Raw genomic sequence first — 288,358 nt, forward strand, 5'->3', positions numbered from 1 at the left:
GTTTGTTTGTTTATTTATTTAGATTTTATTAAGTATCACGTAATCGGGAAGTATTCAATCCATTCCGTAAATATTTAACTGTTTTTTAAATTAACTAAGTGATAATGAAGTTTTTAGTAAGAATAAATTATTAATTATGTAATTCAATCAGTGAGTCATTGCATGAATAGTTAAATGTGATAATTATTTATTATTGGGGTACTGAATTCGTTATCAGTCGACCGTTGCATCACTGATAAACTTTGTAACTACTTAGAAGTTGTTATTTTTATTTATTCCAATAATTTAATTTATTCAATTTCTATTAATTTATTAATTAAAAAATTTCTTTGTTTAATAGTATGTTGACAGTCTTTGTTTTTTTTGTTAGACACGTTTTTGATGTCCACGGCAGTATATAAATCCGCTCGAGATACTTGCAAATTGCCAGTAGACTTTTCTTTCACGTCAAGTCTTATACTTTCGAATAATTTAAAAAGAAAACATGAAGTTAAACTTTGTTTTTGCGTTTGTCGCAGTAGCTATTGTGGTGTTGCCGTTTGCTCAAAAAATTCATGTAACGATTGTATTAAATTAATTTTTTTTTACTCATATTAATATAATTGTAACATACATTCGTTCGAATTTTATTTGTAATTTTTTGTGGGTGTCAATTTTATGAACGGAAAATATTTAACTATAATTTCAATCGTTATATATATATGATTAATTATTTAAACGTTATAACTCTTTTTTAGGGGTTTGATGCCAATTGTTGGAATTTTTTACGCTCTTTATTTTCATCGTCTTGTACAAGTGATGACGATTGCCCTGAAAATTATATTTGTGCACCAACGAATCCAGGAACAACTTATATCCTACTAGTAGATAAGTAAAATTATCAGTTACTACGTTATATACTTGTACGTTACAAAGTATGAAAATAAAATAACACTAAGCTATTAAAAAAATAATATATAAACTCTGTTCCGACTTTGGTAATTTTGTAATTAATACATAATATATATAACTAATGTTTTTTTAATTAATATCAAAAAATTTTTTATAAATATTAATTCTTGACAGTCTCAAACGTAATTTAAAAATGTAAATCCCGCTTCAGATGTGCAAAAATCAAAACACAAAATTGCTCGACGCTGAGAAAAATAAAAACAAAATTGAAGCTTTGAAGTTACCCAAGTCTGTCCAGTTATTGACGTCAGAAAGTAAGTCTTGAGTCGTTTCATCTCCGGTCGACATATTTTAAAGCTAAAGATGCATCTCTATACCCATGAGTCAGCGTGCTCTGGAAAACAGTGTCACAAATAAAAAAAACAAATATAATATGCCAGACTTATATTCTTCTGTATATTCCGAGAAATCTTGACATAAAAGATCATCAATCTCCAATAGACTCTTATAACGTAATATTATCTATTATCTTTCTCATACATCCGTACGTAGATGTCTAATGTATATATAAATAGTCAGTAAATAAATAAATAAATAAAGTTTATATGTGTGTAGAATATAGAGATAAAGGATGTTTTTTGAATTGTTGGTAGAAAATAAAATTTTCAATAACATATCGATTGGAGGAATATAAAAGAGAAAATCAGAAACCTGTGGTTTTATAGTAAGAAAAATAATGACCATGTCGATGGTGTTCTCTTAAAAGCACTTGGGTGTTTAACTATTTTAAACATTACCGAGTTTAAACTCTTTTTATATTTATGTGTGACAAGTAGACTCTCTTGAATTATATAACACCTACGTAAATAGCTTTTACGTTAAACTTGTAACAGGATGTTTACTTGTGTACCAATAGCTTACAATATAAAAATTTATTTACAGTCTATTTTTATGCTCTATATTTTTTATTTAAATTTAAATTCATTATTCTTCTCTTAGCTACTAACATCAATTTTATTTAAATATAATTGTTAACCAAAAAATTTTGAATGCCCAAAAGAGTTCTCAGAATAATATGTACGTATATTCCCACATATTAATGATATTCATTGGAAGAAAATTAATGGAATCAACCCTCAAATAATATATATTGAATATAGAATGGAAAATAATAACTAGAGTTCACTTTCGGGCTCCAGATGAATATTTTATAATTTTAAGTAGAAGATTTCCTGGTAAGTTTATACGTATATATTCATTTATATATATCTCTCATTGGAAATGAAAGACAGTATTGTTATATATATATATATATATATATATATATATATATATATATATATATATATATATATATATATATATATATATATATATATGACAGATCTATGCTATATATATGTGGGAAATGTATCAGTCGAAAATAAGGATAAGATCCCACGACCTCGCGGGTAGCGACGGAGAAAAGAGAGCAGGTGAAGGAGCGATTGGGTTAGAACTCACGTGTTCCATGGGATTTTATGTAGATGATGATGATGATGATGATGATCGCGACGAGGATCAGAAATATACTTTCAGCTATTATCGATCGTGGCAATAACAAAACGTAAGTTAGATATATAACCGGTAGGTCGAAGCATTAAATAAACATGAGGCATCGATACTGTGACCCTGTGACACCGGTTGTTACGTACTACGACACAATGACAATCATATATACATATATATGTGTAAATGTAGCTTTCGATCAGAACTACAGCCATGCTTTTATACGGGCAGAACTGTATATTTAACGTACGATGCTATTCACCTACGCACAATAGATCTCACACTCTTGTCGAACATCTTATATTACGGCAAGGGCTCAGAACTAAGACACCCGGGGTTTCGTCCTGGGAATCATTTTGTTAACCAAATTATCAATTCTGTTAAATTATCATACGACAACTTAGGGGTTCTTTTATAAATTTTATCAGACGATTTTATTTTGCGTTAAGTATTTTTAAAGTCTTTCAAGAGAAAAGCAAAAAATGAAAACCTTTAATTTTCTTTAAGTTGAAACATTTTAGAAAGTTTATTTTAATAATTCTATTAAGTGCAAGATTTATAAAAATGATTTTTAATATTTATTTAGAGTTTTAGTAATAATTTCATACTTGATGAAAATATTGATGTAATAACCAACAATGTTTTACTGAAAATTAGTTTAGATATTTCGAAAGGATATTAGTAATTAAGCGTTATTTCATGGAAGGTTATTCGTGGTTGATAAATGGAATTATGACGATAAGTTGCTTGTTGCATAAGATTTGTGTATTTATAAATAACGGTTCGCAATGATAATAAACTTTATTTAAATAAAACGGCTGTTAAAATTTTCAAGCGGAATAAATTAACGAGAAAAATGATTTTTTCTATATTCAATTTTGTCTTGATATTACGATCTGTGTTATTAATATCTGGAGATGCTAGTAAGAATTGAGTATACTGTTTTTATTTATTTATTTATTAATTTAATACAAACAGTGAACTCAACAGCAAAGCTGCTGAATTTTTAATTATTACTTGATATAATTTTTTATTTAAAAAAAAATTGTACAGATTACAGTTATAGCAATGCCAATGACTGGAAAAATGAATATCCCGAATGTGGTGGTTCGGAGCAATCACCTCTTGATGTCGGGAGCAAATATGATGTTATTGATTAATAACTTTGATATTATAATTTTCGAGTAAAACAATGTTTACTTTTTTTTTTTATTATTATCTATTCACTTAGAAAAAAACTATCGGCTTGATAATGATAATGAAATTTAACTGAAGGTTATATTTTTAATTGCCATGAATAATTATGAAGATGAGTTATCATTGCTGTTTGAACATTAATTTTACATACGTTCTACAAGAAGTTCTGTACAAATTAGCGATTAGTCCTTATATTAACAATTTATCCACTGAAAACTTAAGTCTTCAAATTTTTAAATATTAATATTGAAATAAAAAATGGTTTTTATATTTACCATCGTCTTTATGTCATTATGTGTCTCACTGATAACAGCTGGTAAGAATAAATTGTACTAAGCTCATAATAATTGAATATATATTAAAAAATTTTTTCCAGACTATAGTTACAAAAATGCTTACGAATCGGCAAATGAATTTCCACAATGTGGAGGTTCACTGCAATCGCCTATTGATATTTCCTTCGAATTTGATTCTAAAAATGAAATAATAACATTTGAAAACCAAGAAGATTCTATAGCTGAGAGAATGATTTTGGAGAACGATGGTCACACATGTAAAATTTCAATTTCTGCTTTATTATTTTTTCTATTCTTATTTTTGTTTTTTATAATCATTTTAAATGTTATTAAGTAAAACTATTGTTTCAATGGCCAAACGACCCGGAAAAGTTACCTTACCTTTATGGGGGATAGCCACTGTAAAATTTCGGAAAAAAAATTTTTTTTTTTTTTTCATTAAACTGAAGTTTATATATTCAAAATTATGTATTTCAAATTTTATAGAAAAATTCCGAATAGTTTTCGAGTTATAGTCATTTTTATAAGAGCGCGTCGATTGACCGTTTTACGCGCGGCGCTTCGACGAAAACGTCGCCTGCTCGCTCCGTCTTTGATTCGTACGGGTTGGCGATTGTTTTCCCTCACGATTGTCAACCGTTACAATTATTTGACTTTTAACGTATATTTTTTCTTATTGTTGAGATACTGTACCTCATAGTTTAGTTGTTTTGTATGAATACACACTCGTTCTTTAATTTATTGAGTTTCTTAGTGTACTCGTTATTGTTTACTTACTTATTTTTTTAAATCTTCTGATCTTTTTTTTTTGTTTATTTAACAAAAAAATTTGTTAAATAATGGATCGTAAACAAAGTAAAGTTATTAAAAACGAAAGAAAACTGCCAAACGACAGGAAAAATTTAATCGACCGCTCAACAGATATGAAACTGAAAAAATACTGGCTCTCAACGACGTGATAGTGCTTCCAAGAGGAAATTATCACAAAAATCTGATTGTACAATTGATTCGAGTATTAGCTACAAAATTATAAATTTTTTTCGATATTTAATTTACTAAGTGGCTGTGTATCGTGTAAAAAGTGTGGTGGTGATGTAAACTTTACTGAGACAAGTATTCGAGGATTAGGTTTTAAACTAGTTGTGAATTGCAAAAATGTGATCCAGTTTTGATAAATTCATGTCCACTCATCAAGAATGCGTATGAAATTAATCGCCGTTTCATCTTTGCAATGCGGATAATTGGTATTGGGTTATCTGGAGCTGAAAGATTTTGTGCTTTCATGGATTTACCACGACCAATGTTCCATAGCTTTACGATCGTCTGGTCACACAAATCAGAAATGCAGCTAGAAACTGTTGTGATTTAGTGTTGAAAAAGCTGCTAAAGAAGAAATCCAAGAAACCTGCAAGCATTTAAAATCCAATGACATTCCTGGAATTTCTGTCTCCGGTGACGGTAGTTGGAAGAAAAGAGGGTTTAAATCTTCATTTGGTATATCTTCTCTAATTGGTTACTTCACTGGCAAAATCGTAGATGTAAGTATGAAATCCAGTTATTGTAAGATGTGTGCGCTAATGAGCTCAAAAAAGGAACAGCTGAATACGATCAATTTATGCAAGACCATGCTCTAGACTGTCCAATAAACCATGAAAATTCTTCTGGACAAATGGAGGTAGATGGAATAAAAGAGATGTTTATGCGATCAGAGTTATTACATAACGTTAAGTATGTAAACTATATAGGTGATGGTGACACTAAAACGTATAAAAATATTTGTGATGCTAAACCGTATGGGGACATGGTGAAGATAAAAAAGGAATGTATTAATCACGTGCAAAAACGAATGGGCAGTCGACTAAGGGCTTTGAAGAAGCAACGAACTAACAAGAAGACAAAAACAGGAAAAGAAGAAAATACACAGAAAAGTTTAGGTGGGAAAGGTCGATTAACGGACAAAGCAATTAATGAATTTACAAAGTATTATGGTTTAGCAATCAGACGTCATTCTAATGATGTTGATGAGATGTATAATGCTATTTGGCAAACATTTTATCACAAGTTTTCATCACCCGAAGATCCGCAGCATTTTCTTTGTCCTGAAGGTGCAAATTCGTGGTGTCAATTTCAAAAAGCTGTGGCAACAAATACTTTGGACTCATTAGTTGAAAAACCACCACTTCCTGCAGATATTGCGGAAGCTTTAATACCGATTTATGAAGATCTATCGAATCCAGAGTTATTGGAACGATGTGTCGGTGGGTTTACACAAAATAATAATGAAAGCTTCAATGCATTAGTGTGGCAGCTCGCCCCAAAAACAAATTCTTCTTATTCCCTTATTGTTGAAATAGCTTTATATATTTCAACAATTACATTCAATGATGGGGCTCTAGCAACTCTGAAGATATTAGAGAATCTCGATGTTAAAGTAGGACCAACACTCTACTCATACTGCGCTGAGCGCGACGCTACTCGGGTTAAAGCTGCTGAAAGCCGCATGGAAACGGCCAGTAAAAAATAAAAAAGTCAAGGTCAATACTAAAGATAAGGAGGAAGAACCCTCATATGGCCCAGGACTTGATAGTTTGATGTGAGTATGAATATTTTGTGAAAGACTAGATTTTAAAGTTGCGAGAATCTTCTTAAAACTTTACTCGCGTTTTTCTCAAAACGACTTTTTTCAAACTTTCCGGTACTGTAACTTTCGTAAATATGAACCGATTCTCAATTTTTTTGTTTCCCCGTATTCGTCTACTTAGTGGCTATCGTCGCACGTAGGGGATTTTGAAAATTTTAATTTTAAGATTTTTTAAGGCTGTTTGAGTCAAAAAATGAGGAAAAAGACGAAAAAATTTTCAATATGACGCCATTTTTTCTCAAATCAAAATTTTCAAAATCCCCTACGTGCGACGATAGCGACATTCCTATAGATTAAAATGCCGTTTGGTTTTTTTGTTTCAGATAATCCGTTTTTGAGTTACAGTACCGGCAATGGAGGGGGAAATTTTTTTGGTGCTCTACAAAAATGTTTATAACTTTGTGATAACAAAATATTTTTGAATAAAAATTTAGGAGAATTATCCTCAACATATACTTTATAAAACAAAAAAAACCCGATCCCCAAATTCCTTTATTATCCTAGTAAAAAAAATTCCCGAAAATTGCCTATTTTTTCCAGCGTCACAGTGGCTATCCCCCTTATGGCGGGCCTCTTGATGGCGAATATATAAAACATTCCTACCAATTCCGTTGGGGATCGGACATTAACTATGGAAGCGAACATCGAATTGATAGCAAGAGGTATTATTAAAAAAAAAATAACAACAATTAATTAATATCAGATTATAAAAATTTATTTTATCTGATAATCTTTCATAGTTATGCAATGGAGATGCAAGTAGTTTACTATAACGAAAAATTTGGAAGTTATGAAGAAGCGGAAGGCTCCGAAAATGGACTAGTGTTATATGCTTTATTTTATGTAATGTATCTTCTAAAAATTTTCAAAGTGTACTTTCAATCTGTAAGTCATAGTTTAATTCTTTTAATCATTTAACAAACTTTTAATCAATAGCAATTAGGAGAAGAAGAGTCCGATTTCTTAACAAAAATTATTGAAAAAATACCCGAAGTTTCTGAACCAGGAACTTCAACAGATATCAAGCCATTTAAATTAGCTGATTATTTTGATCAAAATGAATACCACGCTTATATAATTTACCCTGGATCTTTGACACATCCACCATGTACTGAGTCAATCCCTTGGATTATATCTGATAGAGTAATTCAAGTCACAGAGGAACAAGTAAATTTCACTGTTTCAATCATTTTAAATTATGAACATCCGTTGCAATTATAACATTCCCATGAATTTATTCTTGCAGGTAAGAGCATTCCAAAGTTTGAAACTTCTCAATAATGACGACCACAACACTCGGCCTCTGCAACCGATCAATGGTCGAAAAGCTATATTCGCTGTTAAATCATAGTGCGGTTGACTAAACCATTGCATGGAGAAGTGGCGATAATATTATTAATGTTATGAAATTTTTTTTGTTTTTGCATTCCTAATAACTGAATCATCAAACCTAATTAGCGTGATAAGCTGCATCAAAACCAAACAAAATGCAAAACAATATTTTATTAATTCAATTTAATCTTTAATTCGTAAGAAGCACTTAAAAATGAAAAGACACAAGAGTCGTGGTGATCACGCACTGTTCTTCATCTTACACCAATCCGTCCGCATGAACCTTCTCATCTTATTCCAGCGGATGACATCTTTGTACCGTGAACTTCCGACTCCCAGGTTCTTGGTTCTTTTCTCACTACCAACATATTCTTCTCCCTCGTGCATCACCTATCATCCCTACATTTCTTCTTGGTACAGCACATACTGAGTCGAGTCGTTGGTCCCTGGACGATAGATACTCGCTTCAGATAGCGACATCCATTTTTTTTGTTCCCCTGTAGTGTCATCTATAGGCATTATAACTCTATGGGTTGTGGAATTGCTTTTTAAATAGATAGCGAGCAGTCATCTACACACACACACACACACACACACACACACACACACACACACACACACACACACACACACACACACACACACACACACACACACACACACACACACACACACACACACACACACACACACACACACACACACACACACACACACACACACACACACACACACACACACACACACACACACACACACACACACACACACACACACACACACACACACACCAGAAAAGATGAGATGAGATGAGCCGAGCGGGATACATTAAATTAAAAAATGAAATAAGACAAAATGTATATAAAGCGTCCGTCTATTGTGCAAGTGTCCAGATGATTTATGCTAGATGACTTTTTAATAATTCCCGAGACTAATCGAAAAATCATTGGTGACAAATAAAGTTATCTTGCCGGTAACTTTTATTTCTATTTACAACTAAACCCGAAAGTTCAAATGTTTTTGATATTGTTATTATTATTTTTGTATCTATATGTGTATGAATATTAAAGGCTAAAGTATGAAGACAGTATGAGCTGGCGACGTTTATTTGGGCATGTGTGCTCACATGTGTGTAGGAACGATACGAGTGTCGGAGAGAAAAATGAAAAGAATAAGTGAGTGAATGAAAGAAAGGATTGAGTAGTCCAGAGGAGCCCTGGATGTTACTAACAACAAAGAGGGTGTCGCGGCGCAACGATGCCTCGACAATGCCACTCTGATAAACGAGGCGAGATTGTCTGTCTGTTCGTCCTGGTTGCTTGTCTCTTATTCCTTTTACTTTTTTAACTTGTTATATTTTTTTCATTTACTCCAAGCCCTTTATTTTATTTTGTCTACTCTTGAATTTTTTAGGTTACAAAATTACAATCCAATTTAATGAATAATAATAATAAAAATAAAATCAGCTACTTGTAAATATTATAAATTTATTAAATCAATAATCGAACAAAAAATAAATAATGTTGTTTTTTTTTTGTCAATAGACTTTACACCTCTGCACTTAACTCTCGCCGACACATCCGGCGGCCTTGTTTTATTTTCTCAATATTTTTATCGATTTAATATCTCGATGCGCTGCATAAAAAATCCTTAATTGGGCCAGCAGAATTTAATTTTATTTTTTTTTTTCCACCTCGTTTGCTCACTCACTTCCATTCGGGCAGACACTTGTAAATAACGTCTACAATCTCTTGGTCGTGGTCGGATTGACTCTAGTCTTAGCTCGAGCTCGTGTGACTAGTTCCATCATCGAATGACGAAAAAAAAGTTAAATAAAGTAAAGATAAAAAAATAAAACATATCGTAGGTAGGTCTACATATTTTGTTGCGCAAGTGTGTCTTTTTAAAGATTGCTTTTTTATTTAGTTTTTTATCCCTTTCATTTTTATACACATATGCCATTGGATATTTCTAGGAGCGTGTGAATCCATCTCTGGTTACTTACTTAGTTATATACTCTGTGTATACCAGTGTTATGTATTTTACTTTTATTTTATAAGCGTTGGTGTTTTTCAGTGCCTCAATCGCTCAGGAGAAAGGGTTTTAGTTTTGGTCCACGTATTCATTTATATATATATATATATGTATATGTACATATTATATTTTATAGATATATATGAATTTTTTTATTTCATTTAACAAGGGGAACTCGAAGGTCGACTGAGAAAAGGGACACGATTTCAATGGGCGTGACTGTATCAAAGCGTTCGTTATTTGTCGTGATATTTTTTTTTTTTTAATCAAAGTACAATTATAATATAATATAATGAATTAAAAAATGAAATCTCGAAAAATGAGTCTTGTAGGTAACATGGTAGTAAATTCGCGGAGTCACCCGCACCCGCATAAAATCGGATCGGATTGAGAGACTCGGTATTATTTATTTCGTCTCGGGGTCAATGCATTATTCATGCGCGAATCCCTCGTCATTCATCCAAGCACGAATATGGAATTTCCTCGTAAATCCATCGTTCGTTTCGATATTGATAGCCGATGCGGAAATCCTGGTCCAACAGACAGACTAGATTCTACTGATACCGCTACTGCTTTAAACTGTCTTTCTTTCACTCTTACGCTTATATTACTATTATTATTACTTGTATATTAGTTTACTCTCGCGCACTTTGCTATAAATATGCACTCTCGTAATATAACAAGAATCCGCGGGGTGGCTTGTCTGGATTACGCGGAAGCTTTCTGGTTCAGTCTCTGCTATCAGGGCTGAGCTCGTTTCAGTGATTTTATTCGATTCGAAGAAATTCACTCAAATGAGATTTTTGTTGAAAAAAAAAAAAAATAAATATTTAAATTTTATTTTGACGGGTAAAAAAAATATTTTTGACTTTATTGCCGTGGAGAAAAATATTTAATAGAATATTAAAGAGTGGAGGCTGGTAAAAAATTTTAACTTACGATAAAAAAGGACTAGAATGATAATTATAAGAGAATAAAACAAAATTATCGGTTTTAATGTGTAAATAAAAGACAACCGACAACGTGAAATTCGATGTCTTTCTTCACCTCCGATTTACCGAGCGTAATTCCCAAGAGTGTGTTCCAACAGCACCTCAGCCACCACCAATAAACTACACCCAGTGTCGTCTTATTCTCAGCTGCACCGCTGTTTCCGCTTGTTTTTGTCTCGGAGGAGCATTGTCGTCGGATAGGAATTCTCGTAAAATAATTAAGAGAAAGCACAGACCAAGCACCGGCCGGTGATACGCCAAGACAACTAAACAGCAAGCCGCTACCCGCGATGAACCGCCGGTATTTTAGAGCCTCGTAAAAGGGACATTAAAATCTCTTCGTTCTCCACAATAAACTCCTATCCACAACTTTGCCATCGTTCTACCGCTGGATCTATATACTTCGTCTAGTGCTAAGTATTCTTCTCTTCTTTCGTTAATTCAACCCCTTGTTTAATTAAATTACGTACAACTATTGACATAAAAAAACTTGTTATTCTTCTTGATAGTTAATGTTTTGTTTGAATCAAAAGTAAATTTTAATTAACTCGATGATAAAAACAATTAAATTCTTCAAAATTATTTATTTAATATAATTTAAAAAAAAAATTAAAATAAATAATATCGAGCCATATATAAAAATTGTTACGCTACTTGTATGTTACGGTACACTTGACCGTTGTCTTAGGTTATAAAATGCTAATGAAAATGTTAACCCCCAGGTGTAATGAGACTAACGTTCAAGAACCAAGAGCCGTTTATAAATATTCTGAGAATCAAGGAGACACTAGACTGGCAGACATGTATATATGGAATTATAAAATAGAAAGTATTAGTTTATATTAGGAAAGGATTTATACAAACATACATATTAGTAAAGCAGGTATATTAAATGTATGTTTATGTATCAGTGGTATACATAATATAAAAGTTATGAGGCCAAGTGTAAAATGAGGAAATATTTAAACTCGAGTCATGAACACTCAGGGGCTAGTTAATTATGTATACACAGATATAAATGATTGTTCACGCTTTTTCTACTCAGTCTGTTCTGTTATATTGGTAATAACACTAATAACACACTCGCGTGCTGCTACACATTATTTTATGTGTTATTATTTATATAAATATATATATATATATATATGGGTGTATTGATGCTAATGTCTACGTATATGAAACATCGAACTCGGAGTAAAACATTAAAATGAGATGATAATTACCTCGATTCATCTGACTGTTGTTTTTTGAAGAGGCTTATTACTATTAAACTCAAGATTTTTCTTGCATTTATTAGTAATTTGTCATTACGGATTATAACACGTTTGTTTTATTAATAACCGGTAAATCGTTTAGTTTTACTATACTTTTTATCTCCGTTTTTAAAAATCCATGATCGTAAAACTAATTAGATGAATTTCAAGCATAAAATTATCATTATTTAACGATGAGATATTACGAAAAGGTCAGGATGGAGTAACTTCTCTCTTTCACTAGTCCAATCAATAAAAGATAAAACTGTCGCCTAAGTATTTAATCGGCCAGACATTGGTTTTTAATTTTTCTTGCTAAATTCCATGTAAATATCCTCACCGTCGTCTATATAGTATACATTGTAGCTTAGAGGTGTCTAGCATAATACACACACATATAAAATAATTTTGCGCCAGACGAAATGGTTTTATTTATCGCAACACAGTCGAATTAAAATGAGAGTCCTTCATCGGGGTCGCGAGAGGTCACTAGGAGCTATGACCGCCGACAAATGAAATATTAGGATAATATTACTCTATGGTTTCTGGATATAAAAAAAAAAAAAAAAAAAACACTGACTAGACTTTAACATATATTCCATATTACGGATGTACATTTATTTATCGCTTTTTATGTAATAATATTATCCACTAATATAATGCGGATGAGAATATTTCTGTGTCGAATTTGGCGAAAAAAAAAAGTACTAAAATAAATAAATAAAAAAGTACACCCTGGATTTCGAGACATCGAACTTTGTGGTGAAAACGAGTTTTGGTGACACCGAAAAAGGTGCTTTCTCCCACTTTGCCAATTCTTTGGTGGTCTCATCGAACTCTTTTCAATGTACCAAATTCTACGTTTATTTTTTTACTATTTTGCTTCCTATCTATTTTTTCAAAATTTTAATATGAAATTTCAAATTAATAAAAACATTTAAAAAAAATTGAATTATTATTAATAAGAAAAAAAATATTTACAGACGATGCATAGAGTCGAATAAAATTTTATTTTTCATTTGAATCCTCAGTTTATCTCAAATAAATTTTATTTGCCATTCTCTTGTTGCGTTTGGGCTTCTGTTTGTTGTCCCTCGATCAGTGAGTATAAGTTCCAGTAGGTTTTATCTCACATCAAGCATTGTCGCTTGCCGTGGCCGGCTGACAGGCTCGCGTATGTAACCTGAAAGTAAGAGTACAAGTTTGAGCAAGAGCACATTACACACGAGATATAGGTATAAGTAAAAAAGCAACACAAAATAACAGTACAATAAAAAAAAAAGAAATGTTTAAGTACATAAATGCCTAAGAAGACCGCTTAAATACACGGATAAGGCCACGGAGCTGCTATATGGCTATATGGCGCATGCAAAAAATCCAGAAGATCAGAAGCTATGATTCAGGAGGAACGAGGACTGGAATAAGGTACAAAGGGTGCGGATGCTTTTGATTCCGTCCAGCTGGCGTTCAGGTCGCCGTGTTTTCTGTTATTGTATTCTTCTTACTTACATATCCGCTACTCTCTATCTTCCATATTACACATACGACATTTTATTTCCACTGGCAGCTTCTGGGCAATTCTGAGCCTCCTTTCCTTCCATCGCCATTTTATTCCGAGCTTCGCGTTGCAACTTATCGCTGGTACTTATTCTGATACTCCGATGCGCTTCTGCGGTGTAAGTGAATCGCACTGTCTCCCGTTGCACCTTACATGTACATATATATATATATATACACTTATACACATACGTGAAGCCAACCGACGACATAACAGAAACTCGCGAGCCACGAGAAACCCAAACCACGTAAAGACGCCCGTCACGTTGAACTAACCGACAACTCGTATCCAGCCAGTAGATTCTACAATTACTCGATGCATTTCTGCAAACTTACTTTGCTTGGATTACTTCCATTTCTTTCGGTATTTATTTTATTTTATATTCTGATATCTTTATTGCTACATTGTATTTAATCTACTCAATTAATGTATCTCTTTTATTTATGATTGACAAATAAATTTTATTGCATCAATTTTTTCTGGTACATCAGCGTTCTCTACTGAGTACACAAAATTTAACTTTTTTTTTGTTTTTAATTTAAATAATCTTTCTTTTCTTCTTCTTCTTAATATTTAAATGTCACTATCAGCTATCAACTATCTGAATATTAAACACCTATCAATACATTTTTATGATATTTTTATTTGTTACCGACAAATATTTTTTGACTTTAAGTGCATAATTAAATTTTTTCAATTATTATAATAAAAGAATAAATTTACTTCTTAACTCTCTTATATATTTACAATTCAACTTAGATCAACGACTATAATTTATAGCCTAATAAAAATTACAAAAGTACAAGAATTAAAAAAAAAAAAAAAATTAAACAGTGATTACTGTAAATTTTTTGTCAATTGAGAAATATTTTTTTTTTAATTAATTGCTTAATAGAAATGACTTCGTAATGTTTTTAAAAAGAAATCATTAATTTCAAGTTTGAGATTTTAATTATCTAAAAAATAAATTAATTTTCTCTTCTTTAAAGAATTTTAATTTAAAGTGAAAAAAAAAAAATATATACATACAAGTAAAGCACAAAAATTTAATTCGGAATTTTCTACCCAGAAAATAGATCGTGTAAATTTTAAGAACCACTTTTACTCCCTTAATTTTTTATAGTGTAATAATGAAGAGTACTTGCAGTACTGTATCAGTGCCGGCGTAATTACAGAGGAATTGTGTAGACAATTTGTCTTAGTAAGTACTTACTGTAAGCATTTGCTACGAATAATTTAAAATCCAAACTACTTACTTCACCTTCTTCTCTCTCACTCTTTCTCTCATTCTTCTGAGCTTTATGTGTATATATAGTTGTAAATACTACACAAGCACAAATAAAACTCTAACACACTTTTTCATCAATTACATTTAAAGACATTAAATGCGTTAAGTCACTGTTGACAATAAAAGATGATGAAGTGTTTTAGACAATAATATTCAAAAAAGAAGTCTATATAAATAGATAAAGTAAAAAATCTGCAGCATAATGCACTTACGTAATTCAACACTAATGGACAATAATATTGCTCAATGTCCAACTCAATACTTACAGGCTTCCGGTTAACAAATCCTGCCACTTATCTTTATTATAAACCAGTTTTTATTTATTTATTTGAGATCATAAAGTAATAAAAAAATTTAACTGAAATCAATTATTTTATGCCTCACTACAACTCCTACTACTGCTAATAACAACAATAATTAGGGGTCCAGATTGATAAATTTTTAATTTGTAATATTAAAGCTTTCTTAATATTTTAATTTAATGTTATCATTATTGAAAATTTCATTTACAACTTTTAAGGAAAAATTTTTGCTATTTTTTTACTTGTAATTTTCAGTGAATTTGAATTATAAATTTCATTGTTAATTTAATAAAAATCACCAAATACAGCAAAAATTTCCGCTCAAATGTTATGATTGAAATTTTTAATAAAAATAACTTTAAATTAAAGTATTCGGAATGCGTTAATATTAAAAAATCAAAAGTAATAACAATAAAAATACCGCAAGTAAATATTATTTTGCTATTGAGGCACGCTTACATAAAAATTGAATTAAATATTTATACATTGAAACGTTAACAAAATAATGAGCACGTGTGGGTGCATAATCATACATAAGTACCGTCGATGATATTACTAAAGTCTTGTTGTATACTGAGCAAAGTTTATGGTCGAGTTGTATTGGCTGGAATACTCGACAGGTAGATGCAAGTAAAAAAGTTTGTTCTCACTCGTGATATTAAATATATACCTACATTGTATATAATAGTGGTATCTTAAACTTACTTTCCTACCGTTTTATTTAATTCAATTTTACATTTTACATTTAATAAAAATTTTAAAAAGATGTTCGCTGGCAAAAAGGTTTCACTTGATACGACTCGAACGTGAAATTGGACTCAAAAACTTCAATGTAAAATGTAAAATGTAAAATGAAGCAAAGGTAAGCAATACCGCGATCACTGAACAAAAATATACATATCTATATATAATGCGTACAAGTATGAGCATGATGCACGTTGTTAATTCTGGATGTCGGGTGGTACTGGACTTGAAATCATGCGAGCTCGACAAACACACCAGCTCAGATTTTATGTCATTTTATTTATTATGATTATCATTCTTAAATTTTTATTATTATTTGTTATTTATTATTATTTTTTTATGTTTGATTTCCTTATTTACTTTTTTGAGTAACTGAGTGTACGCGAGTATTCTCGAGGTACGGAACACGTTGTACCTGTTGCGCGGCGACTAATATAAATAAAAACCGATTAAATATTACTGTGCTACTGAGTTAACATGCCGATTAATCATTATAATTTATTTATTATATTTATAAGAGTACGGGCTGTTTTGCAACTGTAAATTTTTTAGACAAGTGTTTTAAATTTAATGTCGTTTGTCTCATTAATTTGATTGAATTCATTGATAAGATTAATGCTCACAATTAATTATTAAATACTTGAACTAATTCTTGCATTATTTATTATTTTTTTATCAGCCGTATGGTAATTCACGTTATGATTATCATTATTAAACAATTTTCTACTGATTTATTATTAATTATTAATTATAATTATTACGAATAAATATTTGGCTGAGCCAAAAATTTATTTTTCAGAGACAAATTTTAAAGAAATGTTTCTTGTCTCTTCTCTCTCACTTTAATATGTAATTGAACCTCATTATAAGGATTTAAAGATTTATAGTAAGCACCCGGCGAATTTTTAATAAAAATAAGAAAGGATAAATTAATGGTTATCTCCGTTATTGTGTTCGATGGATTTATACCGAATTAATTAATAGTATAGATGCAGAGTCCGTTATTCTAGGCACACCAGATGCCCAATTCTTCGACTCGACTGCTATACCAGAGTATTGAGCAAACGGGAATTATAAATATATATCGAAGAATCTCGGATTTAAATCACGTAATAATTATTTTGTAATATCAAAATCTATTCATCACCGATCTCTTGACCTTTATCTTACATTTTTTTATTTTTTCTTCAGTACTCTCGTGTAATATTGATAGAAAAAACAAGTCGTTTTAAAAGTTAAAATATTGTAATTGAAAAAATAAGAAAAAAAAAATGTCAGCAAATTTAGATTGTAAATGTGGTGTCAGCTCTTGATTCTACATTTTTTTTTACTCTGCACATTGTAACCGCTCTCGGTCAATAACGAAGTTCACTACACGAGGGAATTTTGAGTCTACAAAGTCTGGTGATCGTGGTTATCGATAAAATTAGAAGCTGTTACCAAAAAAAAGGAAAGAAAAAGTTTTTAAACAAAATTTTAATTTTTTTAATTTTTACATTAAAAAAAAAAAATTTTTTTTTTTTCAAATAATATTAATTGACTTTTAGAAAATTTGTCAATTTATGATAAGAATATTTAATATCCATTAAAATAATAAAATTTTGAAATTTCTATCTTACAAAAATAAATTTATAAAATATTTACTTACAAAATTTTAAATTAAATTTTTGAGTAACAAATTTTTCGCTTTACTTTTAAAATAATATTGAGTACCGACAAAATACTAGCATAAAATCTTCCTTATCGCTCAATTGATAACAAATATCCTTACAACGCATATCTTGAATGTATTCTGTGAAATCTAAATGATTTTTAAATTTATCATCAAAAAAAGCTTCTCTTACACCAGAAGCAATTATTATAATTTAAAAAGTCTTTTAAATGTTGAACGAACCGATGAACGGGCAAGCAGAGGTAAAGTGGAATCATCGGATGTCCCTTGATTGATGCGGTTGTCGTTAGACGTTGTTAGAGAAAACCGGTATTCCTCCTGGTCGTCATCGACTGAGACTTGATGGTCTTGGTCTCGGTCTTAGTGTTAGTCTCGGATCGTTACCTTCGTTGTATCATACGTTTAGTTATTGAGAGCTATATTAGTTCTCGCTGTAGCTGTTAGCTGTGCTGCTGAGGATGGGAATATCGCAACAGAAACCGATCAACTATCGATGAACCAACTTGGAAGTCGGCGAAGGACTCGGATAAATTCTCTGAGCATTCGATCACTCGAGATTTATTTATTATTTCTTTATTTTTTATCCACATTGGTAATAATTATTATTGTTGTTATTGAGACCTTGTACTTTGAATATAAAATATGATAAATGAGAAACGAGATTTATTTATTAGGTATTTTATTAATATAAAAAAAAAAAAAAGGTAAATATACTTTGAAGTATATTTACTTCAATTTAGTAAATTTAGTAAATTTAGATAATTTAGTAAATTATCGTCATGGTTTGGCACTCGCGGTTCGACTGTCAGAAGCATTTGTGGCAAGTGCGCTGTATTGGGAAGTTGTTTTTATCGATTGCACGATCGGCGATCGACGATCGACAGTTAAGACTACGAGTGACCTGTTAAAGAGTTGTTCCTTGAACTTTCTACCGGATAGTTTCACCAACACCGTTGTTGACGTCTCATGTCTTCGTTCCCGTCTCACACCAAAAAATAATACTGTTTTTTTTTTTTTTTTTACAAATGTTCATTATTAATTATATTCATTATTATATCGGCATTTTTCGCAAAGGATTCCAGAGCAAGGATAAAATTATCTTGCGTGTTCAAGATCTGTATTATTTATCATTAAAACTTGTATCGTTAATTTAATTGCAATAATAATCTTTAATTACGATTTATAGATGTATCGAGTGACTATTAAACATGCAGCTAAGGGAAAGGAATAACCCTCAAGAAAAAAATATCAGTAAGATTTTTTTTTTACAAATCATTATTACGAGTATCAAGACAATAATTATCAAATAAAAATTTTTTTAAAGATTTACTTCATTTTTTTCTTTTTAATTTAAATATTTTTTATGGAAAAAAATTACAGATAAAATAAAATTTTTTTTATACTTTATGGTTTAAGAAATTATTGCTTAATTATTTACTGTTAAAAACATTGAATTAATGCAGATAAAAATAAAAATTTTCAAGTATTCTAAAAATATCTTTTTACCCAAATATTTCTCTGCAGTTTTATAATTTTTTGTTCCATAAGCAGAGTAAAAAAAATTTCCGCTTTTGCGATATATTCGTAATTGTCACATAATTTGATTTAGCAATAAACGGGAGAATATAACGAATCACGTACGACACTATATCAGGATCTACAGCTTGTCAATCGCGCCCGCATACCTGCATCCAGTTAACCACTAGTAGATGTCAACCTGGGCTTTTGTAAGACTCACACTTATATTTTTTAATTATTTTGTTTTTATTTATACCCGTCTTTACAACTTTTTATGTAATTTATTATTATTTGTTTTTTTTTGCAGGCCAAATGGACTTTAATTATGTCATTATTTTTTTAGATGCGGTTATGAAATTTATTATGAATAAATTTATCTTTTAATGCTTCGATTAAACGTCAACAATAAAAACAAAGCAATAGTTGCTGATAAATAAAAAATTGTTTCGTAATAAAAAAAAAAAAAAAAAAAAACCAACTATAAAAAATAAATAAATTGATTTATTATTAATTTCTAAATTGGACAAATAAAAATTATTGTATAACTAATATAAATGAACTCGTCGGCAATAAGCCTGTAAATAGCAATAAGAGATGACTTGAACACGGTGGTCTCCATTATAGCTAGTGGCATTATCGTCATGGTTTGACACACGACAAAAATCTTTGACTCCGTCGAGTAGAGTAGAGTAGTGCCTATTAGGCTGATCGATCTCGAAACTCTCGATCGGTTGAGCGACACACTGTCAAGCGTGCATTCCACGCGAGTGATCCGATTGGATTTAAAGACTGAGCCGTATTATACACACCGATGATGTATACAGATATACGACTCTCAACTGAGACCCGAGACAAAGTACAGCTAATCCAAAGACAGAGATGAATAAACATAAAATATCAGACCAGAATATCACACACATTAATAAATATATATATTTATACATTTACACATATAAATATATTCGAGCCCGGAGAATTTCCGAAGCCGATCCTGTCGTATGCGTCCTTCGCTTTGCTTATAACACACACAGCACCGGTCACTTTGTTGCGTAACCAGCCATCGCAACTTAAAGCGTTTTATGTCGATAAATGTGTGTGCTTTGTCAAACCTGATATATAAAAATTTTATTTTATAGGATTAACCTTTTTTTTTTGTTTTTAATCTCTCCTTTATCTGGTTTTATTATTATTATTATTATTTTTTAAATTTTTATTTATACTATGTGAAAAAACCTTGAAAAAAAAGTACTTCTATGATTTTTCCACTTGACATTAGTTAATTGATGTTTACTTTTTGCATTTGCTAAATGATAACCATCAGTAATATATAGACATAATAATCCAGGAGATTTTTTTTTGCTGACTGCGTTAATAGAGGCATCGCGTTGTAACCAGCAATAATATTCAGTCTGAATCATTCCTGTTAATACTACTACTCAGACAAAATTAACACACATGTGAATATAAATACGTGTGTATATAAATAAATAATAATTATCATCATCATTATTATAAGAAAAAAATTCATTAACGATTCATTTGATCACAGCAGAGATATATTATAATTTATTGTGCGCAAATAAAATTTTTTTAGTTTTGTTATTTAACTTATACATTAATTTACGACTTTACAATAATTCGCAATCGTGAGATACAAACGTCGGCTGTTTTTCCATAAAATATAAATCTGTATTTATGTAAAAAAAAAAAAAAGAAAAAAAAACATTTCTTATTAATTGTATTCTGCATCAATTAACAAGTCCTACAAAAAATTAACTAGCTTCAAGATTCATCATTATCATGATCATAAGCTATTAGTTGAGCATTTTAATCGATTAATCGACGGTCGAATTGAGATTTAAATGTATCAGACACTTTTTAAGCTGCCTGAGAATACATAAATTATATATTGTATGTATATATTTAAAACTATATATACAACTACAATACAAAGATAACCACATCTAAAGTGGAGGTGGGTTGGTTGGTGATTGGCTTTCGCAGCACGATTTGACCTAAAACCGTGCACGGTTCGATGTTCGATTGTACAGTATTTTCATCGTCTAACTTGGGGTCTTCTCCAATTCTCTTCGTTTAGTCTCTTCGATACCATATCGTGTATGTGGATACATATTGCATTTAACTGTAACTGGAAGACCGCGACCGCAGATGGTAAAGAAATCGAGTGACTGCGAGTTAAAGGGCCATGTCAGCTGGTAAACATTCAGTCCCTGAACCAAGCGAGTCCTGATCGGAAAAGCGGTAAAAATAATTAAATCCAACGATTATTTATTTATGAATAAAAAAAAAGTGATGTTGTTATAAAACTGGTGGTATTCGAGTATAGTATTAGTCTCTTGAGTTTTTTACCGGACTCAGCTGAGCTAAACTCTGATCAGAAAAACGTTGATTTCACTCCGTTGGAATGGTGACATGTTGTTCTCCAAGTTGGTACGGGTACATAAACACATATAAAAATAACATATATATAATACACCTCACGTCCCTCTGGTATTGCTTGCATTGTACCCCACATACCGATTCGCGTCTACTCCCGTTAACGAGCCGCGAACTCAGTTTCTTGTCTCTCGACTATTTTATTGTGTTCTTTCTACAAAATTTTTATATTTATATTTTAAAACTGTATCATTACTCACAGACAAAATACATCTACTCGAATATATATATCTGCAACTACAGTATACACATGTTAGAGTGTCTTCATAAATTTCAGCATCATCGGTAACAATTCGAACGTTTGCGAAAACGATCTTTATGTCACGGACCCTCAGTACTTGCGACGTACCATTATATTCAAAGGCTGTCGGAAATAATTTTGCATACATGAATAATATTCGCGCACCAAACATATTCTTCGGTAAAACCCCGGGATCCAGAATCTTCGAAGATAAACGAAGAGGCTATACATTTTTTTTTTTTTTTTTCCAATCTGCGATGAAGAACAAGAAAATGTTCTTGTAAAGTTTACATAAGTCGAAACGTATCGAAGCTTTTCGTTTTTACGTTTGTAAAGTAAAGGTACATTTAGATATTATGTATCCATAAATATACATATCTGTACAAATATATGTGTGTTTAAATGAAATGGATAAGAAATCGAGGGATAGATGAGGGTAGAACTGCGAAACTAAAAAAAATTTTTATTATTAAAAGTATGTGACGCAAGAAATCTTTTAGGCTTTGATTTGGTATATTCTGAGATACAGAAGTAAGATAAGGGAAGGGGGGTTGGGGATCTTTGTGGTTGATGCTCGGTTCGAGAATGCGGTTATGATAATGCAATAGCTACCGAACTACGCAACATTCTTAAACTCTTTTGAATTTGTAATTATCTTTTTTATTCATTTTTTTTTGAAATCTTTATTTTGCTCGCGGTTTTTTTTTTATTGTCGTGAGGTAACAACTTATCCTTTCATTTATTTATTTATTCGTTTAGTGATGACACTGATGATAGTTAAATTGAATATACGTTTTTATTATCACTAAATAATGAAATATAACGGCGAAGCTTCTGTTGAAGATGCGTTTTTAGTATTTTGTAAATGGGATACATAATGTTGAATTTTAATAAAAAAAATTTTTTTTCAATTAAATAAAATATTTATATTATAATGATAATAATTAATAATGAATAATTAAACAGCTAGAGAAATTAAAAAAAAGCTTTAAAAGCTTAATAAAAATAGGTAAATGCCAATAATTCGCCGTAACATAATAAAAACAAACTCAATAATATCCAGACGATTAAATACATCATTGGGTCGATTGGTTTTGATTTTAACAATGTTTTTTCTCCCAGATTCCCGTCGTTAAGACCCGCGCGTTGAGAATAAGGAAGCGTAGGATCGACGAGTGAAGGAATAGAAGGAATCGTATTAGTACAGTAGGTTACAAAAAACTTTAGTTCGACGAAGAAATAAGGAAATGAGGAAGATAAAAAAAAGAAAGTGTAAGGGAGAGTCCTTAGAAAGAGTCACCTTTAGCTCACTGAGGCTTTTTCCAGGGTGGTTTTTAAATAATTCCACTATTTCCATGCATATTGCAGGAAACAATTACAAGTGTAATTGCTAATAGAAGATTCCAGACGAGGCAAGGTTTATCTCGGTTTAAACCCAACCAGCACAGTATCCTCTCATCTTCTTGTCCTTAATTTTATCTTTTCTATCCTCTATTCCCTTTAACTTACACCTTTGCGTTACACACTTTCTTTGACGGCGCGTCTTGTTTGTCGTACTCCTGTCTTTTGTATTGCCTTACTTAACTATCCCCAATGTGGCGTTTTAGATCTCATGCTACTGTACTACCGAGTGCAGGTTGATGGTTTCTTACAAACAGCTTTTGATTATTTATTTTGTACACGTAAACAGCTGGATACAATCGCTTGTTAATTATAATCGCATTTTTTCCTCTGGAATTTGAACTCATAAAATTATCACTAAAATACAGCGATTAATTATTTGATAAACATGTGAAGTTAATCGACATGAACGTGTTTACTTTTTTTTTTTGTTTTTTTGTATTAATCGATAAATATTTAAGAGAGAAAATTTTTCTATGTTCTTGCGTATAAATATTTATACTATCAACAAGAAAAAAATTATTTATTAGTTGATTATTAATAAATATTTAGAGGAGAAAACATAGACACTGGTGTTTAATTTTTTAGTATAAATAATAGTTTATTACACCGATAAAAAATTTAAAAAATACAAAAAATATTTCTACGAATGAATTTCTCTCGCGCGATAAACAAGTTTTGATCAAGAAGAAAATGTATACTAAACATGCATGTCGGCGAGTTACACAAAGAATTTTTTGCTGTTGTTCTATTTGTATTACTAGTGTAGTATATCCTGGTGGTAACGTCGCGACGTCTCGCAGTAGCTGGTAGTCTTGGAATCGCGATATATATATAAATGTATCGATGTATCGGTTTTATCGGAAATTTTTTGAGCCTGCCGGCAGGACCTGTGTAGCCTGTTGTATAAGGAGAGGCAGGAAATTCTTTATAAATGTCTAGCGTAGATCTATAGATTTTGTGTGTAAAAGTACGTACATGTATGTACGTGTGTGACTTTGAAAGTATGTATGAGAAAGGAGAGAGCTAAAAGGGAGGCAAGAGGGAAAAAATCAAGCAAATTGGTATGCAGTACACACAACAAGCTCGAACGGGGCCGAGAGAGACTTCTACAGGGGACAAGGGGTGAGTTAGGCCAGCTAGGGAGTAGCTACTCCGAAGGGTGAGATCAATACTCTCTCTCTCGTCTTCTCTTCTATCTACTATTTTTTTTACATTTCTTTTTCCTGTATCTAACACACTTTACTACTCCAGTCATTTTGTTAAGAATGCTATTTTTTATTCACGGAGCAGCAGTATTGTTCTATTTTTAATTTTTTCTTGGTAAAATTTTTTTTTCTTTCAATGAAATGACGAGTGTTAATAAACACAGACTTTTTATAAATTAAAAGAGGTAATTTATGTGTAATAACAAGGTATTTATGTTAATTAAAATACTAGCAAACTAACTAAGTGTGACGCGGTGGAATGTGATTTAAACTTTTTATCACCCCTTTCTCTTTATATTTCGTTCAATCTTAAAGTATTTGAAGAATGAAAGGGGTTAGAAATCGTGAGCTTCAACTTGCTTATGACTTAATCGAGGAAAATTTTTATCAAACAACAATTAGTTTGATTAATTACCGTACTCACATACTCACTCTAATTTTTTTTCAATTCGATAAAAATAATATGTGCATCAAGAAATTTTATAAAACTTTTGGTAAATGCGAGAAAAAGTATAATAAATAAAAGAGGTGAAAAAGAATAGCGAATAAAATGCAAGAGACCAGTTGGTGGGTCACGATTCAAGTTAATGCAGTGTAGAAGAAAGTCCCTAGGTTTATTAAGCTGTTGCCGAGGGAAAAAGATGAAGCCGTGCAAGAGACGCTGGATAAAGTGCTGGAGAAGTTAGGACCATCGAATGGAGAGAAGTCTACGTGTGTTCTGTGTTGAATAAAAATCTATGGAAAAACAAACTTTACTGTGAAAAATTTAGACGATGGATAAGAATGTAGATATTAAATTTTAAGAATGATTAATATCTCGGAATGTTGGACGTTGATGTTAAATATTACATGTATTTATTTGGCGAATGAATTTCTCTTTCTTTGATATGTTTTCTTCATCATAAAAGCTCAATAAAACTCTTTCACTCGAAATAATTTCTATTTATTGTCATTTGAAAATTTAAAAATTAAGTCTATGTCTCAACTCTATTCTATTACATAGTTGTTAAAAATAAAAGCATTCTTATAAGGTTGATATTGAAAAAATTAGCATGGAGACAATAAATGGGAAACTTTATTCGTCGAGCGATATCCTGTCCCGAGCTGACCCCGAGGCCGGAAGTGTGTGTAAGTTCGACGGGAAAAGGTGTCCAGGCGAGCGAAGAATATATGCATTGTAAAACAATGACGCTTGTCACGAGACTATCGCTTGTATATATTATTATTGTGTATACATACGCTATGAAATATATGTATAATAGAAGAAGAGTATTGAGAGACACCGTTGAGGTGACGAGCCGGGTTCATGGTTGTTGATGGACAACTGGGGTCAGATGTCGTGATTTCCTATTTTATTTATTGAAAAATATCAAGGTTGCTTATTTTGGACCATATTTTGCCGATTACGTTCTTTTGTAACAATTTAGCTGAACTATTATATGGGATTTATTTCAATCCGCATCATTTATAGTTTTTCAATCAATTTATCTTTTTATTACACTCTAAAAAATATAAATTTATATTGTATAGAAGTATGATTGGTTTCAATGTACCAAATTGTAGCTACTAGAAATATTAAGCGGCAGTTGACGAAGCATCTTTGATGACGATTTAAATTTTCAACTTTATGTATGTAAATTATCAACTATGACAAATGATCTTCTTACCCGAGAATACAACAAAGTAGAAGAATAGAAGAAAATGTGTTGGGTTATTTGTGACGCTAGTGTATGTAAGAAAAGTCAGTGGCTGCGGCTAAGAAATACGTAATAAATAATAATAATTGCTGGTACGTGTTCGCACAAAAGTGCAAGATGCTTAAGTTGCCCTACATAGTCCCAGGTCTACGGGTGGCCTGCTGTCTCATTCACTTATTTTCTGAGCTACAACGTTTTTTTATTTTATTTTTTTACGACGTTTCTCTGGAGTACTATAGTTACAGATTACATTGTACAAAGGTATTAGTATTAGTATTAGCACACTTTCTATGCAGCGACCTCAGATTAGGCAGGAATCACTACGCAGCTTTTTGAATTTCGAAAATGATTCGGCGATCACATTTGATCGTCTTTAACGGTCCATTTTATTTTTCCTTTTGATTGTTATCCATACTGAGGACTCATAATATGATTTTGAATATTTTGGGCAAGGTTACTTATTTTTTTTTTTTATTATAAATTCAAAAGGAGCCTTTTCTGAACTTAACTCATGGTTTTTTTACTTTTGGTGTAAAAAGATTTACAAAAGGAAAGATATACATCCATGAATATGAATTTTTCTTTTTATATATAAGCTTCTGGTTAAATATATTAGAACACGAAGACTCGGGTCCACCGGTTGCTCATAAATAAGATTTTTTTCGCGTAATGTGCAATATCAACTTAGGGACTCGCTTTTCAGACTTATATTGTAGGATATACATTTTTTATCTCCATTCATTTCGCATAGTTTTATGGCCGTCTTAAATTTTTTGCTTAGATTGTAATTGAGACATTGTCGTCCGTAAAATAATAAATAATAATAAATTTTTCTATAGCTTTATTTAAAAAAAAAAAAAAAAAAAAGTGTTCTTATTCCAACGAGTAAAAAGAAAAATTTTTATGTATAAAATACACCGATAAATAAGGTAAAGACACTCATTCACCAGAAGCAGTTCTTGCATTACTCTTTTTACTCGTACAAAGTAAAGCGCGAATTCAATTCTCGTGAGAGGACAATAGTGACTCTCATGGCATTATTTCGCGGCTATGGCTATTTTATTATTTTTTTGTTTATTTGTTTTTTAATTTTTTTAAATAAGAGCTCCTTAACTCGAGATGGTGCGTGCTCCTGCATAACTTTCAGGTGTCGTACGTTTTATCGCACGGTTACCTGTCCCACTTACCGCTTTTTGTCCTTACTTCCTCGGCGAGTAACACCACAGCAGCTCTTATCTTGTTCACAGCGGGCTTCTGTAAATCCTCAAGTCCCGCGGGATATGTGCCTGATATCAAAGAGAGAGCCATGCCTGTTCTCATTGAGATTAAAAATCTGGTCAATCCTAAAAAATGGATCATTACCAGATAATTATTCAGTCAACCGATTCGTAGTATATTATTGATAAGTTATCGGATTTGTAATTAAAAAAAATTTTTTTCCACTTCATTAATAATTATAAAAAATCCACTTTTAATAAATTTGAAATATGTGTATGAATGATAATAAATATTATCAACTTAATTATTAAAGTTAAAAAATTCATGAATTTTATTTAATGACGTGTTCTTGAAAAAACTTGTATCGACATGTACGTTTTTGATAACGCCAGAGCAATAAGTATATAAAGAGACAATTAAAGTAACTTCTAGCATTTTGCTCTAAATTTTTTTTTGCGTGAACCATATTCTATTTCAGACAATTTTTTTTTTTTTTTAAGTACTATGAAGCCACAGAATCTCTTTATTTTTGAAGCCGTAGTAATTGCACTGGTGATTTTGTCATTTACAAACAAAGTTGATGTAATTATTATATTAATTATTTTAATTTGATTCCACGTTATTATTTAAGAATATCAATATTAATATTTATTTTTATTTAAGGGTTTTGGCGAAAAATTTTCAGCTTTGGCTGGAGACATGGTTACCCATATACTGCACCAAAAATGAAGACTGTCCTGATAATTTGTCGTGTTTAATAAAGGATAAAGAGTGTAGAAACCCGTGTAATTCCACCGGTTGTAAGTTTGCAGACGAGATCTATTCAGTAAAGAACCATGTAATCAATTGTACATCAACTGCTAAATCATGTACTGAACAAAAGGATTGTCCAGATACTTTAGATTGCTTGGAAAAAAAATGTAGGAGTCCATGCGATGGAAAGAAGTGTGATGAAGGTAAAATTTGTGTGGTACAAAATCACAAGGACAAGTGTGAGTCTATTAATGAGAAAAATAATAAAACTGAGCTAGGCGGAAAAGGTAAATTTATTGAGATTTTTTTGTGATGTACTCACTTATTTACAAAACTCGAATATGTTTTATAATAGGAATATATTTATTCAGTGGATGCGGTCACTCCGTGCTCAAAGTGGAAATTTTTATGTCGTGCTGGTTGATATTGTTGTTAAAGTCCGGAAAATAACATTATTCCTTCAAACTATTATTTGGTGCGAATGGTAAAAGATTCTAAATGTATGTCATTGGAGATTTGTATTACGACTATAACAAACTGTATTCTTTGGGAAATAAAGATCTTTGGCTTATAATCGTTTGAATTTAGGTGGTTTTATTTAAATTAAATTTTAAAATGATAAAAAATTTACATTTGTCATCAACAGTAGTATGTTTAAAATAAATACTTACAATTACGAACAGAAAAATTACTGCTTTATTTTTTCCTTGTTTGACAAAAAAATATACCCTCAACAATTATCAAAAATAAATATTCTTGTGATACTTTTTTTTCAAAAATAGCATTTTATCATTAGTCACAGTTAAGATACTCACAAGAAGGTATTAAGAAATTTTTAATAGATTATGTATAAGCCGTATGGGGTTGAATTGTTTATGCGAGCACGCAGTATGTTGATAATACGCGACTGAATTTAGATTGTTTTTAATTTTTTTTTCGTTCAATTCCACAACTCGATAATGAAAATGTCCGAAAATTTGATTATTTAGTAGCATTTGTCATTGTTATCCACATATTTTTGTTTGTCACATTCGGCTAGATGCAGAAGTAATTAAAATTTCTCTAAAATTTTATGTTTCTCTAAAATATTCCGTTTCAACTCTGTAATATTTAATTATTATTTCAGCTCTTGAAGATGCTGGTTGTCTTTTTAAAAATGCCTCGATATTTTCAAATTTAAGATGTCCAATCGAAGAGATACCAACATATTACGAGTTCAGAAGCTTTCATCACATCACTATGCGATATTTCTATTTTTTCTAATTTCATAGAATTATAAATAAATTTATCTTCAGTATAATTTTACAAAATATTTTTCTATTGTCATAAAGTTTTGATAGAGTCCAAGTTTATTTTTTTTTTTTATAATAAATATATATACATGTATATAATTACACTTTTTGAAATTCTAGTGTGTCAATGCGAGAGTCACGTCACAATTTTGTTATGAATTTAAATAAATAATTGTTAACAGAGTCTTGTTATTGAACTAAAAAATAAGTAATTACTTTTGCATCGACAAGTAACAAAAATAATTTAACAAAATTAGTAAAACATACCTTTTTACCTGCAACTTTAGTTGTTTGCAAGTACAGATGACAAGTAAAGATGATAGTATGAATGAAGGAGCTGTTAAAAGAAGGCGAGAGTAATGAAAATAAGAAGAAAGTAATATAATGGGAAGAAGGGGTTAATTGCCGTTGAGATGACTCTCGCGTGAGGAAAGCCAAGTTTATTAGCTCGAGGGTTCGATCGTTCCTCTTTTGGACCTCATATATATAGATATATACATACAGTTGGTTGAAAACAAGTTGAAAGCTCTTCTCCTTCCTAATTTTGTTATTATTGTCTCGGATGCTCGGAGCTAGTCTTCGTTTAAAACCGCTTGACTCTACTGACTCCTTCAAAAGATCTGCAGACTCTTTTTTATACATGTACACTTCCAAGAAACCAGCGCAGTTTCGGATAATCAACCGGTGAATTGGGATGTAACGTGTCTTAAATTGTCTAATGAGTGACCGAAGGGTAAAGTCACTCAAGGTTCTTCATATCTTTTCGTTTCAATTAAATATCCCGTTGCGAAAGATGTATATCTGCACAATATTATTAATGCAAAAAAAGTTCATGATTCAACTCTCTTTATTTGAAAAAAAAATTTATTTTCTCCACCAAATTGCCGAAACGACATACATAAGTCTAGAAGTATAAATATAATATAATGTATCGAGAGGTGTGTAGAAAATCGACGGCAATCGATTACAGAAAAAAATAACTTGGAATATTTGACATGCCCACCAGTGGCTTGAGCACCACCTGTTTCCTATTCTCTCCTTCCAAGGGCAACTCCTGAGGTTTTCTTTCAACATAACACCAACAAGCCCCACGTTTTCCATCAACAACCCTCTCTGACAAATCTCTCCCGCTAAAATAGCTTCCCGAAGACGAGATTGAGAGGAACAGAATAGAATGGCTTTTGCGGTTGTGTAATAGTAATAGTATTATTATTATTATTATTATATTCTTGTGTAGAGCTACGGTGGATTTCAGAGTCGCGTGTTCGGTATCCTCGTAGTCATGCACCATGCCGGCAGACATGCCGCCAATAAGTGAACATCGGTTGCGTTGCTACGCCCTCATCGTTTTGCCTCCGCATTTTCTTTCATCTATATAATACTCGGGCATTCATTTTTTTTTGTATGAATGATAAAAGATATAAGAAAGAGTCCATACATATATCACAAGTTTAATTCATCTTTATCGTCATTTTTTTTTTTTTTTTTTTTTTTGGAAAATTTACTTGACCTCTGGCTTGCTGTTTTTGGCATTGAAACGGAACGGCCAATTTTAATAATTGTTAACGTTTATGTAAGCTACTTAAAACTTTGAGCCCAGAATAGAGTGACCTCGATCGGTGGGGGTGTTGCTGAAAATTATTGACGATAGACGTGCCTCGTCATTGTTCAGAGACCTTGTACGTTAGCGGACGCGACGTCGCGGTGTTATATGCACGTCCTGCAAATCAATGACATTGATTTATATCACTGAGAAGCCGATATATGTATATGAATGCATGTGTAGTTGGTAGTATACACATACGTGTGGGGATGTGTATGTGTTTGCTCTTACGACTTAACGAAATAAGGAAGGGCGCAATGGTGACTGGTAGATAGTTACTAAGAATTCCGGGATTTATACTGATCTTACGAAGCCGTGGATCGTCTTTCGTCTTGACGTGGCATTCACATTCACGGTAATCATTACTGAGAAGGTTACTTCACTTCCTCGAAGGTATATCGATAAAAATTCTTTTACAGCTTTCCCAAATAAACGATTTCGATCGGTTTTTTCCAAAGTTTATTGAAGTAGATATAATAATAAGAAAGAGCTCATTATTCTGGGGATAATAATACAAATAGACGAAATTATTTCATAGCTACTGGAAATCGGTGACTAAAAATTGATGCGGCTTTCCGAGATGCAAATTATTTCAGAGGATAAATATTTGTACACGCATAAGAAATTTATTTACATGTATATATTTTATTTTATACTGAAGAAAAAAATGTAGTTTTTTCATGTATATACTGACAAAAAATAAATATAATTTTTTCCTAATTAAAAAAAAAGTTCAACCAAAATAATTATTATGAAAAATTTAATTAACTTGATTTTTTCTGCTGAATTAAATTAATTTTTTTATCAATATAAATAGACATAAAAATATATTTGTTGAAAAATAAAGACTTTTCCCCCTTAGTTATGCTAGATAGAGTAGAATTTTTATTAAAAAAATAAATGGACATGTGTGATTGATATTGTTCTAAAGGTTGGTTTTAAACTAAGCAGAAAGGACAATATAAGACAAGGGGAGTTTAAGTCGCGCGTATACCAGAAATTCTTGAGAAAGCGTATGAGTGTCACGTATGAGTTGACCGGAATCTTCTTAAAGTTTTGAGGAGAGAGAGTGAAAACAAGTTGGATAAGAGTAGACAGTAGAGAAGCCGAGAGAATATTGGCATACCGAGGAAAAGAATTTGGAGGGCCTGCGTGCGTCTATCTTTGCAACGAGGGGCTCGCGATTATTTTCCGATCCTTACGTGTTGTGTATAGTTCTGAGACCTCGGAAGCGTGCGGACAGATGCACGAGGAAGAACTTGAGGCAGCCAAAGTAAAGAGTTTGGCTCTCAATTGCTCGGCAAACTATCTGGACGGTGATAGATGTCCTTTTGCTGTTGGAATGCTCGCGGAAGTCCCGACACTCCCGCGCCCGCTCGTGATGGAATCTCATCGATGTGTTCTTGTACACTCGGCATCGGCATCCATCCCTAGACGGTCCGGCATACATCTCCTGGATATGTGAACCCTAATCTAGGTGACAACATCAATTTAGGCTCCACTTGCTCCACTTTAATGTCCAATGTCACGATAAATTTCTTTCTCATATAAATGATGTTTTTTTTTTTTTTTTTTTTTCAATTTATTTTTTTATTAATAGGAATTTTTTAAATACAATTTTATAAAATAAAAAAAATAGTATTTTAATTTTTAAGCTCAGAGAAAATTACTTATCATTATTATTTACGTTTAGCTTTTTTTATTGCTTCGTGAAAATGACTGTTCGATTTATTTCAGAAGCTCTAATGTATATAATATACACAATACGTGTGTGTGCCGAGTACTGAGTAGTGGAGATGAAGTAAAGGACGAAGAAGAAGAAGAAGAAAGAAAAGGAGTAGAGAGCGACGATGCTGCGGAACATAAAGCCACGTTCATCATACACAATAGACAGCCATGAAACAAAACGGCGAAGCACGCGGCTGTAAACTGGAAATATGTCAAAGATAATAAAACAATTAGCCATAAAACATAACGACCCCCGTATGAACTGTTTCCAAGTGTTGTGTTTGTGTGCTACGGAAGGACATTACAGGACGGTAGTGAGTGAGTGAGTGAGTGAGTGTAATAGAGAGGCGACAAAAAAATAATAAAAAAAAAAAAAGAAAAAAAAACGATGAGCCAAGTCGAGGCGTTAAAACGAAAAGAGAAAGAGAGAAAGGTGGGACAAATGAATGGTGACAAGTCAAACAAAAAATCCAGTGGACAATGCACGCGGCTGTATGTCGTACGTCTGCTGCGCCAGCCTTGTGTATAAAACCTACGTTAATGCATGCTGAGAGGTTGTATATTACTTAGTAACACTCACGTTAAGTAGAATATGCTATGATAATTATTAACAAAGAGTCGTTATTTTTATACATCAGGTTTAAAAAAATACAGATTATTCTTCGGCGCCCTATATTTTTTTTACTAAGAGGATAGTCATTGAAAAGAAATATTTTAATTACACTGGAACTATTTGTAATTTGTAACAGAAACAGTAGCAGGTCCTTGGGCGGTGATCCATAAGTAATTGTCGGTAAAAAAAATTTTTCACTTTAGTTTGGCATTTATATGACTCGAAGAAAGAAAAACGTTTATTTGAAAGTCCCGTCGAATGTTAGAGGGGGGACTTTATTTATTTTTTTCCCAGTGAATTTTAAGATGAATGGTGGAGATAAGAAACAATAGGGCGGTCACTTGGTGTGTTCTTTCTCTCATCTCGCGGCAGAACGAATAAAATGTTGAGTAAAATAAAATAAAGTAAAAATAGCTAAAACAAAAAGAAAAAGATAAGTTACAAATGCTGCATCCTAAAATAAAATAATAAAAAACAAAAAGGAAAATGGGAGAAACAAAAGGCAACTTGATGTTTCACCGCAATGAACGGATAGTGGATGTATGAGTATATCTATATATGTATTTTTGCAAGTGAAGCCTCTGTACTGTGTATGAACTCTCCTTAGTTGTAACGCCTTGAGCGTCTTTTCTTTACCGCTGACACCAGCGTAATAGTGCAAGGATAATAGCATGATGCTCACAGTGGCAAAATTTTATACATATAGATATAAACGGAGAAAAATAACAAGTTAAAAAAATCACAAGAAATAAGAGAAGAAAGAAGATAAAGAAGGATGGAATAAAATGTGTTGGTGCATCCAACGTTGTCGTTACTTTAAACATCTACCAGCTACTGTACAACTCTACAGGCATCAGACATCAGACAACGGACAGACAGACAGACAGATAGACAGTAAGATAGACATCTGCAGTGTAGTTGAAGCTAAGATAGCCAAGGATATATATCTGTAGAAGTAACTTGTTGTTTCCGGGGTCATGCCTCGGAATAGGACGCGAAGAACGCTCGTCCTGGCGCTCGAATCATCATTCTATCGTTTCACCTAACTTTATGGCCTTCGCTCTATACTCTATACTGCAAGACATTAGATACTAGACACAAGACACCAGACGGCTGTGGTATGGATGAGACCATTTGCCGAGAGAGAGTCAGCTACCTACGCAGCTTCTATCGCTCCTCAGGATACCTTCTGGTGTTTCCACGCTATTTTCCGATCAGCTATTTCCGAAATAAATCATCTGAGGGCTTCCACAAGCTGCTGCCAGGAGGATTTTTTTAACCTCGCGTCAACGCTGATATTAATAGCCATACATTTGTGTTTGTGATGAGAAAATTTTAGATAGAGTTTGGAAAATTAATTTTTAAAAAACTGATTATTTGATTTAATTTGTGTAATATTACGAGTAATTATTTAGAACTCTCTTCCTTGATTGGTTTATCCCCAATCCGATAAATTTGTAGGGAAAATTTTAAAATAAACGGGAGTATAATAGGAAAAATTCTTAAACAAAATTGAGGGATTGTAAAAATATGATTAAAATAAATGATCGTAATTCATAAAAATATAATTCACGTAGTTTATTGGTAAAATATATTATTTTACTTACGAGCGTATCAAACGACTTGGTAAAATGATTCTATTAATTTTTTGATCGGGAACTGCTTACTCGTGCATACCACCCTGTTTCTAATAGTAAAGTTGTTCTCAGTTTAAATTTAACAGCTGAAATAGTAGTTGTTTTCCGATGAGAAATATTGCCGAGATATAGAGAAAAATTAGTGAAGTGGGGATGTATGCGTAAACGATAAAGATGCCGAGGAATTTTTAATAGAATGAGAATAATGAGAGTAAGGGTGGCAAAGATGCCGAGAATAAAGAACGGTAGCAGTGTCTTTAAATAGATTGGGGGAGCAGTCGTTTAGGTAACATTGGCTAAACAGTCTTCTCTCTTACCGCTTATTAACTCCGACGAAACGAGGATCGTTAGTCTCGAGTTTGATAATATAACCCAGAAGCTTCGAGAAAGCTAGTGGTAGTTGCATTGTAGTGCGAACAACCAACAATATAATATATAATATATAATAATAAGATAGACAATCCAAGCCCGAGAAAATAATGCTACAAGAAGAAGAACAAGAAAACGATGAAAATGATGGAGAAGAAAATAAACAAGAATCTCTAGTAATGGTTGTGGTAAAGTGAAGGCTCTTTTTGATCGTCTCTTGAGTAATTACCCGTCATTATGGATCGACAGATACCACATGGCTAAATTCCTAAATCGCGAGCACACCTTTTACATTAATACATTATTCATTTTCTTGGGGTTATTTATGGTGCAGTAGGGTGAACCTTAAATTTAACGGAGGGATGTTCTCATACCGATTTACTCTCTTTTAATTTTATTTTTTAATCTCATGTTTGCATTTTTAAGCTCATCGATAATCGTAAATTACCTCGACACACTGTACTATATTAAAAATATTTTTTTTTTTTTAATTTTAAAAACATTTTGTGTTACGCAATTAGCTAACGCTTTAAATTTCATTGATTACTTTGAAAATACAAAGAGTAGATATAAATTTTAAATTGAGCCGTGAAAAAATTCAACGTTATTTATTTCCTATTTTTAATACTAGCTTGAATATTTAAATACATAAATTGAACAATAATTTCTGATGGAAATCAAAATTTTATTTGTAATTTTTAAATGTCTTCTATTTAATTATATTTTAATTTCTAAATAAAGCAAGTACAGGTGTATAAAAAATAATAATAGAGAAGATATCACGAATAGAATGTAAGTGTAACAAGTCAATTGCCGGTCTTAAAAATAAATGACAATAGTGTAAAAGAAACGGTCTTTAGAGTACAGCAAGTGCTGGAGCGTGGTACGGAGAAACATACACACGTCGTGTAGTAGACGTTATAAGAGGGTGACTTGATTACGATTCCTCTAAGGTACTTTGCCGAGGCGAGGTTATTAGAGTTTCTCTTGGTCGTTTCATTGTTTAACGACAAAGCGATCGGTGAACAAAGGGTTCCGTGGATATTTTTTATTTATAATTTTCTTGTTTATTTTTTTCTCCACGTGGGCGACGTGTCTCTCGCGATCCCCTCGTCGCCAACAGATTATACGGAGTTACACTATGGTACCGGTACCGGCAACTCTGGAACTCAACTTGAGTTTGTTTTATACACCAGGACGTCTACCGACGACGATCGACCACGACCGGTTGTATATTTGTGTATATATATATATATATATATATATATATATATATATATATATATATATATATATATATATATATATATATATATATATATATATATATATATATATATATATGTATAATATAACTACCTACATCTTGACGTGTAGTTCCGTTTTAAAACACAAATCCAACACACACATGACCGCGTTAACGTCTTTAACTCATTCCTAGTTCTCCAAGAGTATATTCACAATGTTTACGCCCTACTCCTACGAGTTAAGAACCGCGAACCAAGAGACATAATATAATAAGCCGGAGAATCGAGAGAAGAAAAGTCTACCCAACTCAACAATTATTTTTTTTTCATACTTTGGATAGGAGGTGTGCCGACACAAATAAGTCACGGTCTTTCAGCTCCTCTGTCATTTTCTACACATTTTCAAATAAAAGCTTGGGACTTCACAAAACAAACTAAATCTCTGTAAAAAAATTTAAAATATGACCACAAAAATTTATTATGCCCACATATGGCTTGATACAGTCATAATATGTCCCTTTTTAATTTTTCGACGAGATGTAGTGTTGTGAATTGCCGACAGGTGGCGCATGGTCGTTAAATTTTCTCGTTGCAAGAAAGTTAACTTCAAAGTATAAAGTTCTAAAGTATAAATTATTTTTTTTAATATCTTAAGAAGCTTATCTGACTTCAACTTTCAGTTTAATCAACTACTGAATCAATTTTTGTTTAACAAGACACATTTTTATAGGATGTTTTATACGGCCATTTATGAACATATTTTTTTTACAGGCCTGTGGTTAAATAACCCAATATCAAATCATTAAATTTTGACGGGCTAATACCCATGCTAGTATGTTGTGTCGTCAGAGAATTTTGAGGTAACGATCGTCAGTTAATTTCGCGAAGTCATCGCTAAGTACTAAACAGGCGTGTGCGGGTTGTCAGAATCTATTCTCGTCATTGGGTGATATGATGTGGGAGCTAATACATAATATAACAATAATAATCATGATAATAATATTTGATTTTATTTGTATTGAAAATAACCGATATATAAAGAATCGGTTGGTTGTAGATAAAATAATTGTGAATGAAGTTGGTGTGTAGATAGCTTTGGTTCATGAATGGACGGTGAATACATTAGAATTTAAACACGCGCCGCGGGATCTCTGTTTGAGTGAAGAACGATTGGTAGACAGGCTGAGGAATAATAAGTTTGTGAGTATAATACAATGGTGATTCAACATTATTAACGATTTAAAATAATTGTTTTATTGAAAAAACTATTTGTCATTTTAGTTTGACACTTTAAAGCTCAATTAAAATTGAATGAGTCTTCAAATTTACCGAGCAAGTTAATTACAATCTAATTCGATTGATAATGATGATGAGTATTTATAGAATTTTTAAAGAAATTAAATGAATAATTAATGATTCATTATAGAAAGTATAATTGTGTGTTAGAACTGATGTGGTTAAAATCTCGACCGAGTAACATAAGTGGGCTGCAGAAATGAGCAAAAAATAAATGAGCAGAGTGGTAAGATGTGAGATGCAAGATGTTAGATGGCTTTAAATAACAGATAAGAGGCATATCTATACACTGGAGTAGCAAGTCTCTGAGAGAGTGAAGATGGGGAGTGTCGAGGTGCGTTTAAGGATCGGATGAACGCGACGAAACCGCAAATTAAATTAGCGTCTCGCGGAACGACCAACGACGTGCTGTGAGTACCACAAGAAAGCGTTTGCTGACCGCTGCTTAACCCGGCTTAATTACCAATTAGCCAATAAAAACCCACCAGTCACCAGTGAAACTGCAGGCAACGTTATGGTCGAAGCTTTCCTGAGCGTTTATATCTTTGGGTTCCTTTTTTACCCATGCAAAACCCCAAAGGCTTCTTATATTCCTACTTGACTACTCGAGAGTTAAGCTTACACGTATAATATTATGGCACTGTGGAGATATGTATGTGCATGTGCCCACAGAAGCGCGTTACGGGTGAGAAAAACGAGCCTGTATAATTATCAGCGGCAAAACATCACTCCCAGTTTCATCGGACAACAGGGAATTATAATTATTATTGTTTTTAATTTTATTCGCTTATTGAGCGTACGATATGAAAATAAAAATAATTTTTTTATACATATCTGGCTTACTATTTCCTGATTAAACTTGATACAACCATATATTGCTTTGTATTATTTTTAAAACAAATTTAGTTTTGAAAATATCCGACAGATGGCGCATGATCGCTGAATCTTCTCACTACAAGAAAGTTGACTTTTAATTATAAAGTTATAAAATAAAAATATTTTTTTTAGTATTCCATAGAATTTATCTGAAGTTGTTTTTTTTTAGTTCAATAAACTGAATCAATTTTTGTCTGTTACAATATATATGTTGACGCTTACATATCTAGAAAAAATAAAATAATATAATAAATTATTTCGTTATGGTCATATATAACCAGATCAGACCATATCACAGCCATATAACAAAATTTTTTCACGGTTCGTCGGATACAATCTTGTTTTTAAGTATTATTTTTGTTATGGAGATAAGGTGAAGGGGCAAAGGACAAAGATCAGATCTTAGAGCCTTAGAGACGTTTCGACTTGGAGATCAAATATTTGTTTATTTTTTTTATTTGAGTCACCTCGTGATATTACGACTTTAGTTCGACACCCACGTAGTTTCCGGTCTCCTCCTCTTCCTGGGAAGAAAGAGTATCATCTGAGGGGTGTGTGAGCGAGCGTGGATCTCATCCGTGGCTTGATAACCCGCAAGAAAGCAAAATAAATGTAAATATTAGAATAAATAAAATAAAAAATGAAAGAAAAAAATAAGGGAGTAGGAACGCGTCCCCTCGATACACCTCGCGGGTCCTGATAATTGCCAGTGCTCTCAAACTGTTATTATTAAGCCGATATTTTACCGAGGGGACACACGTTCGCGCATATAATTTGCAAAAGCCTCTAATTATAGGTTAGTGGCACACACAGACCCGGGAGAAAAGCACGTAAGTGTCTAAGGATATGTTGAGAGTGGAGAGGAAGAATTAAATAAAGAAATGGCCAGTGAGTAGGTGACTGGGGAGGAAACGAAGAAGAGAAAAAGGGCGAGGCGAGCGTCTTAACTCTGTTCGCCTACGCGTCAAAAACTTTAAGTTCCACTCCTTTATACTTTATTATTAGCAACCTGTTGTTGCTGTTTTGATTTTTTTTTTAATTCTCTTATGTACTTTTATTTAAGCCGTTTATTTTGTTGTTTTCTCAGACTAAATACTCTTCTTGTATGGTAAAAAATTCTCGGAATAAAAATAACTAAATATATATATATATATATAATTATTATTTTTATTTTTTATTTTTATTTGTATCGTCGTCAAAGGTGGCCCAGGATCATCACATGTGGGATCTATGATTTGTCGTCATGATAGGTGAGATCATTATGGGACCACTATGAGAATGTGTTGCTATTTATATTTGTCTGTACATATTCAGACTGACATAAATATTATTGTATGTATAGTGAAGGATGAGGACCAGAAAAAAGAAGAAAAATAAGAAGATGAAGATGAAGATGAAATAAGTATCATTATATTTAAAGTAATGTTGAATATGATAATAAATTATTGAGAGATTAAAGATTGATATTTTTCTATTATTCTGTTATATAAATAAATTCATAAAAATAGTATGTACGTCGATATTATTTTATATAAATGCAGAGATGATTATCTGGGCGATTGTTTGGAATAAGTGTTTTTACACCATTTTACGGCAGAGGGTGAAAGATTTAACTAAGAATGAAAGTAGATAGTGGTGACAATAAAAATTAAGGTACCGGGTCCATTGTACTCAAGTTTTGAGTCTCGAGTGATGCGAGTTTTTATGATCAAATAATAATAAAACCTCCGTGAAAGTTTTCTTTGGTGGTACACGGATATTTATCGGCAATTGATCTGAAGCTTGCGATGGTTCTTGCTTTGACAGTGCGCTCAATATTATTATACTATTATTTGTGAGGTTATAAATGATTGTTCAGATTATTACTATTACGTATTATGTGAGTATAGAGGCGTTTTTCTCGGTGCCCGGGGCACTGGGCTGGAACCCCGGCAGCGCTATTGACTGATGGGTTCATTGGGATGCTTTTGAGAAATAAAATTCGAGATTGTAGGAGCAGCGAAAGTGAAAAATAGCCGAGTAATATAAGAGTAAAAATAAAAATAAAAATAAAAGGGAAAATGTTATTGATCTTTTTAGGTGTCCTAGTAAACGCCTTATATGATTGTGGTTATGGTTATGGTACTGAGGACTATAGTTTATCGCTTAAATCACGCCCTAATCATTTTACTGTGGTGTAGGGCGGTATTATATTGTGCTGGAGATAAGCCATCTCGGGTCGCGTATAAATGATCGCTATCGTTTTATAAAAAAATATTAAGTACTGAAACACTTTTTTTTATTCTTATAATTGATTCCGAGGAAAATTTATTGTAGTGAGGTAAGAAGTTTAGAAGATCCAACACACGCCTAAATTTTCATGTGAAGAAATTTATTTATTTTTTTTTTGTAATTTATCATTTTTAGTATGATAACTTTTGATATTAAAAAAATTATATCAACAATTATGTTGAAAAAACAATTAAATAAATTTTAAATATTTTTTATGAATAATAAAGCTTTTTTTTTTTTAATTTAAAAGCTCTGAAAAATAAAATCAGGAAATAGATAAAATGAAAATAATTTCTTGGATGGTTTTTACCAGAGAAAGTTTGTAGACTCTAAGTGTAACAGCTCATACGTGGACAAGATATGAACGTGATACGATTTATTGATACAAGCCTCTACTCAGTAGAACTGCGCTTCAACCAATAACACTCAATTAAACAGAACGACTAGTATAGACGTAAGCGCGAAAAGAAATTGCGTGGGATCTGAATTGGATCTTATCATATTTACATTGAGTATCATATCAAAGGATTTTATCACAAATAAGTAGTGCATGGCTATCTGGAGTCAACAGTAACAAGTAACTTATGAGCTTGTTCAAAAGTATATTATATTTATATACATAGTAATATTAAGTACATATGTCGAGCTAACCAGGAAACACATGTCACCTATAATGTAACACATAATAATATAAATACTTTCACTTAATAATTTTGAACCTGCAACCGATTCCGAGTGACTTTGCCGTCTCTAGGTTTAGCTTGACTGTGCTTACAGCCAATAAAATAAATACAAATGATAAATAACTATAAACGAATGAGTGTATTTATAATAATGTATGAAAAAAGGTGACATGAGTCAAGGCAATCTTGATGAGACACCAGAATGAAGTGAAGGCACACAATCTTTTATAATATTATAAGGATCGCGTGGGTGTGTACCAGGCATTTAAATCCAAAAGAAATAACTGTGTAAAATCAATTATATCTCACCAAGCTCGATGACTAGGCGTGGTACTGACTAATAGAATGGTTTCCAAACCTCCTTTATCATAATAATAATCATTAACATCCCTAAAACCGGTTGAAGAAAGAGCGTAATAAAATTTTGCTATTTCATCTCTTGAATCAGCCTGGTTTTTACCGTCACCATCCTCGTCATTGAATCAAGTATTTTCATCCACTTATCCTCGGTGTATTTTTACTAGCTACCACTTTAAAAACATAGTCCCACTTATGTTTACCAACAGTCCAGATTCAACGAGCGAGCCGAGTAATAATTACAATGGTACAGGATTGAATCGGGACTTGATAATTCACCCGAGGGTCCTCGAGAATTATGCAGCTCGTCTGCAGCAAGTCTGGGTACCTTGACACGATATCCACATCGTAAAGTTACCTCTGGAGTCCGTACTGCCCGGTATCGCTATTATACGCCATAAGTCATAATCATAACTACTATGAAGATAATATGAAGGAAAGTAGTTGAGTGAAGTAGGAGAAGATGAAGAAGAATATCGTTGAGAGAGTTAGCGGTCTGTTTGTTTTCTGGTGGGCGGGTCTCGGACCCGTGACCGAGGAGCGGGTCCTCTGGTTAAGGCCTCGCGAGAGATCACCAGCTCCGAGCTGCAAGTCACGAGCCAACAATAGTACAAATAATAACAAGCATGAGTCCTGAGTAGTCTAAGATGCTGTTCTGTTGGATCGGTACCGGGCAAGAGGAATTTTTTTTAGCCAGACGTAGTAGTTATTCCAATGGCTACCACGCTACGTGCTTGTGCTTGTAGCATTGCTTATTGTTGGTTCGCCTGTTCACCAGCATCTTCCCACAGTCACCTTATATCCCTATGGTACTAAATTATTTCGGAGAGACGTAGACGTAATTGGGGTAAAACTTTTGGAAATAACCGAAAGTATTCTCGGGCCAGAATTACTTTTAATAGGGACAAACTGTTTTACGGACAAACTCTTGTTCTTGAGCTGCTTGGAGCAATAGCTGGCGTGCATTAGTTCTTCAAAAGTGTATTATATTCTGGATATTCCCATAGAGGTGAGTCTAAAGCTGAAGACAGAGCTCAGACCAGAGACCCAAAGGTTTTAGTTGTTTGGCAGCAGCAGCAGTAGCGAAGCAAGAGTTGCAGAAGCAAGTCAGCAAGCCGCTGGCCACGAGACCGTGCAATGCAACCACCGAGAAACAGTACTACCGTCATTGCCGGTCGGAGCAGGCCCACCCACAACGCACGATCTCTCCGCGAGCGGTTTTGCTACCGGTATTGAATCCAGCGCATTGTTTTTGCCCCGGTCATGAGTATACGGAAAGGATTATTTGCATCTCAAGCCACCGACTTGTCCATACATACATACATACATACATATATATATATATATATATATATATATATATATATATATATATATATATATATATATATATATATAAATTTATATACATACATATATAATGCCGGGGGATATGGAAGCTGTAGCTGCTGTCGCGATTATATAGTCCCGGATAAAATAACTCGATATATATTGTAGATTATGTATTTGCTTCTTCAAATAGTTCCATCATATTTATTCCAATGATTTAAGGATCGAAAAAGTGGAATAGAATTTAAATTGAAAAAATACAGTCAATTTTATAAATACAATTCGGTTGTGATGAAGGCTTTTGAAGATTACAAAATTGCTTGGCCATGCATTAAGATAACAGTGGTCGCGTTATGAGGCGTGCAAAAGTGTAACATTGACAAAAGAAAGGCGGAAAAGAGGAAGATGGTGTATTTTGTATTGGCGAAGAAGCAGAGTCTTCTGTACTCGGGTAATGGCACCTAATACGGGCACGTAGGTATATACGACACCTCGAAGACGAATAAGAGAATAAGAATAAAAAAAATTAGTTGGGAATAAGAATAAAAAATAAGAACAAGTAGAAGAAGTATAAAGGGTAAAATAAGAGTAAGAACGAGTACAAGAAGAAGAAGAATAAGAATAAGAAGAAGGTATAGTTTATAGTGATTACATGGGGTCAGGTCCCAGCAATAAACCATGCCACGGTGGCCGTACCACTCTTGGTGATGGTGCTCTGGCCACTTCTCTCTTCCAGATTCTTCCTCTCTCCCTCTCGATCTTTATTTGTGTGCATCAGCAACAGAAACAGCAGCATCCTCTTGAGAGGAGCTGGATGATCGGCTGGGAGCCTTCCCGAGAAAAAGCTGGAGGACAACGCGCCTACGCCAAACCAAAGCTAATTTAAAAATCCGGACGATATAAGAGTCGGTGTACAAAAAAAAAGTGGAAAAGTGTCTCGTAGCCCACTCTCGGAGGATATTTATACATGTAAGGATAAGCCGAGAGGCGAGAGGGAAAGAAAGGAGGAGGGGAACGCGGCAACACCGGGAGCCATCCTACTGGAATTTAAATAATAATTATAGTGTTTAATATCATATGAGGGAGCCGAGGGTACCCACGTCCCTCCTCATACCTTCAGACTCTCAGATCCTCGGCTAGCAGACGTACCGACTCTTTAGATAATATAATATACTTTATACTTTATACTATATACAGGAGAATAAGAAGAGTTTAAGAGCCAGCAAACGGCAACCAAGAATCTCTCACCTCTCACCATACAAGTAATTCGTCGCTCGGTAGCAGTCTCAGTTAATGACACGTTGTGCGCTCGCATAAGACTGTCTGGCTCGATCAAAATGTTTATCAAATTATCATCAATTTGGTGGGACCTCGTTTTTGCTTATTTTTATACCCCATGTGCGTTCAGCGTACCATACTAGCGCTCGGCGATGCACTTTTGGAATGTTATTTGATACTGGGATCCAGACTAGCCAGCCAGATATAATCATTCACTTTTTAATACATGCCACAGTGATTGAATTTGTCAAAAACTTTTTTTTTTGCTTATTAACTATTATACGATTTTTTTTTATAGCAAATAAATTCAAGGCAAAAATTGACCTAAAAATTTTTTAGTTGAAGATTTTTTCACTCGAATCAAGTTAATTTTTTTATCCGCGTAAATGATGACTAATAGTAAATTGTAAATGAATAAAAACATGATAGATTTATTTTGATTTAAACGGCAAAATGATATCCGTGACTCACCACTGTGCAGCAGGACTTCTGTTCGTTAATAAAATGCGTTAATAAAATAAATTAGCTGAAATGCGTGGATGCGTTAATGAATTTAGAACCACCCGTAAAGCGTGAATAAGCTACCTTGGCAAAAGACGTACGTCGCTTCTGTTAAATGTAAAATGTGTATTACAGTGACAGTGTATGATTAAAGTGTGAAGCTTTAAAAAGTGTTTTGTAAAGTAATAAGTTGCGATTCGTTCCTGCAACCGGTAGTTCTTAATCATCATTATTCTTCTTCATATTACAGCTTAATGCCACCTTTGCTACTGCCTTTTCCGTTGGCTGCTATACCATACTGTATAAAGTTGTGACTCTACGAGACAATATGTAATTCGAAGTACTTTTCTCATTCCCTGCTCGTTTCATGCATCGGTATAGTAGCTCTTAGAAACTCCGCTTAACTTAGACGCTCCAGTTTCTCATTTGATTGCAAGAGCAATCAATCGTTTATGTGTTCACGGCAATTATACATAAATACGCTGTAAATTAAAAAGATATTTTCAAGGAAGACCACACTGTCCGTTGATGTATCAATATATATGTATATGTATGATAAATAATAAGTGTTTAAGTATATAAGTTTTAAAAATAATTGCCAGATGAATAAATGCAACGAAATGAAATAGATAGAGTACATGCAGTCTAGACTCATGTGTGCTCAAGATGATTGGATGAGTGAAGTTAGAGGTCACATGTTGAGGCAGCTGCTTGGGTAGAAAGTTTAACAGAGTAAAGAGTATCCGGGACTGATAATAGCGTTTGATAGACATCGTATACCGGATTAAATCCAAGGTAAAAGGATCCCGGTAGTTGTGATCGCTTCTCAGATAATGATCCCACGGAATCCAACCGTTTTATTTTATTTTTAAAATCACATAATTATGGATATAAAATATAAATAACAAGTGAATATTCTCGTGAAGAGGATTCTGAATCGAGCCAGTAACTTTTATTTAAGTCAAGAAGGAAAATTCTTACACTGTTCTTTATCTCAAATGAGAGCTTGTTATGTAGCCCTTATTATACCGAGAGAAGCCGGGAAAAAATACTCGAGCAGTGCTGGTAAAGTACCAGACAGATAATCTGGCTATTAGAGGTGTCCCTCGTGAGCCCGAGGGTCGAGTGTCGATGGTGGGTCATCGGGTCGTCGATAGTCTTCATCAGGGTTAGCTGATGGCTCGTAGTCGTATGTTCCTCAGCACAGCGTCTATCACTAAGTTTAGTTTGTCCTCCAACTCAGCTCCTTTTATTCCTTCACTAAATCGACGTGTCCCTTCAATTTGTTCCGACAGACTGCTGGACATTTTTTTTTACGGAGGTCCTTATCTCCGAAACCGCCTAACCATCTACCATACCACGTTCTTTCTTGTCGACTGCTCGACTGGATGTACCTTCCTTGGTCATCAGTACAGACGACCCCCTTCGTACTCAGCAAACTGAATCACGTTGATTGACTGTCCGGTAGAGCTGACCAGGGCACGGCAAAAAAGGGATGAAATTTATTTTTATCCCGCAATCAACTTGACTAAAATTCTCGATTGAATTAATCATTTCATCAAGTCGTCTTATTATTTTACTTTAGATTATTATTATTATTTTTTATTGAAAAGAAAGAAAAAAAAAGACAAAAAGGTTGTCTGAATAGTGTTTGACAGGCTGTCCAAATATCGCCACTGGCGCATCACAACAACGAGTAGAGTCTATAGTTGTTGCACGAACGTACGCATGCATACCGATCTCCAGTGTACTCATATAGCTCCCGGGGATTCATCGGTACTCTGAACATGACACAACCACTGGAATATATAGATGACGTGCCGGAGAGTAGAGACCAGTCATTGCTCAACCATTGTCCGCTCTGTAGGCCTCACCGTACAGTAGAAAAAAATAAAAAAATCCACATATGAGAGAAAGCAAATGAAAATAAAAAATAGAATTATTTTAGCATCACCAACATAAAATGACAAATACAAAATAGACGAAATTGACGTGACAGTTTTGGCAGAGAGTCATTCGGATAAATCAATGTTTGTTATATGTGCTTCCGTTTTTAAGTTGAGCGTCATTCAATTTGCTGTTTGTAATGGAAATTCTACTGATTGAGTGCCATTAATCATCGACCAATGTAATTACCAATTTGGTGTCTTTATTTTATTTTATTTATTTATTTATTTTTTTTTTTCATTACGCAGTACTACTATTTATATATACTAAAAAAAATTTTAAACAGTATGTCTAGTCGATATAAATCATTATAAATAATTATAATGGCATTAAAAATAATAACGTGGTGTATTGACAAATAAAACGTGAATGGACGCACAAATGTATGTACAGATAAAATCAGATGATGCGCCGGGCCGAGATGATGCACACAGGGGTTCGGCTTAGTATTCTGACCGGGTGCGTCGTTCGTACCACAAACGAAAGATAACTCAGCCAAAATGTCACGGGAACGTGCGATTGATAAACGAGTAACCCGGTACGTGTCGAAGAACTTGGAAGCATCAAATCCGTGCCAAGGACATCAACGCTATCGTTATTCCTAGGAGTTGCTGTTACTCTCACGAGAGATTGAAAGAGCTCTCGCTCTACAGAACACCGCTGTTAAATGTATATAGGACTAGACCGAATCCACACATACACGGACAAATACGTGTATAATGCATTTATATATGAGTGGTGAGGGAGAAAAAGCTTTTGAGGTTGAATTTATAGAAAATAGAACAGAGAATGGAGTTGATCTACTGCATCGAACGTTTTGCAAATCGAGTTTTCAAGATATGACACTTTCTGACTGATCTGACGCTATAATACGACCCATTGAAAAGCTTTTTGCAAACACTCAAATCAAATCAACAGTCAAAATCTCAAATATATAGAAAATTTACATTCAAATAACAAATAAATTTCAATATAAATAGTTTCTAAGCAAAAAGGAACAAAGAAATTCAACCAATCGCGTTCTTAAACTCTGAAATTTTGTACAATCTTAAAAAAAATTTTTTAACGTGGCCAAAACATTAAAAAAAAAAATAGTACTACTATTGAAAAAATTTTCTTGGCACAAAGAAAAATAATTTATTCAAATGGTTTATTATAATAAATTATAAACTACTAAATTAATTTTTAGACGCACGAATTTCTAGAAAAAAAAAAAAAAAAAAAAAAAAAAAAATTAAAATAAATTTATTTTTTACTCTTATTCATAAATTTGCCAATCGAAACGCAAAATGAATAAATCCAAAGACTACCCAGTTGAAGACCAAGGATATATAAGACAAGTTGGATTTACTGGTATCGGCATTACTAAGGGCAACTAAGGCCTAACTGAGGAGCAATAGCAGCAGGAGTAGGAGCAGGAGCAGAAGTAACAGCGTATAATCTCAGCGGTTATTAATGGCGAACGTTTGGGAAAGTGCTACCGGGCAGAGCAACCCCTTCGCCTCCTCTCTATCCCCGTTACCACTCAATCATTCTTTTTATTTCTTTTTATCGTGATGCTCAGCTATATATACTCCGGTCGGTGCATGGTTTGCTCATCGCATATCGGTGGCTGGTTCGGATCCACCGTCGGGTCTGACTTACCATTTTTTTTTTATTTTGGCGTAACAATATTTTTTTTTTGTTTTGCTTCTGGTTGGCTGGACTTTTTTCTGGTCGAAAGAAGTAGCCCCCGTTCTTAGACCACTCGATCTCCTCTCAGCCTTCTGGTGTCTCTTTTTCGCTTGGTAAAACTGCATTCCGCTTGTCGTTAGTTTAGCTCCTCTACCCCGCGGCTTCACCGACGGCGATCCTAAGCGAGTGCTGCTTTAATTACCGGCTCCGGACGATCTCCGCCGCGCCCGGGTTAATCACCTTCTCAGTTATACAAATGCTTTCCAGGCGTTATTTTATATTGCGCAGCTTCGTGCTCTTTCTGTATACATATAAATACAATGCAATAAGCCATTAATGCTCAATCTTCAAATTAATCATTAATATTAACTGACAAGTGAACGATTTTAAATATTACAAAAAAAAAAATTATTTTGAATAAGTAAACCAATATCTAAGCAATCTAGAGATCTGTTCAGTAAATTTTCGTGGGAAAGAGAGATTTACCAGTAGATGAAAAACTTAGTGACCTTGGGCAAGTGATAAAAGAGGGAAACTCTATTTAGCAGGCCATAAAGAGCAACCGAAATGTCTGTTTAGTGGAGCCAAAAGTGCTCGACCGTGGGAAATAAAGTCAAGTAAGAAGAAGGATGAGGATCTGGAGCCAGAAAAGCAATTGAGGATTTCGGATGGTCTTCTTAAACTGCAAAATACCACTCGGTACAAAAAGGTTTGCTTAGGAATAAAGTATCCTCATTCTTGTATATATATGTATTGGAAGGTCAGGTTATCGGTAAGATCGGACACGGGGTCGAGAATTCGGCTTATCGAGAATAAAAGTAAAGTCTTGACCCTCTGTTACTTAGACCCTCGTACTCTTATTTCGACTCATCCGGTCGGATCCAGAGGGTCCAAATTGTCTCGTAAAATCAACTCGATTGCCGTCAAATTCAGTCGCTTGTTTTTGCTAAGCCACAAGCCTGCTTTTTGTGACCAGTTTTTCAATCGCGTTACTGTCGGAATCTTATAAAATTATCACTAATGTATTGTTCGTTCATTCGTTTAAAATGTTTTCTATTATTATTTGGAAAAAAAAAAATATTTAGCTCTAATGATTGCGGAGAAGTTTATTAGAACGTATTTAACGGGGATTATTAAAGTTAGAGAACGAGAAAATGAAAGAGAGAAAGTTTTGTACAGTGTATAAAGGACCCAGACCACCAAAAGTAGTTGATTCAAAAATAGTAGTAGATGGTGTAGGATAAAATGGTTGAGATAGAAAGTATTTATATAAGTGAGAGTAAACGAGCGCAAGTTTTCCAGGGTGGAAACGACCTTATTCGGCCTCTGCGAGTATTCGAGTTAATGGGGTACTTTGTTACCCTGCTGTATATCCCCAAGGCTCGCGAGGGATTAATACTTCCTCGTTCGAATCTTCACGGCTTTTCTCGAATCGTGAAACGAACCATGTCAATAGACTCCGTGTACCATTTAACATTATTCATTAAAAGATAAACTTTCTTTTGTACTTTATTTCAAAGCTTTTGATTTCTTTTTTTTTGATAAAATTATTCAATTTTTTTAACACGCCCTTATCGATTTAAAATTTTTATCATGAAAATAATACTGTAAACAATTTTCATCTCCGAAACAAAAGTTGTGATAATTTATATACTCGAGTGCAAAAGTCAAACGGATAAAACCATAAAACAAAGTGTCGAGGCTGGTAGAATAGAGGAGTAAAGCAACTAAGTGCAGTGCGGAGCACGTCATATTGTGATGTATATAAGGATGAGAAGCCAGCAGCATTCCACGTTACGCTGGTAGGTCACGAGGCATTCGCACGTCGTTTAAAATGTACTTTGTTACTCCAAGACTAATACCCATATTATATATTTTATCATACATATCTGCAGAAAAATAGATGTTAATACTCTTTCTCTCGTTTGAATCCGCGAGAAATATTTTTCGATTATTTTCTGGTTCTTAAACCCACTGATTGGAACCGGCAATTTTACGGGTTGCTGATTATCCGTTCCCGTAAATTTGAAACAATTGATTCATCTCCACCGCTTATGATGATGCCAGAGTATTTTTAAAGTAAGCTCGCTCGATATTTTACAGATTTTTTCCTAATAAACCTTACCAGCAGCCAGCAGTACGGAAGAATCTACACTCTATTACTCTTACTTATTGGTTAGCTCTATTTCGTTAGGATTTACCAATCCAGGAACAATTTCATAAATCGAAGACAGACAATAATATCTGGTAGACTGAGTACGAAAATTGACGCGAGTCTTGGAAATTTTTAATTCAAAAATTTATCGATTGTTATTTTCGTAAAATTGGTTTAATTTTTTTTTTTTTATTATTTTTTAAAATTCTTGCGAGTAATTTCCCAGAGCTCAACACACAGGAGCTTTCCGCGCGACTGCATATCCCTGTCATTGCAGCTGCTGCACATCATTTCGAGACTAGAGAGTTTATATAGTTTGTTGGGATTTCCCGGACCGGCTGTTTCGTTCAGTTTCGGTGACACTGATTGCCAATCAATATGCCCATCTCGCTGGAGTCTAATTCACCAACAATGTTGATCAATCAGCTCACACAAACTCATTGTTCTCTCTCAATTATTTATTGACATTTTTTTTCCATCAAAAAAATTATTTAAAAAATTTTTTTTATTCAACTATTTGCTTATGTGTAAATAACTTTATTATTTTTTCCAAAATTAATATTTTTGGAGATTTTTAAATGGCAAAAATTGACAGAAAAAAAATTGATAGCAAGTTTTGATAAAATACTTTTACATTAGAAATACTTATATACTACAAAAAGAATGTAAGGCTTAAAATAAATAGTAAAATGATGAGGTTTATTTAGGTAGTAGAATATTTAATGTATTCAGTTAGTGTCCTCGTAATCCGTGGAATTATTAATTATACGAATTTGAGTGAGAGCAGCATGGCATGGTGATGATCAGGGAGTTAGTCTTTAAGTTCAGTGAGGCGTGGATATATATTTGCGTGAACACATCGTATATATATATGTATATACATAGATACAAACATATATATCTGTGTCTATAGATCTACCAAACACGTTTACACAAAATACAGTAGTTGTATATTGCGCGGATTCTCGTGCATTTATGGTACAGCTGGATAGCCGCGGTATTGCGCTGATTGCGACGTTGTTTGCTGTGCATTTTGACTATGATGACAGTGTGTATACCGCGTTATTCCACATCAACGTACAATTTAGATAGTCTAGATTTTGTTGTTTTCATTTATCATCATCTGTGATTAGAGATTTAAATTTTGTGCTTCCTTGTTTGCCAAAATTTATCAAGTGCAGATAAATTTAGTCACAGAGATCTTTATTGCAATTATAAATATAACACTAAAGTTGACATTAATACGACGGAAAGTGATAATTGAATTACCTATTCAAAGTTGATAGTATTATTGGTGATCCGTGCTTCCGTGGTGTATCAAAAATCAATAATGCGAAACGGAAGTAATGGAATTTCCGGTTAAAGATTGTTCAGGGATATGGATGCGTGTATTGATATTAAACTTATAGATGGCGATACGGAGAACCAGCTGGAAAAGATGTATGCCAAACGGAAGCCAGTGTACCCGGAAACCATTACTGTCCCTCTAATTTCTTTACGATACTATTGGTCACGCTGCCGTATTTACTTGATATATGCGTGGATGATATATACAAAGATCGACACTTTATTCTTATTTTGATTTTATTGTGTTGTAAATATTTGACTGCTGGATTTTCAACGGCTCAATAAAAATCGATGATTCAACTCAACATCTGAAAATTCTTTTAATTCCAGTGTCAAGTTCGTAATAATTATTCGATTCACATTCGTCGAATTTATTGAGATGGAAACCATTCTGATAAATACATTTTCCTAAATTATTTATTTTAGAAATTACACATTTTTCATTTTCACCGCATTCGAATTTAGAGCATGGGTCAAAATTATTCATTGGATTTGCCTAAAGTCAAAATTATGTTAATTAATATTTTTGTAAAAGCCTACTGTAGAATATAATATACTTACATTAATTACGAGAGGTGTAAAGAGTACGACAATTAATAAGAAATTACTAAATAAAAATTTAATTTTAGGATCTGTTATCTATTGACTACAATAACTTTACGACTAATGCCTACTAACTCATGACTTATAATTAAATAGTATATTAGATTTTACAGTCCACTTAACTATTATAAAATTATCTTGTTATTTCCTGTGATAAAAAATTAATTTTGATTTATTTTTATCAGAGCAATGCCACAGGCGTTATTATTTATAGAATTCGAAAGCATATTTAAAAAAAAAACAGTTATGTTATAATTTTAATACCAATAAAAAAAATAAGTGCGTGAAATATCGATAACTTTTTTTTTAGTTTGTATTTTTTTGAAAATATAAGTTCATATAAAATTAAATTTTATGTTATTCCAGTTTATAATGCCCGATAATGACTAATTTAAGCTATGAAAAAATAGCTTAGAATAGCTAGAAAAAAAAACGCTTTTGATTGGTTGAATAATTTTTTATTTATTGCCTGGGTTTTGATATTACAAAATGGAAAAATTGTTAAGTGATAATTAATCGAAAATATCAAATAACATTTCAAACTTAAAGCCATTTATTAGATATAGGACATGGTCGAGACTGGGATCCATGAGATTCTGCGTCAGAATAAAATTGATTGAAGTTTATTACATCTGGTAACTGTGGTCTTGATGTTGGCTGTAAATGATTTTGATTTTGATATAAATACAAAAATATATTTGATAAAAAGTTTTAATAAAAAATGAAATGTTAATTACGGAACAAGTCCATTAAGTGGAAACTTCCTAAAAAAATATAAAATAATCTTTTGAAACAAAGAATATTTTTTTTATTGATTTTTATATAGCTTGATTAGAATTATTAATTTAACAGAACAAAGCTTTGAATTTCATATTTTTTTACATACTTTTGGTGTTATCTACTTTGTAATAAAAATTTTATCGTAATTATTAAATAGTAAATTTTAGAGTGTAACAAATAAATTCGTAACCAAAAAATATATAATAGTTCAATGCATAAATAAAAAAAAAATTTATCAAAAAAAAAAAAGTGAACTGCGTTGTACATTCTCTTTGCCAGCAATGACGTTCATGTGATCTGAGAATAAGCATCAGCCAATTTAGCCGAGGGGGTGAGCCAAGATGACGTTTGGGATCGGAATCAGCGGATCGAGTGAGCAATGGTCCCCGCGGCAGTGGATCGTCAAGAGTACATAGCTCCAGCCCTGAGAAACTGAACTGATGGTTGTAATGCTGCCGTTCATTCCCTTCATCAGTCTTTACACATACACACACACTGGCTTACCGGAATTGCAAACTGATAATAGTCGTAAAGGAGTTTGACGACGATGAACGAGCACCGGGAACGACCGCTTTGCCAGGTGTGGGCATACCGATGTCTTACAATCATCAACAACATCCACGTACATCAGAGATTTCACTTGTCACCTAAGGGTCTTATTCCAGCAAACGGGAATAACCCACCAGTTAAATTCCGCTATCCAGTCGTTCCTTCCAGCTACAAATATCCGCGAAAAAATTAATACGTACTCGTGCACATCATTATCATTTTATTTTTATTTATTTATTTTCGCTTAATAACTAGAAATTTTATCCGGAAGAAAATTCTGGTGCGCTGATCTTCAACGTGTGCGTTCTTTCATTATTTCCCTTGGATTTAACTCTAGCTTTGTAATTACTGGTGGTTGAAGTGCGTGAACGGGGGATGATGGACGAAGTTGGGAGGGTCGAAAGGAATTAGAAAATGAAGAAGAATATGATGATGATGATGAGGATGATGAAGAAGAAGAATGAGAGGCAAAGAAGCTGGTATTACATTAGCTCCCGGCTAAAATGCGGCAGACTTGGTGGTTGGGATCCTACCTCTGGTACTTGACTCCTTGGCTGTTAAAAACCTCGGCGGTACCTTCTTCTCACAACAATTCTCTCTTCTAACGTCGCTTGGCTCAGCTCGTCGAGCTTCGGGCGTACGTATGAGAGACGTACGTGGTGGAGTGGTTGACGGCGTAACTCAAGTGAAAAGAGAGTAGAGAGAAATAAAGAACGAATAAGGTTGAGTTTAAAATAAAAAATATAAATAATAAAAAGAGTGTAGTGAGGAACGAACGAACGAAAGAATGAAAAGAGCAGCGCCCAGTCTGTAGCTCCAGGCGGTGCAGCTTCTCCTGTTCATTTCACGTACCTCTTGGCTTCACTTGTTTCTTTTCAACCGTAACCTGGTCTCATAATAAGATACTTTTTTATTTGCTCCGCTTTTACCGATATACTACAAGTTTCGAGATATATTATTTATAGATAAATTCCTTCTCATAATTTCCCATGAAAAATTTTTCAATGCGGCCGAAATAAATATTAAATTAATCGGCCAATAGTAGTGTTAAAAATTTCCGATAGATGGCGCATAGTCGCTGAATTATCTCGCTAAAAGAGAGTTGAGTTTGAGATATTAAGTAATAAAATAAAAAATATTTTTTTAATTTGTGTGAAAAGCTTATTTTATATTCTACATTTCTACAAAATTTTTTAAGGGTTAAGTTTGATCTGGAGTTTTTAATCTGAAGGTTCCACCTCTGATACTCTGACCGGGGGAGCAAACACCGAACAAAACTTTTGGCAGGTAGCTAGCACTCGATTTTACTGGAGAGTATCGCCAAGGGAAAATGGGTAACACATGGGCCAGAGACCACGTACCAAATTTGTGACGAGATGTGTGTAACGTATAGTAACGATGCACGCTCGGCTCTGTTTTATCAAGAGTGAAATACACGAGGGATCGGATGATGCAGCAGCTCGCGACTACTCTACACAGACGTGTACCCATGACACTGTAAAATTACCGCGTCAAAAACAATTACATTACGGATCAACGATTTCTTGTGTGCTCACTCTTTGTGTTTCGCGTGATCCCAGTCACTACTCGACAAAACTCCGATCTCCATGTCTGACTACATTTTTCTTACATTAGTGTCTCGTGTCAGCTCCAGACTTTTTAAATAAGTTTATATGTTTTTCGTTGCTGACAAACTCACCCAAAACATTACATTCTTACATTTATTCCTTATTTTTTAAGGCTTGTAATTTTTTAAGCAACCGAAATTTATTTTTATATATTAAGCTGTCGAATTTTTTTTTTTAATAATAATAATATTTTAGCTAGATAGTTGGCTAATTTATTTTAAATTTTGATTTTAGATGATCCAGTCATCTTCCCATGCTCATGGATCTTTGAAATTGAGTGCAGCATCAGTTTTTTTTTTTTTTTTAAGTAAAAAATTTATTAATTACATTTTAAAAAATATCAATAAAAAAATTTTTACAAAATTTTGTCTATTAATAAATTTATATACCCTTAAAACATTAAATAATTTTTGTTTAACTTCATTTGAATTCTTGAAGTATTATTTATAAAAAAAAAAATTAATATAAATAATTTTACCAAAAAAAAAAAAAAAAATGTTAAACATCAAAATCCGTTATTAGTGTTAATAATTTTGTTCGTTATTTGAACAAAACCGTTACAAGAATTTCAGTAAGGGGTTGAAAAAAAAAAAAACATATAAAGACAAGGACAGAACTGTTTGTATTTAATATTAACAGAGAATATGGAAGAAGCAAAAAGATGAGAAAGAGAGAAGGAGATAGTTGGTGAAAACAGAGCCAATCAATCAGCCGTAAATCAGTATGCAGAGCACGTACACCTAATGCTTCCACTCTTTCATCATATGCATTTAATCACCACTCACAATGTACAATCTTTCTTTTCTATCAATACAATTTCTATAAACTGCGTTCATTTCATCTAAAGCTAACTGTAGGTCGGTTATTTTATTATCATTATTGTTCTCAAGAGAAATAAATTAAATTTATTTACCGATCAGCGATCGTTGATTATAACACTCGAGGGATCAATAACATATTTATTTAATTTGTCGTAGCAGCGTTAGGTTAGCGTAGGTGTAAAATTATTAAATATATATGGAATCGATAGAAAGTAATTGATTGCGGATCTTTGGTGCGGAATTGAGGAGTGAAACCTTTTCAGGAAGGAACCACTTGCGGAGTGTTGAACAGACAGATTACCTGACCAGACGATGCTGTTGCCACGAGGCAAATACGTCTCTGTGGGTTCACCAGAGAACACTACACGAGAAATCGAGATGGCAGGCAGAAACGTACCGGGCAAATACGTAATCCGGATTATCGGGGATCCGCTTAGTGAACTGGACACTTGCGTCCGCCAGCGATACCATCCACGATACCTTGCTTGCCGTACACCCAACACTTTGCTCCGTCATTTATTTTATTTTTTTAACTTATTACATGAGCCCATTTCCGTTTCCTTAAGCAACAGCTCTCAGCCTTATCATTACCAGCGCATTTTTATACAACAAAAATAGTCACTGTTAAAAATTATTCTGCCGTAAAAAAAAAGAGAAAAGAAATTTTAATATCAATAAAAATCAATAAGAATAAAATTGCAATAAAGCCTAAGCGTCTGGAGGAAGTGGAGCGCCGATGGGGTGGAAAGAGGTTCAATTTAAGCCAAGCCTACTGCTAAAAAATGCCTCTGAAGACGCTGGCCCTCGGTTCATTAACTGGAAACCCAATAGCGGTTGTTTGCGTTGGCAGACAACTAAGACGACGATCACCACCGAGGAAGAACAGTTCGGCTCTCAAAATTACGTCGGGCCATATTGCATTCGGTTTCATCCTCTTCTGTCTCATTACTATGCAGGCTCTTTATTGTTTTATTTTTTTATTGTAATTTTAGATAATTAATTTAACAAGTTATTCATGCGAATCAATTATCTTATCAGAGGTTTAGTTTTTATATTATTGCAATTACATAAAACCTTTAAAAAGCACAAATTTAGGTTAAAACCGTTTCAGTGATATTAAATTTAACTTTTGAATACCTATTTTGGCATATAAATACGGTGGAGACAAAATTTTTCTTATTTAAATAATGAAATTATTTTTTAAAATTACAGAAATAGAAATGTAAAAATTGTAAAGCCATTTTATGTTATGTTAATAAAAAAAAAAAATTTTTTTTCATTTCCAGGAATGGATTCGTAAAAATAATATAATTTTATGAAGTCTGATGTAATGCATTTTTTTAACGTAAAATTAAAAAATTTTCTGATGTAAAATTAGCATTTTTAGGTTGACATTTTTGCAAAATAAAATTAATATTTTTAAAAATTTTAATTTCACAGATTTTTTAGAGTACCAGATTTAACGAGACGTAAAAAAAGTTTCAATATCAAACCGCGCTGTCAAAATAAATAAAGTTGGCAGTTAGTAAATCGATGTTTAAGTTGATAAGACATGTATATAACCGTAATAATGATAATAATAATAATGCTCGTCCTTTCGCTTTATATTAACGGTGATTCGATGAGGGGTGGATAACTGCAGACTACCCACTAACAGCGGGGGTGAAATTATAAAGAGCAAACAATGGCTTGAGTACGAGTGCAGGGATACATTTCACATTAATTTATTCGACATTTAAATTACTTATGTCTAATTTTATTAATACTTATATCGATAATCTAAATTTACAGTGATGTCAGGAAACTAATTAATTTTTTTATGAGAATCTGACATCACTACTTACATCAATAATCGACGGATGATTAAAAAAATAAAAAATCTAACTAAGTAAACATTTTGTCAGGAGTATGTCACGCAATCACCCTAATATCAGCATGGATTCAAGAGCCCATGGTTGGCTAGTATACGGTACACCCTCAATGAACGAGGGCTGGTCTTTATGTCGGAGTAAAACCGCTCGCATGCGCCAACCCTTTTATTACCGAACCGGATGACTGTAACTATCTGACGTGACGACATTAGCGGAACCTTGTGCCTCGTATATTATTACTCAATGCGGTAATACAGCAGCAGCAACAGCTAGACTCAAACGATAGATAAAGAGATCCAACAATTAAGCGAGAAAGATATAAATGGTAAATGGTTAATGTGGATTATGGGACACTGGGGTGAGAATTCTCATTACAGGTCTGGTCATGCTGGCTTTCATGGCCCCTCTTCCCACAAATATCTAATATTATTCGACTTTAATGTAAATATGTTTATCGAGGGTGACGTTTTACCCGTTCATCAACGATCTTTATAAGAAATTTATTTTCGTATTTAGTTTATGATTGGAATGTCAGAAAAATTTATTGATATTAATTTTGATAGACCCTTTGCTTGATATTTTTCTATTAAACCTTTTGTTAAGTTAAATTTAATTTAGATTTTGTTTTTGTAGTTTTTGATGGAATAAATCATTTTTACCAAATTTCGGATACAAAAAAAAATTAGCAAAATTTTTAAAAATTCGTGTCTCATGATTGGTGGGTTAAAAACATTAAAAAAAAAATAATTAGACTTTTTTTAAGAAATATTAACAAAAGGCAAAGATTATTTTCTAAATTTTTACCAAAAAAAACTACATAAAAAAATTATCGCATCAAAAAAAAATCGAATAAAATAATTCAATGGGTTACTTTAAAGTTCATACTTAAATATGAGCAAAAAATACTATACTCTATAGATAAAAAAATTGTAAACATGTAATTTTAAAATAATAAATAAAATAATTTTCAAAAGTGATACAGTCACAAAATTGGTCATCAAGATGACTTGACATGGAATTTATACTTATCATATGTACTTTCCAATTGAATAATAAGCTTAAAATGATAGCTGACAGTGTATTCACACTCCAAATGTGGTCAAGGGTGTTAAAGATTTCGGTTAAGTCGGCACATTGTTTCTTCATACATTATAAAATTCACTTAGTACATAAGAATTACACGAACAGAAGGAGCAGAGAGAGCACACACGATTTATGCAGAACTTATTTATACGTGTAATGTCTGTTCAAACACACGACAGTAATAATATCCAGTAACGTTCTCACGGGTCATACAAGGATAAGCCTCTGTCTCAATGTTTCAGAGCACCTCGCTATTAAACAGAAAGATTAAAGTTACAGATAGAGCTTAATAAGGCAAAATACTCTATATACCGTATTTTTCATGGCCTCGGGTTATGTGCCCGGAGATCACCGTCCGATACTCGATCCTTAAATATTACAAATTATTAAACTTTTCGTCATTATCGATAATTATTGAAAAATACTTTTTGTTGTAGAAAATGAAGAAGAAAAAAAACAATTGGTTGCTTGTAGTATCCACCTTAGGCGCGTGAGGGGCGGCAAAGGCCGTGAATATAGGGGAGAGTTGTGTGGGTGGGAGCGGAACAGAATCGAATAAGATAGAATAGAATGGAATGGAAGAGAGCAAGGCTACAAGTGTTTGAGTACCCGCAGGTCAGACAGGAGAGCTTTGCGTTATGCGGTAGGGGTGCTACTACTTACCATACTCTCCCGTACTCCGTGTACACACAAGTTCCTCTATAGTAGCTGCTCTTATTCGGCGTGGCTCTGAGCTTTGAATAGTAGTCGCTAACGTACGGTGCTTCTCGGCAGAGCAGCTAAAGCAAAAATATACTCGGAAGACTGAATTATTTTTTTGTTTAACCAGATACAGAGACTAAGGATTGTCTTCTATCTACTGTTGATTAGTTAATTTTAATTTTAATTTTTATAATAATAAAATTATATTATACTTATTGCACTGCTACCCCAATTTAAAACACTCACGGAAAAAATTTGTGAAAATTGCAGAAAATAATTAGGTTATATTTACAAAAAAAGACTGTTAAATTTACAGAAAAAAAATTTTTTTAAGCAATGAAAAATATTTTGAAATGGGAAAATTGTGCACGTGGTTGTACTTATTAAAAAAATAAGCAACACATAACACATTGAGATTCTTTGTCTTGCGATTCCAATAGTAGTAGCTTTTTGGTATCATTACTCGAGCATTTATTGAGTAGCACTCACTCGTGTGATCGCGATCGTACAAAAAATAATCTATAAAAGACGAGGCGGATTGTGCTTAGAAGATAAAAAATGATGGGGAAGAAAAAAAAGAAATGTCCGGTTGTTGAGCAAAAGACAAAAAGAAAACTGGCACAGAGAACAAAGGAAGTACCACAAAAGAAATAAGTTGTGGTTTTAATGCCGAGAGTCGGATAAATAAAGGAAAAATTAGCGAAAATTAAAGTAAACAAAGGGTAAATCTGGAAAAATAATTTCAATGAAAAGGGAAAGTAATTAACTTTGTGAATACCCGGAGGGTAAGAGTCCATTCAATTGAATACACGGATAAGATAAAAGGGATTGAAACCCGGGATCCATGAGCATACATGTTTAAAGAGTGAGCCTCTGGGCTGGATGAGCTTGACCAACGTCTGATGGAGGTTTTGTTAAAGTTAAGTGCGCACTACATTCTACATCGTCCATTGGGTCAGTTAGGACCTAAAGGACGGGTTAGTTATTTTGTGTGTGATACTAGTCACGTGGGTTTCGGATTACTGTCGCTCTGTCGGCAACAACTCGAACAAGTTTACGAGGGATAAAACCAGTGGGAGAGGGAGAGAGGGATGATAGGGAGGCATCCAGGCTGTAAGATTAAGTTGTAATGATTTTTTCCGGTGAGTAGTTTTTGAATAATCAATACATAAAATTAATTTTTTTTCTCAATTATTGTTATCAAAATCCTGGTAGAATGTGAGTAATTTATTGGACATTTATTTATATATAAGTATTTTAGCAGTGCATCCGAATGATAGATATGAGGCGGCGCTTTTCTCGCCGGTCCCCCTACCCACTGTAATGCATTAAAATCCACTCACGATGCGACTTTGGCACAGACGCTAATTGACTGTAGAACGAGATAACGCGAGTGCTTTATCGTTCTGTCCATAACGAGAGCATGCAAGAATTTAACATTTATTTTATTTTTTTTTATTTATTTATTTACAACTAAAACATTGACTTTTTGTATCAATGAAAACGGTCCATTAACCAGCGGCTTTTATAGTCTTGTTCTCCGGTAGGTATATATACAATATATGTATAATATACCCTCACCCACATAAATTAGCGGTACAGTCAACGATATTTTTGTTTTGCACACTCACGCTTACAGCGTATATTTTTCTTGTCTATTATTTTAAAACCACGTGACCTTGCACGTATTTTATATTTTCATTCCTATCTCGACATTCGTCCCCCTGCTTACAAAAACAAACAACAAGCCTGAATACATAAACACGCAAACAAATTTATCGGCAATTATATCGCCCAGCACTGCCAACTTTTTAAAAATATTCCTCCAAATTTAAGTATTTAAATATGTACACAAAACGTTTATATTTTATTTAATGACGCTTTATTGTTAGTTTTGGTGAACAACTGAAGGAGAAAGTGCGGGCATAATTTTCGAGACAAAAAAAAAATAGAGTAGGCGACTCACGAAATCCAATTGACGCGTTGAATAACGGCTAACAAACCGCAGTTACGTCATAAAAAGTATTGCAACGGGATGTGAATTAATTTAGCCTCCCACTCTGCTTGGGTATACTTTGATACTCACATATATGGATACACATCTTGCATCTGTATCTATATGGACATGAACGAAGATCAGAGACCCTTCGTACAGTAATTTGTATTTTTTATCTTACTTGATTCAACTTGCTCGCTTCCCACTCATCTCGGAACAGCCCCAAAATTGAATAAAGTTAAATAAAACGAGGTATTCTGCACCACAGTCGCTTTTATTTTCCTGTACTTGCGTCTATAAAGCCCGCCGGCGTTTTCATCGAGGGTATATAACGTTGCGGACTTCAACACACCCGGAATTGTTCTGAAAACGGTGCATACATTAGCGGATAAACAGACATACACATAAAGACATACGAACATGAACAAAGGGATAGCCATGCGGTATATAAGACGATTATGTCTCTAGATTACTTGGGGTTCAGATATTTTCATTTTCGTATGAATTAAGGGGTGGTTTGGTTATTTTTCCAAAATCAAGAAAATACCAAGTTAAAAAAATTTCTGATATAGTCTTAAATGTTCATATATAATTTTTAATAACTTAATATGCCCATAGAAAATTTTTCAGCCAGAGAAAGTGTTGAAAATCGCCGATAGATGGCGCATGATCGCTAAATTTTCTCGCTAGTAAAGAGTCAAGTTCAAAAAAATTAAAATATCAAAATATGTAGACAAAACAAGAGTCAAAGCAAGGAATCATATTTTTTTATTCTCGCTTATTGCCTAAAATGGCAATATCAGAATATTTTTCCCAAGACTCTTATCTCAGAAGTATCTTAGAATTTTCTTGATAGTTTAAATTATCAATTTTTAGCGAGATATTTATAGAAAAGAAAAAAAAAGGAATAATTGATCCATCACGGCTTTTGAACATGATCGCAGTCGCTTAGATCGCCGCGTTCTGGTTTGAATAATATTTAAAAAGAGACTAAAACGGAAGTACGCCGTACGAGGATGATATCGCTGATGGGAAGCTCGTAAATATTCAACGGTGTGAAAATCCTGTCGATCAAAAAAAAACTTTGTGCTGTCACCTACTCACCTGTATCCTAAAATTCACACAGACATGGATATATACAAAGTATACGTGTACCAGCCATTATTAAAACAATCAAACGCTAAAGTTTAGAATCAACAGCAATTCAGTCGCGAAAGTTAAGTGAAGCCAAGAGCCGAGTGAATTTAATGAAATTTTGGTCGCTATCAGTCATAATAATGACAATACTCACCAGTTTTGCGTCTGATGTCTGATATGTCATGACACCGTTGGATGCCTGTGTTTTTGAAACGTATTAGTCCGTGACAGAATTCAAACCGGATATGCGACGTTGTTGCGAGCATCACACAACTGTTACACAATAATTCGTCTCTACCACTAAGTTGACGTGAGTTTATGCTTTCTACACTCTTCTGCATACAATCAACATATGTATAGATGCATATGTGTATGGGATGGATGTACCTATCCTCTCACCTAATATCTCTTCGGTCGTACACTCTACTCATATCAAACTGCAGCCTACACTCTACACTTGCTTCGTTGTTTCTCTGTATTCTAATACTGATGCCAACATATAGTACAGTAAGCCTTGTATTGTCATACGTGTTGCATGCAGCATCCAGTATGGAGTACATATGTATATTCATATCTATATCTATCTCGAAAAGCAGGAAAATGAACGTCGACGGACAGGGTTCGTTGACAGGACACAATATTGCAATAACTTCAATTACTGAGACACGACTGGCGACGCTGACGTCAACGACGCGTGTACGTTTGAAAAGCTTGCGGCCAACACAAGTACATTATCCTGCTTGTATAGATTTTTTCTATGTATACTAGGGTGATTCAAAAAAAAAGAATATTTTTTTTTTCGTTTGGTACTCTGAAAAATAGGTTCCTAGACACCTCTAAGAAAGCCTCTCCAAGCATGAGTTCTTAATTGTAACGGGAAGGTCCTCCTTCTTACAGTTTTCTATTTTTTCTTATTATCAAATAGAAAAATTTATATCTCGCTTCCAACTACTTGAAAAAATATCTTGTTCCTTAGATTTTGTAGGAAATTGAATGCTCTACAAAAAAGGTCTCTTACGATTTTTTCGTAAACCCAACCGTTTAAAAGATATTAACGGTTAAAGTTTGATTATTTTTGGGAAAATTTTTTATTTCTTATGAATTTTATAACTCAATGAAAAAAATCATTATGAATGATGAAACTCATAGTTTTGTAGAAAATTTACTGCTCTATAAAAATGGTCTCTTATGATTTTTCGATCAAGTTGAGCGTTTACGAGATATTCATCGTCAAACATAAATGCATATCAATTTTTCTAGTTTTTGATCAATAATTCGAAAAATTTCACTTTATTCTGTGAGTTTCAAGGAAATTTAGACAAATTTGAGTTTTTATTATAAAAGCAACTCCTATAGATGTTTTCTGTTCAAAAATTCATTTGAAAGTTTTTATTCTAATAATATTTTTTTAATTTTATCTTTAATAATTTAAAATCTTAATCGCGTTGTCATTTATTATTATGAAATTTGTTCAGTGCGTATTTTTAAATTGTTTTTCACAAAATATACATAAAATTTTCGTTCGAGGGGATTTTTGTTTTGAATTCCATTTCTTCTTCTGTTTGTCTTCTGAAACTAACGCCATCTATGTTTTTTACTCTCAACTATCTTCAGTATCTACCCATTTAATACCGTATTTTCAGTGTTCCTAAAACTGATCATCTTGAATACGTAATAAAATAATTCATTTTAAATAAGTCTTATAATCATCACATAAATTTATTTATCATCAATTAACCTACAATGAATAAAGAAATACGTTTTATCGGAATACCTCTACAAAGAATTTCGGAACGTAAGTTACCAAAAGTGAAAGAGGTTATGCGTGTGTTTTTCTACCAACTTAAAATTTTAAAGTATTCAATCAAACAAAGTGCTAAAAATTCAGTTGACCAAGTTATTGAACTGTGGAGAAAAAATCAGATTCCAACTAGTGGAGCTCCTAATGCAGTCAAAAAATTTCTTCGCTATCACAGTCAATGGTTAAAATTACAAAAAAATTTCGATAAAAAGAATTCAGCGCAAAACCAAAAGGAAATGAAATTTCAGACTGATCTTGAACAATTATTCGACATTGTGAGCGAAAAATCCTTAAAAGTGCTTGATGATAATATTAGAAAGTTGTATTTGGATCAAAAATTCGGTACCCATAAAGAGATTCTTTCTAATAATGTACCTGTATCAAACTTAACCACAACTATGATGGGAATAGATGAGAGTAGTAAGTATCTGAGATATTTAATTATTATAAAGTCAGGTAGTAGTGTAACTTTTCATAGATGACTAGATGACATTTGACTAGACAATTTTTGGAGTCCTTTCTTAATTATTTGTCATCAAAATGAATGAATTCTATACATTTTCTTCGTTTAATTTATAAAACAGATCTTATTCCAGACTTAGATCAACCGTCTACCAGTCATGCGATTGTTCCAAGTGAAAAATCAGAGTCGTTCTCTACGAATACATTAAGTGGAGTTACAAATTTTGGATCTGATTCAGAGTATGAACCTCCAATTCCGACAAAACGAGCAAAACTTGATGTCTTAACTCCTGAAGTCATTTTTGGACTCGACCGAGCTAATGTCAGCAGTAGAAATGCGATGTTTATTATTGCTCCGGTTTTACTAGCAGTAGGTATTAAAATTGAAGATACAACGCTCAGTTATAGTTCAATTCAACGAGCTCGTATGCTTCAAAGAGAAGACATTGCTAAAGGACTTAATGACAACTTTAAGACACACGATAAATACGTTGTGCATTGGGACGGAAAAATGCTGAATGACCTTGTTGGATCAAAATCTGTGGAACGGCTACCAGTTATTTTAACTGCATTTGGTACCGAACAATTACTTGGGGTTCCAAAAATGAATTCTGGGACGGCAGACAATCAAACATCAGCCATTTTATCGACATTGAGTGAATGGGGTATTACTAATTATGTTAAGGCGATGTGTTTTGACACGACGGCAGTTAATACAGGTAACTTATCAATGATAATTTAATCTAAAAAATATTTAATTATTAACGTTCTAGTTTAATTTTTATTGCTTACTGAATTTCACTTTTAATTATTGAGAATTATTTACTCATTTGGATTTTAAATATAATCTACAATTTGTTGAAAATATTAAATTTAACGATAGTTATCTATTTTCTTTATACAGGAATTCATAACGGTACATGTAAGGCAATTGAAAAGACTTTGGGAAGAGAGTTAATCTGGTTACCATGTCGTCACCACATTTTTGAGATCATATTGAGAAGTGCATTTGAAGTATATTGGCCTGTGTCATCTGGGCCAAACGTACCAATGTTCGGAAGATTTAAAAAATCATGGGATGAAATAAATAAAACTAATTATAAATCTGGAATTGAAGATACTGTTGTTGCTGATATCATTTTGGATAAAAAAATGAAATATCTAGTTTAATTGCACAATCCTTACAGGTATGATTTAACTGCGATTTTAAGAAAAAAATTTTCTTGTTTCTGACAAATTTTTAATTGTTTTTGATAGTTTCTACAACCCCGAGATGACTATAAAGAATTGTTGGAATTGTCGTTGATTTTCCTTGGAGAAATGCCTCAAGAAGAAATTTTTTCAAACGTCCTGGTGCAATTCATCATGCTAGGTGGATGGCGAAGGCAATTTACAGTTTAAAAATGTTTCTATTCAGAAATGAATTTAAACTTTCTAATAAAGAATTGGACGGTCTTCGGCAAATTTGTATATTTATAGTTACACTGTATTTAAAAGCTTGGTTTTCATCAACTTCTGCAACAACTGCTGCTAATCATGACTTGCAGTTTTTGAAAAATTTATTCGAGTACAAAAATATCAATTCATTGATTTCTTCAGCAACTTGTGAAAAAATGATTTTGCATTTATGGTATTTAAGTGATGAACTTGCCATTTTATCATTATTTGACGATACCGTTTCATTGGAAGTAAAAAAATATTGTTGGAGCTGTTAATACTCGTAACGGTACAGATTCTAAAGCTAAAAATTTATAATTGATAAAAACGATTTAAATTCATTAACGCAAAAAGTCTGAGTGACTTTGTTTCTAAAAAGTCTTTAAATCTCTTTAAAATCTTTGATTTACCATATGACTTCCTTGATAAAGATATTGAATCGTGGCCTACTAATGACAGTTACATTGAAAATAAAGAATACTTTAACCAATTGAAAGTTGTTAATGATTCAGCAGAACGAGCTGTTGCATTAGTTAGTGAGTATAATCAATGCTTGACAAAAATGAAGAGCAATTCCAATACTTATTGCAAATTATCAAAGAACATCGAAAAAACTACCCAAACTGCAATAGAGGAAATTATTTACAGTAAAAGTGTACCGTTATGTTGAAAATATTGAAAATTATATGGCAGTTGATAATTAAATAAATAAATTCTTCGATAAAAAAGTGAAACACATGTGAAACACACTAAATTGAATTATATATTTAAAAAAATGCACTAATTTTTTGTTTTAATGTAATCAAACATGTCCAAGACTAAAAAAACTAATTAAAAAAATAGTTCATAACATATTTCTATTCATAGAAACTCAAATTTGTCTAAATTTCCTTGAAACTCACAGAATAAATTGAAATTTTTCGAATTATTGATCAAAAACTAGAAAAATTGATATGCATTGATGTTTGACGATGAATATCTCGTAAACGCTCAACTTGATCGAAAAATCATAAGAGACCATTTTTATAGAGCAGTAAATTTCCTACAAAACTATGAGTTTCATCATTCATAATGATTTTTTTCATTGAGTTATAAAATTCATAAGAAATAAAAAATTTTCCCAAAAATAATCAAACTTTAACCGTTAATATCTTTTAAACGGTTGGGTTTACGAAAAAATCGTAAGAGACCTTTTTTGTAGAGCATTCAATTTCCTACAAAATCTAAGGAACAAGATATTTTTTCAAGTAGTTGGAAGCGAGATATACATTTTTCTATCTGATAATAAGAAAAAATAGAAAACTGTAAGAAGGAGGACCTTCCCGTTACAATTAAGAACTCATGCTTGGAGAGGCTTTCTTAGAGGTGTCTAGGAACCTATTTTTCAGAGTACCAAACGAAAAAAAAAATATTCTTTTTTTTTGAATCACCCTAATGTATACATATCCGATATTCTAACCCTCTGACGAGAGCATTGAGGTTATTTAACGCAGACATTTGTTCGTTCATTCACACCGCATTTCGAAATTTAAGTTTAATATATCTCGACATGTATGTATGTATTTCTATATATGTGTTGGACAGACGAATTGGCTTTTGGGACATGTCAGCGCGATGCGATGCAACATGACGAGGGGGTGCCTTTTAAACAAGTGCTTCTTGATAAACCATTGACGCGCGAAGCCACCCTCGAAAATTCGCCGACGCGCCTTGCCGCCCTCCGGCCACTGCACAGCCAACCCCTGCTGGAGTACAACACATCGTATAGTTTAGTACAGTGAAGTATAGTATAGTATAGTAGTAGTATGAAGAAGTGTCGAGTGTATTGAAGAGTCAAGGGTGATGTTGAAGACAACGCGTGATATGCGCAGGCTTTCAAGTAATGTTAAGTAGTCGCATCTCTGCTCACTTTATTTAACTTGTAAAGTCAAGCAAATTTTTTACATCTTACTCTTACTCTAATTCAAGTCTTTGATGAAAATGTTCCTTTGTACCACAAAATTACTGACGCGAAATATTTAATAAATTTATTTATTGCTTTATTGAACGCTTAATAATTTTAGTTGTCAGTTGAATTAAAAATTAATCTTATAGTATTATAGATAAATTTAAATTTATTGAGCTTTCAATGGAGTCAATTATTTATTTCGGTATTCATCTATTGAATAAACGGGCGTTATTAATATTGATAACTATCATAAATAATCTATCGAGTAGTAGTTGAATGGAACAAGTGAAATGACCTAAGAAATTGAAATATAATAATAATTGATAAATTTAAAGTCTGCGATATCAATTTATGGATTTATGAAGCCGTACGGTTGCGCGATAGCATCTTCAGATCTTTATATTCCCAGTCGAAAAGATTTCACGGCCTCGATATGGTCCCGAGGGCACTCTACTCACGATCCCCGGGGGTGATCGCAACCCCTGCTCGCGCGCGACCCACTTGAAATTTCGCTCGGCTAGCGCTTTCGTTTCTTTTTTCTTTTTCCTTTTATTTTTTTATTTTATTTTATTTCACTCTCCTTTTTTTGTACTTTTTTTTTTCAACATTTATTTGACAGCTGTCGGCCGCAATACGCACGTTTACTTACCCCGGTGGTCGACTCTCTGTCTTCGACTTTCCACAGGGGATAAAAAAACTTGCTCGCCCTTATTTTGCTCGGTGTCACAAAGTTGGAAAATACGTCGTCAAGTTCAAGGTTTGAAGTGTTGAAATTTTAGTTTTATTCATTTTAAATATCAATAATAAAAATCATTCTCAATGATTAAAAAAAAAAGATAATTGAAGTGAGTGATCACAGATCGTAGATTTTTCGTAATTAACTCTCACGCATTTTGAATCGTCAGAATTAAAGTTATTACATTACAAGCTTGGTAGTTTAATCGCGGTGTAAAAAATCAGAAAACATGTAAGTTGTTGCAAACAACTGACCCGATACTGAGAACTGAGAATCAATCGCGTTAAAGCCTGAGAACTTTGTCAATTAGCAGGAACAATTAGTCGCTTAATATCGGGTGATCGGTAATCGGTTGTTACGCTGCGCGGCAGCGCCAAAGTGACAGATATACTTCAAGTAACTGGTCGTTTAATTATTGTTATTATTTTCCGTGGTTTTTTCGCTCTAAAACCCGATGTATTTCAAGATATACCAATAGGCATTCGAGGTATGCCGCGATAAGAAGAGTACAGCTCTCTATTGATCCGTTAATCCGTCGAGTTACATGTGCGAATAATGGGGATAATCGTTTCCTCGCGTACGTTTTCTCTGGTGCACTGTCTCTTAACTCGATCTCTCGCATCGAGAATATCGATAACTCAATTCTCTATTCCAGAGTTACCACTATTACTATTACTATCCAGCTCTGATCCATACGCTCTATTCTCCACACCAGCCACTAGTTATACCGTTAAAGTGACTTGATTGCGACATCACTGAATCAATCTTGTTTTCACACGCACACCGAGTTTACTTCGTCACCAATCCAATTTAATTCTACATTTATCTATCATTTGTTGAGTACACATATTAATATAGGACGTCTATGTCGATGAAATAATAATAATAATTAGGTTATTATACTCAAGACTGGTGAATTTTTAATTTTTTATTCTTAACTTAATGAAAATCACCAAAAATTGCTGAAATTTTTGCTAATAAGTTAAGATTAAATCTTTTAATAAAGAAAAAATTAAATTAAGGTATTTAAAAGGCTTTAATATTAAAAATAATAACAATGAGTTTGCAGAGACAGCCAGCGGATTAGTTTAATGACTGTAACATTAACGATCAAATTATGAATTAGGAATGGGACACACTAAATTTATGGGCCTAAATGTATATAATTTTTGGTATTATTTAAACGTTGATTTAAATTGGACCTTGATATACACACGAACACATTTGATGGGGTGCGGTCTTTCTTCCGGGGAAGGGGAGCTTGGCAAAAAAAGTGACGGGTTATATTTATATTAATATGAGTGAATGCTGGTATAAAGTAAAAAGAAGTATTAAGTTGAAAAAAAAAAAAAAATAAATGAAAATAAAAACCGGACGAACCTTGCCAATTTTCGGGACGGTCGCAAAATGTAATGATGATATTTATCCCTAATGAAATTAGTCCTGCTTCTCTGAGCGCGTGGAATAGACGTCGTACCGTGAAATTACTATAATGGTTATTGTGGGCCTTACAAAACTCAACCTCCAACTAAACAAAAAAACCAAAAGAACAATATAATAAAATTTTATGTGTAGAGAAAAAAATAATATAAATATGTGATGAATTTGTGTATAATAGTTTGCGTACGTTGAGCTAAACACCCACCTATTTTAGATTTTGAATGCCCACATACTCGCGTGTTAAAAATATTAAACTTGGCTCATTTCTGATAAATTTCTGGAGGCTCCTTATGCTGGTGATGATAATACTCCTTGGCCTAAAACAACTTTAAAGAACATATACATATATATTTAGAGTTTCGAGGATTTTTAGCTCGAGCGTTAGCGAAGAATCCGAAATTACGGTCGTAAAAAAGGGAACGCCGAGCGCAAATTAGAAGGGGGATTCGGGTCGGGAGGAGAATTTGAGAATCAGGAAAAAGAGCCAAGAAGGTACGGAGGAGGAAGATAAGGCCCCAGGGGGTGTCCCAAGTACTCGTGCATCGGCGATTAAGACTCGACGAAATCGACCTTTGCCTTGAAACACCGAATTTCGGCGGGATTAGAAGAGCGTCCAGGTTTTATTCTGGATTAGTGCCTCCTGGCAAGGCTGGTTTCGGTGGTACTAGACGTGTGGGGCACAAGAGAAGGCCCGCAGCCGGGAGCAGCCAACGGGCTCGTTCTACTGGAAACAATTGCTGCCTCCGGGCATCATTTACATCATAATGATCGAATTTTCGGCGAACGAATGATGATCCAGTGAGTGGAACGAGGGGGAGCCAATTCAGAAGTACCCACTTACTGGAACTGCTGCGTTTTTTTCGGAATAAAGGACCAAAGAATCGAGCTGGAGACTCTTCTCGAGCCTCCTCTCCTACACTCCAACGCCATCTTACATGTTCAGCTTCATATTATATACTTTATACATGTGTATAGCCAGAAATATTAAATCGCTTGGGGCTACCTGCGCACACATGAGTCTGCAACAACTGGCACCCGCCAGGACAAGGCCTGGCCCAGCTCCTCCACTCATCCGCTGGTTCTTTCTGCCGCTGCTGATGCACACGATGGATACCTTATGCTCTGGCAAGTCTTTTACCCAGAGCTAATCGTCCAAAAGCGCCCTGAGCGACCAATCGTTTGTCCTCGAGAGTCACACCCTCAGTTAGCTTAGACAGCTTTCAGGGCACACTCTCACTCGTTAACTCCATCCAGCTCCAGAGTTAAACACTTTGCACTCTTTTGTATGCTCTAATACCGAGAATTGAAAAATTATTTCTGACAGATTATCATCAACATGCGTGTGAAAAGATTTATAGGCCGCTGTTTTTGCGAACGAGACCTTGGGATGACTAACATCATTTTCGGAATTAGTTAACACCATTTTCAACTGCCTCAAGATTTGGTTGAATCTATTCTATAGACATTTATAAAAATAAATATTTCTACTATGAAAATTAATATGTTTTTCTTAAAAAAAAAAAAAAAAAAAAAAAAATATTCAACATTTATTATTTTAAAAGGTTAAGATAGATCTAAATATTTGAGGACATTTTGAGAATCGAGTTTTGTTTTTAGTAATTCCCTCTGTACTATCTTTGTTTCGGTTTATTTTTTTCGTTAAACTCTCGGCTGGAACGACGACATCAGTATGCGGACCACGGGCTGGATCTTACCCTTACTCCTCGGGTCTCACTCTCGGTCCTCCCTTTACTCACTACACTGTGTTCAAACTTGGAACCTCTCTTGTCTCACCTCCAAACCCGTGGTGGAACCCATAGGCTTTTCCAAGACAGACACCGAGAGAGTAGAACACATAACAGGCGAGAGTGTTTCCGTCGTAATACCGAAACAGTATTGATTGCAAGGCTGCCTAGCTAAGCTCAGAAGACCATCTTCCTATCCGCCCTATTGTCTTACTCACACACATATCTCCGAAAGAGCCTCTTCCGAATCCCATTACCGAGATATTTCAAACATTTTTTCACACAAACATTTTCTGATCGAATATAGAATTCGCTTTGATAATATAACCGACAGAAATAAAATGAAAAAAAGAAAAAAAAAAACAAAACTTATCACTGGCAATATTTCACCAAACGGCGGAGTTATTTGTTTCGTGGATTAGATAATACATAATAAAATTCTTCCTGTAAGAACTGATTTTATCTTATACCTAGTTTATTCCAATTTCGGATTGCCGAAGCTTGAGCTGAGGAGAAAGCAATCCTGGCTTTCCTCGACATTATTGAATTGATCGAGCCACTCGAGTGTTAGACATCCACAGTACTAACAAAGACACTCAAGTTAGCTCTCTCCTGCTCTGGTCTCCTTCGCCCGCAGGACCTCGTTTAAGGGTACGGTAACGAGGTAACAATGACCTGCTATAGGGTTGTCAGCAGCCAGTAGAGGAGAGGAGACCAAACGATAAAGGACGAGACGAGAACCGCAGACTTTGTCTAAACGAGATCAAGTTTGCCTATCGTACCCGCTAGATAATTAGTCGGGTAATCGAGCTAGCTCCGAATTTCAGAGCTACCACTGTCTATCTCCTTTATAGTTTCAAATACCTGACAAAAACGCTTCTCTGTTAGTAGTTGTCACTGTTACTCTGGATAGAAACTTGCAACGACTTTCTAGAGGACTTTTTATTGGGCAATTTACGATTTGGTAACGATTTATTTGTAGAGTAAGGAGGCTCGAGTTACAATAATCAGTCAATTGGCCTGCAAAAAAAAAAACCACTTGAGCTTTTATTCTCTTTCATTGAGCGCGATTGAACGATCAACCAACAATGCGCTGCAGAATATTCTCTACTTATTATATTATATTGTATTATGTTGGTGTATATCGCAGAGTTTCCCATGAAAAAATGGTGAAAAAATCCGGCACGAGGTTTCGTGTGACTTCGGGGTCTCTTTGGGTGACATAATGAGGCGGATCGATTGCCATACGCATTACCATGACAATGCTGGACGCCCCTCGACGACTCGCTATGCCTTACACAATTGATGGACGACTGAAATTTCGTAGGAAAACGGGAAACGTGACTCGGCGGGACGCTCTGATATAAAAAAAATTATATGTGTACATATATATAGATATTTTGTGCCAAGGGTGGCGAAAAAAGTCCGGATAAGTCAGTAAAACTAGCTCGGAAGAAAACAGAGCGACAAAGTATATATATTTTGGGGCTTGCATGAAAGAGGGTTGGCTGCCCGGCACACACCAAACGGCTTATTAGTCGGCAATGTGATCTATTTGCCCTATACTCTTATAAAGAACCAAGGATATTGTGCCACTGCGTTACGAAGAAGGGCATTATTGCCCAACAGGGACCGCTGGTTAGCCCGCACACACACAAACCCACACTAGGACACACTAACTAGTTGGACTTTACTACCATATAGTTGGTAATATTTCGTAAGAGCTAGATCCAACTCGGTACTGATAGTTATGACCTACCCGGAAACACCAGCGACCCCCGGTGGCCCTTAAGCTAATGCACGGGTAATTTTTTCCTTCGCGATATTGCCCTATTATTGTTATCGTTGTTATTATTATCATCGTTGCTACTGCTTCTGTTATTATTTCTATTGGTGATAGATTTAACTTTGCCCCGTGGGAATAGGGACCAATTTATGAGACGCAGAAGGTGGAAAAATAAACAAGAAAAGAAGAAAGAAAAATAATTTTGGTTATGGAACAGTTATTGGGTATCGGGCGATGATTAACTACCTAACGGGTAATTCAATTTTCAACTTTGATTTTCACTTCCATTGTCGTCTTCTTGAGATCATTCTGGCATTCAAGACAATCCGGTTGTTGGAATTTGGGATAAGTGAACGGCACTGCGAGCATCGAAACAACAGTGGATTGCTTGAATGTCTTGGACTCGAAAATTTACCTTGGAATTCACTGCGAGCCAAATGCGGTTTGGTAGACAAATCTGTTTGACATGGCCTTGATTATCGATGATTGTTCGCCATAATCGGTTCACCTTGGTGGAGTGTCGGAGAGGCAATAAGCAATAAGCAATAAGAGAATGAGCATTGTTCCTTACATATATTCGGCTTATTGTCTGACTGGCGATAACTTCCGTTTTACACTTAGCTACCATCGACTCATCCAAGCTTACAATGCCATCCGATAGCTCCGAGTGGGATCACGTTGAGGCACTTATTCAGACGTTGACTGGCAGGTTACATTGGAATTATGATTGACCAGGATGCAACTCCATTGGCACATGCACTCGGACATTCAAATAACAATGAGGATGATTGTTGGTGAAAATTGTGATAAAAATAATTTATTAGGACGAATTTAATAAGAATGTAAGAGCTCGCAGCTAAGCAATGAGCCGCAGAGTGGCTTGGTAATATACAATGGATAATTGAGGACACAGAAAGAAGAAAAGAAACCGGGGGAAGAAAAAGTATAAGAAAAATAAGGGTAAGGTAGCGGATCGGCTCAAAGGAAAACGAATAAAACTGGATGAGAGACGGCGCAAAGCTCCTTGAAGAGAACCATAGGGAAGAGGAAGAGCTTGCGGCGGTTCTTGCCCCCGAGTACGTGCTCGGAGTGTAAAAGTTCCTTCAGAGTATAGAGGAAGAGAACACGGGGATGATATGAGACCATCAAGGTCTCCGTCGATCGATACCCACTTTTAACTGAAATACTCTGCTGACCATGTTGCTGGTCATCATACTAAAATGTTTTTATTTTTCATTTTCTGTCTACTAAAAATTACTGTTTGAATCTGCTGAACTCGACGATTTATCTGGATTTCTATCTATTTAGCGTCATCTACGAACTGACGTGTCCATATAATGAAACTTTTATGAATACACAGATTCATCAGGCTTAGAATAAAGTATAAACGAGTTTATGATTTTTATCTCGAACAACAATATTATATTCAAGCTATACTAAAAAAAAAAAAAAAAGAGAGAGAGCGAAAAGCGTGTCACCCTATATGACGTTGAGTAAAAGAGTACAATCTCAATTTTACTGTCTTTCACTGCTGGTTACGGAGGTGTCACCAGAGATCCATATCTACCCCCGTCGTAGAGTCCAGACGACTCTCGGAAGCGTGAAATGAAATTTGACAGATAGGAACGACTCTCGACTTTTCTCCCTAACACACGCCATACTCTCCAACAAAATCCACTTCCACTTGGCACACACTTTTCATTTTTTTAGTTTTATTTTTAGCTCACCGCTAACACCATCCAGCTCTAACTCTCAACTCTAAGGTACTGAATTTCAGTTCAGAGACGTTTTTTTTCATATTTTTATTCTGTCAAGCCTCGGAAAATGGTAACTGACTGCCTCTAGCACCTTTTACATCACCCGAGGGTATCAACCATCCACCAATTTTTCTCTTTTCCATCTCTGGGTCGTTTCCAACCAGCTAACCACCCTCTACACCTCTTCTCTCCCTCTCTAAGCTATCCTCGCCACGGATGTATTACCATTACCCACACATCTCTTCTCAGTTTTCTTTTGCATCCCATTTTATACAATTCTCTTTTATCTGTAACCTCTCCCTGCTGGCCCGTTGCTCATGTTCCCCCGGGGCACCAAGTTCAACCGGGCCTTCTTAGTTCCAACCCGACACCTCTTTACAAATACATCACACGCCCTTCTGGCCCGATACTCACATCATCCCCCTCATCTGCGCACATTCTTCACCGTCTATGCATGAATGTATCATAAACTACATCTATATGTACATGTGTGTTACACCTCCCCATCACAAAAACTACCACTGATAAACTTATCACTTACTTGCATTACAACCTAACCAGCGTTGTAGATTATGGATGGTGGATGCTGCGAGTGGGGAGTGGGTGACGGCACATTTGCCTAAGCACATCAAATGCTTCACTCAAGACCACTTGATTCTCGGTTCGCTAAGTACGGCACTTGAGCTACTGGTACTTGTACATGCCCGCGAGTCTACAAGACCACTGACGATGGGAACGGGAAGCACGATGATGTAGATCTACAACCCAAAGCCGAAGGCTATCCTTGATGTTCTCCAATGCTCAAAGGCTCCATATTTCGTTTCAGCCCATTAATATTACAGCGCTTTTATTTGAATATAATTTTAAAAAATAATAATAAAAACAATTCTTTCTATCATGATTATTATGATTAAAATTGTAATTTTTAAACGAGATGTTATCAGTGTTATCAATGGCGTGGAGAAGCTGATCACACCTAAAGTAAAGTGTAGGGACTTAAACCCTGAAATGAGGATCGAAATTGCCGGACAGACGACAGCTGTCCGCATCGAAAACCAAATTATCTTCTCAAAGCACCGCTGATCTCTATTAAGATGTTATCGAGTCTGTGATGCAAGTATCACACAAAATTGTCTGGTTCGCGATCTCTCTCTCGCTCTCTTTCTGGTGTTAAATATAGCACAGAGAAGCCCACGTACACACTGGGGTGGAAGACACTCGGTGGTCTTAATGACGGACGTGTGAACGAGCGTCCGATTGCATCCTCAACCTCCTATAAATTTAATCGCATTTCTATCGAGATTGTATCTTTTATGGGGTCTTCTAATGTGCTCTCGATTCTCGTAACACAGTCCAGATGAAAACATTTTTCTTGACATATGTCTGTTTGGAATTTACCGATAAAATCTTTCGATCATTTTTATTTTATTTTGTTTTGTTCCTTGAGAAAATATAATAATCAGAGAAAATATTTCAGAATGAAAACTAGAAATAATTTATATAGTTCCATACTTAAAACTTTTCCACCAGTTAAGTTTCTTATTTTTATTCTCTATTACTATACTGTTCCCACCGAAAAAACGTAAGCGACCATGCGCTCAGCTCCTTAAATGGTGGAAACGACCAGGATGACAACTGTAACTTGAAAAAATAAAAAAACCAGTATGTTGAAACATAAAATTGAAAAGTTTGACGTACGACAGTTTACGAGAGTTTTAGAATCCCATAAACTACCGCGTTATTTCCCTCTTCTTATGTATGCCGCAACTTCATTGCTCTTTTGATTTTATAAACTTATTCTCATTCTTGTATCACACGTGATCCACCTCGCAAAAACACCATACTCATCACATCACATTACTTTATACAGCCACTATTTATTTTAAAAAACAAATAAATATAATACCCGACTAAAACAGCACAGTGTATATATATATATATATATATATATATATATATATATATATATATATATATATATATATATATATATATATATTTATCTCTAGCATACACCAAACCATACAGCATGGTGTTTTAAATGAGTACCGACACTTTGGCTTTACGATCTTCATTCCTTTCTTTATACGCCAGGAAACCGTGTGTTATTTTTTTTTCATCGACCATTCGAGTCTCACTAACAAAAACGGCGTTTACATTTAGAGAATTGTTTCCTACTACTAAAGACTTGGTAATATAAAAAAAAAAATAATTATACCGGAGGCGCAATAAAAAAAAAAAAAAAACCTCTATGTGTATAAACTACTAAATAAAATCACTAACTCGTTGTATTTATTTCAAGACATCTTAGAGTTTACTTTTTTAAAGTAACCTTTGAGTTGAAAATAAAAATAAATTACGGCAGGATAATTCACGATGCATCATTTATGAGTAGACGGTTAATAAAAAGCCCCGAGTTCTTCTTCGGTCGTCGCGTAATTAATGGGCAAACATACACGAGGCGCGGCCAATAAATGCCTGTGAAGAATCTCTTATTGTTAATTTACTGCGAGTTGCTAAAAAATAAATAAACTGACTTACAAGTGAATAAAAACACATCTAACGAGTCTCGTTGATTTGCCAGCAATAGTAAAACACTTTTAAAAAATTTTTTTCACTTGAAATAAGTCATTAAGCTTATTAATCATCAAAGAAAATCTTCGGTAATTATCATCTGATATTTTTGATGACTAGCGTATCTTCTCTATCTCTTCACTCTTTCCACTAAATTCTTGCAATTGTATATTTATACACTATAGAGAAAAGAAGGGGTTGAAAATGAAGTTTGAGTTGGTAATGAAGCGGCTGGTGCTCCCTTCGGCTAAACAAGTCGTCACCCTTAACTCCTTTACTCCCAGCGCAATACGGAGCTTACTCTCATTGCCTTGGATATATTTTATAGCTCTCTGGCAGTAAGAGCTGAGTATTATCACCCTCAACTCCACCCACAGATACAGAAAGCAACCACGCGGCGGACCATCGCACAAAACCCCGCGAGAATCCCATAGCATTCCTTGTTTGAATCAACCCTTCTTCCTCACGCCTCTCTATAAACGTACAGTATATATTTATATTACTTTAAGCTACAGTCCTTGCGAGACTACTGTGGCGATTTAGCACCCTCGGAGCTACAGTGACGCTCAACGAGCCGTGCTATTGTGCATGAGTTAACACTAAAATAAAAGGGTTAACATTAAATAATACATTGGCTATTAAATAAATAACTTTGGTGAATCAATCAGCTGTTAAGAGTTTCTTTTCACGAATTAAAAGTAAAATTACAATGATTATAAAAGTTACATTTGCTCTCTACACAAAAAAAAAAAATTTATTTTAATTCATCATTCAGAAAATCAAATTAAAAATAAAAACCTTTATCTCAAATTTACTAATAAATTTTTTGACACTAATAAATCATCAATAATAATTAATAAATGGATTTTTTCCCAGATAAAATTATTTATCAAGTTTAATTGTTGTAATTAGCAAGTGACAGAAGACACAGTAGGAGATATTAAGGCAATTGAGAACCCTGAGCATTATGATGTCACGAGCTTAAAACTATAATGCGCCCTAATCCCAGCAATATATATAAATATATCATGGTGTTTTGTGGGTTTCATCGCTCACTTGCAACCATCGTCCCTATTTAGTGGATCATATATATTAAAGCATTCTCATCGGAAGATGAACCCCTTGCCAAATAGTTGCTCGTCCTCAGCCTCAGCCCTCATTCCTTATCCCTTGAAAAGCTGAATTATCGGCATATCTTTAACCGTTTCTCCTAAACCTCTTTCATCAGTCATCATCCAGCCTCAGTATCATCATCAATTACAAGCAATCCATTTGTCATAATGTTGTCTAAATCGATAGCTGACAACAGAAAATCCGCGTATTCATACCAACTGTGAAATAATATCAATAACAATAACATTAATAATAATAATAATATCTTTATCATGAGTATAAAGTAACTTTTGTTAGATATTAACGGAGGTTGTTAGCATCAGTATGATCTGACAATGAAATAGAGGACAAGAAGTAAAGTAGGAGGTCAGAGAGACTGCTAAGAGCAGAGTTTGAGGTGAGAAGCATAGTCTTACACGCGAGGCAACCATCGGCATCTGTTCGCGAAGGAATTACGACGTAACTTTGTCTCCTAAGATAACGCGACAGTTCTCTGTAGCTGAGAGGTGAGCACACAGCACACAAGGATGTAACTCGGTTCGTTGAATCAGTGTATGTGTGTGTTATGTTGAGCTGCTATGACTACGAGGTGTGGCGGCATCAGAGGAGTCAGAGGAGTGTGTATGATGGGTGAGACTCTGCTCGAGTTTCCATTGGGGTGGTTCTTGCGATATAAGCTTTCTCTCTCTCTCAGTCTCTTGTCGGCGTTCTCCGTCTATCTGGCTCGAATTCCCGCGTCTACTCCACGCTCGACTCTGCACTCATGCACACAGATCCGCTGTAGCTGGATGATTCTCGCTCGCTCCCATGGAATCCCGGGATGCGATCTCTGTACCGAGCTGAGTAGTACGGTACCTCTGCTCTACACATGGCAGACTCCTCTGTAGCTAGCAGCCAGCAGCCACCCTCGATGTGTCAACCCTCTTGCCGTGCCACCCGCCCGCTAGACCCCAGCGAGACATACAGCATACCCACTATCACCCACAGATAGTGGTTCGGTCTCTCTGTGCTATGGGGTGTCGCGGGCTCATACATATTCAGCGGATGCATCACCCGACCTCCAACATCTATCCCGACCGGTCATCTATTGACCCGACTACCGAGTTAACTTCCTCCTCTACGTCAAGACGATTGTTTTCCCGTTCTGAAAATGGAACTCGAATTACAGGCCAGTTTTCGAGTCCGATTGATGTTTAGGCGTTTTATCAAAACCCGAAAGCGCCGTTGGGACCTCGAACGAGCCGTCAGTAACTTTGCTTTCTATTCCAACTACCCCTTCTATCATCACACTTCTATCCGCCTACACACCTATATACCCACATACCTACCCTATATATTTATAAATGGATATCTGCACAGTATTGTTACACTATTTTTCACAATATTTTTATTTTTTCTCATCGTTTAAGCGTTACAAGGTTTTTATCTTTTGCGGTCATTTTTGAAAAATATTTTTATAGCTAAAAAATTATTAATTTAATATTTGTTGATTTTAATATTAAAATTTTTATTCAAATATATCGAAGAATATTTTAAAATTAATCATTTAATAATTTTTTAAAATATTTGTAGTATTAATTTTCTAAAATACGAATTTTATTATGATGATAATAGTAATAATAAAAGCCCTAATGGATAAAAAATAGACAGCAGGCAGTGTACTACAAGAATCAAAAAGTAATTTACTTGTGAGAAATCGAGAGTTTGATCATTTTTCATTTCTTCCGCAACGAACTGTGGCCTTTGCTAATGAAGAATTAAGTGCTAGTCGAGACTCGTTAGACTCCAAGCTAACCCAACTCCTCTGGGTCGACTGCTGCTCAGACTTTTCACTCAATTACCGCCGGTACTGAAGAAAATTCTCAAGATTCTGGATATCAATCTGTTCATTTTCACTGTTTTTTTTTTTTTTTCGTTTTTTCAAATTAAAGTTGAAATAAAATTTAAATTAAAACCAAGGTTTGCAATGACTTCTTCTACTACACTGACAAAGTCAGAAGACAAATAGAAGAGAATTTCGTAAAACATTTACATGACAATTAGCGCAGTCGACAAAAATGACACGTAATTGATATAAATACGGCCGACAGCGTAAGCGGTACCAGAATGTACTAAATATTAATCCGCGTCTCACTCTTACAACTCTTTGGATGGAGATTTATACACGTAAATACAGGTATGTATGTACATAAAATATGTTAAATGTGCATATCCAGTGTGCGAGGATACACCAGAACAGATATAGGCAAGCTGGTTGGTGCAGTGGCCGCGTGGACCGGCTCTGCATAATTTAGCATAAATAATAAATAATATTGTGAACACGTGCCGACGTTTGAAGCATCGTGCGTCACTAATAGCTCCACCGATATATATACCTGAATATCGCACACATTATACATACTTAAGGCTGTAATATTTAATTTTTATTTTTATTATTCCGGCTGTTGGTTTTTAAAACGTCCAAAAGTTATCATCAACATGTCAATAACTATTTCAACGCGTTCATCTTAATTATAACTATAATGATAATGATCATCATAATATGTATACATAACTTGTAACTTAAACTCGTAACATACAATTAATTATAAATACAGTTCGTCATAAAAAATCAACGTGCAGAAGACCTGATTCTTGAACTTTTTGATAGCGCCAGATGCAAGTGTACGCAATTCAATCCAGTATATATTTATATTTAACTTTGTTCAACATTTTCACACAGTCTGAATCACCTGATTAATAATTCAATTACTTAATATTCAACGGCTCAATTCAACAGTCATTCTATTCAATTGATTTTTTAAATCGATATATCTGTATCTATAGATATATATTTTGTTTACTTATATTTATCCATATGTGACTGTCGATATAAATATACAGAGTTAAATGCATTTATTGAAGATGCAAACGAAGATGAATCAACAGACTGGCACTCGGCCAGTATCCCGATGCCGATTTGCGCTTCAACGAGTTTCGTGGCATTAATGACTAATGAGAGTCACGAGAGTATCAAACGTGCCTTGCATTTACAATACCCATCCTATAATTCTAATGAATGATAAATAAAACAAATAAATGTCAATAAATACTTCAGACATAGGAAGGAAAACATTTTTCGTAATTATGATACATGCTTTGAGAATATTCCGAATATAATAACAATTATAGAATCGAAATTGTTTGAATGTAATTAAAGTATTTGATACTTTTCTACTGAAAATAAACGAGTTAGGGGCAGCACAGAAACCAAAAGCAATCTTGATTCGGCAGAGTAACGTATTCTCTTGTTTTGTCAACGTTTTATTCAAAATTTTTTTGGTCTTCGGCTTCGAAGGTGGTAATTACTAATGAGGAAAGGCCAGTAGTCCGGTTGGCTATTGGTCGGTCGTCCCATTCGCGTGTAACCCCGAGAATGATGCTAATCTTGTCGCGGTCCACGGATACTTGGAAGAGTAACGAAGATGATGATTAAGAAGAATAAAAAGAGTTGGGCTGCGTGTCTTGTGAGTATACGCTGGACACTGGAGGTTTATTGCTGAGGAACTTTGCTCCAGAGGTACAAGTCCTCTGCTAGGAGAAAGAGGATATAAATGTAAGAGAGTTTGGTGAGCCCGCCAGTGCGAAAAGGAGCCACCCAAACAGCTTTCGTCTCCTAATACCTTTTATCACGAATTAAGATGTTGTCGGGGTGTGGTAGGGACTTTTTTTTCATCTTTTTTATTTTTTTTTTTTTTATTGTTGGACTGTCTGCTGGGGTATAATAACGTGCAACGCATTAATTTCCACGGAGATTGTGATATCCTTTTTTATTTTGTTATTTTATTATTTTTTTTATTTTTTAGACATTTGGATATTGTGAAAACGATCGGCTGTGAATATTTATGAAGAACGTGTGGGAGACAAGAAAATAAGGCGTCATCGAAAATTGGAACTCATATGTTATTTTCAGTTTGGCGAATGAGAAGTGATGGATTTTGTGTCGTTGTTTTTAATTTTGAAACTAGTCATTAAAAAATTTTTATTGAAGAACTCTCTCAGGTTTTCAGAAGAGTTGGCACTCGATCAATTTTTCTTCCATGTATATTTTTAATTAAGTTAAAAAGTACTAAATTTTATGAATATTTTTTCATGTCAGACAAGCATTAAAAATTTGTGAGTTTATTTATTGAGGTAAGATAAAAATTTTTATAATTTAAAGTTCACTGTCTATATCTCCTGGGGCTAAAAGAGAACTTCCACTGATCGGTCCACTACCAGATCCAGAACCATCAATGTCAGATCCAGAACCATCAACGTCAAAATCATCTGCAATAACATTTATTGTAAAAATTAACGACAACTAATAAAATAAAAACTTACCAGGTTCAAATTTAGTTGATGTCGAAACTAAAGAAGTCTTGACAGGAATAGTAGTCGTTTTTTCTGAAAAAGGCCTAGTTTTGGTTGCAAAGAACTTGTCAGCTAAAATAATTCAAAAATGTATAAAATTTTTATTGTACTCACGAAATTTGTTCTCTCTCATGTCTTGATTTAAAAAAACAATCTTGCGTTCATTTTGGGGCGAGTAAAGTTTTATTATCAAAAATGCCTAAAAGATTCACGAATATGATAGTAAATTTTACTAGCTTCGAAATTAGAATGTACTCACTTCAGATTCGCCCATTAAAAGTATGAACAAACCATTAGTTAAAACCACCAAAGCGAACACTTTCATTTTTAAGTATAATTTAAATTTAAATCTCGGTGCTCGAGTAATGTCCTTCACTCAATGGATTAAATTAAATGTATACCGAGCTATTTAAATAACTTACAACTAATCAAGAACGTGAAACTACAATAATTTAGCATTTAACATTTGATAAAATTCTTTGCCGTCATTATCCCATCGGAACTCGACTAAATTTATTATCTTACATTGATTGTTTTCAAATGGAAATTCATTGATTAATCAGGTAGTCCATTGTTTTCACTTATTGTTATTAAACATATAATTTACAACAACTTTTTCCGTGTTACGGTGTTTTTAAAGTTATACAGGAATTATCAACATTAATATGTCGAGGAAGTAAGCTGTTATTTTAAGTTTCAAGGTCTTCAAATTATAAAAAATTATATTACATTTTTTGACTTGTGTAACTCTTACTAAAATTCAGTCGTCATAAAAAAAATAATTATATATTTTTATATACATAAAAGTAATCTTTCTAAATTGATCTTTTTTTTTTTTTTTAATCAACGAAATTAAAAAATTCTACAAGTAAAACTGTTTCGTCCTCTTAAATAATTTTTTCATTGGAGCTACTAGTAGTCTAATGTCTCTTTTAGGCAATTAAGGAGTCGCATTTCTGTTAAAGGCGCATCAGTGTAATCGAACCCCGCGGCACCTTTTACAAACGGGTTTATCAATGCATATTGGAAACAAGTTAGTCATTGAGAGTTGTCGGTTTGGAAAGCAAATAAATAAACAAATAAAAAAATGTTGATTTTTTTATCAGCCAGTTGCCTGAATGTATTTATTTTTCATTTGTATTATTTTTATATTTATATTTATATTTATTTTAGCCATTTTATACCTGAACGGTTTTTTATCTTGCATCCTCTAAGCATCCTCTTTCGCCAGGAGCTGGTCGCGATTACAGGGTCCTTTTCGTGGACCCAGTTGATGGCAACAAGGGCACACACGAGTGCACACACAACATATCCAGTTGGGCCCTGAAATATGCCGCGCGTTGTGAGTTAGTTTAATATGCAAATCGGCAAAGATAACGGGCTCGATCCGTGAAGAGTGGAGACGACTAAGTCGTGATTCCAGTAGCCGTGTCTACTCCTGCTGGTACTCGATCTACCCCCTGGCCTCCCTCTCGTGTGTCGCCGAGCCACACGATCCCGTGGCTTAAAGACAGATGAGAATTAAAATAAGAATAACAGCACAAACGAATGAAAGAGAGTAACAGAGTGATAAAAAAAAAAAAAAAAAAAAAAAAACAGAAAGAAAAAAGTTGATCGCGTTTATTCCATGCCGCCAGCAGAGAAACCTCACCAGCACGAACCAAAGACCAAAGAGAAGACACTCTCTACTCTCTACTCTCTGCTCCTGCGCTTCCTCTGAGTGAATTGAGAGATAACAGCCTACATTTATAATTCCTACCATTCTTTTCTTTTTCACTATTTTATAAATTAAAAACGAATAAATTTTTTTTATATCTCAAGCATTCATTTATAAACGTTTTGTGAAACATTTGTTATCATTAATCATAACTTACATCAAGTTCCAATAAAAGAAATTAAAAATTTATATTCTTTTTAATTAAAATATTTTCTCTGTAAAAATTTTTTATTAAAAAGAATTTATTTAATATAATTATTGTACAATAAAAAAACGCAATAAATTAAAAATCTGTTACATAAATTTTTGTTTACAAAAAATATTTTGACTCGAAGAAAAAAATAAAACAAAAAAAACTTCCATTGATAAGAAGAGTAAATCTGAGTGTACTGATAATTTATGTATCGACTTAAAGCAATGGGGTCTACAAATAATGGCTCCTGGTGTTTCGTCGAATAATCTCGCTCGTGCTGGTCTCAATATCCTTGAAAGGTTAATCCTGTAATGGTCCGTCTGAGAGATACGAAAGCGTGTCGTGCGAAGGTGTATCTCTTGTCCTCTATTTCTCAGGATCTGCACCACCCTTCTTCTCCTTTCGCTTAAACTGAAGATGGTTCGCATCTTAAGAGCCCTTTGCTAAGATCCTCCGAGTTTGCTTTGGAAGCATGATCAACTACACTGCAAGTAGATGCCCTTCTTGCTCTGATCTGCTCTCTCGTTCTCTGCACTAGATTAATCAGAAATTCTATTTACTCGAACTAAACCTAACCAAACTATTTTCGAGGTTTATGAGCATAATAGTTGCCGAGCATGCGCGCTTGCGCATATTACCTGTACGGTGTAGATATACAGATATATTGTATACGTGTCGGAGGGTTGGGAGTTAAGGTATAAGCGCTTCATTAGGCCGCGAGAGCTCCCTAATTACACATGGTCTCATTAGCAACTGCTTGTATCCCGCAATTCCCTCTACTTATCTACAGCCTTAGCCTCAAACTCGTCTTGCTCGAGACCTACCTCAACTACCAGTGTCTCTACTGGCTTTCTATCCTCCATAAACATAATACTTACCACAACAAATCCATAATGTCCTCGTCTTAACCGCAACACACTATCTTTCACTTTGCTCGGTGGAATTACTTCAGAATTTTCTGTGGTGAGAAACCACAACATTTGCTGCAAACCTAAACGTTAATGAAACTTTAATTTCACTTAAAACTTGTCATATATAAATATAAATATAAATACAATTGATAAAACATGAATTTGCTTTTAAAAGTTGGTAGAACTTTAAAATATATTTTGACATTTTAGTTAATGTTTATTGACACTTGAGCATCGACGACAGATTTTCGCATTTAAATAACCGAGTTAAACTGTACTGTAACTTTTCGGTAATTATTATTCACGTGTCACTTATTATTATTGTCGATTTAATTGGAGATGAGCTTCATGTCCAAAGCTAATTTTCATTTATTACCAAGACACATTTCACTCTGTTTAAAAGTTATTTTATTCAATATCATTAGTATAACTCATCTCTTATCAGGATAACATCGATAAATAATAAATACCAGTCTTAAAAATGAAAGCAAGTTCGCTGAAAAAAAAAAAAAAAAATCAAACTTGGTTCTAGAGAAAAAAAATCTTGAACGTTTAAAAATTTTTTTCTTGAATCAAAATAAATTTTTTTTTTTTTTGTATATTTACGATTAAATGATGCAGACATAAAATAAATTTATATAAAATAGATAGCACGACAATTCAAGGCGAGAGTTTGACTAATATAAATAATAAAGTAAAAGCGACGAGAGCAGTGTCTATAGAGACTATACAGTCTCATTAGTTATGCATTTAAAACGCCTACTCGAGGAACCACTAGTCAAAACTAGCTAACGAACCCTTTTCTTCCCTTTCGTCCGAATACCGTCAGAGAAAGGATAAAGTCCTCCGCCCTTTATCAGATAACCAATGGCGCCTTTACTTGTTCGCTTATTCTAATTCTCTTCTCTTCTCTTCTCTTTTTTGGGTACGATTGAGTCTAGTGTATAAAGTCGCTCTGACTACCAACTCTCGGTTAACTAAAAGGGGTGACTGTCGTGTCAACTCCCCCAGGCGACGATATTCCACCCTCTTGCCAGATTAACGACAACGACGTCGCCGTACGTCTCTTGGGTCCCTCAAGGCTTCGTTAAAATCATCCGGAACGTCATCAGAAACCGCAGTACTAAATTACTAAATCTATTAGCACAGCCACCCACTAATTTTTCCATTCTAAATTTTTTTTCTTCACCGATTTTATTTGCTTCGTCCAAATAAAAGCCCAACAGGACATCCCTTAACGACTGGGCCCCGCAGTTCTGTTCCGACACACAGTAACCAACTCCCTGAGACGAATCCCCAATTCCTTGACGCGACGTTTCGATCCGAGGAATTCGATCGACTGTCGCAGGTACCTCATCAACATAAACGTTTTTTACGCGGCCAATTCAACAGACGTATCTTTTTCAACCGAAAGTTCGCCGTTTTCTTTGATCATCTACCATCCAGCTATAGTCTCAATCTGAGGATTTGCCGGTCCCAAATAATGGGAAGGAGGAGGAAGATAAAGAGCTGTATAGGGCACCTGGTCCTCAAATGCTTTAAAGCAGCGAGCACAAACTCCGAGGACAAACTTTAAACTGATTGATGTGTGTCCTGTTCTGGGTTGTCGCAGTTCTTCGGGGTTGAATCGCCGCCGGAAGCGGTTCATCACATATCACGTGACTCGCTCGCTCGGCCTTTGTTCCCAGCGATCATTAGTCTGTCAATATGCCCAAACAGTCGTCCGAGCTTCTGTATACTTATTTTAAAATTTTTACTTCATACCCGTACTTGGACAATGCTATTGTTTTCTTCGCGCGTACACCAGAAACGTATTTTTTGCCCTCCAGAAATCCAAATTCCAGTTTGAGCTTTGATGTCGCATCGGCTGGATCAAAAAATAAATAAATGTCCATTGTCTTCAGTAAAAATTTATAAATTTAACGAACGTCCCACCCAAATTTTATCGTGTCATATCAACCCAGGGATTATTCCATTCGGTTGCAGCGTCAGACAACAGATGACACTCGTGATTGTGCATTTACAATGACTATTTATTTTATACTGCGTGTATGTTTTATTGTTTAATTGTTTTAGTATTTAATAGTCGATGTTTAAAATTTTTTTGACATCGTAAAGTTTGTTTGTTATATCTTTTAAATCGTTAACAAGACTCGTGACATTTTAGTGCTGATTTTATGTTGTATTGACCCATCATGACCGTGATATCATTCACAGATAAATATATACATATGTATGTATGTCTAAAGTATCTTTTAAAAGTGAACTTTTACTTCGAGAGTGTTTATATTTATATAATCAAAATTAAACGCATTAATCTATTAATTATTATTAATGGTTACTCGAGCATTAAAGTATAAATTTTATTTTTAAAAGACACCCTTTTATGGTGGGAGTTGTTGGCCTCTTTCTACTCGATAAATCACGTTCAAGTTCATTGGGTAATCCTGATGGTGTTAAACGTTCTGGTGTGTTCGCCAGTCTATCGTTTCGCTCTACACCGCACATAATACCTATCGCTACTGTTATGTAGGAAGTAGACTAAAATACTCCACTCCTGAGTATGAGTATGAAGAACAGCAAGTGTGTCATAGTAGTAGTCGACAAAAGCACAGACGAAGAGATCTTAGGTTGATCCTGAAAGCTGCGCCCCTTTGTCGCGCAATTTTACCCTCTGTCGATGCCGTGGAATCACTGCGTGGTTTCACGACACCAAGGGAACAAGAAAAGAGCCGGAGTGAGAGAAAGAGAGATGGGTGTCGCTTTAAATCCAGATATATGATGCAAGCTCGTGACATGCAAATCTGGCCAAAGCCCATCGCCATTACATTTCCAAATCTTTAAAGTCTGTTTAGACAGTCGACCCCGCGCACTTCACCACTCGTTTAATGTGTACTATATATTATGTTATACAGAGACCGTGGTATTAGGTTCTGGCTTGTGCTATACTACGATGCTGATATCAAAAGAGCACACTAAAATCTCCCTGCTCTTTTAGTATTTTTTAATCGTTATACTTTTGGCTTATCATAGCCACAGGTTCAATATGCTGTAGATGCCAAGCTTCTAAATATTTTTTTAATTATCAACTAAATATGTATTTATAAAATTTTTATTGACAGATATTTCAATAACCAAAAATAAATTCTAACAATTCATCCTTACTAATATAATAAAATTATAATTCTGAATATTGAATTCAAGTAACTAAATAATATTCAATCAACTCACATTTAACTTAGATATAAATATCTGCTTTATAATTCACTCGATAAAATCTTTAAATATGTATCATAACAAAACCTGGAATTAAAAATCATTAATTACTCCGAATACAATCTAAATAAAATTATCTCATAGAATGAAACCTAATGAGTTTTCAATTGAATCGAATTTTTAATTTAATTATTGACAATTTAAGTCCGAGAATGAGAACCGAGTGACTGACAGCTAGTCAAACCCCGTGTCCATCAATTCCGTCCATAAAATGTCAACCCGGTTGCGAGGTTTGCTTCTCTAACCTTCTTTGTTTTCGCAGTCGGTGAAAAATAATCGACACAACATTGAGGAGAGATCGTTAACAAAGAGCATGCGAACAGCAAGTATCAGCAGAAGAACCACCTGAATATCAGCAACAACAACAACTTAGATCAATCTTACATAAGTAAAATCGAGCACCGCTGTTGCTTCTGACATCAGAAAGTGCGTACAGTTCCCCAAGAAGCACGATGGAGAAACTCGGAGGGATTGATGCCTTCGACAGTAGTCTGTAGTCTGGAGACGAGTTTTTGCAACCGGTCAACCGTCGAACCCATCAAGTTTATTTCATTCGGACTTGAACGGTGATTTTGTTGCGCTGCGACTGTGGGCGGTTATGTGCTTGTATCAATATATATATACCTTTGTAGTACAACTATATATACACATAGATAGATATATATTAACACATTTTATCCATACACACAAAAATACAGTATGTGTGCATGGATGCGCTTACGTTTTATAGCGAAGCCAATTAATGCAGAGCAAAAACCCGTTCGCGGATTCGAGGGTGGTCGACACCACCCATCGTTGCATCACTACTCAACGAATCTCATCACTCTCTCTCTCCCGCTCTCACTCGGACTCCCACAGTATAGCCTGTCGATGTCGAGGTTTTTGTAACGCATCACCGCGCACTTGTTCGTCGCGTTACTGGGAGCTTTTTTATTTTTTATTTTTATTTATCAATCCTGGCTACTGTACTAACAGTTTATTCTGTCTATACAACCCATGTCACCCGTCCAGTGTCCAGTGAAAACGGAAATTGAAAATACTTCAAGTGTTGATACCACAACTCCTTTTTTTTCACCGACTATTTCATAAAAAGCAATGTCTGCAATCGATCATTACTCATCGTGATCGATAAATATTAATTGGGTCTATTAATAAATGCTCTCGCGAAATGTCAATTGCCGTCGTGTAATTCGCGGACAATGACATGCTGGTAATAATTGATCATTGATCCGACGTGTGTGGCCGTGTGCTGAATGTTTGGTGTATTTGTTCGGCCCGTCTTTGGGATGGGCTCATTTTACTTGTCCATGCAAAAAAGTTAACGTTTAACAAATGAATATACTGAATACAGATACAAAGCCGGTTTATGTTTTTTGTTCCTACCCAAAGACTCGAGTCGCTTTTGATTTGTTTTGATCTATTTCTCGTATCGAACACGACTCTCTTCAGTTGCTTTCAAAGTACAATGCTACAGAGTTTTAATTTTATTTACATTAAATCAATGAAAAATCATTCGAATTTTTTACAATGAATTGTTCTTAAAAAAAAAAATTGCAATAACTCGAGCTGGGATTATAGATAAATAAATTCCACGTTCCTCGAGTATCAGCTTGCACTTCCGGCAGAGCTTTCTTTACTTGGGTCGCGTAATTCGAACTGTGATTCGTCGTTTTATTAAATTAAATTTAATCCCGTCCAATCAAGATGTCCTCTGTCACAAGGCATCGATATATATATTTTTACCTTAAACTAGTATTTTTAAAGATTTTATTTTATACATTTCGATGTAGAGCGAAAGCTAAACGGGCACAAAGCAGCATTAAGCCGGGATCAAAGGAAAATATTTCAATAGCCGATGGAATATAAAGTTGCAGTGTCCGGATAGGACGGCATACCGGACAGCGGAGGGAAGAGAGATAGAGAGCCAAAAATAATAATAAAATAAAGGACGATAAACGCACGTGGAATGACCAAGTGGATTTGTGCGGACTCGTGGCTAAACTGACTCGTAAGAGTGGAAGCCGCGGACGCGGAACAATGGTAGCTCCCGCGGCGGAGGGTCAGCTTCAGCTTTGCCTTACTTGCGATACTGCATTGCTAGAAATATATATATATATATATATATATATATATATATATATATATATATATATATATATATATATGTGTGTGTGTGTGTGTGTGTGTGTGTAATGTAATGTAATGTATATTATAGTATATAGTATATGGATATAAAGGGAGTACCAGGCGTACGGCGTGCCCGGACTTGAGAACTGCCGGCGACACAATGGGCACCAAGTTGGCGGTCTGACCTGCGACCTCGCCGCAGCACCACCGCGGCACATTCACATTTGTATGAGATGAGTATTCCTATCCACTTTGGTCCCATCCCGTTCAAGGAAGATCCGTTCAATTGTGTGCTAATGTCTCGGTGGTTATAATGCTCGCTCCTGTGCCAAGCCGCCACCGATATTCTCAGATACTTTACTTTTAACTTCGACTTAACTCATCCCCTTTATCTTGCTCTGCATCCACATTAATACCACACCACATTATGTTCAACTAGATCTTTTGGTTCAAAATTGAATATTGATTTTGGTGTTAAATCAAATTGGAATGTTTGGTAAAAAATATTTTGACTCAATTTTGATGTGGATTTTTGATAAAGAAGAGTATAAAACTTGCGCTTAATCATTAAAATTCATTATTTATTCAATTTTATTTTTTATTAAAATTTTTTGTAATTTTATTGTTGACAGAAAAACTGATAGTAATGTAATTAGACATCATAAAGTTATTATTAAAGATAATATTAATAAATAAAATCTCTTTTTCAAAACCAAACTAAAAAAAATTGATGCTTATAAATTTTTTACCGCCTTTGTCAGAAATTTCGACCTCAAATATTTTACACTAAACCAAAAAAAGTCCAAAAATCATTTCCAGTTTAGTAATACAAAGACTTACACATAAAACAAAAAATTGTACTAAAATTATTCACTTTCGCTATCAGTTATTCCTGCACTACTCGGCAGTAATGTTAGAAACAGAAGTAAGGTCAGTGTCTGCATAAAATTCGCATTGAGACAGTTGGACTGTTGGGGTTGTTGGCATCACCAGTGTCAGGCGAGCACTGAAGTTCGTCGGCGTGAACGTAGTGTAAGAGTACGGTATGGTATCTCTTCTCTTATTGTTCCTCGCATTATATTATACCTGAGGATGAAAGTCCTAGTCGCGAATAGAACCCGCAAGTTGTGAGTTCGGGTGCGAGCGAAGGCACGCTTACGCTGAAAACGGGCGCTTGCTATGCTGGCAACGCCAGCGCCCGGTCTACGTGCCCAGCCTGGTGAGTCAGGACTCAAATTCAACTCAAACTCTGTGCTATACTATACTCCACTCTGGTTTCTGCATGCTATCCGATGCTTTCCCGAGTTGTCGCTCTCCCAGACTCGACTATACGACTTCCCTCTGCTCCTCTATCCTAAAACTGGGACTACCGTCTACTGGGATGTCCGGATTGTGACCTTGACATTGCTAAAAAATAGGTTCACCAGGTCACAACTGTTTCACGGTTCGCTTGCACTTTCTTTGGTCTCTTTTTCGCTCCTTTAAAAAAATAATTTATGCATTGAAAAATTAATTTGTCAATTTTTTTATTAATATTCATATTGAAAATTTTTTATCTTAATTAACAATAATGATAATAAAAATAATTGACCGGACTCGTATTGGATGAGACTTGAGTCGCGAGTTGTGAGACCAGTTTCATGACATTTTCCATTCCTCAGAACGCAATCTCGAAGTGGAAGAGACCATCAGAGATATCTCAAAGCAATGTCTCTCTTGGCATTATTATTTCGTTAGACTCGCGTACGGATAATTGCGTCATAAATATAATATCGTAATGGCAATTGGCGGCGAGACGTCTCCTGGTCTTATGCCGGTCTTACGCCGCGAGCGGATCGCGTAGGTAGACAAGATCCTCGGCATTGAAAAAGTATTTTGAATAAAAAAATAGAGGGAAAAATAAATTAAAAAAAAAAAACGTAAATAATAAATAAATGAATGAATGAAATAAAAATAAATTGAGAATAATGTCGTGGGTATCTGGATCCCAAGCGTAGAATGAAGGAGAGTGAGAGAGGAAATGAGGAACACGATTCAACAGGACGAAGCCAGTTCCGATTACTCCGCGTCGAAATAATTAAACTGAAATAAAAATCCAGGGGACGACTGGTCCTCGTCAATCGTATATCCAACATCCAACGACACTGTGTAGTCTATAGTGTAGCAGTTCGTTCGTTCGTTCGTTCATTCGTTTGCTCGGTCATTCGTTTTCCTACCCTCGGCTGTCTGTTTTAAATTTATTCTCAACTTTTTTATTTTTTACAACTTCCACTAGTTGATTACCAACTCGATTAATTAATGTATCACACACCGCAGCAATACAGTTTTATTGTCTATTTATTTACACGTCAGCGGAATCAAAATTTACAGTCATTTATTATTATTTTTATGATTGAGCAATTATTCGGTAATAAATATTCAAATAACACTAATTACTTCTCTGCGATAGCATCATATTTACTTAAAGTATTAAATATCAAATATTTAATACTAACAATCTTTAATCTGCATTCTGCATGGGAGAATAAAACGTGTGTGCGCGCGCGCGCGCGTGTGTGTGTGTGTGTGTGTGTGTGTGTGCGTGTGTGTGTGTGTGTGTGTGTGTGTGTGTGTGTGTGTGTGTGAAGAAAATGCCTGTTTAATACGCATTCCGAAGCCCCAAGTATTCACAAGCTTCGAATCAGCTGACTAGTAAAACTGACCTAATTATTATGCATTTATTCGCGCGTATTCAAATGCGGCAGGCCGCGCACGAGGCCGTTGTCTCGCTTACTTGTATACACCCTCCCACACATACTATTTCCACGTATAACCTACAGTAAGAGTTGTTTAGCGAACGTGTTAGACACATAAACAATACTCTGATGCATTATCTAGATTTCAACTGAATATTTTATTCTCTAGAGCAAAGTAAGAGTTAAGTTCTGTTTTTGAATTTATATTTAAAGTGTTAAATTCCTCGGTCATCAAATCTTATAAATTAATAAAAATAAATAATTAATTACCGCTTGGAGAATTCATTTTAGCGTTATAAAAATTTTAATGACACACTATTAAATAAAAATATATATATAAGTTGGTGTTATTTATTTTTTAAATAAATCTGTAATATATTTTAATCGACTATTTGCATAAATTATTATGTATTAATATTTAAATTTAAATGTATAAATAAATACATAGTTAACAAATTTATTTTATTATACATGTGAATGAAAATTTTGTTGTTACCTCGTTATTGTGTAATAAAATAATAATCGAGTTAATTAAAGTAATGGATCCTGGTAATTTTTTGCAGTTATTTTTTTATCCAACGCGAATTAAATCAATTTGTTGAAGAGAATGTAAAAATTAAAATTAATGACATTGATAGCCGCGTTTTTTGCTCACGAGTCAGAGTTTTGCGTTACTTAGTATTTTTTATCGGGCGATGGGAGTACAAAATAAATGTATTTTTTATTTTTAAAATCATATGCAGTATTTATACGTCCTGTTATTTAATGTACAATGTGTTCACATGACACGGTTGGAATTTTTTAAACGATTTCTCGGTTTATGCTTGCGAGGCTCCTGAGCCGCGCAGCTAATTGGAGGTTCGATAAAATTGCGCGTTCGATTACGGAATAGTTACGACGACGTTGACATGGAATCCGGGTTCTCGTCGCGTCTCAAGAGATTTCAGTTCACCGCTCATGCTGGTTCTGTTGCTGAATCCGCTTATTTTAAACGCTATTTCTTATTCTTTTTATCCATTCGCGCTGCGTGTGTCAGATCCTTCGCCGATAAAAATACATTAGATATTCAAGGACATCTCAGACGCGATCGTCGTCAAGATGGAAAAAACTTTAACGCACATACACTTTTTTATTTTAGCTTTACTTTACTTTACTTTATTTTATCTATATGTATCGCTGTATCGCTGCATGCACATATATTTATGTGTACTACTTTCCGCTCTGATATTTATTTTCTTAACTTGTTTGTACACACCAATAACAAAAATTTATCTAATCTTTGCTTTTAAATTCACCTATTATATTTCTTAGTTACGAATAATTCCTAAAAAATATCAAAAATAGATAAGTAAATATTTTTTATTTAAACTATTTAAAATCTAAAGTTTGAATAAATATCAGTTCATAATTTTTTGATCATCTTTAGTCGATTAAATAAATGACATAAAATATTTAATTCGACGTATTAGAAAAAAAATGACTAAAAATGTGTTGTTTTTTTTTTTTTTTTTTTGAGCTTTCGAAACCTTTCTACCCCCTTAATACAAAGAACGAAGGTTGAAAACGTCTAGCGCAGTAGCCAGCGAGAATAAAGAGAAATAAATACACAGACAAAAACCTAAAAAACAAGATAAAGAAGGAGTTAAGGGTGGCAAATGTAAAATATATATAGCGTCACAGAGAGTACAGAGTACAGTTGAGCATAGTGTATAGAGACAAGGGAGAACAAAATACCTAGATCGTGTCCCGCGTGGTGTAAGCGTCGGTACGCTTGTCTGTCGTTCGGTCGATGATTTGGTTTCGTCCGTACTGTAATTACGGGTATGTTCGGTATAGTATAAATACGTATATATGTATATATAATGTGGCGCGGTGTAGGTGTGTATCGGTAGACATGCAGGCATACAACGAGGCCACACTGCGAATGCCGTGAAAGAGAGAGCGAGAGGGGTGACGACAGAAGAGGAGGGTTGTTGGGAGGGCGTCTCGGCGCCATGCTGATTTGCATGCGCCGCCATGACGGCCACCACTACGGCTGCTCTGCTCGGGGGTTGCTTTGGAGTCGGAGGTTCGTAGTACAGAGTAGAGAGTGTAGAGAGCGGAGAAGAGGGTGTTTCATCGATCGCTGGGCGCCCTCCCCCCGCGAGAGTCTGCCGAGGTCTCTCTCTAACCCTCGCGGAACCCGCGGCTGTGCTTCTGCTCCGCTTCAACCTACACTCTGCCGTCGACTCGTTTCACCCATAACCATATATCTCTTACATCACCCTGTTGATGAAAGTGATTCGGCAATCGTTAAAGTTTAAACTTATCGATTTTTTTCTCAGCCTCCTCTTTGTAAAGTAACACACACGAGAATTGGTTTTTGGGGGTGAAAAGAAAAAGAAAAAGAAAGAGGAAAAAAAAGTTTACCGAAACTTGATGATAACCATCGGTAGTTTTTTTTGTTTGTTTGTTGGGTTCTTTCGCTGCCGGTGAGCTCGTTTGCAGACGCCTTTAAAATTGCTTTAAGACTCTACTCGGTATGGTATGGTTTCTCGTTTTCCTTCTTTACGACGTAAATGCGCATCCCTTAACACCATTTGCCGGAGTACGTAAGTCTCAATGTCCCTCGGACCGAGCAACTGTGGACAAGTGTGCATGCTCGTGTGTATACTATGCGTGTGAGTATGGATTCCCGTGCATTTAAAGTAACGACATGGTTGTTCGAAAGGTAAAACGAGCGTGTGCCGAGTGTGCTAATTTGAATGCACGCCCGCCAGCATCCAGACGATCACTCGATTATTTGGATCCATTGACGGACGATACACGTAATTTTTTTCACAGCTACAATACAGTACTTTAAATACATTACTATTTTTCTTTCTTTTAGATTTTTTTTTTTTTTTTTTTTTTTGTAAAAGTCTTTATGTGTGAAAATATTTTGATTGAAAAAAAAAAAAATGTTGACGAAGCGGAGATTTTCATAGAGCTTAAAAGCATGAAATATGTTTGATTTTTTCCGAGTAAACTCAAAATTATAAAGTAAAAAGGGGCTAATACACATAATGTACATTTATTTATGCACGGTCTTTATACCGGGAAAGGAGTAAAGGGTGGAGGGGAGGAAGAGAATGAGGATAAAGAGGGAGAGTGAAACTCCTGAAGCCCTGTTTGTTTTCGTTGGACCACATAGCGTGATACGTTTGCGTAATGCGGTACATCCGCCGGTTTTCCAGGGCCGGGTGTGGCGTTGGCGGAATCTGCGAGGCGGTAACTCATCCTCGCCCGAGCATACTCGGATACCAAGCTTCGCTCTCCATTTTCATTCGCAGCTTCTTTCACCCACCCTACCGCCCCCTGGTTTTGTTCCATCTCCGTTTATTCGCCGTCCACAAACCCCCGGACGAAAAAAAAAAAAAAAAAAACAAAAAAAAAATTTATATATACATATAATAATAAAATAACCACCAAAAAACGGAATAATAAAAAACAAAATAAAAATTCCACGTTCCAACTGTCCACCATACTCACCATTTTTCTACGCTATCTTGATAAATCTCAACTCGAGAATTTTTTTTAAATTGTCCCCAAATAAACTACTCCTTTTTTTTTTTTTTTCACTTCTTTTATTTATTTTTACAAAAATTAATATTAAAACAATTTGTTCAGAGGCAAAAAATCCGATTTTTTCTTGAGAGTTTTTTACTCCAGCTTACAATTAGGCTACGAAAGGTTAAGTCTGAATCAGACTCAGACAAAGCGAGCTAGAATAAAAAATGACAAGAGTAATAGTCGAGTAAAGAAGAGACAAAATTGCTGATTGGAGTACATAGTAGTAAATAACTGAACCCGGGTTTTCGTACGAGTAATAACGTAATTGAAGGTTAGGCCTCGCCCAATCATCCAGTCCATAATGTCCCTAGTTTCACAACTGTGGCTCATCTTTCTCTTTCGCCCTTATGCGATCAGTCAGTACCTCACACTCTAAACCAATCCAGTGAGAGCGAGAGTATAAGCGGCCAATAGCAATTTGCACACCAAATACACGCACTTCCGGTTTTTCGGGCTACTGAACACAGCAATGGCACCATCGATCGCTGCAAAACACAATCTATCGTAATAACACCAGACCGAGTTGAATTTATATCAACTATTACTATTACCCGCCCGAGACCCGATGTACAAAGTAAAAGCTTCTCTGCATCAGCACGTGCAATCACGCGATATTGAGTCACGGTAACCATCATCTTTGTACTTGTCTTCTTCATTTCCGGTGGTCTCTATTTCTATCTCTATTCGTTATTGGTGTTGGTTTTTACGGTAGGTCACATCGGAATTTAAGCTCGAAAGGTCGTCATCGGTGGATATATCTGAAAAATCCTTTGAGCACTCGTAAAAGTACATTACTTTGGAGTTGTATGGTGCTAAAATAAAACGAGTTGTCGATCGAGGAAAATGAGAAAAACGGAAGTGATGGGAATTGAACTTATACTACTGCAGCAGCAGTAGCAGCAACAACAACTTATACTATGACTATGACTTTGCTATCTGAGGTATGATCTTGATAGGCGAATAGAAATAGGGTAAAAGAGTTTGGTGTACCGTGAGTTTAGCTCGGTGTCGATTTCCTCAGTACCCAGAGAAATAGACGAACGGGTAAAATAAGAAGGAGATGCATCACGACAAGTAGGAATAAGAAAAAGAGCAAGTATATGTAGAGAGAGTATAAAGAAATGGTTTGGAGGAAAAAGAGGAAAAGACGAGAATGAGAGTAAGCTGGATACACAAGTTGTAAGGCAGTTGGTTGTGTGTTTAGTTGTGTGACGTGGTACTAAGAAGAGAGTAGTACTACGGACCATAGTCGTCGGATAGCTTGGACCCCTTGGATGGTTGCTAGCTCATGAAAGATGCATAAGACGACTTACCGGGGGCGCGATAAAGAGTCGACAACAGACAGACCGACAGTCACCCCTGCACCCCCGTTATACCCAGTGCAATACACTGACGACGTAGTTTCTGTACCACTACACCAGGCTATATCTCAACGCTGCTATATATCGATACTCTTGCTATATTTATGGGTGTACAATATATTTATATAGAATATAGCATATATACGACGGTCTCTGCTTGGTACAGTTGGATGGCTGTCGTCACCACCTACCGCAGGGGGTGGTTCTATTATCAATTAATTATAATCTAGATTGATGAATCCGACTCAACGCATATCGGAGATTAGTCTCGGTTCTATTGTCACTTTACCAACATTCTCGTATGTATATTTGTCATTTTGTAATCTGTAAGCCAATTTGTTTAGCAGCTAAACGATTTATGAGCTTTTTTTTAGTAAGACATTCTGTGCTTGACGGAATGGTCGATGTATCAATGCTTTGAGAAAATTAAGTTTGTATTTATACAGAAAGAAAAAGATATCTTAGATCAGGAAAAATATTTTTGCTTACACACCAACTCTTACGGTCTGATCAGGGTTCGAGCCTGGTATTGGGCAGGAATTCTATTATTTTTAATTTGTAAAAAAATTAAAATTTTCTAATACTATTAATTTTAAAAAATTTCATGACAAAAATATTTTTGATTTAAATGAACCTTTTTTTTTTTTTTTTTTTTTTTTCTATTTACAACTGTTGATTAAAGATAGAATTTAGTGGATTGCTAAATCGAGCGGGATTTCAAATCACCGTTAAAGTTTTGCGTCATTTATGTCGGTAGATCGGTATATTGTCTGGATAGTCTTGTCTGCGACGGTCTGCGTAACGTTGCGTTAGCAGGGTCTCTGGGCTAATGGCATGCAAGCAGTGAGAGCGGCTCCCGTACTGCCGGTCGATAAGGATTAGCATTTTTATGGGTCTATCTTGCGCTTATGTGCCACGAGTAAAAGCTACGTGCCACATAGTTTTCTTCAAACTTTGTTATAAATTGGAAACATTTTATAAATTAATTTATTGATAGAAATTACTCGTTTGTTTTCTTTTTCCTCAAGTAAATAAATTAATAAATAATATTTGGAGTTATTCACGGAGGACGGAGTAGAGGAATAATATTGAGTTAAGCTTAAGATTCGAGAGTTTTTGCCATCCAGAATGTTGTCATAACCAGAAGTCGGTGGTTATGTTCCATGTGAGCGATAAGAGGGCGGCCTGAGACCTTTGGACTTGATCTCCATCGCCGGTGAATATTTATCTCCATCTCACTCAGCCTCTGTCTCTGCTCAGCTCAGCTCAATCTCCGTATAGTTCGTGTAGTATATATATATATATATATATATATATATATATATATATATATATATATATATATATATATATATATATATATAGGATATATATGTATATATTCGGAGGATGTAGATGTAGACGATATTCAGAGTACAGTCTGTCCGGCCATTTTGGGCTTGCCCGACAGATGAGAAGATCCAATATCTCCCGAGGAATATTATGCCGCGACGGCGAACGCAGCAGCCATCTTGTGCTTGACAGATTGTTTCGCGAGAAGCGAGAGGGAGTCGGAGAGAGTGAGACCGAGGAAAGATGAGTCGGGTGATCTGGCAGTTGACAGCAGCGAAGAACTAAGGCAGGAACAGAGACAGGAGAGACTCTGATCGTGATCGCTCAGAGAGGAAGAATGGGATAGAAGAAATTGGAAAAAAATGACCGATAAATCGATAGGGGAGTCGCGGACATGACTCGTAGTGAATGTTCAGCAAGAAAAATGTTGCCATCCACGACCGGGTTTTTTGTCAGTATAAATCAATTATCCAGCTAATTGGGCAGGTAGAGAAGAAATTATTATCGTGGTTGGATGTCAATTCTCAGTGAAAACAAACGTCAATATAATTTTAATTTTTTTTTTTACTTTGCTCGAAATTTAGATTATACTTTATGAGTTTTACAAACAAACTAATTATCTTAAAACTTATTATTTTTTTTTTTTAAGTGATTTGAGCTTCCGAGCAAAAACACTAAAAAAAATTCTTTTATGAGGAAATTTTTAAAAAATAATTAAATGATTTTTCTCTTTAATTTAAATCAAGCGATTTGTTTGTTCATCTTTTACAGCGAATAAAGATAATTTTTTTTAATTAATTAATTAATGAAAGAAAAAAGTCAAAAAGCTATTATATTGATGTAATTATCAATTTTGATAATTAATTATTAATTTTTTAAAAATAAGCAATTCACGTAGTTTTAAAAAATTAAATAACAAACTGACGCTAATAGTTTCGAGCGCATTAAAATTGTAACGACCAATAAAAAACCTCAGCAATCCCTTAACGACAGATAAATTACCCAAAAGTACTTACAGAAGGCTATAACCTTGTACAAACGTTTGCTAAAAGTTGATTGTATACATATGATATATATACAACAGGAGCAGCGTTACGTTTTATAGAATAGAAGATGTATAAATTTATACCTATACAAAATGTATCTATTTACTGTATATATATATATACATATATCTGATGGTCCTATGTGTCTCATCAGAACTTGCTCAGCTGTTCGGAGTAAACACACACGTGTGCGACCTCACCGTAAAGCCCTCGCGTACGGGCCATGGGGTGTTTAGTGCGTATTAACGGTGCGAGTCGGGCGCAGGAGAGGGTGATATGCCGAATATAGGAGAGGCATCGCGAGTACGAATACACACACAACCTTCTCTCGGCGAAGGGCCGCGTCAGACGCCCGGGAGTACATGATAAGGGCGCCTGCGCGTTGCCATGGACACCCTGACTATACGCCCCCGCGAGCGGGGATTCCCCGTTCTATCGGATCGCACTACGATTCCGTAGTCTGTCTCGCTTTCGCTCTTTCTACCCCATCCGCGTGTCCTTGGTCCCTCACCTCACTGTTACCCTCCTCGCAGTGTAGGTCTGTCACGTTCTCACTTGCACCCTCGGTCCGCTATCTCTAATACCAGCACATGTACTCGCTGTCGCTGTACCTCACGCACCACCCGCCCCTCAGTCACTCCATCTCATTCTGTCACTACTCGTACACCGCGCCCTGGCCTCTGTATGAGCATCACAACGTGATCCACCCTCTTACTATTTTTTCACCCGTTCCGCCTCTCGAATCTTCAATTCCACGCTAACACGCCGCGATCGCAAGTCACCCGCTATTTCAGATCATCTCAAGAGATATTCTGCTCTTATTTTTTGTTTCATTTTTTTTTTTTTTTTTTTTTTTTTTCATAAAAATAATAAGTATTCAAGATTTAATTGACGAATGATATTTGAAAGAAAAAATCAATTTCTAAGTTGGAAATAAATTTTTCTGAATTAAATAAAATATTTATGAAGACATTATCATTTTTTGGCAAAATAAAATTTTTTTCGGTGTAAAAAAATGTTCTTAAAAATATTTATTAAAATGATCCGTCCAAAATATTAATTTTTTATAGAAAAAAATTAATACCTACTGTTATTATAATAAACAAACAAATAAATAGTTTCACTTGAACTAAATACAAATTTTTTTAATCATCAGAAATCGAATTAGTAAATTTTCAGGTAAAAAGTAATACTCCAATTATATCACAATTATTTTCATTCACTGCACGGTCTCTGATCCCAAATATATATAAATTATTGTTATTATTATTATTATTATTATTATTGCGATAAGGTTTGAACGCAAATTAGGAACAAGAAATAATTTCTCAAAACTGTTCCGCTTAGTTTTCGGAAAAAATCGGATAATAAATAATTCTGATGACACTGAGATTAACAAAGAGATAAAAACGTGTCGATAATAATCGATTGTAAGCAAACATTACTAGTAATGTAGGCATACAGAGGTAGAATGGGTACAAATAATACAACACAATGCTCGTAGAGAGTATATATGAGAGGATTTAAATATATTGTCGTGTATTTTGGTACGTGTGAGCGTGACCAGCGTACATTATGTATGTATTTAATAGGAAAACACTGAACAACCAGTGTACCGATGCTGTTATTGTAGACGACTCAATTTCTGTCGAACAGACGAGAAGAGGAGAGGAGTTTAACTCTCGGAACGCCGATTTTATTCCTATTATCGAGTACGAGATGCGAACGGCAAATACTTAGCAGAGATATGACTCAAGACTTTATTAGTTATGGAGGTATTGGTACCCTGAGAGTCGTGAAAGTCGCACCGGAAATGCCAAAGAAAATAGATATACCCACAAGTTTTAATATTATGTACTACTGCGTTATTTTATTCAGTTTCAGGCACAAGATATACGACAGTAACAATGTCTACAGTAGTCGTATATTTTTATTTTTATATTTATTCACTACTCCATTGATATAACTTCTGCATCGGGTTTGCGAGCTGTCATAAAAGTGGATATTATTCAGCAACTGCACCGCAAATGCTAGTCAATGCAATGCTTTAAAAATGCTTAATATTTTTTCACTGAATTCAAAATAAAAAATAAAGAAAAGATTTTAAGAGTGAAAGGAAAAGTCGCGCGCATGTAATATAAAAGCGTGCGGTGTGTACGCTTCCGTTACCAGCAAAGTAGGTGGCCTGGAAATTTATCGAACGATAACGAAAATCCGATGCAGATAAACAGCACGAGCTGTTGGGGTGAAATAAGTGCAATTGTGTCGTGAATAAAAATTGAAATTCTATTTTATGATTTTATACGTCTGTATTGATGCATAACTATGCGGAGAAGCACCCGGGTGAGTGGATGAGGATAAAGAGGTGAGAGGAAAGAGGAGAGAGTGTGCTTTTGTGGTGAGTAAAGGTGTAGTGTAGTATCTCTGTAATAAACCCCTTTAACGTTTGAATTTAACCGCTCCGTAGAGAGTTTAGTCGTCAGATTATATGCTCAGCGTGTGTTTACCGTTTATTGACGGACGTTACAACCCAGCCGTACGCATAAATCGGTTTACGATCTGTCGCTAAAAACAGATTTCACACGGCACTATGTTACTGTTAAATTAATGCCATTTTTAACCGCACTATACACACTTATTTTTGATGCACAATAAATGTTTTAGGTGCTGTTTAAATTTATTTTTATTTATCTTTATTCTATTGAAGATAAAGCTGTAAAGATTTATTAGAATTTTTTAGAAATAAATAACTAATAATGATAAAGATATAGTATTGTGATATTTTACATTGAAAATTGAAAATAATTTATAATAAAAAAAATTTTTATGACCTAATAAATATTTAGATCAAATAATTTTTTATTTCATGTCTTAATTAAAAATAATTGACTTTTACGAATTCAAATAAAAGTAGATATTAAAAACAAATGATTTGTTTGTTAAAAAATGTAATAGTGCCAGTGATAAATGATTCTTTGAGGTTTTTTCTATATTTATAGATATATATATATATATATATATATATATATATATATATATATATATATATATATATATATATGAAGGAATATTATGGCAGAGGGAAAAGAATCTGAGAGGGGAGAAAAATGGGGGAGAGAATATGACAGAGGTGGGTAACCAGTGGGTGAAAGTGTACGACAAGATGATGGATGACTCCTCAGCACCCTTAACTCACGCGAGCTCAGTACACCAGCGCTAAAGGAGGGTTTCTTTGCTCTGCCGAGACGCTAATGAGCAAAATATGAGGCGCCATCTCCTGTGGTCGTGTCGTCCTCATCATCATCGTTGTCGTCGTCGTCGTGTCCTGGCTGCTCCAAATACTACCGCCATCACTTGACTCAGCCAACAGCCAAACTACCCTCCGCTTTTTCTTCAGCTTCTTCACTCGGTTTTTCTTCCACTCTTCTGCTCGACTATACAGCCTGACACCCTTCGGAGCTTTTCCACAGTAAGAATAGTCGCTCGACCTCTTCTTTCCTTTCCCAACAGTAATATTGATTGTCCGCTGCCGCCACGTCCTCCGAGACTAAAAGGAGACCCTGAAACTCGACGTCGAGTAACAAGAAACAAGAGAAAAAGTTACTTAAAAAAAAAAAAAATAATAATAAAGTTGGAAATGAAAACACGAAAAAGTTTTGAGTGCAATTATTTCTAACGCTGCTGAAAGAATTTTTAAAAACAACTAGTTGCTGATTAATTATATCAATAAAAAAAAAAAAAACGATAGGATTTTCCGTCTTTAAGTTTCTATAATTGTAATTGATCGATCAAGCGAGCCCGCCGAAGGCGGGCGAAGCTCGATCGTAATTATACGTCGCGTCTCGTTCGAAGATGATTATATAATTGATTACTTGTAGTACTGTCAAGTACGAGACAACTACACAACTTTTAGCGTTTAAATTCAAAAAACTTTTCCCGCCTGCTAGCTCCGCTACGCGGCGCTCTACCATCATGGCGTCATAATTTCAGAGTGTTAATCTTTGTTTATTAATAAGAATGTTATCCTGGTTTGATGATTACCGGGCTTAGTAAAGAATGGGTCTTAGAATAACAATGGGTGGGAGGTAATCATCTTCGAACGAGACGCGACGTATAATTACGATCGAGCTTCGCCCGCCTTCGGCGGGCTCGCTTGATCGATCAATTATACTTGCGTCTCGTTCTCGATGATTATATAATTGATTACTTGTAGATGTTTAGAGAACCAGATAACATTTTATTATTATTATTATTATTATTATTTTTTTTTTTTTTTTAATACAGAAGAATTTATCTATTTTTATTTATGATTGTATTAGCAAAAACATCACTTGCAGCCTGTATTGGACGATTATAGAAACGGGCGAAGACCGTTGATCCAGCAGACCAACCGGCTGTTCTTCTGATCGTGTCCACATCCAAACCTTGTTTACAAGTTTTAGAAACTGCCGCGTGTTTTACACTATAAGCAGTGAATGTGTTAATATCTATTCCTGCTTTCTCAAGTAGCGATTTGATCCAATGACTGATAGTTTGTGCACTTGCCGATTTGTGGGGTTTTATTGTTGAGATGAAAAATTTGTCTGAGTTAGACCTCAGGTTTTTAGTCCTCTCCAGGTATTTTAGCATGATTGATGCTACACAGAGTTTTCCTCTTTCTTTAAAGAAAGGTACCGTCAAGATTGGTTGCTCTTTTCCAGGTCTTGACGTCTTTATAAGATCTGGTATTTTAATGCTTAAACCTGTGGATGATTGTGTAATATTTTTAATATTGATGAGAGCCAGTGTTTGCATCCTATGCGCAGTAATCAGTATAAGAAGAGTGGTTAGTATTTCTGACAACTCTTTCAACCGCAACTTATTAATATCTTCAATATTTTCAATATAAGCGAGCACCTGTTCTGTATTCCAAGTCTCTGTATATTTTGGTCTTGTTGGCCTTTTTTTAAAGGTACCTCTGACGAATCGTGAAATCATAGCGTCCTTTGAGAGATTGTTCTGTGAAATTAGAGATATCGCTGCTCTTGTTGAGTTTATGGTCCCATATTTTGCTACTTTACTAAATCTATCCGCCAAGAATTTTATGACATCAGTGTTTTGAGGATTAAAGGCATCTATTTTTTCTTGATCTGCAAAAATCAACCACTTTTTCAGGCAGCCCTCATATTGCTTAACTGTAGACTCTGTTATGGAGTCTAACATTATTTCCGCTGCTTCGTTTGAAATTCCTTTCCTGATGAAAGTTTGCCTGATAATTTGCCGACCATTAGGGATAATTTGAGAGCAAGTGGATGATTCTGTTGCCTGAAAGGAGATTGTAATAAATTAATTTTTGGCTAAAAATTTAGAGGTGGCTGACATAGGATAGAGGTAAACAGTGGATACCACGGCTGTGCAGGCCAATGTGGTACTACTAGAACTCCCGAAGCTTTATCATTAATTATTTTTCTTAAAGCTGGTAATATAAGGGCAAAGGGTGGAAATGCATAGAACTTTTCACTCCTCCATGAGAAGGTAAATGCATCTACTAACTCTGCGTCCGGGTCCGGGTAGCGTGAACAGAACCTTGAGCATTTTTTGTTAACGCGAGAAGCAAAAAGATCGATTGAGAAAGGGCCATAACAATCTAAAATTTTGTGAAAAGCAGTTTGTGACAATTCCCATTCAGTATCCAGATTTACTTGTCTGGAAGCTCTATCAGCTTCGATATTTAGCTTTGACGGAATGTAAGAAGCTACCACCCAAATATTCCTACTCTCGCACCATTGCCAGATACTCCTTGCTAGCTCGCTAAGCCCTGGGTATTTAATTCCTCCCGCTTTATTAATATACGCTATTGCCGTTGTATTATCAATACGGAGTAGTATTTCACAGTCGTGAGCCTCTGAGGCAAAACATTTAAGTGCAAAAGAGGCTGCTAGAAGCTCTAAATGATTAATGTGCAATTTTTGATCTTCCGGGCTCCAGAAACCGTGTGTCACATTTCCCTGTGATTCTGCGCCCCAACCAGTTCTAGAAGCATCAGAGCTAATGACTAGGCTGTAATTTTGGGTTTTTATCCTACTACTTGTTATCGAGATATTTCTTTTCCACCAGAGTACATCTTCGAATACCGTCTCATTTAGTTTCATCGATCCCTCAAAATCATTATTATTTACTAACAATGCCAACCATTTTGCTCTCTCAAGTCTTTTACAAAATACTTTACCATATTCTATTCCTGGGCAGCAAGCCACTAAAATTCCTATTACATGAGCAATTGTCCTAATTTTATAATTTTTATGGGGTTCTATGTCTCTTAGGAGTGAGATTATCTGAGATCTCTTCTTGGATGTTGGTTCAACTCGATATTTTTGCGAGTCTAAAATAAATCCAAGGTACTTACAGCTCCTGAAAGGAGTAATTTGGCTCTTAGAATAATTTATTATAAATCCTAAGGATTCTAGAAATTCGATGGTGTATTTTACATTCGTTTGACATGACTCGAAAGAATTCCCTATACACAAGATATCATCCAAGTAAATAACTGATATGAACCCCGAGATCTAAGCTTATTAATTACTGGCTTCATAATTTTGGTAAAAATATATGGACTAGTTGATAAGCCGAAAGGTAGGCAGGTAAATTGGTACAGTTGGTCCTTAAATCTAAACCTAAGAAATTTTTTACTAGCTTTGTCTATTGGTACTAATAGATAGGCGTCTTCTACATCAATACTTGCCATAAAAGCATTTTTATCCAGTAAATTTCTTGCTGATCTTAGGTCCTCCATTTTAAAATGTGACGTTTGAATAAACTCATTAAGTCTTTTAAGATTAATTATGAACCTATCTGACCCATCTGGCTTAGGGACTAAAAAGTAAGTTGAAACGAATTGACCTTCATCTTCCGTGCAAGCTTCTATAGCTTGCTTTGAAATTAGCTTTTGTATTGCAACTTCAACCCTAGCCTGTTCTCTTGGAGACGAAGTAGGTTCCAGAGGCTCGGAAGCTTGAAAAGGGGCATTCTCAAAAGAAATAATACAGCCTTCAATGCAGTTCAAAATAAACTTATCCTTAGTTACCTCTTTCCACTGTCCAGCAAAGTATTTCAGTCGACCTGCTATTTTATTTACCTTACTAGAATCCTCATTACCCCTGGTATCTACTTCTTCCTCGACGTCTGGCCCCTGTCGGTATTGGTTCTCTGCGCTGGTCTCGATGATGTTACCGGAACTCGGTGTCGATAATTCACATTCGTGAATTTCCTCGAGAAATGGGAGCCCACCTGCCTGGATCTCACAGGTGGGCCTCTCCCGTTTCCCTGAGCAAAAACTTTACTAGCTGGTTTTTTAGCTATTGGTTTATCAGTAGCCTTTAATGTAGAGGCAGCTTTAACTATAGCTTTGGCCTCTTTAACCTGTTCAGTTAACTTTTGACCATACAGCCACTCGTCTGATACACTAGCATCAAGAGTAGGCTTAAGGTCCTTGTCTAATGTTGGTGTAATAAAAGATTTTCTAGCCTCCGACTGCTGGTGAAAAATATCTGATAGGATTTTTCCCGTATCCCAGAGATGTTGCAACAGAAGTGTCTGATTGACTGGTTCTGTTGAAATTTCTGTCAGCATGGAGACTGCTGTACTCAGAGATGACAGTGCTGTTCCTACACAGCTCTGTGTCTGCTTGAAGTGTTCATCTCGTTTTTTAGCAATCTCAGTAAGGTGACGCTGTACCTCGAGATTGACTTTTGGTGCCTCAGTAACGAATTCACCATCTCTGGAATATTTCTTAAGAAGTTCTTTTCTAACTTCTTCCGAAAAACCTTTCTCCATCCAGCCCTTCCACCATTTTTTGAGTTTCTCGTTAACTTTTACCTGACAGCCTGAGTCTGTGACCTCTTCGCCTAGTACTTCCAGAAGTTCATCATCTAGTTCCGGGTAGTCTTCTTCAATTGTAACTTCACCATCCTCAATATCACCATCGTTAGGTTTTCTTATCTCTGAAACTTTGTCACTAGACTCATCTACCACTGATTTTTCAGAATTTTCATTGACACTATCGACGGGGTCTGTAAGTAAAAGATTTGTCATCAGTCTCATGATGAAACATAGTGTCTTGTATCATAGGTATTATTCGTGTGGAATAAGCCTATCAAAAATTATATAAAAATATATGTAAATGTATATAGATATATAACTACTGTTCGTATGGAACTAGGTTAGGCTCGTGTGGAGCTACCTCGTACGACCTTCGTATGGAAGGTTCATACATTTTGGGTTTATTGGAATTTAATTATGTTTAATTAAATTATTTTTACCTTTTAGTGTTTGAATTTCTACATTAGGTGCCTTATTGGCGGTCTTTTGGACCTCAATGAGTTCAGCAATAGACTTTGCCATTGCGGTTATTTGTTGTTGTAAGTCTCGCTTTGAGATTTTTGGTGATCTACTGCGGTCTCTTGAACTCGAGTGAGATCTTCTAGGTGAACGAGATCTCTTCTTTGATTTTCCCATGATCGAAAAGTTTAATTTTTTTTTTTTTTTTAAAAGAAATAAATAACAGTGATTTTTATTTTACGCATCCGTTGTCGTTGACACAACAAAACAATATGACGCCATGATGGTAGAGCGCCGCGTAGCGGAGCTAGCAGGCGGGAAAAGTTTTTTGAATTTAAACGCTAAAAGTTGTGTAGTTGTCTCGTACTTGACAGTACTACAAGTAATCAATTATATAATCATCGAGAACGAGACGCAAGTATAATTGAATTTAATTAATTATTAATTTACTTTTGATTTATATTGTGTAGGAATTTATTGACTAAGTTACTTTATTTTTTAGTAAATTCCTTTTTTTTTTTTTTAATAGAAGTATTAATTAATAAATGTGAAAAAATTGGTCAGCTATCAAAATTATTAATTAGATCATTTGAATAAAAAATAATTATTCTGATTGTAAAAATAAAATAACTTTTATTATGATAGCAATATAAGAATTATTTGATATTGATAATTAATTTAATATTCTAGAAACTTGAATAATTAAACTAACAGATGTTTACACATTTTTTTTTTCGGTGTTCTCAAGTCTCGTGAAATCCGCATATCATTTGCATAATTGGTCTGAGAGTGACATTTCCATTACACAAAACTTTGTGAAAAAACAAAACAATCGGTCGTTTTTTTGCTTATTTCTTAATTTCTCATCAAGTTGATTCGAAGCTAAAAATTTTTTTTTCCATTATTTAACTACTATAAATTATTTTTTAAAATTTATTGTTAATACAAAACTTGTAGCGATGATATGTTAAAAAGTTTACGATGTCAAAAATATATTTAAAAGTTTTTTAATCATATAACCGTGTTTCTTATAATTTATAATTAAAATTCGTCACAATTTATATCATGAAAGCTTGACATTAGAGAATAATTTAATAGATGCAAATGTGCCTTCAATAAATCCATAATTTCGATGAAATTTTTCAATTATTAGTCGATGAATTATTTCAAAATATCAAGTGTCATATCAGAAATACTTTATCCAAAAATAATTCCGATAAATTGGGTGACATAATTATCAATAATTAAATTTAAGATATTGTATTAATTCCAAAATTACCGGTTCTTAAAATGTATGTTTTTTAAAGTAATAATTATCATTTCTAAAATAGAAATAGAATGAGGACATTTAAAAGCTCAAACATAAATTTTAAATAATTATCAAATTCAATTATTAATATCCCTATCAGTTAAATTTTCGAATACAAAAGAATTTTTTTCCAACAAAAATACAACGATGTAAAATATCAATCCCAAAAAAATCTTGGCTCTGACTTTCTGGAAGCCATAGCATTTCCGCACTTACTTTCCTCGAGGAAAATCCTCCGTTCCGGAATTTATCGCGGTCGTAACAGAACGTTTCCTTCTTTCTTGCATTCTCGCGCCTTGACACCACTCTCTCATTTTTTCACGCTTGCAGAGAAAGAAACTCGGTTGGGTTTCATACACTCTAGCATGCACTTATATACTTACACCTCATACATATATTTTTCCATCCACTTTTCACTTTAGCTCGACACTTTCCAGCCGATTTTAACGACCGTTTAAATTCCGCGATATAGATTTATACGAATGATTGATTATTATCGAGCTTTTATTGCCCGTAAGATCAACTACTCTTCCTTTATTTTCCAACCAATCTTATTCGAATAAAATAAAACCCAATAATTTTATTTATCGTCGCCATAAAATTAGAATTTACTTTATTTTAATTTCTCCTCACCCTGTCCTTGGGTTAAAACAATTCAAACCCTATTATTAAATATTATTAGCATCAAAATGAAAATAAAAAAAATGAAGAGAATATAATAAAATAAAAATAACAGCCGCTGGAGCGTTTATTCAAATTAAAAAAGAGCCAGTAGTAATAATGACATATAAAAAAGGTCAGTCGCGTTAATTGTCGGTCATTAATATAAAGCAAAATATAAAGAGTGTATTGCGTGACAAAGTAATATAGTATACACCCAGCCGTGAAATGAAGAACGTCGTAAGCTATTCCTCGTACAGCCCTTTCCACGGTATACACCCCTATCTTATCGTTGGGTTAAGATCAAACAGCACGTGAGGTCAAGGCAGGCCAGGTCTCGGCCCTATACCCTGTATCCTATACTACTAGTACTTATACTATTATATTACCCACGCAATCGGCTGCTGTACTACAACTACAACTAGTATTTGTACCACTGCAACTAACAACTGCAATTGCCTTGCAATATTCCAACCACCCTGTCCCGGTATTGGTATGGCGACTAGTAAGCTTCGCAGCACGATGCAGCATTACTGTTTACTGTATAAGAGCCCAGTACTAAGTCTTAGGTACGATAGACATGAGCTCCGAGGTCACTTTGGTCTCGGACGTCGCGTTGCTTCCTTCCGATAACAAACGACCCTACTGCACGCTTCACCTTTGTACTTGGCTCAATTCTGAGCTTACAAACTTTTTAAAAATAAAACCCTAAAAATGATTAAATTTTATTTTTAAAAAGCTGCATCGCTTAATATTCCATCCATCACTCTACTTGGCTACCGGCGATTTAATCACGAAAAATAATGATTCAGCTGTCAACATGCTGGCAATAAAATCGGGGCTTTATTTTTAGATTTTTTTCATTCAAGAGATTTAGGAGGTTTATAAATTTGGGGAAAAAAAAAAAAAAAAATAAATAAAAAGGAGGTGAGATTATTTATTTGTGTAAGCGACTTTAACTGTCTCCGTCAGTCATATCATACTGCACGTCACGAGCGGGCTTAGTCTTAGAATCTGAGAAAATTTATAATATAAAATAAAGAGAGAGAAAAGCGTGAACGATGTATCTGACTGTGTTCGTTCAGTCACTCGGAGTTCTTTTGAACATAACAGCGGACTGGCATTTCCTTTTCTCCCTTATTCTCTCTGTCGCGAGATAGAGCTCTCAGAGCGAACAGTAAGGAGAATACAGAGGGCTAAGGAGGAGGAGGAGGAGGGCGGGAATCGGGGCTACGGGAATAAGGGAATGACGAGGGGGTGAAAATGGGATGGTGGGTGCCCAGAATGCTGGGAGATATGGGGTGTTCTTTCCCTCCGTGACGGAGGAGTTGAGAGTGCCGTTGAATATGCATGAGGCTACGGACTGCTATCTACCGTCCTAAAAACATTCAACCAGCCACCAGCCACCGGCCGAACTACGCGAGTCACCAACCCCCTGGACGTGCGTGCCTATATATTTTTCCTTTCTCGACAATCAATGTCTCCTTTTTATGTAAATCTTAAACAGCTGAGTTGCGTATTTTATTTTCTAAATTATTAATAAATAATAATAATAAATTTTAATTGTTGTAAAAAAAAATTTAAAAGAGTAAAAAATGTATGATATTGTTGGGTAAATAGGGAATTTAGTGAATTCGTCGTAAGCACAAAGCGTCTTCATTATTTCCGGAGTAAATTCCACAGTCGTTGAAGCATCCCTTCCGCTTTCATTGAGAGAAAAAGCATCAGGGGACAATTTAATTTATGAGAAAGGAGAATTTCTTTTGTCCTCGGTAAAAAGTTCTCTCAAGACATCAATCATTATCTTTATTATTATCATCACCATTATCATTATAATTATTATTATTAGTACTTTTTTATTTAATTCAACAGTTGATTGGTCGTTGTCATAATTCACAGAGTAATTTCCCGGTTTTAACGCCGGATTTTTCGCATTCCAACACTGTGTTTAATTACAAGCAGTATCGCGGATAATAAATCAGGAATAATAAAATTAGTTGGCGTGTCGATAAGTACAAGAGTATAATACCTCAGTGGACATATAACGTATTAAATATAAATGTGTAATAATGTATGTGAGTATGTACGTTGTTGGTTGTTAAAAAGTCATATCAGAGAATATTTAGTCGCGGCGCACAACACGTTACCGTGTCTTATTTGCGTACAACGTCGAGTCTGATTACGCATACGGCGATTAATCAAATGGGACATAGTATAGTGCAGGTTATATTATGTGTTATGTGTTGTGTGCACATACAGATATACCCACATATGGCTGCAGGATGAGCCGGAGTTACGAGAGTGCTGTAAACAAGTGGTGATATCTTTGAGAATAAACGAAGAGGATCTGCTGCTATTTGATATCATCGCGGGGATTCCCTTTCATTTTATCTCATTGGAACTGCACCAGCGACAACTCGGTGGCAATTTATACACACCAGGCAGGTCACTTTGCTTTTGATGATACAGATAATATATTGTATGGTGTGTGGAGGAAGAATTTTCGTCCAAGTGTGGATGTACATCCATATAATATAATATAATATATAATATAAAAGAGAGGGAGTTTGGTCTACCCTGTGATGCGAATTGCGTGTGCCGGCGTATGCATCCCGACAATCCTGTATATATTATGTACAGTACCACTAACACTAACGGCAAACGCTCAAGCTTTAATGCATTCAAATGATATTCACTCTCAAGCACTGACGCGAGTGTTTTCGACAAATTAATGCCGTGTACCAAATATCTACCTGTCAAGTATTTAACGACCGATCAACCATTTCATACTTTCTATAAAACAACTCTGATTTTTACTTTTGTTATTTAGTGGGGCAATTATTTTTTCTTTTTTATTATTTTTGAAGGCTTTTATTTTTCAAGGAAAATTGTGTTTTTCGAAAAATTTATCACTTAACATTTCAAAATTTATTTCTCAATCATGAAAAAATTTTATTTTAACTAATGATCAATATTATGTTTAAATAAAAAGTTATTAATTATTTTCTGCTTTTGTAGGAAAATTAACATTTATTTTTAATTATAAATTCTAATTTAAACAGTTTACCAGAAACAATAAATTTCTAAAGGTACAGATGAAAAATATTTACACTATTTGTTTCCTTGAATTTAAATAATTTCAAAAATAACATTTTTTATTTATTATTTTTGTATTTAAACTAGTAAATAAAAATCATGATAAACAAAATTTTTAAATAATTGATTTTATCTAGCGTCTTAGCTTGATAATTATTTTCTATAAATAAAAAAGCAAACAACTTTTCGTTGAAAGTATAAAAATTGATAAACTTATCAAGCAATTATTGAATGATAAACATTATAAATAAACCAAACATTACTACAGAATATTTTAACCTTTAAAATCAAATTTTCCTTTCACTCAGATAATAAAGTTCCCCGCGTAATAGCCCTCATAACTCTCATGAACATGGAAACATTGAAATATTCACAATCATCAATATGTATATAGCACAGAGTATCGAAATAACACCCGGAATACGCATCGTGGTTTTCCGATAACCGCAACAAATCGTAAACTACCCCGAATGTGTGGGACTACATACATATACGGTATATCTATAGACAAATATACTACCGAGTTTTGCGACGTACTTATTATCGTATCGTGGAATTTCCGGTGGTAAAGATACCCAGCCAGCTCAATATATAAATCTTTAACGAGTCACACACAACCACCGTGCTCAATAATGTGTTTCCCTTTCTCACTTGTCTCGATTACATTGACAACCTGACCGCAAGAATAGTAATAGGGAACACCCGAGTAGAGAACTTATTCTACTAAACTATGCATAGAGTACTACTACTGTATATTATATACTCGAAAGCTCGAAAGCTTTCTCATGACCATGTATACAAAATCGTCAAATGTTTTTTACTATTTGACGACTCTCGACCTATACGTAGCTACATATAAATTTACAACCCGTTGTACAACGTGGTTTTACGCAGTTTACACTGTCTATTTGCCACCTGTCGCAATACTGAAAATAATAACAGCGAAAATAAAAAAAAATATAACCACAATAAAAGCGTTTAATAGATAATAAAGATAAAAAATCCATTATTTTGTTTATTCTCGATAAAATCGACTTAACAATCTATTAAAAATTAATATCGACTGACCTTTACTTTCCCTTTCTACTTCACTGCCCGTTCCATTCTATATTCCGTCAATTACGCATTCTATATTCTATACTACATACTTTGTCGGGCTGAATTACCAATTTAAAAATCCAACCTCAATAATCTCATGAATAAAGTCGATAAATTTTTAATAGCAGTCACGAGATTGTAGAGCACGTGTTGAGTCAAAAATTTAAATAAATAAATAAATAAATAAATAATAAAGTAAGCAAGTAGAAAAGTTTAGTGAGAACAGACTGATAGCAGTGCCGCCATCTCTGGTCAAGCTTGCACGAGCAAGTAGCCATTTTGTTTCTGGAGGTGGCCAGAAGGTCGCCGTTGTGTCGCGTCACACCCGCGCATGTCCATTGGTCCCTCCCACGTTTCTCGTATCCGATTTCTCCTCACGCGAGCTGTTCCGCCGTTTGCCTTGCGAATTCCCCTTCTCAATGATTTTGCTTGTCCCCAACTTGGGGATTTCTTGTCCCTACTGCTCAGCTCTGAGCAACTCTCCATCTCCCTCTTAGATTCTCCGCTGACGGCTGTTACTCCTCCGACTCCCACTTTTAGCGAGAAACAAGTTCGCGGTACCGCGGAGCGACCACTACCATCAACTTTGCTATCACCAACCACCACCAACGACAGCAGCATCACCAGCATGCTCCGCGTTCTTCCACACCGATATTATCACTTCGTTTTACCCGCGATTTATCGGCCTTTATCAACTACATTGCCGCCGAACGGTGGATATTGTTCTCGCTACTGCTGCTGCTGCTGCTGAACAAGAGATAGATGGACCTGTGCTTTTCTCTATATGTTTAATTTTCCACCGGGATTTACGAGTACTCTGTCATCTATTGACCGGATTTTTACTTTTAGGAAAAATAATATTTATTTAAAAATTCTGCAATTAATTTAGAAAATTTTTTTAATAATTAGTTTAATTGAATTTAGACGAAAGAAAAAAAAAACTTGAGAAACTCAAAGAAGTTCATCAAGATTCTTTGTTGGCACAGGAGGTTCCTCAAGTTTTAATTAAAAATCTTCGAGTACTCAGGAGACTTGCTCGTGACTTTCGAGACCTCTAACCCCAAATCTACGAGTCAAATGAGAAAGAGGAATAGAAAACGCGAGACAAAGACTAAAAGCTGAGTGTAGAAAGAGGGAGAGAGAAAGCGAGAAATGAGAACATGAACTAAAGACACAGGCAACTAAACGAATGGGACATAACACGACGAGATTTTAGTTCTCGTGGTCGTTGGAGTCGTCAGTTAACATTCTGTTCTCACTTAGACACGGAGCTGAAGATGAAGCGACACTTGGTGTTAGTCAGGCTAACGCAAAAACTGCGTAACTCTCGGGACTGGGTGCAGGAGTGAGGAGGAGGTCGCCGGCAAAAGTTTGAGAGCAAGAGCAAGAGAAAGATAAAAAGCATCTGGATGCACACAAAGTGCTTTTGAAGCGAGTGCAATAGACTTACTCACTCACAAGTTCTCTGCACGGTCTGGTGATTAGCGCCGCCTCTCGGGAGTGGTAACCGCCAATCGGTGGACGGCGTCGGGACGCCGACGTCGACAGTTGTGTCTGTGTACACACTACGCCAACGACTGGTTTCTCTGCACAATCGCGGATAGTGGGATACCAGTGACAACCAAAGCCACGACAAAAATCAATCACCGTGCTCCTGCTCTCCAATCTTCCCTTCTCTCTCTCTTTCTCTTTCGTACACCGTTCGTCGTCCGCGATACACCGTAGAGTGTTCTATTTCGCAGCTGCAGCTGTCTCCCTCGCGGGCCAGAGTAATACACACCCCCTCAATCGCAGCGATATCCGTCCCTCTCGCTATATATCGTACTACACCCCTCAATCTCTTGACACTCTCTCTTGACATCATCTACCTTCGTCCGTCTCCTACTCTGCTTCTCTCTACTGTACCTTCGTATCAACGTATTACGTTGATCGTGTTTGCCAATGTTTCACCAAAACTCATCCACCAGAGTAGGTAATACTATCCTACACCTGAATTTCGTCATCGGTGCTGTCGATGAGAGTCTGCCGGATGAGATTCAATGCACATCACGAAGCTTACTCCATTTTATGGGATTCTGCGAAAGTAAAAGCCTATTCAAATTAATTTACTTAACAGGTTTTTACTGGATCATAAAACACCGCTATATAAAGTTATATTGCTCATGTTCGATGTGATACTGCTGTTACACTTTTCACTCTCATAAAAAAATTATTTCACATAAATCAAGTCGTTTAATTTTATTCAATTAAACTTTACTTTTTATAACAGTAAACTCACATAAAAAAAAAAAAAAAAAAAAAAATCTTGAACTGAAAAATTTTTTATTTTGATTCAAGACAATCAAACTCTTCAAAATAATTTTCTTGGTCCAAAAATTTTTTTATTGAATCAAGTTAATTTTTTTTTTTTTCAGTACAAATAAAAATTAAAATTTAGGACAATTATATTCCTTATTTATATTAAGTATTAATTTTTTAAAAATATCAATACAACTACAAAACTTTTCCAAAGTTACTTACAAGCAGATTTGAATTAATAAAGCCCTACAAACCTACAGATCTGATTATGGAATTGAGTATAAAATGAAATTCACACACACGTACGTCAGTGGAAGTTGATGATTCTACCGGAATACATAATCAAGTTCCCATACATACATTTGTACAGTAAAGAAGCAAACGGGCATGTATTCCGTAAATAAGAGCTTAATGTCTGACGTATGTGTAAGTATATAAGATAAAACAAGACGAGTGACTGCTGAAAATAATGTTTGGTATTGTGTTTAAAAGTAATAACTCAGTTTGTTTCTGAAAAATTTCAGCGCGTGTGTTTCTGTACGCACATGAAAAAGAGGAGAGTAAGAGAGAGAGAGAGAGAGAGAGAGAGAGAGAGAGAGAGAAAAGAGTAACAACAGGGTCATGAAATGTGCGTGAGTCATGTGTCTTCAGTAAGTCGATTGTCCCTACGATAGAACAACTGTCATTCTACAGCAAGTTGCGTACGTGAGCGGTGTTCATCTCATCGTCGTGACTCAGTTAATTCCTTTTTATTTTTATTTTTTATTTATTTTTTTCCCGCGACAAAAATGTATTGTACACACACACATTATTTCAACGACGACGGATGTGCGTGCTACGAATAATCCACTTTGAGCACTTGCATGTAATTGAATAAATTTATATTATATTATTACCAGCTGATTACATAAATTAAAACCAGTGTTATTTTAAAAAGTAATTAATTTTTTTTTTTTTTAAATTATCTCAGCACAGAAGTTGAGTGCAAAAACAGGAAAATCTTATGTCAGACGTATGTTTAACATCAAGGTACGATAATGCCATCGATAAGGCAGACATCTCGAGACTTACCGGAATAACTCTCGGCGGTTGAGTTCCCGGAAAAGAGCGCAGCTGCCGGAAGTCGCCAAAGCAAGGCGCTCTGTTCGCTCGCAAGCTCTACTCCGCCGAGCAGCTTTCACTGAGAGGGAACGAGTTTTCCCGAGCAGAGGTCCAACTACTCTCTACACCAGTTGTTGCTTTATCTCGTCGACTGAACTCGCTCAGAGGAGGTTCCATTAGCTCCAAAGATAAAGTAGAAAATTTGTATCACTATGGGTATGTTCTCTTTGCAGTTTACAGTTTAAAATTTATGTCATAAATTAATATTCAAAAAAAATTCATGGCAATTTGTAATACATCGACCAGGTGTGTAAAAACTCCGAACATGAATGATTAGCAAGTAATTCTGCTGATGAAACTTTTGTTGTTATTAGTCAAGTATAATGTAATACACTCACGGCTAAATTACCCCTATCTGAAAGGCAGATATTGGGTGAGTCGAGAAAAAATAAAAAAAATTGCTCAATAAACTGCTAAGAGCATGAGTTGACCTAAAGCTATTGTCATCGACGGATATAAATGTCGAGTTATTTTTTTTTGAGTGTCTATAGAACTACTAAGCATATACGTGGATAAATATGTTATGGTTTCGGCTCGTAACTTAAGTATAAAGAGCTCAAATTGACAATAAGGCTGCAGGTGTTACTAACACGCGCACAGTCTTACTGATCAGACGGAGCAGGATCGCTGTGAGAAATCGGCAACAGTGAATCGTCCCACGAAATATATCCCTGGAGGATTCGTAGATTCACCTGCAGAGTTATTCACCTGCGCGCGTGCCACGTGAAAGTATATTCGATGAAAAAATTATCAAATGTGCTTGGACAAAAGTCTGAGTTTAATAAAGAAAATAATTGGGTTTTTTAAATTTATTTTTAGACTTGACGATAATATTTTTTTTTTTAATTCGAAGTTTTTAGAGATATATACGTCGATTATCATTTGTTGTATTAAACAAAAAATGAATTAGCAGTTGATTACACTACAAACGAATGTCAAAAAAGATTTTTAGTTATAACGAGTCAAACTTAAATCTCTTGTATGGAGAAAATTTAGCGACCATGCGCCTTCTGTAGGAAATTTTTAAAACTATATTTGGTCGAAAAGTTATGTATGGATATAAATGACCATATTCAAGTCATATCAAGCTAAATATGGTCTGATATGGCAAATTTTCATGTCAAATTATTGTTGACATATCAAATTTTCTATAAACGCATCAGCAGATTTTTTCACGGGACATGAAGATGAATAAGATAAACTTTTTCGCTGAAAATAAATATAAAATAGCTACAAAAATTTTTTGTTTGTTTGTCTAGATAATAAACTTTTTTCGTGGAAGTTGTTTGTAAAATACAGGAATCATAAAAATATCTCATTCGAAAAAGGATAGGTACAATAATACGTTAGCTAATTACAGTGGGTTTATCTGGTAGAAAACAACTCGTAAAAAGGATCAGATAAGATAATGGTAACAGGTACTAAGTAGCTGCGTTTTTAAGCCACTTAAAAAACTAATCTCTCGGTATTTTCCGGTTATTAGCAATAATTTTAGTCTAACCATCAGCTGTCAGACAGTAGAAAAAATTGTCGTGTCATCGCGGACACGCTGGATATGTCATAAACGACGAGAAGAGTATATAGTAGATCAATCAGGGCACTTGACAAAGTACCCTCCCATAAGTTAGAAAATCATCACTCTAATACATACCGGAGTCCGGTGTCTTATTAAGTTTTATATTTTGTTGGAAAGCGAGCTACTGGCGCCTCAGGAGATCAAAAATCCAAGTCCAAGATCATCATCAACGAGTGAAAGATGTTGAGATGCCGGAGATACGTGCAAGGACGAGACTGAGTTTTTGGAAACACCTTGCAAGGCAGGTGCCATCATCCCAGCGGCTGTTTTTTCGCCTGTAATAAAACTCTCAACTACTATTACTCTTGGGTTGGTTAATGTGTGTACTTATAAAAACCTCACGAGTAAGAAAGAGTATTTTGTATTTGTATTTGTTAGTGATGCATGCCGTACACGGCGACCGCGAGTCACTTAAAAATATGTTAGCGGCAGGCGCATAAGCACCGTGACCTCCGAGATAAAATCTGCAAAGAGTAGTACAGGAGTGCAGGGCTATATAATAATAATAATATGTGAGTGTAATAGTAAAGGTGCTGGACTGGAGGAAAGTCTTTTCGATTGAATATGTCAGATGCTCCTGTTGGTAGCTTACTCGGTGAGCACACTACGCCTCAAGGTGTGTATATGTGTGTAGAGCATTAAAAAGGGGAATCGTATGACCGTGACTGTAACCGTCACGCTGACACAACCCTTCAGGGCCCACAACAACCACCACCGCATTTCTTATCAGCTTGAGATTATCTCCGAGTTCTCAAAATTACCCTCCGCTCGCGAACTGCTTCTAACTAAACTCCCGAACCACTTCTACTGTTCAACTGCTGCATTTTATTTTTTTACCTACCTCGTACTGCAATTTGCCGTCTATTTTTTAGCGTTTAAGTGATAAAGAGAGTTTATTAACTGTTAATTAATTCACTTATTAAGAGAAAATTTGATTACTTATTAAATATAACTAAATATTTTTTTTTTTTAATTTGAATACTTTTATTAATTGTTAATTAATATTTATTTAATTAGCAAATATTGAAAACTCATTTATCAATAGTTTTGATTATAAATTTGCTCAAAAAATATAAATATAAAATAAAAACTTTATAGATTTGAAAAAAACTTTTGATTGAAAAATTTTTAACGATTATTAAATATTTATTATATCATCTGATATAAAAAAATCATTTATTAACAGTTAATAAATCTTACTAAATATTAACTAGTGTTTTAACAGTATTTAATAAGAGATAAGGAGAAAATAAGTGTGCAATTATTCGCTGGTCGACGGGTTATAAATAAATACTGGGTAACTTTCAAAAGAAAATTATGATGAGCTAAAAGAAAATTGTTTAAGACAAAATAAATAGCCGAGGAAAAGACTGTACGTCTAGTCATTGAACTAACGTTATAGTAAGCAAGAGAGTGTAAAGCAGAGTGCATAGCAGTTGTGGTGAGGTTACGATAGAGGTATAAGGAGGAGAACGAGGTGGTTGGAAAAAAATAAGTTAATAAAAAGGAGAGTAGGATGTAGTAAAAATAAAAGAGTATTGAGGCTGCGTCATTGCCGGGTATGAACTTTGATTGATGGTACTGGGCGTTATCTACCCAACCCCCTCTTTCTTACCTCGGCAATTCATCATCTCTGTCTGTTTTTCACTTTATTTTCTACATGCAATATATATGATAGTTTTTTATTTATTTAGTCGCGGAGAAAAAGGACGCTTTCTCTTTTACGTACCGACTGTTTAGTTTTGTTACGAAATCTAGTTCGCTGATAGGACGACATTTTTTGCTAAAGTGTCAGACGGTTAAAATGAGTGACCGTCGAAACGTGTTAACGTGACTGATCGTTTTGTTTAAAGAGTAGACACTGCATACAAAATACACTGACCGCATTTTCTCATTTCGAGTCAGAGTCCACTCGAGTGGTATACACTAACTGATACTGTATTGTATTCTATAGAAATATATCCATCTATTCAACTGTACACCGATGCGATATGGATATAGCTACACTTATTGTATGCGCATATAGCTCCTCTTTGGATTTAATACATATGTATGCTAAATAAACCGCGGCGGGATAAAGATGTGGGCTTAGTTCTTTATTTTTTTCCTTTTCGCCGTTTTTTTTTTTTTTTTTTTTTTTTTTTTTATAACGGTCAGTTTGATTTATCGGTGTGGGCTATGCTAAATTTTTAGGGAAAAATATGGTGACCCGTGTGTATTTTGTACACAGAGAGAGAGAGAGAGAGGAGAGCTGGCTGGTTGATATATCCGGCTGCGTATGCAGACTCTGGGGCACAAGATCCCGGGTTTTTTTTATTTGCATAAAGTGAATTATTAGACAGCTTGTTGAAGCTGAAAAATATAGATTACCCTGCTATATACTCTCCACTCTCCAGTTTATAAACTTTTGTCATAAATGGTAAAAAGAACTTTTATAATGTCGCTGACAAAAAGTTTTAACTGTCCGACAGACACTTAATATATATTCTTTCATAAATAAATTGCTTTTTTAAATAAAGAAAATTAAATAACATAGTTTTAAATTTCATAAAGATTGCTTACAGAGTCTTGAGTGAATATTTTTTTTTGTGAAAAAATTTTCTGATGGCAATATATGCTCTGATATGGCCAATTTTCATATCAGAACTGAAAAAAAAAAATGAACTTGATTTTTAAGAAAAATTTTTCAAGCAAAAAATCATTTTAAAAAGCTTCATCGTCTTGATTTAAGTAAGGAAATTATTTAACGAAAATTTTTCTTGAAAAAAATAAATTTTACTTGATTTTAGAATTTTTCTCTTAAATGAAATTTATTTTTTTTTTTTTTTCAGTGAGGACGTCAAAAAATTTTTTTACGAGTACTCTCATAAAATTTCATAAGTTTTATGCAGAAATATTATTATAAAATTATTTTTCTATTCAAATTTTAGAACAGAACTTTGGTTGTAATCTTCAGATGCATTTTGCGATGAGGCAAACGAAGAATAACAGGAGAGAAGAGTTAAAGGAAAAAAAAGAAAATCCGGGAGTTTAGTTCTCGAGAAAGAGTTGAAGCGTGAGAGCCTCCTGCTCCCAGTCGAAGGTAATGTAAGGTTTTAAATGTTGTCTAGTGTCTACTAGACGGGGGATGGAGATCGAGGGCTCGGTTTTGGGGGCCTTGAGAGTCACAGGATAAATCTGCATTTCGGTCTTATTCCACTATCCGTCGTACCACTGACTGCTAGGGTGTTCATCGTATATATTTGGTGCTTTACCGAGAGAGCTTTCGAGCGACTCGCAAACACTCTGATCGCGACACTGGGCTAGTACCCGGAGAGTTCTTCACTCGTTTCTATTCGCTCGTGAAGGTGAGTATATACAGATAGTTAACCCCTCGTTCCAACACTCTTATACTCTTCTGCTAGTCTTCATAACATTCAACATTAAACGCTCCTTCTTGGTTTTATTTTACCGGCACCGTCAGAGCCGTAGTCGTCATCCTCATTCTGGCTGTCGTCACCGGGTATTTACTTGCCTCCAAGCTGAGAGCTGAGAGTAAAGAGTAAAGAGTAGTGCAGCTCACTCTTATCTCAATATATACATATATAATATATATATTATATATATTCTCACTCAATGTATATAACCAGAGCGTTTTATTTTAAAGGGCATCAGCATTTTCTGGGGATCAATGTACTCAAGAATAACGTTGTTATTTCAAACTCAAGAGGACGGAACAATTCTTCGTGATTGCGTTGAAAAACTCACCCAACCGGAATAAAAAATACAATGGGAGTACCTCTTGTTTACCATTAACTCCAAAATCTCAACAAATAACAGATTCTATCGAAAATATAAATCCATTTTAAATTTAAAACCACATTTTCACTATATTGTAATAAATTACTGTTGTTATTATTTGGTTAAATTAGTTTTATTATTTCTTTAACAGCTTTATCCCCATCAAAAAATTTATGTAAAAAATATATTTTTAATATCTATCTTTTGGCTGATTTTTGTAAATATTTCATATATTTTAACTATTATTTGGACATATTAAAATAGTCATTAATAAGAAATTTTTTTATACATATTATAAATATTTTTATACGCCGATCTGAAACTTTTCTAGGTTTAAGTAAATTTTAGTTGACTCGAGAATTTTTTTTTCAAAATTTAAAATAAAAAAATTTTCTAAAATTATGCTTTTTATTAAACTAATTTTTTATCAGTGTATTATTCACTTTTTATTTATTTTTAATAATTCAATACATATTTTTTTATAAAATATTTTCATGGAGAAAATGATAAAAATAATAATAAGAGAGAATAAGTTTTAATGGGTAAAAATCTCTAGTAAACTTTGTATTAAACCACAAAACTTTTGAGAGTCTCTCATACATCCTCTTAACGAAAAATGTTAAAAATAATTTAACCGTGGAAATGCACCGTGCTCACAAGTGGAACCCGGAGTAACAGAGAGAGAGAGAGAGAGAGAGAGAGAGAGAGAGAGAGAGAGAGAGAGAGTAGGATCTGCGTCGGGTAATTAATCCGCGGTTTTTCCTAGTCTAATTAGTTGGATTTATTCTGAAGGCCCCGAGCAGCCCCTCAGCTCCTCCAGTCTCTTTTCTCTACTCATAAAATGCGAGAAAATACTTAACTTCTCTCTCGAGCTCGTCGTTCTGTCTCCGTCATCCGCCGTCAGTAGCCGCGAGTGTGCTCGCTCTGCTCACCGAGACCCAGTATATACGGTGCAGAGTATACGGAGACGAAGCTGATGTATGGAAATATATTCGGGGAGACGGAGCTTCGCATTTTTCCAGGGACGAGGCTGCCTTCAGTTCCACCGCAGGTTCATGTGCGAGAACACCTATAGCTTCTTTCTCGTACTTTACTCTACTCTCAGCGTTCTTTCCATCAAGTTCGCCCATCTACTCACCCCTTCGAACTAAACTCTCACTCCGTCTCTCTCCATATAAAGTCTGTCTACTAACGTCATATCCCTTAATGACGCGTCTACTCATTAAACTCGTATTGTGTCAGATTTCGCACGTGAATTTCACTCATTCCCATTACTTGAGGAATCTTTATCACGTCAGCTCAATTTCATTTTTATTTAAGCTTTAGTATGCTTGGAGTTTATCATTTTTAGTTTAATCAAATATGTCATAACCAAATAAAATTTATATGTACCAATAATAATTTTTTAATTCAAGAAATTTCCTACTTAATTATTCTACTTAAGCTTATCAAACTTTTCCTAATCATATTCTCAGACTAAGAATATTTTTCTTGATAAAAATTAATTTTTAAAATGAAGTTTTAACTTTAGTTTGATTTGAAAAGATGCAGTAGAGGAAGATGATGATGATGAGAAACATAGAAGTTGAAACAAAAGAATCACATGAGCATGTAGTGGTGTAAAGTTGCTAAAATGACTTCTCGTGGTCATGAGTATAGGCTATAGAGCATAGAGGTTACATGTAAAGATGGGCCACGACTTCCGGTGACAATGTCGTCGGGTATTGGACGGATAACCGTTACTTCTCACGGGTTAACTCTCACTCTTGTGTCGTTCACCTGCTATTATCATACTCAGTTTAAAATCACTGAAAAATAAATCGTCTGCCAGCTCAAAAATATAAGTACAAATATGTACAAGAAGAGATAAAAATTTTCTTGACACAAAGAAAAAATATTGATATTGTTTAATAAAAAAATTAATCATTTCAACAAATTATTGAACGAATAAATTCTTGTCTGGTCAATAATTTTTCTTTCGCTGAGTGTACACGAAAATTATTCAACAAGCATTTAAAAATTAATATTAAAAGAAATTCCATAAATAAAATTATGGTAATATAAATATCATATACAATATAAGTAACACAAGTAACTAATAACAATTTAACGCCTCTTAAATAATTAATTAAAATAAAGAATGATTTATTAATGCTATCAAAAGAGTGAATGCATAAATAAATAAAAATGTCAATAAAGATCTGTCGTTAGATTGTTATTTTATTATAAATTCAAGACAAATTATTTGATTGAAGGAATCTCCTCTGTTCTCGTATGCAAAGTTATGTTTATGCTATGCTAATAGGGTTTACGTTGTCCCGTAATCCGCGGCACGCGATGAATTAATTCAACTATTATTATAAAATAATATATTTCGCGTTAAACGGGCGTTTATGTACCTCCGAAAAATAATAAATAATATCAGATTACAATTACAATAAAATTAATAATAAATCCAGCTAGTATACCGATGGTAAAAATCCCTCAGGAAAGCTATAATAAATAACAAACAAAAAGCATCTGATGAGTAGACAAATAAAAGTAAAATACCCGACGTAGAACTGGCTTAGCCGCAGTATAACAAGCCTCGGAATGTCGCATCTGCAGAATTTGATTAATAAATTAGTCAACGACTGACCACCGACGTGGTGAGTGAGCAGTTGCTGCGGCCGTTGCAGCAGTTCCCAGCTGAATTGCTATATAATACTACCGAACACATCGTATGCTCGTCGAATAATATAAAATAATTATAACATGTCTACAAAACCTGCGATCTACAGACAGACCAGAGTGAGAGTTAGAGACCAGACACATGCAAGTGATGTGTTTATTTCCACGTAATGTTCTACAGAACAGTTGAATCTAATGTAATGGCAATCGGTACGTGAGTACACTGAAGTTGAGTACCATCGTCACCGGTAATTGCTGGAGAACCAGAGATAAAATACAAGTTGAAGTTGAAGTCGAAGTTAAAATTAAATTACCCTGAATAAAAGCCATAACAGGAGTATATACATTTATATTAATAGCGCAAGAAGTAAGAAGTAATCAGTAGTATACTTCACCGTGAAAATATTAAGTCGAAAACACAGCGGTCTAGCTGGCTGGTCTATACTACGCTAGTAAAGTAGTTAACTTAAAAATATAGATATATAGATGTATGGACGTAATAAGCCGGTAGGTGGCAAGGCTGCGTGACGGGGCGATTGCGGAGCCGTGACTAAAATATTTAAAAATATGTATCTTTCTGGCTGGGCTACCGTCCAGTTCCAGTTCCAATTCCCGGTGTAAGTGTGCAAGAGTGTGAGTAAGTGTGTAAGCCTCTCTCTCGCCTCTCCATTTGCCGTCGACTACTCGCCGCGCGTTACTATATTTATTTCGCGTTTCCTTCCTTACATTACATTACATTACATTACATTACATTACATTACATTGCTGCTGTATGCGATACATTACTATATATTGTACACTGTACACCACATCACGTTGCATTGGTGCATTAGTTTTAGCTGACCGGGGGCTCCCCGGAAGTTAAGTGTGTCTGCTGCTGCTGCTATTCCTGTCAGTGGGTTTTAAAAAGCTGCCTCTAAACATTAATCGCCATTTCTTTTCTTTTTTTTTTTCTCATTATTCAGTAATATTATATGTTTCAACTGTAACAGATGTCGAATTTAATATCAACGTTATTTCACGCCCGAGAATGATATCTGTACAAGTTAATCACATATTGAATATTAATTTAAGTATACACTGCCAACAACTGGAGTAAAACATTTTTTAATAGACTTTTTTTTTTATTGTAATAATTATTTGGACTGTTTGAAAGCCATTTATTAAGCAGCTAGGCTAATTTTAATTGTACACTAAAATTCTTAACGATAATAATACATGGCAAGTCATAAAGAACGTACACTTGAAAGCTGTGAATTATTTTGTACTTCGTAGGCAACTCGGAGCAGAACAATTGGTGGCAGTAATGGAAATCCATCATAAGATTTGGGTCAAGGAGAGAATGGCTTATCGTTTTGTGGCAATCAGAAATAAAACGAAAAATGTTCACCCACCGGTACAATAATAAATTAAGAGTCTATGTAATGTGTATTGTAACATGTATAAGTAGAGGAGAATTTTCTGTAATTAGAGAAACTTGAAACGCCTTTTGGCATTTCTGTCGGTATCGGTATTTGTATTACCATAACATTAGTGCAGGCCTATTAAGCCAATAAGCTTGCTCGGGTATCGGTTCATCACTTCGCCCAGACCGCAAACTAGAAGCCAGACCATCGATAATCCACGGTACCCTTGGCACATTGGTCTGTTCCTCGATTATTTGAATAAATGCTCACTTTGTACTGTACTGTACTGTATAATACTGATTAAACCTAACTTACTAAATTCAACCACGTCGCTCTGTACTCATGTGCTGTTATATTACGCCCTTTTAGAATTAGTAATACGATTTATCAACAGATAATATTGAAAAACAAATTAAATGTTGACAAATCCTTCTATCAGTGAATATTACCGCAATTTTACGATGTCTAAGTTTGTAATATAATGTACATTCGGTATCTGTTACTTGTATATCGTCTAGTGTCTATCTCAACGTAAAAGTTCCACAGAACATGTGACACTCGTAGACCCAGTGTAGGGTGTACGGGAATGGTTGATGAATATTCATGATTTTTTGATCGGGCATCGCGGGAAAAAGGAAGTAAGTTCTGCAGGTCGTCGAGTCATTTATACCTACCGGTTTTATACTGCTTTACTTCTGCTGTTACAACTTACAACTACTAGCTAGATGTATACTCTAAAAGGAAGTAGTCATAAAGTATCAGGAGAATTAAAAAAAAAACCTGGCCCGCAGCCCCTACGACTCGATCATTTCGGGCGCATACTAATCGAGGACCATTTTAAAACCCGAAATAAACCTCATTGTATAGCTATAGTATATAGTACATTAAGTTAGTAAGATTCAGAGAAAAAATAAAGAGACAGAAGGGTAAAATCCAATGAAAAAATAAAAATGGTTAATGACAGCGGTGGCAGTTAGCACGGGAGTTAAATACTAAATACAAGTGTATAAAATTTATAAGAGGCATAAAAAGTGTGTACATAAAAAAGGAGAAAAAAGTTTAAACCCGGCCCTTATCGTGCAGCTCGTCGTCCCATTCTGACCTATGCATATTCACGAGTCTATATAAAACCCTCTTTCCCCGTCCTTTTTCTTGCCGTTTAATTTTTTTTCTTTTTTATATTTTTTTGTTCTTTTTATTTTTTATAATATATATTTTTTTCGCTTTATTTTTCTTCAGGTAATGTTCCACCAGCTCGAGACACAGTCTTCGTAGACTTAGTATTTATGCCGGCCCTTCGTCACCTGTTAATTCCACTCTACTTTAATTACACGCCATAAAATTGGTTTAATGTAAATATTATGGGTGCTGTTTCAATTCAAAGTGCGATCAAGGCAGATAAAAAATAAATAAAAAAATAAGAGCAATAAATTAAATAAATATATAGACTTAAAGTGGGACATCTTCACGTACAATATACATAAAAATATGTGTTTTATATATTATTGATGATGATTACTTTTATTATATTTGATGTCTGGGTTGAAAATATTTTTCACTCTAAACGACATACGTAGTACTACCTACAATGAGTGCTGATGTTGAGCAAAGTCGTATACAATGGCCGCGATCGCTTCTGTTTTATGTGGTTGGGCGTCATTTTATATTCTTTGTTTCGGTACGCCGGTCGCGTATTATTTCAAGCAGGAATAAGGTCACGCCACCAACGACACTCTTCGTTACCGTCAACACTGTACTATATATATATGAACACACGCAACACGCCAACGAAATAAACCGACACAATGGCATTGCGATCAACATTATCCCAATTATAATCACAATCGTAATTACAATCATACCCATAATAACCACGGTGTTTTGATTGTCGACGAATTTTTTTCTCAATTAATTTAATTGTTGTACAAGAAAAAGCACACATTATATCGAAGAATTGAAGAAGTTGATAATATTTGCCGTTATGATGGTAAAAAATTGATAAATTTTTTTTTTTTGGCTGCTTAATTATATTATTGTGACGCAGTTTGAATCATCAGACGTTTGGTTATTTATATGGAGTGTGTGATGATACACTGGCGATGACTCGTGACGAACGATTTAATACGAACAATAGTTAGGTCGCTCACGTAGACAAGAGAAACCGGATGCCGCGATGATCGATTGGTACCGATTTTATCAAGTGTATGCCGCAATGAATCGGCGCTTCTTTGAAAAATACTTTTTATGTTTATTTTTATGTGAATGTCTAAGCTGTTGCTTTTAGATTTTTATTGAATTTATGTACTTTTGGGATTTAATTGGTGGGATATAATTTATTGTCTATTGAGTAATTTTCAGAACGAGAGCGAGAGAGACAGGCAAGGTCAATGAAAATGGAAATAGGAATGGAAATAGAAACGTATGGAATGAATTAACGGATAGGATAAAATGTCTGGTGTCGTTTTAAAGAGTAAAGAGTTAAGTGTAATGTCGTCGAGTGCTCAACTGCTCGTCGTAGATGTCGTCGACAAGCAGATTGAAAAGATGGGTGCGCCGTAACGACATTCCTTCTCGAAGAACTCCGATGGCATTGTTCCATCGCACCTTGCTCACGCCTATGTCACGTGGCCCACTATTCGAACGTACGTGCGTATTTTTGAGTTCAACTTTTCTAAATACCGAGAAGTTAATTTAAAACTCGCTCAAAAAATAATATCAATTTAATAGTTGATGTGTAATTTAATTTAACGATCGTGTTAACCAATTAAAAAATAATAAAACTATAAATTTTCATGAAATAAAGGAATTTTCCTGGTAATTGCCAGTAGATGAAATGAATATGTTTTCGCGAGTTATTTTCTCATACCTCAAAGTCGTGATAATTAACGTCACGGTCCCTGAACCCTTGGTCGGGGAAGAGGAGAAAGGGGAATTCCGCGGCTCGTAAAACACTCGAGCAGGCAAAGGAGGGTACAAAGGAGAGTAAAGTATATACGGTTGCGTGGCAGATACGTTGTAGTTTGTGGGCCTCGCGGGCAACCAGTTCAGGAAGTGCAAGCTACGTAAAAGAGGGAAACCAAGGAACGGACGACACGAGAGCCGTGACGCTGCCGCCGTACGGATTAATTAGCGATAAGGCTTCTAATGAGCGGCAGGTGAGTCGGCGAATGAACGTGCGCCCGGACTAACCGCACGCGTCGCACACTTCGTTAAACTTTATTCTTCTTCTAGTTTTATCCTATCATCCTGGTGCTCTCTACTCTCTGGTAGTTGGTAGCTGCTTCTGTCCACGTACATCTATCTATCTGCCACTGTAATGGCTCCGCTGGACATTCATTTACTTAACTAGTCAGAAGGACTGATTTGATATGCCTTTAGTAATTTTTCTACTCCGTAAATTCTTTTTTTTTTCGTACCGTTTATCTCGAAGTTGAATTTCCAAAAAAAAAAAAAAAAAAAAAAAATTAAAAGATGAAACGGGTCAGGGTTATCCTTTTTTTTTATTAAAAATAAATTTTTCTTTCTTTTTTTTTTATCAAGCTTTACAGTGTCATAAATAAAAAATTTATGATCCTGTTAAATTAGAGTTGAAATAAAAAATAGAAGTAGATTTTAATGTTAAAAATAAAAAAAAACTGATAAAATGTTTTAGAATACACGGAATACTTATTCAATAGGCTATAAGTTGTGTGTATAGAGGAATGATTTATTTAACGCGATCGTAAAGATATTACTATCGGCATCGCTTCTGTTCTGGCACGTGAAATTGCGCAATAAAAACTAAAAACATGACGAGAGAGCGGATTATCCCCCCCGGCAATCGGTGATTTTGATGAATTTATGAGCACGGTATTTTATATTATACTCTTCGGTGTATCTTTATAATAATACTGGGAACAGATATAAGATAAAATAACGCGATTTTATTCAGTAAGAAGAGCTTCAATCTTCATTGGGTGTTGTTATTCTCTCAAGGCAAGGCAGCATCATCGCTTTTATCGGCGACACATTGCGCCAGGAGGAAGTAAACTCCATATTATACCTTTTATGTTTACTTACACACTTTATATAAATTATATTCAACCATTATATCAACCAAGAGTTTTTATTTAGGATGAAAATAAATTTCAGCAGGAGGATTAATTTATTACCGATCATTTTAAAAGCATTAGCAGCAATTTAATGCAGATGATACCTGTGTAAGAGTTTCTGGATAACTTTACTCAGTCACATTGTATATTAGAGAAACAAATAAAACTACTTTTGCAGTACTATGCGTGCGCATGATGAATTAAACATGCTGATTAATAATTAAAAAAATTAGTAACATTTGAACAAAATTTATTTCTCCTCAATAAATTAAAATTTCAAAGTCAAAATTAGAATTTTTTAAAATTATAAAGATGGAAAAAATATTTCAGCCCTCCTATTTATTTTAATAAATGTATATTATATTTATATATTTTGGGCGTGTTGTTGTCGAGAAAGTATTGGTAATGTACGAACAAGTGTAATGGATACTTATTAAGCATTTAAAGAAGCATTTGGCGGCTACGGCCTAACGCTTAAACCTAGGTCAGTTTCATTATCTCCGTGTGTGGTTCTGTATATAACAGAGCAAACGAGAGTGAAACGGAGAATCGATGGGGCATTAATAAACATGAAGTAGAAGGGGCCCCGGTGATTTTACGATCCTTTTGTATATATACAAACAAATATGTATGGAAACGTACAAGCGTATTAAAAATTCCGAAGCCCGTTACAAAATATTAAAACTGTTTGATACAATTTTTGAATTAACTATTTATTATTGTTATGTGCATAATTATTAATATTATCTTAATAAACCAACATGTATATGTGTTTAGTAAGTAAATTTGTAAAATATATAATTTTTAATAGGTAATAGCTATCTCATAAATTATAATGAATACTCGAGGCATAAAAAAAATTTATTGAGCCATAAAAATAAAATCTAAGCCCATAATATTTATAAAACGAAGTCGAGTCTACTCATTTCTATTCATTAAGTGTGCCAAGGTCGTCTTCAATTACAACTTGCACACATTACGCACGTTTGGTATTTATAACCTGCTAATGAACTGTAATTTAATGTATGTGAGGTAATAATTGAGAGAAAGAATATTCAAGCATGTTAATTAAATTGTGGAAGAAAGGAAATACCTTTAATATTTACTAGTCTCCATATTTGAGTATGCATATTTTATTATTGTATACTTCACTATACGGAGAAAGAATATGCACATAAGTTTCAATTGTATAGATTGTTTGTATACGGAATTTACTATTTACTTTTGCTGCGTAAACTATTTTATAATTACGCGTTTTTTATCGAAAAAAAAACTGACAGATAATTTAACTGGTAGAGCCTTTGGCGCGTAACCAAACGATCCGGGTTCGAGTCCCGGTCTGGACTGTCCGAATTACTTTTTCAGTTACCGAAGATTCCTACTGAGTAAAGGTCCCCCCCTTCCCCCTTATCCTTTATTTCCCTAATTCCCAAATTTGTCTTTAATGACAAATTTAGCTATTATATATGGCTAAAAGTAATTCTATTAATTATTAAAATTCAATGAATAATTTTTTTATAACTTTCATTAGTAATCAATGATTGAATAAAACCTGACTAAATTTAAATTGTCAATGCGTTAAAAATTAATTTAAATATTAAATGTTAACATAATTGCATTGGATTCAACTTGAACTTCATAAAACAATAAAAAAAACCGTGTTAATTAAAATTAATGAGAACATTGATACATTAAATAACCGAACAATAAGACATAAGATAAAAGACATTGTAAGAATGAGGCCTGTGAATAATTGAATATGTTGATTGGGCTGATTAGCTTGAGATTATTCAAATAAAAGTTATTTCTCTGTTGAAATGCCGGTGTATCTGATAGAGAGACAGACATATCAAGCTACTTATGTTCACAAACTGAGCATAATACAACAACTACCGCGAGATATATACATATATCTTAGACAAGAGTGTAAGCAATTGGTGCATGTGCCAAGCAAGAAGTAATCTAGCATAGTCTCCAAGGTAAAATGTGCATGTACATAAGAAGTTAAAAGGCTATCAATTGTAGATCTCAACGATGGCACGCCTGATAAAATTCATTCCTCTACACGGTAATACTCGATAGTATTATTTTAACCCAATCTCATATACATACATAAATAAATCCATATATTATTATTTATTATTGTCTATAATATAATACATAATACTCTTTATAAGCTTTATTGCTATTATTAGACTTACTCACGGTTGCTACGAAAACAATGCGTTTAATGTTAACGCAAGGTTACTACTTATTTAATCAATCATATTTTATTTTCAGTCTCTTCCCGTTTTTTTTTCTTTCAATGTTCACCGGCATAATTAATTCATCATCAATCTGGACTCATATATAATTACAGTTATTATCTATAATATAGTGTTTAATTACCGTGGTTACGTCGGGCTTATTGAGAATATAAACATTGAATTTAAAAAGTTAAGTAAGTGTAAACTTTTGTTTTAAAAAGAAAGATAAAAAATCTAAATATTTCAGTACTTAATATTTAATATCGTGTACTTTAGTTTTATTTTCCCCGATAATACAATAAAAGCCCAAAAAGTTTTGGATTTTGTGGGTATTATTGTAGTTTTAGTTGTGTTATGTACAAGTAACAATACAGCAGATTTAAGTTTATGATGGCAAACGGTCTGAAGACGAGACAAAGAGGATAACACGTAAAAAAAAAAGTTGAGCCGTAAAATCCAGGCGAAAGCCCGCAAAAAGCCGTCGCGGGAGCTTGTATATGTATCGAAGTATATATGTTTGTATCGAAGTATCATTTCGAGGAGGATACAATGCAAGTAAAAAAAAAAGTAAAGCATGTATACGGCATTTTATATATTACCTACGTCCCACGTGGGGGTTGGACCCCGAGTTGTAGTTGTAGTCGTAGTCACTGAGGGTGTTTATAGGTTTATTATACAACAGCGAGCGGGTATTCAGTTTGCTTATACGGACGCAGTAGAAATATAGGTATAATTTTACTTACCCATAACTGAGCAGGGATGTGGATGGTTTTTGGCGAGCACGAAGTTGGGAGCAAGACGCGTGGCGCAAAAGTTCTTCTTTTGGACTAGACGTCCGTCTCTTCTTACACAGTTGCGACCACCATTGTCGTCTTGGTCCTTGATGACAGCGACCAGCCGCCTCACTCTCCTGGTTCTGGCTCGGCTATAGAAAAAACATCCACGGAGTGAAAATAAATCTAACCAGACCACCTTCGGCGGGTGATAATAGAAACGAATGTGGATAAAAGAACTCAAAAAATAGAATAACTAAAGTAAGTGGTGTAAAAAGTTTATAAGGAGGCGACCAGATGAAATTCACGAACGCTTATGTTAATGGAAAATTAATACAGTGTTTTTTTTTTTCTTTCAATTAAATTTTCCCTTGTCGAGAAAAAAAAACTCAGTTTTTTCAGCCAATTAAGTAGAACTGAGCAAGGATTTTTTAATGCGCCATTAAAAAAACAAACAATTATTTTTAGCCAGGTAAATAGTATATGCTGGTGTGGTTTTTTTTTTTTCCACATTACAGCAGTACATACAATACAGTATTATTCTTTATTATTTAAATTTTTCCAACTTCTGGAATTGAATAATAAGACTTCATAGTAGAGAATTTAAAGAGAGTACTTTATGTTGACGTAAGAAGAATAAAAAAGGAAGAAAAAATAAAGAAAAAATAGTAGTAGAGCTCTTTCCCCACAAAAGTCGTCACGCTCCCCATTTTCTTATTAACTTCCCGTCTTATCTGATCGAGAGTTACCCCTCTTGGCTGGGTTTTTCTCGCGTAACATCCACACACACACATATACACGATACTTGCGTTCCACTATACCCGTCGAGCGTAAAGTACCGTGAGATACATCAAGCGTGGTTTTTCCTACGCTCTTGAAAAAGGAAAATGTTATTGAACATTTGATGAAAGAGTACCTTGCTTGGTACCTTTACCTCTGCTCAGTTTCCTTACTCTTTACGCTTTACCTTTACTCAAGAAATGTCTTAACCTCTCAACTAACTAATCAACTTCATGGATGCGATGATAAACTCAGGCAAGCCGAGTCAAGACAGAGAATTAAATGAAAATGGGCTGGAGTTAGGGCTGGGGGATGGCAAGTCTGAGCGATGTTGTAAGCGAATGGGAGGAGGAGAACACTGAGTCTAAGTTCATTCCGCGAGTCATCAGTATCCATAAGTGATGAGTTACCTACTCTACTATACACACTATGTAGCCTGGTACGGCCCGAATGTGGTCTCGAAGCTCCGGGGGTGAGCGAACGTCTGCGGCAGAAGGGTAGTTTGGTTAGGTAGCCACCTGGTTCGGTAGTTCGCCACATTCTCTCTTTACTTGAATCGAGGATGGAGGATGGAGGATGGAGGGTCTGAGAATGAGGAACGGGAGCCGAGCTAGATGATACGGTCTCGATGGTTTGTCTTCTCGGTGAAGGATGAACCTCTGCGGTTAGAGAAAGGCACTGGGATGTATAAGGAAGCTTCTGGTGCGCAGCCTGATTTTCTTAGGTCAACGTATAATAATCAGGATGTGGTGGCTGGGAGAAAGAGAAAGACACGACGGCATCCCTTGTAATGTTATACAGTGTGTGTGGGGTGACCTGATCTACGCTCTTTGAGGGACACTAACTTGTGGTTGGCTGTGACTAACTGCTAACTGCTTGCCTCGTTACTTTTTTTTATTTATCTATAAACCAAATTACTAACTTTTAAACTAACTTGTGTTGGTTTTTATTTTGAATTGATTTTAAGTTGCTCTTAATGATGTACCGAGAATTTAAAATTGTTCTTTTTGATTTTGTAAAAAATACAAAAAGACATCTCAATATTTTTAATTAAATTTTTAAAAATTTATTTCTATGGATAAAGTATTTAAAAAATTAATTGATTATGATTATATGTTATGTCAAATAAAATTTTATCCCACGACATCATTGATGTATATATTTTTTCGCTTTGATATGAGATGATAACTTTAGGTGAAGTACACTGGCTATATACCGTGTAAGTAATAAAAAGGTAACCTCACGAGTATGTCCAATACAAGATGGACTGTGACTACTTATATCACATCTTGGAATGTATTTTTCTCGAGGTTTATGTAATAAAAGTAGAGGTAATACACTTGAGAACCTCTAGATAGCGAAGATAATATATAGTATAATGAATTCTTTCAGTTAAAGTTGTATCAGTTGGAAAGCATAAAATACTGTAACGAATGTTAGTGGGGTCCAGTCAAGCAAGAAGATGACCACGACTATTAGGCTACACGGTAAGCGTGAGAAGCGAGACCAGCTGAAATACAAAATAAAATAGAATTGACCGAGAGTAAAGTGCAGAGAGCTGATAGTTATATGTTATATATTTATATACAAGAAAGAAGAAACGTTCCACGTGAAGATACGGAGCCAGCGGGGCGAGATAGAAAAATTGCCTCGATGTAAAAACATGAGGATCGTTTCTGCCGTCCACACTCAATAAAACGACCCCTGGCTCAACTAGATGCGCTCCTTCCCGTACTCTGGTGGCATCTGAAAAATAAACACTCACACACCCACACACATCCATACTGATATTGATACTCATAGTGGTAGAGATCGCGAGTCTCGGCAGGTTTTCCAGCGAGTGAGCAAGGAGGGTGGTTACTTTCTGAGGAAAAAGATGCGAGCCGAATGGTCAGCCATCGAAATACCCTTAACTCTCTTTCATTTTTTATTTTTCTTTTTGGATACTTATTTTTGCAACCCCCTGGGAGCGAACAGCATCAACGGGCAATAATAAAAAATATACGACCGGTACGATCAGGGCTTGTATATGCCGGACTATACCACTCTTATCGGCTGCCATCGATAGCACCAAATTATACACCGAAGCCGGTTCTAAGTGATCACATTTCCACATAGACGAGCTACCATCCCCATACCGCGTACCGCCTCGGCTCTTTTACTCTCTCATGGTTCTTTTTGGTCTTCTTTATACACCGCACACGAGATAGAGAGCCAATAGATGAAAGACTGGCCACAAGTATCAGCTTCAGCCTTTACTTCGTGCCACTGAGTTCCAAGCACGGGGGAAAGAGCTTTTGCGGAAAATAATATTACCTACCGTAAAAAAATATCTATAGATATCGATGTATGTATATTAGTCGTTATGTCTGAACTTTACGATTGGTTATTTTACTTCGATCGGCTTTACATCATACCAAAATATACACGAATATTTAACCGAATTGGAGTTGTTGAGAAAAATAATGCATCGAGATCGACCCTTTCTATTTATTACTGTGAAACGCTTTAAGAATAACGTATTACTGTTTTACTGTTAGAGTTTACGTAATACTTTCAACAGAGTATTATAGTGAGTACCTATAATAGATATTCTCTAGAAAATAAAAATAACTAGTCATTGAATCTATAAGAAATAGAAATAAATATTGTAAAGAAGAATTATGCTCGAAATAAAATCTGAAGGAAGATCTTGACAAAGGGAAGTTTCATCTCAACTTAGTCTTCTACTATCTGTTTCCCAATAAAATATCATCCATTCGTCATAACATAAAAGTTGTGATGACAGCGTTATCTATGGTCATTTCCTGCACCAGCATCTTTCACACAGATCGAGTAGAAAAAGAGTCGCTTGTCACAATACCGGAGGTAATGATCATTACTGAAGAAATACAACAAGAGAGCTTTATCATCCTTATACAGTTGGGTTTATCAACCCTCGTGAGGAGTAAAATAATGATACCGATGATGATTATGAGGAAAAAGTGTAGATGGGTAACGAGAAAAACTGAATAATGTTTTTTATTCTTGCCGAGTCTAATATAAGATGCTTAGAATTTTCCGTTGGCCAGTAAACCAAAATGGCTGACTGTAGGCTCTCTTAAACTTCTCAGCTCGGGTTTATGTCTTCTGGTTCTGGTAATAAATGGTAATTTAAAACAGCGAGAACTAACAATTTCTTTCTTTATGTCTTTTATTTATTTTATTACATCTTTAGTTTTTTTTTCATTTTTATACCTTCTCTCTGGTCTAGATATTCGAAGGCTTAACTGGCACAAACTCTCAACTGGATTCGAATGAAACCAAGTAAATGAGTTTCGCTTAGTTTAGTGCAGCGAAGGGTGCTCAAAATTTCTCGGATATCTGGCAGAGTTAGCGGAAGATGTCGGGTGTCTCGGTCGGTTAGTCGGAGACACACCGAAGTGAGCTATGGAACACCAGCCGGCTACGTAATATAAAGAGATATGTGCAGTGGAATAGCATTACCATTAGAAAAGATGGATATAGCTTAACAGTGGAAGAGCAGATGAAATGAGATACTGCGGCTGAATCATGCATGAGTTTCGGTAAGGTGTACGATTCGCTACCACCGGCAACCCTTATATCTTATATCTAGTAGATCTTGTGTCTTTCTGTGCACAGCTCGTCCAATCTCGTTTTACTTTTATTTCTTCTTCATCTTCTTTATCTTCGTCCTTTTCCTATGTTTCTACTTCTTGCCTTATTCTCTGCTCCAAATAAAAGCCAGAACTATTATACACTTTCTTTCCATCCGTTCTTATCCATATCTCTGGGTGGTTAGCCTCCATCTGCTCCATCTCTGATGAGAAAAGTGAATATGCTACAATATTCAAATGGCTCGGGCGTGATACTTTATTAAACGTGTTATTTGCATCGTTCCCTCCCATCTCGTGTGCTCCATTTCTACCACAGACAAAACGATCTGACAGCATCCATCCAGCTAGTGTTTGAGCTCGAGAATAAACTGAGATGTGTCAGCCGTCATAAGTGGGCGATCATCGCGTTGATTAAAATTTAAACTAAAAAGGTATATATAATATTTTTATATTACACTTTACTATCTTCTGTCTTAAAAAAATTTCCCGATCTACATTTTTTTTTCACACTCATGCTATGAGGGGATAAAAATACGAGAAATAAATTAAATTTTCATGTAAGGTATTATTAGTTTTATATTTGAGGGACCCGAGTACAGGTATCGTCGACCTCAGGTTGAAGACCAGCTGGTAATTTTTTTTTTTAATTTGATTTAATTTTTTTATTAATATTTTTGATAAATATAAATGTATAAAGATTTTAAGAGGAAGAGAAGACTGACTGCGGTGTTTGGCGGATCTAGCAGCAACCACGGCTCCATGCACGCATTATGCTAATTTTAATTTTAATCTCGACCCTGTGGTCGGTCTCTACGGCGGTTACTGCCGCGATGGCTCTTTTGCTTACTATATACACTGGTGACTTCGACTAACTCCTGCTCGGCAACACTCCAGTCATAGTAGATAACTTTGTACTGGTGTATTTACGTTTGCGAAATAAGCCGCCCACACTCTATATAAACAGTCTCGCTTATCCTCTTTCGTGTCTTTTAAATGTATTAAATATTTCTCCAAGATGTTTAACTAAAACTGTCAACTAATCTCAGTACTTATTAGTCTACATAAAAATTTATTATTATTATTATTGTTATTTATATTTAATTAAATAATACAACAGTACCCGTAATTGTAAGCGTAATTAAATAAACTAAAGGTAAATTAAAGAATATGTAAATGTTATGAGTGGTTTAAAAAATAAATCAGGATACATCTCCGGAGTTACCAGAGAGCAAAAGACGGTATTCTGAGAAAGTATATTTAAGTTGGGCAAAGGGAGAAGTGGGTAAGAGCATTTATGCATTTATGCATTCATATTTCTGGGACGACGGCGGTCTCTTCTCCAGTGGGGTTGGTGCGAGGCATGCAGATGCCTATTCGACGCGAAGAAGTAGTCATTGCGTCTGGAAAGTGGAAAAGAAATAGAAAAACTCAGCCGTGGTTTATAAGAAAGCTCAGAGAAGAAGGTTGAAGGTAGAAAGCAACCACGACAACTACGACTACCAAACAGAGCGTGGGAGGTAGGTGCAAAGTTACCACGGAATAATAATAAAGCTTTCGTTTTTCCACTGGTAGTGAAAATGAAAAATCTGAATACATAAAATGTAATGCCGAGTTTTTTCACCATCCCCCTGCGCCTACATTTTCGCTCAAAGTAAATAAAATCTTAAGCCAACGAGTAGAAAAATTTATTTCTATATATTCTAACCCGAATGTTGGAATCTTAAAAAAAAGAGGTGTATGAATTTTGTTCGGATTAAATTTGCAACGAATTATTCAAAATTTTAAAAACTTGCATTTGATTTCTTATAATAAATGTTAGGCTTAATAAAGCAGTTGATATTGTTGGGATTTAATGAAAATGTAAGGAGGTTAACGGGACGACGAATGTCGATAAAGAAGACTCAATACAGAGGAACGATTAAATGAGTACGGAATGAGGAAGGAGGCTAAAAGAAAGCATATATTATAATATCAGGAAGAAGGAAGAAAGGAAGGAAGGAAGGAAATAAGGCCGCCGTGGTGGGCCAGAAAACATCAGCGGTGGCTCCGCCTATATCGGTACGCCGGCGTGCGGTGGTGAATACATTTAGCCTGGTTAGTTTACAAATGAATACAGCGATTGAAGCAACTTATAATATCAATGTACTTCAGCTGTCTCGCTTGCTCGGTTCGCGGGGCGCCGTTATCCCTACCGTAATGCTGGTAAAATGTATATATACGTATAGAAAGAAAGCGAGCCCGGTTTAGACCCCACGCTGTCTTATCCTACTTCTTCTTCTTATTATTATAATTCTTGTTCGTCTTCTTCTACGTCTGCTTCTGGTTTTGCTTTTGGTTCTTCATTCTCGTCTTCGTCTTGAACATTAAACAACCTCTCTTGATCCCCTTCTCTGTGTTGAATCACTCTCGCGCCCGTTCCAACTCCCGGCGGGCTCTCCATACAGAATGGCCATATTAACTTGATAATTAGCTCGGTTATACGACTTGCAGATGAGGAAAGACTCCGGGACGGACGTCGGCTACCCCTACCCGGGGTTGCCGGTATATTCCTTACGCTAACAGTTCTCTTTCTCTTTCGCTCAAGTTCTATAGCATGCCACGGCTCAACTCTGCTCCGTTACTCGGATGAATATAGAACCCCCTTAGTTCGTATTCCTCTCCCTGTCTGGCAGGAACTGCCCTGTCTCTCGTCGTTCTCGTGGCCTCGTCATCATCCAAAGTCTACGTCGTCGTTGCCGTTACTAAACCAAGTAGTTCACGACGTGTCTTACTCCTTTCCTCTTCAGTTTTAACCCTCGCTCCCAAGATATCGTTCTTATGGGTTAAATACGACCCGCAGGTGCTAAAAATAACTACTGTCTTACTTTAACAACACTGATTTATTAATATTCCTACTCTGTACTTATATTATCGTTTGGCGTCGCGTGTACTCGGACCAGACCCTCGTACTGGTGACTTACCATTTTAAATTTTGATGCCATTTCGCGAGGTGCATTCGCGCCGAGACTGTGCTGCGGTTAACACAAACTTTCCCGTAACTCTCTGTAAGCTTTCGTGAGTTTTTAAGTTTTGTGTGTTTCAATTGTTCTTTGTCAGACATATTTATTTTTAATACTGTAAACTTCGCTTTGACATTACAGGTGGCGCTTCAGCCACGTGGAAATCACGTGACCCAGGTGAAGTGGGAGTAACTGTCAGTTTTACGATAAATGTGACCTTTTAAAAACTTTTTTGTTTTTCAATTAATTAACGCAACTCCAGTGATTATCATTTCACCATTTTATTTTTTTGAGTAAAAATTTATGAAGCAAGTGGAAGCCATTTTGTGTCGCGCGAGTTCACCACTGCGTGACGAGCGAACTTTTCACGGTGACCGACCTCGGAGAAAGGGTGTTCACTGTACAGTACTGTTTTAACCCATACTATGTCATTGACCACGTGGTACTGGCATAATGGAGGCGAGTGTCTGTCGGACAAAGAATGGAACGTACAGTTCCATTTTTAATTCCAGGTACTGATGTGTGTTACCGTGGTTCAGAATATTCAGGGCAATCAATTTCGCGATTAAAAAAGTTACTTACAATTTTAACCTTGATATAATTCGGCGGCAATTAAAAATTGACAACAACCTTATACATTATCATAAAACGTATATTTATTTAAAAACGGAATTCATTCTCCTCGAAAATACTGCCAAGGTGAATCGCCTGGCGACTTTCGACCATTCGTACCCGGGATTGAATACAAAGTAAACGAGCCGAGTTAGAGTCTGCTGGATGGTATATGTTATGTAGGCATTCCGTGAGATGACTGGCATTGAAAATTGCCTTTAAGAGTCGGCCGCGCTCGCCTCTGTTGCGCTCGCGACGATCAGAATACCGACGAAGATGGCCGCCATATTAGGATCCCCTTCTCACACAACTCGTCCTCGTGTCACCGAGGTACTCGGTAGGTAGGCACACTCGGCTCGTCGCGGGTCTTGGTATACGCCTACGCGATCTCCAAGCCGCCGAGAAAGAATCACCAAGCTGAGGGGAGGACATCTTCTGTAGATCCTGGGCATGGTGATGATTCTGCGAGGACCGTTTGAAGTATAACTAACAGTGACGGGCTCTGATTTACAAGCTCTGTCTCCGTCTCACACTTTTTTTCTCGTAGACGTTCCCTCACGTCAGGTCCACGGTTAGGAATTATTTACTCTTTTTTTTCTCTCTATTTTCTGCGCCCTTTCGCCGAATCTCAGAGAAACTCTAACCATCGGAATCTTGGAATGATGACGAGGATGATGGGCATCATGATCATGATAAGGCTTAGGAGGATGACGGTGGTGATGCAAGTGTAGAAGCGTGAACATTCGCGGCACGCGTGTGTGTCCAATAGGTAGATTTATCGCCTTGTCTCAGATGTGGACTCGGTCGTTCAATGATAGCTCGAATGTTTCTCGATGAGACAGACACCAGAGAAGAAACGATCGTTGATGCTTGGGAGTAAAAAATAAAAGCTAAATAAATCGAATGAGAGGCTGAACCACCCGGGGTATTTCCAAGAATGTGCGTACCATCACGTACCACGACAAGCTTTTTACAAAATACTAATCTAAATAAACCAACAGTCACTGTCTATAGCGCTATTCACATATAAGATACTACGTACGTACATTGCCTACACTTTGTGTTTTTATATAAATTTATTCCGGCAATTTTGAATAAATACACTGTTTACATACGGCCTAATCATCATTTGGTTTTGAAAATAAAATAATTTGTTCATTGTTATCTTGGGAAATATTTAAAATTATTTTTTTAAATTGCTCGGTACAATTAAATTACCAATTCTTATTGCGATTATTTGGATAAGAAAATTTAATCAGCGACACAGGGATAATAAAAATAAAGTAAGGTAATTTTAGTGGTTAATAAACGTCAGTATGAAAAATTTGGGGCCTCACATGAGAGAATAAAAGGGCTCGGGGGTGTGGGATACATCAGCGACTTGTGTACTGTGGCACCTGTCTCTTCATGGTGCTTGGATACTTTAGCTTTCAGGGGGTTAAAGAGCCGAACGAAAATATAATGTATGCACCCTTGGTTGGTAGCGTACTGAGCTGATGGATGGAGTTTACTACGGCACAGTAGTTAGCCCAGAGCCACCTGAACCTCCAGGCTGCGTATAGTAGGCCCGACAACAACACCATCATCATCTACACCGGGTGTTTTATTTTTCTCCTAAACTAAATGTTTATTACAAAACAGCCGCGATGTGTGTGTATTATATTATACATTAAGTTAGGTACCTCAAGAGCTAATTTATTTGATCCGACTCCGACGGCAGAACCTCTACTCGTACTTATATACTGGGTGTAATGTTAGCCCGTACACCCACAGCCGGACGGTTATTTTAAAAGTTTCACATAATAAAACAGCTTGGCAGTCCGTCGGTAGCTCAACTTACGGTCAAAGTTCGTTACTTGGATTATTAATGATAAACAAACACATTTACAGCTGGTTGATGTCGATACAATGATAAAAAAATTAATTTGAATCGAAAGAAAATTCTTGAACCAAGAAAATTATTTAAAAAAATTTTTTCATATTGAATTTAGAACAATTAACTTAAAGCAATAACAATTTCTTAGCTAAAGAATTTTTTAGGTTGATTAAAAATGATCAAACTTTGCAAAATAATTTTTTTTTGGTTCAAGAATTTTTACCTTGAATCGAATTAATTTTTTTTATTTGGTGCATAATTATTCAAACAAGATTAAAAAATAATTTGATTCAAAAAAAAAAATATCTTGAATTAAGAAGATTACATTAAAGAGTTTGATCATCTTAAGAGGAAAATTTTTGGATCAAGTAAAATTTATTTAAGCCAAGAAAAATGATCAAACTCTTCTGTGATTTTCTTGTTCTAAGATTTTATCTCTATAATCCATTTAATTTCTTTTATTAGTGTATCATCTGATATTAAAAGAACGGAAACTGAAGTAAAGTGTGCAATTAGATGAGAATATTAAACACGAATACAAAGAAACATAAAAATACATAAAAAATTCCCAGAAAATGAACGCGAACGACCATCAATTGAGAAGAAAATTTCTTCTGTTCAGTTGATGACAATTGTAACAGGTTCGAGTCCCAGATATTGTTATTATGCATATGATATAATATAAAAAATAACAATACAAACATACAGTACTTAAAAATCGAGGTGATTATTTTCATTCCTAGTAAACAGAGTAGAGAGTATATACTAGTGAATGCTAGCTGAGACAGTGGATGAGGATGAGGACACAGAGCGTTGATCGCTATCACATGCCGCTTCCCACTGGGGTCTGATGCTCATACACACATAACAGCGAACGTCGTCGTCGGCGGCTTCAGTGCTTAGACCATTCGTGTTTTTTTCTTAATGATTCAAGCAATTAGCCACGCTTAATGCTCAGACTTTATTCTCATTCTACTAATATAACATTGCTGTCGTAGAAATAGTAGTAGCACAACGCCATTTCCCGGTCTCTCTTTACATTTATATTTTTTTTTTATTTTATATACAATAATATACAATAATATACTGTATACATTTGTTAATTTTATTTATTCTACCAGAATATTACGGTGACACTGATTAACAACAGAACGCGGTGTTTCTACCGAGTAACATAAAAGAATGATTTATTTATTTTGTTATGGATCGTGAATTTTTAAGAATTTATTTTATGTAATTATTTAATACCGAGCATTTATTTTTTGCAGTTTGAGATTGGTTACCTTAATATAACATACTTGCATTACAAGTAAAATATAAGTGCCCGACAAATGATAAGCCTTAGCTACTACCGTATTACGTGTACTCAAAAATATTCCTAATAAATTTATTTTACGTCTTGGGGTGTAATATTACAATACTGAGTATGATGTGGAGAGTGCTTTTGAATGTTTATGATAGCGCATTATATATATCTATATATATGTGGATACATGTTATAATATATGATATAGTGGTACGCAAGTCTCGCGATAGTTATGCAACTTACACAAGGGAAACATAATTTATACGAGGGAGTATAACGGTCTTGTTGATTGTTACCAAGAAATACCGATGCTTGTACTACACACTTTATTTTGCGTTCCATAAACTTAATAATAACACGATAATACGTGTATACTTAATACTTAATGTATTATTTTTTTCAGAACAATTTAATGTAATTTCAGCTATTAAAATTGCTTGCAATAATTAAATGCAACAAATTCAAATAAAATAAAAAAAGACACAAAATTTATGTATAAGCGTATGGAACAAAAGTAGATCTACGGCATTTATTTTTAAACAGACGGCACGTTACAACAGAGTGTCGTCTGAAAGCGGATTACCGACGCACTCTTGCCTGAGAAGTCTTACGCAAAAGCAGCTCTGCTCGGGAAAATTCAAATCGTGTGTTGTATATTGGAATGGGTCGCATCTGCGTCATCAAGGGGATCGTGAGAGTTCACAGTGTCATAAGACCGATTGTCGTTGTATCGTCAGAGACGACAATGGCGTGAAGAGTCAAGAGAGAATTAGACCTGGCTATGGAGTACAGCGCTCTGCTCTGGTTATATTCTACATACGTATATTCGGCGTTGATAGTGTGGAGGAACCAAAACGTTATACACCGCGACTCACTGGGTATTCTACTTGGTGTATTGTTATGTTAACGCCTCCAGAGTAACAATCGAAACGGGCACAATAGAAGATTCCCTCTGGAGGTTTTACGGAAAGACGCGGTACTCACGGAAGAGTAGAAGGGGGTGTTATCGTATTATCGCAATGCGGCGCCTCGATGTCCGGACTTACGTGCGTTTTATTTCTCTATACTTATTCTTAGTTTTTTTTTTATTAAAGTGTTCTGTACTAATATATATCGTCGAGGTTACGTAAAACGGTATCAGAGTGACCAGCAAATTTATTCAACTCTTAGTTTATTTTTAAATATTTATTCTCGCTCCATTACTGCTTACTTATTCATTTATTTACATTTATTTATCGAGATTTAATCATTTAAATATTAAACTCAATCACAGCACTAAATGTATAAAAAAGCGATACGCGAGACAAAATTTTTCGACGATAAAAAAATAATTCGATGGTGAAAAAATAAAATAAAATAGAATTAAATATACCGAAATGATAAATAGATCGAGTGATGTCGAGGATCAAAAGAGATTGCGGAATTGGCTTTGAAATTCGGCAATTTCATCCCCAGCACAATGAGCAACGGCAGGGTGTTAGTTTGGGGCAACACAAAACTCTCTTCCTCTTTATTATATACAACTAACCCCCATAGAACATAGAAGGCAGAAAAGAGCCGCTCTGTATCGGAGAGACGGGTACCGGTCGCCGCTCGTGACCGAGAGCCACGGATGGGTGGTGAATATGCAAATGTAATTGATATTACTTTTTAAATATTCCCCACTCTCAATCCCAACCATCTTCGTTTGTTTATATTTCTCCTCTCTCTCTCTCTCTCTCTCTCTCTCTCTCTCTCTCTCTCTCTCACTCTCTACTCTAATATACACTCTAAGTGTAGTAGTGTGCTTTACCCCGTTCTTAGTGAAGGGATGAGACGGTACAATCGCCTTGAACTTAGCTCCAATCCCGACTCCGGATAAGTTGAGGTAATTAATAAGCTCAACTCCCTAAAACCTACTTTAGAGCTCACGGTTGTTTAGTAGTTGAGCTATCACAGTGTAAGCGGGATAGCCGTTCTTTTTCTACCATTAGCGAGTGTTAAAAAAAAATACAATCATCTATATTACTGGTAGTACACCGAGAAATTAGCGTTGTTTTAAAAATTCCCAGTACAGTAGTTACTTCAACGCTAATTAACTTCACCCGAACCCCGGGTATTAGCAGTCCAACTGCAACAGTTAATCGTGACTCTTACTTTTTTTATCCTTGGTATTATTCACCTTATATATATATATATATTCTCAACTCTTACAATTAATAATATAATACTATTACATATACTATTATAAAATATATTAAAACAACGTTTACTCGATGACTTGCTTCTTCATTTCCCTCATTTCAGCCAATTGTATTTCTCGAGCACCGCACTCTGAATACTAATAAGTAATCATCACTTGGAATAATAATTAATAAATAAATTAACTGAAGACTTACAAGGAAAAAAGTAGCTATGAGAAAATTTTACAAACAATTAAATACTTCGATTTCAATAATTTATAATAATAGTATTACATTTTCCTGTGGCATTTAATACACCTTCTTCCCATTCAATTTACCATAAATTTAATTTAATAGATTAAAAAATTGAATCCACTATTATAGGATATTTATCCTAAGACTGTTGCTGTAATTCCAGAAGCATGCTCCGAACAAGGAAGTGGTTATTGTTCGTGCAATAACTACTTCATCTTGTTGTACCTCGAGAGTAAAGACAAAGATAGAGACAAAAAGTAAAAGAACATAAATATAAATACATACTATATGCACAGATAGTATAATACTTGTGTATGTTAAACAAAAACCCAGAGTAAGAGTATTACTGTAAGGACGAAGGCGTTGGACATTAATTTTCAAAGAGAATCTCTTTGGATTCCAAAGCAAAGGTTTGCACGCCAGCCAGCCAAATCGGGTATGTCTCGGCAACTTTTATTTTCTCTGTTATGTGTATAACACTCTTGTACGCGACTACTGTTAGTGGAGTATCCTCGGTAGAATATATAGCACCGAGGATGCTGGAACGCGTGTATATGCACCAACCGGTGGACTCATTTTGGAGTGGATATAAATCTCCTGGACATTATTATACGCATATCGGGTGTATGCATGTGCTAGCACTCCACATTACAAGGTGTCTACATGAGTTTATATCCCATATGTGCATGGTGTTAAAAAATAATTCGACGAAAGGTGCCGAGCCAGCGTCTTTTCACCGTGTTTTATGCATTACATGCGGGAAATAAACACAGTGCATAAGGGTGTTGCCAATAAATCTCCCGTAAACGAGTACTAATCCTGAAAAATCTTAAATTATGATTATCGCTAACGTGATGTTGATTTAAAACCGCGATCCTGTTAGTTACGAGTGATTAAAAGTTAAAAGGGCTGACAGACATGATTATCACCCGCATGAAGACTAAAGACAGTAGGTAACCTGTATCAACAAACATCGCGATGGGACTTGGGCTCAGCACTTTACTCGTTTCAGCAAGTATAAGTTGATACAAGCAAAACCGGCGAGCTGATGAGGATAAGTAAGTTTCATCAAACGAGATGTCGTTCCCACGAGATATTAAAGAGCTACTGGTCCACGCGATTACTGGGCTGAGAGTTAAGTATCTTCTCTTTATAACTTCGCTGAAGAAGTACTTTCATCACGACGATCGACGTAATGTTGTATCCCTCGAGATTATATTCCGGATCTTGTTCTATCGGAGTAGAGTCTTTTTTAGCTGCTCCCGAGTTCTGTTCGCAGAGATTGTTTTTTTTTTTTTTTTTTTTTTTCGTGGTAAGTCCTATTCCTCCTCCACGGCCTCTTCTTCTATTCAGGTTATTCTTAAGCATTTATACCCTCCATTGGAGAGACTCCGACGATTGTATTTTTCTTTGTTTGGGCTCCTCTTCTTTAACTTCCGCGAGATACTCCAAGCTCTGCATGAATACCCCCGGGTATTCGTGGCTGCCAATAAGATTTATGGTAATCCGTTTTCGTGAATAATTGGGTGTATGTAGATACAACTGGATTCCTCTTCCTCTTCTTACTGAAGAATATATCTATATATTAATGCACTATACGCTCCTTAGACTCAGACTTACTCGTACGCTAACGGATTCTTCTCTAACTCGAGTAAGATCCACAAAAATAAACTCACCTGTTTATTTTTAATTCAAATTCATAAACATTTTAAAAATAATTATAAAATCAATTAACGCTTGAATTTATTATGTCATTAGTTATATTTTTTACCCATATGATACACCATAAAAATGTTGATATCAATTTAAAATAATAAACGATTAGATGTTTATCATTGATAAGTGTTGAAAATGTGATACAAATTAGTACAAATAAGCCCGTATGATTCGCGTTATGCTCGCTTTTCAATAAAGTTATTGTCACCTCGCGTGGCAAAATACACGCACTTATCACACTACTTGGCAATAAGAGTTTATCATCACACATATAACAGTCGACAAGTTATTAAATACAATAATTATACCCGCATCGTTTAATTCGTACTCCTTTCATAAGCTGTACATTATAAAGTATCACATATCACCGAACCTACCATTAGACCTTCTTGGCTATTGAATACATATCAGATGATTAAAAACCGCAATACATATCACGATCATTGATCTTTCAAATTAATGCTACAAAAAATATCTTGTTGTGTCTTTAATTGATTAATGATAATTTTTTACCGTCCTCAGCCTTGCCAATCAACACAAAATAATAAATATATCCAGCTAAGTGGCCAGCATTTTAATTTTGACTGCAAATCAGGTACTACGTGCACGCACTCGAATAAATATAGTTATAGATATAGATGTGGATGTATTTGTAGGAGTAAATAAGTTAGAGTTGCGTGCCCGTTGTAATTATGAGGTTGTTCTCTGTGGTAAATAGTGATGGCGAATCCCCTCGTAGTTCTGATGGATACCATAGAGTAAGCAGTAGGTAGGTATATAATAAAGAGCGAGGTATTCGGGCCATGCTGGTACACAGAAAGTGTATATGGTGTGTTCCCGTCACACCGTTGATTTCAACGCCAATTAAACACCCGCTTGTCAAGGAGACGGCCCACGATTCCCTACGATTCGTTGTCGCACGCGATGCGTTGCCTCCGTTATTATTACGTGTCATTGCCGCCCACGTAATGGCGATGCTTTTTTTTTAACGAGTATAGTATAACGATATAATATAACACTAAAAGTCGTTAATTCGTTCGCTTGATTGCCTTTTTTATAATTATATTTAATTTAAGATAAATATTGGTAGCAAGTTCCAAGTCTCAGCAAGACGGAGTAACGCAGCCAATTATTGGTCATTTGAATTATTTAGCTTTATTTTAATTGGTTTATTATGCGTTTATAAGACAGAATGTCTTATGTCTTAATTTATTAAATTATAAATATAAATATAAATTTTAACTTTCGGGTAATTAATTTAGTCGGAGGATATTTTTTGTCGTTGGACGGAAATTACGAGTAGAGAGAGGCGAATTTTACCGGTGAAAGGAATATTGTTGTGTTGTAAGTTATAAGTTATCCTTTTGCGTTTTGCAAGGACATTTTTCATTTAAACGGAATTGTTTTAAAAAAAACTGCGGACAGGTTTATGTACAGTAATGACGACTATAAACATAACACGGGAAAAAATAAATAGATGGTAGAATAATAAATAATAAAAATGAAAAATGAAAAAGAACAAGACGTTACGAGGGTACACGCGATTCGTGAATGAGCCGATGAGTGCGGATAGTGTTTAAGATTTAGAGAGTTTAAAAGCTACCCAAGCCAACCACCCAGCAGTCTGTTATAATAGTGCTGATGTATACATATTTATTTATTGTTATACTTTTATTGTTGGGCGCCGGATTATAGAGTAGTGAGTAAGGAGAAAGAATAGCGCGGGGGCGTTGATGCCTGAAAAAAAAAATAGCTCGGCATGTAGGTCGCCGCGAAATACAATAGGCGATAGTACTTGGAAACAAGCTGTGCGTGATTCGATAAAAGTCCCGTTAAAGTTGCGCACTGACGTTCTCAAATCGTGATAGTTCGGTTTACAAACATGCGACGGGTGGGCGGACGTATCCAGGTCGGGATTCCGATGAAACGCAACTTTGCTTCGTCTACTATTTTTTATTTTTATTCCACCTAGTGTAACAAGATCTGCTTGCTCTACAATTATTTAATTAATCATTTTATGTAATTTTGAGGATAAAAAAAAAATTATTCTCTGAAAAAAAAAAATAAAAATTATAAATTGTTCTTTTAATGATTATTTATTTTTTTAATGTATGTGAGAACTTTTCATTACCATAAATAAACAATCACTTTGAGAAAAAAAAATGTTTTTTACCCTCTCGTTAAACATTAAATAGAAATGCTTATTAGTAAGTGGAAAAAAATAAAAACATCGTTTACTGTATTACCGCATTGAAGATATCGAACGGATCAGTCGTAGCAAATGTCCTACCCGAGTGGTGGTAACTCTTGAGTGCATAGTCGCCGAATAAATTACATAAATCATTATTTAATTAAGGTGGCGAGCCAGGTATGAATAATAATCGTCGTCCGACAGTATATATCGTTTTTTGACAATCACTCTGACACACTATACTCGCAAAGTGACTTAAACTCATGCACGTTTACTTCATACCCAGTTCAATAATATAATAATAATAATATTGATTATGTATAACAAGTTAAAAATAAAAATGAAAACCCCTTGAGAATGACAGACGATAAAAAAATTAAAGTTAAAAAATCCCACCGTTTAAGTTGACTCGCGATGAATCTCACAGACTTATCTGTTATATAATTAAAATGCAAGTTGAGTGTTATTACTCGACACGAGGTACCTTATCGAACATATTTTACTATCAATAACTGTACATATATGTGTGTAATATATATATTTATACGCTAGTGTTAGTATACTAGTTGTCCTCGATAAATCAAACTGCTAATGCAATCGGCGTCAATGTGAAACGTTATGCAACTGTCTTCCTCCATTGGGTCGTTCATGTGACATGAAAATTATTCACAGCAAAACATCTAAGAATCTCAGTATCAGTACAAGCATACACACGTAAAGTAGCCACACAATTGTAAAAAAAAACATCAAGGCTCGCGAATGAACAACCGTCACTGCTAACTATGCTAATAGATAATTTGCTGTTAAATGATAAGGATAAGTTATCAATCCTGGATGGATGGAAAATGATCGTCAGCTGAAAGTTGGCTTTCAAACCTTGACAACACGATTAGAAATGTCGAAATACTGACAAAGCTTTACTTCACCAGTTAATAATTATATCTTATCAAGAATTGCACTAAAATAGCATAACTTTAAGACATTTCAATGTCATTTTATTTAATATTATAGATTCCTGCATTGAAATAGATATTTTGTCAGTGATGAATAAATTTTGATGGCCAATAAATGATGATTGAAGCACTAAATGTATTAATTTAAGTAGGCATTCAATGGGACATAGTTCGGTAAGAGATATTGCGTATGAGCTTTCACGCACTAACCCCCTCTTGACAATCAGCCCCCCGCGGAGTGCGTGACATTAGCTGTAGGGAGAGTGTTTTAATCACACGCAGTAGGGTCCTGTACCCATGGGACGGTTTTATTGAAATGCCCGGTTTTAGGCACCTACTTTATTACCAATGACTTGCTGAGTAGAGGCGACTGCAGAAATCTTAAACAACTTTTATCTGAGCATAAAATGATTTATTGTCAGATAAAAAAATAAAATTAATTAATTTATTGTTGATTCTGACAGTCTGCAAGGTCTCAGCTCAAATTTTTCCTCCTTTCTTTTCCGCGAGCTAAAAGGCTTACGATATGATATGTTTATCTACATACAGAGGCGTGTATGCATGTGTGTTGTATAGTCTACTCGACATTAGCTCATTCAAAGTCGCGGAAGCCATTTGCCAGGATATATAATGGGATAATTAACGCGCGAACCCACCGATCCGGTGGATAACCAACGCAGTCTAACACTCAAGTAGGAATCATGATCTCATACTCAATAATAATAAAATAAAAATTAATAAAATCAGAAGCGAAAATGTTGAAAAAAAAAAAAAAATAAAACTAATATTTTTAATAAAGTGTATTATACACTTTTACCGCTTCATTATTACGACAATCAAATTAATCTCAATCCTATAATCAACACAGGTCTCTTATAATTCACTCAGTAGTCCATTTGAAATGGTACAAAGTAGCAGAAGAATAAGAACTGCTGTGCCGAGTTGAAAAATAAAATAAAAAACGAATTCGTGAAAGAGAATAAACTTTTATTCTATTATTTATTTTTTTTTTCAACTTATTTTAAGTCTCGTTCCAACTCGTTTGGACTTGGAGGGCGTAAAAAGTCGGGCCGATGCATTCAGATGGGGTAGAAACACCGACAATGGAGTTCTAAAGAATGGGGGGGTGAATTTTAGGGGTTGAAAGACCGCGGAACGAGCTACAGTCACTCGCTCACCCGTCGGGGACATCGAGGCCCTTTATTAAACCCACCTCCACACTATTACTCAACAGTCTCTCTATCTCTATACTAATACACTTTACTTACACTTTATGTACACACTAGGAGCAGTTTCTGTCGGTATATGTGTGTATGGGCAAGTACGCATTTAAACTGGATAGTCTTCAGCCGTCAGACACCGCAGCCCTACGCTTATCCCGCCGAGACCTTCCATCATTTTAAAGCCCGAGCCCATACCGCACGTTGGCCTAGAATTAGACGGACAATTTCATTTAAACCCGCTTGTGACGATCGAGTCACCCGAGACACCTAATTTTTGTGACTGATGATTCAATTTCGAGTCGCATATGTCCGCGTTGCTGCTATAAAATTTAAAAAATTGTCAAATTTATCAAATTTTTGATAGATAATATTTATATGCATAAGTCTCGCGTGACAATATCGCTTGTTATGTCAATAAGATTTATTCCTTTGAATAATCGGTGTCTTATTTATCATTCGACAGGCGTTTAGAACAATAGACCGCCTTAAGTTCAAACGTCAATTCCCTGCATAGAATAAAATTTTATAATATCTTGTACTACAATAGTTGAATTACAACAAAACATATTCTCAGAAAAGGTTGTTGGCGAATGACTCGTCTAAAGATGCTACGTTCCGCAATGCGGTTAAACATCGCGCCTTGCAACATATACTCTCTATTTTTCGTTCGACCTTTCTTTTGCCTCCATGACTTTGTTTTATTTTTTTTCGCTGGGTTTTTAATGTGTAACAACATAAGTACACGTCGGAGGTTATTCCGTTCAAATCCAAGTGCAAATCTGCATGCGAGCTTAATTGCTCGCGTGCCCATTATATTGTACGTATATATCCGTTCCGTCGGATGTGTTACTGAACACTTTTGCGTTCCGCCTTAAATCACACTACGTCTCGTTTTTTTTTTTTTTTTTTACAACAAATCCGTTCTCAGAAGCTAAATTGGCCATCAATTTTTATTTTAACATTAAATTTTTCTTCGGAAACCCATTAGAGATAACGATACTAAATATATAAGTAATTAGCCGGAATATGAGTGAGCAAATAATATTTTTTCCCACGAAAATAATTGTGTATTAAAGCCGCGTGTACGTCAATCGTATCACGAATCGCATGATGAGGCCCTGACTGACGGCTGTGTACTGATGAGGTTATAAGGCCGCTCTGATGCCAAGAATAAAAGTATCAGATTCTTTTTTATATATCACATTATATTATAAGTGTATATTTATAAAGTATAGATAGATGTATAATAGGGATGAGGATAAGTATGAGCAACGTGGAAATCTGCCCGAAGCCCCTGGCCTAAAGCCAGACGAACTAGCCTAGATCGAACCAGCAATCACCGCGTAATAATACCGAATCACGGAAGATATTGCACATTTCCCAGGCGAATCACTGATATTCACGGTCTAGGATTCCCCGTCAGGGTAGTTTGGGAAGTCTTACTGTTTGTTGACATGCGATCTGAATTCGAGACCTCATTCCCTTCCCTCTATACCTCTATCTCTATCCTTTTTTCCCTTTTTCGCGATCCTCTTTTTCTGTTGATAGTATTGGTGTAGTCTTAGCGGTCTGTTCGTGCTAAAATTCCGTTATATTCCAGCGCGAGTCGTCGATGAAATCTAAAGAAATAGCGTCGAAGATTGTCTTCCCGGATTAAATTTACGAGATAAAAGATAAAGATCTTTCCTAACCATGATAGCTAAATTTTTACAGCCCGACAATAGCAAAGACTATTGCGCAGCTGACGGGATTTTTTTTCATAAATATATCATCGTAAATAAGAAATAATAAATACTAAGTAACCGAGTAAGTGAGTAAGTAAATATACAGTTGTATCAGCGTCAGCGTCAGAACTAGAAAAATAAGAATAAAATAAGAGACAAAGTATCAGAAAAATGTTGTGGATTAATTCAATAAATTCAGCGAATGTCGCCAGGACGCAAATAAATCTGTGGTGTATCTATCTGAAAGCGTTCGAGATCTTGGAGATCGGGGACGAGCAGAGAGGAACTTGTCTGCAGGCGAGATGGACGTGGAGACAGCCTGGACAAGACGTAGACGATACGAGTAGGAACGAGGAGGTTCACTACAGAGCAACAGCACCAACAACAGCAACAGCAACAGCAACAACAACAATGTTAATACGGGTTCACCATCGCGAGCTTTTTTACGCGTCTGCCGAACAATTCTCTCTTCTCTCTTCTCTCTTCTCTGTTTTCTCTTTCCTCTTTATCTGCAGGCAAGTTAACAGACTAAGACTGTCGGCTGTACGGTGGTATGGACGGGTCTAAGGCAGGGTCCCCAAGGTGGGCCGTCGCTCTCGGCGGAGGCGGTTGTGGGGTCCGGTGAGCGGGAGAAATACGCGAGTGTGCCCCCATCCACCGGACCCTGCCCATTAATCATCGGGGTAATTCCATAGATGGCTGTTGGCTGCTTCAAGGAGTGAGCGATGCATGCCAAACTCGTGCTTTCGTTCAACATAAAAGGTACTCGGTTATAAACCAACTAAACCTTTCTTCTCGTCGAGTAAGTATTCAACATATAATACATAATACACTTTTTAAAGGATCCCCTTGCGTTGTTTATTTCAAAATAAATTTATCCCTGATTATATGGGGTATTCATTTTTATTGTCATTAGTCATTGCTTATTGCTTATTACTTATTACTGATATGATAATTCAACGGCTGGTTTGTTATTATTAACAACAACAACAACAAGACTAATATATTGTCTATTTTATGAGAGCCCAGAGAAAAGCTCAAGACTCAACTTGTGAATAAATTCTCTGAAAATAAGAGCAGAGGTTCATTAGCTTGTCGGCTTGATAAAGTCGTTTATTAGACGTCAATCGTCCGAATCCGAATCGAGTGCTCCCCATTAGTCTGGGCATGACGACAGGTACCGGCAGTTAAATGTGACCGCTTATAAGACCCGAGGGGATATATAACAGAAAACAGAAAGAGAGCTGAGCAGTGGATAGTGAGCTGCTCCTCTCCTTGTCTCGCTGGTTGTTGTTGCTCATTGTTAACAACAGGATAGTTACAAGAGTGCGTAGCGGGATCCCTCAGAATGATCGTAGTCGGCATTGGCATTGCCAACAACATCAACGGCAGCCGCGGCATTGAGAATCGTTGATCCGTGGTCCGTGATCGGCCGATGAGGATCAAACGACTCGAGAAAAGCGAACGAGAAGAGTGACTACTGCTGCTGCTGTTACTCAGATCCTGGCATTGGTGGCTGTCGTTGATCGGGTCTGGTCTGAGCTTCGCCCAGGATGCGATGAGATGAAAGTCTGCTGCTGCTGTTGTTGCTACTGCATGTGACGGCAAAAAACGTCGCCGGAGACGCGCTGGCCCACCGGCCGCTCGAACGATGTCAGGAGTTTAATCAATGCATTTAGCCGAATTCCTGTCTGGCCCAAATAAAAGATTTTCGGCGCGATCCACTGCAAAAAACTTACTGCCTACTCTTTCCCTTATTCCCCATCTTCGTCTTATCGATGATGATACACTCTTACGTGTGGTTGTATATTTCTCCTGTCTCTTGTTCATGAGGCTCCGGATTTGCTCGAGGTATTTTCAGTGACGACTATCGAGTCTCCTTTGAATCAAATCCCTTGTCCTGTTTATAAACAATTCCAGTGTATATAAACGATATAACTGGAGATTTGTACGCGGTTGATTGGAATCGGTAATTATTTATCTGGTAATTTGTTCATTTTTTTTATCCCAGTCTATTTTTATGACGTTTTGAATTGACGGGAATTTTTTTTTTTTTTCTTCACTGAAACACAGAAAAGGTCAAAAAATAATTTATATTTTTATTTTAGTTGGTTTCATTGAGAGTCAGAGTCTACAGCACTTCCTGCTCTTGGATTCTCTATCTGAGTGGACATCTCGGGAGCAGCGCAGGCAACGGGAATAGGTTGCCGCTGAAAACGGCATGGCAAATAAATCTCGACGGGCTTTCTTAACAGTACAGAGCTCACGCGGGCCCATCGCGTCTTCTCTTTCATTCTTTTTCCTCTACTCTTGGTTGCTTTAACCCTTTTCCTCAGTGGACTCAGTAACTCTCCAAGAAAGCCTACTTCTTTGTCTTATACCTCGTTGGTCTTGTTCTTATTCTTATTCTTTGGCTGCGGCTAGCGTGGAGATCTAAATCTTGTATCTGCAAGTCTGCGTTTGTCTACGCACCGAGCGTGGAATTGTTAACCGATTCGTACTTTACGCCGTAACTGTACTGAACTTTTAGATTATTTTCAGCTTATCTAGCCAGGGTTTTTTTTAAAGCCAAACAAATTTACGCATGGAAAATCTACTAATTGTAATTGTAATTGTTTGCCTCGTAAATCAACGATACAATTATTTTATTTACTGAAACTGAAACAATCAGAATTTTGATTAAACCGCGGAAATAAAATAATTACTGTTTTTCTTCTCGTGAGTCTCGTGATTCATCGTCGCGACTCATGGGGCCGATCGTCATGAGTAGCAAAAGGGCAATATCGCGAGTCACGTGAAAAATTCGTGATGCCCCGGAGACTGAACCTCATGCCTCGTTACGCCTGTCGGAAGTATAAATCAACCGGCAAAACCCGCTCCGTCGGGACGGCTACTCAAACTCTTGGGAGAATCGCTAAGAAATACACACAAGACTTGTATAATTTATATAAATATATGTATGTAGCCACCCAACGGTAGTAAAAAAAGAGAAACTCTGTCTAGTATAAACATTGATTACTTTTCAACACTTGCTGTTAATTTATTTGATTTAATTATTTAATTATAAAACTAGTTTGTAGAAAAATAAAAAAAAATAAAAATAATAATGATGAAGCATGCTTAGTGATTCTTGGCAGCAAGATGCACCTTGACACCGATAGAGACCGGATGAAGAGCATCTTGGGCTCGCCGTGGAGGAAGAGATCGTTATATGGCAGGAAGAGTGGTCAGAGTTCTTACTTAAAAGTCGGAAGAAAAAATGAACAAGAAAAAACAAACAAAAATTTAACCAAGATAAAGAAGAGCTGAGGACAGTAAAAGAGCCAGAGTTTATTCAACAAGCTGTTTTGATAATATCTCGAAGAATACTTGAGAGCAAGCGAGACCGGAGACATTTGTAAAAATCCAAAGATCCTTTTGCTCGTGTTATCTGCCGTCTCGGGGTTTTTATTAAGTCGTGCAGGACACAGACTGGATAATTACACGGACCTGAAAGGCTCGCGGCTACTGGACGATTTAAAAACCCACTAAAAATTGTAAATTAAAATATAAGTATCCTGAGATAACGAAAATTATTGCCTGATTCTCGTTTTCTGTGTGATAATTACTTCAGGGGTATGCCGTGACAAGACCGATTTATGCGATAATAATTAGCTTTTCGTGATGATCTATCGATAAGACTTTTTTTATTTATCAACCATCGTACTTTGGATAAAAACTGGAAAGATTTTAAAATATTTATATATTTAAGAAATTTATAAATAATAAATTGTATTTTGTTTTGTGTATTTATCATTCTTAAAAATAATAGATAAATTACGATAGGCAATAGAGTGGAGCTTGTAACGCGGCCCACACAAATTCAGAGACTGGTTGAGCGATCATAAAAGTATGAACGTAATAAAATAACGCCTCTGTATAACTCGTCTTTTGCGTCCGTTATATTAGCCCAGGTCGTATTATTATAAATGCTCGAAGCTGTTTTTCATCGACTAGGTCTCTATTCTGTCTGCATCCAGCCAGAGAGCCATACAAGTGCTTATATACACAACACTTTCGACGTTAATTATGATCCCTTGCACCAGCTTGTATAATTCGCGCCAAATTTATTTATTATCAGCCATATTACATATTATATGCCCAAGAAAGATTGTACTGTGTCTACATTATATTGTATATTATATTTTATTATATTATATTATGAGGACAAAATTTATTGTTTACTTGTAGGCACAGAAAGCTATTTAAAAAGAGACAGCTGACAAGGCTACTTGTCTCGTAAAAAAAAACAAAGTGGGAGTATGAAAACTTAAAAGTTGTCTCGGTAAACCTGGAATCGGCAGATAATCCAAGATCAGAAGTCTAATAGCTTTATAAAGGAATTAACGAGGGGCATTTGCTCCTTCACATAATATTAAATTATATTAACATAATCCTTATTTAAGGTGAGACCCAAAAAATGCTAGAATGATTCACTGTTAATATAACTTTTAAATAAACAGTAGTTATTAAATAAATTATCCAGGTCTCTTATTATTTTATTAATCTATATTAAGGGAAGATAAAAATAGTTCCGCGCAGTTTAATGGATAAAGAATTCAGCGATACGTGGATTTTTATATTTTACAGTGAATTTAGACTGAAGGAATATGAAAGACAAAGAAAAAAGGGGATAGGGAATAAAAAAAAAGTAATCGCGAGTGTACCGTAGGTGGGCACATGGCAATTTGCATTTTTGCGACGCGCCCATACACCCATTGTCTGCGACGTCGCCAGAATCGCTCTGAATACATTAAACATGACGCCCCGATGACTGGATCATTTCGTTCACCAAGTCCCGTAGAGCATATACAGCACAGCCGCGGCATATGTAATTATACGTCGGCGACCCCAAAGTATTCTTGTAAATCGTCTTGTCTTGTACTTACTTATTCGTATCCAAACGGCAACTACTACACATTACGATACTGTACTATACGACAACCTTTCTGGTTACATACTACATATTATAATAGAATACTACATTAATGAATAAGATGTTTCGCTTTGCTTGTATGTACTATCGGGAAACGGTAAGTGTTGGATCCACGTGTTTTGCTGTTGTTAATTCGCGGTTACGCTGAATAACAACCAGTTAAATATGTAATATAGTAATAGTATGCATTGTTATATTCACGTTACTTATCGAAGCTATTATCTGAGTGATTAATTCATTTAATGAGACTTTTATGTTAATCGATGACATAATTATCGTTTTGTCCAATATTGTATGTCAGGTAATCTTTTGTGGATTTTTTGCTAATTGGATTTTATTTAACCCATTGGAGGATTTTTTATTTTTAATTGCTTAAACTCAATATTTTTTGTTTAGCACTAGTGACTGAGGATGGATATGATGTACTTACCGAGTGTGAGACAACGTGAGATCTGACGAACGAGCAACAGCAGTCAAAAGACACTCAACAAACTTCTTTTGGATCCGTCGTCGCGGTATCGTGGGAATCAGTGACGTGACAAGCTCCTGCGACTCGTTTATCTGTCACTCCTATATACAGACCAAAACGATTAACCTTCAAAAAAAAAAAAAAAAAAAAAAAAAATCATTAATTAATCTGAATTAAAATTATCTGTTTCATTATAATGAGAGTTTTAATTCGCTGATTCGTCATTTGGTGGATGTACAGGGTATTTTTATCTCGAGTCGGGTAATAATACTATACTTCGGTTAAATAATTGGAGCAATTAGGAAAAAATGTTGAAATGAAGGATTACATTGACAATTATCGATTATTTTTCTGTTTAAATTTACAAATTTGAGAAAATTAAATTCTCAATAAATTTTACGTTAAAAAATTTTTTTTTAATTTATTATTTTTTTTTTTTTTAAAGGTTGAAAAAAATCAAAAATTTGATTTCATTATTTTTTAAGCAATAATAATAATATTTAATCCACGCATATTCATATCACGTATGTCACCGGTCAACACTAAAACAATGAGAATCACGTACTCCTGCTAGAGCTATTCCTGTCCTCGTTGCGGTCAGACACGGCCAATCGACAACGACCAAAGTCATCTCACCTTCGAAACAAATTTATTGCACGCGACTCTCGAATAACGAACTCCGCGACCAAATTTTCCAATTGGCTTTTTCTGTTTTGTTTTTATAAAAAAATTACCTCATGACTTTTGACGTCATCCGCGGCCAGAGACCCGAGGAAGTGTGCATGGGAATTAAAAGAGTTTTATTAAGTTGTTTACTTAAGAAAACAAAGCTTGAGATTAAGGCGAGTTTGGCGAAATATAAATAAATGAAAAAAAAAAAAAAAAAAAAAAAATGAAGGATTTAACAAGTAATATAAGAAAGACGTTTAGTTTCCTGTTAAAAGACATACAAGGTCGTAAATGTCTAGCACCCAGAGGACATGGATCACGTAGTCGTGGATCACGTACCGAGGATACCATCCGTCTGTACCTCCACGTAGGATAAGACACGCAAGTATTATACTCAAGTCTTTGCTTGATATGAGAATGTAAGCGAACTAATAAGATCCAAGTTTCTTATCCATTCTTTTCCTACTTATATTTTTGATAAAATATTTCAATTAAATTTTGAAGATTTTGATTTTATATTGAAACTCTTCGAACAATATAAGCTCTTTGATAAAAAGATTTATTAACATTTAATTAATTTTATGAAGTGTTAATAAATGAATTTCTAATATTAAGTAATTTAATAAATATTTATCAACAATTAATAAATTATTTATTGAACAAAATTTATTAACTGTTAATAAAAAATTGTTGACTATGCATAAATATTTATTAACAGTAAAAAATATTTAGCTATATGTTTAATAAATAAATAAATTTTTTTCTAATAAATGAATTTATATATTTTATAAATTCTATCAATAGAGAAAGTTTTGAAATCAGATTATTATTTAAATATCAAAACTTCTTAACTTGAAAGGTAGTAACATGAACAGTTAATCTAGTTAATTGTCATTTCGAATGTGTGGCATTGTCTGCTGGCGGAATGGACTACCACGACATGTATCTACTGTATTAGCAGTGTGCACCAGGGTATGGAGTGTATGTACCTAATGTAATGTATAGTCACAGGATGATATTCACCGGCTGGGTGATTCGCTGACGAGCAGGAGCACACACGATACATATAACATATAATAATGTAATACTACTAGAAGCAAACCAAGTTGGATCGGAGCTCCCGTGGGAACTTAGGCTGTCGCACGCACTGAAACTCCTGCTCGAGGCCAGTTCAAGAGTACATCGAGTATCTATCAGTTAGATTTACTCCTGTGTCTAGGCTTCCTGTTTGTTTGTCCAAGCTCAAGACCACCGGCCCACTATTTATATTTTATTATTTCGATACTCACGTTTTAGTATTGTATGTCCTACATTCTATTAGTAAATTAGCTAAATTTCCACTAATAAAAAATTTTCTACTAATATTTTTAAATAAATATTTGATCCGTCAAATCTTATCCAATCGATGGAAAATTAAATGGTTTTTTTTCTTTTGCTAACAAAATTTCTAAATTTGAGATTCGACATATTGAGAAATAATTTTTTACAAAGTAAATATGACCAGTGTATTTAAATGTACAACAAAAATATTTGCTAGGAACTCGGATTATCGAGTAGGAAAATTAGGAATGCTACCTGCAGGGAAACGATCTGAGTAGTCTGAGTCTGGCTTACACTTGCATTATAATTCAGGACTACTCCTCGGCAGGACAATGCATAGTTTCGCGTGTCGGTTTGTTTTTTAGTACGCAGCTCGGAGGAGTCGTATTGTGGGCGAACGTCTTAAGGATGAGACGAACTAAGAAAGACAGGCCGAGTTAAGACAGAGCTGAGTGAAGACACTGACGAAGACCAAGACGGAGATCGAGTGGAGACAGAGATGCCCAACAAGTCTGCATGTGTCACTCTCGAGTACTCGAAGAGTTGAGAGCGAATGGCTCAAGAGCTCGGACGTTCCGTCGCGTCACGTTCGTCTTCGGGTTCGTGCGTTTTTACCTTCTTACCGGCGCACGTATTCGCTCCGTGAGGGCCTCGCCCTTCTCTTTGTCTCGCTTTATCTCCAGTTATTTTCCTATATCTCCCTCGCTCGAGGTCCAACTAAGCTCGCCAGCGGGCACCGTCTACCCCCTGGCTGTCAACATCCCTTCGAAAACCATTTAGAGAGATTTATTGTCATTTTTTAAATAAATAACTTCTTTTTAGCTATGCTTCATTTTGTTGTTTGCATTTATCAATTTTCTAACTTTACTTCCCGCAAATTTATTTTGGTATTACTATAATTTGATAAACAACACATATTTAATGTAATATTTGGACGATTACACTGATAAGAAAATTTATCAACTGTTAGTAAATTTATTTATTTAAAAACAATTTTTTTCTTTTATTGAATAAAATAAAATTTTTTTTTTAATTGGTACTAATATTTATTTAATTTCCTCCTGTTAAAAAATCATTTATTAACAGTTAATAAAGCATGTTGATGATAAAAAAATCTTTTTATCAGTATATGTGTTGTGAGTAATTAAAAAAAAAATTGATAATTTAAAAACTAATTATTCAAATAAACAAATATTTATATATTAATAGAGTTGTTATACGATGTATTCGTGATTAAATCTCATAAAAATGAATTTTGTAAACACCATGCAAATCAACCTCATAATTAACTCACGTATTATAATTTTACATTAAAATGCAAAGTAATTATCACATTATAATATATTTAATAATTTAATTTAATTTATAATATAATAATAATTATAATAAAACACCGTACAAATGACTAGTGAGAAATATTTTTCCCTTCTGCTACATCCACTGGTTTATACATCCGATCCGAGTATGTCTACGAACAGAGGCAAAAAGAAAAAAAAAAGAACATCCCCGTAGTAAATTAATAAAAAGACACTACATTATACATATCAGAGCGAGCATAAAGATAAGAAAAAGAGGAAATAATTCGTTTATTAGTAAGTGAGAGAATGTGGTCAGCTGCATCTTGGTGAATAGCAGACGGCACACCCCGTGTATGTCCGCATACACCTGTCCGCTGGCAAAATAACTGACCGAAGAAAAAGAAGAAGAGGAGAAGAAGGAGGAGGAAGAGGAGGAAGTACACATTGCCTTTAGTTGGCATTTATTATTTTATCTGGCTCTATCGGCGATCTATCCAATTGCCATGGCGTATGAAGATAACGAGCCGAGGGTAAGGGTAAAGATGAGATAAAAAATAATGTGTACCCCAGTACGCTGTTTGGTGTAAGGACAAACCGCAAAAGTGGCCGTGACGAGTGAATAGGAGGTAGAATGACCGCTGTCGTGAACAAGAAACCAAGACAACAAGAACGATTATTATTAGGGGGATATATAACTTTGTTAATGGTTTACTGAGGAATGGTGATGCCCAAAAATCTCTCACCTGCCCGTCGGTGCTCGCTCGCACTCTTCCACTCATAAATTATATCCTTCAGATATTTGTTCTCCCTATCATTATTATTATATGTTTATACTTTTATACAAATTACCGAATAATATACCGAAGAATGCCGTGACACTTGGATTATATCTGCAGCGATCTTTCAGCGGAAAAACAACTTCCGGCTGGCTTTTTTTTTTTTTAAATATAAGTTTATAAAGTCACGCTGGTTAGACTGGCCGTTGGACTTTGACACCTTTGAACTTTATTTTTGATCATCCTATATTTTTTAGAACACTAGAGAGTAGGAGGGTATTTAAATACATTAATTAACCTTTTAGGTCATTACATGCGTGGTTTTATAAAACTATTTTTGAGGTTTTATTTGTATTGTTGTTATTTTATTTATTTTTATATAAAATTTTGGTATTTATTGGCATTGAGTCAAGTGAAAAATTATTTATAGCCAATTATAAATTAACAACAATTAATCAAGTATTAAAATTATTAATTCAATATTTATAATAATATTTGCAAAAAATTAAAAAAGAATTAAATTATATTTTATCAGTATATAATTTAAAAATTTTAAGAAGGTTTTTAATGTGTATTTCTTTCAAATAAATAAAAAAATTTTATTTAGAAATAAAAAAGATCTCTGAGAAAAATAAAACATACTATTCATTCAATTTGACGTAAAAAAAAAATTGCTCAATGAATTAATTAAAAATTGTTAATTAAGAGTGAAAAAAAGTGTAATTAAAATTTTGATAAAAAATTAATTATCACAATTATAACTTTGATAAATAGTGTAGCGGTATGAACTTCCGTTTTATTGTTATTAGTAATTTTTTGTTTATAAATGGGATATTTAGTGTTGAAGTTGATGATAAGCGAAGACATAACCCGTAATCGTGACGTGGGATAATAAGCATTGTGTACTATATACCCACACATCTGTACATATATCTATATAATAATATTTAATATAATAAATTTCGCCTTGGAGTAGCGCGTGTTTGTTTTTATCGGAAAATCATAAAGTAATTAATAACATTCATTAGAGACTTGAGTAGTGTATAAAAAAATAATAATTCTGTTTGATAGATAATTATGCGAGGGAGTCAGTTACTCACTGGTGATGCTCCTGCTGGTTAATTGCGTTAATTGACGCTCGCTGAAACGCCAGAACCATCACATGGATACAGTATTGTTTTTATTTAAAATATGTACGACGCGATAAAATACGTCATTCGCTGAGAGCCTTCAAAGTGCCGTTGCGCAAGGGTTGCATTCCATTATTATGTATTAATATCACGCTTTTAAAAAATACTTAGCATAATTCCATTAGTTTTTATTCCTTCATTAATTCACCGGCCTAATTAATTGTGTGATAAATTTCTTTTTTTTTTTGTTTTTTTTATTTATTATATTAACTTTAATATAGTAACGTTCAGTCAAAATTCTTGAGTTAAGAATTCAAGCTCAGGTGTATTAAACAAAAATTTCGAGCGGAATAAAAATGATCGGCAGGCGCGAGATCGATAGGTATCAAATTTATTGTCTTGGAATAATTTTGCCGTTGAGCGGATCTTTTGCCGGCGACTTTTGCCAGCGGGATATGTTAGTTGCCGAGTGAACAGGAATAAGGAATAAGAAATAAGGAGTAAAGAGTCAAGAGTCAGGATTAAAGAGCGAAGAGTGAAGAGGGCACAAAGAACTAGAACCGCGTGTTTCTGATCCCTCGTAAACTTTAAATCGTAATGGGACTACGTTGTGGTTGCGATGTCTGCTCAAAAGCAAAACCAAAGATACGCCGTTGTCTTCAGACTCTACTCAGAGCTCAGAGTTCCTCTTATATGCTGTCTCGTATTTGTATTTATAGTTAGTTAGATATATACCTATCATCGTGGACATCTGCCGGTCTCGCGAGCTACGGGCTTTATTTTTCGGCAATATCCCGCAGTGTAGACCCAAATCCGCATAATAACGCCGTAACACCGGGATATTTGCGCGTTTTATGTAAAGACCGCTCCGGATTTTATGCTTCCCAGACCACCAGTCACCGTCATATTAAATATTAACCGAAATTACGAGTGCGACATTTCGGGCAGTTGCCCTCATTTTTTTTTTTTTTCACTCGGCATTCTGCATACAAGGTGCTTTGTTGTGATTGCCCTGTCTGGAGACAGGTGATGCTTATATTATAATTCATGATGAAAAATAAATATTGCAATATCAATGTCAGTGCATAATTAATATCTTAAATCAATACTTTATCTTAAATTAATTTGTACATACTTATATCCTTCAACAAATTTATCAAATATTCATCCATCATTTTTAATCGAATCGAAAATGTCTGGGAGAAAATAATATAAGAGACGATTCAATTTGAATAATGAGCAGCTAATTTGATTGACTGGCTAATTAACGCCGTCTGGGGCACTTACACTCCAGACGTAGACTTGCTTAAATATTTATTTGTTTCTTTATTAATCTATTATAGAATCCGGGTTTGATCCATAGCATTTCTTTTTTCTTTTTATTATTATTATTATTATTATTATTATTATTATTATTATTATTATTATAAAGCCGAGTAATTGAGTAATAGTTGACTGATACGATGTACATATAACATATACCAGTTAATGTAACTCATATGTTAAGAGTGCGAGTCCGTTATTGAAGAAAAATCACCAGTATATAGGTATATGTCTCGTCTCACACCGTTTGCGATTCAAGAGATAACAAAAAATATACATCCGGTGCGTTGGATCATCACGAACTCGCGATATACATATATACGTGTTCCAATATTCTCGCGTATTGTTATAATATATATATTTATATTTTCACTTGCATTGAGTGATTATAACGAGCACGCGAGCGTGTTGTTCATTTATTTTTTTTTCCTCTGCATTTATTCATGTATGTATTTTTTTCCTCTTGCGTTTAGACATACTTTATTGGATTAATTTTTTAACCTTTTTGGGCGTATTTAAAGTGATACATAACAAATGAAATTACTTAAATATTATGGTGATTTCATTGCGCATTAATTTAGTAGTTGTTGCAGACCGCTAAAAACATGCGTATTCATGAGAAACAGCCCAAGCTTATAAAAGCCTCGGTGTTAATAGACGATATGATTAAAATGTGCATTTCTTTGCTATGCTACCTCGTATTTTATCCACGTATATATATATATATATATATATATATATATATATATATATATATATATATATATATATATATATATATATATACACGGACACATTTTAACTTATTATGCCAACATGAATCTTTCTCCACGACCCGTAGGCCCACCGTAAATGTTTTCATTAAAATACCTGCGCATTTAATTTTTTTATTTTTCATTAATTTTTTATAATGAATTTACTCAACACTTTACACCGTAATTGATTAAATTTTAAAATAGTCTGCAAATATTATGAAAAAAAAATTTAGTATCGATACTTGTCAGCCATGCAACCGAGCGAATAATATCAATTACACGTAACATAAATTCTTGACTATAATCCAAATTAATATTCTGATTTGAATAATCATTCAATTTTCTACAGTACAAATTATATTAAAAAAACAAAATAAAAAGGGTCAAGCAAATATTCATCACTACAACTCATTATATACTGATTTGAGTGATTTAATGTCAGCAGCTACATACATCAGATAGACAATTAACCAGAGAACTAATATAATAATGTACCTGCATATTAACTCGATTTATAAAAAATAAACGGCTAGCAAAATAAAACCAAAAGATAATAAAGTGAGCGTATAAATTATTTTGATTCGTTCATTTAAACAAGCTAGTAGAACGTTACGAATAAAGAATTTTCTCGACGGAGCATGGAATACCAGGCATTTATAGCGTCTGCAAATGTATTTTATTTTTTGGTGTCCGCTTAAACATCTAACGCGGCTGTCCACTCGTTGACTTGTTTATATTTACCGTCAACCCATGACTTTATCTAGCTATATATCTATTTATCTGTGTACACACCCTCCCAAAAAGCTCGACAACCTCCTCTTTGCTCTTTACTCTTTTTATCCGTCCTCCGGCTCACAAACATAAACCGTGAATGCAGATGAAAGTATACACGTTCGTCCACTATCATATACAAATATATGTACAACAACAACAACAACAACAGTAGCAGCAACAACAACAACACTGTACTGCATACAGAGCTAGCTTTCCGTATCAGGGAAAACGATGAATATGTATATCTTAATTCGCGGAGGCTAATTGAATAATTTGTAAAACGCGACGGGATACTCGCGGCGACCTGCCCGGTACCAGGGTCTGCTGCAAGAGACCCCACGGGTTTTTGCATTCCGTAACTGCTACTACTACAATATAAAAATATACATAGACATAAAAGTATACGGGTGGTTGTATATCTCTCCATTCAGCAAAGCCATCCGGAGGCTTAAACGATGCCCAAATTATATCCTTACGGGCCAAAGTGCAGTGGTATGGATAGCTCGCGCAAAATGCGGTCCAGGAACCCAACCCAACCCTTTGCTCTACTTCTCGTATCGTGAATCACTCGTAAATTCACAGCACGAATTAGTGGAGAAGGAAAAAAAAATTATTTGTCTCTTATTTATTATTTTTATTGCCAAGCTGTGATGTTAAATGTGTATATTTAAAGTTGAATAAAGACCCAATAAAAATACAACCAGCTCTACGCTGAGACTTGCGTCAGATTTATTACGTAAAGAGGAATTAATACCGACATATCCTCGGGGTAAAATGACAGGTGAAATCCGTCAAAGAGCCCGCTGTAATTAATCATTATATGATCTAAGTTTAAGTTAACGACTCAGAATATCGATTGCTGTATTGTATGGTATATTGCATTGTGGATTTTATTTTATCCTCTTAAAACTCCAGAAGGCACGCGCGTACCCATAAACATCATACATCAGATATCGTCGGCGCTTTCTCTCCTCCTCGATATGATACTCGCATTCGTACTCGAACACACGCTCGATCTTTTGTAAAATTTATAATACGAGTATTTGTGGAAGGTAAAATGCTGCCTTAGGCATACACAATACACATAAGAATAAATCTGTATATTCGCGGATACTCGACAGTGACCTCGACAAGACAAACGACCAGAGGATGAAACTAAAAGACCATACCACCAGACTTACCAGCCTACCTATAGCACATATGTATCTCGAGAATGTTAACGCGCGTAATCATATTCCTCAGGGTTTCATTGACCACGTAAAAACGCAAGAGTCTGTGGTTGGCAGTGATGCATGCCGGCGAAGCGACGGACCGCATAAGTAAGATGGGTCCTAGGCCCCATTCATCAGTTAATAGAAGGAGGGGAAAAAGGCAACTCGTTTTGTTTAATTTTGTTGGGTTTTGTTTTGGATGACGGAGGAAGGAGGCTTTAGCTGGTTCTACTCGTTTAGAAGAGAACCTCGGGTAGGATGGATACTCAGTAAAGAGGATCACGGATTTATAAGATGTAATGGGGAGCCATCAAATTGGACACTCGCGGCACGTGCTTGTGTCTCGGTCGTGCTAATTAGGAATTTGATTTATACTTGTGATGATGGAATTTGGTAATCGTTTAATTTAAAATGCCCTAGCATCCTTGTTACTCGGTGATTAATCATTCACAGACACACTTTTATTGATAATGAATAACATAATCAAATATTTTTTTTATTTATACCCAATACTACTACTCTAATTATTTATTTATTTTACTTTGCCGGGCAATTAACTGCGCTAAAATTTGTAGCATGTGTTGAGGCGACAAATATTTTTTAGACAATTATTAATTTACTTTTTATATTATAATATTGTAAAAATAAAGTTTGTAATTAATTGTCTGTAAATAAATAAAGTTTGAAATTAAAAGTCAAAGTGAGATTAAAACTCACTGGCAAAACAATTGTTTGTAAAGGAAAAAAATAATTAAAAGATTTCAGAGCCAGTCGAGGGATAAAACATCCCCTTATTTGTATTTCCATTTCTCGTTAGTGTTTTCTTCTTCAGACCGGCCGGAGTTTGAGGTACGATTGTTCCGGAGTACAGGGAGTACAGTAAGACGATTTCCGAACACAAAGAACCCAAGAAGACAAAGTTCGTGTTACATACACATTACTCTCTGTAAGGCATCCGTTTCATGTAACAGTTTCTCGAGAGTACCAACAGTCAGATAGTTTAACGTACATAGATATATTTATGAGGTTTAAAATATATATCCACAGACAGAGATAGAAAAGATAGTGATGCTGGTGATGGAACAGTATGAAGCATACGGGGTGAGAAGCGTAACGAGGGATCCTTTGATCGCGCGGCAGTCGCTGTTGGCAAATATCGACTCAGTCGACTGAAACCTAGCCACCGTGCTTTAATACCTCATGCAAATTTTGGTGAAAAGGGCGCGCGAACCCTCCTCTGTCTCTCTTTTCCAACCGCAACCGCCCACGGGACTATATTGCTTTTAGAACAAATCGCTATCCGATTCGTCCGTTAACTTTCAACAACATCTATATCCAAACTATAATAATGTACCTATAGATACGCAATGCATTGTTGTTATTATTTCAATTGTTGTTGTATTTCTACATCCATGAAATTTGTTTGTTTATTTAAGTGTATTGGGACAGACTTCCCTCAAAAAAAAAAAAATATATTTATAATAGCTAGCTTTTGGTCAATTTTTTTTTCTAGATATTATATATTTTTAATTTAATTTAATTACATTAAAATACACTTTAGAAAATATATAAAAAAAATTATTATAGCAATATTTTTAATGTACTTCGACTAAAAGTTAGCTATTAAAAATAGATATGTCATATTTCAACACAAATTTTTTTCATATAACTTATACACACTAATAATTAAAATGATGATGATAATAACGATAAGAAAAATATTGAAGTGACATATGAAAGGCCGGCGGGCGGAAGAAATGATTGAAAAATAGGTGCGAATGTATATCAAGATGAAATGAGTAGAGGCCGAGTGAATTGACTGGATATAGGAAGAGATTATACGAGGATGAATTAGCATAGAACATTACATTGTGTGTTTTATTCGCTCAGCATGTGTGTGGGTGTTTAGCAAAGAAGATAGTATAACGTCGCGTGAAATGGACACCCTGTTGGAACGTGGCGAAGGAGCATGTCGGAGTGTCGACATCGCCGGCGCGATCTCCAGGATATTATAAGTATAAGTATAAGGCAAAGCACCCGGACCTATACTTGTTGACACCCGCACACCGACTTGTTTCACTTTAGCTCAACAGCTCCAATCTCATCGGCACCCTTTCTCGTTCTGGTGGAGTATACCTCCAGGTTAAGACACACGTGTGTGTTGTCATTGTTTGCCCGAGTGTGTCTATGTAGGCACTATATGTGTATATAAAGGATCCATGCGATCCACTGACTGCGCCCGTGCCAAAGAGCTTTACATTGTCTTACGCTTGTTCGGTCTCGGCCTTCCGCGGGTTTTAAAACTCCGGCGGCACACCCGATATACATACAATGCCATGCAATGCGAGAGATCAAACCACCGGCGTGTCGGGCTCGCTTTTTTATACCGAACAGCGACCACTGGCTCTCTTTATTCTTGCTCTCTTTTGTAACCCGTTTAAATAACCAATAGTACTAACTGCAACTGTGACTCTGATCTACTGAATAGAAGGTTAAATTATGTTATACCTTTCTCTCTTCGGGTTTCGGTTAAATCGAATTTATTCTCGAAAAAATTACTTTTCATTTTAGATTAAAAAATCTATTTTATGTGAAATAAAATAGCTTGGAATTCAAACACATCTGGTGTTAATTTTGCTAAATTTTCTTTTGTTATTAAGTACTTTATTTAAGTGTAAGAAAAGTGGACTGGCATCGGAGCAGAAAAGTAAGAAAATAAAAACCCTAGTGTGAATCTTTACTTGGAAAAAGATGGTCTCTAAAGCATCAGGAGTCTGCTAGCTCAGGATAATACGAGGAGGATAAGTGCGGAACGTCGTTTGGATTGCACTTGGACTGGAGGATAAAAAATTCTGGAGAGAGAAAGAGGCCAGTAGAAAAGTAGGTGGGTGGGAGGGAGGGAGAGAGATGGGAATAAAGATGATGTGGAGAATAAAAAAATTAAAAAAAGAGTAAAGAAATAGCAAAGAAGATAAACTTAAGGTGGATATAGGAGATGAGAGACGTAGGTAAGAATTCCACGCGAGTATTTTTATTTAACTTTACTTTTGTTTTTTATTTTCTTTAGCATCCAAGGGGTTCAGAAAGTAGAATGTCATCCAATGAGGGTGAAGTAAAAGAAAAACAAGTAAAATAATGATAAAAGGCGGAGCCAAAGCTGTGATTTTATTGGTCGAGATATCGCGGGCGTTTGAGTCACCGCGAAAAGAAGAGGGGACTTTTCTCCTCCTCTTGCTGTACTTTGCGCTCCTCTTTCCTCCCTCGCTCCGTACCAGACCAACGATCTCAGCTCAACTCCCAGCTTCCAGCTCCCAGCAACCTGTGGTCCACGATACTGCGTCCCAACTCTCCCAATCTTCAGCGAAAGACCGCAACTGTACGCGGTTTTTCATTTTTTTCATCATTCAAATTATTATTATTTTTTTATAAAATATTATCGACTGTTTGATTATAAGTAATCTCATTAGACTAGCTATAATTTTAGTGACAGGCGATTTGCACACATGTACCGCACGGTTAAGCAACTTCACAACATGTTATTCTTGGGATAAAAGTTGTGTATGATGTGTGTATCCATAACGCCCAGATTATTCTTACGAGGGATGTTGTATAGATTCGTGGTAGAAAGTATATATTGACTCGTGATGTACCATCTGTGCAGTACACCCCCTTCACAATGTATATATATATATATATATAGAAATATATACAATGTATAGACTACTCTCCTCTTATTGCTATTGGTAAAATTAATAAGCCAGTATATAGGTCTATATATACCTTAATAGAAAGAGAGAGAGAGAAAGAGACGGACACGCGGTCTGTCAAAATTGTTAGTGGCTAATTCTTGGTTTGCTTTCATCAGCCGCAACCCTCGTCTTTCATTTATCCGTCATTTCACTCTAGCAATAACAATACACTGCTCTCTCGCTCTATTATATTTATTTCTCTTCATTTATATTATTATAGCAATCGATCTTCCATTCTTATAAACTCACTGAATCGAGTGTCGAATGATATATGTACACAATACAAGTGTTCAATTGTCGGTCAAATTTATTAAATGTGTCATTTCCTAAATAATTGAAAACATGTTAAACTCCAGTAAATCACAGGGAGTTTAATTACAAGTAATATTTTGGGTAATTTAGTTTTCATTTTATTGTTTTTTTTTTTTTTTTTTTTTCATCCAAAGGGTGAAAGGGTAAACGAATATATAGAACCAAAAGCGAGGAAAGATAAAGAGATAAATTTATTGAGATGTTAAAGCTCAATTGTGATGAATTTAAAAGTATTTGACTGGACCACCACGAGGAGACATTTAAATCCCCCTGGGTGTGACTCTAATCCGTAAATTCGCGTATAGAGCCGTCGAGGAGGCAACAAGCGGAAGATTCTCGTCATCAGAACGGTCGTTGGCGACGGACCAGGGCCCGGAAAATTAACGCCACCGCGAATCAAGACGACAATGTGACTCATCAGTTAAATCCGCGTGCATAATCCTTTACAGCCTCCTGCTCTCCCTACGACTCCACTCTACTCTCGGTGTCCATGTGTATTATACATATAAATCCTGTCTTGTTAGGGTGGGCTTGAGGCTCCTGATGTTGTTGGTGTGTAGCACCACGAGAGGAGACGAGACGACAGCAACAGCCACACACGTTTGTACGCGCGCGAACACTGCGTCAACGGGTGCTACTACTGTGTGAATTATAATCAGAATTGTGGTTAGCCAGTAGTAGAGATAAACGGAAAGGGAATAGACAGACTTGGCTTACTGTATTATACATAGGGGCTGAGAGAGACAGGAATAATCGGTACGAGGGTTTCCAAGGGTATTTATCCTACTGCAGAGTGACATAGCCCGGCTACTCTGTACGGGGTAGATGGAAATCTGCGGCATTTGGAGGCACTGGCCAAGAAAATTGGCTGACAACATTCGCACACTGGGACTGACTACTCTGAATTGTCCGGACGACGCCCTCGGTTTCAGATTTTTAGGCTTCACTGAGTTTACGCTCTAAAATCCACCCACAACTACCTCTATCTGCGTTTTCAGAATTCATACAGTAATTTACTCCCAGGTCTTTGCTAAATTGAAATATAATTCATCTTGTTGTGTTAGAATTTTTGAATTTATTTTATTTTATTTATTTATTTCAGTCTTAATTAACAATTGTGTTTCAGATTTTGCTGCAATCAATTGTTGTCTTCTGTTTGCCCGGGCTTGCAATTTTTTTGCTATCCAAGACTCGGGTTAACTCTTGCCCCGTACTTAGCCGTTAAGGCTTAACAACATCTTCACATTAGTTGGGCGCAAGCCAGGTTTAAGCCTTGGAACATTGGGAAAGACTTAAAATTAAACTTGGGAAAGACGATTGGCATATGCCATTTGCATGATTGGCATTGAAATCGTTAAAACAATCATCAAGACACGGAAACGCCTGTTCATTTTCCTGCTAATAAAAAAAATTTTAATCCATAACTATTTAAACTGCAGAAAATATATATTTTGTAATAAGAAAAAAACATTTAAAAAATCGAAAATACTTACCTTGAATACCGTCACTAATTGAATATTACTCATTTGATAATGAAAATATTTTTATTCTAAACGTGGATAATCATATGCTTTTTATACTATAAGAAATATGATAATAAAATTAAAATAGTCGTAAAAATTTAATAACTTCATAATATTTGTGTGGTTGGAAAATTATTCCTTTTATGATATTATTTTATTAGTTTATTTTTAGAATACAAAGTATTGTTTTTTAATAAATGCCATTTATTTTTAATGACGTGTCATCTACATTTTTATCTTATTGGACTTTGTCGTAAAAATATAATTATTTTTAGATGAACAATTATTTAGTTGAAATTCAAAATAATAACAACAATTAATAATTGTCTTCTTCGGATAAAATAATCATAATAATATTTTATGAATAATAATTCCATTTTTTAATTTATTGGCAGGTAATTTACTTTTACAGGTGATTAAAAAACAAATTTATTAATGTATGAAAAATAATTTCTATATTTACTGATAATAAAAAAATTACATAATTTTTATAATAAAAAAACTTTAATGACACTTACCTTCAATGAATTTCCCAACTAACTATTAATTGTTTGTCAATTAAAGTGTTATTGTAGAAATTTCAACAATAAAATCATTTTTATCCACATTAATATATAATAATGCAATAAAATAAAAACAGCTTTAGTTTTATGATTTAATTGAGAAAATAATTTATATTTTTAGATCATCCTTCTATAAACTGTTCATCACTATTCTTAAGCATAATATTTACCGCTAAAATTAATTCAAACCATTTGACGCAAAAAATTTCAATTGGAATATTTGAAAAAATTTACAATACCCGAAATAAATCAGATATATATATAGGGAACAAAAGGTAGATTTGAGCCACTAACGAGGGCCTCGTGCCAGCAAACGTCTGTGAAATTAATCCGGACGAACATTGTCGTTGATGATCGAGGCTTATTGTTCCGATGAACCGAAACGCCTCAAATGTGCGTGAAATTAACTGGCGGAATTGTTGATTGCCTTTAGAGCTCTCGATGCTCTCAAAGTGTCATTAATCCTGTTCACATGGACCTCAGTATTGATGACTAACTGATATGATGCAGCACGGCCAAATCCACATACATATTGGCCCATATATATATTCTAATGACCAAAATTTTTTCTTGCATTTAACATTGCATCAAATTCGTCGTACTTTTTTATTATTTAGTGATAAATTGATGACAATATGTCACCTCCAATCGGATTCGTAATAAATTATTTTCCATAAGATTAATTAAAAAAAAAAACCCAAACAGAATATTCAAATTATCGAAAAAAAAGTAATCGAAATTATTGATCAGACCCTTGACATTTAATTTATTTAATTGAATGAATAAAATTAATTCATATTATGTACTTAAGTAATAAAATAAAAGATTAACATCTGTGGCCAGTCGGAATATTTATTTGTGTGAATAAATTTGTCAAGTTAAGAGATGAATTTACGAAAATGTGGACATATAAATTGAAGAGTATCATTCAGAGGAATTGAATTGCCCGCGTGAAATGCAATCGGATTTAAGTCCGGTAAACAAACGGACTTTGGGGTAAACGCTCCAGCATTTAACGTCACACTTAAACACAATCACAATAGCCGACATAGAAGAAGGATATAATGGATGAGTTAGCGTGGTGGACACATACACATATTAGTAGTAAGGATCCAGTGGTGTTTGCCCCTGCGTATACAGAATTAACCCTCGAGCGCCTCCTCATTCCGGGAATTCGGACAACGTGAGTTGTTCTATCTTCCTGCTATGCGGTCTAGTGTTGTGTAGGCTCCGAGCAAAGTGCCTACAAGATTTGTCTACTCCAGTGGACACTTAGTATTAGGGGAGTTACCGCTGGACATATGGGAACACCATGTGGCCACTGCGAAACCGCGGCAGAAAGCTTCATCCTCTACTCAACCCCTCGCTCCCTGTGCAGCCCAGTGAGGGCGGTCACCAGTCCACCGCGCGATTCACCACCCGACAATTCTGTCTCCAGTATATTCTCTCCTTACTCTCCACTTTGTACGGCAGACTGCTGGTATATAGTACCACGTAGGGGCTAAATGCTTGCCGCAATTTGTAGCAATTTGTTAAGTAGCCAGCCGGAACATTATCTATATTACGTTTACGCTGCTGTACACTCCGCGAGATATACGGCATGCCGACAGATTTATGGTCCTTGGAATAATGTCAGACTACTACATATACTCTTGGAGTCATAGTTATAGTTATTGTTGTAGCTACACACAGATATGTATTAATTTATATATTTACTAGAGTAAATTAAATATATATCTTGTGCGTGGAGATAAATGAGGTCTAAAAATTCCGGAAAAATATTATAAAAAAATGCAGATGCTATTTTCTCAGTCAGATTAAAACTCAAGGGATAATTTATAGTTGTAATTTTTTGGATCTAAAATTTAGTAAAAATTTTGATTTAAAAATTATTTAATCTAAGGTATTGAAAATTTAATAATGAAAGTTCTAGAAAAAAAAAAGGAGTAAGGAAGTTTTCTTCTATATCCTTACTCTGTATTTTATTTTTCAGATTCTGATGCCAGTCTAATTATCAACCGTATCAACAATAATTTGTATATAAAAGTCGAAGAAGTAATCGACTTCATTAAATATTTAAGAAAAAAAATTTATAAAAATAAAATTTAATGTTTACTTAATTTTAAAAATAAAAAAAGTTATCAGTGAGTTTATACATCTGCTTTACACGACAATAAGATAAGAATGAGTACAAACATTTTTCGTAACAATAACCAAGTTTAACATCGTAGTTTTATTTCTTTAACAAGAATATCGGAATTGTGAAAACAACCGAGTAGGAGATATAGAAGAACCACAGAATAAAATCAAGAGAAAAGAAACCCACAAGATGAAACTTGGTGGAAAGCACGTTGTAGTTTTTCCTTTGCCTCTGGGTCTGGCTCTGGTCGTATCGAGGATTCAAGAATCAAGTCGAGGCGACTTGGTTCTTCAGGAGAAGTGAGTAGAGAGCGCGGATGCTTTTAGTCGATGAGTTGAGTTTCCCTTTACCCCCTTGTGTCCTGAGCGGTTTGTGTTCCTTTATACCCCCTCGCGCACCTCTGTCCTCTTTCATCTTTCCTCTTGTTTCTCAGCTCAGCATCCTTGCTCTCATTCCTTCTCGCGGTATGGCCCGACCCGAGGAGGACTCTCATCCATATGTAACAGTCGCCTGGTATTAATGACGAGGGCTGGAAGGAAGGTATTGAGTTCATCGCAAGTGGAAGCGAGTGCAACGTCAGAAATGAAAGAGGAAAATTTTATAGCGACTGAGAAAGTCTAAAGATCCACCAATCATAATCATTCCTTTAGTCTTACACAATTGTTACGGCTTTATTTATTTTATTTTTTTTTTTTTTATTTCACCCAATAAATATAATCCAATAATATGCCGAGCTATTTTATTTATTGAATATAAATTTATTTAAATAAATAACATCGCGGAATCGAAAGTGAAACAAAGAAAATACTAAAAATCAGGAAAGTACTCAGACGAAAATAATAACAATTTGCTGCTAGTTTGTCGGTTTTAACGAGATGTTTTTCGGAATATTATCATTTTATCTAAATGTGTAGTGATAGAACCACAGATATAACCTTACACTCAACAGTTTCTCAAGTAAAGCAAGCTCCAGCCAATTTCTCCGATTGTCTTAATATTATAATGGAAATAATAAATTGGGTACAATTACTTTCGTCAATTTGCTGAAATGGTCGTGAGAGCCATCTTCCTGTTAGATAACGTCTTGTGTGTATATGTATCCCTCTATATCCATCTATCTACTCTACTCTACTCAACTAAACTAAACTCAGCTCTGTACTTTACTACTGATACAGCTTGACATCGGTGGAATGGATTTACGGGATCGATCTCTCGAGATGCACGGAGCCAAGGTTACGGAAAGGGATGGATAAGGCATTAGGTAATCGAGGAAAACAAACCCAGGGAGACTACTACTGTATGCTACTTTAGCTATTGCTATTGCTATTGCGGCTTTACCAATACCTCTCCCTCTCCTCTTCTCACTCTGGTAGTTTGTGTATCCATCAATCTTTTCTACCTTCTTTTCGAATCAAGATTACAACCGGAAAACAAAGACCCAACTAACATCAGCTTTTATTTAATCTACCACTTGTTTTTATATCGCCTTTGAATTTTTTTTTTTTTTTTATGTTACCAATCGTAACAAATTGCTCTGTATTTTATTTATTAATCAGCGTGAAAAAATCTTCAGTTGTTGAATAAAAAATAAAAAATTTTTGTACGGAAAAATATGAAAGTATTGGTTGAAAAAAAAAAAAAAAAAAAAAATACGTGTCATATGTGACTAAAGATCCGAGTCGGAAAAATTAGCATACCGAGATTCAATTCCGGGGTGAGCAGCTAATTTGGTTGCTCGCGAGCAAAATACAATTGTTCCCACATGTAGTTATTGTCATTGCAATCGTTATTGTTATTTATACATATTGTATATTCAAGAGTGTGTTCATGCAGCGTGAAACTGAGACAAACATTAATATAATGCGATACACACAAAGTAAACGGGTCGGGAATTTAAAGTAAAGACAGTTTGACATGTAGCGACAGTCTGGGTGTAAGTTTGTGAACGGATCTCGCCCACAAACCACTCGGGTACATCTAATATTATGTAGATAAAGATATTAAAATAAAGTATTATGTGTAAAGACTAAGAGGGCAATCTTGGACTGGCGTAGAAAAAAATTGCTCGTTTCCGGCTGATGATTAATTTTCGTGGAACTTCTCCATACTTGACTACGTTCTTTACTTCACTCTCGTGTACTATATCTGTAGTTTATTTATTTAACTCTGTCCTTTTATTTCTCCTCCACTCCACTACTCTCTTTTTAACTTCCTCCGGCTCTGTTTCTTCCATTCTATTATTCGCTATTACCCAGTGCAGCCCGAACCCAGTGCAGCCCGAAGTGGAGTAACTACTTCGCGGACGAATGCGCGAATTCAATCGATATGCCTGATGTTTATTTCATGACACATTGCTACCCGATTTTATTTTTTATTTCCTTTTTTTTATTCATTTATTCATTTTGTTTTCAATGTCACCAGAAATTCAAATTTTTAAATCCGTTTTATTATGTCATAAATTTTGAATTAATGTGATACTTATATAGATGTTGTATTGTTTAAGGGAACAATATTTTTTTATTGAAGCCATCACTTTTAAGCGTCACGAGCTGACAAAAAAGTTGATCAATTTATAATCCTAATCAAATTTAGCTTTAGAAAGGCAGCTTGAGCTTTAAAATAAACGCTCGGAGAATAATTTTGGCTAGCCCCGCAACCCCAAATTTAGATCTTCAGAGTCAATATAAAAATAATGAAATTAAATAAATTGCCTAACTAAACTTATTTGTAAAAATTGATTTTTGGTATTTAAGAGAAAATTTTATAAAAATTATAATTATTAAAGTTTTAACTTATTTGAAAGAAAATTTAAGCGTTTGTGGTTAAAAAATCACTTTTTTAAATATAACTGTAAATTACGATTGTATCTTTTTGTCACCGATTGCGTGAAGTGAAGAGAAAAGAGGAAAAATTATTAAACGGTTTATTTTTCTTTAAAAAAAAAATATCTATAAAGACATATATATTTTTCACCTGACAAAATCCTTGAGAATAGGTGTAACGTTGTTATTATTATATATTATATAAATATATTTAAAAAGTGAGAAGTATTTATTGAAAAGACCGGAACCGATGGCAACAAATGGCGCCTCCCAACACGAGGACATCTCGAGGCATTCAGTCAGCGGTCAATCACACACGCATAAGTCTCTTTCATTTTATTTTTCATTATACTCTTACGTCCACTTAACTTTAGTTCTCTTTCACTTGTCGTTTTCTTTTTTATGTACTTTTTATTTTAAAACGCTTAAACTCTCCCCGTATTATATTTTACACTTGTAAGAGCTATTATACATTCATACGTGTCAGCGGTAAATGCCACCGTCTTGAAGATTCGTCTTGGCATGCTTAAAAGGCTAACTGATAGCCGCTCTCAATCAAGCGACAAAGCAATACAAACATAAAAAAAAAAATATGTCCTCTGAAAAAAATAAAAAAATAAAAAGTGCTTCGTGACAATTCTTCATAACACGCATTACTAAAAGATCTTCCGAGTTTCAGACCAGACCACCTTACACTTTCGTGTATTGTCTAAAAACTTTATGACATATGTCTCCGAAAATATCCCTAGCATTTAGATGTATGTCTCTTTAAATTAAATGGAACTAAGCCTAGCCCCTTTTTTTAGGTTTAATTTCTACAATAGTTTGACAAATATCAGTTATTGAAATTACCCAAAAAAAAAAAAAAAAAAAAAAATGACTGCTGAGGTGGTCTCTAAAAAATAAAAAGAAAAAAAAATTTCTCCTTATTTTTTGAGACAAAAATTGACTGATACAAAAAAAGCTGACACGATTACGTGTAATTTAAAAAGTTAAGAGTTGTTGGACATAAGGTACAACTGTTAACAGATACGTAAGCGAGACCACTCGATTCGTACACACTGAAAATAGTCCCTCAGCGGCAGTTAACTCTGAAAGCTCCCCTGACTTTTTTCTTCCTTCACACCTCGACTGACTGTACATGTACACATTCGAACTAGCTTCGTATTCGCATGTCTATGAAGGCCTAGATTATACAGTGGAGGGTATATGACTGTAATACAATATGCGAGTACACAGTGCATACATATGAATGCCGCTTGGTAGTACCAAATGTACAAATTACGCGAGCAAACTCGTCGACCCGTGCAATATTCCCGGCTACAGGCTACTCTACCGGCAGCACTGCAAGTTAAATTCACCCTGTACTCTGTGCCCGCGGGTTACGCTCGAGTCAAGATGCGATGAACATGTGGCATCATTTGTTACCTCGGGCCGTGTAGACACAATGGGGCTGCATGACGAAACTACTCAGCAAGTGCTAATCTATCAAATTTACTTTATTGCAAGCCTCCATCCTTTTTATTTTAAATTATAGGAGTATCATAAAAAATTTATTTCTATTTTCATTTATTAAAGATTGAATTAAATGGACAAAATTAAGGATTAAATTATTGAAGGTACATTTAAAAGATCATGTAAATTAAAATTTAATTTATAGTTGAAGAATTTTTTCTAAAACTATTCCAAATTATTTAAGCTTTCATTTTTTTATAACTTTTTCTAATTGTTACATGAATGATAACTTCACTAGGATCTCTTTGAACTCAAAAACGGAAAAATGCCTCGAGCAATTTGTATTAAACGATTTAAATAAAGTAAAGACTAATCTTACAAGACAAATCCTTTTATTTAATGGTTCTTGTTTTTTATCGTAAAATTGGGACGGTGGTAAAAAAAGGATAAACCGATTTGTAGCATTTTGAGGGTTTGAAATGCGGTGCGGTATCGCGTGGACATATGGTCAGTGTAGAGCTGAGGAGAGATCATAGTCAGCGTACTCGTGGTGTTACGGTAAAAGGGACAGACAAAAAAGCGGTACAAAACGGCGACAGAAGTTGGGAGTGTCGACGGGTGATATATCAAGGCTTAAACTACTGTCCTCTATTTGGGGATCCTGGTCGACTGGCTGGCTGCTTGCACACTCGTATGTACACAAAGCACCTATATTTATATTTATATATATTACTAAGTGTAGCAGTAATACGTACGTAGGGCATGCACACCTCCTTACACCCTGATCGCTAAAAATGGGTGATTGGTGACTACTGACTGACAACAACACAACGGCCATGCACTGCCACTATTCGGCGTATGGTGTTACGGCCGTTCCACCAAGGGTGGAATTAGTTAATAGCTCCGATAGTGTGCCGTGTGGGGACGTTAATGTGACGCTAGTGAACCGAGTACCCAAAATGTCTGGCCGAATTCCCTATTGTCTATATATATGTGGTTTCCAATCTGTTACTTTTTCGCGCGACCCAAGATTATCACCTCTGCTTTATTCGGCTTTATTCACCACCCGTCATTAGTATAGTCTCTCCTGTACACACAACACTGCTTTGTCGTTTTTTTAATGCTCACAGCTACTTTGTTTTTTTTTCTCATCGAGAAGTGGCTTTGTGTTGTTAGAGGGACGAGGCAATCGGATTTAAAGTTCATTAGTTCGTTCACACTCAACGCAAATTAATACTTTTTGTCGAGCAATAAAATTTTTACTGTCAAAAAAATCTTTTTCCAATTTTGACTCTTGTTACATTTTTACATGTATTATCTTGAAAGATAAATTTATAAAGATGTATGTAAATAATTATTCAAAGAAGGATCAAAAGTAATAGAGTCAAAAAAATAAGCGAGTCATTTACATATTTTTTTTTTTAAATATATAAATAAATCGTGCATATATTTTAAAATCAAAGGACTAGATAAAATTAAATGATGCAAAGTCCACTCGTTAAAAATTCAACGGACTTGTTATCATTTTGGCTCTTTGAAATCTGGATAAAAATTATGACTGTCGTGAAAAAAGGTTATGTGTAAGTTTGCATGATGTACATTAGCTTTTATTTTTGTTTTTATTTCTTACTTGCATTTAATCTCGAGGCGCTACCAGCATCATATCATCAGAAGCTGAGTGAAGATAAGAGGAAGTGACGTGATGAGATGACTAGCCTCGACATTTTACACGTCGCAACTAAACAGCGAGTTGAATTATTATATACAGCGGACTATTTTCTTGGTAACTCGGTTCGACGCGCAATGAATAAAAACCGTTTGAAGTATCGCTAGGTGCAAATTAACGCATAATTGTCAAACGTAACGAGGCCTGGGAGATCGGAGGCGAGCCTTTGCACAGAGAATTAAAGTCCAAAGGAAAACCCTTCTCGTAAGCATCAGAGTTAGCATTTACGCGGACGAGGACGATGAAAGACCCTCCCTTATTCGCCTACACCCTCTACTCTCTGTGCCCTTTACTCTACTTTTTCTCTGTCGCGACTTTCTAGACCTCGAGTACACTCTCAGAGACCTACAGCCGATCCACGCCATCGCGAAACTTTGATTATTTTTATAATAACTTCTGAGAGAATGTTGCTTAAAAAAATATGTCTTTAGATGCTTTTTCGTTATTACATTTTTTTAATTAAATTCTAGAAAATAAATCTTTTATAATATGAAAAATAAGTAATTAAAAAATTTAATAAGAAACTTTTGAATATAAATTCGATCAAATTGAAGATCCAAAAAAAAAAAAAACAATTAAATATTAACCTGCACTCATTATAATCTTACCACATATAAAAGTGTATATGTAAGAAAAAAAAGGGAATTAGTTACTCGCAAAAGTCTTCATCGCAATAAATTATCATTTTGCCGGACATCAAGATTGAATAATAGTGATTTAGCTTAAATCGCGGCAGTGTGTTACGGGCGTTTTTCCGAAGCACACGACTGGAATTAAAAATTTATAAAATAAAGCATACATACTACAGGAGTACAACAACAAGAGAGCCTGAGGATCTGAAGGAGGTAGAAGAAATACAGAGAACGGTGGATGGAGCGCCACAAGAAAAATTCAGATGTGAGATAGAGAATAAGCTACTGAAACTAAAAGGAAAACCAACAGAGATAAACAATATGTATAAACATACAAACGTACAACCTTGATTGTAGTGCGTATAGAATGAAAAAGTCGTTGCACGACGAGTCCCCGAGGAAGAATACGATCAACACACTCTGCTGCTGGCTGAACCGCTACTGTTGATCGGTAGTTTCTCATAGAACCTGTTTCCATTCGTTACCACACGTCCTCGCAAAATCTTCGACGTCGTATTTTGCCCGACACCGTATATTCTTTGTATTTACTTATTAGTAAGGATGCTTAAATCGTTTTAGTACTTATTAGTATAAATATCCCTCTTAGTTGCCTTGCCATAAATTAATTACGACTTCCAATCAATTAAATGTCCAGTGGGATATCTTATCATTTATCATAAGCACGTTTAATTAATACAGTGGACTTTTGCTTGCAAAATTGAAAATAAATAACTACCCGTTTACTTTCAATCCAATTAAAGGCCCGCGATTTGCATCTCTATGCTAGGTCACGCGTGTTTTGGCACAACGTGTCGTTTAGATTACACTTTTGAGCGATTGATCGTCATCAATGCTCGGGATCTAAATTTGGTAGGCACACGCTTTAATAGCGATGAATCGTGCCGATCTGTTATTGTCCCGTATAAAAATCTGTATTGCTGGTTATTGAAGCAGAAGCGAGGTATGTTTGGTGTGTAGAGTGAAGGCAATATGCTCTTTGTCAATTACCAAAGGGAGAAACTATTGAAAGCTTTACTAGTACAATAATATATAAATAAACCCTTTGGTTTCCACGGTGCTTATAGGTTGCGTTGGTTGGCTTTTTTACACGACAGTGGATGCTGGCTCACGCAAGATCAATTAAACAAGCTCACGGCACGGCCAAGTGCCGATAGATAAAGGAGACTTAGAAGAGAGGAAGGGAGATAAGGGCAGAGGACTGTAGATGTAGATGGGATTGTTTCGGACTTCGACACGTGGCTTGGACAATGGCAGGGCTCCCCTACACCCAACATCATCAATTGCCATTGGTACCTCTGTCTCAGTCATCAGGATCTATTAAAATGGCCTTACATCGCATGGTTTTGTCTCTTTATCTATCTCTGACTTTCTCGGGTCTCAGATACGCGAAGTGACTGACGCTTGCCCCTCTAAATACCAATAGCAAACACGAGCTAGTATATGGTTTAATGTGAGACGATAAAAATGACATTTACTCCCTCGTATAACTGGGCGTGCCCTCTCACGCCGTGGACGCGACACTGGGCTTTGTGTTTTATTATCCGGAAATTAATGATCGTCAGGAGGTGGTACCGATCGTATGCACTATTACTTTGATATACAGCAAAGGTAAGCGATTGCGACAGTAATGAGAATTTTTATTGCCGTTTTTTCGTTTGTTTCGAAATGACTTATGGTAATATAATGAATATTATTTCAAAGTTTTTTCGACAGGGAATAAATTATGAAATGTTTTTAAAAAAATTAAATTAAGCAAATTTTGTTGACTCACCACGTCCAGAGGCTGCAAATTTCCATCTTCTTAATCCGGATTTTATAAACGAGGCATCGGAATAAATTCAGGAATGGCTATCGTTGATGGATGAAGATTGATGCCATGTGTGGGCACAAGACCACGTGAATCCTCAAGCTTCATCTCCACATCTTTGCAAATCTCTTAATATTGATTTTTTATCGTATCTGATATTTTTGATCCGATGCATTTTTTATTTTATCGCAGATATAGAAAATTTCCATGAAAAATGAGGCTGAAAGCTAAAAAAAAAATAAAATTAGGGATTAAAAGCTTTGCAACAAGATTGCGGAAAGTTGATAAAAGAGTTTTTTTATTGTATTGGAAAAATAAAGAAAAATATGGAAAAGCATAGTTGAATGCTGGCGACCGCCGACGGCGCGAGACGATTGCCGGAACGACTCGCGTATTGTCGGAAGTTTCATTGGCTGTTTTATGTCGAAAAAAGATAAAGGAAAAAAATAAAAAGTAAAAAAGGGAAAGTAAACACCGGAGTGAAAGAGATCAGTGGGAGGTCCCGAAATGGAGATGATACCCCTATATCTATTCAATCGGATGGTATATTGATATAAAAAGCTATCCGCAATGCCCGAAGGATAGACGCAGATATAGAAGCCGACGAGAGAGAGAGAGAGAGAGAGATTGATTGATTGATTGATAGTTTATTAATGCCAAGGCACAAGCCAAATGGCAATTTTAAATACAATATGAATTACAAATACAATAATAATAGAAAAATTATATAAGTACATAAACTATAATAAAGATCTAATATAAAAATTTATATTTATTTTATCTGATTCAACTAACATACTCAATAAATTATTCAATTAATAACAGCTGATAAAAGAACAAAGTTGGAGAATTTAACACTTAGAATCTAACAGTAATTATCAGAGAACTTATCACTTTACAATAACAAAATTAATTATCCAAATTCAACAAATGGTCAAAAATTTTATTTTTGAACACTTCAAGACTAGATGAGTTTACAATCTCTTCAGGCAGTTCTTCCCACAATCGTATTACACTCACTTGGAATGACCGCTCCATGAAGGTCGTAGCAAAATGCGGAAACGTGAAAAGAGAGTGTTTTTTGGCTGCTAACCTATCTGAACGTCTGACTTCGGTCTCCTCAACAAAAGCATCTCGTAGGTACTTGGGTTTACCAACTTGAAGTAGCTTAAAGAAGTAACAACTCATGAAGTACATTCTACGATATTTCACAGTAAGCCATCCCAATTCTAGTTGATAAGGTGTTATATGCTCATCTTTTCTAAGATTAAAAATGAACCTAATTGAGCAATTTATTGCACGTTGAAGTTTCAAGTCATTTTCAGATGTTGAATCTACTAATACGATGGAACAGTAATCAAGAAGTGGTAAGATGGTGGATGATACTAACAATTTCCTGATGTCAGTTGAGAAAATGTTCTTCCGAACCTTGAGAGAATGCAAGGCTGAATTAACTTTGCTAACCACTAGCTTGACATGATGATTCCAACTTAGGTTCCTACTGATGTGTAATCCCAAGCACTTGGTAGTATCAACATATGGAATTATGACACCATCTATAATAATAGGTGGCAGATCAAAGTTACTCAGTTGTTTCAGCTTGCTATTTGAACCCAAGATCATTGCTTTGGTCTTGGACAAGTTTATCTCCAAGCCATGCTTCCTTGCCCAATCCGCAACTGATTGTGCATCAATGTTGACCTGTCTGACTGCCTCTTGTAGTTGATACATAAAGAAGTGTAGATAAATATATTTGTCATCAGTAAACAGACCATGGTTACAATACACTAAACATCTGACAACAGAATTTATGACAATTAAAAACAGGATTGGACCAAGCACAGAACCTTGAGGAACACCAGATGAAGTTCTAAGGAGCTGAATTGGAGTCCCAAGATTATTCAGTATTGACTGAGAGCGATTTGATAAGTAGGAGAAAAACCAGATAATTGTTTCCATTGAAAAACCAAGCTCAAATAACGCAATCAGTATGATCTTGGGGTCAACATAGTCAAAAGCCTTACTCAAATCAAATAAGACTATTATGGTAAGTTTATTTTTGTCCATCGCCTGCCTAATATCATCAGTGAGCCTCAGTAAAGCTGATTGTGTGCTGTGATGTTTCCTAAATCCGGATTGCAAAGGATCGAGTAACTCGTTATCCTCCAGATAGGTTATCACTTGATTTGCAATGATTCTTTCAAACACTTTGGCCAGATGGGATAGATTTGCAACAGGTCGGGTATCTGACGGAGATCTAGGTGGTGAAGTTTTATTCAAAGGTATAATAAAAATAATTTTCCAAATGTCAGGGAATATTCCAGTATCAAGAGATCTATTAAATAATGCAGTAATAAACAGTGAAATTTGTGGAAGGTGATCCCGTAGCCATCTTAAATCCAATCCATCAGGACTTTTTCCTTTAGACTTTGAAAGAGTAATATGCAATGCCTTAGTAACATCTACAATGTCAATCATGGTCCACTTGAATAAACAATTGACTTGTCTTGAATAGTCCATCGGCAGCAGATCAACAAAATTTTTATTGCAAGGTGGATGTTTTCTTACTATGTTTGCGTAATACTCATTCAATTCAAGAGCATCAAAAAAGTTTAGCGGTGATAAAGGGTTAGACTTAATTAGTCCAAGATGGTTAAGCTTACTCCAAATAGATGAACCATATGAAAGATTTGAAAGAATAGTTTTTAAGTATTCTTCACGAGCATGATTTAACTCAGCTTTTAAGTTTTTTCTCTTAATTCTAAAAAGAGCAAGCAAATTTAGGTCCCGAGTTCTCCTAGCTTTCTTATAAATTTCATCGCGTTCTTTGCACTTCACTTTTAATTCTTTTGTAAACCAAGGATTACTATGACGGACTATCTTCTTAGTAATTTCTGGTGCAAACAAATCCAGAGAAGATAGAACACCAGATTTGAAGATAGTCAGCAACTCATTTGGATCCGAATTCTCTAGTATAGCATTATCAATTCTTAAAGTGTTCATCAAAGTTCTTGAAAGAGCTTGATGATCACAATTTTTTAGGTTTCTAAAGGTAACTTTCTTTGGTGCTGGTTTTGAACAATTTAATTTATATTTACAAAATAAATAGTCATGGCCATCAATGAACGGAGAATCGGATTTAGCAAACGAAACTAATTTACTATCACTGTCAAGCAGGATGACATCCAACCAAGAATCATAATTATTTTTATGAAAAGTAGCTCCGTAAGGTACGCAGAACAGTGATGATTCAAGAATAAAGTCTTTCAGGTGCCTTGCAGTATAACTATCTTCTAACAAGTTACAATTTAAATCACCAGCTATGATTATATTGTTGAAATTTGGAGCAAATCTTGAAAAAATGTCAAAGAATTCGTTAAGAAATAGCCCTTTCGGTCTTCTGTAAATGCAGGATAATAAGAGGTGAGATCCAGAGGATAAAGTGACATCGGTAATTAAATATTCTGGTTGGTTTAAATAGTCAGAAGTTGAAATATATAAAATCTTGACTTTTAAGGACTCGTGGACAAGACAGGCCACTCCACCTCCCTGGATGTAACAACCAGTATCTGCATGTTTTAAGGTTCGATCTCTTCGAACAATATTGTAGCCATTCAATGAAAAAATACTGTTGTCGTGTGAGGGTTTTAACCACGTTTCAACAAGGATAATAATGTCAGGTTGAGTATCATTAATCAAATTCAAGAATTGAGCAGTATGGCCAACAAGGCTATTTATATTTAGACTAAGTACATTTAGCGATGAAGATATATTTTTAGTTGAGCTATTAGTTGAATCAGTTGACTGTTAATCTAGTTTAGTGAGATCAGAAACACATTTAATTTTAATTATTTCAGAGCCATTTTCTCTTTTAGCAAAAATTTGTCCACTTGTCACCCAGACATACTTGATCTTTTTAACTTAGCCTTTTCTTTAGTTTGTAAAAGTAATTTATGTGTCTCTGGTAATAAAAATTCATTGACGTATATAGCAAATGTGGAATTTTGATCAACATAGTCCGGAAACACAATTTTAGCCAAAAGATTTTTTGACTTGCGTTTCGAACTTATAATGAAATCACGTACTCGAGAAGACTTCAAATCAATAATGTAGGAATGATAGGTAGTCTTATGTTGTTTAGATCTATCTTTATTTACAAATTTACGAACACTCAAAACATCGCTGACCAAATGTGGTAACTCTAGAGCATTTAAAACAGCGGATGGAATTTCAGAAAGTAATAGTTTATCAGCCACTAAATCAGGAATACCTGAGATTACCAACTCAGTAGTACTTCCTAATAGAGATGAAGTAGATGAAGCTACACTGTTTTCAAGAGTAACTAGTTTGCTCAGATCAGCTAGTTTATTATGCATTATATTCATGTTAGTTTTACTGTCTTCTTTTAATTTTTTGATGTCTAAGTTTAATTTCGAAATTGAATCAGCATTTATTTTAACATTTTCCTTAACTTCCGAAAGGTCAGACACAGTAGCAGCTTGCGAATCTTTGAGGTCAGCGATTTGCGTACTAAGTTCCTCAAGTTTCTTATTTACCAACATGTTGGATGATAAAAACTGTTCCATCATAGCTGTCATCTTATCGTCAAGCGACTTTTCAGACCAATTTGAAGGTAGCTGGGCCATTGTTGGAGGTGTGATAGGTGAATGAAACACTGAGTCTGGACCAATCGATTTCGGTGTATTTGGTGTGACAGGAGATTTCAATGAGGTTGATACACGAGCTGTTGATAAACGAACAAGTGAGGTAGATCCGCGAGCTTTAAATGTATGATCAAGAGGAGAAGAGCTGGCAGATTTGAAACTGGAAACTGAAGAGGTATTAGAGCTAGCAGATTTTATCGAGGCAAGTCTTGTTTTTGTTTCTAAATTTCCCAGGAGATAGTTAAATTGTTTTCTGCAACAATCAGTCAGCGGCCTGTTTTTTACATAATCTCGTGCACAACCAGGATGAAAATGCTGTTGACAAGTGTTACAAATAAGAGATGATTTAACAGGTCTCTTGCATTTAATACATGTGTCAGGCACCAATGGCATAACCAGAAGATTGAAAGTAAAATTACTGTAAGGTGATCAGACAATTTAATATCAAGTTTCAAGTTATTAGTTAGAACAAGATAGATAACCAGTTATTTATAGTGTAACTTACACCTTCTCAGTACACACACTATTGGTGCTTTGTAAATTCTCAAGTCATAACAATTTAAATGGTCAGAAAGAATTTGATAGAACTTTACTGACAAGTTATCACTGATAGAAGGTAAAGTAAATGGTAAATCACTAGGTAATTAGCCAGTCATGAATAGTGTCACTTAAACCTCCTTGTTGCACACACTGTAGATCAACAGAGTAGTTATCAAATAGATGATATTTTTCAGAACTGGTAAACTTCAAGTGAGAGTTGACATCAACTGACGCTAATTTGGCTAACAATCCACTGTACACTAAAACCACTGTCAACTTAACCTCTTCAATGATGAGTAATTTATATTTAATTATTTTTCAATCCACAGCGAACACATAAGGAAAATTTATATGTCAATCTGCAGATTGCAATTTGTTGCTTGCAATATTTCTGAAACAAAAAATGCCCGGAGGCAATTTACAGCAGAAAAATGTTGCAAAAACAGAGCAAAAAACTTAGCGTGTTTATGTACTTACAGAGAGAGAGAGAGAGAGAGAGAGAGAGAGAGAGAGAGAGAGAGAGAGAGAGAGAGAGAGAGAGGAAGAAAAAAAGGTGAATAAATTGGCGAACTTCCTGGTAAAGCGCAACTCTGAGGAAGCTCCGAACCGGTCGTCGGGGATCGTGTGGTACCCACGGGTACCACAAACTCTGGAGTTGTGTGTCGTAAACCAATAGATCAACAAAGTTTCGAGGTTGGTGGTGCAGACAATCTCGAGCTGCCTCCATACGGCGCATCCTTGTAGTGGTTGTAGTTGTCGTCGGCGAATATGTCCAAAGAACACTAAGAGATATATCTCACTTTTCATATCAAAACTTTTCGACTACTGGTCGGGGGTAAATTCTCCACTCTTTTCTCCAGCGTCTTCTGGCTTTACTTTTATTCAGCTATTTTCCAAATGAACTACTTTGTTCTTTTTTACTATCCATTCATGTGAATCTTTGTCATTTATTTTATTTTGGAAAATATAAGAATGGTTTTTCAAATTTTTGAATTCAGTTAATTTATTCCTACATTGAAAAATATAAACTAAAGACTCGAAAAATATAATTGAGGCTGCGTGAATCTCACAACAGTTGTAAAATGTCAGTCACGTACTGAATACTTGTAGATTATATAAATAAATTCATTAAATGTGCAAAAAACATTGAAATAGTGAGAGTTTAAAAATAATTAAATTCTTTAAAAATTGATCGATTGCCCGTCATAGTTCACTATGACCTATTAAGATCCATCACTTTAAATTACCAGACCAACAGTAGTTAAATAAATCTTAAAATATTTTTTTCATTAACTAGAAACGAGAAATCTTTTAGATCTGCATAAGAATTCATTCATAAATAAAAAAGCAAATCTACCGACTAAGTGGTAAAAAATTTATTCATCCATTAAAGAATTTAACCAACGACAAAAAACAAACAATTTGCTATGTACGCTATTAAATCAGCTCCACTTATTTATTTATATATTTTTTACTATTGTACTTAAAAAATAAAAGACTATTAAATTTAAAGAAATGAAAGTGAACGAGCCCGAGGGTGTAAGTAAGCTGAATTTCCTTACTACCACACTAAGGATAATAATGTAACCTTTATAATAACGTATCAACTACTCTCCTTGTTACGGTTTTCGGTGCTGTCAAACCGGTTATTGATGGCCCAAGTTTGACGAGCACCAGCCGGGGGCTGACCATGCCGTGGCCCGAAACCGATGAGCCACCTACGATGCTAACGCGAGTATAATATGCTGGGTATTATTCCCGTACGTCAACGCGCTTTAACAATACAGTTTTTATTTTCGAATAAAGGGCCAAGCTGTATTAGATCCCCTCACCTTTATGATCATCCACTTACTCTCCTCGATCCACTGCACTATTGTATTATATTATACTTATATATTGATTATTTTTACCGTACACGTCTCTATCGATCGCTTCGTAGCCGTTATAATACCCGACATCATTCTTGTATTAATACGTACAAGGAAACATTTACTTTGACATTATTTTTGGATGGTCTCACTCCAACGATTGAGGTAATGGCGTGTGCCATCAACGACAAACCCCTCCGTCATGCTCGTCATGGACAATTTTATCTGCCAAAAAAGATTCTAACGCATTCGTCATATTCTCACTGCATTGTATTTATCGCATGTATTGGAAAATAATAATTTTTTTTATCCAATTGCTCGTCAAAAAATATTTTAACAAGACCATGTATGTCCATTTACAATATTTGGATATAAGTTAATATTAAAAATTCCCGAGAGAGGACCAATAGTCGCTGAATTTTCTCTTTACAAGAAAGTTAAGTCTAAGATATTAAATTAATGTATAAATATTATTTTCTATGATTGAACTAGTCTTTGTTTAATATATTTTAATTGACGGGGTATAAAATTATTTTTCTATGCTCATACTAAGTCTAATATGGCCTTATTTGAAAATTTTTTTAAAAAACATATTGAAGAATAATTTTTTTCATCCAATGAAACACGTACTAGACTCATTTAACCGATGAAAAAATGTCAATACTTAAAAATAAATACAAAGTTTGGTGACGCAAAAACGATGCACGTGTGTTTGCTAGATTTGATTGAAACCCGGACTTTTGGTTCGTCGCCGACCCTTTGTACTCAAATCACACAGTCACCAAACGACCGCGATGTCACCAAGATATGGTATTTTCCGCGTGATCGCTAGTCTTGAGCCTACCAAGGACCAGTTCTAGTACTAGACTAGTGTAGGATGGATTACTGAGTCGCGTAAATCCCATGAGGGTTGGACTGTAAAAATGAGCAGGGAGGACAAGAGTTAGTATTGTACAGTAGAGTGATCTACGAAAAAGGAGCACCAGATCAACGTGAGGCACGTGGCTCACGTGTTTGCCGGGTACACACGACTCAGTATTTAGTACACAGAGCACAATGCTCTATCGGTTACCAAAACAGCGACACCACGCCGGCATAAGCAATATTTATGTCAGCATAAAAGGGTAAGGGCGGACGCTGAAAAAGAACAACTACCACTGGCACGAGATCTCTCCAGCTCTGCAGGAGTGCCCAGTATATACCATATATAATAGATAATAGCAAAGAAGATGAGCTGAAAGAGAAAATTATAATAGCAAAGTAAAGTCACTGTCAGCTAAAAAAGCAAAGGTTCTGCCAACTATTGTTATTATTATTATTATTATTATTATTATTATTATTATTATTATTATTATTATTATTATTATTATTATTATTATTATTATTATGCTCATAGCACAATATAATAATAATAATAAAAGATAGTTTAACCAAAAGATCGATTGCATGAAATTACGGGTGACATGACTGCTGACGACTCGTGAATTATGATTAACGAGTATTTATATTTATTCATTTGTGGTAACCGACTAAATGAATGGTAATGTAGTAGTTGTATTTCTGTTTGTTAAACTAAAGAGTTGTTGATGGTAATTCGACGAATGGCCGCTCTAAATGTTTAAAAGTAACTCTGTCTCAGTTTCTTATGTAGTTTCACTACATTATTTAACTCTCTTATAAATGAATAGCCGCCGGTGAATAAGAGTTAATCTTTGGATTTATAGAAACGTCACGAGCTCAAAGAGTAAATCTACAATTGCACGACCCGCAAATTGTCATTGCGAATGAGCTGCTAGAGGAAGAGGGAAGCAAGGGAATTAGGGGGAAGCTGAGCAACTTAGTGTAGTGCTACCGCTACTGTTACTACTGCTGCTGCTGCTGCTGCTTTTGCTATACATTGTATGGATAAGAGTGGATATATAGAGGACGAGTTAGATCACGAAAGATGATGACGTAGGATTAGACAGACTGCGCTGGCTCCCACGGAGATCGGCCACCAGGAAATGCCTCCCCAAGCATTACACGACTCTGCCCGAGTAACATCCACTGATGTATACTTTGATGTCTTGTTTATTTATTTTTGTCTGAACGAAATAATATTTGCAGTTAAAGATACGACTCCAGTTATTTTTGTAAATATATTTGTTATATGTGTATTGATAATAAGTATAAATATATATGTTGAAATTGATTTAAATGAATAGAAGAATACAAGAAGTATTATTCGAGCGTAACTAGTCGAGATACGGCAGTGAGCAGTGAGAGTCGAATTAGCCACAGGGAGATGACACAATGGCTCGTGTATTTTTCATAGATCTGAACGCGGACCCTATTTTTTGTCCCCTCGAGTGCAACAGTGATACACATCGTATACAAATCTGTAACTTTTTCAACAGTACTTTGGAAGCAATAAAAAATCTACATGTGAGTTTTTAGTTAGAATAATAAAACCTGTTTATTTGAGGCGTTACTTATTCTTTAAATTTTTATTTAATTTTTAACTTCCAGTTAAGAGCTCAAAAATGGATCAACCGTTTTCCAGATTTTTTTCTTGTGAAAATGAATATTCTTTAGAAAAGGAGAGAGAAAAAAGTGAAGTAAGAGGCACATCAACGACCAAAGTAGAAAAGTTTTTAAGAACATCGGCAGACTCTTATATATTCTTTAAGAAGGTCATTAAAACTCGATGTCCGCAACTTTTTGTTCTTATACTATTCGTTCCTCTTGGTTGATTTTAAATGTGAGACGGCGTGACAAGACGATTGAAAGTAAAATTTCAATGCTAAACTTATTCTTAACGCTTATATTATGTATTACCAGTTATTATATTACATGATGTATAGATGTGACGAATGTTACGCACACCCAAAATTATTTGACCGATAAAAATTAATGATCCGTTGATAAAAATAATGGTAATAAAAATAAATTATTGAATTGATAAGATTTGTCTGATTATTTTTCATATTAATTTTTTTTTTCTTTTTCATTGCTTATATTATTATTATACTGGTGATTATTGTACGCGATAATATATCCTAAGGCTGAAGATAATTAATAATTGAGGGCTCGTAGCTCAATGAGAACGAAAGAAAGAGGGTAAAGTGAATTGATACTTAAATTTGGAGTAAATGTTATTCCCTCTCTGTTGAGCCGATATAAATGCTACGCAAGTTCTCGTAGAGTACCGTAATGGCAATTTACGCGTCCCGCGAGACCAGATAACTTCATATCTTCACGGTAATCATTTATTCTCTCAATGGGGGATGATATTGCCAAATTGAATTAGATAACCACGCGCAATAAGTCTTGATGCTAAATTTACCTTTTACTTATTCTTCATATATTTTTTATTTCTTTTAATAATCGGCTGTACGCTGCTTTTTCATTCTAAAAATACTCACAAAATAATTACTTTCACACTTTCTAATTTTTTTTACTCTTTTCAACAATTTTTATGATCAATTTTTTTTTTTGACATTATTAAGTTTTTGAAAATTAAAATTAGAGTAAGTAATAAAAATTTCCAACTACTACAAAAAAAAAAAAAAAAAAAAAAAAATTAAAAATGAATTTAAAAAAAAAAGCTTTTAAGAGAAAAAATTTTTTTCTGAAGTCGAGGCATTTACTGTAAAATTTACAGCTTTGAAAAATAAAATAGAATAAATAAAAGAGTTAAATGTAATTATTGGGACATAAAATGAAAAAAATCCTGCTTATCATGTCTATCACGGGAATAAATCCCCAAGTGACTGTAGAGCAGTGTTGACGAGCTGGCCCAAGGGAAAACACACGTCTCTGGCAATACAAGCAACTGCCGGTCGTATGACTGAAAATCACACCCCGCTAAATTGACCTTCCGTTGCTAAATACCCTTTGACGCATCCAACATACAATATACCTATTCTCCAAAAAAGAAAAACTAAATAAAAGAGGCCAAAAACCCGTGACCGGAGAACAGTAGATTGTTCTTTTCAATATAATAATGCCGATCACCATCACAGAAACAGAAAATCTATATAAAACTTATCGTTGATTGACGATCAGCAACAGCAGTGGCATCAGACCGGTCACGGCAGGACCCCGTTCCATGTGCCGAATCGATCATACCAGATGAACAACTCAGAGTAAGATGAAAAGTTTCACTAATCCACCTTTTATCAGAAATATTTCATTTAATGATTGAGCGATTACTATATCTCTACTCTCATTGTGACTTTTGGATTGTCAGAAGTATAAATATCTATGTCATCGTCCAGATAAATTTACAACGATACAAAAGGCTTGTAAGTCGCTCTCAATAACTGAATTTAATGATTTTTCGGATTAAATTAGATGTAAGTTATTTTTAAAATGACGACCTATTATTCATTATTTTATTATTATTTTTAATCTTCATAGTGGGAGTAGTTGGTATCAAGGACCAAGTCCCGCATGCTTTTTTAGTCAACTGTTTAGTGTGTAGGGTAAAGCACACTAGACTTGAATGTAGTAGAGAGAACAAAGTGCGTGTTTTGTTACGAGCACACGATCGTCGACACGTGGCCGAGATTAATGTGTTTTGATTTTTAGACTCCAAATTTTATCCGCGCCCCGCATTATAAGCCTTCGCTGTTATATTGTGTGAGTAGAGAGATTCAATGACGATGCATCATCAGAGCTAGACCTACGACTGCTGGATGTACATACGCCATTGAGTTTACATTATAAATTGTATAGTGTGTACCTTAAACTGTATAAGGTGTGGGACAGCCCCCAGCATTTTTTATTCTATTGTACATATCATTAATAATATGTAATTTAACGACAATAAATAAAATAAATATAATAAATTCATTGACACTTTGATAAATACAAGTCAAGCTGGCAGTCGAGTTTTTAAAATAATTTATAGCTTCTAAATAAGTTCAGTTGAATATTTAGCAACTGGTGTAGACTTTGCCCGCTAAGTCATGTGAAATAAATATGACAAATCGACGCGGAATATTTTGCTTTAAAATTATGAAGGAGAAGGAGTAAAGGTAAAAAAAGGTAAAAATAAAAAACAGTATGAGGATGTTTAATTGACGAGACGAAGGAGCGCGTACTTGTCGTGTCGGAGCCATTAATTTTGTCGAGTTGGTGACGCGATCTTCTCTCAAGTACGAGATAACAAAGCTTCTTATATTATTCTTACTCTCTTATATACACTCGGGCTCTATAACCGAGTCAAGATGATACAGAAGCGATAAAATCACCCGGTAGTGTCAGGTTTTCTTGATGACAATAATGTCTCAGGTTTTTGGTATAGATATAAGTCAAATTAAGAATAAGCACCTCGTCTTCTCTCTATCATTTCTTACAAGTATTTATAATTTTTTAACGGTGAATTTAAATACCATAGGCAATTAATTAATTAATATAGATGAAAAAATTTTAAGAAATAAAATGAGAAGAAGTATGTGTGTTAACACGAAGAATTTAAGGAATCTGTGACTAAAGCAAAGGAGCATTAATAAGAAGAGGGAGACAAGAAATGTACCTAGCAAGTTTTCGAGGACTGCGAAGTAATCTTAGCAGTAAGATAGGACTGAGGAATATAAGATGAAAATACCTGGGGAGTTAGAATAAGAGAGGTCTTACTCAAACCGCAGGAAACTAAACTACTTCGACTTTCTCTTTCTTCCTCGACAATTCCCAAGCTTTGGCAAATGAGACAGCCCCTGGTTGGATCTTTATGTCTATATCTGTATCTGTATCTCCAAAATATATATATATGTATATAATGCCTGGTAATACTTTGGTGCTAAAACTTGAAACTAAGAACCCAGCAAACTGATCTGACTTGTTCAAAATAGTCCGAGTAATTTGCATTAATTTCGCCAATTCATATGCATTAATACTTGCCAAAAGAACAAAGTTTAACTTTATTTTTTAATATCACGATATTGCATATCTATGTGCTATAAAAAATGAAGAATAAAAAAAAAGTAAAGATTCAGACATTAACAGGTTTAAAAGTATAACTTTCAGCATGTGATAAAGCACGATGTGTTAATCTCCCAATTAGTGAAAGTAGCGAGTACTCCTGTACATTTATAACGTGAGCTTACACCGCCTCAGACCTCAAATTCGTTTTACCCTCTCATAAGAGACACAGACAGACATAGAGACGTGGATGTGTACCCAACACCCTCATCACGGTTCTACACCCTCAACTGTACATACAATAATACTTGGGTAACAAGTGTAACGAGAACCTCAGCAGAAGCAAAGTAAAGAGACACAGACGACAGACACTTGCAGCGTCATTTCGATTGGAGGGAATTGAACGCAATAAAAGTCTACTGGCAAGGGCTGGTGGGCAGGAGGGACTATTCTTCGGTAAAAGAAAGAGTATAAATACACAAAAGGATGGTTGAGAGTACGAACAAGAGGAAAAAAATGAAATAAAAGATACGAGGAATGAGAAAACGTCTGGGTCGCAGCGCCGGTGGCAGAGGACACAAGAGGGTGCTGGTGAAAGGGGGTGGCTGGTTAGAACCAGAGGTGTTCGGAGATGGTTACGCGATGTTCGAAAGAGGGCAGAAACGATGAACGACCGGAGAGCGAGGAAGAGGATGAGAAGATCCAGGTCTCGCTTTGTCCCCGCGGCTTTGATTTCTTCTCTCTTTACTTTGGTTGGGTACTGGCTCGTGAGAGACAATCGAAAAGGGGACAGAGAGGTTAAATTACGGTATTGGTGAGTTAAAGATGAGGTAGATGAAGATAGAGAGGAAGATGAAGGCGGAGAAGTAGACGGAGAAGGAAATGCTCGAGTAGACTGAGAGTGAGGAACGATATTTACATCCCATTTGCATACTAGTTGATCCCTATTGCTTCCATCTCTAACCAACGAGACGGAGGTTGGTTTCTCTGCACCACCAGCTCTCTTTGCTCTCTACTACTCTCGGTACACTACTCTCACTTGCCGTTCTCGTTCTCGTTCTCATTCTCATTCTCTTTATATATGTATGCACGCGTATACCTGGCGTATATATCACTCAAGTGGTGTATGAGTGCATAGACACACACTACAGATACTAAACAATGAGTACGAGCCCTCAACGGCAAAGCGAATCTGAGTCAAGCGCTGGAGAAGTTAGATCATCCCTTAAATCGTGTCGCAAGCTCGTTACCCTCCCCCTTACTCACGTACATCGGTTAGTTGAGTACAGAAACCCGAATATAGCTTGTGTTTATAATCTACGAGTTCTGCTTTACGATTTTTTATCAACTTGTCTTGTTATTATCCGTATATATTCACCTTTTGAAACATTAACTTTCTACTTGCTTTATACAAACAAGCTATTAAAGTTTATTTATTTTATTTTTAGTCAGATAACGTTTTATTCAAGACCAATTTTATTTTTTCCTACAGCCCTAGAACAAAGAGGAAGAGAAATGAAAATGAGGACTTTTAAATTTAACGATTGCCAGTGGGCGTAATTGAGTCGTATAAATGTCGCTGGCTAATTGCAGATAGAGTACGATTCTTAGAGTTGTGACTATTGAAGAGAGGATAATAAGGCTGGAGGGGGGTGTTTTTTCACAATGGTTGACTCAATTGACAAAAAAAAAAAACTCTATTTTTTTTTTTGTTTATTTAAATAACGTAGACTACTTTCAGAAAAAAAATAAAATGTGAAAATTATTCTATATCAAGTAAAATGAGCTTTTCAGCGTGTCAATAAATAATCGTCATTGGCGTAAATTGATGCGTGAAAGGTGGAGGAGATACATAGGAGTGTAAGGACTCTTGTAGGCTGATCGTCAGGGTGGCTAAGGTCGTTTGGTTCTTACAACTAAGGGTGAATAAGTAAGTGACTCCTGAAATTCGTTTGTCAGGGCAACAAGATAAAAAACCGATGAAATAAAATTGCTAATGCAAACTTTTTTAGGTTATTAGTTATTTTTTTTTCTACAATAACCTCAACCGATTGTCCATTTTAATTTTTAAAAAAAATTAAACGGTGAATTATTTGCTTACAGATAACACACGACTTCGCAGAACGGGGGAGATCGCTGGGTGGACATACCCGAGTTCGAGGATGAGAGTCTCATATATTGAGAGGTCCAGCTCCTTCTTCTTCTTCTTCTACTTCTGGCCGTCCAGCCGATTGATATCTGAGGCTCGTGCCACGTGAGCTCTTGGTAGCACAACGTCTAATTAACTCCGTGACTGGATGACCCCGTGAGATCTTCGTCGGGAAGTCCCAGCGGCATGCATGCCACTACTTGCTTTCCGTGTCCACCTTCACCTCCTCCCCGGACTCCTGGTCTACCTTTTGGTGGATATGGCGCCTCCGCGGGCGCCTGCACATAAGCACGGACATTAAGGGAACACGAAGAGAGACAAGTTCGCCAGTGGATAAAGCCATCATCGTGCCACCGTCCTCGGGGTTATTCCACTTTATCCGAGAGGTCAGCGGGAGTAAAGTTTAGCCCAGAGTCTTGTACTGAGCTGTACATCAGGTATCCCGGTTATTTTTCGGGACGAGAGTACACTACTGATTTTTATCAAATATAAATACTGCTGTAATGATATGTAAATTCACCGTGATTATAAGTGAAAAAATAAATATAAAAATTCTGTTTAAGCTTTCTTATATTATTGAGTTGTTTTTTTTTTTTTTTTTTTTTTTTTTATGAATCCTTCAATTACTTGGACTATTAATAAAAATAAATAAAGAGACGGAATAAAAAAAATAAAAATAGACGGGATAAAAAGACAAATTGATCCGGGAATAAATTAAATACCAGGTGAAAATGACAGAACAAAAGTACATACACATTTACCGGGATTTCCTACTCACTGAATCCGAGAAAACAAGAGTGGTAAATAATCGACGCGCAATAATTGTCACGTATCCTCTCGCGATCGCACGATATAGAATGGATCGTGCCGATGACCGGACATACTGCTAGCTGGCTGGTTAGTTCTCTCATTTTCTCTCTTTCGCTTTACTCTGTCATTCGCTGGTGGAACACCCGACGGCTCCCGCGGTGTTTCGTTAATTAAAACGAACGAACGTGCAGGTTAATTTTATGCGGGTGGTGAGAGCACGCGGGCAACTCGAAGCGTGCATGGCTTTGCCATTACACACCCTCCCTGTTTCCCCCGCATCCATCACCGCTTTCGATGCAGGATATGACGATAAACTCTGTCTCATTTCTCTCTCTCTAATCTTTCACTTGATAACACTTTTTACTTAAACATAACTATAAACAGGGAAATACACTTACTTTCCCGCTTAGTTTATTGTGTTATTAAATACAAAAATATAGCCGATATGTGTCATGATTATATTACATACACACAGTTATATCTTTTAATACAGTTAAAAGTAAGATAAATTTTTTTATTATCGTTAAGTAACAGGTTAATGTGACTTTTGGTGGATAGACTTTGGGGCAAAGATATCAGGAGACATTTACGGACGCTTGCGGACGATTAAAAGCATTTAATGCGGCTGAGTAACAGAGTGATACACTGTTTATTGCCGACAGCGCAGCTGAATTTTGAACAGTTTCGTGCAATTCTCGCCATTTGCCCGTCGCGATTAATCGTCATGATGCTACCCCAATAGTATCATTATTATTTCTACCATTATTATAATATTCGTGATCGTAATAAGAAAATAGAGATATTTAATATCAAATAATAATTCATAGGCATTAAACATGTCCAGAAGAATATTTTTCTCCAAAGTAGCACGTGAGTGTTGCGAAAATGTGTGACATTATATTATCTAAAAGGACAGATGAAAGACACTTGAATATTATCCAGAACTTGACGAAGGTACTGATAAATATCGCAAATTTAAAGAATAATCTTTTTTATCATATATATTATAATTACAATATAATATCTTTACGTGTACGCGGTAGAGCGATAATGCAGCCTGAGCTTTCTTCGTCAACTACCGACTAATGACATTATCTCATTATCCACATCTCTGTCTTTTGCTCAGCGAGCTGTCTCTGGTCTGCGTTAAGAGACGCGTTTAAATGTCGCGCAGTTTATTATCATAATTCCCATTCGTTTCGGTTAACGGGATACACTTTCGGTCGCGACTAATGACGCTTGAACTCTTTTTTCCCTCAACTCTCTTTATTTTTTTCTGCGACTACTCATCGCGAACTGAGTAGAGGATGAGAAGGTGGTGAAGGATGAGAAGAATAAAAGAGGACATTTTTGACATTTGTGTCCCTTTTCCGAGCCGGCCACTTTATTTCAGTCAAACAATTTCAAGAATCGTACGTGGAATAATAATTGGAATTTATTTTGTGCAAAACCGAATTTGGACGTAACTAATTTTAATTTCCTTGCTGTTATTGTTACTGTTATTGTTATTGTTATCGTTATTGTTATTTTTATTGTCATGTTGCCGGACTCGATTACCTGTTTACTACGATGTATGCTGTTTAAATTAACTTATTATTCAAAAATTAATTAGTTCATGGGAATGATCCGAAAATCAATGGGGAGAAATAAAATTTTAGAATTTTGATTAAATGTATGAATTACGTAGAACAGCATCAGTAGCCACTGTGGTAGCAAAACCCTCGGATAGAGGTGGAGGAAGAGGAAGTACAGGAGAAGGGGCTTTGTGTGTGTATGTGTGGAGATGAAATACACAGACGATGCGTGAGAGCAGCTTCACCTGAAACAACATCGCGTTTTCACATCACTGATCCTATAAGCGGCCGGCGTTTCATCCCCCGGTGCTGTTTTGTTCTCTATGCTACTGCTACTGCGGCGTTGAATTTGCCTCGCTGCACCAATATATATTCGTTATTCGCGTCATGTAATACACAGTTTGCATTGCCAGCAGATAATTCACAGAGCGGTACGATAGATTAAAAAGTGTACAGAAGCTTAAAATTTTTTCAAATCGTTTTTTTACTTTTATATATTTTAAATTTTTTTATGTTTTTTATTTTTTTAGCTTTGAGTCGAACCGGTGTTGTTTATAATAAAACCACGGGGCATTAATAAAATTTCCACCTTCAATCTTGTTGTTTAACTACTTTTTTATAAAAATAAATTCAATAAAAAATACTTGTTTTTGTAAGAGAAAAATAATTTTTATCCGAGTTTTTGTAATAAATTCAAAATTAAATTATTAATTAAAATTTTCACTGTTTTCCCAGTCAATTATCTCAAATTTGTGAACGTGCGAGCCTCGAGGACCGAGAATATATCTCATTTCGTGAAGATATGCCAATTAAATCAGGCATCTACGGCATCGCAGTTTAAATCACCGTGCGCGTTCTTTTGGCTCCTCTCTGAAAGTCTATAGTAAAAACTTACCCACCCAATTAGGCACGAATGATATGTACAACATGAACGCGGCGCCTCTCTTTTATTCTTTTGTTTGATTCACATCGTTATAGGATATATTATGTATGTAGAGGATGTATACGAGTACCCTCTTCCTACTCGAAGTTTAAATAAAGTAAATAAAGAAATTTTAAAAACGTCATAAGTCGAACAACAATGCTTAGCTTCTTGTCGATCTACACCCGCTGTCAAAGCGATGCATAATAAGTGGTCGGCGTTATTCTCAGCACAGAAAGACCGACTTATTCATACTGTGTGCTATTCCTTACTTTCGGTATCTCCGCAATCAGATCAAGCTCTTGTATCGCATCACTTTACTCCACTCCAACTTACAGATAATAAAACGTCAAATTAAAACCCACGTACAACGACATAATTCTTGGTAATTCATGCACCTTCTCCCTCCTCTCACACCATCGACGACTTATATTCAATCGTTTTATTTTATTAAACCTTTTTTGTTATTTCTTATTTATTTAAGAGGTCTCTTGATCTGATTTCTTGGGAGGAATGTGAGTCATTACCAAAATGGGAAACGAGTTCATACGCAAACGGACCACACACGTTCTTTTTACTGCCAAAACAATTCTCATGCTGTTTTATTCAACTTCCCAGTGCCCTTTCATTCACTCTTTGTTTTTATTATCTTTGTTTTAAGTTTTATTTTCTTTTGAAATTAAAATATCTACGACAAGGCTATTAAATTCAAGTTTAAAAAACTAAATATCGGAAAAAAGTTCATTAAAGCCTAAAAAAGTAAATTAAGAGAGTGGAGACTAAAATAAAATATAAATCAGAGAACGGCGAATGCTTGTACGTGGACGAGATATTGGGTGGTAATATGCAAAGCAGATCGTAGCGATGCTGCAGAAGAGAAGAGATCGTCATACTGCGGGAACAAGATAGAAAACGCGGATACACCCACGAGGGATCGGCATTATAAAGGGGTTGCTGGTGTGCTTGCGAACGTACAAACTGGGAAATGAGAGGGGGTAAAACGAGACCCAAGGGGTGATTAATGGGACAAAAGCTCGAGCCGTTACAAGTGGAACCAAATTGGTAGAAAATTGATAATCAACCGCCAATATCAACCTCCAAAACCAGCCACACGTCCTCGACACACGAGCACCGAATACGGGGCAGTACAGACAGCCTGGGGAGGTCGGGGAGGCGATGACACCCGACCGTTGCATCGGGAGGGATCAAGAGCCTGCGTCCATTTAATAATTACGCGCCTATCATTCTCGCAAATATTATTACCCCCCATTCACCGATCAAAAATTAAACTTTTTTTTCGCTACCCCACGTCACTTCAAACAGCAATTAATAACTGTTTTTGTCAACATAAACATCTTTTCGGGTTTCGGCTACTGGGTTCTGCCGCGACACCAAACCCAAGGCGCTTAAATGTTTTTCTTCGGGATTTAGTGTTTTATTTTTCATTTTTTCAAAAACTTTTTATGACGGAACCATAAATTTATGCCGTCGATGCCTCTCCACGCTTTACTTGGCATCAACGAGGTTCTTCCACCCCCAAATTTATGGACTCATAGATTCTTTCCCATGTTGCTCTCGACTTCTCCAGCACTCATATATATACTTTCATCTTTCTCGCGGCTCTCGTCGCTACGAGGCTTCTTCATCGCTGTATATTCACCCTCACAATTCTAACCACCCTTGTGTCCTTTCCTCCTCTTTCTCATCCTCTTATTCTTTTAGTTTACTGTATAGCACAGTATATATGCTACCAAGTACCACATTTTAGTTATTTTTATCTGTTTTTGTTTCGCGATACCCTGCATCACGTTTGTCTTCCCTCACTTTAAGAATTATCATTATTATAGAACGCAGTGAGGAGACTTTGGTGCCCAGTGGTCGCTTCGAGTTCCTACAAATATAAGTTATATTCGCGAAAAAGGTCTTCTGGCCACGATAAATTTATCACAAGTGTCTCTGTCTTGTCCCGCTTCTACAATCCCCAAGTAACACTATTTTACTTGAATTCGTTAGAGCATGTGCATGTACGCTGGATAACTCTCAGTATATAGATGTGTGAATTTAAGTAAAGAAAAAAAAATGATAAGAAAATAAAATGTTGTAATTCTATGTCTAGATGCATCCTCGTATACTAGAGTAAGCATAAAAATCCCTTTTGATATTGCGACACAGTGTGTATATGTAAAAGCTCAACTCAGTATGTACAGTAGTTGAAAATATTAAAATTTACGACTTTCATGCACGCCAATTCTTATTTTTTGGAATTTCAAATTCGTCCTCGAATAATCTGACATTGTTAAAGCCAAAAAAATCCGAGAGGTTTTTATTTGAATTTTTATTTGACATACATGAAAAATCAGCGTTTGGTTTGGAAAAGGATTGCGAGTTAATAGAAAGACGTCAAAATCAAGAGTAAATTGGTATAGATATAGGTGTAGCTGGTGAAGAAGAGCAAGCTAGTGATGTCGAGTTTAAAGCAAAAGAGATCCCCCACATTCAGCAACTCTTTGATCACCCTCGAGGCAAAGAGAACCTCCTCATCTGGGCAACCCCCTGATGGCGACCACCTCATCTTTTGCCACTTTCATCTTTCTCCCTTTCGGTTACTCACTCACTCACTCTTTCGTTCTCCGGTAGAACGATGGGCTTATAAATATTCAATAGTCATGCGGCCAAGATAAACTAATTAAAACTTAGATCTCGGTAGTCACTTTAGATTTTTACTTACACAAGAAGCATTTCAGGGCAACCGGCGCGCCCGCAGAGACAGTAAAAAAAAATCTACTCACCAGGATGCTGCTGACTCGGTATCTGCTACTGGTTCCATGGTATAGATGACGATGTTTCTACATGTACATATATGAAATGAAAATACATTTATATGTACACACATATATAACTTGAAGAAGGCGAATACCGCCCGTTGCGCTTAGCTTGTCTGATACGTCCTTAGCGGCTAGCACAACCACCGCTCGAATCACCCAAAGAAAGCTTTACTCTGTACTCTCATTAAGAGAACCACATACGATTCTTTTTGCCAACTCGCCGCACTAGTTGTCTCGCCAACAGGCATCCCGTGTAAATTAAACATCGCACATTATATTCCACCGTATTTTTACTTCACTTTTACATACAATCATCCAGTGAACCTGTAACCAAAAACAAACAAAAAACCCATTTTAATAAATCTTTAATTAGGAGTTAGAAATTTAATTAATTTAATTAATAGGTCATCTATTCTATAAAACAGTTCACTTTATAAAAAAAAAAAAAAAAAAAAAAAAAAAAAAAAAAACAAGTACGAGGCAATCGAAAATATTCATGCTTAAAAAATAAACCAACTGTATTGACATCTTAAAAATTTTAAATTCTATTCCAATTGGTTGTTTGTGTTGGCTATTTCCCCTCATCTCGAAAGCTCCTCGCAACTTGTGTCTGAGCGGCTAAGAGCTTACTTTTTTCTTTATTCCTTCCAGCCAGGTTTACTTAAGATATTAAATCTCCTGGCATTTTCATACCTACTCCACTACTTTAAAAGCACCCTATACCTACAGACACAGCTACAGTGACTGGTACTAAAAGTACTCTCTTTTCTTATTCTTTTCTTTGGGCTTTACCGACGCGAACGATGAGCGAGGAACAGAGACAAGGTACGGTTATCTTACTCCTTTGGCTGTTTTACCAGAGGCTTTATTTAATTTGTAAGCGGATTTTTGCACTAATCAACGGATTTGCGAGTAGAAAGCGAGGAGGACCATCAGACCCGAGTCCGTTAGTCTCCAAAAGGCGGTTGAATCAGTTGTAGAGTGAAGCAACGCTAGTGTACTTACTCTTACACTTACACTTACCTTTACATTTAGACTCTTTCTCTCGTTGAGATCAGTACTTTGGTGAGTAATAAGAAGGATAAGAAGACTGGGACTAAAAGAATCTAGAAAAGAATAAGGAGGGAGTCAGTTGTAGTTGGGAGGGTATAAGACCAAAGGGAAAACTCAAAGTCATTTGAATTTATTTTAATTATACTAACGAACACCTCGTTGGAACAAGAGTCTAACGAATTATTTGCTTGAATATGATTTTGTAGACTTTTGTCATTTAATGACAAAGGATTTTGATACATGTTCATTTGTGGGAATAAAAAATAAACAAATATTATTCATTCCATTTTTCTACACCAAATTTGCTCTGCTGATGAAGATAAATAATTCTTTTGATGACAGGTTTTGTTTGGTATTATTTATATTATGTCAAAAAGAAAAAAAAAATAAAAATGAACATTAATATCCAAAAGATTTAGCGAAGCAGATGATGCACTCGATGACACTGCGAATGAGTAGCGTATCAAATGAATGCAATTCGCTACGATTTTAGTTCTCGCCTTAGGCGAGGAACGAGAGCTGATCATATTCCTGATGCGTGTGTGGCTCGGTTGCGAGAGGCCTGTAGAGGTTGTGTTGGTTCCAGTTATGCTTCTCTCTCTCTCTCGCAGTATCAGCATCGACATCAGCATCAGCATCAGCATCAACATCAGCAGTAGCAGCAGCTCTTTTCTGGTTTTGCGATCCGGCGTGTGACTCACCAGCGTGCGATGGCTCTGGCCCAAACACATCCCCTTGGCGTCCGAAGCTGGGCGGGGTACCAATTTGCATTGCAAATGATAACATACCGTGTCATACGTACACGGAAGAGTCTACAGTGTGTACTCACGAATACTACTACGAATACGGTTATATTCTGAATGCTAGAAATCAAAATCATTCCTATGATTTCTACATAAACTACGACTATGATTCGCAAATGTTGGATTTGGTTAATTTACCCTAATTTCTGTCTCAGCAATTCTATTTATTTTTTTAATTTAGCGATTAAATATTATCTAATTTTCCATGTTTAATGTTTATCTTAATAATTTACTTGATTTTGACTAGAATATTTTAATTTTCAAAAATTCAACATAATTAATTTGGTTCAAATGAAGAAAACTTTTCTAGATTAAAATTTTTTTTCTTGAACCAAAATAATTTTCTTATCAGCAAATTTATTATTTACATGTGATGAAAAAATAACTATACTCTGTAAAAAAAATTAATTACTCTATTATTATGTAAAAAAAAATATGCATAAATATTAAAAATGTCACCTCTATAAAAACTATAAAAACTGATAACAAAAAAAATTAAAAAGCCATAAATCAAGTTATTCTATGTTTTCTTTACGCTTCTTCCTATCAGAAACCTTTATCCCTGATGGCAAATGGTAGTAGTTGGAAGTAAGACGGAATGCCGTAGCCGCGGTACACGGAATATCCGTTTTACCAATGAGTTGTACCCAGTTAACGTTAGTATTTTAAGAACCCCTCGGTATCAGCCAGCAAGTATATACCCACACATCGTGCATCTCATTGGTATACAATTCCTTCTCACACTCTCAGCTGTATCACACAGTGGCGTTTTCATACACCACCAGGAGCAGTACGCAAATGGATGCTTATGACCCCCTTCGTCAACCACACACCACGTCATTTGGAATTCCGTGGCGCGATCGAGGCCGGTAATTTATCATTTAGGAGTATAACGCGAAAAGGGCTCCTCGATGAGGAGAATTAAAAGGCCAACTGGCAGGACGAGGAAACGCAAAGTGGCCAGTGACGGCTGAGATTGGCTTTAAAACGCCGTTCCGGCCTACTCATGAAACACGTAACGCCGTTATATATATAATAAAATGCACTCCAGTACATTACACATATAATTTAAAACTTACTCTCCTCTACATTATTTTGTAAGGAGTCTTATGTCTGTAATATTAATAACAGCATTAGTATTTATAAATAGAGTAAATGTAGCAAGTACGGGGGTGTAGGGTGTCTTGTTAGTTAGCCATTGTCCCTGTAATATGTGCGATCCTCGACACGAGCAACTAGCCCAACTTTAACTAAGGGTTCTCCTTGCCACGAAGTCACACGTGTTGAGGCTTCTGATAAATGATACACCTATATATATTGAACATAGGTGAGTGTATGTTCCTAGCGCACCAGAACCGAGTTACATGTTACCTCCACCGGACCGGGAGTCGGAGACGCGGCTTACGTATGTTACTCGACGCTATCGCAATCTCCAACATCGTTCGATGTAATAGTCACCCTGTGACGGGAATCGTCTGATGACACGCAAGACCTCAATGACGATGTTCCACTCCCCTGTACTTAAGACAAGTACCATTATTTAACACACGTAATGATCTTTAATAACTATAATTATAAAGTAATTGTGCTGCTTGTCTTATTGCTTCGCTTTTTAAAAATTTAATTGCCAGTTATAATTAATTAATAAGGTAACTTAGAACCTTGTTAGAAATTAACTGAACCAAACTGCTGCTGTACTCAAGTAAAGACTTGAGGTTCAAACATTAAATGCCAGTCACTGTGGCGAGAAACATAATTACATCGCGATGCGCTGAGTTGACGAGAACAGAAGAGAGAGATTATATTACATTATATGTATCTGGGATTATAAAATGTAATCAGAGTGTGATGATGTGTCTCGCGAGCTCCTGCGGGAAAATTAAAGCGACAGTTGTAGAGTAAATTCGGGACTTGGTAGAGAGGTTGAGAGTTAATGGAAGACAGAAAGCATAAGTGACTCGATCTGGGAAAGTTAGGAGGTGCTAACGAGTGTTTCGAGGAGTGTCCTTTGCCGTTGGTGGTGTCCTGAAGATAGTAGGAAGTAAAGGGAGAAGAGCTACCACCCCAACCACCACTGAGATCGTTTCCACGTAAAGACATTACTGCTGTACTGTCCCTAGGGCAGCCATTACCACTTGCAAGTCCCGCCATTATCCGATATGCCGGAGAGCTTCTACCCTCGTCGTCAAATCACATCCCCTCTCGTTAACTCTCACGACTATCACTTTCCGTAACAAGTTATACCCTTAGTAATAAAAAAGAAAATCCGGTTATCAGTAGTGATAAATAATTAGTATTGGAATTAAATATAAATATCACGTTCATCGAAAGATAAAATTAGTTATATAGGAATTAAATCTAATCGTATTTTTCTTGGTAAATAAAATTTAATTGTTTTTTTTTTTTTTTTTTTTTTTAATATTAAAGAAAGTAATTGCTTTGATTATTCTTCAGTCAGGAATAATTCATTGTTTTAAATTTTGTGTAAATGCATTGAGATTTTTTAATACTCTAATAAACCGAAAACATTTAAATTTCGGACCATTTAGATAATTCATGACGTATCGTCACAGTGAAACCATTGAAATGACACATAAGTGTGTCTCGTCAAGTCGTTTGTTATTTAGGATGATTGATAGTCCGATATTCACGATGAGGAACATGTTGGGGTGTTTAGGGCTGCCGTATTTAGTTGGGAAATCGACGAACCAAATCCAAAAGAAAAAAAAATCTACATCGGGAACCCTTACTCACTTAAATGTCAAATGATAAAAGACATATTAGCATTCACGGTGTCCACTTATATTTATTATTTATGAACAGTAACTTGTATTAGCAATCGAGGTGGGTGAAGGCTTTTATGACGCGTAACGGGTTATGAAATACTTAGAGATTGTACAATACGCAATAAATACATAAGAGTTTGTTTTTTACGAGAAGCAAGAAATAAAATGAATCAATTACATTTGTGGTAGTCGAGTTGGTAATTCGAGGGGAAAAATAGCACAAAACTGTATAGATATGGGTGTAGTGATCGAGAATAATTTATTGAGAGGCATTAAATCACGTAAGATCGAATAACTGTTAGGTTAGACGATAAATCTCAATGTGGAGGAGACTAGATCTACTGAATTAGTAAATTGGCTGCTTAAAAACCGCAGTGATGTTAATCCAGAGGTACTGGAGCTTCCTGCACGTCTGTTACTACCGCTGATGCTTCTGGGCCAAAAAATAAAACTGAGGCGGAGCACGAGCTGTTGCCGGGGTGGAATAAACTCGAATAAAATCAACGTTACTCAATAGACCGCGTCTTCTTACATCGATTTAGCTTTTTCACTTATTGTTTATTTTTTATCCATCTTGATGAATGAAAAAATAATTATAAATAATGTATGAAACAAAAAATGAACTTCAATTATTTTTATATCTAAATTTTTCTCTATTAAATAAATATTTTCATCAATTAAATCCTCGATGAAGATATTGGACTATTAAAATACCACGGAGTAATCAGTGACCCGAGTCAAAGTCCCGGCTGGCTCTAACAAAGCCATTGGAAGCCTGACAACTCGACTACTGCTATTGCCAGCGTACGACAAATTATGTTAACGCATCCTAATCACCATCCAGTGATCACAATCAATTATCACCACAATACAATAGTATAAATAGGAAGGACACGCGGTAGTGTAGCTGCGGCAGTGCCAGCAACAGCGGGAATAACGACACGAGATACCGAACTACCTTGCGTGATTTGTTTACGTCAACAGTGTGTGGCGAATCACGAATAAATTCCCTCACGATTTCCTAGATTTACTACACTTGCAAGCATATAGATCTACGTGTATATAATTCCCATTATATATCCACCGTCTACGGTCTACGCTGCAACCAGTAAATACTATACTGAGCGGATACAAGTGCGTGGAGAACAAACGTAGTCAGCGAAGCCGAACCAAATGCAAAATGATCCATACGTTGATGAGAATCAAACTCGGATCCCCCTATTTCACTCTGCGCCAAATAGTCGTTCGTGATGCTGCTCCAATCAGTCATACAAATATATCTATAAACACATACATCTGCACAGAGTGCCTAACGGCGACAATGATGATGATGATGATGATGATGATGATAATCACAACAATATCGGTAGTAACAGTGACAAGAGATGTTGAGGATGTCCTCGTCAATATACCCCTGATATAAACAACGCAGGAAATCGTTTGTCGTCTTTATCGGCGTAACCGCGAGTAAGGATGATGCCATAGCGTACGCGGATCAACAAGCAGACGTTACGCTCGGTTACATTAATCAACCAATTAATTATGTAATCTCATGTTAATTAACCTTGTAATCCGGTGTACAACGCCGTAAAATATGTGTCCGATTAATGCTCGTGGTTAATGGTCGCAATCTGCGATTCGGTTCAGAAATCACGTCTCATATCTGGACTCGAAAATAGCAACAGTAGTGGCTGCTGATTTTCCGGTTTATTAATCATCAAGAGAGATAATTGTTCTGTTTATAATCTACCAATCGATTTCCATGGCGACTGCAGGTTCCGTTTATAATTACCGATTACCAACAGGATGTCATTACGTACGTAAATAGTTGGAGTGATGAGTAGAGAACAGTAATATGATAAAAGATGCTTTATGTGATGATAGTTGATTTGGAAATAAATAAGCGGATATACCTTACTATGATGATAGATTATGGAATACTACTATCAAAGTAATACTACAGTAGTTATGGTTGCGGGGTTGGTATGTAAAATCAATAAGGATACATGATTTGATACATGGGTTGTATATGTTATATATTACAAAAAGGCACCTAGGCACCTGCTATGCCGCTAGCGATTTAAAACCTCCAGGTAGGAGAGAGGAGAACGGTTTATTGTGGTATTCAAGAGTAAGAGGGGTGCGTGCGAGAACAGTGCTACGGTTATTACACGCGTCACGCAGCTCCAAGGCGGTCACGCACCCAGAGTTTCCTCATCGCGAACCAAGAGACCCTTATCATCACCCTTTATCTTGTCAACTGCTCCTCTACATTATATTCCACTTGCTGTTTCATGTGCGTTGTTGTATGCATATTATAACTGAGAAAAACGACTTTCCCGGGTAGAGTACAATGCTAAATAAGAACCCCTTCGTTGCTCTGCCCTACTCATCATCATCATCATCATCATCATCATCATCATCATCATCATCATCATCATCATCATCATCATCATCATTATCATCATCACCGTCATCGTCTTAACCACCTTGTACTCATCTGTTTCTTGGCTTTCGCTTACTTTATTCTGTGTACTGAGCAAGTATTATATAATTATACAATTATAATTGTCTGCAATTATTCTATTACACCTGCCGTGTAAGCTACGACTTGTAACTCTAATTATTGTGCGCTTTTTTTTTTCCGAATAAATAAATAAATAATGGAAAAGGTGAATAAGTAATATTGAGGTGTGTTGTCTGGAAAGAAAAAAACACCTACTGGAAATAATCGTGCTAGAACAATATTTACAGTATTTGATTTTTTAGTTGATTGTTGGATAATGGAAAGTAATAATTAAGAATGAACAAGTAAACTAACTAGCAAGTGTAAAATATCATGTAGGGTACATAAAGGGGCCTTGAATAAATGAATGCCGAAAGATTTAGATTTAAGTCCAGCAGCTTTATTGTCGATATCAGAGACCCGGTGAATCCAGGACTTCTAGATACCAAAAAAAGTACCAGGAAGTTCATGAGCCTGAGGTAGTTGCGACTCTAGTGGGTGGCTGGAAGGAGAAGACCGAGAAAAGCGTCTTGAAGAGGCGGAGAAAGCACGGAAGCTCGTGTTATCAGGAAGAACGTCGATTGGACGAGAGCCCAACCAATGGCGTGCTGGTCTCAGGTTTTCTCAATTTCAGCCCCCACACAAAACTCGCTTGGCGTCGGCGTCCCAGGGGGTGCAGAAACGTTGGCTGGTCCGAGAACACATACATCACTGGCAAACGCGACTGCCCACCGAACCAACGACTAGAACTATCGTACCATATTCTCCCAGATCAGCCGCACCCACCCACCGAGTATCCCTAGAGCAAGAGGTCTTTTATTGCCACCCTGTGACCCCGCGACCCTCGACCCCTTCTCCAACTTCTTCCGATCTTATTCTTCCTATAGTTAGGATAGCTGCGCTGGTACTTCTTCTTTCAGCGTCCTCCTGTCGCCAATAAGGATAATAGAAAATACACAGCCCTGCCGAAAAGAAAAAGAAGATTTTTTTTCCCTTTTTACTTCAGTCCATGGATGATTTAAGGTCTTACGGCTACTGGGTAAAAAGAGCTTTTCCAATAGGATTACCAACTGTTTTTGAATAAAACCTATTTCAGATAGATGTATTCTTTTTTTCTCCCGCTACGAAGGTTACGTATCGCCATTATTATATATAAATATATGTCCAATCTAATATATGTTATATGTTATAAGTTATATATTGTCTAGGGGTGTGCGATTGTCGTTGAAATCGAATATTAATATTCGATTTGAAATTTGAATCGAATAATTCGAAATTCGACGAATAATTCGAATTATTTATCAGTAAATTTATTCTATTAGAAAATATTTTTTTTTTCTCTATATTTATTCTTCAGCAATAAATAAAATAGCAAATAAATATAATATGGTAGTTGAATTTCATTTAATGTTTTATAATCGAGAAAATATTTTGTTTTTTATTGCTTTATATTTTATACTTTGCATTAAATAAATTTAAAACAGACATTTATGTCGTAAAGATTTTAGATTTAGTTTAAAGTTTTAAAAAAATTGGTATAAAAAAAAAAGCACGTGACTACGACACATATAAATGGAACATTATCGTTCTAGCAAAGAAAGTGTTACACACGACGTCAAAGACTTTATTCTACTTTGAGGATACAAGTGACCAGTCAAGCGTGTGATGTATACCATCTTATCTAGATCACACCTGATAAAACACGGGAAAGCTCAAGGAAGTTTTTTCTTTTACTGTTTTAGAAAAAAAATGAGTCCTTGTCATTTTACTGAATTGCATATAAATGGAAAACAAGTAATATAAATTATAATGTAGATAGTTATAAAATCTAATGACGGTTAGAATGATGATATAAAGAAAAAAAAATATATTTTTACTACATATGATTTTGATTAATAAATTTTAAAGTTGAAATTGTATTTTTTTAACTGTTTCTTTCTGAATAATAATGATAATAATAATAATAACGATCCAGAATCGGGGACGAAAAAAACGACAACGTCGCGTTTCCAAGTGATATCCTCTTAACTTGATCTGCTCGTAACTTTTTTGTCACTTGAGCGAAAAATATGATCCAAGTGTGGAAGTGACATTGCAACGTCACTATATAAAAGCTATCTCATATAATACAGCTGTCTTCTATCACATACTTTGTTCTCCAGCTCTAGTAGCGTTTACGGTAACGACTAAATCGCACATATATAGTTTAGACAAACAGTAAAAAAATAAAATACTTCTGAATGACTATTTTCACAAACGAAAAAAATTTTTAAATCATGAAAGAACATTTAATAATGATGGTCAATTGGAAAAATAAAAAAAATGTAGACGAATAAAATAAAATGAGGATGAAACAGGGGTTATAAAAAAAGAGATAGAAATGAAAATAGAAAAAGAGTGATGTAAAGTACGGAGAGCTTATTGATAAAATTATCATAAAAGGGGCGTTAAACGAAAAGTTGTTGGTATGCTCACACGGCGGGAGAACCAAGTGGACCGAGGAGGCAGGAAAACGACTCTATAAATGCGTTTACTTTGAGCCGTAAAAGCCGCGTGCTTCAGTTGGCACCGTTACACTGTGTTGTTTATATATATATATATACCTATATAAAAGCTTCTGCTCTCTGAGTCCCCAAGGCAAAGCACCGCTTTACCGTAAAAGCGCTCTTTGAGGGATCCGTTTATTGGTTGCTAAACATCGATATATTGCTTTTTGCAGAAAAGCACTAGACGACCGAAAAGAGTTTCGCTATACCGCTATTTATATATAGGGCAAACGTTTTCTGCGCTTTTATGAAAAAGCTCAAGTCTCAACTGCCCGTATTCGAGTAATTTAAAATAAAAAAAAACTTTACCCCTGCGAGTTTGTTTCTACAAAAAAATACATTTTATCGGACTTATAATTAATAACTAATGCAATATAATTTAATTTAATTGTCTGAACTTTTACACTAAGAAAGTGTTATACTTAAATGCAATCCAATCTCATTATACGTACTATTGTATATATTGGAGCAATAAGTGCAAACAAGATCTTGAAAGTCATAAATCTCAAGATTCTATCCCTTAGAAGGTGGCAAAGTACCTGCGGCTGTCTCTGAGAGGTTTAGGACCTTGGAGATGTTTCCTGAGTACTTGCACGAGGGTTCCAAGTAGTTTCATTTAATGGACTCGACGTATATATATGTACAAACGTTTATATATCTTACGACCTAGAGAACGGCAAGTCAGATCCATTGTGATAATGAAGTGGCACTCGGACAAAATTCAAGAAACGAGAGAGAATCTTTAAGTATCCGACCTCAGCTAAAAGTATGAGGTTTTATGACACCTTGACAGGTGATATATACTTCTCGTAATTAATTTTAGAACCTCGGTTTTATCGTTAAGAATTAATTTCAGTGTGGTGTATTAAAAAGGGAAGTGAAAAATAAAAAGCTCAAAAAGTATCCAGCTCTAAGTAAAAGCAATCTTTCAAGACAATGATGAAGAGTATTTTAGTATGCTGTCGACGTAACGATGCTTGTCATCCTTCGATGATGTAGACTCTTCGCTCAAAAAGCTTCTATAGATATTGTACATACATGTGTGTATATGTGCTTGTAATATTCTGCCATATGAACGGGCTTATGTGATATAATACACACTTACAGATACTTTATACAACACACATTTTGGTAAGATTTATATACATTAAAGAGGTTACAGGGTCTTCCTCATTTTCCTCGATTTTAGCTATACACAGACACGTCTCTCGTGAGTCATGATGAATCGATTGTCGATCCCAAGGGATAACGCGTCGCATCACCGAGGATCAACAACAGACACCTCGACTCACAAACAACCCCGTGAGTAACTCATACCTCGGTTCTACTTCGCAGATCTCGCTCGCTGTTTTCAACACTCCAGCATTTGGCACTTACTCATACATCATACACTCTTAGTTACCTAAAGAGCCATCTTCTTTCTGATATATACATTCAGTCACTTAAATATTATACATTATATCGCGGCATCAGCTCTCGTATTCGCTTTATCGGGGCACAATTTTCCATTATAATATATTTTACATTATATGACAACTGTCATTTCATTGAATTCACGTCACGGATAAATTTTTTTTGACTATTTTTATTTATCTACTTTTTAAAACAAGAAACTCAAAAGTAAGATATGAAAATTTAATGCCCAGAAAGATACAACTAATTCAGGAAAGTTTGTTTTTCATTTCTGCAGAAAGATCATAAGATAAAATTCTGGTCCTCTTTCTTGTTATCAAGTCAATCTCTTTTACTTTAGTTACTCTCTGTGATATCTAATATAACACGTGAGCAATATCGTGATGGGTTCTGTGTAACGCTAAGACGGATATATTGGACGATTGGCAATCGTATGATCACGTCTCTCATTCGAACGATATGGTTCACGATACACACATCATAAGGACGCGAGAAGATGACTGATGTGTAGTCGTTATTTTTTTAACTTGAGTAGAGATACCCTTCGAGTGAGATGCACGTTGTCGCAAGATTTCCCCCATCGATCTGGAAACCCTCGGCATAAAAAAGTCACTCTGTCCATACATACGAATTTAGTGTGAGAGCTGTGTAATATGTGGATTAGGGCACCGAACTCAAATCTCTCTTGTCACTTGGCTTTTTTTATTTTCTGTTGGTTTAGTTTATGGTCGAAAAAATGAAAATAAAAATGATTTGAAGGCGAATCATAGGCACGGCTCACACTATGAGGATGTATTAAGTGTGACTGGCTATTTGGAGAGATTTATGAGGCACAGTTGACGTGTGCCGATCGCCAAAACATTCGCAGGGCTTCCAAATCCCGGATATATTTTTAGTTTGGAGCAGTAATAAAAAAAGAAATGGAAAATTATCTAAATAAATTGAAGTATGATATTTTTAGTAAATATTGTTTTTTTTTTTTTTTTTTTTTTTTTTTTTTTCAATCCTAACATTGAAAATGCAATGAAAAATCCATAAATTATTAAATTTATCAGAATTTTCAATGCAATATAATAGTAACAGTAATCATGTATCCAAACCTGAGAGAACTAATTACTGTAGCCAATGTGGCGTCAAGCACAACAACCAGCAAGTCAAAACATCAAAGCCTCTGACAGTGTCCCTCTACTGATGGCCATCAGTAGTTTTATTCACCGAAAATCCAATCGTTGGTCGCCTCTTTAATCGGGCAGTTCAACGCTGGAAACCGCTATCAGACCAAACCATGCAAGCGAGTCACGACAAGAGATAAAAGGAGATAAAAATACGGTGAAAGCGACGGTGATGCCGGGTGCCTCGTACAAACACTTCAAAATTGAGCCGAGGCAATGAGATCGTGTGGTACTGCCATCGTAGTAGCAGTATAACGCCCTCGTCCTCACAAAAATTTACATAAAATTGCTTATTAAATTACACTAAGTTTTTCGCGATGATTCAACGTTACCTAGGCCATTTGTCTTTTCGCTTTTAATTTCTACTCCCTCTACTTACTCTTTCTCGTCTTCTTTTGGTGTATTCTTTTTCCCTACTCCCCATCTCCATCTTGGTCATTAATATAAACTTACGGGTATGAGTTGATGTATTGGTTCTTCAAAGTTAACGATAAAAAGTTTCCGAACTATTTTTGGACTAATCAATATAAAGTTTTATAACTTCCTCCGGATAGGGTCATTGCAGTCATGTTCAATTTAGCTGAGCTATTTTATAAATATATAATATCTATCGATTTAAGGGATATATTTGGTCAGCAAACTATGTTTCGCGTGTCCATATTTCAATTACTATTTTAGAATACTGTCAAGCTGTTGATTTTGAACACTCACCATAGCGATCCTGAATTTCCATAAAGGCCAAGCGATACTAATAAAAGACTGCTGGCGCTTATCGTGTGTAGTCTGTTTGGCTGTCACTCACGTCTGTGGCCTCGCTGAATGCGCGGTATGTTTCCGAGCAAAATCAAACCGCGACAGCCGACGGCATGTGCTGGTTTGATCCACACAATCTGCTAGTGACGCTCCGAAATGTAATGTCATAATCCCCAGAGCCTGCAGCCTTCTGTTGCTAGAAAAATATAAAAATCAAAATTCTTTCTCTAAATTTTATCAAAGATAATTATAAAAATAAATTATTTTGTTATAAATTAATGATGATTGGAAATAAAAGTTTCCAATTTGATATCAATTTCGAAAAAGCTCAGCTGACACAGGTTCAATGTGTCTATTTAGTAAAATCCAAATGTTGCTGAGTATCAAGAAGAAAGGAAAACACCAGTAAAAAATAAGTAAAGAGGATATAACTTCTTATTTCGTCTAAATCCAAAGAAGACTCAAGGCTTCAGACGTGAAAAAGGGTTTCACCTCCGGTTACAATTCCAGCTAAGCCGATATACATTAATTACAATAAGAAATAGAGCTCTGGAAGTGAAAACTTTTTACTCGCACCAGCTTATCAACTTCCCCTTGAATTTTATATTATTTAAGAGAATGCTTTTCGTCTCTTTTATATTGCCCAGTTTTGAACGACCCTTCTCTTTTGCTCTCAACTTCTATCGCCGCTACATTCAAACTCATCGCACTATCCATCTCATGTCACACACCTCACATTCTCACTTCTCAGCCTACAGTGCTGTTCTACGATATAAAAGTTAACAAAACTTAGTTCCTCAGTGTCCCACGCAAAGAGGCGAAGATGCATGGCATTTGAAGTTTACTAAATGTCATTAGCATATTTATTTGTCGTTGAAAGTAGTTTGCACTCTCGCCCAGAGTCAATATATGTATATAAATATATTCCAGTCGATCCTTTACTTACATTAACCATGCATACAGACGAATCTTCCTCTACTCTTTTCTACATAGCCTTACATATTTATAAATGTTTTTACTTTTAGAAATTTTCATCCTATCAAGCATATTTCGTGATTTTTATTTACAAGTTTGAACGAGTTTTTCAAAACTATGACATCTTGATAATAAAATTATCATAAATGTAGTTCTTAAAATTCTAACTTCAACTCCTGTCAATTATGTACGACTAAATATTAGTAACTAATGATCATCAGGACATTTTATTCGAAATTTAGTATGTGAATGAATGTGTATGAGTATATACATCCGTAAAAGTTTTTTTGTAATGTAGCAAGTACATGGGGTATATCTATACAGCTCTAGGCCATGAAATGCGGTATTTTTGCAATTCCGCATCGATGAACGCAACAGGCAGCTCTTCCCATACAAATCCAACGCTAAACTAGGAATAAAGCTACTGAGCAACTAAAACAAGTACACTTCTATGTATTTGTAAAGTTATCTCATCACTCATTATATGAATTTATATGTGTTAAAAAGTATAAATAAATTTTTGCGAATGAGTTATTTATAATTTAAAAATTGCTTTAAATTTGATAAAAGTATACAGCGACTATGTACTAGATTTGATGCTCACGCATTGCGTTAATGCCATCTTTTCCCTCGGGCATCGAACAATATAAGCACTCGCTTTACTGGCTTTCCATTAAAAACAAAATGCTCGATTACCTTCACAAACAGTTATTTCATTACTATCAAAGTATTTTTATTGCGAAGAATCACAAAAATTTTGAACGTAAATTATTTTTATATAATTATTTTTTTGCTACAAATAATCTAATTTTTTTTTAACATTAACAAGAAATCCATTTTGAATTTATAAAAATAATTTAAAAATTTCAAATTAACCAAAGTGTAATCAACAATACCAAACTTTAGCAAAAAGCCGTACAAAAATTCAATTTCAATTTTAATTGTCAATTATCAATAAAACAATCAAAAATTTCAATCAACAAAAATACTCAGATTGACTACATTCAAACGTCGACTCTGGTTGGCGGGTTATTTACTCGCTGCTGCTTGCATAAAATTGTCATAAAATACTGAAAGACTAACATACGACTAATGTTATTTTTTATAACTCGATTTCTTATTTTCATCATAAATGCTTACCAAAGTCATCAATTTTTATTATTATACTACGTTCTAAATAAATAATATCAACAATCCGTTTTTAAAGTTAAAATTCTATTGTTCGACCGGCTTGCAATTTCTCTATTTTCCAATTAATTTTTAGTGAATTAAAAACGAAAGCCGTATAAAAATTTAATAGTCTATCGATTTGTTATTTTTTTCTGATCAGTTTTTTATATTTATTTTTTTTAACCTTTTTAATATTCTCCGTAAAATTAATAAAAGTTACTGTAAAAAATTTACGTGACCGTTGACGTCTATTGCGCAGTGGCCATATTTGTTTGCTCCAGCGCATGCGCGGACGCTCCTGCTCATAGAAACACTGCCGCCGTCTTCGGCTCCGTCTCACTGACTTACATACACATATTTCCAGAATATTTATAATATTTTTGATATTTTTTAATCAAAATCTTAAAAAAAAAAATAAACAATTCAAAATCAATGATAAAATAAATTTTTATAATACTGATGTTAGCAGTCAGCTGTTAATTTTAAAAATTTTTTTAATAAATCAATTACAATAAAAAAATGCTTCTAAAAATTTCTACTTGTAATTTTTATTAATTTTTAATGTGAGATTTTTTAATTTTTATTTTTTATTATTAATTTTTAATTTAATCATTTAAGAAATTTCTAAATAAAAAAATTGAGTGAATAATATTTTTAAAATTAATTTTGCTACAACCTTTAATATTTTCCCGCCAGGTAGCTCTAGTAATGTATTTGTGGGTAAAAAAGATCTTCTTTTCATTGATATAAAATGTTTGTTGTCAAATGCTAATGAAATAGTAAAACAATTAAATTTTTACCGTAAATATCATTTTTATAAATTACTAAAATTTTAAAATTGTGATCATATTGTTTAAATCGTGTTATATATTATATAAAATTGATATTTTTTTATCAACCAACTAGATAAAAAGGTAAATAACCCATTTAACCTCAAAAAAAATTTTCCATCATCAAAAAAACTAAATATTAAAAATTAAAATTACTAATTTTAGAAATAAAATGACTGATATAAAGCCAGTAGATCCACCACATTGGATTCGACCTGAAGAAGTGCAGTTGAGATTATTCAAACAGCGGAAAAACGCTCTCCAGGCCCGGATAAACGGGATGAAAGCCAACACCAACAAGTCATCCCTAAACATATCAATCGAAAAGTCACCCCCTAAATTAGAGAGCACACAACAACAGAAACGGAAAAATCCCTTCGCTAAAAATAATTTAAATAAACGACCTCGTGAAGAAGTCAAGCCAGAGCTAGATGCCAGCTGTGATTCCATCCTGTCTGTGCTGATAAATCCTAAACCTCCAGAACCTAAAAATGTTTTTGTACCTAACGAGGATTCCAGCTCGAATATGTCTTTCTCCAGTGTTTTTAACAAACTGGAACTTGATGAACAGCGAGTTCCTGAACCGGAATTACCTAAAGGTGAACCCTATATCCCAATAGACTGGACGTTGAACACAAAAATGCGTTTCATGTCCACGGAGCCATTTGCTTGGAATGGAAAATTAAAGACAAGTGAGCAAGCGTCTGGCACTACCGGATTCGTTAGATGTTTAGACACTGGAGATAAAGAGTCTACTTTAGATACCAGTCCTAACGCAAGGTGAGAAAATTTTTCTTTAACTACTATTTATAAATAATAATCTATATTATTAAGAAAACAAGAAAAATTTAGTTTCCAGAATAATCATAATGAAATGGGTTTTTTTAATTGAAATTTAACGTCATTGCAAAGGTCTTGATTTAAATTTGTGCTTTTTCAAAGTTTCATTTCATTTTCACTGATAATCAATTTATTATGATAAATATCTAGGCTGCATTCAAAAATGCTCTACATCTAAATACATAATTAAGAAATGACCTTGTATCTTGTGAAATATAGACATTTTTAAAGATTTAAGCTCATCCCGATGTTACACTCTTCAAGACCTTTTATTTAAGTACCCACATTATTTTTTTATATATTTATATTTATATATATTATATATATGTATATATGAAAAATATATCAAAATGCATGTGGGTGCTCAAATGAAAGCTCTTGATGAATGTAACATCGGGATGAGCTTATATCTGTAAAAACGTCAACAGTTAAGAAATTACAGTACAATGTGACTGCAAAGTTGTTAGTTATAAATAATTATAATTATAAATAAATAATCCAATTATATGAAGAAGAAAATATAATTTATAATTATTTTTAGGTTTCATCAATGCTGTCTAGTTTGGCAACATCCTTCGCTGCCTTGGCTACAACTTTATCCCCGCTCAGCAGGCAAAGTAAGCGCATCCTTGGCCAGTAATTCAGCGGTATCAAATAATCAATTCATCAAGGACGCGCTTTTTTCCGAGTGGACTGAAAGCTTCCGATCACTGTTTCATCTGCTACGTGCAGGACAATGTCCGTATTTCTATGTTTGCGCCAACACATTCACGGTATTGTTTCGCGCTGCAGGAATTTGCGGCATCTCGGAGGTGCATGCACTATTGACACCCACAACTCGTGGATTCAGACAGTCACTCAAGCAGCAAGATATTGAGTACACAATGCCTCTGCGTACGAGAAGAAAAAGACGTTCTGACCCAACCGATTCCGGGTATGACACTCTCGACTCAACAACTTCTAATGGAGAGGATGTTCATGATGATGATGATGATGATGATGATGATGATGATGATGATGATGATGATGATGATGACAGTAAAGATAATATACTGGAGAGTTTGGGGATTGAGGCTTCAGAAATCAAAAGAATTAATAAATGCCAAAAGAGAATTACTATGAAGAAGGAAAGCGAAGTTGATGCTTCTAAACACTCGCTTATTTTCGTCAAAGGCATTGAAGCACAAGCGCTGTTTAATTTTTTGATTAATTGTAAATCTGCGGTAGCTATTACCGGTGCTCTGGCTGGAGTACCACCTACACTTTTAGCTCCTGTGGCTTTTCATGGCGCGACTCTTAAGCCGTTAAAGGTAATTTATTTGATAATTATTAATATTTTTATTTTTTACTCTCAGTTAATTTTTTAATATTGTATTAACATGAAAATAATTTTTATTTTGCAGGTCAGAGAAAGTGTTTTAAGAGTTGAAAATGATAAATTCCATTCTTTGGAAATAAATGGACCAATTTTACCACACGTATTACCGTCACTTTGCTTTCTTATGAAATCGAGTCAGCTAGAAAAATTTTCTGTTTGTTGTGCTCAATTAAATTCTACTAAATCATTTACCGATGCAAAACACGGATCAGGTAATTGACGTTTTTTTAATTTGAAATAATTTTTAATTCATAATTATTATTTTTTTTTTAATTCATTCATAAATTATTGGTAATAATTTTATTAAATTTAATCATCAATGAACTCAAGTCTTATTGAAGTACTTTTAATACTTCACTTGATTTGAATAAAAATAATAATTAATTATTATCCATTTTATTTTCTAGAATCTTCAATAGAAGAGAAAGAAAATGAAAAGAAGCCGCCAAGTGTATTCGGTAAAGAAAATTTGAGTGATTGTGGCCTGACTGGAGAATTGCTGTCGCATTTCTGCAACTCGGATCGTTCACGTATTGAAGTGGTAGAAAGTCTCAAATACTCGAGTGAAGGATACACTTGGACGTGATATAATTTATAATTATTTAGTATTTCTACGCATAATCAAATAAGTTTCAAAAAGTTTCGTGTAATATAGACAGACAAAACCGCGTACGCCTACTTCCTCCGTTTACGAAGTAAGTACTATCGTTTTCTACAATTGCCGATGAGAGTAATTGTTCGACTTTGCCGACAAACGGTAGATTATTATGTACTGAGTGATGTAAAATAAATTTTCTATTTATTTTGCAATCGATTCAAATGAGTTAGGAGCTCAAAAATTTTGTTCTGAATGCTTAATTTAAACAAAAATCTTTTTTCTTTTTAATCGAGAGAAATTTTCAACAGTAATTTATTTTATTCATTAATCAAGGTTCAATATTCAAGATTTTACTCCGGTCTAAATTATACATGCTATCTTTACGCTGTATTTTTTTCTAATTAATTAACAAAATTGTGTTCAAAATCAATAGTATGAATTAAATAATTTCAACAGTCTAGTCATACCAAAAATTTCTAGATTTTTTATGCTATGACGTAACAAAATACATTTTTCATCACTAATTTATTTATTTAATTTAAAAAACTACTGATCCGTGTTTTTAAATTTTTTTTGTAATGTGTCAAAAATAAAATATTTTTTTTTTCCAAAAAATTCACTTGTTTTTATTTCATCAATAAAATATTATTAAACTTTCCTTACAAAATAAAACAATACAATTGATTATTGTTATCAAAATTACTCATAACCCATAGTATTATTTATGTAATTGAATTCAGAGTCAATAAAAAAAAAAAAAATAAATAAAATAACACTGACTCAACGTCAGCGATGACGATATTGAATTTTCAGAAAGTTGAACCCGGGATATTATTGGTGGGGGACCATAGCGATGGGCTATCCCTAAAAATAACGAATCGATAGTGCTCCCTGGCCCCGTATCGGCTGGTTGGTAATTTTGAGGCGACTGATAAATTCAATGCACAAAAAAATTATTTATGAAAAAAAAAATCTAATGATCCTAGTATTTTAATAACAACACTTCTCTATATGAGCGATTGCAATAAAAATTACTCATTTTCATTATATTTCTCGTTATTTTTCTTTTAATTTCCCGTGGTATTTTTATCTCGTTACGCTATTCCGCAAACTCAAGGCTACTTTTAATCATTACATTAGAAGACTAACTGAAATCTTGAGACTAACGAATAATATAATTTACTAGAAATTTGCCAGCTTGAATTGTGCAATTCAAGTGCAGTCACAGAGTGCAAGTTTCGCGATGATGATTATTGTAATGAAGTAAAACGAAGTGTACTTATTTTATATTTATGTGTCGTTTACAATACCAGCACCCGACTATTTCGCTTCTTTTTTTCACTTCTTTCTCGTGACTAGATAAATTTATCTTGCACGACAACCAAAATAAAAGTAATAGGCATTACCCTGTTTTTATTTTATCCAAAATATTTTACATTATTTTTCACTTTTACGGCGGTTAGTTTACTAAATTTTTTTTTTTTTTTTCACAATTTCTAATAATTTGAAAGAGAAAAAAATTTATTAACTCATAAAATAATAAATAAGCCTTCAATTATAATTATCAAGATGAAAGTTAACTTTTTAATATTTTGGAAGTAGTTCCAATAAAAATAATTGGAGTACCCCCAAAATCACCTCGGCTATAAAGACATCTGTATCTAATCACATTACCTAGTCATTAAGACGAAAAAGAGAAAAAAAAAATAAATAAAATATCAATAGCACGTGTTGAGTGAGTGGGGTACAAAAATAGAATGCGTAGAACAAGTCATGTAAAATAGAGATAGAGTATAAAAATGTAAGCTTGGTATATACGGTATAATACGGCCTGTATACTATAAAGGAAGATCGATCGGAATGAGTGTTCGGGACCTACACATAGCGAGACACTTCAGGGAGTATCAGCCCTTGGTTTTCGCCGTCGACCAGGAGGGAACCCAGGACGGTAGATCGCTGGGGGTTGTTTCAGTCCACCTTTCTCTCTCTCTCTCTCTCTCTCGCTCATTTTCTCAGGACTCCCCGTCTCGTTTTCTCCATAACTATCTCCCTTTCGGTGGGATAAATATACAGATATATTAAGCATTCGAAATAGAAACGAAGGGAAAGCCAAGCCAAGCCAAGCCGAAGAAGAGAAGAGAAGCAAGTAAAGCACGAGGGACACAACGAGGTATTGCGTTTGATACCACAGTACTTGTTTTCACTGCTGCTAGATATTCGGTCTGCTGTACGCTGTTTTAGTGTTATGGGCTGTAGTTGTCGCGAAAGTACGGAGCTGTAGTTTCAACGTAGTGATAGGGCGACGAGGGCGACCGTTCGTCCCCGTCGGGGAGCTGAACGCGAAAAAGGGGAATAAAAGACGACGAGGGAACAACGCTGATGAATTACCACCACGTGGAGCAGAGGGAAAGAGTGAAGGAGAAAGAAAAGCTCGAGCTAGTAGTATACGACGTCGACGACCGAAAGACTGATAGGCACAAAATTTAACCGAGAGCCGAGGGAGCTGATAAAAATATGCGTCAGCCTGCACGCATTTGGCCTTCGATTTTTGTTCCCTGATTTTTTTTTTATTATTTTTTTTTTTTTTTTCCATTATCACTGCCTTTTTCTGTGCGTATTATCGTATTATGAAATTTTTATTTATTTATTTTTTTTTTTATTTATTTCCCTGCATTATCAAGGAGCGTAAACCAATTAGCGTAAAATTCAATTAAAGCTCTTTATCATCCATGATATTGATTTACTACCTGCTGAACCTTTAACTCTAAGAGGAAAATTAATGTAATGATCAATGTAGTTATATGTATAGAGTACATGTAAATTGTATTACATTTTATTTCAATTCAAAATTATTAAAGACCAGTCTTTTGTAGGTCGTTGACCTTTTACACTAAATTGTAAAGTATATAATGTCCTTTCCTGATTAAAAGTGAATTCAATTGATTAAAATTAAATCAAAACAGTTTTGTTATTTAATAAATTAAAAAAAATGATAAAATTCTCTCAACGAGCAGCCGTTAATTTTTATAACAAGGATGTATAATCTCGTGAAAAAATAATTATGAAAAAAAAAAGATTGTTTTGTAAATAAAAATGAAACTCTTAATTAAAGCATTGATAAAAAATAAAATAAAATACTGCATAATATGAAACGAAATAAACAAGAGCCGGAAGTTATGACGTAGGTCAGCCGTCCCCCACATACATATGTACACCTATTCCTATGGTTAAATTCAACGTTATAGCTATAGTTATTATTGTATGCTGGTACATAGATTGTCTAGATGAAGCCAAAGCGTAGCAACAATCTACGGAGTAAGTAATATGTACAGAGAGTAATAATAAAAATGATAACAGCAATAGCAACATAATATAAGAAGCACACGAAGCTTTAGTTTAGCTTGCAGGGTTCAAAAAGTGAGCCGCAGCGTAGTTCGAGCTCGAGTATAGAAACAGCTAGCAGCAGCAGGCGAGGCCGCCACGCGGAGACGTGGAGGGATACCGCCCCCCCGTGGGGCTCGGCTCGCTGCCTCTCCCTCGGCCCCCGACAGTCCCTAGTCGTCGTCCCCCTGCACTGATATCAGTCGCGACTCGGCGAGGGAGCACTACGTTGCGTGTGTGCCCCTCGTGCTTCAACACAGAACGTCTGGACAACTCAGATAGCTACATATTATCGCCGCTGCTGGTGCTTCACGTGCCCTGAAGAGTTTTGCCATTCGCTCTCAGTCGCTCCACCGACTAATACTCCAATTATCAACCGAGAATCTACAATTTCGATAGATTAGTCTTCTTTTTTAAAATTGGTGAGTTTTTTTCTAAATTTTATTAATTTTGACGCTAAAAAAAAAAAAAAAAATAAAATCAACAGATATTTTTTTCCAGATTCCGGGTGGCAAAAGGAGACAAAATTTGTTTATAAATTAAAAGACGCATTTTGAGAAGAAATCCCTCAACAACACTGACGTCATCAGGGTTTAGGGTCTCCGAGGAACCAGTGTGTGTGTATATGTGTATTAAAAGTAGTCTAAACGCAAAGAGTGACGACATATATTCGGAATTTTAAGACAGGTAAGAATTAGTATCTGATAAAAAAAAAAAAAAAAGTGTTTGTGTTATTTAATTTTATTTTATAGTATTTTAAATGTTATTGGAATATTATAGACGATTGTAGCTGTGGATATTGTATCGCGAGAGCGTGTGCCAACCGCGGTATTAATAGACGGCTTAGCTGTCCTCTTGTGCGCACTGTTTCGTCTAAAAGCCAAGGATGGGGCACTAAGATGATTTAGTTTGCTTTGGTTAAATCATTTCTCCTATCACTTTGACAATATATATCTATACATATATATATATATATATCTGTGTGTTTTATATTCACATATTTATACTTATACATGTGTGTATCAAATATAAATTGAGAAAGCGCGTCAATTAAAAATGATTAAACCTTGGATATTTATGATGGTGTATAGGCTGTATTGAGCTACATTTCACACATAACAGCCTGTATATGTATATACATACATACATACACACACACATTACCACATGAGTAACCCACGTTAGTTTGAATTCACGGCTAATGTCAATAAACAAAAAGTCGTCTGTGCATCCATACTGTTTATGTTAATAATATTATACTGGATACTAACGCGATGGCTAAATAAAATTTTTAATTATCGTGACATACTTGTCGGTCAACTTAAGTAATATAATTATAAAGAAATTGTTTTATAACTTGGTATAAACAATTTATGATGAACCGGAAAATTTTCATAAACACCACATTGACTTACTTTACATTTATAATTTTAAAATATTATTATTTTTGGTCGGCTAAAACGGTTCGGTTTAGATTCAAAGTTATATGTATGTATACTGAGTGTGCATACATCATTGCGGCTAATTATAGACACCAGGATACCCAATTTAAGCACTGTATAGTTTAAAAGTATCGTGTAATGAACTATTACTACTACCACTGGCAATTATTGTACATAATCTTACAATATTATTACATAAATTATAAAGTAATACCGTCTGAAAACTCTGAAACTTAAACCGTCATCGTCATCACCTTCGTAATCATTCTAATTGCTATTCTCGTGTACCTGCTATCGATCAGTTTCTTTTCTCTCTATTGCTTTATTTTTTTTTTTCTATTTGTTCACTTTCATTTAATCCTTGGACTCATTACACGACTTGAAAGACTCCACCCAGTATTTAACATTAAATCGCATCATTGAGACTGTTATTTTGTTTGCCGTCTTTTCCAACGGAGCTGATACAGATAGTAAAGTTAATACTTATACTGTAAAGTAAGTTACAAAATGTAAGATAAATATATATTTATAAAAGGAGTCATGACTGAAGAAGAGGAAGAATAAGAAGAAGGTGGAAAAAAATATAGGGCGCTATGAAAAGTCTAGAGGATAGACGAAAGTCGGCTGAGTAAGAGGGCAACAACAAAATTATGGATCGGCTGGTGGATAGGATGGTTTGCGCATGACCGCGTGGTAGTTGTCCTACGTAAACCCTTCTGGGTGGCTGCAGCAAATCTAAAGCCCAAGGTGGAGGTATGGTGGTAGATATTATGGATGTGAATGTGGTGGTTCTACCACGTATATAATTCCCCTTACAACTTCTATCCGTACCTTCACCCGCATCCCTGGGCCATGTCCTCTACACCCGCCCGGTCGGCCACCTACGACCCCATGAGTTTAGTTTACAAACAGAAATTCGAGCGTACAATGTTCTTCTTTATTATTAAATATTTTCACACATTGACAGAACTTTTTAAGTGTGGCTTCTACTTCACAATTCTAAGGCTATACAATTAATTTAAGATGTTTACGTTTAATTACTGATACGCTTCTATATTACTTGGGTTCTTTAATTGAGAGCCAGCAGGAATTTATTTGATAAATAAATTAATTGAGAAAATTGTTTTTTGATAGATTAACAAGAAGAAGACGATACAAAGAAGAAAAATGGCGGAAAAAACATTTAATTTGACTTGGAACAATCATTTAGCGAACCTCTCGGGGCTCTTTGAAGGTCTTTACAAGAGTGGATCCTTGACAGACACTACTCTAGCTTGTCAAGGTGGAATGCTACGTGCCCATAAGCTGGTTCTGGCGGCATGCAGTCCTTACTTCGAGAGAGTATTCAAGGAACACTACGGTGAACAGCCTATCCTCATACTCAAAGGTAATTAGCACTAGACACTTGGAAATTATTAATTAGCGGTGAACTATTGAATAACTAATACCAGAGAACTCTCCTGCTATTCGCCATGTAATTTATCAATAATTAACTATCATCGCAGGTGTCCCCGTTGAAGAAATGGAATGTCTGCTGGATTTCATGTACCGCGGCTCGATAAATGTCGCCGAAGACCATCTTCCCTCGCTCATTAAAACCGCGACAGACTTGGAAATTCGCGGACTCTCCGGTGACAGAGGTGAAAGTAATAGCATGTTTTCACGCGTTGAAACCCGCTTGCAGTCTACTCATGACACTCGACACCGCTCGTCAATGGACTATAGAAAATCACAAACCGGGTTCATTACAGGACAAAATTCTAATGACGTAGTTGGGGAAATTAAAACCGAAGAGTTTGAGGTCGAGGATGATCCAATGGTGATGGAAAATTTGGATGAAAGTTATGAATCGATCCCAGTTTCTAAAGGACAAATTGTAAGTTTTATATATTTTTTATTAATTTAATTTAAAGCGAAACTGAGAAATTAATTAATTAAATTATTCATTTATAGAAACATGTACCAGCGCCAATGTACAAACGTCACAATACACGTTACGATGGACAGAAACGCGTAGCGGTTGGTCGAACAATTAGAGACAATGAATTATCGGGTCGTCAAGGAGATGGTTCGTCATCAAGAAATTCAACAAATGAAGAAGCTTTTGAAAATGGTTCTGACAGTAATAAATTAGATCATAGTTTTAGCGGCACTGGAGATCCAACAGTACCGGCTATTCAAATGGATGATTCGATTGATCAATCACGAGTAATAGTTATTTTTTTTTTTAATTATTTTTCAACTGAAATAATTTTTACAATTTTATTTTTTTTTTATTTTAGAACTCAATGGGCAATGAAACGGTAGAAGACCCTCAAAGTAACTTAATTCAAGTAAAAACTAATTTAGAGAGTAATAAAAAGATAACTGGCAATACCGAAGCCTCTAAGACAGGTTTACAGCGTAGTAAAGCACAATATAAGCCGTTCCCATGTGACCTCTGTACTTTGGCATTTACACGAGCGTCTCACCTGGCAAGACATCGACGAGTCCATACCGGGGAGCGGCCGTTTGCGTGCAGTATCTGTCCACGTATGTTTGCTCGTCAGGACAAACTGAAGCAGCATCTTGACTCGCATCTCCAGTGGCCACGGCGGAAAGCTCTGTTGCCGGTACTGGGTGATGGACAGCACCAACAGCAACAGGGCGTCAACGCTCTAGCTGGAAGAGGAAAACGCGGACGACCAAGAAAGGTGAACACGATTGCTACACCACCAGTTTATCTTGAACAGCCAGCAGGACGTGGTGGCTTATAAGCCCGCTGGCGATGTCAGATCTTGACTGCGACTGGTAACAATCGCGATAGTAGCAATAGTTCATTTAATAATGTTAAATAATTTTTTATATTAAATTTTTAGGTATCCATGGAGCAGTCTGCTATGGAAGAAATACTTAAATTTGGCGAATTCAGTTCTATGCTTAACAAGACCCAACTAACGAGCACTACGGTCACTAAACCAGGCCAGCAGCAACGACAAGGAGAATTAAAGATTGATAGTGTTACGGAAGGTATCAATTCTACCGTTGCCAAAGCTGATAGTCATGGATTGCGGGCTGATAATAATTAATTCATCAGTTCATTATTTTATTTAATAATTCCTTCCACTGTAATGTAATTATAATTACGATTATTTATACATTACTTTATTACGCTCGTGAGCATTTGTTTTTCGTTGATCATTTAAAAGTTAAAATTTAAAAAAAGTAATTAAGATAAATACTAATAATCAGTGAATCATCTGTTGATGGTTTATATTAATGTACCTGAGAATAGTTACAGGAACCACGTAAAGAAAGGATAAATAATCCAAATTGAGATAACAGACTTGACGGTGTATTAAACAATGATTAAAAAAAAAAAAAAAAAAAAAAAAAAATATTTGAAGCAAAAAAAATTCAAGTGAGCAATGAGAACGGAAAATTTGAAAAAATAATGGTAGTTTCAAATATTTTGTCTAAATACATATTATCATGTTTGTTAAGTACAAAAATAATATGTAAAATTTCTAAAAAAAAAAATCTATTGTAGCCAGAATGAGTTTAAATCACTGAGCGTAAATAACTAAAGTTATTATATTAAGAGAGTGTGAGAGTGAGTAAATTAAGATATTATTTGTTTCTACATTTACATATTTACAAAATTGAAAACTGTTGTAATTAATCATTAATTCACGCACTTTTTCAGTTTATGTTTATCTTGTTTTTGACATAACATACGAATTCTGACATATTTATCAAACTACTTTGTTGGACACGGTGCAATGCAACTGTCTGTTATTGTTGGACTATTTTTGTTGGTTTATTGTTATCTTATTTTAGTTTTTCTTCAGTAGTTATTTTAAATTAATTCTTTAAGTAACGAAACGTGCAATTAAAACGCGATACTTGTGAATTTTATGACTTTGTGTTGATTAATTAATAAATAAATATATAAATTAAATAAAATATTAGTTATTATTACTGGATGATTTATGTGCAATTATAAATCATGGGCAGTTGCCAAATAAAAAATTATTTCATATCGATATTATAAACTGTGTAGCTACGTCAAAATAAATAATATCAATCCATTCTTGAGATTTTTCATTATTCCTTTATAGTTATTTTGTTCTGAATTGATAATAAGAACTATTTTAGAAAGATAAGATTATAAAATATTGATAACCGATGATTTTTGTCTTTGTGGCGATTATTAATGTCATTTTCATTAGCATGTCCATGTAATGCAACTCAAATGTCAAAATAAAATAAAAAAATGACACTGAAGTTAGCAGACATTAAAAATTATTATACAATTTTATAATAATGCAATTATTATAAAAAAAGTTAAATTAAAAAATTTCACAAGTGAAAATTAATAAAAATTACAAGTGAAAATTTTTTTATTATAATTGATTTATTATTAAAATTTTTAAAATTGACGAAATCTAAAAATTGTTTTTTAATGAAAAAGTAATTTCAAAAAAATTAAAAAAAAATTTCATTTCTAAAAAACGATAAGTGCAATTTAAAAAATATTGTAATTAGTTTTAATTTAATAAATAAAAAAAATTAAAAATGTCGGCTAACTTTAGTATTGTAAATAAATAAATAAATAAATAAAATGACTCACTCATTTAAAATTTTGAAGATTATAATTTCAGCGGAAATTAAATTCTTACTACTTGAGTCACGAAAAAAAACTTTAAAAACCGATTAACATTCAATTAATACACGAATAATTCAACAATTAGACATTTTTCGAAAACTTACGCGATTATTGAAACAAATTTAATATTAAGAAATAAACAAAATTAAATAAATAAAAATTTATGTACTTATCGACCGAAAAAAAAATAATTCAGATGTCGCTTCAATCGCTACCGAAATGAATTTAATTATTTTAATATGATTTAATTACGCGCATAAACTAAAAATATAAGAGCGATAAATAAATGATTGCATTTAAATAAATCTAAAAATCATCATGGCCGCGCTTCGGAATGAATGTGCATAAAAAACGACTGTTTAAAAAATATTTAAATTTTAGTCGCCAGGAGTGACATGAAGATGCCGCCTTAGATCAACATCCGTCACCTGTCATCATATATTTAATATCTTTATTCAATTTTTAACAAATAAAAACTCCGATACATAACCCAGTAATTAAATAAATACTTTAATTAATAATTTTTTGGAAAAAAATAATTAATTAAAGCAATTAAAATTTAAACTTGGTCGTCTCATGTAAATGATACCCGCGCAAGTCTTGAATTTTGATTGGCTGGGACAAAATAGACCTCCATATTTATCTACATCACCAGAGCATTAGGAAGTTTCGAGAAACGCTGTCTGGTACAATCTTTAGTAATAATCCAGTGAACGCAGTAGCACGCATTACACTCCATTATTGCTAATTTGTCGTCAGTCCTTTTCGAGGGCATATTTTCAATATCGTTTTATAACATTTGATTTTTACCATTGTCTTCAATTAATTCAGGTGAGTCTTTTGTCAATTTTTCTTTGTACTAAAAAAATAACAAATTAAATTCAACACAAAGTATTATAAAAAAATTCATGACTATTAATTTTTTTTTTCAAACAGGCATAGATACAAATTAAATAAAGTATCCACGCAATCAATAGATCGACTTTGTTTCAAACGCGCTTACTGACTTATAATCCACATTGTTATATATTTACATATCTTCTATACACAAAATATCAATAAGTAAATTTTATACATAAATACATATATACCTACATTGATGATTATATATATATATATATATATATATATATATATATGTACTCGTCCATGAACTGTTATTTCGTAATCATGTACTGCAAATTATAACTAGGAAATATTTTTCGAAGGTTGCCAAGCAGTTTTAAATCTATATATTTATATTTATTGCTAATTTTCATCCGTAAATTGTTAAAAAAAAAAATTATTCTTTCATAGAAACTCATCTAAACCTTTTGTGCTAATAGGTGATCTTTGTTACCTGCATTGAAAGCACTCTTCAGCATTCTCGCTTCTAGTACTTTCTACTCGAGAATGTTCTACCCTTAAAAATTCATAATTTTTTTTTTGGAAATTATTTAAACTCTTTTTTATTTCTTATTTTTTTTTTTTTATATTATTTTGTAAGTAAACTACTGGAATAATTGAATTAATTTTAAAAAAAGTGCAATGAAACAAAATGCTTGACAAGAAGTTGCTCTGTCACGTGGACATGAGATGACTTATTTTTTAAAATCATTTAAATAATTAATTTTATTCTATATTAATCTAATTTAAATGCACGCATTTTGTGCAGAGATAAACAGTGATATTTAATGGGGGGAGAGTGAGTTATTTTATCGATGTGCCGGATAATGGGAGTGAAAAATCGACGCAAGTTGCGACGCTACGACCGCCATTTTTGCTTTGATATAACCATTTTACTTCTAATACCTTTATTTATTATTTTTTTGAATTCGTTTATCAAATTAAGACTTTATTTAAGTAAATTCATTAATGAATCGCTGTTTTTTCCTCATGATAATTATTGATTAGTGTGACTCTTGAGAGAAATTATATTTTCTCCAATCGGCTTATCTATTGATCAATTTTTATGCTTTCACTTTTAATTGTTTAATTAAATTATTTAGATTTTATTTATTATCCATTTGTGTAATTATTTAATTATTTTATTTTCAATTTCAGGAGACCAATTTATTCGAGAGATTGATTTTACCTTGGTCGAGTTATCACGGTAAACAAGATGGTGAAAGAAACCACTTTTTATGATGTTCTTGGTGTCAAGCCAGGGTGCTCACAAGATGATCTCAAAAAAGCTTATAGAAAACTTGCCCTTAAATATCACCCTGACAAAAACCCCAATGAAGGAGAAAGGGTAATTATTTTTTATTTAATAAATAATTTAATACATAAAAATGAATTTTATCAACATCTAACAATTTTTAGAATTTTTTTTGTTTGAATAAATTATTTAAAAAAGAAATTTAAGAAAAATTCAATAAAACAATTTTTAATTTCAGTATCAATAAAGTATTCAAACTCTAGCTAAATAAAAATTGTTTCATTATAATACAAAAAAATTACAGATGGAATTAATAAATAAAAAAGAAAACAATCATATTATTGTTTTCTTTTTCATTTATTAATTCCAACTACCTGTGATTATTTTGTATAATTTTATGATTTTGGGCACGATGAAAAAAAAGATTGTTACATTTTTTTAATTTAATTAAATTTACTTAAATTTTATTTTTTAACAATTTACAGTTTAAACAAATATCACAAGCGTACGAAGTATTATCTGATCCAGAGAAGAAACGCATTTATGATACTGGCGGTGAACAAGCATTGAAAGAGGGAGGAATGGGCAGCCACTTTTCGTCTCCCATGGATCTCTTTGACGTATTTTTCGGTAGCAGTTCAAGACGCAGGGCGCGGAAAGGCCAAGACGTTGTGCATCAATTGTCTGTCACGCTTGAAGAATTGTACAAAGGAACCACGAGAAAACTCGCTTTACAAAAGAATGTTATCTGTGAAAAGTGTGAAGGTAAATTCATCGAATTTTTTTTTAATTTAAAATATAACTTCAATTTAAATTATTTTTATTTTTATTTAATTTTTATACCTTGATTGATTTACAGGATATGGAGGTAAAAAAGGATCGGCAGAGCAGTGTACTACATGTCACGGTTCTGGTATGGTAATGCAAATTCAGCAGCTGGCTCCCGGTATTGTCCAGCAAATTCAATCAAAGTGTTCAAGCTGCAAGGGTCAGGGTGAGCGTATCAACCAGCGAGACCGATGCAAACACTGCGGCGGCAAGAAAACCATCCGTGACCGAAAGATTTTGGAAGTTCACGTTGATAAGGGTATGGTTGACGGTCAGAAGATTGTTTTCAATGGCGAAGGTGATCAAGAACCTGGTCTTGAACCCGGTGATATCATTATTTTACTTGATGAGAAAGAACATCCCGTCTACAAGTAAGTTTTTGTTTAAAAAAATACAAAAAAATTAATTTTATCAAATTTTTTTTATTAAAAAAGACTTGAATTAATTGATAAATATTTTTTTTTACTAAAAATATGGCATCCAAGGTACCTACCGGGAGCCATAAGAGCGTACAAAAAAATTTTAAATTAATTTTGATCAAAATTTTTTGGAATTTGAAATTTGTAATAATTTCTATATTTAATTAAAAAATTTTTTCATCATTTCTATGCATTTAACTTATCTACCTAATTTCTGTGAAATTGTAAATAGTAAAAAAAATGATAATTCATACAGAACTTTAACTTCTTACCTGTGTACTCTGGTACACACACATATTTTTTTTTTTTTTTTTACTAAAAAATCCTTGAATTAATTGATAAATATTTTTTTTTACAGGCGAGCTGGAAACAATTTAATCCTACCAATGACATTAAATCTTACGGAATCATTGTGTGGATTCCAGAAAATTATTCGTACGCTCGACGACCGAAATCTTTTGGTAACGTCATTACCAGGGCAAGTTGTGAAACATGGTGATCTTAAATGTATACCAGAAGAAGGTATGCCGCTGTACCGAGATCCATTCACAAAAGGAAAACTTACGATTCATTTCACTATCGAGTATCCAAAAACACTTGATCCGGCCATTATTTCACAATTAGAAAGTTTGTTACCGGCTCGTGATCAGGCAATCATTCCCGATGATGCTGAAGAGGTTGATTTGCAAGACTTTGACCCTATGTTAGACGCCCAACAGCAACGCGAGCGAGGAGGCGAAGCGTATGACGAAGACAAAGGTTCATCTCGTGTTCAATGTGCTACACATTAATAAATAAATAAATAAATTTATTAATTTACTAATTCTTAATTGTCAAGAAAAACAAGATAAATTCATCAAAATCGCTACAATAATTATTTTATTTCTTAAATTATTACGATGATAATAACAATAATAATAATTATTATAATTAAATGATAACAATTCAACATCTCAATTGCTGCATCATCAATATATTATTATTGTGATCCCTTGGACAGTAGCGTAATAATATTTGTTAGGTTTTCATTAAATTAACCCAGTGATAAAAGTAATTCGAATTGACTAAAAAATAAAATTGCAATAATATCTAATTAAAAATTTAAAATTAAAATAAGATATTACGATGAGCCTTTGTCCATTATAATTACTGTTGTTTTTTCTTTTGTCCGTAATACAGACGGAGCGAATTGTACTTATAAATCAATGCGCTCTTTAGAACGATTATAAACATTATTAACTAATTAATTAATTGAAACAATAATAGTTATTTAATAATATTAATGATGATAATAATAATAATTCAAATAAAATGAAAGTGGTTGAGCTAGATAAGATATGTCCGTAAATCCATTGATTCAAATCCTAGCTCCATTAAAGCTGTTTTTTGTTTTTAAATCACTGCTTTAGATAGAATAACTTATCGTAATTAATAAATTTATCTAAAGAAAACAATAGTCTTGAGATTCTAATTTTTTACTAGTAATTATTGATCGTTTATTTATCTATTGCACGATTTTTTTTTTTAAACTAACTTTTTATTATTAGTCATATAATTATTTAAATATGATGGTTTTACAGAAATAAATATTGTGAAAAAATTATTTAAATAATTAAATTTTAATTACAATTTTCATAAACTACAGTTATTGATTCATTCCAAGGTTCGTTGGATTCCATTAAAATTAGTCTAATTAATCAAAATCTATTCGCCTGTACGTTACTCTTTAAATTGATAATTAGAATTTAATAAAAAAAATTGTGTACAATCGAACATGAAATATTAAAAAAAAAAAAATAATAATAAAATATCTTGTAGCTAATAAATATAAAATTGAGACATCTGAATTGATAATGTCAATCGATTTGCCGTCACTGAAATTATTGGATACAATAAAATTTAAATTTGTAATTATTTTCTTTCTCTTTTGGTCAACGGAAAAAGAAAATTTAATTGTCTGTATATACATGTTTACTCTTTTTTATTTCTTTTCGTGACACTAAATATCTTCATAGCCGATAAATATGTAACGATGCCTGCAATATACGTATATTGTAATTTTTTTATCATAAAACATGACTCACGATTGTCCATCGAGCGCAATTACGTCAGCGCATTAACCTTGATCCGCATAATATTCATACTCTGCAAAATTAAATCATGTATTATTATTAATTTTTTTTTTTACTTAATTATTTAAATCTTCACCACAATTTATTAATTATTTATAATTCTATACATATATCCTTATTTAAATACATCAAATTTATAACAGCAGAATAAAAAATTTATTTAGTTGATTTAAAACTTTTATTATTGTTAAGTCAATTGCTAGTGATTATTTTGAAAAAATATCAAGTAAAACTGGTCAATGAAACAAGAAGAATCTTATTTAATAAATTAATCAATAATTATTTTATTTAAAAATATTTCCCATCTCCTTTGTGATTAATTAAAAAACAATAACTACTAAGAAAATTTGATGACATTAGCAGTCACTTAATTATTTTTAAATATGTTTTCAACAATCAAATTTATTCCAAAAAATGATTTAAAAGAAATTGCATTTTCAATTTTTTAAGATTTCTAAATTAAAAATTTTTTTTCCTTTTTTTTTTGTCATAATTTATTTGTTAAAAAAATTTTTAATCCGAAAATTTTTATAATTTATATTATTGATAAATTATTTTTTCTAAATTTCTAAATATCCAATTTTTTTATGCAGTAATTTATTAATAATTAAAATTTATTAAATGTCGGTTAAATTAATTTTTATTTAAAATTAATAAACATCTACTAGATTAATTTTAATTTTAATTTAGCGCGTCTTACTGCGCATGTCCAGTGCGCATTGCGCGCGCAAGTATTTAAAATTAACGGCTTAAAAGTCCGCAAGATGGCGTTCGAAACAGGTGAAAATAGTCGAATGTTTTTACAATAGATTATAGTATTAAATAATAATGAGCTTGATAGTGGTGAGTGTCGAATAAAGTAGCAGTGGCAGCAGCACCAGCAGAAATAACAACACCCGCAGTAGACCGGTCTGTGTGTGTGTGAGTGCGCTAGTGTGTAGAAGATGCCGCAAAGATCTCTGGGTATACAGAGGGAGCCATATTTTTCCAATATCAGTTACGCGAAAAGAGCGCACGTATAGCATTCGCGGGATGGGAATGGGATATTTTATCGGCTCTTGGCACTGCGATTGTCGGTAGAACGCGTGTAACAGCAGCGAGGCCCGTAGTGGCCTTGACGCGATAGTAATAATATTAAAAAGGTGCCCGTGTATATTTAATAATAAATAACACTATTATTATCCGCGCAAATATAAAGTAATAATTAATAACTCAATAGATTCAAGTGCTGTGCTTTAATTCGTTTGTGAATATTATTCAATCTAACAGATTCAGCTCCAGTTATACACACATATATACACATATGTGTCTGTACATCTCAGTTCATCTACTCCGTGTGTATCTTCATATCTATATATATATGTATATATATTTAGTATCAAAAGAAGTGTGTTGAGTTTAACACAATATTAAATTAAAAAAAAATTTTGATTGAAAAAAAGATAGAAAATAAAAAAGTCGTAGCGCTGTTGGCCCGCGCAGGTGTTGGTTTTTATTCGGTGAGAGGGTTACTCTGAAACTTGATTTAAATAAAAAAATAATAACCCGTAATTAATGATAATTAATCCGAGGTTTTAAGGCACGTTAATAAATTTGATAGTTTGGTTTTAAATTACAGTGACCAAGACTAGGACTCTGACGACCCAGACCAGGACTAAGACTACTAAGACGACAACTCATTAGTTATTGGGTTAATATTCGCGATAGTGTGCTACTAATATATATATATATATATATATATATATATATATATATATATATATATATATATATATATATATATATATATATATATATATATATATATATACATATATATATATATATATATATATATATATATATATATATATATATATATATATATATATATATATATATATATATATATATATATATATATATATATATATATATATATATATATATATATATATATATATTTAAGTGGAGATTGTAGATGTTGATGTCGAAAAGTTGAACGGAAGGAGATAGTTGTGTGACACTGCTGACCAGAGCTAGTTTCGTGACGATGACACAGACGTCATATAAAATAACACCACGACTATTTTTTGCTTTGTAAAGTATATATTTTTTTTCTCCATTATTAATTTATTTATTAAAAGCAAAACCTTTATCTCGATCAGTCGCGTGTGTCTTAGATGAAAAAGTACGGATAAAAAAAAAGAAAAAAAAAAAATTAGTAATATTCAATAAAACCTGAGTGTGATGAGTGTGCAACGTATGTGCTACTCGGATTCGTTAATGACACCGGTGTTTAGTATGTCGCTGCTACGTCCTTGAGTGAGAAGGCATCGATCCGTTTTATTAAAACTCGTGTGCAACACGAGTGTTTTTTATATTACAATGTGTCTAAAATAATTGTTTAGAGAAAAAAAAAATATTCCATTATTTATTTGATTTTTATTAAAAATATTATCAATAAATAAATAAATGGATAAATAAGTTTTTATTAAATTAAAATAAAAATAAAGAAGAGTAATTAGTAGTTACTACAGTGACGAGGTGACAGTACTTGTACTGTGTGGTGTTAAGTACAGTAATAATAAATAAATAAGTGCAATAACATACTTAAGGATTGAAACACTCGCGTGTGTGATGTCAACGGGATTCGCTGAACACGACTCAGTTCGTACATATGCATCCAATGCACGGTACAAGCTGTTACGCCATAGGTAATTATATTGTTCTGTTTTTTTATATTTATTTTTGTCACGATAAAAACAACATAATAGTTATAACTTATAAAAATTATTTTTATTATTATTGTCAGCAGTATGAGATAAAAGAGAATTTTTATTTTTTTGTCTTATCGGTTATCAATCATAAAATTAATAACTATATTTATATCCCGCGTGACAATTATATTTTTTTAAAAAATCTAACAATGAAAATAAAAATATTTTTATTAAGCGCAAGTGAACTGATCGAACGTGACCTTGTTCTCAATAAAATAGTATATCTTAAATCTAGGATATATAGGATTACTTTATTTATTGTTATCAGGTGATATTTATGTAGGATTAAATTACAGATATTAATTACAATGATGTTTACGGCCGAGAAATAAACACAACAAAGCAACCAAGACAGTTTATTAGTGTATAGTGTAGTTAGTAATAATAGAGTAGCGTCTAATGTAATTTAATATGTATAATTGACTGTTTGTTTATTTGTGTGTTAAGAGGATGCCGCACGGGCTAGTGGAGTATCGGAGGCGTGCGCTGTATGTTCCAGTGATGTCGGTGGCGCGGCACTTAGCATTGCTGGACCTGGACCATGGCCGGCAAGCCTGAGCAGCCCATCTCTCACCCTGCTCCCCAAAATCACGTTCATCAGCAGCATTATCAACAGCATCATTCGCTCCATCTTCAGCAGCAGCAGCAACAACAACAACAACAACAACAACAACAGCAACAACAGCAACATCATCAACATCAACAAGCTCGCAGAAATCACCAGTCAATTCAACAGCACATCAACCATCACGAAACACAGGGTCTACAGCAGAATAGTGTCCTTGTGTATGTCCCCGGCGAGAACTTTGCCTACGCTACTGCTGTAGGACATAATGCCGCTTCTTCGGGCTATCAAACAGCCCAACAGCAACAGCAGCATCATCATAGCCATCAGCAGCAGCAGCAGCAAAATCCGTACTCTAATGTTTTGCCCCAGGTGGCAACACAGGCAATATTTTCCGCCAAAACAAATTACAATATAGGAAACAGTGAGCTGGTTGATAGCGAGATTGACCAAAACGCAGACTGTTGTCTTGGGAAATCAATTGAGCTGGTAGCCTGCAATGTTGCTGCTGATCAGCTTCAACAGCAGCAGCAGCAACAACAGCAGCAGCAAGTTAAGAACGAAGAGGATTACAATACAACGATTTATCGGAATCCCCTGGTGGGCTTAGCAAACAGTAGGGCGACTGGCTCGCCCAATAACGTGGGTAAAATAGATCTTGGTGCCCTGACAAACAGCATCCCCGGGAGTAGCCTCGGCAGCGCGATAAGCCCAGGTCAGAGCGATGCCGACAGTTTGAGCGGTACCAGCGACTCGGGTGTTGTTGCAACAGCGATAGCGGCTACCAGATCTGCGTTGCCGAGCAGTAGCGCAGCTCTCAGTGGCGATCACGAGCAAACCAAGACATTTCTGACGGGCCAGCAGTACGAGGTTACGTGCAATACCACCGGCGGTTACTCGTCTTCGGGAGTGGCTCGTTTAACGGCGACGGAAAATTATCAATCGAGCAACGCCGGTAGCGAGGCCGGTCTCGCCGGCACTCTGGACGACGGTGCTCGGTTAACTTACGTTAGGTCCAGTAACAACGTCGGTGGCGGTCCTGTGTCTAACATATTTATCAGTGGGATTGACTCTCAGCAGCAACAACGGGATTTGTCTAAGTCTGCTCGCGTCAATCAAGACTTGTTGGACGTTAATCGAACCTGTATAAGTGGTAATAGTGTCGGTGCCGGTAGTGCTGGTGGTGGTGGTGGTGTTATTGTAGTTTCGCCGGACACTGGTTGTGAATCAGTGCGCTCAGATACCGCGGAATCCGTTTACAGTAGTAGCCTGAGCAGTCCTGACTGCCAGAGTTTGCAATCCAACGATTCGGTTAACAATAATAGTAATAATAGTAATAGTAGTAGTAATAGTAATAGTAATAGTAGTAGTAGTGTCGTGTGTGTGCAGCAGGCTGCACAATTTGTGTCTAATCAAGTTGTTATTAGTAATAATAATAATGCGCAACACAGCAGCAATGTTGCGCTGACTATGAACTGTAGTGTCGTGGTTCAGGATCAACAAAAACAACAGCAGCAGCAGCAACAACAACAACAACAACAACAACAACAACAACAACAGCAACAGGCGTCCATCGCAGTACCTCGTGGATGGAAGAGAATATGCACCAACGGAGTCATCATTTATATCAGGTGAGTTTTTTTTTTAATTATTATCATTGTCATGTTTCAATACAATATTTTAGATCACTCGTCTGCCCTAAAAATAGCTCTTGAAATAATTCCGGGGGGTTGTTGTATTATGTTCATTATTACACAATTATTATAAGCTGAAAGAAAAGTGATCAATCTTGCAAAACTTGTTCAACATTATAAATGAATTCATCTCTCGTCGTGGTACTTAATTCTTGATTTTTCGATCATTCTTCTCTGTTCATCACTCAGTTCTCGATTCACTCACACAAAGCTGGTGTGATGTGCTGCTGCTCTATCCACTGGGAATTGAAAAGAGCCAAGTTTACCGCACGGTAGGATATAAGTCTACCTAAAAGTTCAAGGGTGTGTTACACCGGCACGGTTCGGTTGCGATGAGCGTTTCGGGTCATGCCAAAATTCGTAACTAAAAGGTTTCGTGTTTCTTTCCCCTCTTGCTAGGGTTTACGCTCGACTACTGCTACTCCTTACTTACTGTGTACTCTCATACAGCATACAGTGTAGACTATTGTACACAAGTACTATCATACCACCTAACCAGTAAGCAGTAAGCATCAAGCAAGCTGGTATGAGTTTAAGTATAGGTATAGGTATGTGTACATGGTATTATCGTCGCTGCTGTACGTCGTGTCGTGTCGACCGGAACTTCTCTCTGACAGCTTCAAGAGACAATGGTAATTCCCATGAGAAAGGAATAACATGTCCCTTACGACATTGTTGTTTTCGACTACCAAACTCCTCTCCTCTGGTCTCTTGTCTGTATGCTTTGTTACTCAGGAATTTTTCAGGTCATGAGTCTGTTCCCAACTATCACACGCGTTTTATATATAATGCCTTTTTTTTGTATTTCCTTAGAACAATAACTCGGCACTTTGTGTTAATTTAATAAAAACAAAAAATTTTATACTAATTGTTATCGTATAAATGTATAAATATATATTTATATATAACACGCGATGACGTAATTAGAGAATCTTGGAGGACGTCATATGATGTAAACAACCCAGAGCAAAAATACGGAGTTTAAAAATCTAAAAAGATTGAATGCTTTTGAGGTTTACTTTAAAATCCCAAAAAAGATAATATATTAAGTTATTTCAATACAATCACTAAAGGGCTTTTGTGTATCATGCTACACATAACACACAACAGTGTAAGTCTAGCATTTGCATACTTAACTCACACTGTATACTATATCATACCAGTTTCAGTGCAGACACAACAGCCCCATCTTTGTCCTTGTTTGTATATGTATAGAGATATATATTGTGTATCTGCTACTGTACTAGCTGAGCATCATTCAAAGCGGATAAACCGTTTTGGTATTAGGCAGAAGCAAGCATAAGTAGCAACACAAGAGCACCCGCAGGCAGACGTTACAAGTTTACAACACAAGTGATCCCTGGTATTCGACGCCACTATATATCTACCCATAACGTGAAAAGGGAATACCTTTCTCCCCCTATTCTACAGAAGTGTTGTATGAGCCTTCAGAATAATTCAAAATGTTACACGTGTGACCTCACAACCTCGTTCTTTGTTAACAATTTACCGGAATATACTTCATCAAAATATCATTCCAGCCTATTACAAATTGCTCCGGCAATTTTTTTCATTCCTCCAAAAAACCAGCTCCAAAATATTTCATAAGCTGTCGGTATATTGTGTGATTAATCAATCGATATTTTTTTTTTTTTTTTAAATCGGTATTTAATAAATAAATTTTTTTTTTTACTTGGAAATTAATTTATTCCGAGTTTCACGTAATTCAATACGGACAGACGGATGATGCTGAATTAACCGAGTGCGGCGAGAGATAGTTCCCTTTGTGCGTAAAACGACGGGAGGTACACATCTCGAGTCCCCTAATATAGCGTAAAGGGCAACGGCACATTGTGTTCCATATGAGTTTTTTTTTTTTTTTTTTTTTTTTTCCATATAGATATATAAATAACCGTCGGCATGTAGAGTAGAAATATAACAATAATAATAAAAATATATAAAAGCTGTACTCTGCACTAAATGTACAAAAGTGTTCGTATTACATGAAAATTCTTGCTCTGTCTGACCAAGACTGTCTCATCGGTAGTCTGGACTGTCTATAGATCTGGCCAGGATATGAAATAGGATGTTCTGGGTATTTGTATTTGTGTGTGTGTGTGTGTGTGTGTGTGTGTGTGTGTGTGTGTGTGTGTGTGTGTGTGTGTGTGTGTGTGTGTGTGTGTGTGTGTGTGTGTGTGTGTGTGTGTGTGTGTGTGTGTATTGACCTGGTCTAGCACAGAGTACCTACCTAAGCCTCCTCGTTAAAACGATCCTTTCCGCTTGAACAGTATGAGCGGCGGGTGGCCGAAGTCATGGTTTAAATGGGCATTTAAAGGGCTGTATAGCCAAACAATACTGAGATTTAAAAGTAATATAAAGAAAAGAAGAATGAGTCGAGGTGTTTACTTCGTCAACTTATGTACACTAAATCTTTCAACACTTATTAACTTTTATTTTCTATTCTTTATCTTTCTTTTAAATTTTACTTTTAACAAGCAAAGGTTCTTTTTACGAGTAACCATCAAAGTAAAATTGTATTAGGCAAGGTGAGGTTAAGTTATTATTTTCAGTGAACAGACCGGATAAATTAGATGCGAATGATTCTGTTCGTGGAAGTAGGAAACACGGATGGCGTGAGTTTAAGGAGACAATTCGGGAGGAATTTAGTTAAACTTCATCTAGACTCTTCGTTGATCATTGATTTATTATGGTGTGTGTATTATAGCCGTTATAAATACCAGCTGGTGATGTACGACCATGACCGCAGCGCCAGTATTTCCTACACTTAACTACTATACAGCTTCAGGATCACTCATACAGTCGCTGCATCTTCTGTACATTCTCTGGTACACATATTCATACTTATACTCGTCTATTTTGTATATATGTATACATATACAGCCGCAGATGAAGCAGCAGCTCCGAGATAAAGGCCACCAATGACAACGACAACAACAGCAACAGCAACAACTTACACTAAAAACTATCTGCTATGTGTATATATAATACTTACACTACGACTACGACTCATTTGGTTCCTTTTCTTCCTCAAGAGTTGTTTCTTGATTTATAATAGCCGTATACGATATCCCTTGTGTCTCTGCTCCCTTTTATTTCTCTGGGTATCTTCGCTCCCTTATATTTTCTCTCTTGCGTCACAATTTCGCGTATACATTGTGTGTACGGTGCCGTAATACAGTAGTAAAACCATACAGAATGGAATGGATGAGACTTATTTTTTTTTACATCTTTTTGTCTTCTTTCCTGCTTCGTTTTTATTATTATTTCCAAGGCGCTGTTGTTTATAGACATACTTATTGTTATTATTTTTTGTTTTGTCGCTGTGTTAGATTCTCTGTAAACCATTGACACCGGGTCGTATTATTTTTATTTGGCAAAAAGGTGCTCCAAGATTTGCCTCCGCTAGTCCTAAATATATCGATCAACCAGAGATTTTTTTCTTTCATTCACAAATCCAAATTTAGATACTCTTTAATATAAATATTTTTATTCTTTTGCCTACGGTTCGCTAGAAAATCGTTAATGTCTAATAAATATTCAAACGAGCTTGTCCTACTAATTGTCTGAGTAATCAATTAATCGTAAATCAATATTATTTATTTTTTTAATAATTCATAAATTTGAAAGTATAAAAAATAATTAATGCTTGATATTAAAAATGTTATTTATTATTTTTAGAATTTTTTTACATTTAATTGTCTCATTAAAAAGATAAAAGGAATTTATTAGATAAGCGTGTAGAAAAAAGGTTTTAACGATTAATAATTCTATTTGATTATTTATTCGTGATATTATTATTATTAGTTTTTTTTTTTTTTTTTTTTTTTATTGTAACATACACATTTCCATAACCAAATTTAATTGTGTAAAATACAGATTAATAAAAGATGATAATAATAATGAATAAATTATTGAAAGAAAAACACTATTAGAATGTGTTATATTAATGGAGCTCTAGCTTCTTCCATGAGGGTCTACATGTAACTCATTCAAGGGGAAAACCCAAGTGAATATTATGACGCAACTATTACTACGGCCAATAATAATAAAAATAATAATAATATCAACAACAACGGCAACATTTAGCTCCGTTGATACAGTAGTACTGGTGCTGCTGCCGGCAGACCAGAGAGTAGTGGCGATTACGTAAACGCGATAATTAATTGCTTGTGTTCTCTGTTTAATGACTCGTCGGGTCGTTTGCTAAACACGCCAAATCGCCGGGACGTCACGAAAATCGCTACAGGTGCATCGTTGCGTGACTAAGCTGTTAATTTTCCGCAGTTGCGCAACTACTGTCGATTCCTCCGCCCGCGCACTTATATATAAACATTATAAATAAATAATATATGCATACATACTGACATGCTAGTAATAACAATAACAATAACAATAATAATAAATAATAAAGACAACGACATTAACTTATGTACTTATACTTATTTACTTACTGACATGCTCATCTCTTAACAGCCTTGTCTCTTCTACTATATTCGCCGTCAAACACACAACTTTCTTAGAATTATTTTTCCATTGTGTCCCAGATGCGCGAGCAACCGTTCAGTTATATTATTGCGCATTGACACGATTGACAGAATGACGAAGACAACCATCATGTATAGTAGTTATCGCAAGTTAAGTCATAAAAATTCGCTTTATAGATATATTTTTTTAAAGTTAATATCTTTTATGTTTATTTATTACTCGGTAAACTCATAAACTAACGTCCTTGACCAAGATCACATCGTTTACGTGCTACGAAAAATCTTTAACAATATTAATATTATTATTGAGTTAAAAATATATATTTATCATGCAAATTTATTCATCGAGCTGTGGATAAAGAGGAGTAGGTACTTGATGTATTCATGAGTAAATAATAGCGACTAGTTGACTATATAGAGCAACAGCAGCAGAAGTAGTGGTACTATTAATGTCTATGTCTGTGTATAATTTACAACTGTGTAGGTTAAAGCTTTAGTTATTTCACATTGTGAGTGATTGCATTATATTCTTTAGTAACATCTCAAAATTGAGTCGTCTGTGTCTGGGGCTACAGGCAGTCGTTGGCGTGGCACGCCAACGAACCGGGTTCGAATCTCGGTCACAGTTGATCTACGGTCCAATACTTTTTCTAATTTTCTTCCCAAGCTTTTCTTATTCTCTGCCATCTATTCCTCTGTTCACCTGAAACAATTTTGTTTTCTCAACTTTGTCCTTATTAAAATTTAATTCTTCCGGTAGTGGTTGGCCCAATGATGAAGATCTCGAAGCTACGTCAGAGTCAATCTCGCAGCAAGAGGCATACCTACGGGTACACGTCTGTGTGTTACCCAAAGAGCCTCGGGAAGGTCTGAGATAAAGTCACTAGACGTTCTAGACGGACGAGTTCATAACTGGACTGCGGAATACCAGAAATAGCGGGATTTGCGGACACAATAGCCCAGGAAGCTGGTTCTGGTAAGCAAATATATACGGCTTACGTCAGCTGAGGTTGTTGCCGCTTATTCCGATGAGATGTTTCGTAGACTGGCCTCTGAAGTTTAATCTGCGAGCCACGACGATGAGCTTTACAGCTCAGAGTGGAACTCAATTCAGACTAATCTGACTCTGACAATGCCTCGAGATACATAACTGAGGGCAAACAATTTTTTTTCAATTTCTTAAATCAATTAATTAAATAAAATTTTATTATTACTATCATTACCATTATCATGCTTTTTTTTTTTTTTTTTTCGTTATCTCAAGCGTAATATTATTTATATTTCAATTAGAGCCAGTAAAAATAAATTTGTTTGGTTGAGTTGATACGGCTTTATACGCACGTAACTGTGATCGAGGGACGATAGCCAGTCTGTTTCTTTCTTTATACATATTAGTAGCATACAAAAATTGTCATTAGTCATTATTTAACAATTCAAATTTGCCTAGATTATGATCTTACCCCAGTAGTATAAACACTCGACCGCCACAGACACAAACACACTTATACATATATCTGTCTATATATACTGGCATTGTTCGTCGAGTAATTGACTGAAACCTTCGAATAGAAAACGTGGCAGAGTTTTATCGTTGTATCTGTTGGCATCCGGTCGTTACGTTTCAATTACCGTCGAATCAGAAATGTTTTTCAAGCTTGCTTGCGTGCATGCTTCTCTTCGACGTCGCGTTCTCGATTTAATACCCACACTACACCACATCGACATCATCTACATCCATACGGTCATATTATTTATACATATATGTAATCTACAATGTACATCCAAGACACAACACATATATAATAGTGTAATGTAAGATTTAACTTACGAACGGACGCCCGCACGATATATTTTCGGTACGTCCTTGAGTCACTTTCTCAGCATTCCCTATTGAGTAATGAGCTAATTTTACAGTTCTTGTATTCATCCGTGTACATTTACATCTACATATATTATATCTATACATTTATATCTATATTTGCATTAATATCTTCTTATGTCTATATAAATATCCGCGTTAATGTAAATAAAAAAATTTCTCTAAAAGCGCATCAATAAATTAACTCTAATTCATTATTTTATTCTATTTTATTAAAAACTATTAAAACGTTTATATTTTATCAGTAGAAATTTTATTCACTCGACAAATTAATACTCTTTTTTATTTCTTAATTTTATATCGCGATAATAAATTAACCGACTACTAAATACACAATTATAATAGCTGTTTGTCTCTATAATTTAATACTGTCAATTATAATACATAAATGACATTACTTTATCTATCCTTCAAATTTATCCACAGCTAATAAAAAAAAAGGTATACATGTGTACCATATTAATAGAGATAATTATCAGACTAATATTTATATTATGCGGGATTTTAGTGTTAATGTTGATGCTAATGTGCGTGTGTCGTTGATTTAATTAAATAATAATCCAAGATAAACAATAGAGATAAACAAACGAGGCATACGTGGTTTAATAGTTATTTTAATACAGCACGAACTAGTTTAATACATGCCTACAAACCATCATCATTTGTATCCACACAAACTATTACAAGCATATAGTGTTTATCAAAATGCTAATTATTCATTGTCGGTGGTTTATACACTGGAAGCAACACCCGTACTAATAATCATTGTAAACTCAACGCTTCCAGCAATTGTCGTCGCTTTAGATAGTTAAATGATCCTCGACTCCTCGTGTGTATATACCACCGACACTATAACACTTACTCTACTGGCACCGCGTTATCCATGCAACACTATCAGCGTACCCGTACAATTTATATACACGTATGATCCCAGTCGGGTATTACGTGCCTAAATGTAATTGCTTTTAAATCTGATCAATTTACTCATTACAATATCGCCTTTCTACATCATCGCCCGCAAATTTTATTAGGTTGGTTACAGAAGACGAAAAAAAATTACATGATAAAAATAAAAAACGAAAAAAGCAGAGCCTAAAAAAAAAATTAAAAAACCCTGTATTGGTATTGTGATAATTTTATTGTGGTTGGTGAATAAATGGAGGTTAAGTGGAAAAATACAAAATTGCCGAGTAGTATGTGTAAATATATGTGTATATGTAGCAGAGAGGAAAGAGGAAAGAAGAGAAGAGAATAGAAGAGACGAGAGAAGTAACTGAGCAATCGATCGCGCACACGACCAAATACATAGATATACACAGTTTAGTTGTATAAACCACTATACTCTACTTCCATCTCCATCTAGGTTATACACACGACTAGTATATACTGAACACATACACACCAACGAATACGTTATTATTGCACAGTCAGCGGTGAAACTAAATTAAACGCGTAGGAGCAAAAGGTAATTTGCGCTGATAACGAGCTACCCACGTAAATACAGTCCTCCGTGGATTAAACGAACCAGTGGATGGATTGTCTCTATACTACGATACGGCATTCTCGGTTTAGTTGTTTTGAGACTCTCTTTTGCATTCAGACTTTAGACACGACACATAATATCAAAAAGAAGATCAACAATGACAATAATAACAAGAACTTATTAGACGACAAAAATAATGATTGGCAATTACCGGTGATGCCTTTTACTGTCTATTCTACCCTTATATACACTACTAAAACCCGGGATCTTTAAATCCCATCATCAATTTACATTACGCGATTCACATTACCCTAAGCCTTGTTTTAATCATTATTAAATCGACCGCAAAAACAATTACCCACTTATTTATCTTCCTACTACCCACTAACTACTAATTAACTATTAATGGTTAATTTTCAATAGATATGCAGGCTTGTTTCATTTATCATATCGTTATCCTTAAAAAGGTAATCAATAATCCACTAATTTTTATTAGTATTATATATTAACAGTAATATAAATATTCATATCCATTTAAATGATATTACGGCAGTATGACGATTAATTATTATTTATACTTATAAACTACTACTCGAGTGGTTATAAACGGATTTATCGACTGACTCACCATGCCAAGATTTCCTCTTTGCCGAGTAGTCAAGTCTGTTAATAATATATGACCTGCTGATTATGTACAGCTACTACCATTATCATTATTTAATTAATTACTTGTTTATCATTGTTATTATTTTTTTTTACATTATAAATTATGAGTGTGAGCAGCAAGCGTGACTAATAAAAAAAAAAAAAAAAAAAAAAAAAGCAGCCCGCCTGTTTTATCAGTATAGAGGTAATTCACTGAAGAAAGGCATTTATTATTTTTACGGTTCACTTTAGTGTGTGTTTATACATATGTATATATTTATATATGTTAGTAGATATAGTAGCCGGTTGTTGACGGAGTAAAGTTAGTAAACATACTCGAGGTTGTTTGCCAAACGATGGGATTAGGTTTCGGACAATTTACTCAAAACATTTGTATAGGATACTATTAGGTTTATATATATTTATATTTATATTTAAAATTATTGCGGGCGATCAAAGAAATGATTACAAAAGAGGGTTTTGAACTATACAGTCAAGATGTGTAAGAGGTTCTTTAATTTCTTTAATGATCTCTTGTGAATTTTTAAATGGCCATTTTAACGGCTGTCATTTCACATCGTTACCCTTCTATTACGTTACATTATATTATTACTAATACATGGTTACTCCAGACATTTAATGATACAGAGTCACCCTTAGTCTTACTTTGTACTCCACTCATCTTAACCACTGTCGTAAGCCATAAGATAACCACATTTTTAATATAATTACGATTAAATTTCTGAAAGTAAGAAAAAAAAATATACTCCGACATATATTTGTCATCGTGAGCTTTTTACATCAGTACCGCGTAATTGTCCGGGACATACTTTTGTGCTAATTTTATATAAAAGGCCAGAGCTGAGATACACAAGTTATACTAAATTGATCAATTTAACTTTTTGTTATTTTTATCTGTTGGATATTTTATTTATTAATGGTTTTTTGTTTATCCTTTCTGGTTGATTTGACTCCGAGCTGAGTAAATTACTTGCTCCGGAGGATTATATGGGTACTTATAGTTGGTAACTCTCGGTGTACGACGAGATGTACATGCTGGGTTTCTCGCCTCGAGGTGTCGAGATAACCAAGTACCCACCACGGTTATAAAACCTTGGACAGAGAACTCAGGCACGACTGAAGGACGTCGATGAAAACCTTGAACGATACAAACCTGTTCCGATTTAACGACAGTTTCACCTTCAACCACACTCGGGCTCTATAATCTTTTCTTTTTCAATCCTCGGAGTCTTTCAGAGTCTTTCGAGATACCTCCATATACATTTATATTTTATTTATATATTTATAAATAAATACATAAAGACATTAATTAATGGGATTTTAAATAAGTATATAATTCATATGGCGTTTATTATTGTTCTTTTAGATCTTGTTGTTATTGTTGTTGTTTATTTTGTTATCTCGTCGCATTCACATCAATCAAAAGTCTCGGGAATGAAAATGATTTAGATGAAGCGATTAATCACACGGTGCACGCGTTGCCAGAGTAGAGCGCGAGTTTTATTTCTCTCTGCGTTGTTGATTGTATCGGATTGTGGGGGTTGAATACTGTCCGGGATAAAATAAATAAAGAGCAAAACATAAAATATATTTAAAGTAACGAGAAGAGAGGAGGATTAAATAAATAAAAATAAAAAAAAAAAAACAAGGGAAAATAACAAATATTATGGTCGTTGTTGAAAATAAAACAAAACATGAAATATATTATAATAATGATAACAAAAGACGTATATTTATATATACATATATTTAGCAGTGAGGGTGGGATTTTGTTCCGGTTTGGAGACACGTATGACCCCCGCGGGGACAGCAATTTTGCGGCTCGTCGGCGTTCACTTCTTGCGGCTACCCCGCCAGAAAAGTTGCTCTCTTGTTTCCTTTATCGAGGCTCACTCGCGCTCAAGGGAATCAGCTTTAGGTCACGTTATTTAATAACCTGAAATAACGATGCAAACTTTCCTTCGCACCCTCTTGACTTTTTCAAATTTTTTTGTAACTTTCTCACTTTTTCTCTTTATATCCAGCTCCTCCTTTTTTATTTCATTATTATTTTATTTCTTCTCCCGTTTTTTTTTGGTTTTTATTCGTAGCCTGACAACTTTTTCCGACACTGTCACTTTAAAATACATTCACCTCATTTCTTTCTTTTTTTCTTAAAATTCAAAATTAATGAGCCGTCAAATTAATTTATGCCAAGAAATTCTTTAGCTTCTAATGCTCTACTCAGTCATATAATCATTGAATTGTCAAAGAACACAATTACTGTCACTTAATATAATTACCCCGAGTGTCAGTTATATCTATTGAAGTGGAAAAAGTAATGAGAATAAGTGTACCACAGTTGACATAAATAAATATTTTAAAATAAAATATCAGCTAGTATAGTATACACTCGCTATTCTTTAAATCGATCAACTTTCACGTGAGTTTTTCATCGAGTAATAAGTCAACTTATAATACAACATATGTACCGTATAGTATAATACACATTGCAAGTTTATTTCTGTATATATTAAATAAATAAGACTCATTTATTATTTTATTACTTTATACCTCTGTACTCGAGCAGAAAAAAAAGACCTAATGTTTGAGACAGACGATGGAAAGTATATGATAAGTGAAAGTTCTTGCGGTAGCAGATCAAACGTTTGTGAAATTTGCTTTGGTGAAAGCAAATAGGTATATATCAGTGTTTAAATAATCGGAACAAACGATTTAATATAGCTAAAATTATAACTATGATAATAATAACAATACATAGCACCAGCAGAACAAGTAGTAGTATTCTAACTAATCATGTGAAATCTAAACTGGTTAAATTTAATAGCTTGGCCTTGATTAATTTCTCCAATAGAGGCTATTAATTTTAATGAAATGCTGATATATCCGGACACAAATTGATAGTATGTGTTTATTCAAATTCAAATTATGACCCCACGTGTGCAAAACATCCAGGCAAATATATATTTAGTCTCTCTTTCTCTCTTTCCTGGTAACTAGCAACTAGCAACCATCCAACCATTTATTTTATTTAATATGCGTAATATTTGATGTGTATGTGTGATTATCGGTAACATTTATAGTTGATATTAAATTTAAATAGACGTTAATACTTATAGCGTGATGAAAATATGAGATTTCGTTGGTATTTATATAGTCAAATTAGCCGCGAGCGGTGTAGTGGCAAACATTATTTTTCATTATACACCGAGTAAACTCAATAAACGTTCGCTACGCTGTAAATATTCTTTGGTTAATATCTCTATAATATATACATACATGTACGAGATAATATACGTATATATAGGACTGATGTAAATGATGTATTACTCTTTTATCGGTGTCTCTCTGCGTGTGTATAATTTATGTGGTTAACCCATCCAATAATTATTTCACAACCTCAATTGCTATTCAATTTAACATAATAGTTTTTTTTTTTTTTTACATTTTTATCTTTATCCTGTGTTTGATTTTTAATTTCTCTTTACTCATTTTCTGTTTATTATAATTATCACATTCCTACCGCGTTTATTATAATTATGATGAGTGATTATAATTTATGATAGGATTAAAAAAATATATAATCAACTATCATTTGACTTTATAAATTATTCCTTATTGTCAGTTAATCAATTGCTCTGGACTGTAATTAAATCAATCGATAAATCTTTAAATTCTTCAATTAAATATTAATACATTAAATCAATATCATTAATTATTTATATGTTATTATTTTTCAACTTATTTACATTCATAAAATGTTTAATTATTTAAGATTACTCATTAGCAACGTTGAGCTAAAATAATAATAATAACAATAAACTAAAAACCAGGCTTTATTTATCTAAAATAATAATAACGTGTTGACTCAGCTTGAAAGTTGATTTTCCAGTCATCGAATGACTAATTTTCTATCGTAATCAGTATGTTTTTTATTTGTCAGTTTAAAATTCCTCTTAAACTATTTATACGCTCAATTATCACCGTCTCTAAATATTATAATTTATTATTGGACTAGAGAAGTATTTAAATAAAAAAAAAACAACTAAAACCCAAGTAATTTGACTTGTAAAATATTCTTCATCGTCGAGAAATCAATTTCTATACGGTTTCGCAATTAAATCGCACGTAAAATCAATGACAAATTCCAGTGGGATTGAAACGAAATTCCTCGAGAGCCTGGACAGTAGATTCCATTGATATTCTCTTCTTCCTTTTCCTCGTTCTCATTCTATTCTCGTGGTTGTCGTCGTTGTAAGCTCATATTATACATACGTATAGACGGCTACTACCTTACCCGTACAATACCCAGATAGTAGTAGTAGTAGTAGTATTCGTTTTAAAATTGTACGACGACTTATTATAACACGCAGGCAGCATCGCCTCCTGTGTTCGCGACTGAATTCAAACTTTGCAGAGGCTGGAAAAAGGCCAAGGGTTCCAAGTCTCTTTTTATCATCCACATTCATATCTACGTCTGTATTACAAATACAAATACCGAAACGGTGTAATACCACGTGCAGAGTACAGTAAACCTAGTACGTACGTGTAAGTTAAAGTAAAAGGGACAGTGTAATATAAAAAAGGGGATGACCCTATCAGATGAGTCTTGGCTGTTGTACTCGCTAGATATAGATAAAACGGGAGACTCCACTCGGGTCGGCACTTTTTCCGTCTCGTAAGGGCAGAGAGAGCCCATCTAGAGCATCAGCCACTCGTAAGAGTTTCAACTCCTCGACTCTACACATAACACATAACATACATTGCTCTCTGGATCCCTGAATTTTGCTCTCTGCTCTTTTACACTTATTTTTCATTTCTAGCTCGTCAGATCCTCTTTTATTTATTTTTATTTTCATTTTAAAACTACGCCGCGACATGACTTTCACTCTTTAACTCTCGATTGCTCAGCTGTCGTCATCGTTACTGGGAAAAAAAAAAAAAAAAAAAAAAAAAAAACATCCAGGGAGTTGTTCAGCACCTCTTGTTCCTGGCTGGGTCCACGTGGTGCCCTAGAAAGTCCTTTAAGTCTCTTGACATCCACTGCGTCGCGGTTGTCGTCATAGTTCCCTACATCAAGGCGTCGCTGCCACGAGTAGATATAGAGGATTGATCCAAGTTCCCAAAGCATCTTCTGGTCTGGCATATACGTATATATATTAACATCTCTTGTGATCTTTTAAAATACTTAAGGTTGACTCGTTGAACACGAACCACTTTCGTCAACTAGCTTTACAAGCTTATTCTCAGCATCACTTCAATATTTGCATACACACATAAATATTCACGATCTTTTTCTCAATTAAATTTTTTTTTTATCATTTGTTTTTATTTATTTTCACTCCAATTATAAATTTAAACATGCTTCAAAGCAAATAAATAAATCAATTAAGTTCTGTTAATTATTAGATCGAAGTACAGAAAAATAAATGTTTTAATTTCATGCCGAAAAAATTGTCTTAATTAAAAAAAAAGAAAAGAGAAAAAAAAAAGAAAGGTGTAAAAAATAGTTTTTATGGGTGTAATTAAAGTTTTTTTATAAAATTATTTTTAAAATGTCTAGATATCGAAGTGAACGTCAATTTCTCGAATACAAATGTGTATTTAACGAGTTGGTGCAATTAATTGTAATTACGCTGCGTGTACAGTCCAACTGACACGAGAGACGCATTTAATCTCTCTGATGCGGACTTTCTCTGTCTCTCGCTGTTCACTCTGGACTCGGTATAGATATACGAGTACTCTATATAGGGACTCACACCATGCCAGACTGTTATTATCGCAAACCAGTCCTCCACCGCCGCTTCGGCTGCTGGTGCATCGCCATCATCAGTGTATATACCAGGAGACACGTCAGTCTGCCGTCGAAACTGTCCGTATCCAATTAAAATCCTCGCTTTACTCATCTCACTTTTTTTCCTCTCTCCCTTCTTCGCCTTTTGCCTCTTCCTCTCTATCTTTCTCTCTTATATACTCTCCTCTTCGGCTGTTCGTATTTGCGCTGTTGATCGATTGGTAATTACATCGTAATTACGTCCACCCGTTACTCCCTGTCAGGGTCACACAACAACAGATTCTAATCGAAAAGTTTGCTCTCTGCCATTTATAATGATACCAATAATAATAGCAACCTCAATAACAAGCTCATGCTCCAATTATTTACCTCAAGATTTAAACGATTGATTTTTATGCTGCTGAATTCTGTTGAAAAAAAAATTAAAAATAAAAAGTAAATTAAGTAAAATGAGGAAAAGACAAAGAAGAAGAAAAAAAAACCTCGATGATCAGTAGATGGTGATTATCCACAATTACCAACACCCGCGGGTATTGCTAATTAATCGAGCGATGACGTGGCTGTGGCCTCGTACACCCAATCATTGATAATATTATCCCGAGGTTAATAGACAAAGATATTGAAAAGCCGGTTTAATTAATGCATTTATAAAAGAGAGAAAGCTCGTGGTTCAGTTAAGGGATATTATACAGAAAGGGAAGAAAAAGAAAAAGAAAAAGAAGAAGAAGAAGAAGAAGAAGATGTATAGAATATTGTTCGATATAGTATAGATAGTTGGAAGTAAAGCGTCGACTCGAAGCGTTCATTGATTGCGCGAAATCGAGGTTTCCTGCTCTCCTCCCCATTGTCGTGGCTGCTGCCTCTGTACTGCTGTTCTGTAAATTCTATCCATCTTTCTCTGTTGCTCTCGCTTTCTCACTCTGTATCGCGATGTTTTGTGTAGCCGGTAAATTGGCAAGTGCGCCTCGTAATCAATAGGCGACCAGAGAGACAGACACAGACGTGGCGCGTACAGACCATCGTTGCCGGGTGGGTGAGGGAGAGTGAGAATGAGAATGAGAATGAGAGAGAGGGCGTAAAACACATGGATTGACCAGTGATGTGATGGTGATGGTGGTGCGAGTGCTGGGGAGGTGGGTGGGGTGGCTTGGATGGATATACAAGCAAATAGAGATAGAGTTGAGTGCTGGTGGTGCTGCTATGGAAAAGGGCGAATGAGTAGAAGAGAATGAATAAAGGATGACTACTGTAGGGTAATGCCGATCCGAATGATACGAGAGTGACTGAAAAAGGAAATGTGAAACGTGAAAATGGTGTAATATCCTCGCCGTAACCAGTACAGTGACAAAGAGATTCAACTGTATGCAAGTGATGCTATGCAGTTGTAGTGAGAGCCGGATAACGACACGGCCGAGTGAATAGCCGAGCGAGAGATTCGTATGCACCTTTTTTTTCTTCTGTTTTTCGCTTTCCTTGTTTTAGCCTGTTTATTTCCCGGGAATGCCGACGTATCGCGCTAGTACTCGGCTCCAATGAAGGGCGATTGAGATGAGGTGAATAGTTGGAGGGGAATTAGGGAGGTTATAAAGTGCTGGAAATTGGAGGGTGAGGAGAGGGAGAAGAACGAGGAAGAGGTACACGAGAGTTCATTGCGATAAAATTCACTGCTTGCACTCGATCGACGTCTTCGACGTCAAATGCTGCGCCGATATTGATATATGGAGAGATCAGGATAGGAAGAGATGTATGTACGTACATTAGAGGTGCTGGTGGGTGGATAGGTGGGCGGCGGTGGTTTATGTATGGAGTTTTGCTGACGGGTAAATACATCGCGTTCTATAGTTGCGGTGTGTGTATCTATCGATCGTTACACATGCCACTGCGCACAATTCTATCCAATAAAAATATGGCGCATTTCCTGATTCGTGAACGGGTTACAGTGATGCCACTCCGCGGAAGCCCAGGTGGATGTTACCAGTTATCAAAAACGCTCACTCACCTATCCGTATTGATAACTCGCTCTCGATTCTTTTTTGATGGGCGCAAAAAAAAAATGTTCAAATAAATAAAACTGTTACAAAAAATTTATACGTCTCTATAGATATGTATTACAATCACGAGATTCGATTCGACGTTCAGATACAATGCTATTTCGAGTGAATTTCGCAACACTCTTATTGTCTGAACGTCAAATTGATTTTCTTTAATATATTTTTTAACAAAAAAAAATTTACATCAATAAATTCACAAAAAAATATTCGTCATAAAATTTAATTGAGTAATAAAAGAAAAATAAAAATTAAATTTTTATTTGATATTCTTTTGTTCCATTCCGATATAAACTACTTTCATGTATTGAAACATGTATAAATAGACTAATGGAATTGAAAATAGAGTTTGATAAATTTAACTTTAAAATTTTTGGCATTCATACAATATTCGTTTGAATATTTTAGCAGTTTGACGTTAATTTAGAATATGAATTGCTTTATTACACTTGTCATTTCTTTCAACATTTCAGCATTTAGAATTAGACATCTGCAGACATGTGCCTCGACAGAATTCTCTAGGTCTTCGTGATTTTCTCTATTGGATTTTTTTCTCACTATTTTATTCTTCGAGAATTTTTTATTTTTACCTTCTATTTTTTTTTTAATTTTTTTTCTAAGAGTAGTTCGAAGCACTTTTACAATCTTCAGTAAACTCCGTATTCCTCCGGTCAGTTCTATTCTCATCTTCTTTCGACTATTCACCTACTCCTACGCGTCACGCGTCACTTGAATGGCTCTTTGTGTCAGAGCACATCTCCCCAGCATCAGTGTGGCTGTAAATCATTCGAGGATCTCGACGTGCCACTTTGCCATTTTTTTCTCTGCTTTTTATCTGTACACATATATAAATATAAATATAAATATATATTCACATCTACACATATATATCTATCTATGTACACATTTTTCTCAGCTCTTTTCATCTTTTCTGAAAATTCTATCTCGTCAATACCGTCTTTCCGCACTTTACTACCGTGTGTTCCGTTATTTACGTCAGACTATAAAAAAAGGAAAAAAAAACATCTTCCCATTACCTTATCTTCCTCTATTATATTCCCTGAAGAAAAAAAGTTAAGTAAATTCATTTATAAAAATATAAAAAAGTGAATAAACGTAAGGTAATTCAGCATTGAACGATAATTTCCAACAAATTACCACAAAGAGATCTATTTAGAGATGAAAGGGGATTTATGAGTTCCGATGTTGTGATGTATATTAAATGAGAATTTGAATGGTATATATATCAGCTTTTCTCCTATGTACTGTACATATCTACGTACATATGTGACACACATATAAGTGACAGGATGAAAATGCGGATGTGATTGGGGAATGACCGATTGGCGGTCGGTAACTCGGCAAATGAAGAGAGTGAATCGATATCCGTCGGTAACATATATTTACTATCATACTCTCCAGAGTTAAACAGTTTGTGCTAACACTCTCATCTATACTTACACAATTACATCTATTGGATCCATACAATAGCATTAAACACATACTCAACTGTAACTAAACTTCATGCAGGCGAGCTGAAGCTTCACTACACCAGTAAATACAGAATTTAGTGAATCGATATTCTCGGAAGTCCATTCGGCAGAACGTGATCCGTACCGGGGATGTAATTTCGTTCCGGATACACTATACACTGTATAGTATACAGTCAATAATATCTCTCTTTCTCTATGGAGACACACATAAGAGTGTATTTGGTTGTTCAGAATAGCTTAGAATAGATATATACATAAATTCGAAGTAGAAGCCCTGAGCGACAATATTGGCTACAATCGACTTGACTTTTTTTTTTTTTTTTTTCTCCACTCTATATTACTGCCTGAATGAGACTATTTTGTACATATGTATGAAGACGAATAAATAATGTAAAGGACTCTGCGAGATTGCAACAACAGCAGGAACAACAAAACAAAGATGATAATAAGAATGAAATTAAGGATACGGAAAAAAATATTAACAATAGAATAAAGTATAACCAGCGGTATAGATGAAAAAAAGGACGTAAAAAACAACAAAGGAAAAAATAATAAAGTTCGTGTCGGGTGAAAGACGCATGTTTTTACTTATGTACATTAGCTCTACTTGGCATATTATGTACATTGTAGATACTTTATTCCAAGATGCGCCTCTGGGGTCGTGCGCGCGCATCGATAAATATTTATTGACGCAAAGCTTGCACACGGAGCTGGTTATTTCTCTGTACTACGAATTTTACACACCACTACTTTTACTAGTTGTACTAGTGTCTAGCACTACTGCTTCTTCTAGACTAGTAGAGAGTTAAGTATAAATAAGTAAAAGGTGATACCGAGTAGTGTAGTATAGGGGTACATATAGAGGTATAAAGGTACATACAGAGGTATAGAGGGTGTGAGGTAGTACTGACGTAGAAGAAAAACGAAACGTTGAATAGAACGACAAAACGTATAGCAGTGCGGCTCGAATGAACGCACGCGCGAGCTACATTCTGATATCAGAGTTGAGTAGTCTGGTGTTGCGTTTGTAATACGATAAAAAGAGACCGAATAATGGGAATATATATATACGGGGGCAAAAAAGAGCTAAAGAAAGGCCTGAGGCGAGACAAACACAGATATGGAATAGGAATAGCATCTCTCTACTCTTGGTTGATCGTAAAAGGAAAACGAATGAGCACAAGATCGTTCTGCGCGGTATATATATACATGTCTCTTATGCTGGTGTATCTTGACACATGAATCTATAAAATCCATAAGTTGTTGGAGGTACACAAATAGAAGTAGAAATAAATAAATAAAAATAGGCTAAGAAATAGGAATGCCAACAGAAGTATCAGAAGGATTTACTGAAGACGATAAACACAAAGATCCTATTATACATATATTATGTAGATCACACTTCATACATTACACATAAATCTATGTTTAGTGTGCCTATGCAGTTATTTATAATTGAATCGCACGTTGTATGGATCCCTAAATCATTTATTCTAGGTCATTCAAATATTTAGCTACTACTTTATTATAAATAAATTTAAGTTTATTCAGATAAACCAAAATTTATTTATAAGACCCGTCTGTTTATTTTTATTTTATTTATTTATTTATTTATTTTTTTTTTTTCGGTTATGGTTGAATAGATGTTGCGTAATTGAAATAAATAACGAGAGACTTGATTTTAATTGTTATTTACAATTAAAGTTCTTCTTCTCTGGAATGTATTTTCTCGGTGAAAGCATTTCGCGTGACTCATTATCGCAATCATTCTGAGCAGATACAGAGGGAAGATGAAATTCTCTTCAATACATTTAGTCTAAGGGGATCGAGTAGAGAGATGGTGTAATGTTTAGTCGACCGAGAGAGACATCGAGCAGATTGGGAAGAATAAATAGCGAGGAAAGCTGAAGTGAAGGAGGAATAATAATAAAGTATAGTACATAGTTGAATAGAATAGTGCTTGAGTTTAGCCGTGTATGTTTGCAGTAGCATTATACATCAGCAGCTTCAGCTTCGGCCGCAGTAGTACCATCACCAGCGCACCAGCAGAAACAGTTTTCGTTCTTGTTACCATTTCCCATCTCAAATATACGGCTAGACGTAGACAATGCGAGTAATTCTACTGTCACCAGGTACTAGACGGTATATATAAACGACGTATTTGACTGCAAGTTCCTCGTGTCTGTTGAATTTGTAGGCAACGTACGTGCATACACTTGAGGCTGCTCTTCCGCTCGTCGGTCCAACGATCCATCCGTTTGCCCATCTATCCATCTATCCATCTATCTATCTATCCATCCATCCGTTTATTCTATTTATCCATCATTATATATAACGCTGAGCAGAACAGAGTTCTCTTCTACCGCCTACAACAAGCTCAGTGATCCGAATACTCATTGCGAACCGTACAATCATACAGTCATATACCACTCTCACTCTCATACCATCCCAACCCATTTCTCTCTTTCTTTTCTCGTCTATACCAAGCTACAGGGAACTAACTACGTACATACTGTCGACGCCGTGCCATGAAAATACGAGACGCGTCGCGACGCCTGTCACATGATTCTACTCCGTTCTATTCACTCGGCCGTGTTCTGGTTCATTCGTTTCTACGCACAATATATGTATATGTATACATAAGCTGACGTACCGCTGAAAATGAACGAGCAATCTTCGTCTTCATAAAAACCAAATGACGCATTATTTTTTTTTCTTTTTTTTTTTTTTTTTTTCATAAATAAACATATTCTTTTTAGCTTTTTATTCGTATTTTTTAGAATATTATTTTCCCGTCATTCTGTGTGTGACGTTTTTGTCAAAGCACGAATAAACGTCAACGTCGGCTGCTGCAAAATTAATTTATCCGTATTTCATGTTATATTATATCATGCAGTGCAAGAGTTGTTGGTTAGCAAGCATATATTAAATAAATAAATAAAAAAAAAAAAAAAAAAAAAAAAAAAAAAAAATGTTGATGTGAAAAGTCAGTAATTTTTAGAGCAAAGTAATGTCTAAAAGTATGCCTGTTGATTCTAAAAAAGTAGACTTATATCCTTCGGCAGCTTGTAAATAATATCTCCGGATGATTTGGGGGCTGTTGTACCGCGAAAGTGTGAGAAAGAGAATTTAAAATAGAGCCGACTTTTGCATTTATGTATGTATGTAAAGTAATGCCTATTTAAGGTTTGTCGATAACGACGGGCGGTCCCCGCGGGCGCATTCGATCCGGTTATTGTTTTAAGATTGCTCCATACATAAAAATAAATGGTTAAACGAGCTCTAACTGGCGAGCTGGAAGTGCCTGTAAAGACAAACGAGGCCTCCATCGTATTTATGTCCGCACTAACTCTACTCTATTTTACTTCTCTTCTGGGTTTTCTTCCTTACGGCCAGGTGTTTTCAAGGGTCACAGGCCACTGGCATTCTCGACCTCTCGTGGCCTACTCGTTCAACTACAATACAAGCCTTCTCCTTCTCATCTTCCTCCTACTACATCACATGTATACATATATACAAATAAAACACTAGTCAAGAAGTCGTGAAACTGATTTCACGACTAAGCTTTAGGTTGGATTATCTTTGCCTTTATCTTTTTTATTTAAAAAAAAAATAAATTACTTATTTTGTGTATTTATCTACAATATTACTCTCAATCTAACATATATTTGCTTGACAAAATATCCATTCACGATTTTCTCCGGTCGACTAAAACTCAATGTAATATATATCCTTCCTTGTAGTTTATTCTTCACGTGGCTATGCATGTCATGCTCTCTTATTCTGGCACATATTTATGCGAGTATGTGTATAAGCATCCACAGGGGATTTATGTCCTAAGATCAATGCTGAAAATACAAAAACAAATAAAAGACAAAATGAATAAGTAATGGATTGAAGCGAGTAAGAAGATTGAGTAGCCCTGCTATAATAAATATAATACAATGTAAGTTACTGTGAGAATACACGAAGTAAGAAGTGAAGAGTGAGAAAGAAGAGTGGATTTGAGAATGTCGCATCATGAGAAGAGTATATAAAATGCATCTCACATACGGATCTTTCATTTGCTGTCACGTTGCCTTTTCGCAACGCGTGTCACAACGAACTCTCCGTTACCGTGTAATGCACCACCACTACTACACTTATACATAACCTATATACAACAATAATATATTGAAAAGACGTAAAAGGTATTGGCTGAGTCACGTCGGGACCAAAATCGCTTCGATCTCATATATAAATTTATAAATAATGCTTTTTTGGTATTGCTCCTTGCGATGTCTGTTTAGCATTCAAAGCCGGTTAAACGCGCGAGCATGGTTATTTATTTTATCTTAAATATTTATTTTTCAGAAGATTGGCATTTTATTTATTGGAATATTTATTGGCTGTAACGCCTCCACGTATGGCTTACTGTTACTATTATACGGTTTCACCTTCACCTTCATCAGCTGCACTAGGCGCCAGTTTCACCTGCAACCTTTTACGCCGACGCCTTTTATATGTATTTACTTGCGTACTTACCTTGCTTCCGACGCCTCCATCATTCTGTTATATGCATCCAGTCTCGAAGCTGGATTAATTAAGTTATTGCAATAATTCTGATTTTGAGATAATTGATTGGTATTAATGTCAGTGCAAAGTTTTTTTATTGCGATAAATTATGTACGACAATTTAAGAAAGTATATAGCATTAAATAAGTAAATAAATAAATAAATAAATAATGGTAATGAATAGCGTCCTCTAGACGTCCTTAGAACGTCAGCAGATTTAATATACATTTATTTAGAGATTTATTTATGTTTGAAAGCTTTGTGTACAATAAAAAGCTAACCCTCTTAAATGACATTAACGAAAATTGAATTGAGGTGAAGGAATAATCATCTTTCCACCCTCGATATGTATTTTCATCTTTATATATCGTAACTTTTTATCTGCCTAATGTTGGACACTTCTTTTATTTTTTTTATTTTACTATTTAATGTCTTACATTAGTTTTTATTTTATTTTGTTTAATGTAATGTTTGATCGTTTTATGTGTGCTCTTGTACGTGTACGCAAATTGAGAGCGACCCCGACCTCTGATCCTTGAATTAAATCGTACAAAATCTCAATCTCAGTAAGAGACTTTTCTGCGTCGTGCTTGATTTCCCAAGGTCACAAGGGAGCTAAAGAAACACCGTACCGTACCAAGTAGAGGATATGACGAACGAAAGAAAGCGAGATAGAGAAAAACCCAAGGAGAAACGACGACTATGACTACGACGACAACGACAATGGCCAGCAATCCTCGCGTACCTAACATCGCCACGGGAATTCCACCAGTATTCTGACCATTATTTATTTTTTATTATTTTTGTTTCTTTTTTGAGATTCGATTTAGCATGACGCGAACCGACGTGTTAACTTTCCCGAGTACTTGGAATAAATAAGAGGAGAAAAATTACTAAAGTCCTTGAGAAAAATGCTTCATTTTTTATTCAACCTAATTAGTCGAAAAAAAAAAAAGGTACATTAAGTCTCTTAAAATAGAATTTCATATAAAATTTTTTTTACAAATTTTTATTAAAGTCTTTTTCTGAAAAAAGTTTAATTATAAATTTTATACTAAACGTTTTCTTGACGATGATAAAATAGTATTAATTAAATAAATGACATTGACGAAAAACTAATTTTAGTTAGAAAGAGACGAAAAAATAAGTTTTTCCTCAGTTTAATAACAAAAAAAGTAGATCATGAGGGAAAAAAAGGTCCGAGTTAAAAAAAATGGATCACGTCTATATTCGTGCATTAAATTGAGCGTAGAAAAAGGTAACTGACAGGTCTGATGTCCTTCACGTCGTGGTGGAAAATATACATATATACACAGATATATACGTATATACGAAGTCTGCCCGGAGGATGGCTATTATCTCGAGCGGAAACCCGCAAGCTCGGTCGATAAAGCACTGGGGCCAAGACCACATTACCATTGCATTGTATGCTTGTGTGCGGTGACGTTGCTACTGCAAGCTACTGTTACTTCTCTATATGGTATTAGCAGCAGCAGGAGCAGCAGTAGTTGTAGTAGTAGTAGTGGTATTGCAAGCTTTTCCAACATACATATCCATACTCTCGATACGATACGATACCAGAAGCATAACAGCAAATCGCGTATTCTTGCGTCACGTCACACACCCTCCCCTCATTCTTCTCTCAGTCTATACTAGTATATTTTCGCATGGCAGCACTGCAATATATAACAGCATGTAGCAAAATTGGAGGTAAAAGTAGAACCAGAACCAGAACTCGAACCAGAGGTAGATCCAGCCCGTAATAATAGTTGTGTGGGAGTTTATACGGATACACATTGAAGCTAAGGGAGGAAGTGGTGGATTGTGAGTACAGAGGGTTCAACGACTGCGTTATCGAATAAGGACAAAGTGTATGTGTAAAAGGTGAGTGGTATGGGGTTGATGTATATGCGACAAGTTGATGGCGATCGATGCACCACCAGCATCAACATTCACCACGATGTGGCCTGAGTTGGCTTTCACACACGGTCTTTTATACACACCAGCTAAAGAGTGATATGGAATGTTAAAGCAAAAGAGGATGAGGTGAAGGACGAGGACGAGAACGAGGATCAGAATGAGAATGTAGAAGAAACAGTAAAAAAGTGAAGTAGTTAAAAAGGGGGATTATGGAGTTTTTCCAAACGAAACATCTCGCTATTCACCGTTCATCTCTGCTTCATCCCTCTTTTCTCTTCGCTTCCAACTGACTCACTCATTTACTCATCCTCAAACTCAGCTCCTGGTTCTATCGACTCGACTCTTCAATCCGGGGATCCTTTGAGCTTATTCGAGCGCATTAATTTCCCTTTGATAACATCCGGTTGGTTATGCCACTCTTTCGCGCATTGACGCGACGATTAACTTGGATAAAGAGTTACCGAGTGTACTTTTTATGTAGATATTTGTTCCTGTACATCGATGTATATCATCCGAAAAAATATTCGAGTGGCTTTTTATGTATCTTTTATTCTGATTAATAATACACACAATAAAAGCCCTTTTTAAGCGGCTAATTGCTTATCAATTCATAATTATGATCACGAATTATTCATTTGACTTTAAATAGTAATATAAATGAAACCAGTAAAGTATGCAAGCAAGAGTTGAATTAATTAATCAGAATAAGCTAATAAGAGGAGAAATGATTTGTTACAGTTATTGTTGTGGGCGTTACTCATCAATACAATCCACATGATTCAATTCGGTGAATGATGCAGTATGTGTTAATTCGCTCGTTATAGTCCAATCGTCAGAGTGATAGATCACGCAAACTAATGTGTTATACACGGTTCTGTGAATTTTAGTCTAACAGAGCGAGAATAATATTCCCGTTAGTAATGGGAACGACGAGAGAAATTCGTAATTTAACATTATGTACGACCGCTGTGTATGTGTCTACAGTAAACCGAATCTATTTATGTGAATACACGCGGTCGTGTGCATCATCTGTACACATAACAGACATTGAGAGGAGAAATGTTGCGATATAGAGACGAGAGATGTATAGATATAGTTGTGCATCAGTTTAGTCTAATCTAGAGAGTACCTGGTCTGGTCTAGTCTGCTCTGCAATACAAAGATGGCTTTAAACATTCGCTCTTTACACTCTACACTCTACACTCTTGTCTATTCGGCTCCCGATCTAGATGCATCTCTTATGTGTTGTGTCCATCCTAGTCTAGTCTAGCCTGGTGCCAAGCGTGACGGACGGCTTTACTATGCTACTTCGGGTCTCAGTAATTGCATTGGGATCATTCCTATATATAGATATATGTGAGGTCGGGATGCTGGGAAACAGCTTTGGTCTACCGTGTTTCAATTGCTGGGAAACTCGCTCGGCTCTGAAACTGTTAGAATGAATAGAGGGTATAAAAAGAGCGAGCGAGACAGCATGTTCAATAAACTCTCTGAGTACAAGAGAGATACAGTTAAGTGAATTGGTGAAAACATTGCGGCGAAATGCAGGGTCAGGAGGGTAACGGGTGATGCTGGAGTTAAAAGAGGTAGAGCCAGAGCTGGAGGTGGTGGTGGTGATGCTGATGGAGGAACGGTGAAGAATAGAACAGAAGAGCCAATTAATTTTACGATCGCAAACAGTGAGACTGTCGCAACGCCCGTTGCTGCAGCAGTTCACCGAGGTAATTAAAGTTTAAATTGTTTTGAAGAACAATAACGGTGTCTCGGCCTCGGTTATGCGTTGTGCGACAGAGGAATTGAGACGAGAAGAGACGAGGCAAACTGAAACGACGTCGAGAAAATGAGGAAGAAAGAGTGAGCGAAAAGTGGAGAAAGAGATTTTTATTATATATCGGTGACGATAGGAGCACCAAGTTCAGGAGGAGAGAAGCAAGGAAAGAAGGAGAGTTAGTGGATGACAGGTTATGGTGCTTGATAGTAATAAGGTCCAGACGAGCAAACACAATTCAACTTTTTTTAATTTTATTATCGTCATTCTTCTTCTCGTAGTTGAGTATTATTATTATTATTGTTATTGTTATTTTATTTATTTTTAAAACTGGCTCTCCGTATCGTTTGATCAATTTATGAGAATGAAACTAACAAGTCTTGAAGGTTTTAATTACTCACTTGTACTGGATTGTGAGCTCTCAACAAAGTTACTTTTAAACTTCTAAAAAAAACTATGAGATTTTCAGCATTAATGCATACATATATACAATTTTATTTTATTGTATTATTCTATTATAATTTAAAAGTTTTATATCATAAAAGTTTGTTCAATACAATTACTTTTAACTTATAAAATTGTATTGAGTGGTTTTTATTGGTAGAAAAATAATGAACATTGGTGCCGGTACGTCCGCTATAAATAGTTGGCAACATTGATTGGATTAATGTGGACGTACGTTTAAATGTGTGTACATCCATGTTTGCAATATGTCTCGGTCTCTCGGTGCATGCATAATGTAATCATCAGTCGCAATCTTTCTGTAATTAAATCACATGACAGCCTGCCATGTCAGCTCATCCAAACCGAATATATATTTGAGCATTAATAATACCAATAATACAATAAAACTATCTGGATTGTTTGTTATTACTGTTGTTTTATTTGCTATTATAATAAAGAGAAAACAGAGAGTCATTGTTGTATATTGTTTTTTTATAAGCTCTTTTTTTTTTATTCATTTATTTGTTTTCTTTGTATAGTTGTTTGAGTATTCAATTAACGAGACTTATGTCACAGCAATCGGATTAACAATTTCATTCCGTAGCCGGTGTATATTGTGAATATAATGGAACACGGAATTAAGGGTTATTTATTTCTGGGGGAAGCTAAATGGTGAATCCTCTGTACGATATTATACCGGTGGTGCAGGTATAATATGACGGTGGTGTTTATGCACAGCAGTGATGAATGCGTTAACTATAAATGAAAGGAAGTGTATAAAGGAATAAAACATACAGAAGAAACTCTGCATGGATTATAAGCAAAGTATATGGAGTACAGAGTATGTAGAATATAGAATTGTAGAATAGAGTTGAGTATGAGGCTCTGAGTGAAGATAATATAAAGGAAAGGAAAAGGGGTAGGTAGTGAGCGATGGTAGGTAGAGTAGGAAAGGGCTGGTTGGAAGAAGAACAGGTTGACTGTGTAGTGTTCGAAGCTCGACTCCCGCAAACTCATTACTGTTCTTAGCCGACTCATGTGTTTTATGTTCGTGTATGTCTGTGTATGTTTGAATACACGGGGTGTATGCTGTGCTTTAGATAGCAAATAAGAGTAATACGAGTGTATAGAGAGACAACGGCATCAGCCACTAATTATAACCGTGATCATGTTGAGCATTAACTCTTCTTGTACAGTAATTATTAACGAGAATACAAGCAACTAACCGATCGTATTACTCGGTTGTGTGTGCCTTAAGCTCCGTTCTCCTGTAATTGGAGTCGCTTTGTCGAACACACTATGAAGAAAGACTTTACGTACTTTATACTTTGTTCAACCATCGCTTCTTATATTATGCTTTTGGTTTTTATCGTTTTTTATTTTATACTTTTACTACCTAAAAAGTTATTTTGTGTACTTTTCCATGACTTTGAGTATTATACTAACATTGTCGAATCTCTCTTTGAGACTGGACTCTCGCTTCGGCTCCTTATGCATGTCTCAGGCACTGGTACCAGCAGTATCATTTATCTATCTATCTTTTTCAGTGGAGTGACATAAAGACGGTTAAGAGGAATGAGGAAAAGAGTTCTTTTCGTTTTCTCTTTGATTATCTTGCTTTGATCGAAAGATTTTACTTCTACTATTACTATTACTATTACGTACTGATGCCACAACAACTTCTTTGTGTAAATACACAACAGACATTTGCCTTTGATTGAAGTACATTTTATTCATTATTATTGCCATTATTTGTTAGATTTTTATTAAAAGTAATAAAAATAAATCTTTTAACGTTGTTCAGCAATCTTTTTATAAAAAGTAAAACTCTTGAATTTCATCTAATACAACTTTTTGCTGAGCAGAGTATTTTTACTTTCAGCAAGAATAAATTTTATCTTGTTATAATGAAAAGATGATAAAAAAAATTAAAAATAAAATATTTACTTTATTTCATTAAATATTCGGTGAATATGTTATATAAAAAGGTATGTTTTATAACTGTTAAAAGACACACTCGAAAGATATTTGAGAGTAACTCTTTTAGCCTTGAATCAAGATCCAGTCTCATTTGGACTCTCAAACCGGTTTTTCCTTGACCCAAATCGCTATAGGACCACTCGTTGCGATAGATAATTTGATTCTCATCGTCCTCTCACATCATCATATAACTATCATTTCACGTTTTCTCTCATTTAATTGAGCGTTCAATTCGCTTCATTATTTTTAACCTTACAACTCTAACATTACATTGAATAAATAATGAAAATTTGCGAGTAAAATGATTTATAGCTGAAATAATTCATCTGCTTATATTACATTACAGTGCTATAACACTTACCAAAGTTATAGCCATCCAATAGCTACAACATGAATGCCACATAGTAGTCAGTACTGTTAGCCAGTGCATTATTTCATTATTTCAAGTCGGGGAAAATTTCCGCAATGTCTACTATTCCCGTTAGTGTACTTATAGTTAACTAAACTATTATATACTACAGCACTATTCTACACGAGTAATGTTAGTCAAACTAAACTAAACAGCATATATGGTTTTGCTGGCAACCTCTTGGATTGAACACGCAAGTATCGCACGAGCGGTAATCACTGCTAACTCGCCTCTAACTATTCATAGCACGCGCGCAATGTCGTGGTCGACACGTACCTCTATAGCTGTGTCAGAGTCAGAGAGCCTCCAGCCCTCAGCCCCTTAATTCATTGGATATAGGATATAAGAGCATTGGTCTGTTAACTCTATGCACGTCGAGTAGGCAAAGCGGCGTCGCGGCGCCGTGCATTCTCCATTCTTCTCTCTAACATTGCACGTTATATCACGGTAGATTTTATTCCTTGGCTAAACTTTATCCATCAGACATTGCGTGCGTATTATATACATGTGTACATGGGCGCGGTATTGCGTGACAAACACGTCGTCAGACCAAAAGACTCTTTACTTGACTAACAAATATTGTCGATGTTTAACTCGTGTATTTCAATATAAAACATTCTCGAAATAGCGGACAGTTTTTTTTTTTTTTTTTTTTTTTTTTTTTTTTTTTAAGTTATTTTTTGCCACATCAAAATACTCAAGTAAAATTGGACTGGACAGTAATGCATTCCATGCTAATTGATATTGATAGAGGAGAAAAAATTTTAAAAATGATATGTATATTTGAAATAGAATTATATCGTGAAGATAATCTGATGAATTTGCATCAAGGGTGACATATAGTCCCTTCAGTGCGAAGGGTCATATCACCCTTATAAACTAGAGGAGCTTTTGGGTTTACACATGACGTCAAATATTAAATATAATGGATTGTATCTCGGAGTTAATGAAAAAATTGAATAAATATACAAAAAAAAAAAAAAAAAATACGAGACAAATAATGGATGTGAATTACAAAGTTTTTAATGGAATAAGATCGGGGTGACAGTAAGCGGCAGTATTTTATTTGCTTCAACGAGAGGGGAAGTTCACCTGAGCGCGAGTCAAAGGAGAGTGTGATAGAGTCGAATTACGTGTCGCAAATACGTCGCAGTCGTATGTCGTATAGTGTATAGTGTATATAATGGTGTAGGATGAAGGTAAGGGGAGAAAGAGCAGAAGTAATATATAAAGTAAAGTAGAGGCGGAATAAAGTAGTGTGGTATGTATGGGTGAGGGGAAAATTTATGTAATTCTTGCGTCAAGTCACGCTGCCAAGTGTCGATTATCCATGGCGTGTACTTGAACGTAGATCAGTCGTGTAAAAGTACACCTACATCCCTCGTCGGCGTCGCCGTGCAACCTCTCAGGTGCACTTTCGCATCGGGTTACTGGGAAAATCTTTCCTTTGTCGAGTTTCATTATTAATGCATGTATTACATACCTCTTATTTATGCACTCCAAGCTAATAAATTATTTTGATATTCATAAATTAGTCACTTTAATTATTCCATTAATTAAAGGATTTATATTTTATTTTTTCTTTTCAATTGTACTCTCAATAAATTGATAAAAAAAAAAAAAGTAATGATCTCGTAAAAAATGAACGATAAAATTTTTTATTGGCCAAGAATAAAAATAAAATTTGAGTGTAATTTTTTTATTGACTTTACGGGGGATTAAAATAATAATTTGATCGTTAAAAAATGTTTTTCTCCAAGTGCGAGGTCGCGTAATTTGACGGTACAAAATTGAAGTGACTGAGCGATAAGGTCCATTGTTATTAGTACCGTTGGTTTTAACGATGAGCATAAAAATTCCTGCCGAGGATTGCGTGTGCAGTTTTGCGGTTACGTGCGTTGTCAGACATTTACCGTACTGAAAAATCCATACATTTACATTCGTACATTCACACTTACATTTCAACATCTGTCTTTAACCAAAAAGTGTTAATTTAAATATACATAAATGCATGAATATTTTTTTTCTCCTTCAATGCAATTGTAAATGCAAGCGTACCGATAAAAAATAGTAGGAACTGCATCGATCGTTAATCCACCCTCTATTGTCCGGCATATTGCGTTTCAACCACCTCGATAATTTTATTTCCAAAGCTTTTTCTCTTATTCATCACAAATGTTTTGTTTCACTCTACAGACCGTGAAGAGTAGTAAAATAAAAAACAGCTGAAGAATATTAATTTTTGAGCATGGAAACTACAATCAATTATTTTTTTTTTTTATTTTCAAAAACTGTGTGTCTGCTCGTCATTGTTCTTTCATTGAAATTCAAAGCAAAATGACAATAATAAATAAATATTTTAGAGAATTTTTTATTTCGAATTATATCAAAGTAATGAACAAGTTAAATGTAAATCTACAAATAGACGTCATTGCCTACGTAAATTCAGTGAAGCTCATTAAGCTGGCGTTATTGATGATGGTTATACATCTCAATGCAATTACACGTGCCTTTGGCAAACGCTTTCGTGCTCGAATAGCGTGAATTCAAAAATAGTTTAAACTCATTTAGCTTAGATCTATCGAGTCGTAGTTGAAGTAGTTGTATACACATAGTTGCTTTGAATAATCAATGCATTTACGTGACATCTGATATTTGCATTCAAACGACCTCGATACACTTTCCACGACACATCAAAGCACTCCAACGGTATTAATTTATTTATCAACTTTATTTGCTTATTCATAAACTCTTTAGCTTAACCAACACAGCGACCAAACCCACAATCTCAAACTTTTAATTCAAAATTTTAATCTGTTCTACTTGTTTCTGTTTCAGGTATGTCCCATAAATAACCAATCAGTATAGTCGAGGCAGTAGCTAAAACTTTGCTTTACAGCTCTGCTGAATATAACCACAAATTTAACAATCTAGGTAAAGTATTTAATATATTATTCACTGTGTTAATAACTTTGTAGTATGTGTATAAATCGGTAATTTAATTTTGCTTAGTCTCTCTATATAAGTGTGTACTCGTGGCTGTATATTGTGTACCATACATCAAAGTCATAGTTTATGCTATAACAATAGAAGCCACTGTATATATGTAATATTTCACAGTAATAGCTTGACGTTCAATTCCTTTAAGCAATAACATATTTGAGTCGTGCATGCGATTCATCGTAGTGTTAACTTGACCCGATTCTTACCGCATTGCGACGCTTAACCTGTCACTTGCTACTCAAAAATTACCAAATTTATTTGTCATTGTTAATCTCGTGTAAGTTATTTGTCGGTTGTCGGTTGTCGGTTGTCGGGACTTGGGACAAACTAGTAATGCCAGAGGAATGTTATTAAATCATCGGATTTATAATATTAAATCGTTATAAATCTGTCTGACAAAGCTGACAGAAGCAGCCCTTTAAGATTATCCAATCGGATTTCTTAGTATCACCGCAATTGCTTGAGGGGTTCGTCATCCAGAATGGCGTTGAGTCTATTGAGAATTAAACCGAGGAAGAGAGTAAGAGTAAGAGTGAATAGCAGGACAAGGTGAGAGAGATCCAAGTTTAGCTTTACTGATGCTCGTCGATTATTATTATGTTATTTTTACTATATATATATACATACTATGTAACGTCGAGTCAAATCTAGTCGAGTCGACTCTGCTCTGCTCGGAAGCCTGTCTCGTTTACCCGATGTGGGATTATAACGCGAAGCCCCGCTCTCTCGCCCTTTGCATTGCCAGTAGGTACGGCATGAGCTTAAGCCGAATGAGCAAGACTGAGAAAGACAAAGAGAGAAAGATAAAGTGAATGAGCGAGTGTGAAGGTGTAGGTGCAGAACGGAAGAGCAGGCGGTTCGTTATTGAATTTGTGCGTCGAGCGAACGAGCGAGCGACGATATCGCCTTTCAATATCGCTTCATTTGGCTCACGTTCATTCGATTTGCGGCAATATCTAACTGCCTGTCCCATTCTGCAGAATAACCGTTCTATCTCTCTTCTTTATCATCATTTCTCATTCTGACTCTCATCCATCTCCTCCCTTTCCCCTTCCACTTGGTGATTCGTCACCCACCGCCGCCCCGGTCTTTCACCACCACTGCTAATCCTTTTCAAATATTCAATTTAGAATTGAGTGAAAATTAATCGGATCGTTCATTCTACTTTATCACGAGTGAATTGACAGAGTTCGTTAATTTAGAAGCTTGCGACTGATTGAGCGGTTTTTCGCATTCTCAAATTTTATTATCGACTATATATTTACATCGAAATTTAATAAAATAAAAATTTTATTGACATGCATCATCATCATCATCATCATCATCATCATCATCAAAAATTTTCACGCGGTTAAATAACACCTTAAATTTCGTGTTATACAACTTTGAATTACAATAATAATTTACATACATGTGAGTAAAAATAATAATATAATAAAAAAATTGGTTGAAAAAGAGAGCGTGTGAATATATGCATGTTAAAGTCATATATCACGTTTGCGATGTAGTTGACGACCGTCGGGGAAAAAAATGTAATAACGGTGGGCGGGTGAGGCGAGCAAAAGATACACAAGAGGGAAGTGTATCTGTATCTATATATGTATATAAACATAAATATAAATTGAAAGAGTTGTCGATGTGATACGAATCCCACGCAAACAGCTGCTTGTCGAACATGCGGATGGGCCCCACACACAGTTATTTACCCCCCTTTTGTAACCATTGCCGGGCCACTTTCTCTCTGACATAGCCGTGATTTCACCACTCTGGTACTGGTACTGCTGCTACTGGTACTCTCTCATGTCATGTTTACGAATCCTCACAATAATCGGAATCACGATTCCGAGAGTTGGTACCATACATCTACATACACATACATACAACTACACTTATAAATACCAACATGCATATATGCATTTAACATTTCGCGCTGTAACTGGCTGTCATGTACCGTATAACATGACATGCTCACTCGGGACATCAGATGATACCAGTATATGTTCGTATATATATATTCGAGCGATGAGTTTGACCAATGTGCCCTCTCGAGATCATCGAGACATGATTTCTCGGGCTGACGAGTAACCAACGTTAACTATACTACACTAGCAATACAATTACCGTTAATATTCTAAACTAGATAACGTTAATGGCACAATTATCAAATTCTCGCGATAGTTGCCGTCCATAAATTAAACTAGATACGGTTGAACAAAATGTTAACAATTAAATATTAATCAATCAAAATTACTAATAAATAAATAAATAGCCGAAGTCAAATTTGTTCCATTTGACCTTTTAGATTTATTGCTGTCGATTGATAATTGACGTGTATAAGTAAACTCGCGTGATTATTTACCCGCAAGGCGAGTCAGTATGCCAGTAAATAATTAAAATAATTCCTGGATATGAAGACTCGAGTCTCGAGACCAGAACGGTGTGCAAACAAAGAGGAATGAATAGAGGGAGTATAAGTAATAAGTAAGAGAGGGTTAAAAATAAATTTGAGCTGCTGGCACACATATAACGTGTCATTAATGTCATTATGCCGAACCGATTGAGCGTAACGAAATCGGTAGTCGCGCTTTCACCGAATCAATCCTTCTCCGGTGCGTATATCCTACATAATTATTTCAATCGTGTATTTACCTACCAACCTACCTACCGACCTACCTAACTAACTATATTTATTATTTATTAATACTTGTACTCACTACTTACTTAGTTGCATTATATATGCATGCACTTATATTAATAATGTGTACTCTCCTTTGGCGCTTTATTCGAGCGTAAATATATGTAACGACCGGGTACAGAGATATTACTAAGTTAAATTACTTACGAGTCATTACGTTATCGTTGCTGGCAGATTGTAACAACCGGATGCTAAGTTGCGTCGAAAAAACCAAACTATCTTTTCATCACAGGAAATACTTTTCACAGTACTAGTGTCTTTTAAGTATCGCTGAGAGTTATTACTCTGTTTATTTTTTACTGTTTGACGCTTTATAAATTCTTAAATGACTCTTAATTTAATAATAATGCCTTTTTTTTATTTATTATTTTTTTTTTTATTTAAAAGCATGTCTAAATTATTTATCCATGTGCAAAACGGTTTTATTGATAATTATTATTGTAGCCGTAAGCAAAAAATAAAAAGTACAGTGATTGATAAATGAATTTTTAATCGAGTGTATAGACACGAATGGTTGCATTAAAAAAGATTTAAAAAACAAAGTTATCGGTTGAAATAAAATTTAAAATTCTTTAACCGTCGTTTACTTTTAAAACGTTAAATTTATAGCCGTCAGTTAAGTAGGTGAGATTTTATTCATGAATTATTTATTAACTAAATACACAACGCAATGTTATTCAACAATAGTTATCGCGAATAATAGTAACATTAATAATAATCATAATAATAATAATAATAATAATATTAACAGTAGTAATAATGGTGGTAATGATGATAACAATAATAATAATATGGAGACATAGACGTATGTGGCTCTAGTTGAAGGTTTTAGACTTTATCAGTAAGCATGTTAACGATTACCGTATAGTATAATATAATATATACCATACCTGGTAGTTTGGCTGATATCCAGAGTTAGAGTCAGTGGTGGAGATGGTGGCGGTAGTAGAGGAGTCACTTAATCGGTTCGGCGACCGTGGGAATAGAGGCATGACCGTGGAACGAGTAAAATGGAAAGCGAAAGCCCGGGTAAAATCAATGTATCTATCTGGTTTGAATAAATATACCGTCAAAAAAAGTAAACAAATAAATCAGTTGGTAAAAAAGTAACATGGAATAAAAGTTCAAGACAAATTGAATATGTGAGAAAATATATATTATATTATATGGATCGAATAAGAATGTAAGAATAAGGGGTTCAGCAACTTCGTCTCGCGTTAAACTTTTAAAAGTTATCATCCAGCTGGTGAGTGTTTACTTTATTGCACTTAACCATAAAATAACTCTGTCTTTATGACGGTGTTATTGGCCTCGCGTCGTCGTGTTCGTTGTCTCAGCTGAGTTTAGTTTGCTGTCGAAAGGCTTCCATTCTGAAGTAAAGACTTGGGAATATTGCACCAATAGAGATGGATAGAATAATGTAGTGAGCAGCTGAGAAAAAGCTGAAGATAGAGGCAACAACTCTTGTCTTAGGTAAGATCGATGACGTGGTGGGTACTTAAAGCCTTGTTACTTCTTTGGGATGTCCAGCTACTGGAATTAACACTTGAGCTATAAATAAACTGTTCCGTTCATGGATGTGTCTTCGTAAATCAAGATTAACGCGGATTCGAATCATCGGGTTTTAATTAACCATTCTGGTGTGTAGCAGGAAATCAACCCAGCCTTTGCTTCTGCTCGATCCGAGTCTGAACCGGCGAGTTGAGATAAATAATGCGATCAAAGGAATCGTGTGATATTCCAAGCGTTATGAAGAACAGCTTTTTTTATTACGAGTGCTGTTATAGGAAAAGGAAAGGGAAGTACAGGGAAATAGAATTCTCAAGCTCTCTTTCAATTAGACTACTTGTGACTAAAGTTTTTTTTTTTTTTTCTCTTTATTGTCAAAAATAAAATACAATCTTAAGTTTTTTAACCCGAAGCTAAAGAAGGAGCATTCTATCGTGGTGATGTTTTTTATCCCCTCGCGACGACTTATTTTCAGTACTGCTGCTGTTGCCACTACTTCAAAGTCCTTGAGTCAATGCTTTCAAGACAGACTGAGCGTTTTAAGGGGCTGACGTTGGGTCCTGAGGCATCGACATGACTTGTTCTCTGTAATAGGAAGTGAAGACGAGAATATGCCATAAACTTTTTAAATAAAAACAAACAACGAGTAAATTTATAAGCGAGAAAAAAAGATAAAAGTTTGTAAGTTTGTTTGTTTGTCTGTTGGGCATACACTCGAGTTGATCAACCATCAAAACCGTCGGAAATATTGAAAAGTTTTTTTTAGAGCAGGAAAAATGGTAGTTTATCTATTTTTTGCCGTAGCAGCAGTTAAAGTTTCAGGCATTAACGATAATTCTTATCTTTATTTACTCGAATAAGCAAAAAGTATCGGCGATGAAAATAAACGAAGCACATCCAATTATTTGTTTGCTCATCGATTCGCTTGCTTTAACCCTCCGGGCATTAATTTCACTCGACGTATACAACGTATTTTCCTCTTATTTTTATTTCGTATATTCAATCCCCAAGCAACCCTGACATAATTCCTAGGGGTAAATATTCAGATTTCCAATTGAGGGAGACTTGGAAGCATTGAAAAACTTTTTACGCCGAACCAAGGGCCAAGTTGATTTGCCAGCCAGAACTGGCTTGTGAGAGCGAGAAGAGACCTCTGGAAAACAGTGGGTAAAGTCGAGAGCTGAGTGAGCAGCACACACCCATCCAGAACGAACAGAGTTGAGTAGTTGAGTAGACAGGGGTTATACTACATGTTTGGTTCCCTTCAAACACATTGGATAGGATATATTCAGGCATCAAGAGGATGAACATACGATGAGAGTGAGTGAGCGAGTGCCGATACACTCACTAGGGAGTTGACTTGAGTCGATCAGAGTTGAGTCGAGTGAGTAGTAGGGGTTGACCGGGTTCGACGTTTACGATATATATGAAGGGTCGTAAGAGGGTGCTGCAGGAAAGCTCACCGACCTGATTCCATTTGGTCTTTGCTATGACAGAGCATTAGTTCCCCGTGATCGGTGGCGCGTCCGCCGACAACGCGAGAGATCGTCTGAGTATATATAATACTACTCTACTCCACTACGAGATTACACGGGGCTTGAAAGCAACTAACCCGCCGGGCCCTTATTCGGTTTACTTCACTTGCTGTCGATATTCCTCCTATACTCTGTAATACTAATA

General features: G+C 34.9%; 9 protein-coding genes and 4 long non-coding RNA genes across 26 annotated transcripts in view; 9 read left to right on the forward strand and 4 right to left on the reverse strand.

The window, feature by feature from the left end:
• Nucleotides 1-329: 329 nt before the first annotated feature.
• On the forward strand, nucleotides 330-1,486 carry LOC141530272 (uncharacterized). The gene is made up of 2 exons (XR_012479732.1): nucleotides 330-556; nucleotides 738-1,486. It is a non-coding gene; the product is annotated as an uncharacterized LOC141530272 (long non-coding RNA).
• Nucleotides 1,487-6,842: 5,356 nt separating this feature from the next.
• LOC141529710 (carbonic anhydrase 6-like) lies at nucleotides 6,843-8,450 on the forward strand. The gene is made up of 4 exons (XM_074246386.1): nucleotides 6,843-7,235; nucleotides 7,314-7,416; nucleotides 7,510-7,740; nucleotides 7,820-8,450. The coding sequence occupies exons 2-4, from the start codon at nucleotides 7,321-7,323 to the stop codon at nucleotides 7,922-7,924; spliced, it is 432 nt and encodes a 143-aa protein (XP_074102487.1). The 5' UTR covers nucleotides 6,843-7,235; nucleotides 7,314-7,320; the 3' UTR covers nucleotides 7,925-8,450.
• Nucleotides 8,451-12,789: 4,339 nt separating this feature from the next.
• LOC141529740 (uncharacterized) lies at nucleotides 12,790-190,900 on the reverse strand. Of its 7 annotated transcripts, XR_012479652.1 has the most exons (5): nucleotides 190,403-190,900; nucleotides 164,394-164,558; nucleotides 137,545-137,726; nucleotides 13,166-13,367; nucleotides 12,790-13,074 (listed from the first exon to the last, which is right to left on the reverse strand). XR_012479652.1 is itself a non-coding variant. In XM_074246423.1 (3 exons), exons 1-3 carry the CDS (start codon nucleotides 155,239-155,241, stop codon nucleotides 13,309-13,311), a joined length of 339 nt encoding a protein of 112 aa, XP_074102524.1. In that variant the 5' UTR covers nucleotides 155,242-155,469; the 3' UTR covers nucleotides 13,176-13,308. The 7 variants fall into 7 exon arrangements, 1 of the variants encoding a protein (XP_074102524.1); XR_012479654.1 differs by lacking the exons at nucleotides 137,545-137,726; nucleotides 164,394-164,558; nucleotides 190,403-190,900 and adding an exon at nucleotides 16,251-16,416; XR_012479655.1 differs by lacking the exons at nucleotides 137,545-137,726; nucleotides 164,394-164,558; nucleotides 190,403-190,900 and adding an exon at nucleotides 16,046-16,236.
• Nucleotides 16,053-19,713, forward strand: LOC141529741 (uncharacterized). Of its 2 annotated transcripts, XR_012479657.1 has the most exons (4): nucleotides 16,053-16,194; nucleotides 18,935-18,999; nucleotides 19,358-19,475; nucleotides 19,574-19,713. It is a non-coding gene; the product is annotated as an uncharacterized LOC141529741 (long non-coding RNA). The 2 variants fall into 2 exon arrangements; XR_012479656.1 differs by lacking the exon at nucleotides 16,053-16,194 and having other exon boundaries at nucleotides 17,766-18,999.
• Nucleotides 21,656-28,756, forward strand: LOC141529978 (uncharacterized). Of its 2 annotated transcripts, none has more exons than XM_074246790.1 (3): nucleotides 21,656-21,717; nucleotides 28,174-28,528; nucleotides 28,597-28,756. In XM_074246790.1, the coding sequence occupies exons 1-3, from the start codon at nucleotides 21,700-21,702 to the stop codon at nucleotides 28,689-28,691; spliced, it is 468 nt and encodes a 155-aa protein (XP_074102891.1). In that variant the 5' UTR covers nucleotides 21,656-21,699; the 3' UTR covers nucleotides 28,692-28,756. The 2 variants fall into 2 exon arrangements, with proteins under 2 accessions (XP_074102891.1, XP_074102890.1); XM_074246789.1 differs by lacking the exon at nucleotides 21,656-21,717 and adding an exon at nucleotides 27,998-28,070 and having other exon boundaries at nucleotides 28,152-28,528.
• Nucleotides 53,523-72,943, reverse strand: LOC141529512 (uncharacterized). Its single transcript, XR_012479600.1, has 3 exons — nucleotides 71,644-72,943; nucleotides 71,379-71,526; nucleotides 53,523-53,704 (listed from the first exon to the last, which is right to left on the reverse strand). It is a non-coding gene; the product is annotated as an uncharacterized LOC141529512 (long non-coding RNA).
• Nucleotides 65,082-67,150, forward strand: LOC141529711 (uncharacterized). Its single transcript, XM_074246388.1, has 4 exons — nucleotides 65,082-65,835; nucleotides 66,012-66,596; nucleotides 66,782-67,064; nucleotides 67,135-67,150. The coding sequence occupies exons 1-3, from the start codon at nucleotides 65,358-65,360 to the stop codon at nucleotides 67,045-67,047; spliced, it is 1,329 nt and encodes a 442-aa protein (XP_074102489.1). The 5' UTR covers nucleotides 65,082-65,357; the 3' UTR covers nucleotides 67,048-67,064; nucleotides 67,135-67,150.
• Nucleotides 84,192-85,222, reverse strand: LOC141529622 (uncharacterized). The gene is made up of 4 exons (XM_074246257.1): nucleotides 85,065-85,222; nucleotides 84,920-85,004; nucleotides 84,776-84,838; nucleotides 84,192-84,721 (listed from the first exon to the last, which is right to left on the reverse strand). Exons 1-4 carry the CDS (start codon nucleotides 85,128-85,130, stop codon nucleotides 84,609-84,611), a joined length of 327 nt encoding a protein of 108 aa, XP_074102358.1. The 5' UTR covers nucleotides 85,131-85,222; the 3' UTR covers nucleotides 84,192-84,608.
• A 36,729-nt stretch (nucleotides 190,901-227,629) lies between the features above and the next one.
• Nucleotides 227,630-231,117, forward strand: Hd (humpty dumpty). The gene is made up of 5 exons (XM_074245765.1): nucleotides 227,630-227,788; nucleotides 227,870-228,484; nucleotides 229,086-229,854; nucleotides 229,948-230,134; nucleotides 230,330-231,117. Exons 2-5 carry the CDS (start codon nucleotides 227,877-227,879, stop codon nucleotides 230,506-230,508), a joined length of 1,743 nt encoding a protein of 580 aa, XP_074101866.1. The 5' UTR covers nucleotides 227,630-227,788; nucleotides 227,870-227,876; the 3' UTR covers nucleotides 230,509-231,117.
• Nucleotides 231,118-233,953: 2,836 nt separating this feature from the next.
• LOC141529783 (uncharacterized) lies at nucleotides 233,954-239,413 on the forward strand. 4 transcript variants are annotated; one of them, XM_074246480.1, is made up of 8 exons: nucleotides 233,955-234,323; nucleotides 234,403-234,588; nucleotides 236,478-236,730; nucleotides 236,849-236,983; nucleotides 237,095-237,219; nucleotides 237,297-237,551; nucleotides 237,626-238,036; nucleotides 238,202-239,413. In XM_074246480.1, the coding sequence occupies exons 3-8, from the start codon at nucleotides 236,511-236,513 to the stop codon at nucleotides 238,409-238,411; spliced, it is 1,356 nt and encodes a 451-aa protein (XP_074102581.1). In that variant the 5' UTR covers nucleotides 233,955-234,323; nucleotides 234,403-234,588; nucleotides 236,478-236,510; the 3' UTR covers nucleotides 238,412-239,413. The 4 variants fall into 4 exon arrangements, with proteins under 4 accessions (XP_074102582.1, XP_074102581.1, XP_074102580.1 ...); XM_074246481.1 differs by having other exon boundaries at nucleotides 233,954-234,323; nucleotides 236,849-237,219; nucleotides 237,626-238,133; nucleotides 238,202-238,342; XM_074246479.1 differs by having other exon boundaries at nucleotides 234,389-234,588; nucleotides 236,849-237,219.
• Nucleotides 239,414-240,663: 1,250 nt separating this feature from the next.
• Droj2 (DnaJ heat shock protein family (Hsp40) member A4-like) lies at nucleotides 240,664-244,712 on the forward strand. 3 transcript variants are annotated; one of them, XM_074246018.1, is made up of 5 exons: nucleotides 240,664-240,822; nucleotides 242,035-242,224; nucleotides 242,617-242,896; nucleotides 242,991-243,330; nucleotides 243,737-244,712. In XM_074246018.1, exons 2-5 carry the CDS (start codon nucleotides 242,093-242,095, stop codon nucleotides 244,167-244,169), a joined length of 1,185 nt encoding a protein of 394 aa, XP_074102119.1. In that variant the 5' UTR covers nucleotides 240,664-240,822; nucleotides 242,035-242,092; the 3' UTR covers nucleotides 244,170-244,712. The 3 variants fall into 3 exon arrangements, with proteins under 3 accessions (XP_074102119.1, XP_074102120.1, XP_074102121.1); XM_074246019.1 differs by lacking the exon at nucleotides 240,664-240,822 and adding an exon at nucleotides 241,031-241,053; XM_074246020.1 differs by lacking the exon at nucleotides 240,664-240,822 and adding an exon at nucleotides 241,450-241,472.
• A 2,746-nt stretch (nucleotides 244,713-247,458) lies between these two features.
• LOC141529972 (uncharacterized) overlaps nucleotides 247,459-288,358 on the forward strand; it is a 168,805-nt gene continuing 127,905 nt past the window's right edge. The window contains exons 1-2 of the mRNA XM_074246783.1: nucleotides 247,459-248,206; nucleotides 248,717-250,465. Of these exons, the coding sequence (XP_074102884.1) occupies nucleotides 248,811-250,465 (1,655 nt within the window). The 5' untranslated portion in view covers nucleotides 247,459-248,206; nucleotides 248,717-248,810. The remainder of the gene's footprint in view (nucleotides 248,207-248,716; nucleotides 250,466-288,358) is intronic.
• On the reverse strand, nucleotides 252,624-257,061 carry LOC141529973 (uncharacterized). Its single transcript, XR_012479688.1, has 2 exons — nucleotides 255,001-257,061; nucleotides 252,624-254,867 (listed from the first exon to the last, which is right to left on the reverse strand). It is a non-coding gene; the product is annotated as an uncharacterized LOC141529973 (long non-coding RNA).

The sequence above is a fragment of the Cotesia typhae genome, unplaced genomic scaffold, assembly GCF_013202065.1.
Source record: "Cotesia typhae breed Kobodo isofemale line unplaced genomic scaffold, CoteBio_Ctyphae contig_48, whole genome shotgun sequence".
Lineage (NCBI taxonomy): Eukaryota > Metazoa > Arthropoda > Insecta > Hymenoptera > Braconidae > Cotesia > Cotesia typhae.

Bases quoted from the DNA above. Each gene is read 5' to 3' on its own strand.
- LOC141529710 (XM_074246386.1), top strand. From the start codon at position 7,321: ATGGAGATGCAAGTAGTTTACTATAACGAAAAATTTGGAAGTTATGAA. The intron at 7,417-7,509 runs GTAATGTATCTT...TTTAATCAATAG, and splicing joins TGTTATATGCTTTATTTTAT to CAATTAGGAGAAGAAGAGTC. The intron at 7,741-7,819 runs GTAAATTTCACT...TTATTCTTGCAG, and splicing joins TTCAAGTCACAGAGGAACAA to GTAAGAGCATTCCAAAGTTT.
- LOC141529978 (XM_074246789.1), top strand. The intron at 28,529-28,596 runs GTAAATTTATTG...GTTTTATAATAG, and splicing joins AACTGAGCTAGGCGGAAAAG to GAATATATTTATTCAGTGGA.
- LOC141529711 (XM_074246388.1), top strand. From the start codon at position 65,358: ATGAATAAAGAAATACGTTTTATCGGAATACCTCTACAAAGAATTTCG. The intron at 65,836-66,011 runs GTAAGTATCTGA...ATCTTATTCCAG, and splicing joins GATGGGAATAGATGAGAGTA to ACTTAGATCAACCGTCTACC. The intron at 66,597-66,781 runs GTAACTTATCAA...TTCTTTATACAG, and splicing joins CACGACGGCAGTTAATACAG to GAATTCATAACGGTACATGT.
- LOC141529622 (XM_074246257.1), bottom strand. From the start codon at position 85,130: ATGAAAGTGTTCGCTTTGGTGGTTTTAACTAATGGTTTGTTCATACTT. The intron at 84,839-84,919 runs GTGAGTACAATA...GGCCTTTTTCAG, and splicing joins CATGAGAGAGAACAAATTTC to AAAAAACGACTACTATTCCT. The intron at 84,722-84,775 runs GTAAGTTTTTAT...ATGTTATTGCAG, and splicing joins ATCAACTAAATTTGAACCTG to ATGATTTTGACGTTGATGGT.
- LOC141529740 (XM_074246423.1), bottom strand. From the start codon at position 155,241: ATGATTTATGTAATTTATTCGGCGACTATGCACTCAAGAGTTACCACC. The intron at 137,727-155,143 runs GTAATACAGTAA...TTTTTTCTATAG, and splicing joins CGTTCGATATCTTCAATGCG to CCGAGCCAGAACCAGGAGAG. The intron at 13,368-137,544 runs GTAAGTAAAATT...TCTTACTTTCAG, and splicing joins ACATCCCTGCTCAGTTATGG to GTTACATACGCGAGCCTGTC.
- Hd (XM_074245765.1), top strand. From the start codon at position 227,877: ATGACTGATATAAAGCCAGTAGATCCACCACATTGGATTCGACCTGAA. The intron at 228,485-229,085 runs GTGAGAAAATTT...AATTATTTTTAG, and splicing joins GATACCAGTCCTAACGCAAG to GTTTCATCAATGCTGTCTAG. The intron at 229,855-229,947 runs GTAATTTATTTG...TTTATTTTGCAG, and splicing joins CGACTCTTAAGCCGTTAAAG to GTCAGAGAAAGTGTTTTAAG.
- LOC141529783 (XM_074246479.1), top strand. From the start codon at position 236,511: ATGGCGGAAAAAACATTTAATTTGACTTGGAACAATCATTTAGCGAAC. The intron at 237,552-237,625 runs GTAATAGTTATT...TTTTTATTTTAG, and splicing joins ATTCGATTGATCAATCACGA to AACTCAATGGGCAATGAAAC. The intron at 238,037-238,201 runs GTGAACACGATT...TTAAATTTTTAG, and splicing joins AACGCGGACGACCAAGAAAG to GTATCCATGGAGCAGTCTGC.
- Droj2 (XM_074246018.1), top strand. From the start codon at position 242,093: ATGGTGAAAGAAACCACTTTTTATGATGTTCTTGGTGTCAAGCCAGGG. The intron at 242,225-242,616 runs GTAATTATTTTT...AACAATTTACAG, and splicing joins ACCCCAATGAAGGAGAAAGG to TTTAAACAAATATCACAAGC. The intron at 243,331-243,736 runs GTAAGTTTTTGT...TTTTTTTTACAG, and splicing joins AAAGAACATCCCGTCTACAA to GCGAGCTGGAAACAATTTAA.